Below are 288358 nucleotides of genomic sequence, written 5' to 3'. Positions count from 1 at the left end.
ACAAATGGCATATCAGATAAAGGGCTACTATCCTAAATCTATTAAGAACTTACTAAACTCAACACCTATAAAACAAAAAATCCAGTCAAGAAATGGGCAGAAGACATGAACAGACACTTCGCCAAAGAAGACATACAAATGGCCAACAGACACGTGAAAAGAGGCTCCACATCACTCGGCATCAGGGAAATACAAATCAAAACCACAGTGAGATACCACCTCACACCCATCAGAATGGCTAAAATTAACAAGCCAGGAAATGACAGATGTTGGAGAGGATGTGGAGAAAGGGGAACCCTATTACACTGTTGGTGGGAATGCAAGCTGGTGCAGCCACTCTGGAAAACAGTATGGAGATTCCTCAAAAAGTTAAAAATCGAANCGAACTTCCCTACGACCCAGCAATTGCACTACTAGGTATTTACCCAAAGGATACAAACACAGTGATTTGAAGGGCACATGCACTCCAATGTTTATAGCAGCAATGTCCACAATAGCCAAACTATGGAAAGAATCAAGATGTCCATCGACAGATGGATGGATAAAGAAAATGTGGTACATAGATACAATGGAATATTACACAGCCATCAAAAAGAATGAAATCTGGCCATTTGCAATGACATGGCTAGAACTAGAGGGTATATAAGTAAGTCAGAGAAAGACAAATACCATATGATTTCATTCATATGTGGAATTTAAGAAACAAAACAGATGGGGGGGCCTGGGTGGCTCAGTTGGTTAAGTGTCTGCCTTTGACTCAGGTCGTGATCCTAGGGTCCTGGGATAGAGTCCTGCGTCGGGCTCCCTGCTCAGTGGAGAGCCTGCCTTTCCTTCTCCCTCTGCCCTTCCCCCCTGCCCCTCATGCTCTCTCTCTGTCTCTCTCTCAAATAAATAAATAAATAAAATCTTAAAAAAAGAAAGAGAAAGAAAGAAAGAAGGAAGGAAGGAAAGAAGGAAGGAAGGAAGAAATCAAACAGATGAACATAGAGGGAGGGAAGGAAAAATAAAATAAGATAAAAACAGAGAGAGAGGCAAACCATAGACACTCTTAACTCTAGGAAACAAACTGAGGGTTGCTGGAAGGGAGGTGGGTGGGGGAAGAGGTAACTGGCTGATGGACATAAAGGAGGGCACTTGATGTAATGAGCACTGGGTGTTGTATGCAACTGACGAATCACTAAATTCTACCCCTGAAACTAATACTACACGATATGTTAACGAAATTGAATTTAAATAAAAATATTTTAAAAATCAATCAAGAAGAAAAAAAATCATAAGGAAGTTCCAAAAAAATCATAAGGAAGAGAGAAAACATTGAGAGTATTGTACCGTATCAAAGAACATCTGTGTATAAGTGAACCCATGCAGTTCGAAGCCATGTTGTTGAAGGGCCAACTGTATTTTCTCACAGTTCTGGAGATGGAGAGTCCAAGATCAGGACGCCCACATGGTCGTGTTCTCGGGAGAGCCCGCGTCCTGGCTTATAGATCACTGCCTTCTTGCTGTGTCCTCACGTGGCAATGACCGAGAGCAAACTCTCTGGTGCCTCATCTTGTAAGAGCACTAACCTTAATGTGAGGGCCTCACCCTAATGACCCCATCAACCCCTAATACCTCCCAGAGTCCCCATCTCCAAACACCTTCATACTGGGGGTACAGGCTCCAACTTTGGAATTGGGGGGGGCACAAATATTCAGTCCCTAGCACCCTGTCTTTGAAGCTGGGAGCCTACACAGCTAGGTCCATCCTGACCAGCCCCTCTGCACTTGTCAGGACCCTCAGTGGTCTCTGTCCCTGCATCCAGGCTGCCGACTCTGGTGACACACGCTTCAACTGTCACCCCAAGAAGCTGCTGCAGCATTTGGAGAATGCTAGGAGCTCCCACCCCGGGCCTCAGTGGACACCTCCTCCATGACCGAGTCTCCAGGGCCCAGGCGGATGGCTTCATCACCAAAAATGAAACTGAGAAAGATTGTGGTTAGGGGCAGAAGTGGCAATGAGCACGTGGGGACAAGGTGCGGATCTCTGGTCTAGAGGGCCCCATGGGGAGCATGTGAGGAGAAGAGGCTGGCTGGCCCGGAGAGCCTGCGGCCCTCCTCTTCACTGCCCAGAGTCTCCCTGAGGGCAGAGGGCCGCTCTGTCTCGTTCTTGGGTCAATCCCCAGCCTTGAGGACAGTGCTTCCTAGTTGTTTGAATGAACACATGAATGAAAAGTCGATTTAAAAAAATTCCTTTGATAGTGGTATTTTTTTTAAGTGGGTGGAAAGAGGAACCCACGATGGAATTATTTGGGTGAGCTTGTTTATTTCAGAGTCCTGGACCGCACCCCAGAACTACTGAGTCAGAATCTCTGGAGCTGGGGTCCAGAACTCTGCGTGTTTCATGATGTTTGAGGGGATTTTTTAATACAAGCTAAAATTTGAGAATTGCGAATCTAGAGTTTCATTTTTAGCTCCTGGAATGGTATTTCCCTTTTCTTAAATAGTAAAAATAAGTAGCACATTATATTTCCCCTTTTTGCCTTGTTTGTCAGGAAGCCTGAAACGAAGAGTAAAGCATGGTTGTAAAACTCTGCCTAGCCCAGGTTCCCTTTACCACTTCTAGGAACATTTCTTTTCTTGGCTAATTCAACTTATCTTCCAGGACCTCATTCAAGACTCATCTCCACCAGGGAGCCCTCTCAGAAGTCTCCCCTTGCCTCTTGCATGGCTAAGTGCCCTTCCTCATCCCCGCCCCCACAGCTCTAGGCGAATAGACCTGGGCAAGTGTTCCCCACCTGACTGCCCCGGTCTTACTCATCTGGGCCTTCCCACGCCTGTTAAAAGGAACTCAATTTCCTTCCACTGCTCTTTCGGTTTTGATCAAATCATATCTTGATGACTTTTCTAAGTTTCTTGAGGTAATTTTTAAGTAGGGCAGACAACATTAGTAAATACATAATATCTGTTCCGAAGTCCACTTCAGAATGATAAATGCAGATTAGTGGTCTCAGTGCTTTTTCTTTTATTGATTTTTCTATTTAATTTGACTTCTCCAATTCAGTGGATGTCCTGGCCAACTAAATCCTCAACACCCATGAAACTAGAAAATATAAAGGCGCAAAGGTTTGGAGGGAAATTGCAAATTTGAATAAGAAAGATGTAAGGGGAAGCAACTCCAAAGCCAAGGTATGTGGGTAGTGCCAAAAATAAGTGAAAATGGAAAGGATTTGTATCAGGTAGGACTGAGTAGTGGAGGGTGGGAGGTGATTGTTTTTTAGTTAAAATACTATTTTTCTTATTACAAAAGTCATGCGTGTTCATTGTGGAAATGTTCAAATGCGTATGAGCAAAATGAAAGTATTCCGTGTTTAAATTGTTGCAGAACTGTTTCCATACGTTTAGCTAGCAGGGTTACTCCTACTCTCATTGCCAGTAGTGGTAGCTGATACTACTATCTTGCCAACACCAATAGGCTCAAAATGACAGTCACAAACTCAGGTCTGGAAAACAGTAACTTACTCTCTTTTTCCATTATAGTGTCAGTTCTGAATTTCAATTCTGGTAGTGGTAAAAGGAATATAGTCACTTACAAATACAACCAGTCAGTTTAGCAATTTCCATTTATTTGGGATGAACTTCAGATGCTTCAGGGTCCCTCCATCCCCTTAGTTTTCTCTGAGATTGCCCTGGGAATTCCCGAGCTGGTGGGGAGGGCTGTCTCTAAAATGCAACTCTGGTCCTCGGGCCCTTAGAAGATCAAAAACTAAGGATTATCTCTATAGTCATCTTTGCATTTTAGCTGAGATCTCCTTTTCCTAGACCAAATAGTCTAATTTGCTGGCTTGGGGAGCTCTCAATGACTGTATGAACAGAGAGAGTCCAAGGCCCCCATATCCTTGTATTTATAGAAGTTCATCTGGGACCTGCCGCACATGTTCATGATCAGTTTAATAAGAATGCAGCTAACTGCCTCAGGGAAGGATGGGAGCGGTGAGACACTCTGGGTCCCCTGGATTGAGAATAAGAAGTCCAAGACCCCGGTCTTTGTTCCTTCACTAAATGGACTCTCTGGGCCTCATTTGCTTGATCTCTAAAACAGTAGGGTTGGCTAGATGCCCTCGAAAGTCCCAGCGCTCCCATGCTATGAGGCTATGAGTTTCTTCTGAGGCAGGCTCATCTAAACATTTTCAGAGGAGAGCCCGACCTCCCTTTCTGAGGACAGGACCTGCTTACAAACAACCCAGCCAGGTTCTCGCAACGTTCCTTCATCACTGAGATTCAGAAACGTAGGCATGTATTCAATGCAACACAGCAGCGCTGGGCTGGGTGAGAGCGGGGGGACGAGGATCACTGAGCGACTCGGAGCAGCCCTGTACACGGTGGGCTGAGAAGCCTGACGGTTGTGGATGAGGCAGGAGGACGGGAATGAGCAGGCGAGGACACTTAAAATAGGATGTGTCTCCATGTTTCCTTCACTGTTTGTGAAGCAGCAAGCTCAAAGGTTATTTGGGGCCAGGAACCAAAGCCCTCAAAGTCTGTGGTTATGATTATTTCAGCTCTAATCGCACAGGAGCGCTGGGCACGGGTGTCAATCCCACATTCTAGTACCCAAAGGTCAGCAGCAGCCCCACTGCCCAGGAAGAGGTCACTTACTTATGTATCTCATTGGTAGGTTCTCTCTGTGAGAAACAGCAATCCCTTATAATAGATTAGATCGTTGTTCCCAGTTCTTTATGCTTTCTCTGAATTACATAAATTACATCCATGCCCTCATGACTTGGCGGTTCCTTCTGCTCAGATAGGCACATATTATTTCCCGGCCTTAGTGATGTGGGGCCAGGCCATGTATCACTTGCTCTGCCGAATGAAATATGGGAGGGAAGAGGTAGTATGCCAGGTGTGAGCAAGCTCTTTAAGAGACATCATGTAATCCGGCTTGCCTTCTAGCATTTTTGTGCTCTGAGATCATGAGCCCCATAAGGTGAAGCAGACCTCGGCAAGGTCAGAAACCTGGACTCCAGCCTCGCGCAGCCAAACCTCAGCGGACTTAGAGACCCAGGGCATGAGGATGAATGTATCTGATTGTAACTATGGAAAGATTTAGGATTACTTTTTGCATAAGTACAGCAATAGCTGACTCACGTATTCCTTAAGATTCTTCATTCACAAGTTGCAAACCTGAATGGAGAAAATCAGAGAAGAAAATAGAGCTGTTTTTGGCAAAGTCACCAAGTTTTGCATAATGCGGCTGTCACCCATACTGTAGACAGTAAAGATAGGGCTTGTAAAGATAGGGCTGATCACACTTAACTTGCCACTATCCTCTTCGTCCCCTCCTCCTGCAAGAGCCGCAGCTCAGTCCAGAGCCAGCAAATACAAATGGCTGAGTCATGCTGTGTTACCACTCAGGGTATGCCTGGATCTCTGAGTCCCTGAACAGTTGTGCTAGAAACACTTCATGGCAGTGATTAGTGGAGAGGAAGTATATTGATAGCACCTGAAGCCTTTTAGCTCTACTCATGACCTTTATCACAACACATTCAGATTATAAAATTTAGACAATCTCCTTCTGCCCTAATTGACCGTGGGCTTCTGGAAAGCAGGAACCATGTCTGAGTTTACTTTAAGACCTCCTGTAGCTCAAAGCTCTGCCCCACAAGAGAGCCTAAAACCAATTAATATCTGTTGAATGAACAAAGGAATTAAAGAATCTAAAAACAGCCCTTATTCAAATGGAATTTTTTTTAATCTCTTTTTTGCCTTTGTAAATGGTCACAAGTTACCAAATCAGAAACAAAATAATTCTGTCTGCCTGCCAGGAGTTTAGATTCGGGAACCTTCACAAGGGAGAACATTTACTCCCCAATGCGCACGCTGCCTAAATTTTCCTCCTCTGGTGTAGTTATTTTTCCCATTGCATAAAAGTGTCCGTCCTCCATCCTCAGGTTTGTTTTTTGTTTGTTTGTTTGTTTTGTTTTTCCAAGACACATTGCCTCTTTTTCTGAAGAAAAAAAAAAATCAACCACAATAGAATGGAGGTTTTAATGTTTGGTGTTTTGTACATGAACACCTGAAAGTGTTTGCGTGGTGATGTCTGGAGATTTGTTCGGGCTGAGCTGAAGGTGTTTGGCTTGCTTGGGGAAGGGCGATCTCATCTGGTTGGAAAGTGGAGTGTGAGGTTGGGAAGGAAGGCAGAACAAGGTCCTAGAGGAATGGAACTGGAGTTTGTTGGTGATGAAGTAGCAATATGGCTCGACTGGCCATTCTAGCGAAGTCCACCCCATGAAGAACATTTTCTCTTACATAGCATGTATTCCCCTGCCCATGTTGCAAAATGGGTTGCTTTTGAAAGCATTGCCTTTGGCTCATACGCTGGGAGCCTGCTTCTTCCTCTCCCACTCCCCCTGCTTGTGTTCCCTCTCTCGCTGGCTGTCTCTCTGTCAAATGAATGAATAAAATCTTAAAAAAAAAAAAAAAAAAAAAAAAGAAAGCATTGCCTTTGATTTTGGTGGGTTTTCACTGAGGACTGGGTGGTTGGCTACAATTTGGATAAACAAGTTCCTGAGGAATTGGAGGCAGATAAAAATAGCATCGTGCACAGCTGTCCTTTTGGGTGCAATCTAAATCCGCAGCAAGTGAAGTCATAGCACAAATACTCATGTAAGTAGCCATCATCTGACACTTACCCAAATAGGTTTATTACCACCATTCTAAATTCAAATGAATCAAAATAGGCTACAGTGTGTTCCCAGGGTATCTCATGTCATTTATGTTTTCTAACTCTGGAATGGAGATCATCGCCCTCAAAAGCATTAGAAAACAAAGCCCTTATTACTTACGGCACCACACTGGGCACTACACCAAATAAATTCCTCTTTTTTCCTTTTATTTACTTACAGGTCATACATTAATGTAACATTTTCATATATGTTTTTAAAGATTTTATTTATTTATTTGGGGGAGAGCACAAGCGGGGGGGGGGCAGAGGGAGAGCAAGAAGCAGACTCCACGCTGAGCAGCGAGCCCAGTGACGATGGATGACAACGCGGGGCTCAATCCCCAGGACCCTGAGATCAAGACCTAAGCCAAAGGCAGATGCTTAACCGACTGAGCCACCCAAGCACCCTAACATTTTATTATTTTTGAAGTGATATGTGCTCACTGTAGAAACATTAGAAAATGCAGATCAGTAGGTGACAGAAAATAAAAGCAGCACCCACTATATCTTTCTATAATTTTTTTTCAAAAGAATAAAGAAAAATTGTCATTTTTTTTCAAAGAATAATTCTGAAATTACACTTGTGTTTTTTTATTTAAAAATAAAATTTTTCCTGGAATACAGTATGGAGGTTCCTCAAAAAGTTAAAAATAGAACTATCCTACAATCCAGCAAATGTACTATGAGGTTACCCCAAGAATACAAAAATACCAATTCGAAGGGGTACATGCACCCTGATGTTTATAGCAGCATTATCAACAATAGCTGAACTATGGAAAGAGCCCAAATGTCCATCGACCAATGAGTGGATAAAGAAGATGTGGTATATATGTATATATATACACACATACATACAATGGTATATTACACAGCCATCAGAAAGAATGAAATCTTGCCACTTGCAATGACATGGGTGGAACTAGAGGGTATTATGCTAAGCGAAATATGTCAGCCAGAGAAAGACAAATACCATATGATTTCACTCATGTGGAATTTAAGAAAAACAGACGAACATGATGGGGGAGGGGGAGTAGAGAAGAGAGAGACAAACCATAAAACAGACTCTTAACTATAGAGAGCAAACTGAGAGTTGCCGGAGGGGAGGTGGGCTGTGGGATGGGCTAAATGGGTGATGGGAGCAAGGAGCGCACTTGTTACATCATGAGCACTGGGCGTTACATGAAGTGTTGAGTCATTAAATTCTACTTCTGACCCTAATATTACACTGGATGTTAACTGGAATTTAAATAAAATGAAAACAAATAAAAGTAAAAATTTTCCATTTAAACAGTGCCTGGGTGGCTCAGTCGGTTAAGCGGCCAACTCTGGATTTCAGCTCATGTCATGATCTCAGGATCATGGGATCGAGCCCAGAGTAGGGCTCCCAGCTCAGTGGGGAGTCTGCTTGAGGATTCTTTCTCTCCCTCTCCCTCTGCCCCATACCCACGCATGTCCTCGCTCTCTAAAATAAAAATAAATCTTTAAAAAAAAATTTTTTTTTCCATTTAAGTAAGTACAGGAACCTAATCTATCCTCCAGGTAACTCTGTATTCTTGGTAAAGTTGATACCTGTACAATAACATCTTCCTCTGGGAATATAATTACATGTATAGTAGTAATTGACCGTAAGGAAAAACAACTACAACAGTGCCTCATATATTGTTTTTATCTTAACTACTTAATTTAATATTTCTGACTATTATTCATCCTTTAGAAATATGACACTGTGGATTGATGGTTTGTCCCAACAGAGCTCAGTTTTGGTTTAGCCCTGATAACTTAGTTTCCATTTCTTTTCCCCAATACAAGTTACGAATCATTACCAATTTTATTTTTTTAAGATTTCTTTATTTATTTTAGATAGAGAGAGAATGCCACAAACAAGTTGGGGGGGAGGGGAAGAGGAAGAGAGAAAATCTCAAGCAGGTTCCCCACTGAGTGCAGAGCCCAATGAGGGGCTTGATCCCAGGACCCTGAGATCATGACCTGAGCCGAAATCAAGAGTCTGACACTTAACTGACTGAGCCACCCAGGCGCCCTGAGAATCATTACTAATTTTAAAAGAGAGACTTTGATTCTGTTTTATTTCATTCTTTTAATCTGAGGAGGTAGAAATCATTAAAAGCACGGCAAACAGGTAGCACAGTGAGAGGCACGACAGCAGTGACCAAAGATACTAGTTCTGGAGTTATTTTCTGTATCACCTTTTTAAACCCTCTCAACATGCTCGTCATGGTACCTTTCATTCCCGATTTCCTCTCAGAGTTTGAAGGAAGATACATGAGGGTATTTTATTGTCTTGAGGCAGTCGTTGGCTGACTCAAGGTGGCACCTGATCCAAAGCTGTCCAGTGGTCACAAGGTAGTGGGCCTGAGAGCTTTTTCCTAATAAGGTGATAATAAGCTAACATAAATGTGTCCCTCTGAAACCTGAAAGCGTTTTTACCCATTTGGCCAGTTGGCTGGTAGAAGGAGAGGGACAGAACTCACAAATAGAAAGAGAGGCCCACATGGGTCCAATAAGTTGGAGATAAGGAGAGGACAGGTTCATAGCTGTGAGATGTGAGAGGTCTGTCCATACACAGCCTCACAATAAAGCCTCTGTCTCTAAAGGTGGTCAGGTGTCCTGCTTTTGTTTTGAACCAAAAGCTTTAAGTGCATATGCTCATTTTAGTGTTCCAAGTGATTAGCATAAGCTTGATACAAACTAAGTCTTAAAATGTATGGAAACGAAATAATTACAGAAATGAAATAATTTGTTCTCTCAAACTACATTGTATTTGAGACCTTGGAAAAATTCTGCATAAAATGTCATGATTCCAATAGACAATATTAAGAGAATTAGGAGACAAGACCCAGACTGGGAGAAAATATTTGCAAAAGACACATCTGATAAACGACTATTATCCAAAATATATAAAGAACTCACAAAATCAACGATAAGAAAACAACCTGATTGGGGCACCTGGGTGGCTCAGTTGTTAGGTGTCTGCCTTCGGCTCAGGGTGTGATCCCAGGACCGTGGGATCAAGCCCCACATCAGGCTCCCTGCTGGGAACCTGCTTCTTCCTCTCCCACTCCCCCTGCTTGTGTTCCCTCTCTCATTGGCTGTCTCTCTCTCTGTCAAATAAATAAATAAAATCTTAAAAAAAAAGAAAAGAAAAGAAAAGAACCTGATTGAACACTGGGTCAAAGGCCTTAACAGACCCTCATCATAGAAGATATACAGATCGCAAATAGGCATGTGAAAAGATACTCCACATCATAGGACATCAGGGAAATGCAAATTTAAACAACAGTGAGCTACCACTACATACCTATTAGAATGGCCCAAATCTGGAACATTGACAACACCAAACACTGGCGAGGATGTGAAATAACAGGAATTTTTACTTCTTGCGGGTGGGAATGCAGAATGAAACAGCCACTTTCGAAGACAGCTTGGCAGTTTCTTACAAAAGGAAATAATCTCCAGCAATCATGTTCCTGGGTATTTACCCAAAGGAATTGAAAATTCATGTCCACATAAAAACGTCCTGCACATGAATGTTTATAGCGGCTTTGCGCATAATTGCCAAAACTTGGAAGCAACCGAGGTGTCCTTCAGCAGATGAGTGGATAAACTGTGGTACATCCAGACGATGGAATATTATTCAGTGCTGAAAGAAATGAGCTCTCAAGTCATGGAGAGACATGGAGGAAACATAAATGCATATTACTAAGTGAAAGAAGACAATCTGAGAAGGCTACGTGCATACCGTATGATATGAAATATCTGCCATTCTGGAAAAGGCAAAACAGTAAAAAGATTAGTAGTTGCCAGGGGTTGGGTGGTGGAGGGATGAATAGGCAGAGCGCAGAGGGCTTTTTAGGGCAGTGAAATTACTTTGTATGAGCCTGTCGTGGTGAATTTATGTTATTATACATTTGTCCAAGCAACACCAAGAGTGAACCCTAATGTAAACGATGGACTTTGGACATCAGTGTAGATTCCTCACTTGTAACAAATACACCACTTCAGTGGAGGATGTTTTAATGGGGAAGGATATATATATATATATATATTGTAAAAAATGAAGCATTTTGGGGTACCTGGCTGGCTCAGTCAGTGGAACATGCAACTCTCGATCTCAGGGTTGTGGGTTTGAGCCCCACATTGGGTACAGAGATTACTTAAAATCTTTTTTAAAACTGGAAGCATTTTTTTAAAATACAAAAAAAATCATGATTCCTGATCTCAAGAAATTTAAGATATACACACAAATATCTGCAGACAAAGAAAAATAGAGTAATCTTCAGGGGGCTAAAATATCATATATCATTTAGGGTGCTTTTGGCTTGAAGAAACAGAAGACCTAACTTCAAATGCCCTAAACAAAGAGAATCTCACGTAACAGAAAGTCTGGAAATAAAGCAAGTCCAGGGTGTGTGAGCTCAGTGGCCCAAGGACATCGTCAAGGACCTGGTTTCCTTCCACCTTTCTCCTCGGCCATCTTCGGAGGATTGCCTTTGCTCCTGAGGCTTGTTCCCTCAGAGATGCCAGATGGCTCTTTCTTCTGCAAGGATCAAACCCTCACGCAATAGTCTGAAGCCTGGCACACAGAATGTTCCTGATTCCTGTTCTAAAGAAAACTTTCCCAGGGACCACCAGCTGACTTCCCATCACATTGCCATTTTTATGCTAGTCACTGGCAAGAAAGTGGAATTACCTTTATTGGCTTAGTCTAATTAAGAGTCACCCCTGATAACACTGTATTGTAAAATTGAAATTTGCTAGGAGGGTAGAACTTCAATGTTCTCACACACAAAAGATAAACATGTGAGGTGATGGATATGTTAATTAACTAGATGGGAGGAACCCTTTCACAGCGTACCCGTACATCAAATCATCATGACGTACACTTTTAAGTATCTTACAATATCATTTGTCAATTACTTCTCAATGAAGCTGGTAAAAAGATCACCCCTGAGACTTACAGGTTTTCATGAAGCACATGACTACCCAATACCTCAACAAAATTGGGGTCTGGTTAACAGGAAAGGGGGATATAAAATGACCTTTGAGTGGGCAACTGTTATATGGGCCAAAAGGGCAAATTAAAGAAATATTGATAAAATAAAATGGAATATAAATTAACATTAAATGTGATAAGAAAAATCTAGATAAACTATAAATTCAGGGGCGCCTGGGTGGCTCAGTCAGTCAAGCATCTGACTTCGGCTCAGGTCGTGGTCTGGGTCCTGGGATCTGGCTGGTGAAGGGCTCCACACTCAGTGGGGAGTTTGCTTGTCCCTCTGTCCCTCCCCTTTCATGCCCCCTCACTCTCTCTCTCTCTCAAATGAATAAATAAAATCTTTAAAAAAAACTATAAATTAAGAAAAAATATATAACATAATTTAATAGGAAGAGGAAAACAAAAGCTAAGGAAAATCAAGATTTAATTGAAACACTAAATCTGGAGAACTAAAATACTAGAGGATAAAATGATAAAGTAAGACCCATGGTTCTCAAAGCGTGGTTCTTGGAGAGGCAGCACCAGTGTAACCTGGGGACTTGTCAGAAAGGCAAATGAGTGGGCCCCACTCCAGGGCCCCGGAATCAAGAACTCTGAGAGTGGGGCCCAGCAATCTGTGTTAACAAGTTTGCCTGGTGATTCTGATGTAGCTAAAATTTGAGGATCCAGAAGGAAAACAGATATTTTAAAACATTAAGACTTGCAAAACTCAAAAGATCACTAGGCAAACAAGGCAAAATAAAAACCAGCCCCTGGATGGATTCCAGGGTTAACGCCCTTGTGCAGGGCAAACGGGTCCTCTGATCCTCTTTACTTCCCCCATCCCTCTTCCTCTCGACTGGCCACCTATTTGGTTGCCCCACCAAAGGTAAAGTCAGTGGTTGTCTACACTTCAGAATAACCTGGAGAATATTTCAATCATGTGGCTGTCGCAGATCCCACCTCAAACCAAGTAAGTCAGAAGCCCTGCGGGTGTGGACCTGGCACTTGTATTTTTAAGAAATGCTCAGGTGATTCTATTATGTACAGCCATAGCTTTGAACCCCTGCCTTAGAGCCTCTGGGCTAAGAGCAGAGGGTCAGAGAGGCCCCTTGCTCTTCGTGGCTCCCTTTGCCTGCCCACATTTGCTGCTCACATCCTGAGCACAGCCTGGCTAAGAACATTTAGGAAAAGATGAAGCAAACATGCGAGCAGCTCATTTCTTTTCTCCAGCAAGTCTACATACACCTGCCCTACCTCCACACATCTAACCCTCAAATAAGACCCCCCGGTGTGGGAAAGCGTAGGCCAATGCTGAAATCCTTGACTGAGGCCTCCTGTTTTCTGAACACCTGCTGGGGAACACAATGTCCTTCCTCACTTCCAGCCGGGGCTGGTTCCCCAGCTAGCCAGCAACCTATCAGTGCTTTCAAAGCAGCGCAACTGCCGTGGGTGGCCACGACACGGGCCGCACAGGGGCTGGGCATGGCCATTAAAGGCAAACCATGGTGGCCAACAACTCAGCCAAACACTCCCTCAAAAAGTGACCCTACCTAGGATTATCTGATACTTTGCTTTCTCACCAAGAATGGGCAACCCTTTTTTCCCAATCTTGGTCATGTGTACTAGCCAGCTTTCCTTCCTGGCTCATTTTTGTGCCCTCTCTGACATTTGTGCTCACTTTATCCCTTAGTCTAATGCAGTGGACTCCCGGGGCCCATGGCCCACAGTACTGACCCTTCATTGAATCACCAGTGCCTACAAAGTAAGACACTTCTGTTGACTTAGAGAATGATTTCTGGAGTCCTGAACATTAAAGGACCAGAAGCCAGGCCTCTTGCCCATTCTTGAGCCATTTCCTTGACTTACATGTCTCTATAGACTGATTCCTTCTCTACATGGCTTACTGCTTCCCTGCCCTTATCCACTCTGTGGATAAGACCTGCTGACTCATTTCCCCAGTGTGTCCTTCAGCTCCCTTGACTTCCTGAGGCCCCCTCATCACACATCTTAAATGTCTGTATCAATGATTCTCAATCATGGCTAGACTCCCCTGAGAAGATTAGGTAGATAGACAGTGCTTTGTAGTAATGTTTCTCAAGAGGGGGAGGGCAGAGAGGAAACGAAGAAGGTTGTAAGGAGGGGACTTAAGGGAACCCAAGGAATTTATGTGATTACATATATAATAGATAAAGGGATCTATACTACTATATTATTACATAGAATATGTAAGTTCACATACATAAAGGAATTTATATATAATAATTATATGTAAATTCCTTTATTTTATGGGATGATAATATCTCTATATATGAATTCCTAAAAATTTTATATATAATTTAATATATAATTTTTATATTACATATAACAATATATTGTAGCTAATGTATTAAGTAATTATAATATTAATTATATATGTAATATAGACATGTGATTACATATTATATGTAATTGTATTATGTATAAATTCCTTTATATGTAGTTATAATATACTTTTTTATGAATTCCTTTATATATAGCCTTAGGAAATTATACATATGCATAATATAATTACATGTATAAAGGAATTTATGTAAATTGTGTAATATATGTTAATTACATATGATTACATATTACATAATTACAATATATAAATTCTTTTATGTAGACTTTCATATGTAAAAATATATGTAAATCCCTTCTGTGTAATTATATCTTATATATATATAAATTCCTCAGACTCCCTTCTTAGAGATTCTGACTTAAGTGGTCTAGGCTGGGGCCTAAACATTTTTGAAGCTTCTCATGTGATTTTCCTGTGCGGCCAGGATTGAGAACCACTGATTTAGAACGAATCCTTTGTAAACTCAGATCTCCAGATAAGGTAACTGTAACATATTTAAACTGAAAGGGAGAAGTACAGCTAACCAAAGTCCCCAAAGAATTCATGTTACCCTCACCGCAGAGCACCGTCAAGAGCTCCCTTAGGGGCATTGGCTCTTCCCCGGTCCCTCTGTCTTTTCTTCTTGTCCCAAAGGCTTTGCTCTCACTCCCCGCCCAGGCAGTGAGCTCAGTTCAATGGCCTCTTCACGTTTGCCCTCTACGGCTAAGCCTCGCTTGAACCAACAGACACAAAGGATGCCCCTGAGGCCCCTTCCTGTCCTCGAGGCTCAGCTGATTGTCCCCAGCGAAGCTGAATGTATTCTTCCGGAATGGAACCTCTAGCAGCGAGATCTTACTAAGCACAAGTATTTCCTATTTGTTGCCCTGTGAGCATGCAGAGAGTTAATTTTCCAGTTTAACTTTTTGCTTTTTAAAAAATTAAGCAAGAGTTGATTTCGATTTACACTGGAGAAAATGCTGTGAGGGCTGAGAAAGCAACCAACCAGATTGTCCTTGGAGGGCACAGGCTCTTCTTTTCCTGGTCAATAAAAATAGAACCATTTTTCTTCAAACAGGGATGCTTTCAACAGTGCCCTGCCTGAGGACAGGGGGGCATAATAAGTATCCCTTCCATTTATGTCATACGTTATCTAAATTTCTTCCATCCTCCTAAATTTATTGTCAGTGAAATAATCATTTCAGGTGGCAGAGCTATATTATTTTCCCATTTCCTAGATGAGAAAATGTAGCATGAAAGAGGTAAAGTGATTTGCCCAAGGTCCCACAGTGAACTGGAGAGCTAGAGAATATTCTTGACCCGGGAGTCTCGGTTCCCAGGACTCTTGCCACACTAGCTGTCTTCAGCCTTCAGCTCGTATTAGAATCACCTCCAAGGGCTGGTTAAAACACAGACTGCGGCATCCACCCCCAGAGTTTCTGATGCAGGAAGTCTGAGGTGGGGCCTGAGAATTTGCATTTCCACAAAGTTCCCAGGTAATGTTGCTGCAGGTGTCTGGGGACCACACCCTGAGAACCGCCATGTTACACCATGCCTGTTGGCTAACTAGACTGGCAGTGGAAAAAAAAAATTTTTTTTTCCCTTGAGGCCACAGGCCCATAAAAGTTTTATTTAACTTGAAAAATCATCTCCATGGAAGTCACTAGCATCTGACCACCTTTATATACAACTGGGAGCTGGGTTATCAGAGCAATACAGCACACACATCTGTTCCCGGGGTAAGGGGCCCATTCTTCCCAGAGTCCCAGGACACAACCCGAATGGGGAGAAGTGGAGCAAGACATGAAGAAATATTGAGCACATATTCTCTTCTATGACAGGCGTTCTTTAAGGTATTTTATAACACCCTTAAAAGAGTAGGACCTAAAAGGGTTCATAGTTCCTCTTTGATATAGAAATAATTATTTGACTTTTGCAGATTAAGAAACTGAGGTTCAAAATGTTATGCAACTTGAAAAAAGAAAAAAAATCAAATATCCGACTTCAAAACTCTATTTTTCTTTGACATCATAAATTATTTTAGATCCATTACCTGGTTTCCATTATACTCACCCTAATTTTTGTCAGGTCCTCAACACATGAGTCAATGTTTCTTTCCCCCACTCTACATAGTTGTTTTCTTCCCAGCCTATGGCCTTATATTTAACTTCTCCCTAATCCATAAAGATCTTTTCTGGACTTTGGTGCCGGAATCAGTTAGCACTTGTGAGTTGACCAATTCATTTGAAGTGAAAAGATCCACCTAAGAAGGAACTAGTTGGGTAAGTACGTCTATCCAGACGGTGCTGTTTTTGTACATACTGAAATGAAAAGATTGTCGTAACATAATCAATGTTTTCAAAAAAGCAAGTTACAAAGGCAAATGCCATATGATTCTATTCATGTGTGGAATTTAAGAAACAAAACAAATAAGCAAAGGGAAAGAAAGAGAGAGAGAAACCAAGAAACAGAGTCTTAACTATGAAGAATACACTGATGGTTGGGGGCGGGGAGCTGATGATGGGGATTAAGGAGGCCACTTGTTATGAGGAGTCCCTGATGCTGTATGGAAGTGTTGAGTCACTATATTGCACACCTGAAACTAATATGACACAGTGTGCAACAACTGGAATTAAAATAACTTAAAAATTTAAAAAAAAGCAAGTTGAGAAACATCTAAGGTATACCTTTTTTGGTAAAAATGAAGTCATGCAAACACGTGTGTGTGTGCAAATGCACGTACCCACATTTCAACACTCAGGAAGAGCATACATCAAGATGTTCAGTGATAATCTCAGAATGGGTGGCTTTACGGTGACTTTTTTATTTTCTACAAGTTGCTTTTCTAAAGCTTATCCGTTGTCTTCCAGGGGCATGTATTATTTTGTGTTAAGAAGTCCTTCTTTACCAACCCTTAAAATCTCCCTCTTCCTTCTTCACACTTTCTTTACATTTTCCTGGTGTTTCTTCTCCTAATTGAATATTGAGCTCTATCTTCCCCTCTGTACTAGAAAATAAGAGTTCTTTGGTAACAGAAAGGAAAAAAAAAAATCCAGCCTCCCACCTATGTATAGTTCAAGGAGAAAACAAGGCAGCTACCAAAGCTCCCCGGGCTCACATTTAATGTGGCAGTGAGAGCACTCTTCAAGGGCATCTAAGACCTGAACGTACAGAATAATTATTTCTTCAGCATTCTTGGGCTCTGCAGGGCATGATTAAGAATGGACTACACCAACTCATAAATCCAAATGATTTCTAACAGGAGCAAATATACCCTAATAAATACTTATGGAATCAATGAACAAAACTTCTCTGTTGTAGCAGTGCCTAACCAACATGCAAAAATTAATAGCTGAAGTTTGAAGCCCTCGATAGAGTAGTAAATTCTCTAGCAATTCTCTGCCCAAGTGAGTCTGCTTGAGGCTTGAGGGCAGTGAGGACTCAAAACTGCAAGTCTGAAGAAAGACTGTGCCTTGTGAAGCGATCACCCTTTGGGGAGCGAGACTCGGGACCAGGCCTCTTCCGGTAGAGATCTTTTGCCAGTGAAACAGGAACCACCAGGTGATGCCCTGGGTTCTGACGAACTCGCTTAATCACACCCGGTGCCCTGAGTCAAACCACCCCACCCACTTCGAGGGAGGGGGTAGCTGTCCTCTATCCCCAAGAGCAAAACCACCTTTGACCTCTAATGACAGGCAAGCCAGAAAGGGAAGGAATATGGCTGCTTTCATATGAGCTCGTGGAAAGGATGGAGGGCAGGGGGAATCATTCACTGAGCCAAGAGAAATATTTGAAATTAGAACGCCTCCAAGCCTGCAAATAAACATCGGTAAGCCTTCAAAATAGGATCGTGAGAGTGAGAGCAATTTCTGGCCCTGAGTGCTTCACCCAGACAACCTTCCTGAGGAAAACAAAGGAGCCAGACCCTCCCCGGGGTCTGGCCTGAAGGCTGGTTGCTTAAACAGATGATTGTTTTCTAAAGAGCTCTCGGGGAGAGCAAAGTAATAAAACCATTTCATATTTTCTCTCTGGAGAGTCAGCATTTGGCTTTCTTGCTGCTTCTCCAGAGCCTTATCCAGCACTGTCACCCGCAGGCCTGTCAGGTGCAAGTGGGGCAGACAAAAAAGAATGACTTCTTAGGAAGCATGGTAACTCTGTGCAGTGGGGCACCTGATGGCCAAGAGCGAGGCAACACGGTGCTGCATTTCCACTGGGTGTCTGTCGAAGACATTGCTCCTGAATTCTATCTTGGCCCTGTTGCTGAAATGACTGTATCCCAGACTCACTTCCTCTTTGAGGTGATCTTTCGGAACGTGTGTGTGTGTGTGTGTGTGTGTGTGTGTGTGTGTGGAAAGCTTCTGCTCCCGGCCCCAGCCTGCCTCCCTAACGTGGGGTCCCAGCCATCAGCGGCGTCACGGGTGGTCTGTGCGCTGTCCCTTCTCCTGTGAGCGCTCCCTTGGGCCCCAGGAAGACTGGCAGGGCCGGACAGCACAGCAGGGAAATGACCAAGCTGGCAGCACCTCACATCCCAAGCCCTGGGCGCAAGCGGCACTGAGAACATTTCTTGACCAATGTAAGCGGAGGAAAATGCACAGCGGTGGTGGGATAGCCTCCGCTCCAGCAGGGGCGCTGCACCGGTCCCCCGCACCTCAGAGCCGCAGGGACAAAGAGACTCTTGGAAAGTCTTTGGGAGCCTTGACAGGCCGCTGAATCCGATGAGGCACAAAGCGGCTGTCTAGCCACAGAGTCCGGCTCACAGCCGCACGTTCGTATTTGGAACTCCTAGCGCCTGCCACTGCCACTGCCTAGTATCACTTGCCTCCTACTTCTCCAGAGAGGCCCAGGGAAACAGTAGCTCACTGAGTTGTCTTCTAGAATAGCCGCACAGATACGAGAATAGCAGAATGTTTCTCATCTCCCCAGGCTGACTATAGTGTGCCTTTTCCCCTCCTGGGAGAGGACCAGGGCTTCCTTGTCCCTTCTGTCCTCCTCGTTCTTATAAATCCATCTGAGAAAACACTCACTCTGCCTTTCTACATTGCACTTAAGCACTCTTTCTTTTGGAAGCATTTCACTGCTTTGTTTTGTTTTTTAAAGATCGTATTTATTTATTTGAGAGAGAGAGAGAGATCGCACAAGTGGGGGGAGGGGCAGAGGGAGAAGCAGGCTTCTCCCGGAGGAGGGAGCACACTGCGGGGCTCGATCCCAGGACCCCTGGGATCATGACCTGAGCCAAAGGCAGACACTTAACTGACTGAGCCACCCAGGCGCCCCCTACAACGATCTTTGTTATCTGCTCTTCCCCTCCCCACCAGTTTCTCAGGGTGCAGTTTCCCTCTGAGGCTCTAAAGCAGCTGGTGGAGGCAGGTGCAAGGGGAACAGCCCTGACGTGTGGAGAGCTTCAACCTCAGCTACGACAAATGAAGCTAGAGAAAACATTTGAGAAGACAGAAAACAAATCAGTGGTTGCCAGGGACAGGGGGTGGGGGGCGGCAGAAGGGTTGACCACAGAGGGGCATGAGGGAATTCTGGAAAAAGATGGAGTTCTTCCATGTCTTCATTATGGTGGTGGTTGCACAAATCTACGTGTTTATCAAAACTCACTGAGCTATACACGCAGGGTGGATTTTACCATATGTAAATTGTACCTTAATTTTGGAACTATGAAGCCAGGGTTGGAGTCTGTCTTCAAACAGGCTGTGTGAATGGCCGTGACACCACATCTCTCTAGCCTGCCTTTCCTGAAGGAGCATGGCACTGCTTCTCATCCCCCTCAATGAAAGAAAGATCACCTCGGAGCCACCAAAAATAAATGCAGCTTCCCCACAGGCTTCTAGCTCAGGAGGGAACTGCTATTGCAGGTTAGCTGACTGAGGTGACATCAAAAAGAAAGTCCACTTGTGGGGCACCTGAGTGGCTCAGTCGTTAAGCATCTGCCTTCGGCTCAGGTCATGATCCCAGGGTCCTGGGATCAAGCCCCACATCGGGGTCCCTGCTTTGCTGGGAGCCTGCTTCTTTCTCTCCCACTCCTCCTCCTTGTGTTCCCTCTCTCGCTGTGTCTCCCTCTGTCAAATAAATAAATAAAATCATAAGAAAAAAAAAAAAAAGAAAAAGTCCACTTGTGTGGCTGGTAAAACCCAGCTGGAAGGTGGCTCTATCAGGACTGCCCTTTGTAAACAATGTCGAATGATTAGCGGTCACACAGTAAGTGGTAGTCCCTGATGTTGAACATGGCCGCCATCAAGCCATTTAACACTAGGATAACCTCCAAGGGGAAGGTGATGTGAGGCAGCCTTGCCTACTATGCGGTAAGCACGTGCCAAGCTCAAGAAGGTTCCCAGCCCCAGGTTACCCTCTGTCCCTCCCCTCCACCACACCCAGTGCCCAGCACCATGGGACCCCTGTCCTGGTGAGCAATGCCTCACTCTTCAGCCAGAAAGCCATTTGACGTTGGCTTAGAAAACAGAGAGCCAGGGATGGCTCAGAATGGACAGGTCCCCATTGTCTTTTGTTTCTCTGATAAGCAAGGTCTATCTCAGGGCCAGGTTCCCTGAACTCCCTTGGGAGTCCAGGTTCCCTCCATCACAGAAAGCCTATGTTCCTGGGAGCTACCCTGCCACTGGTTCTGGAAAGAATCCTTTGGGCCAGAGATGAACTAGGCCCTGGATGGCTCCCCCAGCTGAATTCCTGTCTAGTGTGCCATGCCCAGGGTGGGGCCCAACAAGGCAGGCCGTCTTCCTACAGTGTGGAGGCTCGAGGGTGCCAGGATTCTCTTTACCTCTGTTTTCTGCCTTGCCCTGGCTCCAGGCTTCTCTCCATTATTCTTCTCATTGCTCTTCTCTGGCTCCCTCTCTCTTTCCCACTTGTATTGAGGTATGATTGACACGTGATAAGCTGCACATTCTAAAGTATACAATTTGCTAGATATTGACATGGGCATACTCTCAGGAAACCATCACCAGAATCAAGATAGAAAACGTGTCTATCACCCCCCCCCCGAACTTTCCTCATGCCCACTTTGTAATCCCTCTCTCTTGCCCTTGCTTGCTTGCCCCTCATTCTCAAGATTCACTGATTGGCTGTCACCATAGATGAGGTCACATTTTTTAGAGTTCTATATAAATGCAATCATACAACTATCTCCCTCTCTCTCTCTGGTCTGGCTGCTTGCAAAACAATTATTTGAGATTTATCCCTGTTGCTGTATTTATCAATAATTCATTCCTTCTTATTGCTGAGTAGTATCCCATCATATGGCTATCCCACAATTTCGTTGCTATACCATTCATTTGCTGGTAGGTATTTGGATGATTTCCAGGTTTGAGGCTGCCTTTTTCTTAAACCAGCTGGGCTGGCAGTCCTTTAGGAAACATCCAGGCTTCCAAGGCTTCTTGCTCCGACCTCCCCTGACCTGCCAGAGTGGGAGTGGCAGGCATCAGTCCACAGAGTATGGGAACAGTTGTTCGGAGACTGTTCTCCCAGCATCTCCACACACCCCTCTGCTGCTCCCCTCCTTCCCCACCACCTCCATGCCAGCAGCCTCTTAAATCACAACAGCGCCTTGATTTGAGGAAGGGAGGTGACCATATGAGCCCCGGGAGGAAGGGACAGTTTGATAAGGATATCTTCCATGGTGGTATCTCCAACCGTTTAAACCCCTTTGCAGTGTGTTAGGTTGTGGACAGCTTTTTTTTGTTTTCTTTTTTTGACATTTGATTTTATTTATTTGACAGAGAGAGAGCACAATCAGAGGGAGCCTAGACAAAGAAAGAGGGAGAAGCAGGCTCCCCCCGAGCAGGGAGCCTGATGTGGGGCTCGATCCCAGGACCCTGAGATCATGACCTGAGCCAAAGGCAGACACTTAACGGACCGAGCCACCCAGGCGCCCCAATGCTGACAGCTTGTGTAACACTGGCTCTTGGAACCTGTTTTTAAGAGACCAAGATAAAACGTCTATGGCAGTGCTTCCTCGACTTTGATGTGGACCCAAATCATGACAGGATCATGCTAAACTTCAGATTCTGATGCAGTAGGTCCGGCCTGAGGGCCTCGGGTTCTAGATTTCCAGCAGGATCCTGGATGATGTGATGCTACCGCTCTTCAGACCACGCTCCTGGAAGGGGTCAGTCACAGGTGTGTAATCACTTAATAGTTGCTTTTTAACAAGTGTTTAATCACTACCTGTAAAACTCCACTAAATACAGGCTAATTCCAGTCTTCCTGTCTCCTGAAGATCCCTGCAGCTATTCTGAATTGGCCAGGGCCTCCTACTGAACGCGTCCAATGTTCCCTGGAGGCGAGGACTGGCTTGTGAGCTGGATGGTGTCAGATTTTAGGGGGTCAAGAACAGCACCTCCTGCTGGCAAAATATCTACTGCTTCTCTTGTTTTCTGCCTTATCCCTTAGTTCCTGAGAAATACGAAGTTCTGGAACTAAGATGCTACAGAAATGGGTTATGGGATAGGCTGAGAGACTTAAAAAAGAAAATAGAAACAAGGGTATGAACAGGAAAGAGAGGAGGAAGTCCTAATTTGTGCCCAAGGTTGATCCAGCTAGGGTCCCAAGGACTGGATGGTGGTGAATCTGAGCCTTGCTCTAAGTTTCAAGCCTAGATTGCTAGAAGAATTCCAAATGGGTCTCGCCTGGTCTACTCTTCCCATGAAATGCCCCTACTCTTCCTTTCATTGGCCCTCAAGAACGTCCATGTTTGAGGAATAGCTCATTCATTAATTTGACTCATTTTTCAGCCTCTATACACTTCCCCAGAGCCTAGCTCTAATGGAATCTATTTTCCACAGGGACCAACTATCACAGACTTAACTATAAGTGGAAATGAGCTGGGGGTGGTCACTGTGGAGATCACAGATCTCTTGAGTACAAAGTTTTGATAAGGTGATTCATTCAATCATGCAAGTGAATATCCCCTAAAATGTGCAAAGCACTGGGGATACTATCCCTTCCCTCAAGGGGGGATGAGACAGAAACTGATATATCTACTCTCATTCATCTTGGGAGGTACAAATTAAATATTTGAGGAGAACAGACATGAGAAGTGTCACTTGTAGCTATGGTAAACAGGGAGAAGGCAGCCTGCGGCCGGTGGGGCTTACCTGGGTGATTGCTAGAAACTTGTTAGGGGGAATCCTTACGGAAGGAATGCTCCAAGTGAAAGGCACAAAGGTGGGAATGCCTGTTGTCTTTAGGAACAGGAATTCACCCAGTCTTTGTGTTGGGAGGAATAGAACAGGAAGATGGGAAAGGAGGTTAATTGAGGATACGGAAGTGACAGAACCAAAATGGAGCTTTAGGGTTGACTTGGCCTCAATGTGCTCTGATGGATCAGAGTGGGGTGAGTCAGGAGGTAAGGAGTCCAGTTAGGAGGCCACCATATCAGTCTGGGTGTGAGGGCCTTGGCCAGCATGGGGTTCTGGGAATAGAAAAGGTAGATTGGATGAAGGAGTGGGGAAGTGCGATACCCCGGAATTGGGGGTCCGTATGTCAGAGGTGATGGAGAGAATGCCGTGGTCATGTTGTGATTTTGAGTCTTTCTGGGAGAATGACAATTCTGAACCATAAATTTAGTTTTAATTAAACTGAGACATTATGTGAAAATGTCCAGCAGGCAGTTAGAAACATAAATCTGTCGCCTTGAAGGCAAAGGCCTCCTGAAAATACACATTTGGTTACACTGAGGTCCTTCTAGAAACAAACAAACAAAAACATGAGAACCTCTGGAACTCCACGCAGTGCTACTCACTGGGGCTGGAAAAGTAAGAAAGACAGGGTCTTTCCTTTGTGCAGTTTTCCGATCATAGAGAAAACAGACCCCTTCTGCAATAATAGATTCCAGTTCCCCGGATGGGAGAAGTACTACAGTAGAGAGGCATTCGGCCGCGCATGAGGAAACTCCTGGAATGGATAAGAGTTCTGAGGAGGCAAGGGCATGAGGAAGCAGGCTCTTTGCCCATTGGCTACATTTTCTGTGTGCTTACAATGTGCCAGGCACTGTTCTATGCACTGCAAAGCACGGACCTGAGCCCACCATGCCATACCGTCCTTCTAGATAATGTCTGCGCTCTGCGAGGAGAGGAGAGAAATTAGAGAACATGGAGGGGAAATCAAGATACTAAGATGTCCCTGAAGTAAAAAAAGAAAACAGTTGCAAGTGATAGCACTGTCAAATGCTACCAAAAAGTCAAGAAGGATAAGAACTGAGCAGAGATGAGGCACCTGGGTGGCTCAGTCGGTGAAGCATCCAACTTTTGATTTTGGCTCAGGTGATGATCTCAGCGTCATGAGATCGAGCCCAGTGTTGGGCTCTGTGCTGGGCATGGAACCTGCTTAGGATTCTCTCTCTCCCTCTCCCTCTGCCCCTCCTCCCCACCCCTCCACCCCTGCTCTTCTGTTTACTCACTCTCTCTCAAAAAAGAAGAAGACGAAGAGAAGAAGAACTGAGCAGAGATGACTGATTTGGGGACTTAGGAGGCATGGTGACCTTGGCAACAATTTCAGTTGAGAAGCATCAGAGAAAGTTATATTCTAAAAAATTAAGGAACGAGCTAGTTAACAGGAAGTGGAGGAACACTGAGTATAGATGTCTTTTTCGAGAATTTTGGTAATAAAAGAGGAAACGAGTACTGGCAGTTCAAGGTGAGAGCAATTTAGGATTTTTTTGTTTTTGTTTTTGTTTTTTTATTTTTTGTTGTTTGTAAGGTAAGAGAGCCTGGGGCATGTTGGTACTCAGAGGAAAGAAGGAATCAGTGGAGTGGGAATGTTCAAAGGTTGGGGAGATAATAATGACCTAGATCCCAGTGGGAGAATGTAAAGGTCTCCTCAGCTGCTAGCTTCTGGGGGCCCTGCTCTCCACATGGAATCATCTAGCCCTCACCTGTGGTGGCAGCCCTTGGTGGAAAGAATGGGGCCCCCAGTCAGTAGCACTCTGGTTGGACCCTGAGTCTTTCTGGAACCACTCTGCCCTGACCAGCGGTTTCTCTCTTGTGCTCCATTTCCCTGAGAGTGAATTAGTGGCCTGAAACCCAGTTTCTAATGGCGTTGCTTTTGCCTTCTCACCTGTAAATAAACTCTTGACCTGTCACAGAGATCTCAAGAAACTGGTTTTCCTAGTTCTAACTGCCAGATTCTCCTGATACCCAATGATAAACAGCTCCCCACCATTTGTCTACCTGGGTTTCTATGAACTCCAGCTTGATTTACACAGACACCCAGGATTTGAGACTTGGTTTGGAAATTTCGCTAGTTGTCCTTCTCCCAAGAGACTTTATGTGGAAAACACCTAACACACAGCTCTTAATAACCTGCCTTATTTTGGACCAAATAACCAGCATTCGGCTGTCTCTGGTTTAGCTTAGCCTGCTGTTGCCTCACCTTTGGTGTGGAGAGCAGGAGAAATTGTGACAAGAGTATGGGAATTGTGAGTGGGACTACGCCCCTTACTTCCGGGAAGTTGAAAGGAGGGGGAAGATTAAGGAGTTCAGGCAGGCCAGCCTCCAGCTCCCGGTTCTCCAGCCCATCAGTCATCCATCTACTCATTCATGTATTCATCCCCTCAACCACATTTTTGTCTGTTCACCAGTAAGCAAGGTTTGTGAAGTCCCCACAGTATTCCAGGCACCAGAAACAAGAGACAAAAACACCGAGAAGTCTCAGGAAAGACTGAAACCAGTCCATCAGTGACTCAGAGACCTAGACTCACCCAAATCTCTCTTGCTTTCCGCCAAGGAGAAAGGGAAAAACCTGTTTTATTCACCCATCTCAGTGCTGGGGCCTCCCTTAACCAATTAGGATCTCAGGCCTCTCTCACCCTCCCATTCTCCCCTGGGAGTTGCGAACAAAACCATCATTTGGCAATTCTGGACAATAAACCAAGCACAGGATGCCAAGTCATTTAAAGACCTTGCCTGATTGCCAAATCTAGAGGTGGGGATGAGTGTTCCCTGCCTACCACGTCTTGCTATTCATCAAGGCAAGAGGAAAAGAAGCTTCTCACATTTGAAACTCAAATTTAACACCCGGCCCTGGTCCAACAGAAGCCCCATATGGCCTTCTCAAATTTCTGCCGCTCAGCCTGGAGAAACCAGCAGTGGGACCCATTCATCCCAGTCCCACCATAGAGATACCTGCTTCCAGCTCCACTTCCTTCCCACACAGGACTCATGGGACCCAGAATCTGGCCAGCTTCGCCTGCTCCTGCAGGACCAGGAGGGAGCGCAGCCTTGGCTAGGCAAAGGAAGAGGCGGGGCTCTCAACTACAAGTGGGGTGAAATTCAAGACTCTAACAAAGGAGCAGGAAGGATGTTCCACCCCACCCTGCCCCTGTCAGACGAGGCAGTGTGTAACAGGCCTGCCTCTAAATACGCTTGTTTAAAAATGCATTTGTATTTTTTTAAATTTTCGGATTATAAGCAAAAATTTTGTTATGGTAGAAATTTGTAAAATATTAAAAACTATTAAGAAGAAATAAAGGTCCCCCAGAAATAAGCACTGTTCACATTTGGTCTGTTGCCTATGTATACACGCATTCTCTTTGCCTACATGAATTATGTATTTACATAGTTGTTATTGGGATTATGGATACTCCTCTGCCATCTGCTTTTTCTTTTTCACTTCCTATATCGTGTCCATTTCCCCATATTTTTATATGTTCTATGACATATTTAATAGCCATGTTGAGGCCCAGCAAGAAGAGTAAGGATAACAGCAGCTAGCACATAGACTAGAGCCGGCACTTTACACAGAGCAACCCATTTAATTCTCACGGTGACTTAGTGAGGCAGGTGCTATAAAATTATCCTCAGTTTACACATAAGGAAACTGAGGCACAGAGAAGCCACCCAGTACTAAGCGAAGAGCCAGGATGTGAACCCAGGCAGTGTCCGTGTGCAAGCTTTTTTTTTTTTAAGATTTTATTCATTTCTTTGAGAGAGAGAGAGAGCACAAGCAGGGGGAGGGGGGAGGGTCAGAAGGAGAGGGAGAGGCAGGCTCCCCGCTGAGCAAGGAGCGTGATGAGGGGCTTGATCCCAGCAACCTGGGATCATGACCTTTGCCAAAGGTGGACGCTTAACCAACTGAGCCACCCAGGCACCCAGCGTGCAAGCTCTTAACCACTTACTCATCCCGCAAAGTAATTTACTGCAACTTTTCCCAGCAGACGGCTATCGTTCCGTCTCAAGGGCTGATTTGCTATCATCAACAATACTGAGTTGAACACCCTCAAATGCACACTTTTGTGAACATGAGCAATCATTTCTTTAGGATAATTCCTAGGCCAAAGGGAAAACTAACTTTTAAGGCTTTCGATACATATTGCCTAATTTCAGAACATACCAAGTTGTATTCTGAACATATGAAAGTACTGTTTTTTTATGAATGCTAATTTTTTTCTCCGTGGCTTTTTTGATGAAAATGTTCCTCATGCTTGTTTTAATGTGCATTTACTTGTTTACCAGTTGGGTTTTTTTTTTTAACTTTTTATTTATTTATTTGAGGGAAGGGAGGAGTAGAGGGAGAGAGAGAATCTCAAGCAGGCTCCACACCCAGCCCCTGAGCCCCCAGGGCTCAATCTCACAACCCCAAGATTATGACCTGAGCTGAAATCAAGAGTCAGACGCTTAACCGACTGAGCCATCCAGGCGCCCCACCTTGTTTACTAGTTTTATAGAAAAGTTTTTTCATAAAATTATTGGCTATTTGAATTTTTCTTTTATAAATAGCCAATTTACTTATTTGCATATTGTTTTCTATTAGGGTCCTCTCCTTTATTTTATTTATACATTAAGATTTTTTTTTTTAAAGATTTTATTTATTTATTTGACAGAGATAGACACAGCCAGCGAGAGAGGGAACACAAGCAGGGGGAGTGGGAGAGGAAGAAGCAGGCTCACAGTGGAGGAGCCTTACATGGGGCTCGATCCCATAACGCCCGGATCACGCCCTGAGCCGAAGGCAGACGCGTAACCACTGTGCCACCCAGGCGCCCCTATATATTAATATTTTAAATCTCATGTCTGCAAGGTATGTTGGAAACGTTATTCAAGGTTGCCATTTGCCTTTAAATGTTATTTACAGTGCTTTTGAAAAAATGTACAGACATTTTTAGTTTTTACTGTGTCAAATTCACTGATCTTTTTCCTTATGTTCTATTTTAATGCCATATTTAGAAAGAATTTCCCTATCTCAAGAGAAGATGAATATTCACTTATATTCTCTTGCAATTCCTTCCAAACAATGTCCATTCATGACTTTATGGTCCAGTGAGGAAAACTGCAGAAAGTCTGAACAAGGTATCCAATGATTTGATGGATTGTCCAGTTCAATATCTACTTCGCTGCCATTTTTAAAATGCCCCTCTTGGGGAAAGACAGGACTCAGGGCTATGTTGTGGGTCTCTTGAGAGCAGCCTATCATTCTGCCTCAGGACTTAACATTGCTCATTCTCACAAGGCTTCATTTCCTATCTCAGAGGTGCGCTGCTTGAGTCAAGATGATTTCTTGCTGCTGTTGATGGGAGCTGTGGGTTTACCATCTGTGTGCACTTGGCCCACTTTTCTTTCCTCTCCAGGCTTCTCCAAAGAATATGTTTAGGAAAAACAAACACCTAGAGCTCCCAAAGACATTGAAAAATTGGTCCATGGACTCTAACATTTCCTTTTTTAAAAAAAGAAAAAAGAGAGAGAGAGAATCACCTTTGTAGATGCTTTTTTTTTTTTAATCACACTGGCCTTTTTTTTTTTTTTAAGTTTTTACNTTTTTTTTTTTTAAGATTTTACTTATTTATTTATTTGACAGAAAGAGACACAGCCAGCAAGAGAGGGAACACAAGCAGGAGGAGTCGGAGAGGAAGAAGCAGGCTCCCAGCAGAGCAGGGAGTTGGATGCGGGGCTCGATCCCAGGACTCTGGGATCACGCCCTGAGCCAAAGGCAGACGCTTAACGACTGAGCCACCCAGGCGCCCCTGTAGATGCTTGATAAACCTTGTCCCTGCAGGGACAGTTGCACCCAGGGGCCACCCTCTACCTGGCTGTGATCCTCACAATAAGGTGGTCTTCCAAGCCCCACTGGGCTTTCTTGCGGAGGGATAGGAAGACTCGGTGTATTGAGCTGCATTTTCTCAGCAGCCACTGGAAAGAGGAAAAAGATCATTTAAGTGCTGAAGAGTCACACACTGCAGGCACAGAGTGTCTTGCTAGACAAACTTTACCTGGTGCAGAATGAAAGAAATACATCCTAAATGCCTGAGCAAGAGGCTGGCAGTCAAGCAAATGGATGCATTCGTGAGGCAAGAGCCTATGAAATCAGTCTTCTCACACTATTTCTCCCTCCCCATTTTGAGTAAAAGGAAAGAAAACTCTGCATAATTTTTCTCTGCATAATTTATCTTTATCCCCTTACCTCACCATATTTCCCTCCCTCTCCCTCCCATATTACAATTACTACCAAAGTCTTTCAAGAGAGTTCTCCAGGCGAAGTGTTTTCTCCCTGCGGTGACAAAGGTGTGAATGAAAGAAGCTTCTGCTGAGACAGGAGAGGAGGGTTGAGGCCCAATCCGCCTGAATTCTTAGAAAACATTACTGTGTTACTCACAGTTTCCCCCTCACCTCCCCTGCCTGCCAATGTATCTGCAACCCTGAGGTGGAAACTGGTTGTTAAGTCTAAAGTGAGCACCAACTTGCTTCTTCTTCCTGAAGAGGAACAGGAGGATGACAGGAAATGCCTACAAAATATCAACTTCTAGTCACTTTCAATTCCTTCTCTCACAGACATACTTCAGTCTTCAGCTAAGGAATGCAGGCTTGGGGCGCCTGGGTGGCACAGCGATTAAGCGTCTGCCTTCGGCTCAGGGCGTGATCCTGGCATTCTGGGATCGAGCCCCACATCAGGATCCTCTGCTGGGAGCCTGCTTCTTCCTCTCCCACTCCCCCTGCTTGAGTTCCCTCTCTCGCTGGCTGTCTCTATCTCTGTCAAATAAATAAATAAAATCTTTAAAAAAAAAAAAAAAGGAATGCAAGCTTGCGGGGGGCAAAAGAAGAAATGAGAAATCGTGAGAAGCTCAGTCCATCATACCATCAGACTCTACCCAATAACCAACTTACACCAACAATACACTTTCTATTTTAGGACAGTTTCAGATTTATAGAATTTTTGTAAAGATAGTACAGAGAGTTTCCGTATAGCCAGTTTCCCCATCATTAACATCTTACAGTAGTAGGGTACATTGTTTACAATTAAAGAATCAGTACTAATATGTCATTATTAACTAAAGTCCATGCATTTATTTACATCGTCTTCATTTTTACCTAATATCCATTTTCTGTTCCAGGATCCCAACCAGGATATCACATTAATTTGTCGTGCCTCCTTAGGTTACTCTGGGCTGTGACAGTTTCCCAGACTTTCCTTGTTCTTAACAGCCTTGAGAGTTTTGGGGGCACTGGTGAGGTATTTTGTGGCATGGCCTTCAATTTGGGTTTGCCTGATTAGACTGGGTTAATGTGTTTTTGAGAGGAAGACCACAGAGGCCGGGAGCCATTCTTGCCACATCCTCTGAAGGGCAATGCTATTGATACGTCTTACTACTACCGATGTGAACCTTGATCACCTGGCTTGAGGTAGTGTTTGTCAGTTTTCTCCACTGTGAAGTCACTCTTTTTCTCCCCACTTTCCATGGCACTCTGAGGAGGGAAGTCACTATGCCCAGGCCACACTTAAGGAGCGGGAGTTCCTGTCCTCGAGGGTAGGGGGTATCTACATTAGTTATTGGAGTTCTTCGGCATGTGTCTCTTCTCCCCCATTTATTTATGTATCCACTCAACATAAATATAATTATTTACATTACTATTGATTCATGGACATTTATTTTATACTTCGGGTTATAATCCAACGTTACTTTGACCAATAGACTTTTTTTGTTATTTTTATTATGAAGAATTTTGATTACATACAAAAGTAAACAATATAGTATAACGAGCCCTCATGTCCCAGTCACCCAGTCCCAAAAACCATTGAGCCATGAGCAAGTCTGTCCTCCCAACACCGTATCATTTCATCCCTGACTGTGTCTGTGACCTCTGTGTGTAATTCTAAAAGGATTTTTTAAAAAATAACAACACAAGGGCCACAGCTAAAATAATGAACAATAAATCCTGAAGAGCAAATAGTCAATATTCAAATTTCCAATTGTGTCCTAATCCTATATTTATAGTTTCTCATTTAAATCAGCATCCAAATAAGATCCACATATTGTGATTGGCCAATGTGTCCTATAAGTCTTTTTTTTTTTTAATCGATAAATTCCCCTTTTCTCTCCCTCCTTCCCTCCCCCTCTCTCTCTTTCAAGTCTTGCAATTTATTTGATGAAGGGATCAACTGTATATCCCAAGAGTTTTCCAGTCTGGATTTTGCTGACGACATTCCTGGGGTGTGGTTCAGTATTCCTCTGGTTCCTTTAAATGGGTGGTTGGATTCAGAATCATTAGCAGTCTTCACAGCAGACGTCAACTGTCAGTGAATGATGAAACAGAAGTTATCTGTACCTGTTGGTGTGACCAAGGATAGAGAAACGGGTCCACATGGAGCCGCATTCACGCCTTGTACCCGTGCCGCCTTGAGATGGGGAAGCGCCGTGGACCTTCAGAACCTCGCGCTCGCCTACAGCAGCCTGAAGAATGCCCACCAGCCACTGCAAAACGGCATCACGCTCACTCAGCCTGTTCTGAGAACAGAATCCCCACAGAATTCAGGTTCAAAGACGTCTGCGTAGACCTAAGCCTCCCGTTTCTACTAATTTTTCAATGTTCTTGAGGTTCTTTTCAAGCAGCTGCTGACGCTGTAAATTTCTTAACTGTTAAAATTCCTGTGACCTGGGATCAGACCCAGCTACGTAGTTGGTATGAAGCCCAAGTGTGAAGATGCGGGGGCCCTGGTTCAAAATTACTAAGAACTTCGAGGTGGCAACCAGCAGAGTGTTCAGCCGAGCATCGGGCCCGTCTTGGTGTCGGAGTCTGTGTGACTGCCCGGCCCAGGAAGCCGGCCCACCTGTGATGCTCGGCAGTTAAGCTGGGAGACGGATACTCATGATCTCTACCCCTCACACAGGTGGCGGAATTCAGGCATCTTCGCAGAACACCGCGCGTCCAAGCCCAGGACTCACTGAGTTCCCTGCGGAATGCCGTGGAATGCTGCTCGCTTACCTCCCTGCACAACGGATCTCTCCTCCTCTGACTCACGGACACCCAGAGGCAGTACTGCCAAGGCCTTGGCTGGGCACTCTAGAGCTGTCACATGGCTGGTTACACGGCCCGGCCCCAGAGGGGTTCAGATTCCAAGGCCCCTATCTCCATTATTTGGTTACGTGGGAAAATTGTCTCGTTCTTAAGAGATACATGCTTAAATATTTTGGGGTAGACCCTCAGAATGCCTGCGATTTATTTTCAGATGGTTCCGATGTGTGTATGTGTGTGTGTGTGTATGTATGAAATACATTAATGTACATGTGATGGTAAGGGACAGCTTAATTGTGCACCATGTATGTGGACATGTGGGCAAAGAGCATTCCAGAACAGGGAAGCACAGGAGCAAAGTCTTGACCCAGGGTGCCCTCGCCAGGCAGCCAGCACGACAGAGCTTAAAGCCTACATTTCGGGTTCCCAAATCCGACACGTCATCCCACCATAGCATAGTTCACCACTATATGAACTCACCTTGTCCTCTGTGACTTGTTTCTCCCCCAACTAGGAGTCATTAGAGAAGGGACTGTGTGTTCTTATTCACCGCATACCACCGAACCCCAGCCCCCAGAGCAGTGCTGCAAGACTAGAAAATCCCTAGGTATTTGTGGCCTGAGTGATAATGTACTAGTAAAGGGTCAAAACGACGGACCGTTTCACCTCAAGAGTGTTAAAGGCCCATGGCTCCCTGGTTTTGCATGCTGCTGCATAAAGACTCAGCGATGTCAGTCCCAGGGACTGGTCACATCTCCCGCAGCTGCCTCTCAGGAGCATGAGACATTTCAAAGACAGCCGAGGGAGAGGATAGTGTTATTACTAGAAGGTGCTATTACATAGCAGTGGATGACAGGGTTGGGGTGGGTGGAGAAAGGTGAAAGAGGGGAACTTTCCTGCTTTCAAATCATTCCATATCAAGAGAGTTTGGGCCGCACCCTCCCTTTCCCTGGGTGGGCCTCCTAAACGTGTGTGGGAGGGGAGGGTGCTCGAATTGCTCCAGGAGGGGGGTGTCATTTCCTCTCTGCTCAGCAGGACTCTCTCATCAGAAACAGGATTTCAAAGGTCCAAGGGTTAAAATGCAGCCAAGACCCCTCACCAAGCTCCCCAGGGAGCTTCACAGCCTGCTGGAATTAATCTCCTAAGGTTTGGCCATAACCCACTGACTGATTTTATTATCCTAATTCTTCACTCGGGAACTACACAGTAGCCATCCGGATGGAAAGGGACGTTTGCGTCGCCCTGCCTAGAATATTGATGACCTGGCAGAGTATAGAGGCATCTGGGGCCACATTTTTTTTTTCACCATTTTTAGCCTCTTCTGGCGCCAAGAAAAAAAAGGGAAAGAAAACAACTATCTGGGAGATCAAATAAAATAATTCCGGACCTTAAAAAACAGAGTTGGATGCCTGCCACAGGGCTGAGCACTCCTGTCAGACATGTTTTAAGAACAGCAGGTTTCTTAAGCACAGCACCACATGTGGGGTGGGCAAACCTGCTCGGTTGCTTCCCCGCCTTGTGAAATGTGTGCATTTATTCATCTTAAAACACGTTGAGATTGTCAAATATTTAACGGAAAAATAGGACACGTCGTGTCATATAAATAGGATTTACGAACCAAATATGATTTGTATGTCAGAGAGCGCACACTGGAAGTCACTGAGGAACTAGCTAGAAGCTTGAAAGTCTAAAGGTTTTTTTTTTTTATATCATTCCCCAAAGCCAAGAAAACAAAATAAAAATTATGCCAAATTATTCCAATATTTCTCTCTGCTATTGAGTTTAAAATCTTTTTAGGGAAGAGTCCATCTGTTTAGAAGAAAAGAACAACAGTCCCTTGGCCTTGACACAGATAAAATTTCTTCAGAGATCTGGCCCTTTGCCTCAGGTAAAAGCTAGACACGCCAAGTGCACAGACTTATCAGAAATGGAGGTGATTCCCTTCCAGGAACAAATACCAGTCTAGTTATTTGGCAAATGACTAGGTGAGCGTCCTGTTGGCAGACAGATAAAACTGAAGCAAAAAGACAACTTGAAAGTTTCTATGGCTTCTCTCAGAATCAAAGAAACAGAAAGTTGGTTCTATCAGCCAGCCCACTATAGGACTAAAAAACAGGCATTCAATAACCAAGTGCAAGAGAGCTCGAGTCACACAAATGACTAATGTCACCAATCTAAAAACATCCAGCAACAGACACCTGCTTTAGAAGAATTGTCCTCTAGCTTTCATCAGAAGTCATTGCAAATTTTAAGAGCAAAGTTAAAACTACTAGCAAGATTAAGCAAATTGCTTTAGATGGTAAGCAATTGTCTAGAGATGACATAGGAAAGGTAAGGAAGGTTGAGTTCATTTTGTTCTTTCGCTTTGGGTCTTTATTTCTGTTTCTTTGCTTTCAGGCTGGGGCAAGTCCTTTCTTAAGAAACTAAACAGGTAAGAACAGATGTGGTAACATATGCTGTCAAGATGTTTTCTAAAACATGTGATTTAAATGATAACAGTATTTCTAAAAATAGTTTGAAATCTGAAACTTTTGCTAAGATATATGTCTAAATATTAGTCAGATAACTTTTTAAAAGACCAGGCTTTCACTAATTCACTTGGGAAAAATAAATGTTTGTTACATATGTAAGTTGGAAGCAAACAACACCTTTAAGTTTTAATCTCCTTTTCTGAATTCATGGAAATGAAATAGTAATTTCTATTTCATTGTTGCTGCTGGAGAGAAAAAATCCCCACACGAAGACTCTCAGCAGAGGGCTGATTGCATTACAGCTCTGGTTTCTCCTGCTTATAATACATACCATTCGTCCTCTGTCTATTTATAAAACCTACTATGTGCAAAGGAAAGAACTAAAGGCTTTGGTGCACAGAGAGAGGGCTCTCCTGTGGTTCATTCTGCATGGGATGTCTAGGATAGGGAGCACATAGGACTAGGAACTGGGAGACTGAGTTCCAGTCCCAGCTCTGCCACCAACTATGTGACTGTGACCCCTGGTGGCCTCACTATCTTCCCCTATCAAATGAGAAAGAAACAAGATCAATAATTTTAAATCTGGGGTCCACACCACCCAAGATGTTCAAAGGTAATATTTGGGGTCTATAAACTTGTATGGGGGAAAATACCGCATTTAGTTTCCAGGACATTTAACTGAAAATGGGCATTTTCTGCCATTGTGAATGTAGGCAACAAACCACAGTTGTATTTGCTGTGTATTAGCTGTGCTTTGTCACCAAGAGAAACCATAGGTATCTTCATATTATATGGAAATTTTATAGGTATCTTGAAATATTGCTTGGGCTCATTGTTACTTTGAAACTATGATAATTATTAGAATTTCTTGGAGTTTTTTAAATTAATATGTTAATGAACAGCATACATACATTACTATAGAACACATTTGGTTTTTTTTAATTTTTTTTTATTATATTATGTTAGTCACTATATAGTACATCCCCGGTTTTTGATGTAAAGTTCGGTGATTCATTAGTTGCGTATAACACCCAGTGCACCATGCAATATGTGCCCTCCTTACTACCCATCACCAGTCTATCCCATTCCCCCACCCCCCTCCCCTCTGAAGCCTGCAGTTTGTTTCTCAGAGTCCATAGTCTCTCATGCCTCATTCCCCCTTCTGATTACCCCCCCTTTCTTTATCCCTTTCATCTCCTACCGATCTTCCTATTTCTTATGTTCCATAGATGAGAGAAACCATATGATAATTATCTTTCTCTGCTTGACTTATTTCACTTAGCATTATCTCCTCCAGTGCCGTTCATGTTGCAGCAAATGTTGAGAATTCATTCTTTTTGATAGCTGAATAATATTCCATTGTTTATATGGACCACAACTTCTTAATCCAGTCATCTGTTGAAGGGCATCTCGGTTCCTTACACGATTTAGCTATTGTGGACAATGCAGCTATGAACATTGGGGTGCATATGGCCCTTCTCTTCACTATGTCTGTATCTTTGGGGTAAATACCCAGTAGCGCAATGGCTGGGTCATAGGGTAGCTCAATTTTTANAACTTTTTAAGGGACCTCCACACTGTTTTCCAGAGTGGCTGTACCAACTTGCATTCCCACCAACAATGTAGGAGGGATCCCCTTTCTCCACATCCTCTCCAACAATTGTTGTTTCTTGCCTTGTCAATTTTTGCCATTCTAACTGGCATAAGGTGGTATCTCAGTGTGGTTTTGATTTGAATTTCCCTGATGGCTAATGATTTTGAACATTTTTTCATGTGTCTGTTAGCCATTAGTAGAAATTTGTTTTTAAAAATATGTTGAGGGGCGCCTGGGTGGCATAGTCGTTAAGCGTCTGCCTTTGGCTCAGGGTGTGATCCCAGCATTCTGGGATCGAGCCCCACATCAGGCTCCTCTGCTGGAAGCCTGCTTGTTCCTCTCCCACTCCCGCTGCTTGTGCTCCCTCTCTCGCTGGCTGTCTCTCTCTCTCTGTCAAATAAATAAATAAAATCTTAAAAAAATATATGTTGAAAACTCCACCTCATACCCATGACAATGGCTACTATTTTAAAAAAACAAGAACAAAAAAAAAATGGAAAATAACCAACGTCGGCAGGGATGTGGAGAAATCAGAACCCCTGTGCACTGTTGGAGGGAATGTAAAATGCTGCAGCTGCTATGGAAGCCAGTATGGTAGGTCCTCCAGAAATTAAAAGTAGAATTACTGTATGATCTAACAGCTCTACGTTTGTTTGAGCAGGGACTCAAACAGATACGTGTACACCCATGTTCCTGGTAGCATTACTCACAATAGCTGAAAAGTGGAGACAACCCAAATGTTCATCAACAAATGAAATGTCATTCAGGCATAAAAAGGAAGGAAATTCTGACCCATGCTACAACTTGGATCAACATTGAAGACGTTATGTTAAGCAAAATAAGCCAGTCACAGAAGGGCAAATGCTGCATGATTCCACCTCTCTGAGGTATTTGGAGTAGTCAAATTCATAGGGACAGAAAGTAGAATGGTGGTTGCCAAGGGCTTGGGCGGCTGGGGAGGATGGGGACTTATTGTTTAATAAGTACAGAGTTTCAGTTTTGCAAGATAAAGAACGTTCTGGAGATGGATAGTGGTGATGGCGGAACAACAGTGTGGATAGACTTAAGGACACTGAACGGGTACGTTAAAAAATGGTTAAGATGGCAAGTTTTAAGTTACATGTATTTTATCAGAATTTTTAAAAATAATAATCAAAAATATATTTCAATAACTATACCTCAACATGATCGACATTTCTGGAATCTTATGCATTTTAATGCATTTAAAAATATTATCCTGGAAGGGGTCAGCGAGCTTCACAAGAATGCCAAAAGAACCCATGACACAAAAAGATTGAAAACTTAAAAATCCCAGAGGCGTTTTTCAGTTTTGAAATTCTATAATTCTCTGCAATGGAAAAAGAAGCAAGAGGAAAAAGGTTGTTTTATAAAATGGATGAATGTAGCTCTATGTAAGAATAGTTAAGCCTTCACTATACATTAATATCTTTTTTCCTAATAAAAACTTTAAGCGGGATTCAGAAATACTGAAAATGTTCTTTAAATCCCAAGAAAGAGCCATCATATCATAATCCGCCTTTTTCTTCAAAACGCTCACCTTGGGGCACCTGGGTGGTTCAGTTGGTTAAGCATCTGCCTTTGGCTCAGGTGGTGATCCCTGGGTCCTGGGATCCAGCCCTGAGTCAGGCTCCCTGCTCAGTGGGGAGTCTGCCTCTCCCTCGCTGCAGCCCTTCCCCCATCCCACTCGTGCCCTCTCTCTCAAATGAATAAATAAGATCTTAAAAAAACAAACAAACAAACAAACCACTCACCTTGGGAGTGTGTCTGCTCAGGTGCTGATGAATCATGTTAATCATTGATTATAACTAATGAAGTCAGGTTTTACCAAGATACAATAGTGGGCTAAGAAGAGGACTTTTACATCCTTCTGCATATAGGAGAAAAGATCTCCTCTTACTTTTTTAATATCTTGACTTCAAATGGGAAGAGGAAAGTAGCTCAATCTTGAAGGCTTTTTATCTGCTCTTGACACTGCTGGGTACAGGAACTGGGTTTGCTTGAGCCAGCCTCGCATTGCCAGACCCAGCTGGTCCCACCGCAGGAGGAAGGGACGGTTTAGGCAAAAGGTCAGAAGGATTTTCCTTCCTCAAGGAGAAGCAAAGGCCTCTTTGTCAATTCTGTTTCCCTTACCTGATCCCTGGGGTTTGTCTAATTACCTAAGCTGCAAGTAGGTTGTTCTCAGTTGTGAAGAATTTGTATATAAATTGTTAAGTAATATATCATTTGTATAGGCTACCTATCCTACAGAATGCATTCATGAGCCCTATCTCAGTGGTCTTAGCCAGTGCGATTTCGTCCTCCAGAGGAGACATTTTTGGTTGTCAGCACTGGAGGGTAGGGGTGTGCTACTGGCAATTAGTGGGTAGAGGTTAGGGCCGGGAGTGCTTGAAACATGCTACAAGGCACAAAACAGCTCCCCATACCAAAGAACTATCCAGCTCAGAGTGTCAATAATGTCAAGGTTGCGAAACCCTCCTTTACCTGATTTTGGTAAGAAGAAAATGATTCTGGGATGTCTCTTGAGAGCCATCTTGAATGAGGGAAGGTAGACACGGAGGAGAACATAAAATCTCATTGAGTACTTTACGCTTTACTTAGGAGTATTTTTTTAAAAAATATATTTTATTTTTAAGTAACCTCTACACCCAACATGGGGCTTGAACTCCCAAACCTGAGATCAAGAGTCACATGTTCTACTGACTGAGCCACTGGGTGCCCCTTCTTATGCGTACTTTTAATGCTCACAACCATGTGTTTTAAGTATTTTCTCTATTTGTACAAGTGAAGAACGAAGCTCCATAAACAAGTCACTTATCTGGGTCATAAAGTGACAGAACAAGAACGAACCTGAGCTAGTCTGGCCCTGAAGCCTCTGGGCTGTCTGTTACTTGGGCTGTACATCCTGAAAATTCAGCTGTAATAGGATGGACCTAGTCTTTATTCAGCCCTACCATTCTGCGGACGGAGCTCATAGAATATGCATGGCAGCCTTACTCTTTGTTGCTAAAGCAGCATACAAGAGCAGTATTAGATTGTTCTGGGCAGCAGAAATGAATTGAGGAAGAAAAAAATGAATCTTCATGAAGCTAGTAAATAATAGCACAATATATTAGAGCACAATATATTGAATTGAAATAATAGCGCAGTATACTGACAAGTGTTGAATTGCTTGGCATCAACAGTGAATGCTATGGGATTTGAGAAGGGGACCCATCAGTGTGTGTTGGAGCGGTTGGCAAGACTCCACGAAGGCAGTGAGAACTGAGCTTTCAGAGAACATAAGAGTTGAGGACAGAGTTAAATTCAGGAGAGTAAGGTAGTGTATTATCATGATGAACATGGCGTCCTCTGGAATCAGATTCTCTAGGTTTAAATCCTGCCTCTATCACTAAAAGTGGTGTGACTTTGGGTGAAGCATCTAGCCTGTTTATTTTTGTTTTTTCACGTGCAGAAACCAGATACTATATTTTCCTTTAGGTTGTTATAAGAATTAAGTAAGTCATGCGTGGAAAGTCTTAGCATAGCACGCACCCCACAGTAAATGCTCAGTGAATGTTAGTTTAAAAAAAAAAAAGGCAGGGTGTGTGTGTGTGTGTGTGTGTGTGTGTGTGTGTGTGTGTGTCAGAGTTCTTACTTAATAGCAACAGAAATCTAGGTAAGCAGGAAATAATTTTACTGGACAGCTATAAGGTAACTTGAAGAATTCACAGACAGGAGGACGGGATCAAGTAACTAAATACAGGTGGGTCACTGAAATGACAGTCAAAGTCATGTGGTGATGGGCAGGGTCCTGCCTTCCACCAAAACTCACACATTGAGGAGGTTCTCCAAGCAGGAAAGGGATTAAATGTTAGGTCATCCTAGCGGCGCCTTCGTGGCTCAGTCGGTTAAGCCTCTGACTCTTGATTTTGGCTCAGATCAGCCCGGGGTGTGGAGTCTGCTTGAGATTCTCTCCCTCTGCCCCTTCTCCTGCTCTCTCTCTCTCTAAAATACATCTTTGTAAAAAAAAGGTGTTAGGTTATCCTAGATTAGCAAATATCTACTAAAGTGGGTGTTACGTTTTGGGGGACTAAGAATGGATTCTAGGGGTTTGAATTTGCTGGTGAAGGATAATAGAAGAAATAGAAGAATAGAAGAAAACCTCAAGTACTGAATGGGCACAGGGTCCGTGGGGAGGTGTTTGGGGGTGCAGATAGAGCCTCCTGATGGCGCCTGTATGAACAAGGAAAATGAAAAGTGGCATCAATGGAAGGCAGAACTTCTAAATCGTCCCCTGAGGTAGCTTAACCAGCAACCAGAGGAGAATGACCTTTTGCCTCTCAGGCACCAGAAGAAGCAGCCCAGAAGGACTGGCCACACACTTAAAATTTCTCTTACGTGTCCTGTTTAGTTTCTAAAGTTCTTGTGAATTCAGTATTCTTGTTCACAATATGTTTGTTTTAATATAGAATTACGTTACATACCACTTAAATTCTTTCATATTTTCCCCTTCAAGTAAAATGTGTGATTTCACACATCCCCACCCAAATTCGCCTTGTACTCTCCAGAGTGATATGCAAATTTTCAAGCATTCTTTCAGCAAGTGTTGATTATTCACCTTGCATGAGCCAGGTGCTATGTATAGAGTCATGAGTAATAACCAGTGAGGTCCCTTCTCCCTCATGGAGTGTATCTAGTCTAAGGAGCATAAATCCTAGAGGGCTGAGAGCAAATGTGGGTGAAGAAATATGGATGGAGTCAATTTAACTCAACAGTCACTAGGCCTTAAAAAGAAAACAGAGTTCACACCAAGTAGGAGAGGCAGACAGGAAGAGGAGACGATCAGACTCAAAAAGTGGGCAGAAAATACATAAAGATGGATAACACGTATGATGTAGTTCTTAATAGACGTATGTCTGAGAGAGTGCAACAGCACGAAGAAGGCAGTGATGAACATCTACAGATGTTGCTCTGGAGAGGGTTTTAAGTGACTGGGAGCCGACAAGGCAGACGAGAAGGGAAGGGCATTCTGGGCAGAGAAAGACTCAGCATTGAGAGCCAGCATGGTGTGCTGCGTGTCTTGAGTAAAGAGGGAGTGGAGAGAAGCAGCCTGGAGAGACGAGTGCGTACCGCATGTGGCCCCTTTGTCTGTCTGTCACATCAGTGCTGGGACTTTATCTGAATGCACTGGGGAGTCACCAAAATGTTTTTAAACAGGGGAATGAAAGAAGTCAAATTTGTTTTCAAGAAGCGTAACTACGGAAGCAGTGGGTAGGTTGGTCTCAAGGCGGCTGGAAGACAACTTTTGAGACTAGCATGCTAGTCAAGCAAGGAATAGTGACAGTCTGAGGTGACTGCTGCAGGGATGCGAGGAGGGGCCAAATCAAGCAGAATGAAGAGGATGATAGTTACAACAATAAAAATACCAATGAAGATTCGTAAAACTATTACTATATGCCAGGCAATGTTCTAAGGATGTGATGTGAATTATTTTATTAATTCACTCAATAAATATTTGAGTTCCTACTATATCCCAGAGATCCAGATACAGCAAAGAATAAAACCAACAAAAATTCTTGCCCTCAGAGAGTTTTCATTCTATTGGGGGAGACAGACAATAAACAAGATAGATAAATAATATTTAGTAGTTAGATAGTGCTAAGAGCTAAGGAGAAAAAACACTGTGGGAAAAGGGGAAATACAGTGCTGAAAATGGGTGAAAAAAATTTTAGAGAACAGAGCCAGGAAAGGCCTCAATAAAAGGTGAGATTTGAATAGACGTGAAAAAATGAGGGACCTAACCACAAAGATATCTGGGGAAGAGCCTTCCATGCAGAGTAAATAGCATGTGCAAAGTCCCAGAGGCAGGAGCATATATGGTAAGCTCCAGTAGCAGTGGGAAGATTGGTTTGGCTAGTCTCAAGAAAAGGAGAGGAAGAGAAACTAAATACATGGTAAAAGCAGTAATAGGGTCCTAATCTTGTTAGACCTTGCAAGTCGTAATAAGGACTTCGGAGCATCCTGAGCAGAAGAGTGACATGATGTAACTTAAATTTTACCAGGATCATTCCAGCTGATTTTTGAGACTAGATAGCAGGGCCAAGGGGCACCTGGGTGGCTCAGTCGTTAAGTGTCTGCCTTCGGCTCAGGGCGTGATCCCAGGGTCCTGGGATCGAGCCCCACGTCAGGCTCCCTGCTCTGCTGGGAGCCTGCTTCTTCCTCTCTCCCACTCCCCCTGCTTGTGTTCCCTCTCTCACTGGCTCTCTCTGTCAAATAAATAAATACATCTTAAAAAAAAAAAGATTGCAGGGACAAGGGTAGGATTGGAGAAATCACTAGTGTTGTAATTCAGGAGAGCAATGATGGTGGCTCAGAACAAAATGGCTGCAATGCAAGTGGTGAGAAGTGATCAGTTTCTGATTATAATTTGATGAGAGGGGTGCCTGGGTGGCTCAGTGAGTTAAGCGTCTGCCTTCTGCTCAGGTCATGATCCCAGGGTCCTAGGATCAAGCCCTTCGTCAGGCCCGCCGCTCAGTGGGGAGTCTGCTTCTCCCTCTCTCTCAACCTACCCCCACCCCATGCTCTCTCTTTCTCTCTCAAATAAATAAATAAATAAAATCTTTAAAAAAAATAATTTGAAGATAGATAAAGCCAATAAAATTTGCTGATGGATCGGATTCTGTGTGTGTGTGTGTGTGTGTGTGTGTGTGTGTGCACATATGTACAATTGGGGGGGGGGGGGGGGAGGCCAAGGCTATTTCTAATGGTTTTGGCTGAGCAACCAGAAGAAAAATGGAATTGGCCTTCACTGACATGGAGACGAGCACAGGAGGAAGGAGCAACTTTTGCAGGGAGGTGGATATCAGGAGTCCAGTTTGGGACCTCTTAGGTTAGCAATGTCACGCTGGCAGTTGGATAGTTTGGGCTGGACTTCGGAGGAGCGGTCTGCATTTGAGAGAAAAACGCAGGAATGATCAGCATGTAGGTGATGTTTAAAGCTAGGAGGCTAGGAGAGATCAGCTAAGCGGGGAATAGACAGGGAAGAAAAGGGACTCCAAGGATGAAACCCCAGGCACGCTGACATTCAGAGTTGAGGAAGAAGAAACTATTATAGGAGATGAAGATGGAGCTTCCAGCAAAGGTGGGAGGAAAACCGGGCAAGTGTGCTGTCCCGGAAGCAAGGGAAGAAAGTAGGCCAAGGAGGAGGTGACAAGCCACCGTACAATGCTGCTGGTGGATCAAGTTAGATGAGGACTGGGAAATAATTACTGGATTTAGCAATATGGAGTCTGGGTCCTGTGTTCAGAGCAGTTTCTGAGTGGAGATTCAAGCAAAAATGGGGGGAGAGAAGTTGATGTCTGTGAGCATAGACCATTCTCTCAAGGAGTTTCGTTCTAGAGAATGACGGGAATACACCCGTGCCAGATGTGAAGCTGGGGACAAGAGAGCTTTTTCTTAAGATGGGAGAAATAACAACATGTTTGTAGGCTGATGGAAATGGCCTTGTAGAGATGGACAAACTGATGGAGAAAGGAGGGAGCATTTAGTAGGGAGAGGGCGGGGCTCTAAGGCACTAGAGGTGAGTTGGCCTTAGCTAGAAGCCAAGTTCAGCGATAGACGCAGGAGAGCACATGGAGAGCACAAGCACAGATGGGGCTTTACATTTAAATTAGTTAAACATTTCATAAAATTTAAAATCCATACCCTTCAGTCGCATTAATCACATTTCAGATATTCAGTAACCACTTGTGACTGAGGCTACCCCATCAGACAGAGTAGATAAAACATTTCCATCACAGCAGGAAGTCCTCTTGGATAGTGCTGGTCTGGGGTAAGGCCATGAATATGAACGGCTGAGGTCAGGTGGGTAGAGGACAGGGTCCTTGGAGGAGAAGTCAGTGTGTTGGGAACCTGATCTGTGTGTAACCTTGAGATGGCTGAAACTCAAGATGGAGTAATCCTGGGGAGAGCGAAGGTGAGACAGGTATTAAAATCATCAAAATGTGGTAACAGTGACTGGAGGCTGTTAGTCTGTTGATGAGGTCATCAAAGCTGAGCGAGCCGTGGTCTAGAGGCTTCAAGGAGGGGCAAGAGGAGCCCCATCCCACCTCCAGCCCCATGGGAAAGATCCAGCCACCACTGCAAGGGGCCTCGGAAGTAGCAGTGTCCCTAGGGGACAGAGCCAAGTTTCAGTTAGGGAGGTGAAGGGAGCACTCAGAGGAGAGGTAGGGGCCAAGGAAGATTTTGCTGATGACTGACTCAAGTTCCAGAGGGCAGAAGGTGAGAGGAATCCCAGATGAGGTCAGGACACAGGGCTCAGATTAGACTCCCAGGGATGAGAGGTGACCTGAGAGTCCTGGGTCTTGTGAGGATAGGGGACATGGTGAGGTCAGTCCTGATGTTCACATGGCAGACTGCAGGGGGCGGGGGATCTGGACAGGAGCTAGACAGTTGTGGGATGCCCTGGGATGGCTGCGGGGACGGTGTGATTCTGGCACAGAACTGGTCTAACACAGGGCGCTCCCCTGGCTGCTGCCTGATGGGAACCTTATTTAATCCCCACGACACCATGAAGGGAGTACAGCTGTTATCCCAATTGTACAGAAGAAGATAGAGTCAAAAGGCAGGTAGGATGTAAAACCAACAGGACCTGGTGAATGGAGAGTCATTTTAATTTGCAGGTTGACTCTGGTCTTAATCACCAGTGAGGAAGTTGAGAAGGGCATCTATTGGGATGTGAAATTGAAGGAGGTGAAAGGTCTGGGAAGCAGATTCCCAGATTCCCATAGAATAGGTTTTCAGTGGCGGGTGCAGGCAGGGGGGTTCAACAAATGGAAATGAGTTGAAGATGCTCAGAAATACACAAGCAGTCTTGGCTCATGCGGCCCGGCCGGAGAGGATGATTTGGAAGTCAGCAGTCCAAGCCAGAACAGACTTCTCAGGTCTCAGGTCTTCCCAGGGAGAGGTCTTACTACCGCAGGGAAAGCAGAATTGTTTTCTGGGGGTGAGAAACAAGAAGAGATTAGAAGTGGATTTCAATTTAGGAACTTGACAAAATCCCAGCTGCTGCCCTCCAACTACTCGTAGAATGTCTTTTCCCTTGCCATGCTCTGAAGGATTCTTTCTCAATTTTCCTGCTGATGTAAGGCTTATGTTTTTGAAATATCGCTTTAACAGTGACCTCTAGTGTTTTAAAGAGATCTCTGCTAATGGATTGAGGCAGGCTGAAAACAAAATTTCTTAACCTCAGAATCATTGCATAGATTCGTTTTGCCAGAAGGTACCTTAATAAATTATTCAATCCAGCTTTCTGCCTTCAAGGAGGACATCGGTTGGACAATTCCAGGTCACTTCCCTTCAAGGCAGATGTAATGGAGTCTGAGAAAGTTCAGAGAATGGTAACTAGAGTAAACAAGGAGGGAGATGGACTTTCTTAGGGGAATACATTTTTTTAAGATGAAAAGGAATACACTGCAGACTAGAAAGTTGATGTGTCTGAAACACTGAGCTAATAGAGTGAACAAATCTCCAAGTGCAAGATCGAAGAGGCACCTCTTTGAAACTACGAAGAGGTCACTTTAGCATGTAATTGGCTACTACTTTAGGGCGTTTACTTTGTACCAGGTAGGCTGAAAGCCACCCCCAAGGTAAGAACCTTTATTATCTCCATTTTACGGATAAGGAAACCAATGGAGAGCAATCAGTTAATTAACCAAGGCAACACAGCTGGAAGGGGGCAAAATCAAGATGGGAACCTAGGCTTCTCCACCCCAAGTCTGTGCTCCCCACCTGTAAATGCAACAACTCCTTAATAAATAAGAATGCTAATTTAGATACAGGAGGCACATGAATCAGTGAATTGGCAAAGGCTAAAAATGTAAATTTGTTTAAGAAAAGTGTGGATGCGGACATAGCAGTTTGGGAACACAGGGGATCTTTGAAGGCATGGGGGTGGGGAGTTCCCTTTCCTTTCCCACCCAGAGTTCCTCAGTCCTACTAAACCCCTGATCAGACCGCCTGTGCTGGTTCTCATGTCCTTACTAAGTACGTCATCTATGGAACTTTGAGCCATGCATTCAATGTTTAAGAATCCTCACGAGCAGAAAAGGTCTTTATGTACTCTAAATCCCTCGTGCCGATGCCCATTTTCTTTTATTCTGTCATCAGTAAGGATGAAAAGAGTTGACCATAATCTTGTCTAACCCTTCCTATAGGTAAGCACCGTTATTAAGTCATTCTCCAGCCTTCTGGTCTATCTGCCTTCAAGATACATAGTCCTCATCCTTTTGCATATCTCCATAGGTCTTGTCTCTCTTGAGGCTTTGATGCCTCCTATGGAAGCATTTCCAATCTTAAAGAGATGTTTGTGCGTATATATTTAATAAACCATAAAATGTCTTCCTGCATAATATTTAAGCAATGTTTCTCATTTTCAGAGGACTTCTATATCCCTTCTCTTGCTTGATTCTCACCTGTTTGTCCCTGTGTAACAGAAAAGAAAGTGAGCTTCCAGAAAGTGAAATGGTTTGCCCAAGGTCCCCTGAGGGGATAATGGAAAAAATAACAAGGTTGTCAAGAAAAGACGGTGGAGGGTATCTGATGACTCAGGAAATTAGAGACAACTTTGGAAGGCGTGTAAGGGTTGGAAAATAATCCTCTTTGCCTTTTCTGTTTATTTTGGTCACTATCAGCATCTAGTAATATAAATATCCACCAAACCAAACCAAACTACAACCTCCTTACCCTGTCACCTCAGGGATTTTCTCTCCAAACTGGAGCCCAGAGCCTCTCCTCCAACTTCTAGGACTTTGGTAGCTGCCAACTCAGTGCCACCTAATGATTATGATGGTGCCAGTCACTGTTTCGATCAGCCTGCATGTATTAACTCATGTAATCCTCACAAGGACCCTATGAGGTGCGGCTATTTTTACCTGTTTCACAGATGAGAAAATAAGCACAGAAACATTAAAAAATTTGCTCAAGGTCATTTGGGTGGCCCTGGTAAATATAAAGGTAAAGTTTAAGTAAAAGTCATCTAAATTCTTCTGTTAAGCAATAAGTATTCATTACAGACCATGACCCGTAATAACGTTGTAGGAAGGCAGGACAAAGATGCTTCCTTGGACGCATGAGGAATTTGGATCTCAGCAAGGTTCCATTATTCAGTGTTAACCAACACAGTGCACAGTGAGGCGGGCTCGATATCTGTTGGCACGCATCAGTGTGACCATATCGGTTGTTAAATAGATAAATTTTTCTATACAAGTTAGCAACGGCTGCTGCCCCAGCTCCCCAAGAATCCCCATCACCCGTGCTGCCCAGGACCCTTCCCTGCAAGCCCTCCAGACCTCCCAATAGCCTGGCCACTCCAGGGGTCCCTTCCCCCCGGGTGGCTTTGCTCAGCCCCTGCAGGGCAGCCGTTGAGAACTGGTGTGGGATGGGAGTGGTGTGCAGAGGCGGGGGAGGGGGCCAGAGAGGACAGCCCAGGACAGGAGGCTTTAAGGTGTGTCTACACCAGCTACATAGCTGGTTTCACTTTCCCTCTAAATTAGTATCCAAGAGACAAAAATAGGGTTCAGGAATAGCAGAGAACATTGTTTCTCCTCTGTTTTTACATTAGCTGGAGAAATGCCAGGTGTCTGAGCAAGGAAACAGCCCTGTCTGTGTGAGGAATTTAGAGGGCCAGCATCTGGGGAGAGCCAGAGGGCTGGAAAGGAAGCCTAAGGGATTTCCCTCCTTTCTATTGGTGGGTGCATGATGATTTGTACTCAGGACACCCTTCAGTGCAGTGCCGGGCCCTTACCTGGGGCTCAGGAAGTTATCTGGGGACTTTCTTGACTGATTAAGGTAAGATGTGGGCTGTTTTAAAAAGAGTGGGTGAGAGTCTGCCTTCAGCCTTGAATCTAGTGGGGGGTTACCATAGCTCCAGAGCAGACATACAGGGGCCAGGGAGGGTCACCAAATAAGGAGACATTGTTTTGGTTTAAAAAAAAAAAAAAAGAGAGAGAGAGTCTCTGAAATGGGCCAGTAATTATAAATACCAGTGGCAAATGCCTGTATGCTGATGTAAGAATGGAATAGTAAGAACATGAATGTCTTAGAAAAAGACCTGAACGTAACTGATTCTTCCAAACGTCAGTCCACTGAGTTGGCCCTGAGCCCCCTCAGGCGTGACACATGGAAAGGAGCAGCAGACGAGGCACCGTCTGCCTCAACAAACACACTCCTGCCAGTTCTCGGGGCACAGGGAAGCGAACAGAAGCAAAAGCAGGACGAATGGCACAGGGTGAGGAGTCAAGATGGTGAAGGGTGACCTGCAGACGGAGGCTGAAACCCGGCAAATGGTTTGTGAAGTCGGGTCACGTGGCCAACAAAGAGATTCCACACAGACGCTCTTGCTTAATGTAATGACCGTGTTCCCCGCACATGCTATCGAAGAAAGAGAATTGAGTCAGAAAAAGTAAAAGATGTTTGTATTACTTTCCCAGGTCTGCTGTAACTTGGTGGCTTAAAACCACAAAAACGTATTGTCTCTCAGTTCTGGAGGCCGGAAGTCCAAAATCAAAGCACCAGCAGGGCCCTGCTCCCTCCGAAGGCGGTGAGGGAGGGTGCTTCTGGGTTTCTTCCAGCTCCTGGTGGCTCCTGCCATTCCTTGGCTTGTGGCAGCACAACTCCAATCTCTGCCTCTGTCTTCACATGGCCTTCTTCCCTCTGTGTCTCTTTGTGTCCTTGCTTCTTTATACAAGAGCGCTGGCCATTGGATTTAGAGCTGCCCTAAATCCAGACGATTTCATCTCAAGGTCCTTAACTAATTATGTCCAATTTCATCGGCAAAGACCCTATTTCTACATAAATCTACATTCTGCAGCTTTAGGCGAACATGAATTTTGGAGGGAAACGATTCAACCCACTACAATGTGTGACCCAAAGCAGAAAATGGACAAAGGGGAGCTTATCCACTTATAAGATGGAAATTTTATTTATTTATTTTTTATTAAACTTGTTTAATAAACTTGCTTAATTAAACTTGTTTATTAACTTGTTATTCTTACTACAGCTAACTATGTAATGATGGTTGACAATGAAAAGCAAACTTGACCTTTATCTATATCCTGTAGAATGGTGGTTCTCGGTTGCCCTACCATGGAACAGCACTGGTCCAAGGAGTTTTCACAGGCCAAGACATCTTTCCCCATAAACCCTGCAGGCTCTGAGCTGAGGCCCTCAGGGCCTCCGGCTGCCCAGCCTCGGCTAAGAGGAGTCACTGAGTAGAAGCTTCTTTTAGGTACTGAATTCCACCCCCCAGATTCTTTAGGGCCCAGGAATAAGGGCAGCATCAGTGAACAGACTTCAGTGTACATGGAATATTCCAACTTGAGGGAAATGTCATTAAGAGTGTTATTCTAGTTTTGTTAACAAATCTATGAGAAAGTTTAATAGAAAATGATAAAGGTAAAATATGAAAATAAATTGAACATTCATGCTCCACCTCATGGTATCCCATTGAATACCTAACCACAAGCATCAAAGTAACGATTATATACGATGTCATATTATAAAATAAAATTTCAGGTTGCAATTCTTCTAGATGCAAAAATGTTGTATATATTTGTAAGAATACATTCCTTCTGTGTTTGTTGTCAGACTACCATCTGTCCTTTACACTATGCCCTTTTGACTCTTTGGATGTCAAATTCTGATTTCTTCTATGAAATCATAGTTAAAATAGATTTCTACCTCCCAAAATATTCAGGGGAAACTTTTCGTTCACCCTGTACTTTAAAAACACATTTACTGAATATATTTTATATTTCAATGATTTATTAATCTATTGCTTTAAAACACAGAATGATTACAGAAATAGGTTTCACTATTAGAAAACCTGCCATTTGAAAGTCAATCTTAAAGAATACATTCGTTACAATATTATTATCTGTATTGTTTTTCTTTGAGGTAAGAATTTGCACTTAGAGAAGGTATACCATGGATGTCCTTTACTTAACTCCTAAAGTGAATTTATAATATGATTTCATTTTATACTTAAATCCAAAATTTCAAGAGTACAGACTTTGCAAATCAAATTATACCCCCTCTTTTTTTTCCAGAGGCAGCTGTCAGTAGGCAAGAGATTCCAAAGGCACATTAAGATCAGGCAGGTAGAGTGACTGCAGAGGTGGGAGCCATACCCAGACTGGGCAAAGTCGTTCTGCCCAGGACATCAGTTTTTCTTTTTCCTGGGCCTTTACTCTGGTTGACAGCCCTGTGACAAAAGCTGATAGTAATGGCAGGGTCACTAGATGTTATTACAATAGCTTTCAAATGCCAGAAGACCTGTCTTCCTTCAGATGGAAACCCTCGCCCCTGTCATTTAAAGGAAGTATTGAGAACCTACGCTGTCCAAGGTGCTCCAAGGGGAGTGGCATACAGTCTAATCGTGTTTTATCTTCATTATGTCCTTGATGTTTCTCTTGTGCAATTGCTTCTGTGCTTCCTTCCCTGTACACTTAGGGAAAAAAGACAAAAGTCTCAGGTGCCTTACTAGGAACTGGTTTTGTTGGCTGCTTATAATTAGAAAAGTGACTATGTCAAATTTGCTTCTAATCGTTGTATTTCGAGCTTTTAAAAACCAAGGTTGTATTCATTCCATTTAAAATGTTTTTGAATTACCACCAGAGGCCTTATTTACCAATAACCCAGTATAAAGTCATATTCTAAGAAATATGTATGTCACACGGCTGACTGGAATTCTAGTCGACTCTCGTAGAAAGTTAACCGCTCACTTCGTCTGTGAGTGCAGACTATCTCTGGCTGATTCCCAATGACACTTTTTATCTGCCTCCACCGGACTACATTGTTTAACATGGTGCATCAAACCACCTGAGCCCTGCATTCCAGAGAAGGAGTTGGTACAGACACAAGGCTGGCAAGAGTCTAAAAAGATGAAAACATTTACCAGTTTCTTCTTGGTCTTTCTTGTGTTTTGCATTTCATATACAAAATATATTATGTCCTTGGAAACGTCCTTTTTTTCCCCTCTCCCCTCCTACTATGGTGTCAGAGTGTAATATACCATACTGTAAGCCAGATATAAGCATCCTTCTGGATTGAGCTGGCCAGTAAATTAACTTATGCTAAACGGCTGTCTGCCCGTGACTGTCAGCCCTATCATCCTTGTCTGTCTTCTTTTCCCTTTCCCAGACATTGCATTTCACTGTGGATGACATTTCATTTCATTCTCAAGACTATTTCGTCTCTTGCAATGTATGAAATTCTTCAGTGAACAGAATACTCACTGACCCTTCTGAAACTGACAAGGATACTTGCGCACTCCAAATAAGTTCATAATACAACACTGTTTGGCTTCCCTTCCAGTTCCTTCCAAGCTAGTCTACACTTCAGAGTTCTTAAAAAGGATCACCTGTACGACCTGTGCTTGACTTTCACAATTGGATTTAAGCCTTCCTTACAGACGTCCACCTTCCAGGATTACGGTCACATGAAAGACCTTAATGGGCTAGTGAGCAGAGGTCATCTAGGAACGAGAAAGCAGCAGAGATTTTCTAAGCACTTGCAGTGTGACCTTAGATGTTGGGCTGGTCTCAGAGCTACCTTAAGAGCGCGTGATATCTATGTGCTTTATGATAAGAAGAGATCCGGATTCCTAGCATAGCAACTTTGTGGAGGTCTTCTATAAATATACGAGGGTTCTAAGTTCTCCCTATCTCTTCAGTCCCAGATACAGAATCACTTTTTCACAAAACTACTTATTGAGGCCCTACTAAGTGCCTAGCTATCTGTTAAATGCTAAGAATACAATGCTGAAAAGGTAGGTGTGGCTGGCAAGCTGGTTAATGTTTCTTTGGTGCGATTGCTTTTGCCCTTCTCACAGCTTATGGTCTGGTTGAGGAGCTGGATAGAGAAAACGATTAAGGAAAGGGGGTGGGGAGTACAGAATGCTGTAGGAGCACACGGAAAAGCCCTTACATGGGTCTCGGGAATTAGGAGAGCTTCTCGGAGGAAGCACTATCTAAGCTGAGACCTGAAGGGGGAGTAGGATTTAGATTAGGGGATCATGAGGGGACCACGTGAAACTCTGCTGTGGATTAAACATTGGCTAGGTTTACTGTAGTATTCACTCACGCACACATACATACCCCATGGTACTCTAAGTATAACTGACATCTTACTATTTCATGCTCTCCTGAAACCTGAGATGTAGTTACTGGTCCTATCACCTGATCTCTACAGCTCAGGCTTGTCCACATCCACTCCTGGCATCACAGACCAGGAGCCCCTCGGAGGAGAAACGTCCTAACTCTTTTGTAGAGCAACAGTTAGCAAAATGCCAAGAACGAACACTTATAATGTACCCCCACTCATTTCATTGGATCCTTGCAATTTATTACCCTCATTTAACAGATAAAGAAACTAAAGCTCAGAGAAGTTAACCGACCTGACCATAATCACACAGCTTGTAAGTGGAAAATTGGGACACAAACCAGGACTTAGGAGGGGTTAGTATTTGTAAAATGTTTTGAACAGTGTCTGGATCATAGTAGGGGTTAAATAAATCATGAAAAATGTTAATAAAATACAGAGCTTTTTCTCTTGATCACAATGGCTTCTCTTGTGTCCCGCGGAGTAGTAGAGTCCTTTGGGGGACTTATTAGGGACCACTTACGGACTCCGGGAGAAGGCAGAGAAACTGCGGCATGAGGCCCATCCTATCCTACACCACACCCCCAACCAGAATAGCTCCCAGAATAGTTCATTAGCTTGAACACTTCCCTGTGGGGAGGAAGGGAGCAGCCTTGCCAGTACAGTGCGCATATATTCTGTAATTACTATCTGAGGGTGACGATGGTATGATCGGGAAATTGCAACCTAAATATGAGAAAGACAAGCAACACCTTCGAATTTCCAAATGCCTTAAGTCCCATGGGGGAGACTAAGTACCAGCAGGTGGATTACAGACAGAAGTAACCTCATTTCCCTTGAGAGAAAGACCTGGAACTTTTAAATTTGAGAGAATTATATTTAAGCTTTAAACCTTTCATGGGCTATGTGAACCCAATTTTGTCATTGGTAATAATGGAGCTAAAAAATCATCTTTACAGGATTATTATGATGAGGCCCTAGTTTTCAGTGCGTATCCCTGATGCCTAGAACAGTACCTGGCATACAGTAGGTGCTTAGAGAATATTTGTTGAATGAATGAAATGAAATGACAATTATGATACTTTCTAGCCCAGCATCTGGCTCATGGAATATGTTTTATTTTCTTCCTGGGAAGATGAATCAACTGGATAAAGAGATGAGAATGTTTGGGGGGAGGCTGTAGAGAGAAATGGTAATAATAACAACACTTACTGTGTGTACCAGGCACGACTCTGCATGTGCATACATATTAACTCTGTGCCCTGAGGAAAGTTATTGAACTTCTCTCTGCCACAGTTTGCACACCTATAAAGTGGAAATAATAATAGTTCCAACCTCACAGCTTTGTTGTGATAATGAAAACAGTTAATCCGCACGTAATTCCTAGAACAATTCCGTGTGTGTTTTAACAGCTCAGTGTGCTCTAACTGCAATCAGGCTGGGAAATCTCAAATACTCCATGTTTTACTAATGTGCTGTTCTCCCGAGTTCAATAAACAAATGCTTTACGGGTTCTGTGGTGAGATCACTATAGGCAGTAGAAGCACTTACCAGAGGACACAGGATTTAAGTTGGGCCTTCACTAAATTTGGTGGGCAGAGTGGAGTGGGAAGGGCATTCTGGAAGGAAAGAGATACATAGCAGGGGATGGGGTTACAGTCATCCTCTGAAGTCATGCTTAAGTTCCAGCTTGAATATTCACTAGTCTCCCCCCCCCCCGTAAAATCAGGATTCTATCTGCCCAGGGTCATCGCTGTTCAGATGTTATGTGAAATAATGAACATAAAGTGCTTAGCACAGGGCTGGGCACACTGTTATTATCACAGAAGAAATAGAAGGGCAGAGATTAAAGTTTGTGAGACAGTCAGAAAGCAAGCTGATTCCATCCAAGAATTCAGCTAGCCCCTGGCTCCTCAGAATGGATCATTCATTTAGTGATTTTTCACCTACATCCGACCTCATTCATAGCACAAATCTGGTTTAAGTGGAACCTCAAATTTGAGTGGCTTGGATTTGGGGCATGGGGAGTGGGAAGTGATTTTGTGTATACTACTTAGGATCTAAGAGTTGTGCTCAAATTGGTTAATGTTAAAGTTATGGAATTACTGGAAAGGAAGCCAAATCCTAAGTTTAGTGGAGAGGCCATTTGCTCTTATTTCACACCCTTTCCTGGAGACAGAGCTGTGCTTCCTTGGGGTCACCTTGTGGCCACCGGGGCAGGCAGCAAGCAGTAACATGAGCCAGATTACTTTCCAGCCACTCCTTAGTGTGCTCGATATAAACTTCTAGCTCCCAAAATAATTTTCTTGACTTCAGTGCTCTCTTGGACTCTGGTGTTCCCTACTTGATCCTTTCTTGCTAGCTACCCCAGATATTTGATGCTGGAAAGCATGATTTTAGGCCCCTCTTGATTTTTTTCTTTGATGTCTATGGCAGGAATTGGTATTTTAATGATTTGTGAGAGTTTCTTTGTGAGGATTACAGGCGCATTTAGAATGGAAGGGCCATTTTCTCTTTGGAGCTTTATGCAATCAAGAGTGGAGGTTGGTAGCTTTATCTACAACCTGCAGAAGCCCTAGGTGAATCAAAAGCCTGGTCTTCCACGAGCTGCATTCGGAAGCGTTGTAAATGGACATTCTTCTGTATATGTGACACCGAGAATATCCATCTAAAAACCTTTGGTAATTCTTCCAGCCTGGATTTATTGCCCTGGGCTTTACCCATCCAGGACTGAAGCCTTTCTGATGATGGCAGCTCACACCACACTCTTCTCTACACCCTGGGAATTCTGTTGTCACAGGGATTGGAAACTTAGCAGGTGGTGGCTTGTATCATCCGGTATGTATAGTCTGTCTTCCCAAACGGAGGACAAAATCCCAGGGTAGAGACCAGGTCTTTAACTCCTATATGTTCCTCTCCACAGCCTAACACAAGACACTGCAGAGAAGGCTTTCAAAATAATATTTTACCCCTATGTGACATTCTTCCTCCCAGTTCTGAAATAGCTCTGCTAATAATGTTTGTATGACTGAATCATTATTTTCTTTGCTCCAGAAATAGAACACATGTCATTCCTGGGATGTTGGCTTGGAGTCTGTAACCCTCAGTAATCACACCTTGTGTCTCTGAGGCTCCAGAGATGATACTGTCGGAGAGTGTCGCAATGAGCAAGTCCTGGTTGTAGATATTCAGCCCGATGTTCATTCAGGACTCCGTGTTCAGCTTCCAGAGACCACAGGTCCTTAGACCGTTCTATTTATTAATCGGATTTGGCAAAGGGAGTTAATTCTTTGTTAAAAAAATATACCAGCAAGCGATTAAAAATAACATTCAAAGACGACACCTAAAAATAATGTGTGAAAGAAGAGCAAATTGCTTAACTCAAATGCAAGTTTAGAAAAAGAATTCTATTAAAATTTCGTTAGGTATTTATTGGAAACATTGAACTGTTTAAAACAGAAGAGTCAGACGTGGGATATGAGCTCAGTCTCCTCAGAAACTGAGTTTTTTTCCTTTTAAACAGTTTTGTATAGCTTTTAATGATAAAGACTATAAATGGTGGGAAGATGAAGCAAGGGTTTTCTTAATAGTGAATCTTCTGGCATTTTAGGCAAATTTTATATACATGTCCTTTTTCTGGAGAAAATCCAGTTTTATTTGGATTCTCAAAGGGGGCTATTAATCAGACAAGATCTAAAAACATGGGTGGGGACGCCTGGGTGGCTCAGTCGGTTAAGCGTCTGCCTTTGGCTCAGGTCATGATCTCAGGGTCCTGGGATCGAGCCCTGAGTCTGGCTTCCTGCTCCGCAGGGAGCGTGCTTCTCCTCCTGCCTGCCACTCTTCCTGCTTGTGTTCGCTCTCTCTCTCTGACAAATAAATAAATAAAATCTTTTAAAAAATAAATTAACCCCCCCCCCAAAACACGGGTGTTCTTCCTATCTGCTACTCTGAGCTTAACAGGAAGGATGAAAACACTTCCAAATTACCTTTATCCCAAGTACATCTCAAGTCTCAATGCATTTCTCATCTATTTCAAAGAAAATTTTAAAAACCTCTACCTTTCACAGTCTCAAAATGAAAAAGAAAAGTCCACAGGTGATATTTATTCAAAGGCTGAGGTATGTACCGATCCCATGCGCCTATCCAGCTTGACAAGGATTTCTGGAATTGCTCGGGAGAGCTTTGAGCATCTGGAGCCCTGTAGGAGCGGGAATGCTAAGTCTTCAAAAAGTGTTAGCATTTTAGCTTGCCTAATTAAAAATGTAGTGTCATGGCCCCTAGGTCCCACAAAACTCACTAGAAGTACTTAACAGATTCCCACACAGTGAAACCATTCTCTGGGCAGTTAATTAGGAGCAGTGCCTTTCCTAGACTCAAAGGTCTCAAACTGCTCAGCACAGCGTGTCTATCACACACATTATTTTGAAAGTTAAAAAATTTTTTTTGCCTGAACTTATAGGAAAAATTCTTCCAGAAAATAAAAATCAGGGGTGCCTGCGTGGCACAGCGGTTGAGCATCTGCATTCGGCTCAGGGCGTGATCCCAGCGTTACGGGATCGAGCCCCACATCAGGCTCCTCCGCTATGAGCCTGTTTCTTCCTCTCCCACTCCCCCTGCTTGTGTTCCCTCTCTCGCTGGCTGTCTCTGTCGAATAAATAAATAAAATCTTTAAAAAAAAAAGAAAAGAAAAGAAAAATCAAAAGAACCATCCTTCAACCAGGGGCACTGGGTGAAATAAAGTTAGTCTTTAAGAAGCCTGGTTTCTTGTTAATTACATATGTTGGAGGTGGAGCAGTGTGAGAAAAGTATGCTCTCCGCAGAAGTGATTTTAAGGACTCCTACTCCGGTTAATGCATTCATCGTAAAGCAGGGAGCGATACTCCTGCTGACAATATGGTCGCTCCAGCGACAACAACAGAATTTGGAGAGGACAGCAAATAGTTCTAAAAGTATTTTTTCTATTTTTTATGCTAAGGATAGCTGAAGAATAGGATTAAAATATCAAGAAAAAACCCAAAATAAAAAATTAGAGGAAAGAACCTTGCCTGCTGTGCTTTATCTGTGCTAAAACATACTTTTTACTTTTTTTTTTTTTTTTAAGATTCTATTTATTTATTTGACACACAGAGAGACAGAGAACAAGCAGGGGGAGCAGCAGGCAGAAGGAGAAGCAGGCTCCCCACTGAGCAGGGAGCCGGATGGGGGACTTGATTCCAGGACCCTGGGCTCATGACCTCAGCCGAAGGCAGACGCTTAACCATCTGAGCCACCCAGGCGTGGCTTTACTCTCCCTTCTTGACTCCCGTACCCCAGTCTGTTACATAGTACAGCATATCTTCTTACTACACTAGATAAGGGGGGAAAAACAGAGGGGGACATCATTTATTAGAGCATCTTTTTTTTTTTTTAAGATTTTATTTATTTATTCGACAGAGATAGAGAGACAGCCAGCGAGAGAGGGAACACAAGCAGGGGGAGTGGGAGAGGAAGAAGCAGGCTCATAGCGGAGGAGCCTGATGTGGGGCTTGATCCCATAAGGCCCGGATCACGCCCCTGAGCCAAAGGCAGACGCTTAACCGTTGTGCCACCCAGGCGCCCCCTAGAGCATCATTTTTTTAAATAAATATTTATTTTGCCTTTTGTCATATCTTTTTTCCCCTTGGGTGTTTTCAAGTCCTCCTTTTGAGGCTTGAACCTTAAAATAGATAGCTTTTAGGTGGATTATTTATTTCTTTTTTAATAGCATTGAAGATGTGTTATTCTAAGTAAGATGTTAATTCCCAGTGAAGCCATTTGAGAGCATTGGCCCAACCTAACTCACGCCATCCCATGAAAAATCACACCTCAAAACAGAGAATTAGGAGAACCCTGTCTATTATTCTACCTGTGCTGCCTTATTACACATTATAGTCGTCTGTATTTATAGAGAAGTAGCAGAAAGGGAATCAAGAATGTTATAGGAGATTGTTGAAATCCATTTTATTGTTTTTGTAAAGATGTATGTCTTATAGTATAACCTCACCTATTTGTTCCATACATTTAGTCTTTCCTCCTAGGTTGTAATTTATATTATTAGCATAAAGGAAATGGTGTCACTATTTCATCATCTTCAGAGGGGCTGGGACTGGCATCATTTCTGCAAGGTGGTCGCCAAGCAAAGTCCTGGCTGCTGCTGTCAGAGGAAGACTCCCCTGAGCAGGTGTGAGGAGGGAGGACGGCTGACATGAGCCCGAGGCCCAGGCGATGGGCACTGCCCATTCCCGTGCTCCCTCCAGTGGGTTCTGCACCATCTGCATAGCCAACTCAGCTCCCATAGTTCTTGACCTTCAAATGACGTCCCTCTCAGTGACCTTGCCTGTCACCTTCCTCATTATTGTTTGGCCACATTGATGTCTCTGCTCTCAGGCCTTTGTCTCTCCTCCACACTGTGGCAGGAACTGCTTTTTCTCTTGAGAAGAGACTCCACTTCCATCAAATTCCATTTTCTTGCTAATGTTTTGAGTGTGTTCCAAGTCCCATTACCTTGCTTTGGCCTAGGCTTTAGAAGACCAAGATGGGAAGACTTCTTTTCCTTCTACATGTTTTCCTACAAATAGGAGGGTGAATGCTTACCCAGCCCTGACCCGGGCCAGTCCCTGCAAGGCCTGGTCTCTACAATTTTCTTCACTCTAGATTCTTTCAATTCCTTAACCCATTCAGGCTCTTTCCCTTTCAGAGCCTTTGCCCAGAACGGTCTTCTCTTCATCTCCTTTGCCTAGTAAACTCTCACTTATCATTCAAATCTCTGGTCTCAGCTCCTGACACTTCTTCCCTGACCCTAAGACTATGTCAGATTCCCATGTTATACGATTTTAGAGCAGCAGCTACTGCTGCTTCGGAGTATTTATTGCATTTGCAATGTTATATGTGTTTGTGTCATTATTTAGCAGTGTCCGCCTTCCCCACGAGACCACTGATTCCATAAGGGACTTTTTTTCAATCTCACCATTAAATCCTCAGTGCCTAGCCTAAGGCGTGTGATAGGTTCTTGTGGGATAAATAGTCATTTTTCCCTCACTACAATCTTGAAAGGCACTAGGATTGAATCAGTTCTATTTGGAAAATTCCTGGAGTAAATAAATTAGGTAAAATTAACCTGGATTTCCTGGGATTTTGTATGATTTCTCTAATAGAATAAATGAGTGTGACAGACAAAGATCAGATTTGGAAGAAAAAGTCTCAAAATTGAAGTTCTGCCGCCTAAGTATAAGTAGATGATGTAAAAGGTTGTTACGTTAGCCTTGTAGTAGACTTAAATTGTACACACTACAGTTCAGGAATGCAAAAATAAACCTTTTTTAAAAAAAATAAGCTTGGTGGGGGCAACTGTGGCTCAGTCAGTTGAGTATCCAACTTGATTTTGGCTCGGGTCACGATCTCAGGGTCATGGGATCGAGCCCCGTGTTGGGCTCTACACTCAGTTCAGAGTCTGCTTGTCCCTCTCCCTCTGCTCCTCACCCCACTTGTGCCCTCTTTCTCTCTCTCTAAAATAAATAAAATCTTTATAAAAATAGATAAAAAATAAGCTGAGCCTGGGTGGCTCAGTGGGTTGAGCGACCGACTCTTGATTTCAGCTCAGGTCATGATCTCAGGGTCATGAGATCAAGTCCCCGGTAGGGTTCCTCACCGGACGTGGGGCCTGCTTGGTACTCTCTCCCTCTCCCTCTCCCTCTGCTGTGCCACCCCCCCCCACTGTTCCCATGCGCATTCATGCCCACATTCTCTCTCAAAAAAAAAAAAAAACTCCAAAACCTTTACTAGCCCACAAGTCCCCATGTCCATTCAGTAGCAAAAAAACAACAAACTTAATCTTTCCAGGGAAATTTAACTGTCTTTTGGTTTAATTTCTAATTTCTTCTTAGAATTTATTCAGACATCATAAGATTTAAACTTTTCCCCAGAATTACCTCTTGGTACAGGTGCAGGAAATTGTTATGAATAGGAAAGTCATTACAAAAAGGTAAACTAGTCAATATGTGTGTGTGTGGGGGGGCCTTCCCTTTAGGAAAAATAAGATTAGATCCTTGCCTCTACCACACACAAAATAAATTTAAATATGAAAACAAAACTTGTAAACTAGTAGAAGAAAATACAAAGGAATATTTCGTGGCCTTCAGGAAGGATAAAGAAAAATAAAATAATTAGTATAAAGAAAGAAATTAAGTGCTCTCTATTTATAAATGATAATGTAATGATCTGACTAGAAAACAGATTTGAATTAATAAGAAACTTTGGTAATGTAACTATATATAAACCAGCAAAATCATTCAATTTTTCTAGTAGTAATCAGAACATTAAAAGGAAAATACTGTTTGTAGTAGCAATTAAACTATAAAATACTTGGGAATAAATTAAGAAAACAAATCATGTACAGGGTAATCTGAAGTAAACATGATAATAGTATTTATGTAAATTGGTAGATAGATATTTGTATTATGTATACTTTACTATACTTTCTAATTAAAAATTTAAGATTAGAGTATATCAAATTAATGATTACTCTCTTGTGATATCATACATGAGGTTTTTTTCCCCAAGTTTATTGTTGGCTGACTTTACAACAATTTAAGAAATTAATGTAGGTGCAATGCATAAGTCTGAGTCTTGTCATTATTTCCTTTGTTTTGTTTCCTTTTTTGGTAACTAATTTGTTGGTTTAATTTAATTTGGTAATTAACTGTTCGTTACATGAACAATATGAAATTCTCTTAAATATTCACATTTTGAGCGTACGAATGAGGCAATTACCTTTGCAAGAGTCAAGAGATACCATTCTGGATCTTTTGGGAGGAATGGTTCCTCCACCCTGCAGGTAGTGACAGGAAAGTGGTTCTTATCTCTATGCAGAGTTAACTATTTTGCAACGTAGAAAATAAGGTGTGGTAGCAGCCAAAATACAGGCGGTGACTTTGCATTAACAAAGAGAGTTCAGGGGCATACAAAGAGGAAGTTAGGGGGAAACAATTCAAAACAAAAAGCCAGTCTATTACGAATACAGGAAACAAGACTATCAGCAACTTTGCATGTAGTTCTCTAACTGAGCAAATATTTATCAATAGCCTGTTTGTTTTAATAGGCACTGTTGGGTAGATATATATGAAGAGATTATACAACAGCCCCACCTTAAAAAAAAAACAAAATGTGATTTTGTTGGATTTGATGACTAGGAAAAAATAAGTTAAGGTGGAGTGAAGTGGGGCCCTATCCTTTCAATTTTTTCCCCTGACATATTGGCTAAGAGTACCCTGAACAAGGAAGCTGACTTCTTTGAACTTAAATTGGGCTAATGCACGGAGGTGAATATGCAATCTATAGTACATTAAACCAGCAAATCTAGTTTTTCACCAATTCAATTCTATGCTATAGATCCTGCTTCACTTGGCAAAAAAATTTCTAGCCTGGCGTGGATGGTAAGATGTTCAACAAGGACAATCAGTGGAATAGATCTTAGTTCCAGAATTTGCAAGTCAAATTTAGAAAACTATCCAGTTCAGGCAAGCAAATTTGCATATACGTGCAAGTAAAAGAAGTTAAAAAGTTTGGACCTCGACATTGCACTCAATATTACACACATATTTAACCAATTTTCTACTAAAAAACACATAGTTTTCAGTCTTTTTTTAAAAGATTGATTTGTTTATTTGAGAGAGATGGGGGTGGGGAGGGGCTAAGGGAGAGGAAGAGAGGGAATCTCGAGCAGACTCCCCGCTGAGTGCCAAGCCCTATGCAGGGCTCTATCTCAGGAGCCTGAGATCATGACCTGAGCTGATATCAAGAGTTGGTCGTTTAATGGACTGAGCCACCCAGGCGCCTCTCAAATAGTTTCCGGTCTTGTTTTTGTTTTAAGCTACTATAGGAACACATCTTTTATCAGCATTCTGAAACAAGAAGAGTTGTTCTGAAAGCCATTTTGTAATCCATTTGATAAACTGAACTGATATGAATTTAGTTGGCAATAAAAACTATGAAGCTATTAAGCTATTTATAACCTTCACATATCTGACTTCATAGGAATATGTTTCACTGCAAAATTATTAATGTTTGATTGCGGGGTGCTGCCCTAGTATCTCCCGGGGGTGTTACATAATATGAAATATATGTATATATTAACTTTTTCAAATCTGATAAATTCTTAACTCTGAAACATATATGTCCCCAGGGTTTTGGATAAGGGATGATGGGCCTGTACACACGGCAACAAACATCCTTAATATTTTTATTTTGTTAGGATAAATTTGTATCATGTATGACATATTTTTAAGTCAGATTTTTGGGGTTTGAATCCTAGTTCTGTTATTTATTAGCTATAGCTATACTTAAATTTTCTTAGCAGTAAAATGGGGATGATAGTAGTTGGAGTTATTCTGAATATTAACTAACACAGGCAAAACACTTCGAAGTCTGGTAATTGGTATTTAATATACACTGACTATAATTATAATAACTAAATGTACCAATTTATATTTCCCACAGCAATGCACCCATTTCTCTATGCTTTTGCCTACCTTTGGTATTATCATTCTTTATAATCTTGTCTAATGTGTGGCCCCTCCCCCAAAAGATGTCCCATTTTTTCTTTTTGCTTGCATATGATTCCTACTGATGTTAACAATATTTCCATACTTTATTAGTATTTTTATACTCAGCTATTCTTGAGGGTCATACCTTTTAAAAGATTTTTCTTTTAGTATGTTTCTAATACTAAAATACTATTTAAAATCTACATTTACCTCTATTTTTCCTAGTATTTTCAAGTTTCTGTTCTTCTTTTTCATTCTTTCTTCCTTTCCTCCCCCTTCCTTTTTTCATTTTTTTCTTTCTTGCCTTCCTTCATTTCTTTTAGAGTTTAATCCTAAGATTCATTTTGATGTCTTTTTTTAATCCTATATTGTTAGCCATTTGCCCTAATATCAGTTACTGAATAACCATCTATTTCACCACTATTGAAACCTTTTTTTTTTTAAAAGATTTTATTTATTTATGCGACAGAGATAACGACAGCCAGCGAAGTAGGGAACACAAGCAGGGGGAGTGGGAGAGGAAGAAGCAGGCTCCTAGAAGAGGAGCCTGATGTGGGGCTCGATCCCAGAACGCTGGGATCATGCCCTGAGCCGAAGGCAGATGCTTAACGACTGCGCCACCCAGGCGCCCCTATTGAAACCATTTTTATCATACACGTATTCTTTTTCTTTTTCTAGACATCACATATTATTCTTTTGATTGACCTATTAACTCTCTTGCCCACACCATATTGTTTAAAATTGTAGTATAGGTCAAATACTCCCGATTTTTATTTTTCAAAAATTTCTGAGATACTGATGCGTATTTATTCTTACAAAAATTTGAATTATTTTGCAAAATTTTCAACAAACCTGCATTAGGATTTTTATCGGGATTAACTTGGAACAAATGAACATATATTTCAATATTGAGTCTTTCCATTTATTCAAGGCCATGAAAAATGTCATGTCTTCTTAAAGTTTTATGAACTTGGAGCACCTTGCTAATAGCTATAGCTGAGTAACAAGTTCTGAAATATACATACCCTTTTAGTTTATAGCAAGTTGGAAACTGATACAGCAAGTCACAAACTGATTAATATGAATACTTTTTTTTTTTTGAGAGAGAGCGCACGCATACGTGACAGCATGAGCAGGGAGAGGGGCAGAGGGAGAGAATCTTAAGCAGAATCCACACTGCTCGCAGAGCTGGATGTGGGGCTGGATCTCATGATGCTGAGATCATGACCTGAGCCAAAATCAAGAGTCAGATGCTTAACTGACTGACCCACCCAGGCGCCCCATATGTGAATATCTTTATTGGTAGTAGGTAGTTGTTATGGATTGAATGTTTGTCACTCCCCAAATTCATACGTGGAAGCCTTAAGTGTAATGCTGCTTGGAGATGGGGTTTGGGGGAGGTGATTAAGGTTAGATGAGATCATGAAGATGGGCTCCTCATGATGGAATCAGTGCTCTTGTAAGAAGAGATGCCAGAGATCTCCGCCCCTCCCCCACTCCCTGCGATGGCACAGAGGTCACATGAGCATATGGTGAGCAGGTGACTATCTGCAATACTTGCTGAAGCTTTGCACAAGGAAAAATGGAGGTTTCTAAGTACCTTATTCCTTCATCCAAAGTGAAAATGTTTTAGTTCTATACATAAATTGCATATTCCTAGAAATGTTGACTTCCCTATTTTATTTCATGGAAGAGTGCCAATGAGAAAATTGTCATTGATGTTTAGTGACCATAAGGCTAATACCTGGGGATAGCTGGAAAATTAGGACAGAGGTGCCTTTCTAGTCATTCTTTATAGTCAGGGAACACTTTCGAGTTTGCTAAATGCATTTGCATGCAAAATTTTCTTTCATCCTCAAAATAAATTCAAATGAAGTGTCAGTCTCATTTTATGGGTAGTACAAACTGAGGTTTAGAGAAATGAAATGTTTTTTTGCAAGGTAGCATAGAACTAGAGCTAGATTTCATTTATTCCATTGAATGAATTTTTTTTTCTGAGAACTTACTGTGTGCAAACTATGGTCCCCCAACCTAGGCCTTTCTCTCCTCTGGTGGTAGGAATTCTTCTCAGCAACTGGTGTATCTTCTTGGCTGCCTTATGTCTCACTGTACTTAGCTAGGTAGCTCTAGGTACCCCCAAAGATCCAGCCCACCACTGGACTCTGAACCTGTTGGGAGATATGGGGTGCTACCTCCCCTAAGGGACAAATCTCTCTCTGCCAGTCTCTGCTGAGTCCCTACTGAGCATGATTGAATAGGGCTTCTCTTGAGGTCTGAGGTGTTCGCTTGGGAAGCTCTCCTTCAACTCTCCCTCCCCTATTCTTCTCCCCCTTCCAATTATTCTGCTCTGTATACTGTTAATGGGAGGTTTTACATTTGACATTAGGTCCAAATGAGAAGCCAGGCAGGCAACATAACACTCTCAGGTCTTGGCTTACTCATTGTCCTACTTTATCCTGAACCAAACCTTTCATTAGTAAAGTGAATCGATGTCCCAAATTCAATATAAGATTCGTTGTTTCATGAAGTAGACAGAGGGGAAAACACTGCTGCAACAGTAGAAATTCATAAAGCAAGAACATTGAAAATAATACCACATTTAACTGAAAAGCAGGTGAATTGTTAAGTGAAGTTCTTTTCTGAAAAGACAAGTGATATTTAGTCCCAGCTTTGTAGTAACTGTGTGTGGAGAAGATAAACCAGGAGCGAGGTATGCCGTGATTGTCTGGTCTAGAAAAGTGAATTTAAAAAATTTTTGTTCTGAAATTGTTTAAATTTATATAGCTTATACACTACACAGAGAGTATACAACATTAACAACTTAAAAGTTTATCTTTAAATTTAAATCTGCAGGCATCTTTTTCTTATTCTCTATAGGAGCCTTGTCTAATTTTATCCCCTTTAGATTTATTATGCCTCAGAAATAAAAAATGAATCATGTCATATAGAGAAAAACCGGTAGGTACTTTCAGCACTTTGGGCATATTAAAGTTGTTTCAAATATTTTCCCTAGAACTCCACGGGAACTGCTGTGTTAGAGTGGTACAGAATTACCAAGCCAGAAAGTCTGAGTAGTTGTTGCAGGAGTGTTCTCAGGAGGGATCTTGGGAACAGAGCTATCAATATAGATTCAGCAAATTCTCTGAAATATTTCACTCTCGGGCCTCTAAACTCAAGGGGAAAAAAACCCAGCATTTTCTTGTATAGAGTATAGAAGAGAAGCATTGTGGTATATAGTTAAAGGAACAGAGGACTAGGTGAGAGGAAACTACCACATTTTGGTTTGGGGCCTGAGATTTTAACCAAATTATTTTTTCAGGTTTCAATTTCCTCATCTATAAAAATAGAAGCAATAATTCCTATGTCATAGAATATCTGCAATGATTACATAAAAATATTGGATGTCAATATGGTATGAAGTAGAGAAACAAAGAGAAAAGAATTATTGAAGGCTCAATGCATGCCAGGTGCCCTAGTTACAGCTCGGGCTCTTCAGAGAGATTCCGATGCATGATTTAGGTCCACAATTCCAACCATGCTAAACTTTTAAATCAAATCATTAATTAAAAGGCTTTCAATTAAATTTAAGTAATCTATATATTTTGTTCCACAAGAAATTTTCTTAATTTGAGTATATTTTTAAGGCTTGCTATTGCTAAATCTCAAAAGTAGAATAAATCAACAATGGAAAATCAGAATACTTTCTATAAGTATTTCCTTCCAAATGTGTCTTTTGTTGGCAGACTAATAATAATTCATAATAAAAATAATCTGTATAACATTTTACACTTTTTCAAAATACTTTTCAAAGGGTACCCTAAATTATATGTAATATGTTAAATAAGTATGGCATTTAAAATCTGACAAGAGAAAAGTCTGACACGTTATATTTTTCTACTTTTAAAGACTATTTTATGGATGGAGAGTAAATAATTTCATACAATATTTTAAAATATTCTGTAGACAGAACTTCCTCAAACAGAAATTTAATTCAATGTTAGCCATTGAATTTGAAAGAAAAAAAAAGATTAAATATATCAAAATATGCTGAAAAGATACTCAGTTTTTCCTGAAAATAAAATTCAGTAAAACTAAGAAAATAATATGATAGATTAAAAGTTTCAGCTGTTAAAATTAGAAAACTATCTAAGAACCACATAAAACATTTTCTTTTCTAGTAGCTGCATATATATCTTCATATATACTTTTCAAGAGTAATCTTATTAAAATATAAATATTATAAGAGTTCACAAATGTTTCAGTAATAGATTTTTCTATTACACACATATGCATACAAATATTTAGGAAGAATCCATATCATCTTCTGGTTATGGATGACAAAAAGCATCTGATAAGGTCATAGTCTTTCATTTGACCTTCTACAGAAATAACTGGAAAATAGTGACACATCTATTTTTAATCACTTTGGTGTATAATTGGGTGAGATTTTATTTTCAGCACTTTTTCAAAATTTCTTCTCAACAAGATAAGCTAGTCACAAGAAAAATTAAGTAATTTAAAATTAATACTTGATACGAGGCTAGAATATATGCCTTTATAAAAATAAATATCTAAGTAATAGATATTTTATTTCTGAGATGAGGTAGATAAAATAAAATATTCTAGAACATGATCTGCGTTTAAAAAAAAAGAAAATAGCAATCACCAATTCAACCTGTATGAATCAAATAGCTGGAGAGTTTTATTTTTGACATCTATATCATATATTTCAAGTACAAGGCCTCTGAAATACATTTTCTACTCCCCAAAACCTTGCTAAATTGAAATTCATATCTTTCATTTACTTACTCATTATTTAATCTACCTAGGGAACTCTGCTATTCAGGTCAAAGACATATGCAATTAAACCAAAGTGGGTTTTGTTGTTGTTGTTGTTGTTTTTATGTTTAAGTGGTATTTTCCCTTTATATACCTTATATAGTAAAACACATCAGGAAAAGCTATTACACTTCAGATGTTGTACTACAAATAATTATTTAGATGATGAGTTAATAAAAATTTCAAGGTCTGCTAAAGAATTATGAAGCTCATCATTCATATCTTGACTTCTAAGAAAATTTTTAAGAGTATCTAAAGCAGTTATTGCCTCATTTTTTGATGGTAAAGGGAGTTCAGTTCCTAGAGATCCACCATCATCCTCTTCGTCGGAAGCATAAAATCCAGTGTCATCTGATTTACTTTCTTCGGTGCATACTGGATCACCTTCTGGTGCAGCTTCACATGTCTCCAAATCATCATCAAGGGAAGCATACTCTTCTATAGATAAACCTTCAGGAAATTCCACGCCAGCTGCCTGAGCATAGGCAACCAAATCAAGACCAGTGTCTGTCTCTGCATTTGTCTTGTCACTCTCTCCCTTTTGAGATTTGAATCCTGCCTCTTCATAGCTCTTAACGATAGTCTCTGGGGTTACAGCCCTCCAACAAAGGTGCAAAGTATCAACTGCATCTAGTAGGGAAAATGTAAATTCTTTGCTGCCTTCAACAGAGCTTAAAAATTTCTTGATAAGGCAATGTCGATATTTGATTTTAAGGCTTTTAATAACACCTTGTTTCATAGCTATAAATTTGGAAGATAAACATGATGGAAAGAACGCTAACTCAATGGACTTTAGGTCCTTTACCTCTGGATGTGAAGGAAAAGAATCAACAAAAATCACCACTCTTCGTTGCTGGGCTTGAAATTTCTCATCAAGCTTCCGCATCCATTGTTCAAATATATCTGAGGTCATCCATGCCATTCTGTTAGCTTCATAACACACAGGCAATGATTTTATACCTTTGAAACAATGTGGATTTCTGTTTTTTCCAATGATAAGCAAAGGAAGTTTCTCTGAGCCATCCATATTCGTCCCAACCACCAGAGTTATTCTGTCTTTGCATAACTTTCCAATTGAGCATGTTTCTCCTTTAAATGCAAATGTATTTGTAGGCAACATTCGATAAAGCAGCCCCGTCTCTTTTATATTAAAAACATTTTTAGGATGATAATCATTTAAATAATAAGGAAGTACATTTTGGTGCCAGACCGTTGAAGGGTCGACTGATACACCTGTAGCTTCTACAGGTTGAGCTCTGAATACTAAACCATACCTGGATTTAAAGCGATCCAGCCAACCATTACTGCACTTAAAATCATTATGTCCCAGTTTCTGGGCAAAATCATTAGCTTTTAGACGCAACATCGGACCATTAACTGGTACATTTAGACACTGAGCAATTCGATACCACCTCATTAATGCCTCTTCCAGATCGGTGTAAAAAGCAGTTCTCAGTCTTTTTCTCTTTGGATCAAATCTCAGAGATTCAAAGGCTTCTAGAACCTTGTCTTTATTCTTCATAATAGAAGACAACGAATTTTTCTTTATTCCATATTCAGCTGCAATTTCTGCCTTTTTCTTGCCACTTTCTACCGCATTTATGATGTCGATCTTTTCTTCAATGGATAAACTTTTCTTTTTCTTCACGGTTACGGGCAGAGCTGAGGCATCCTCGGAAGCTTCTGCCATCTCCGCCAGAGCTTGTGTGGAGATTGCTCGTTTTTCTGGTGGCTGTTTCTTTAAATTTCTAAAAATTGATAAGTAAATATATTTTCAAAGGTTTCTGAACAAGAAAAATGTTACACGCTGCTAGAATATTTTAGAAGAGAAACTTTCTTCCCAGGACCTGTGCGGCTCAGTTTATAGTTTATTCAGTGTTCCAGAAGTCAAGCTAAAATAGAAATCTCATTATGTCAAACCTGTCCAGTCCTGCTGATATATTTTTGGAACTTCAATCCTTTAAGATGATCCATTTTATCCATGCGTGCATTCAACCTCCTATTAATTCTCCACAGAGGGCCTCTGAGATAAGAAGGAAAAGCATTCAGTAATTTTCATGCAAAACGTTACCCATTAATTTCCAAGTCTCTTCAGGGTGGAGAAGAAAGTGGTAGAATCCTTCTAGGATTTGATGGTATATCTTCTGCCTCTTGAAAACGGGAAAAAAAAAAAGAAAAAAGAACGCTATTTTAGCAATGATGTGTCAATTGAACATCAAAAAGAATACTTATGTAATTAGTTATGCTTTTAATAATAATGAAAAGAATGGGAGCATGTTTCTACAAATGTAATAACCAAAGCTTCCAGGAGAAATGCTTACCTCCTAAAGGGCCTCTGTAAAAAGCCCTCTAGCTCTGCTCTGTGCATTTGAATTCTCGCTTGCTTTTGAATGCTTTGTAATATATACTTCTGAAATAATTCAGGCAAATTTAATCTGTTTTAAAAATGGGCGCTTACCAAAATTAAAGAACTAAAAATGATGCTGGACAGATCTTTGGTGGCTATTTTTCACATGAAGTCACAACTGCCCCCTCTGACTTCTCTAAAAGAAAAACACAGTCAGACAGTAGTCACAAGGTTCAACTTTTAATAGCACATGGGAGACAGCGTCCCCTTTATAGGAGTCTGGTAGAAAAGGCTTCACTAAAAATCAAATCAAGTGATTCCATTACAAATGTTATAAATCTAAATATTATTTTTCTAAGTGCTTACAAAACTAGTAACTCTGTATCAACTTGACACATTAGCCAGATGTAAAGAGGCCAGAAATAATGGACAAAATGTACAGGAATAAGCAAATAGTTAAGAGGATATAACACAGAAAAGACTCAGACTAGAGTAAGAAGAAAAGTGACCACGGGTTTTAACGTCTCAGGACCTCCACTTCCTTATCTGTAAAATAAAGGGCTTATTATAGCGTAAGGATATGGGCTTTGGTGCCAGACACACCTGAGTTGACAAGTGATTCTGCCATTTAAACTTACGTGATCCTAGGTAGTTTACTTAACCATTTGAATCTTCAGCTTCCTTATTTGTAAAATAGGTGTAACTACAGCCCCTGCCTCATGGGGTTATCGCACATTCAAGGAGATTCAACAAGTGAGTGTAAGGCACTCAGCACAGCATTTAGCACCTTACAGAGTGTTCAATGAATGTTTGGTGATGATCTCATCATCATTATCTTCTCTCTAATGCCCCCTTGGCTGTGTCAATCTTTACAATTCAAAGATTTTTCAAAATCCTACTTGAAAACAGAAGCAAGAATCTCACTGAAATATATATTGAAAGCAAAGACCCTCTCATATCAAACAGTACTGTGAGAACAGTCACACAGACCTAGATGGGCTGGCCCCTACTTTCCCAGGTGGCACCTACCCTACCAGAATCTACAGGCCTTGGGCCTACTGCAGGCCAAAGTAACAAGCTAATTTGACGAGGAGGTGTCACTACTGTATGAAATAGTTTGGGCACCATGTCCTCCCAGGTTTCAAGATGTCGTACGCATCTGCACAAAATTTTTGGACAAGACTTTTTGTCAACATTCCTCTGCCTTTGTTGTCTACAAGAAGTAATTTTTATCCTAGGAATTACAACCAGTAAAGGAGTTTTTTGTTGTTGTTACTAGAAAAAAGTCTTAATAATAATTATGATAGCCCAGGGCTTTAGTTTCCAGACACCTTTACTTCCCTGTATTCCAAACAACTCAGGAGGAAGATAAAACTGAATTTTAAAGCTCATATAGTTATAATGCAGTTGAGTGCAGTCCAGAATCCAGGCTTTCTAATGTAAATTTTACCATTCTTTTCACCATGTTACAGTATCTTTGAATCACATTGGTGTGGCCTCCTCTGATAATAGTTTATACACTCTATGTCCCCAGCACCAAGCCAAACCAAGGCAGCATTTTCCAATGCCTACCTGAACCTAACAAAAAACAAAACAAAAACCAAAAAAAACTTACCACAATAGCCCAAAAAACAAAACAAAACAAAAACAATATTAAGCCTCTACAGAAGAACAGAAGAATAGGCCTTTATGAATTCTGTGAATATAAATAGCAACCATATCCCACTATTAAGTCGGCTGACCTTTCTAATAAGATTTGACCATTCAACTAAAAAACAAACAAACAAAAAACTTGCTCATATATGACCTCTCTACACATCTTTCTGTAATTTCCTATAAATCTACAATTACTTCAAAATAAACATTTTTAAATATCTTGCTCTTATTAGGAAGATATCCGGGTATCTGGGTGGCTCAGTCAGTGAAATGCCTGCCTTTGGCTCAGGTCATGACCCCAGGGTCCTGGGATGGAGCCCCGCACTAGGCTCTCCACTCAGTGGAGAGCCTGCTTCTCCTTCTCTTTCTGCTGTTCCCCCTCTTGTGCTCTCTCTCTCTCAAATAAAAAAAATAAAATCTTTAAAAAAAAAAAGGAAGATACCAACCTTCAGAAATTGAGATAGCAAGAACCAATTTTTTAAGAGAAAACCATGCAAAACTACTCCCTAAGAGAAAAAGGGACTCTCCCAACTTCTCTCTTCTGTTCTTTCCCTTCTTCTTTTGTTCCTTTCTTCTTTTTTTTTTACTTATGCCTTAATCATTTATCAGAAATAAACCCTATCATCTCAAATAACAAGGATTACAGAAAAAAAATCACTTGATTTCCTCCCAAATAAAGCAATATAATATACAAAGAGATAAGTGATTATCTTGATCAAATTGAAAATAATGATATGTTGGGGCGCCTGGGTGCCTCAGTCGTTAAGCGTCTGCCTTCAGCTTGGGTCCCGATCCCGGGGGCTCGGGTCCTGATCCCGGGGTCCTGGGATCAAGCCCCACATCAGGCTCCCTGCTCAGCGGAAAGCCTGCTTCTCCCTCTCCCACTCCGCCTGCTTGTGTTCCCTCTCTCGCTGTATCTCTCTGTCAAATAAATAAAATCTTTAAAAAAAAGAAAAAGAAAAGAATGATACATTTATTTAGAAAGATATTAGTTGTTTTCTGAGAGTTAAAGTATATATTTCCTTCTAAAACAGTAGTGAAACCTACAATTTTCCATGGTATTATAAAATACATCTTTATTCCTGAAACAACCACATACATGCCTAATGCCAAACCAGACAAGCCAGACTTTCTCCCTAGGAAAGAACAAGGCACCGATACTGCTTAATCAATGAAGCTAATATTTTCCATTCTCCCACAGTATAATGTCTGGAATATTTCTTGCAGGGAGTAATGGCAGGAGCTCGTATTTCTCAGAAGTATCCATCTTGTCAATTAAGATCATTAATCATTCTACTCCTTGAAAATATTACCACAGAAAAATACTGTACTACATGTAAGATACTCTTTTCTCTATGTCAATGGTAAAGCTAACTAAAGAATAAGAATCGGCAAGTCACTAAAAAAGACTTACCAAGTGAACTCCAAGAAAACAATAGTTAATTCTACTAGTAACAAGAGAAATGTAAATCTTCTTTCAAAACACGAGATACTTGTATTTTTTTTGTTGTTTTTGCCTATTGGAATGGCAGTATCTAGTATTTGCCAGAATGTCATAACATAGTTTGTGAGGAGGTATATAAATTGGTACAAAGCTTATGAAGGACAAATTAGTAATATGATACAAAAACCTTAAAACTGTGCATAACTTTTACCCAGCAAGTCCATACCTAGGATTTTAACCCCAAAGAATAATTATAAATATAAAAATAACTAGCTTACACATGTATTCATGATCTATTGCTGCATTTAGTAGCTTAAAACAATACCCATTTATTATCTCACAGTTCTGCAGGCCAAAAGTCCAGGTGATCTCAAACGGATCCTCTGCTTAGGATCTCACAAGGCAGAAATCGAGCTGTTAATCAAATGGGACTCTTATCTGGAGGCTCTGGGGAAGAATCTGCTTGCAAGTTCATTCAGGTTATTGGCAGAATTCAACTTCTTGTGGTTGTGGGACTGAGGTCCCTGAGTTTTTTGCTGGCCGTCAGCAGAGACTGCTCTCAGCTCCTGGTTCAGGTCCTTGACTGTGGCCCTTTTTCATTTCAGCAACAGAGAACCTTCCTCCTGTCAAATCTCTCTTACGCTTCGCATCTCTCTGCCTTCTCTGCTGCAACCAGCAAGAGAAAACTCCCTGCTCTTAAAAGGTTCCGGTATCAGTGTAGGCCCATCCAGATTATCTCCCTTTTGATTAATTTAAAGTCACTGACTACATTTGCAAAATCCCTTGTGCATGTAATATAACATGATGAGAACGATGTCCTATCATGTTCATATGAGAGGGAATTATAGAAAGTGAGAATCATTGGAAGTTATCTTAGAATTTTACCATACAACAATATTCTTCACACTGTGTTGTTTTATAATTACAGACAAAACAGGAAAGAACCCAAATGTGTAAAAAGGACTAAGTAAATAAATTAAGAAATATGTATGCAAAAATACTGCTGAGCCACTGAAGGAGAATATTTAATGATATGAAGAAAATTCCATAATATTTTAAGTGAAAAAAGCAAAATGCAAAACTATATGCCAACGAAACCAACATATACTGAAAGTTACATGAAGGCAGAGGCTTATGGCTATTCCCACAGTGCTTAGTGACCAGCAAACAGTAGGTTCTAAATAACAATTTCTTAAATAAATGTAGAAAAAATATATATACATAGAAAAAAAGACATTGACAAAATGTTGAATGTTAATTCTAGATAATGGAATTATGAAAAACTTCAGTTTTTTTCTCTTTGTAGTTATAACAATTTCTACTCATATGTTCCACTCAGACTACTATTCACGGGCTTCTTTAAATGTTCCATTTATCAGTATTCTCTAACAAATGTTTATTTCCAGAGAATTACACTGTGCAATCATTAACTAAATATGTTTCCGTGAAAAGGGAGCTGATGATGGAGAGTGATAAAATTATTGTGACATTACCAGAATCCCCTAGAAAAGATTTGAAGGTAGCACCTTTTTCTTTCTCTTGAGGAAATAATATTTATACGCAGCATACAGTATTCAACATCTAAAGTGAAGAAAAAAGGTTGCGTGCACATTTAATTTATTCAGAAAGGAATAATATTCTTTAACCTGTTGCCCCCCCTTCCTTTGTGGTCAATAAATGAAATATAGGCTGTCAGAGTTCCCACAAGCCAAGTGAATAAATGGCACCAGATTTTTCAAAAGCTGAATAATAGCCAATAACAGTAGAAAGTTAAATTAACAGATAATCCCCATGTCATAAACATACACAGCAGACAACTATTACCTTTTTTTCTTACCTCTCCAAGCATAGATGCCAATTTAGAGAAAAGAAGTAATCTTCTATTCTTCCTAAAGAGAATGAACAGGCAGAATTCCCCAAACTCTAGGGCAAAGAAAAAAAGAGAAAGAGAGAGGGAGAAAGAAAGAAAGAAAGAAAGAAAGAAAGAAAGAAAGAAAGAAAGAAAAAGAAAGAAAAAGAAAGAAAGAAAGGAGGGAAGGAAGGAGGGAAGGAAGGAAGGAGGAAGGTAGGTCGGTCTCCATCTAAGCAGGGTTAGATTTAAAATAAGGTATTTGTGTCAGCATCAAAAATTTGCCCCAAATCAAAAAAATACCAGCTACTGCTTCCTTTTTCCAAAATAAATTACAAAGAATTTCACTGTCTTCCATCACCAGCTGAAGTAGCTTCCAGTGTTTTCTTCGAGCCAACCTACATTCTAATTTCCCTCGGGGCTGCAGAAATCATGTGTAGACTAATCCTGTGTGGGGCCTTGCACTATGTATGAGGACTAATCACATGCAGTACCAGAATCACACCGGACTGGAGTACCTAACATGATTAACGGCACCTTCACCAAACAGAAATGAGCATGAGTTCCAAGCAGTTCCAAATTCATCTGAATCTCTATCAAAAACAGCAGCAGCTGCCGAGGAAACTATCCAGCTAAGAACAAATAATTAAAGCAAGTGTCCACCTTTCCAATTTAAGAAACACCTCTGAGTCTAACAATTTAATAGTTAGACTAACTCTAATGAAGCTAAGCACCCCCAAACTCAAGAGACACCTGGCAGGAATCCTTAAGGTGCCAGCCAACTCAAACGGTTAAGTACGGATCATTCAAGCACCACTGAGCACTGCCATGCTCCTCTTCCTAATTACCCCTCCGAAACTAAGAATACTGGCACTTAGCTACTAAGTTCCATTCTGTTCCTATACAATAAGAGCAGTAATTATTCTAGATTGGGATCCTTTTCTTATAATTGAGAAGACTAACAGGATGGCTTTGAACAGAAAATTCCACTATGGCTATGGAACTGAAGTTACAGTTTGAACGAACTGGCATATGCATTTGCTCTTCTCTTTTTGTTAAGGATAGAGCCACTTAGATGAGGGTCCTTTATACACAGATTCATGTTTTGAGACTTCAGTACTATTTTTAACAGAGGAAGTGTCCTGGAGATCTCAGCCATAAATAATGTTATTTACTTTTGAAACATTTGTGTCCTCACGGGTATTTACTATTCACGGATATGGGGAAGATATTTGCACAGGGATATATGATTCACTACGCTGAAAATCTGTAAAGGCAAAGGTCTGTCTTCGGCACTTAGCCATTAAAAATGTCTCATCAACGAATATGACAAAGGCAGGTGAGAAATACACTCTAAAGAAGAGAAAATCCCACGGAATGCACTGTTACCCTTCGAATTTCTACAAGTGAAATGGCGGTAAAAACGAGCATGCAAGGCTTTCAAAGGAAAAACAGTTCAGAACCTTGATGCGAGATTTATGTGGATGGATCAACTGTACGTACTGTATGCAAATGAGCTTCAGATATGTCTAGCACCACTGCGCAGCCACACATTCCCTCCATTCAGTGCCGGGGGTAGGGAGAGTAGCCACAGAACAGGTTGGGGTCTCAACCTAGTAAACTACAAAGGGCTCAGAGAGAAAGAATTGTTCAGCGGTTTCTGTCTACAGGTCAGTGAGCTACCCAAGAAGAAATGGGGCGAGCAGATAAAGCTGAACTCAGTTATCTGGATAAAGAAACGGAGCAGGAAAGAGAAGTATAAGGGGTCCACCGTCGGCGAGCGAGCAGCTCACAGTGATTACAAAGACAGCAAGTCACAAGAACTCAGGGATGCCAGGCTTGGTGGTCTGGTCTTCCTGAAAGGGGTAGGCGTGAGTGACGTGGCCGGAGTGGGGCGCTCCAGGCACCGGGGAAGCTAGGGCGAGGCGCCCGCATCCCGTCTGTTCCCTTAACCCCGCATTCCCTCCACCCTCCCACTCCCCGCGGGACTGAAACAACCTTCTACGTGCTCTCCGGCAGCCGAGAAAGCTTTGGCTCTCCTGTGATATGCGTGGCGGCAAGCTACGTCCACCTCCACCCTCCCGCCTCCGGCTCACCGTCTGCTGGGGGGACGCCTAACGCGGGAAGCTGGGGTGTATGAGTGAGAAAGAAGGGATGCTGAGGGCTCCAGGAGACCTGCGACCACCCAAGACCAGGCCCGCGGGCCCTTCTGCAAGCTCCGGGCTCTAGCAGACGCATCGGGACCCAGGCGCGCAACCCTCTGTGATCCGGCCACAGCCAGAAAATTACCCGGGCAACAGCACCCGCGGAGCCCCGGATGTGGTTGCTAGGGCCTCAGCGGGAGGGGCGGGGCCAGCCTCCAGGAGAGGGGCGGAGGAGGCCTCAGGGGAGGTGCGCTGGCACCATCGAGATGTGGCTGGGCCGGGCCAGATTGAGGGAGAGAGAGGCCGTCCAGGGCTAAGGACAACGCTACTTCCGGTCTCCTCACTTCCGGCTCCGCTGCTTTCAGTGTTGGTGCTGCAGGGCCGGTTTGAGAGGCTGCCGGTCTGAGTGTCCTCGGCGGTTGGTCAGTGTGAGGCTGTGACAGCTGCAGTTGCTCCCCGCCCCCGAGGATCCAAGGTGCGTGGGGGGAGGGGAAGAAGGAAAAGGCCCAGGTCGCGTTTCCGCTCACTTCGTGCCAGGTTTGAGGCGATTCCAGGGAGCAGCGGCAGGGATAATCCTCGACGTGAGAGCTGCAGAGTTCCCTGCAGACAGGTGAGGGCGGAGCCGGCCCGCAGGGCAGCGGGGCGGGGGGGAGGAGGGGGGAGGCAGGCTCGTCTGAGGTAGTTGGCGGGGGCGGACACGTTGTCTTTGGAGCTTGCCATTCCGGACTTTCGCTAGACACTTCTGTCCCTGGTCTGTGCCGTATCTACCTAAGTATTCAGCCTTTGGTTTCTGCCCCGACCGCCTGTGTCCCCGAAACAGCCGGTGAAAAGCGGGGGACTGGTCCTTGCAAGGCTGCACTCTCTCATCCTTGCATGCATTGGGTGGGAAAACGGGTGGCAGGATCCAGGTTTTTTCTCCGCTAAGTCTCGGGGTGGGCCGCCTTCAGGTTTGATGTCCAGTCTTTTTTTCCCCGGCTCTCTGCATCCCCTGCTTCCTCTCTCCCTCAGTGAGAGGGATGGTGATAGTGATCGTCCCTCCGAGACGTTCATGGGACAGTGGTGCAGGGAGGAGCCTTGCCTAAGAATGTCCCAAGTCTGACTGTGCCTGTGAGGACTGCCAAGGAATGCTGGAGTTTGGGAAGGAAGTCGTGCTGTCGTCTTCTCGTCCGTTCCTTTTTTCCAAGTTACTGTCTACGTGTCTAGGAAAAGGAAAGAGTTTTGGGTTTGTTTTTTTTTACGAAGAGTTTCTAGACGCTTTTCCCTTTTATTTTATTGCTTCCCTTGTTTTGTTTTTATCTCCCTCTTGAACCCTTTGATCTCAAAAAGTTTATAGTTTACACTTCGTACAAATCCTTAAGCCATCCCCTTTTAGGATTTCTGTCTCCTCCCTTTGTTTTCTCCTAAATTATGTAATTTCTCTAATTCGGTTCTTATCTTTTTCGTTTTCCTTGCTCAACATGACCAGCACCCTCTTCTAACCAGGTCTAACACTCCTTATCTGAGAAAACAAAATATTTCGAATCTTACTTTTTGAATGAAAATCTCTGCCTCAGTTACTTTCATTCCTTTTCAGATTAATAAATTAGTTTGCCTTAGTCCTGCGTTATGCCTTGGGGTCCATAGTCTAGGAGTTCGTAATTTTCAGGGGTCTTCTCATCCCCATCCCTGAAATTCTGTGCAGAATTTTGTTTGAGTGCATGGGGGTGGGGAGGTGGGAGTTGTGGGAGAATGTCCTCTTAAAAAAATCACATTCTCAAAGGAGATTTAAATCCTCCAGATAGATTAAAAACCATTCCTTAGTGTCTTGTTCAAGTTAATGACAACTTTTTTTGTGGAGCTTTTATTTTTACAAACTGTAAATAGCTTGTATTGGGAGAGTAGAATGCAGAGGTTCTAGCTTTATACTGAAATCTCTTTACTTCAGAATGTCAGTGTTTCTAAATTCTTTCCTAGACCTAGAGAAGGAAACAAGACTGCCTACTTATTTAGTTCCTGATTTGTGGTTTTGAGGTTTCTTTTTAGGGATAGCTGTTTGTGGCCAATGCTGTGGAGATCTGATGGATTTATAAATTAATGTGTTTATATTATTATTTAATACATATTAAATACCACCAACCTACTAGGCACAGTTCAGAATAAAAAATTTAAATTTTGATTGTCCTTCGCTTTCATTTTCTTGTTTTTACCTTAAGACCTTCGCTTTGCTAGGAATGGCAAATGTTTCAGGAGTGTAGTTCTTTAATTTTTGATATGTTGCTGCTTATCTTGTCATCCCCTTTCCTTCTCTATATTAGGTATTTTAATGATTCTTCTTTCATGTGAATAAGTTAGTATCCCTCCAAACTTAATGTGAGTTTAGACTGTGTACTTACTGATTTGGTTGGGAAGTGTTTATTGGTTGAGGGTTGAAGTTCTAAATGTTTGACACTTGTTTCATAAAATGTTAGAACTTGAAGAGACCTCTACAGCTTATCATAGTTTGTGTAGAGTAACCAGATTCTTCTGCTCACAAAATTATTTTCCTGCAGTCTAGCATCACTGCGGGGAGCAGAAAACATAACTTTTAGAGTAGATTATGCTGAATTAGTTTCTTTCTAAGCTAATGACAAAGCAGATAGGTTATATCTGACACCATACCAACAATTAACATTTGTTTGCTTACTGTGTGCCAGGCATTATGCTAAATGTTTTACATGACTATCTCATCTAATCCTCACAGCAACTTTATAAGATGGCTAAAATCTCCATTTTTATAGATGAAGAAACTAAAACTAGGTGATTAACTGAAGCCCAAGTAATCTGTTCAGAAGCACACTGTTGGAGTCAGGATTCAATGTAGGTTGTTTGACTCCAGACTGAGCTCTTAACTACTACCCCAGACTGCTTCTACCATATTTCCTTTACATCATTTTTGGCACAACTTGGGGATATCTCTCCTTACTTCCTATCAGCTGTTAAGAAAAGATCTTTTCCCTTATTAATCTTCAGTAGGTGAACAACTTTTTGAATGTCATACCTTAAAGTATGATGAAAAGAAATGAACTTGGTGAAAGGCTGTGGAGTGTTTATTTGATAAGAGTTTTCCCATGGGGATGGATATAAATCTGTGTGTATGTAGAGTGTGGGGGTGTATTATGACAGGAGGAGTGGAAAGTGAGAAAAAGGTTTTAAGTAATAAACTTGGCTTTGTTAGAGTCTGGAAGTATAAATACATCCAAGAATGATAAGTTTGGGATGGAGTAAGGAATAAACTCCGGATGAAGGAAGGAATAAATTCAACAGGGAATTTTTTTTTTTTTAAGATTCATTTCTTTATTTTTAGAAAAAGAGAGAACGAGAGGGAGGAGCAGAGGGAGAGGGAGAGAGACTCCCAAGCAGATTCCACACTGAGCGTGGAGTCTGACTCAGGACTCCATCCTGCGACCCTGAGATCATGACCTGAGTTGAAACCAAGAGTCAGATGCTTAACTGACTGAGCCACCGGGTGCCCCTCAACAGGGAATTTAATATAATATGGCTATGGATGAAAAAACTAACAATATATGTACAGACTGGAAAGAGCTGTTCCACATAATATAAAAGATGATGACTTAAGGACCATGACAATCTGAAAGTCAGATATGCACCAGCATTATTTCTAGGGTGTATGAAAAAGACTATAAGACAAAAGAATCTGAAAATAATCTTGTTATCTTTGGTCTACTAGCTTTAGGCAGCCATGGAAGCCACTAAATAGCTCTTGCAGATTCTCAGCTATTGTCTACGAAAGTATATATTTTCTTTTTCTCTTTCCTTTATTCCTTTGCTCTTTCTTTTTCCTTCTGTCTCTTATTCTTCTCTTCTTCATGATTTTTAAACCTTTGTCTTAGGGTGGTTATGGCAGCTGTTGCTGGAAATAGCTCAAATCTTTTGTAAAAATATGGCAATATCTTTGCCATATTCTCATCTAAGAGTTTTTATTTTGTTTTCTTTTTGTATATCTGTGATAGCATTGGACTAATAGCTCCTTGATATTCAGGCTTGATTTTCTTGGCCTTTTAGGGAACTGTGATGCAGTTTTTGAAGCAGGATCATAATTACAGTGGAGTTGCTCATGAGGCCTAAATATCCAGAGGAGTCAGTTGGCCAACTCCAGTTTCTGCTAGCATGAGATAGTATTTTAGAACAAGGTTTCCAGACTTTTCTGCATCGTGGCAGAAATGATTTACTTGTATGGCAGACTATACTGGCTCTCCCTGGCTCCCTGAAGGCTGAGGGAGGGGGTCCATATTTCAGCACATTTATAATTTATTCTTGGCACACTGGTTGGAAAGCTGTGCCTTGGAGAAGAGGAATATGTTACTCTTTGTTTAATACCCTCTGTTTATTTAGCGTATAATAATTTACAAAGCACTTTCGTACTTCAGTTTTTTTCATCCTCAATTTTACTCTTAGTTTTACTGCAGCCATATTAAGTAAGTGGAGCAAATAATATTACCATGTTAGAAATGAAGAAGTTGAGGTTTTAGATAAAGTGCTTTGTATAAGGTCACACAAGTAATAAGGGGTGGATCAGAAATTCAAATCCCAGGTGAAAAGAGTCCCTGGGGTTTAAGTTAGTGGCATGTAACCTCCAGGATGGCCAGGACCCTATTTGTTTTGTTTAAATGCTACCTTCAGGGCATCTAGGGCAGTGCTAGGTACATAGAAGTCCATAATAGTTGTCATTTATTAAGTGCTACTCTGGCTAGGTATTATGTTTTATAGATGCTATATATTAGGTATTCTTATCTTCTATTAACAAATGAAGAAACAGGTATAGAAACCAACAGAAGTAATTAGTCCAGAGTCACCCAAGCTGTAAAGGAGAACCACAGACTCATAACCAAAATTGCTTGCTCCAAAGCTTGTATCTTTTCACGATAGTGACTGAATGATTTCATGACATTGTAGGGTAGAGATTGGGTTCCAGTTAAAGTGTGTGACATTGGTGGCAAAGGGGGATGGTGATGGTGGTAAAGGGAGCTAGGCAAGTGGACTATTAAGTGTTTATTTTTGGCAGTTTTGAGGTTGAGTTCTAGAGATGGTGCCTGTCTTTTTAAAAAGATTTCCAAGGTGTTTTGGGATGGGGGTGGGATAGAAGAGTAACGCGATACAACTCAGTAACTTGGCCCATTGGTGCTATAGGTGCTTCTAACAAAAGGGCTAAAAATACAGATCCTCTTCATATATGACTAAATATTAATTATAGATTATTTTTTAAAGGTAGGTTTACTGAGTATTTGTTCTTTCTGTATTTACCAGTTTTTCTATATGGCATATTAATGACTTTTTAAAATATTTTAATTATACAAGTAATATATATTCTTCAAATTAAAATTCAAATTATGTCATAAGCAGATGGAATGAAAGTTTCTACTGCTCTAATCCCTCTGTCACCCACACCCACTGTCAGTTAATTTGCAGGGTAGTTGCTGGGAATTAGACGAAATAGATGAGGAAGCTCTAAACCAGCTCTAATACTGTAGCACTAGCCACGTGTGGCTATTTAAACTGGTTAAAATAAAATAGGAATAAAAATTTAGTTCCTCAGTTACACCAGTCACATTTCAGGTGCTCAGCAGCCACATGTGGCTTAGTTGCTACTTTACCGGGTAGCGCAGGTATAAAACATCCCCACAACGTTGGCCAGCCCTGCTAAAACTTTAAAACACTACATGCTTAGTGACATAATTGCCGTACTGTTGAACCAAGATGTTAAAAATCTTTGTATTCCCCATGGTGCCTAGCAGTTTTTGTTTTAGCTGATGAAATGTTATTGCCATATTCTCTCCCAGTTTTTTGTTTTAACTAAATCCAGATGGTCAGAGTCTAATGTTTTCCTTGGATATTTGGGGATTATAGTTAGCTACTTTTCTAGGATAAAGAAGACAGCTTTTCTAAGGGTGTGTTTTCTATCTCCTCTGAGCTCTAGACCTGTATATTTTGCTTTCTAGTTGGCGCCCTCTCTTGGGTATATTAAAGGTATCTCGAATACAACATGTCTAAAACTAAATTGATTTCCCCTTCACTCCCACCCCCCCAAAACAACAACAACAACAACAACAAAAACCCCAAAAAATCCCAGAATGTTCATCCTCTTTCTTTGTTCCTTATTTCAGTGAGTGACTCCATTATCTTTTTAGTTGTAAAATCCAGAAAACTAGGAGTGGTTCTTAATAACTTCCTCTCCTGGTTACATCCAGTCTGTCAACAAGTTTTATTAATCTTGCTTTCTGAATATCTCTTGAATCTGTTTACTTCTTCCCATTTCCACCACCACCACTTTAGTTTGTTACCATCATCTTGCTTAAAATTTCTACAATAGTCTCCATTCTTGTCTGCCCATTTCTATTTTGGCCCCTCTCTAATCCATTAACCATCCTGAAGGCATCATGTTTTATTTTGAAACACACATCTGATTGTCACTCTTTTCTCTACCTCCCTAGTCTATGGCTTCCCCTTGCTTCGAGGATAAAAATAAAATCCCTTAACAATTCTTAACTCATCCTCACCCTCCAGCCTCCTCTTTTACCGTGTTCTGCCTAATTCTCCACTTCAACCATTCTGGCCACCTTTTTGTCCTTTGTACTTATCTAGCTCTTTGCCATTACAGAGCCTTTGCACACGCTTTTCTTCCTGTCTGGATCACTCTTTAACATTTCACTTCTCTTGTTAGCCCCTAGCTATCTTTCACACTTCAACAGAAGTTTTGTTTCCTTAGGGAATACTCTAACCTCTGAGATTAGATACCCTGACCTCCCAGATCACACGTTTACCACAGTTACAGTTTACATTTTGCGTGTGATTATATGATTGTGTTTCTCTTCCATTGCCTCCAAACTCCATGAAGATAGGGACCAAATCTTTTTTTCTGTTTTGGCTCATTCTTAAATACCTATGACCTACCTAGCTCAGTACCTGCTATGAATATTGAAAACTAATTATTATAAAATGTAGTACAATATTCTTAAATTATATTATAATAAACTCTTATTTTAGAACAGTTTTAGATTTATGGAATTATTGCAGATAGTGTAGAGATTCCTGTATACCCCATGCTCAGTTTCTCCTGTTATTAACATACTGTGTTAGTATGGTACATTTGTCACAATTGATGAACTGGTGTTTATATGTACTAATTGTGTTCAGATTGCATCAGTTTTCTCCTAATGTCCTTTTTCTATGCCAGGATACCACCTTACATTGAGTTGTCATGTGCCCTCTTGGTTTTCACTGGTTCTCAGACTCCTTGATTTTGATTATAAGTTGATAGTTTTGAGAATTACTAGTTAGGTATTTTGTAGACTATCCCTTAATTGGGATTTGTCTGATGCTGTTCTTAGGATTAGACTGGATAATGTGTTTTGGTGAAGAAGATCCACAGAGGTAAAGTGACATCCTCATCATATAAAGAATAAATACTATCAATGTGCTTTACCACTGTTGTTAACCTTGGTCACCGGGCTTGAGACAGGGTTTATCAGGTTTGTCCTCTGTTAAGGTACTCCTCCCCCCACCTTTGCGTATTGTACTTTTTAGAAGAAAGTCACTATTAGATGAAGTATGTGCTAAAGAAGTAGGGATTTATGTTCCATCTCCTTAATAGTGGAGTATATGTGTGAATTTTTTGAATTCTCTGCAAGGGAAATTCATCTCCTTGTCCTCTTTTATTAACTTAATCATTTATTTATACAAATATTGACTCGTGGGTATTTATTTTATACTGTGATTTATAATCCAGTACAGCTTTATTTTGTTGTTCAGATTGCTTCAGCTTTGGCCATTGGGAGCTCTTTCAGTTGGTTTTTATATTCCTTTGACATATCCCCATCATTGTGAGGATTTTGTTGTTTGGTTTGGTTTGTTGGTGGTTGTTTGGTTGTGTTTTGGGGGGTTTTTTTGGTGTGGTTTTTTTTTTTTTTTAATAAGCACGTCTTTACTTTCTGGCACTACAAGTCGTTCCAGTCTCATCTTGTGTATTTCCTGCCCCAGTCCTAGAATCAGCCATTTCTCCAAGGAGTGCTGGTTCCCTTTATTGGAGAATGGTATTAGAAATCAATATCTGGGAACTGTGTGTGCTCATTCTTGCTGTGGTTGCTTCTAAAAAATATACACCAACTCGTGTAAATACACATATCTATAAATACTTCTTTAACTATCTGTATCTGTGTTTAAGCTTTATTCTTAGATTATTTACTCTGAACTTTTTTCCACTGAAAACAATTACCTGTGAATATTGAATATAAAACTATATTTATATAGTTTTGGGACTTTAGTAACAATTAAAGTACTCTAATTCTTTTGGTTCCTGGTTGGCCTCACTGCAGTGTTCCGGAACTCAACCAGTCATTTTATGAAGAATGAGGCCACAGTATGTTGAATAATTTAGAGTTTATTTACAGCTGGTTTTCTTTTCAGGGCGTAATTTAGTTTTGAGAGTCTTACCATTTTACTTCTCATTAGTTTCTCTGTAACAATCTGAATGGGGAAAATAAGACTTCTCCAGTGAATTTTATTACTTGGTTAAAAGTTAGTAATGGTGGTAGGGATGGGAATAGTTGAATATTGATTTTTATTTTTTAAAGTTTGTTTATTTTTATTAGTAATCTCTACACCCAGCATAGGGCTCGAAGTCATGATACCAAGATCAAGAGTTGCATGCTCTTCCAACTGAGCCAGCCAGTTATCCCTGAATATAGATTTTTAAATTGTTTCCCATTATTACATATAATTGAGAATTAACTGTATTTTGTCATAGCTTTCTATTTTTGATTTATCTAGACTGATGTGTTTATCCTATGAGCAACTTAATCTTAACTTCTCACTATCCAAAAGGACTTAGAGGTATCTAGCAAAATAGCTTTTACAGATACAAGGTAATTGTTGACATACAGACAGCAGCATAATGTAAATGATTCTTCATTATCTTCCATTTATTTGGTTGTTTTACTTAGGAAAAGGAATGTAATTGTGTTTTGAACAGATAGTGTGGTGGAAACCATTTTTAGTTCAATATCATTGGTGTTGGACAGTGGGTTAAAGGATTTTTTTTCCTTATGTTAAGAAAACTACTGTCATAAAAAAAAACTTTTAAATTGTTTTGAAGCAGAAAGCTTCTGTATTTTGGATATTATTTTTCAACTTTAAAGACATAGTTATTTAATGTAGTCACTATGTATTTTAACTATTTTTTTGTAAATAAGTTCAAATTGAAAATTCTTTTAAATCATGAAATTAAAACAAGTCTTACCATTCTCTTTCTGTTTATCCATGAGCAAGAAAAGATAGATATATTCTTATAGATTCCATCAAGAATGAAAGAAATAGAGTCACTTTTCTTTAATAGTTAGCCTGGTAACCAATCTCTGGAATAGCAGCCATGTGGTAGTCTAAAGAAGCTAAGCAAGTTTAGACTAAAGCAAGCCCGCTTTGCTACTTTTTGTTTTCGGTTTTCTGTATTTACTTCTTAGCATTGTCTTTGACTCATCAGTCAGAACTCCTTGGTCCGTATGTTATAACTATTTATAGTATTTCTCCAGCTTTTTTGCTTGAAAGATGTATCCCTCTTCAGATTTTTTTTTTTCAGATGTTTCTTTGGAGACTCATATTTTATTACGAAAATCAAGAAATTCCTTAGAAGACTTATGTATATTGTTTAATTCAAATGAATTTTGCTTTAGATCCCATAATACAGTACTTATTTTATTTTTATTTTTTTACAGTACTTATTTTAATAAAAAGAATGTAAATTCTCATTCTAGTATGATGTGCCATGTTTATCCTGTTTATGTCTGCTCTATTTATATCTGCCTTCCTGTGCCTTGATCATGCCATTTCATACTCTGTGTGGTATGTGAGTATTTTAATTTAAAAAACTTATGGTTGCTGTTCCACAACACTTATCCCATGCATAGATCTTTTAGTGTTAGACTTCCAGTCTTTAACTCACTGGCATCATGGAGACTGTAAATGCAGTTTTTCTTTTCTGGTATCCATGGAGTCTTTTGTTTCCTCTTCCAGTATCCTGGCAAATCTAGTGCTTCCTGGCTTCTCTTTCTTGGGTCCTAGGAAGAATCTAAATGCATTTAAGTATTGTAGGGCATAGATTTCTCCCTCAGTAAATTCTGGTTAAAGTTCTCATGTAATTTCCCTCTGCATAGATGTAGTTTATTCAGTTTATGGAAATTAAAATGTGATTTTAATAAATAAAATCAAAAACAATCCCAAGCAGTTGGATGAATGATAAACTTCAAGTGATATTATTTATGCACTTTTTACAAATGCTAATTAATATTCACTTTATAGGTCATTTGTTCTTACACTCATTAGTTAATGAATACCTCTGGCTGATTTATAGAATTATAGCCCCAGAGATGACGTGAAGCATTTTTGGCCTGCAGTACAAACTGGCCTATGAAGCCTGGGCATTAATGGTAGTTTTGTAGTAGTAATTTATCATTCTATTTTGAAAACAGTGTTTGTTTAAATTGTATTTATTCATTTGAGAGAGAGAGCATGTATGCGCACAAGCAGGGGGAGGGGCAGAGGGAGAAGGAGAAGCAGGCTGCCCACTGAATGGAACCCTGGGATCATGACCTGAGCCAAAGGCAACCGACTGAGCCATCTAGGTGCCCCTATTTTGAAAACAGTTTTTAAAGATAACTGAATTTATGTAAAGATCAAAAAACTTAACTTATAACTTAAACAGTACACATAAACAGTACAAGTTGCAAGTCATTAACTTTTTAAATCTTTTTGTTCCCATGTATATTAGTTATCAAAGTTGTGTACAGACTTCTAAAAAATAAATGTGAAGGTTAGAGCATTTAAAGAATATGAATAAAACACAGATTTAGTACTTACCTCTGTAATTCTCAGAAATTTGATTTCTTGTTTCCCTATATGCCTAGGGTTATTTGGTCTTTTCTTGAGCTGGATAATAATGATATATTTTCCTAATTGGTGCTGCTGTTGAGAACGGGGGGAGCAGATGATAACTCCTATTTCCTAAGAAAGTGTAAGACAACAAAAGTGAATTGCCTTAACTTTCTTCTGTTTTCTGTTCCACTCTTTGCTATCTGCAGGGGTTCCTTCCTCCTTTCATTCTTCCATCAGTGGAAGAGATTTCCTCCTTTTATCTGAGGGTAGTTCCACTGCCTTTGTTCAGAATTTCTTTCTGTTTTTAAAAAACTTTAATTTCCGTCTCATTTTAGACTTGCAAAAATAGTATAGTTTCCTTATATTCTTCACCTCACTTCCCTGAATGCTAGCATCTTACATGACGATAATATAATTATCAAGAATAGAAAACTAATACTGGTATAATATTATTAACTAAACTATAGACTTTACTAGAATTTCACCAAATTTTCATCTGGGTTGGTTTTTTGTTTTTCTGTTCCAGGATCCTATCTAGGAAACATGACACTTTTAAAGAATATTGATCAGTTATTTTGTGGAAAATCCCTCAGTTTTTGTTAGTCCAGTATTTTCTTGAGATAGGACTGAGCTTAGCATTTTTGGCAAGAGTATCATAAAAACGATGTTGTGTCCTTCTCAGTGCAGTGTTTCAAGGGGATTATAATGTTATGTCTTACTACTGGTAATTACTTGGTTAATTAGATCTGTTGAGTTTCTTTACTATGAACTGTGATTTCCTTCACTTTATTACCTTTCCTTTCCAGTTAGTAAGTACCTTGTGAGAAATACTTGGAAATTATGTAAATCTTGTTTCTCTTCAAATTTCTGCCCTCTAATTTTAGCATCTATCAGTGGATCTTGTCTGCAACATTTATTACTGTGATATTTGCCAGGTGGTGATTCTGTTTCCCTCTCTTCTCTTTATTGATTGAGATTCTGTAGTATGGAAGTATTGTCTCTTTACTCCCATTTACTTATTTATTTGGCTGTTTATTTATATCAGTATGGACTCATTTGTTTTAATCTCTGGGTCTAAATCCAGTACTCTCATTATTTATTTTGTTGCTGAGTGTTTTCTGGCATTAGCCATTAGGGACTCCTTCAGGTTGGCTCATGTGTTCTTTCAACAGGCCCTCATCTTTTTTTTTTTAACTTTTCCTTGACTTTCTGACACCAGAAAATGTTCCAGGGTCGTCTTGTATTTTCCCTGCCCCAGCCTTAGAATCAACCACTTCTGAAGAATTGTTTCTTTATTGGAGAATGGTATTTAGAGACCAAGATCTGAGCACCAAGTATAATCATTATTGCTGGGTATCAGTCTTTCTAGGCCCTCTCAGTGATTAAAGCTTGGAAACCTATAGCTTTAATCTGTAGCATGCTAACACACACGTATACTCCATTCTTTGGATGTACCATAGTTTATTCAGTCATTTTCCTATGTACAGACTTTTAGGCTGTTTCTAATGTTTTACATTTATGAAGAATACTGCAATGTCCATGTATTTTTATAATGTTGGAGGTGTATTCCCAGGATAGATTCCTAGAAATGAGATTGCTGGGTCCAACAGTAAATCCATATGTGATATTCTTAGGCATCACCAAAATTCCCTCCGGAATGGTTGTACCAATATGTATTCCCGTCAGCAATGTATGAGAGTGCCTGTTTTTCCTTATTTCCTCACTAACAGAATGTTTTTGTTATATTTAAAATTTTTTTGCCAGTCTAATAGGTGAGAGAAATGGTATCTTGGTTTTGTTTTAAAATTGCACTTCTGTAATTATGAATGAATTTGAACATTATTTTTGAGGGCCATTTTAGTATCTTTTTTGTGTGTGTGAATTTTCTGTTCATATCTTTTTCCTGCTCTCAATCTGGTTTTTATGTTTTTTCTTTAAGAGTTCTTTACAGTAGTCTCCCCTTATCTGTGGTGGATATATCCCAAAACCGCCAGTGGATGCCTGAAACTGTGGATTATACCAAACCTGGTATATAACTGTCTTTTTCCTACACATACATATCTGTGATAAAATTTAATTTATAAATTAGGCATGTTAAGAGATTAATAACAGGGATGCCTGGGTGGCTCAGTCGGTTAAGCATCTGCCTTCCACTCAGGTCATGATCCCCGGGTCCTGGGATCGATCCCTGCATCGGTCTCCCTGCTCAGCGGTGAACCTGCTTCGCCCTCTGCCTGCAGCTCCCCCTGCTTGTGTGCTCCCTCCACCTCTCTCTCTCTCTCTGATAGATAAATAAATAATATGTTTTTAAAAAGGGAGAGATTAACAACAACAGTAATAAAGTAGAACAATTGTAACAATAAACTGTAATAAAAGTTAAGTGAATGTGGTCTCTCTCTCTCAAAATGCCTTATTATACTATACTGTACTCACCTGCTTCCTGTGGTGATGTGAGATGATAAAATGCCCATGTGATGAGATGAAGTTGAGGTGAGTGACATAGATGTTGTGACATAGTTTAAGTTGCTGTTGACCTGAGAACATGTCAGAAGAAGGATCATTTGCTTATCAACCACAATTGAAACACAGTAATATCCCTAATACATGCAGTAGTCCCCCCTTAGCTGAGTTTTCACTTTAGATTCAGTTACCCAAGGTCATGATGAGAAATTATGTTGAGAAAGTCTCCCTTAATTCATTTCTCCTCGAGTGTTGCATTTTGAATGGATGTTGAATTTTGTCAAATGATCTCTCAACATCTGTGAAGAAACCTATATTTTTAGATTTATGAATACAGTATATATTAATAGATTTCCTAATTGAACTAGTCTTGTATTCCTGGGATAAATCCCACCTGTTCATTTGTGCTTTCCTAATGTGGTATTGGGTTCGGTTTACAAACTGAAATTGTAAAATTGTTCCCTCCAGTGTATTTCAAAAGTAAAAATTTGTTTCTTTGTATTGCAGTACCTAACATGGTGCCTTGTAATTATTTCTCTGTCTCCTTGATTAGATTCAGAGTACTTATAGAAGGTGAATTGGATTTTGCTCTTATTTCTCCTTAGTGCCTAGCAGAGTTCTTCATATATAGTTGGCATTCTCTAAGTGTTGTGGAATAAGTTAGAAGCAGAAATAGCCTATTAACAATTTTCTTTAACTAAACTTCTATTTAATGAAATCTGGCTACAGTGTTTCACTCAGAGAATGAACAGTCATATCTGTGATCAATTCAAAAGAGCCCTAGCCAGGGAAGTAGAAGAGGTCTGAGTTCTGTTCTAAAAGCTTGGTTTATGTAGGCCATGAATAACTAATATTTTGGCTTCAGATATCTTTGGATACGAGTTTTTTCATCTGTCAAATCAGGTTGGACCCTCTGATCTTTTAAATTTTGTTTCATATCTAAAATAATTATGTGAAATTATTTCTTAATCATTGAGGTCTGTATTTTTACATTCTGCATACTTTTTTGAATTTTTGCTTTTTAGAATTGTTTACCTGTCAGTCATAGATATTCATGTGATTATAGAGCATTTTGCAAAGCACATTCTGACTGCAAATCAGTTATGTTAGAGAATATTTGTTAAGAATATTGGTGAGATTATACAGCTTTTTTAACTAAATTATTTAATGTGTGCTTAACACATTTTACTTTTAGGTATGTCTGACAGCAGCAATGATACTACAGCTCTTGGTGCTTCTAAAGCAGGCACAGAAGTCAAGTCTAAGTCTGAGGTGATTGGGTGGTATTTCTATGGTTTTTTTGAAATCAGTCCATCTCAATCAAAGTTTTAGACTGTCCAAACTGACTCATTTGATCTAAACACGTGCCATTCTGAATAAACTCTTTTACACACATACACGCGGGAAAGGAGTGGGAAGAGAGAATTCTTCAATAACGGGAAGTAAGTTACTATTTACTTTTGGGCATCTGAAATTCTAGAATATACTTGTCACATAAAGATGAATGTAAAAGTTGGGGTCAAAGTATAGCTTTTAATTTAAACATGAAATGAGGTTTCTGTTGAAATAATATAGTAATAGGTTCATATTTGAACTTGTCTACTCCCATATACTGTCTTTAGTTAGGTATGCATCAAAATCCAAGTACAGAGTTTTTAAAAAAAAAAACCTGAGCTCTCGACTTTGCTTTTGACTCACTGAATCTGAAGCTACAGTGATAGGCACCAGGCCATGCGGGGTTTTCTTTTTTTCTTTCTTTTTTTTTTTTTTTTCTTCTTCTTTTTGGAAGTTCTACAAATGATTCTAACCACTTCTTTGATGGTTCAATGACCCCACTAGTTCATTAAAGAGGAAGATATGAAAAATTAATTTTATATTAAATTCAAGTTATCAGATGTTTATGAATACCTAATACTACTAAAACCTCTCATGTTTATAGTGCTTAACGATTTACAGAGTAACACTTTCATATTGTCCCGTTTTGAACCTTAGAACAATTTGGTATCGTTCAGTTAGGTACTAGAACAACTGTTACTTTCCCCCTTTATTTGTTGAACATACTTATCTTTCAGAGATAGTAACTGACTTAGAGGAATTGGCAAGGCTGGGACACCACGTGGGGTCTTCTGGTTCCAGATGCAGTGTTTCTGAACCAGGTTGTCATCAGTATGTATGCACAAATGCCAGGCATAGTATTTCTTCAACTAAGCCAAGATACTGTGAGTCTGTGTGAAAGCTTTAATGTGGGATTTAGAGCTAGATAATTTAATTTTAGTCCAAAAGTCAAGGATGAGTTTTGGTTGGCAAAATATGTATTACCTGTGGAAGATTCAGGATTCTTTGTGATTGAAAATAGTTGGTTATTTACTGTTTGTCAAAACAATGTTTTAATTACATTTAGTTCAGAGAAACTAGGGATTTATGTATATTTTATTTATCTTAACTCATGGATTTGAGTTTTTATGATCAGATCTGTGAGTCTGTACTGTTGAGAGATGATCAGAGGAAATTTGATGCTTGTGAACTACAGGAAGGATTGGCAGCCCAGCCAATGATAAGATTCATAATAAGTGAAAGTACTGTGTTCGTGGTTTACCACTAGTGTGTTTCGGCTGTGTGAATGTCACTCACATAGATGTAAACTAGAAATTTCTTGCTATTGTAATAGACAGACCTGAATGACGATGATCTGAAGGAAACCACTGCCAAGTAATCGTTGTGAAAATTTGTATATATATTAACATTAAAATCCATGTTATGCATTCCCTGCATTTTTAGCCATACCCAATGTGCAGTGTTCAAGGAAATATTGTGATTTAAAAAAAAAAAAGATCAGGTGTGTGAGTACGGTCTGAATTTATGTCCAAATTTAAAAGTACTATGTGAGTTTACAGTTAACCAAAGAAGGATTTAGGGGTATTTTTTACTTTAAAATTCCCTGTTTATGGTGTGCCTGGATGGCACAGTTGGTTAGGCATCCGACTCTTGGTTTCTTCTCAGATTGTGATCTTGGGGTTGTGAGATCGAGCCCTGCATCAAGCTCCATGTTCAGTGTCGAGTCCTTTTAGGACTCTCTCTCCCTCTCCCTCTGCCCCTTCCCTCTGCACACTCACTGTCTCTCAAATAAATAAATTAATCTTTAACATTCCCCGTTTACACTGGGTATTACATAAGATTAATGAATCACTGACCTCTACCTCTGACACCAGTAATACATTTATATTAATTAATTGAATTTAAATTAAAAAAATAAATAAAATTCCCCATTTATTAGTATTCTACTAACTTGAATCTGCTCTTTTTCAAAATCCAGATGAAAAGATTTTTAGGGGGTCAGATTTTCTTACAAGAATTTTTCTTTGAATATATCTTTAAATGTATTATGGCCGTTAACTTCTTATATGTTCTGTGCATCAGACTTTTCAGTAATTCAGACTAATCTTCAAGCTTGGTGCATCACTGGTGGTCAGTTTGATGAATGAATTCTTACTCTACTATTATAAAGGATATATAGATATTGGTTTCTTAGAAATAGAATATTGAGGACAATGGTGATAGTTTTGATTTCTTTAAAAGCAAAGCAAAACAAAACAACAGCAAGGGGGACCTGGGTGGCTCAGTCAGTTAAGCGTCTGACTCTTGGCTTTGGCTCAGGTCATGATCTTGCTGCCCTGGGATGGAGCCCTGCATTGGGCTGCGCTCTTAGTGTGAAGCCTGCTTCAGATTGTTTCTTCCTCCCCCTCTCCTCCCCGCTCTCTCTCAAATAAATAAATAAATAAATAAAATCCTTAAAAACAAACAAACAACAGCAAAAACTTACATTGTCAACCCTGAACAAGAAGAGACTTAAAAGTTCATTTAGGTTCTGTAAGGTGAATTGCCTTGCTCACGATCATTCAGCTAGTTAATTGTAGAATCTAGGGTAATTTTCTAGCTCTCAACCAAATGATCTGTCTGTTAAAATATCCATCTCATCAGTGACCATAAAAATGCTTTCTTCTTTTATGTGTGTGTGTTTCTTAATAACATCAGTTTTTTTCTTTTTAAATTAAATAAAAGAAGAAAACATGAGCTTGGCTTGCTTTGTACTCTAGTCCAGTCTTGATTACAGCAGATGAAGGTGGATTTTGTTCTTTGTGTTTTTAATATTTAAAATTTATACCTTGAAATGTGTTTAAACTGCTGATTATGTATCTGGAGAAGAAGTAATGGTTTAATAGGCACCATTCACAGAGAGTCTGTTAAGTGCCAGACACTGTACTGAATTTTCTATATGTATTATCTCATTTAATACTGTAGTAACCCTGATTGCATTTGAGGTATTCTCCCTGTGCAAATAAAAGTGTGCAAATAAAAGTGCAAAATATGAGTAAATTTAAGAAACTTAAATAGGGAAAAAATTATTTAAAGATAGAAGCAAGGATATTGGGAAAAAAGCATATAAGGTATATTTTTAACAAAAAAGGAAAGAAAGAAAAGTAAATGTGTTAGGTATTAGCATGTTCTAGGGGTATCGCCTGAATTCTTTTCTGTCTGCCCTTCAATATAGTAACACTAATACATATACCAATTTCGAATATCCAAAAAATATATACAGATATTTGCATTTTTCTTTTATGATGCTACAAGGGGAATGCAGATCCTGCATTCAAGATACATGTTGATTAATAGAGGAGATTTTAAAATAAATAAAATGTAGAGTAATAATGTCTTCAGAGTGATACAAATAAAGAACTGTGGCAGTTCAGAGGAGTATCAGCCAGGATCATCACTGCAGGTGGCATTTTAAACTGAGTCTTAGAGTGTGAGTAGAATTTGAGTATATGAGTGATGATGGTCGCTGCTTGAGCAAAGGCATAGAGAAAGGAAACTGAGTGACATGTATGGGAAAATGTGAATAATTAAGTTTGATTTAATAGGGTATCTGAAGACGCATAGTTGGTGGAAAGAAGGCAGTCCAGGTCATGGAAGGATTTTGAGTGTCAGAAGGAGTTTACTTTTATGTTGTAAACATATTGAGGAGGGAGACAGATGTTAAACATATACATAAATAGAGGCACCTGGGTGGCACCATTGGTTAAGCATTTGCGTTCAGCTCAGGTCATGATCCCAGGGTGCTGGGATCTGGCTCTGAGTCGGGGCTACCTGCTCATTGGGGAGCCTCCTTCTCCCTCTCCCTCTGCCTCCCCCCCGCCCCCGCTCTTGTGTGCACACACACACTCTATCTCTGTTTCAAATAAGTAAAATCTTTAAAAATATATATGCGTAAATAATCTTATAATGTAGTCTTTACTGCTATAAAGCAGGTTAAGGGGCTGAAGAGTGATGGAAACTGCTGTTCTGCCTGCCTTGCTTGGTCAGAGAAGGTCCTTCTTAGATGATGTTTTAGCAAAAACTTGAATGCAATGAGGGAGAGAGTCATATGAAAATCTGGGAGTATGAACTTTCCAGAAAGAGGAAATAAGGGCAAAAATAAGATTGGTGTGTTTGAGGAACAGTGGTGAGGGCTCTGTGGCTGAAACTGAGTGTCAGTGAGGAAAGAGTGGGAGGAAATGTGGTTCAGGTGGTAGCTGGCAGCTGAGATTGGCTTGATACAGAAAAGAGAATGACAGAGGATGAGAAAGTTGGAGGAAGATTTGAAATGCATTGGTCAGGTAGCACCTGGTTGAAAATATAAGACAAATTAGGTGTTATACCAATATATTAAAACATTTTTAAGGGAGATTTGCAACATATGAAACAAAGGTTAAATAATAAATGGATTTGCATATACGCATCATCCAGATTCAGTAATTTTCTGAATTTTACCACATTTGCTTTAGCCATTCCTTTATAATAGGTTTGAGAGTCATCTTCCTTTTTTTTTTTTTTTAAAGATTTTATTTATTTGTTTGACACACACACAGAGTGCACAAGTGGGGGAGCAGCAGAGGAAGAGGGAGAAACAGACTGTCCCCTGAGCAGGGAGCCTGATGCAGGGCTCAATCCCAGGACCCTGAGATCATAGCCTGAGCTGAGGGCAGACACTTAACTGACTGAGCCACCCAGGCGCCCTGTCATTTTTCTTTTAAAATCATGAAATTGCCAAGATAGAATAAAATAAAAAAGAACAGAGCTACAAATAACAACATTTGGATTCAGTTTCAACTGTCTTGTCTGTTTTAGAAAAGTGTAGTGAGGATACCCATAGTGAAAAAGTCAATATTAGTGTTGGTGGACCTATTCTAGTATTTGTCCTGTTGGAGCTGAGCTGAAAGCAGTGTGCTATAATTATGACATCTTTATGTAATATGGCGTTTTCAGTTTTCCAAGCAATTTCTTATTTGATTCTTATGATACATAGGTGAGATTAATAATCTCATTTTATAAGGAAGAAATTGAAACTTAGGAAAATAAAGTGACTTTTATAAACTTATGAAAAGGGGCAAGGCTAGTCCTTAAATCCATGTTTCCTGATAATGCTGGTGAGTTCTCCAGAGACTTTATGCAGGAGGTTTATTCACCTAATACTTCTGAACCATGCTGAGTTAACACTTTATAATAAATACATTAACTAGTTTTTAAAGAAGGTCGTATTTTTACTAATGCAGAGGAAGTTTCAAAGACTATTTGAATTATGAGTTTAATATAATTGCTTTCTTTTTTTTGTAGGCAAACAAAAATGTAAATAATTTCATCTGACAGAAGGCATTTGTGCTTTTTGGTATTGGAACAAAGTATGGTCTCTGTTGACATGCATAATTACTCCGCTAAACACTGCGACCTTCATTGTTTGAAGCCATAACTAGAACAATTAGAGTTAAATATTTGTGGCTACTTTCTCTTCTTCTTTCACGCTGTTCACTTCCTTCATTGTTCTTTTGTCTCAGATTGACTGGAATTAACAACTTAGTCCTTTAAATTAGCAGAAAATATAGCTACGTGACAGAACATTATACCTACTGAATATATGCAGCCAGTGAACTGAGCCCTGGAAATATTTCACAGTACTTTTTAATGAATTTTCAAATACCTTTTTTTAAATGGCACATATAAGAAAGATTTGGAAAAACTTCAAGCTTATTATTATATCATTTTATTTTTGCTTGCTCAGTGGTAAATTGGAGTAAAGAACAATGTTAAATGTGTATGTTTTAGGAGATATAGTGCCTTGTGTAGTTGCAGAAGTCCAAGGCTATGACAAGTTCTTTTACATCTTTTCTGGAAAGTTTCTACCTTGTTTCTTAAGCATTGTAGAAATTAGGTTTTACCATTAATAATGTAATTAAATTGATAACAGCAAGAAATATATTTCCAGTATGCCTTCTCTTTCATTATTAAGATAGGTTTTTAGTCTGGGTGAATTTTTGTTAATGTATCTTTTATTTTCCGTGGGGTATTCACTTATAAATGCTGACTGTCATATGTCAAACCTTTTTAAATGTTAATGTCAAGATATATTTTGAATTAGAATTTGAAAAACATCAGTTGTGCCAGAAAAAAATTACAGGAGCTTTTTTTCTTTTAGCCTGGGTCTTCGGTAGCTACAGGAAAGGCTGTAGACTAGGAGTTGAATAGCCAGGGAGAAGAGTTACTGTGCATCCTGAAGGTGAAGATGACGTTAGGAGATACTTGGTTGCCTAATTGGCTGAGTTGGAGGAGAGAATGGTATGAGAAGCAGCTAAAGGAATAGATAAGGTCAGACTGTAAGCAGTTTTATGAACCATGTGATGGCTCTTGTAGTGTTGAAAAAGTTTGCTGGAGTGATGGACAGTGTTAAGTGCTTCACCAAAGGAGTGCATCCCCCACCCTAATGCAGTTGGTCTCATGCTTTGGAATGGGTTATCTCTGTGACATTAAAGTGAGTAAGTATTAAGACTTATGGGACCCACTAGTGTAAGAAGCAGTTTATAGCATCAGGCTATTTACAGAGTCTTTCAGCCTTGGCACTGTGACATATTTGGCTAGATGATTTTTTTATTGTGGGGGATTATCCTGTGCATTGTAGGATGTCTGGTAACATCCGTGTCCTGTCCATTCAGGATTCCAGTAACACTCCATCCCTACCATAAGAACCAGAAATGTCTCCAGACATTGATAAATGTTTGGGGGAGGGGGTGTGCAAAATCAGCCCTGGTTGAGAACCATTGAGTTATTAGGATCATTGATAACACATACATATTTTCTGGCAGTTGATGCCTTTTGCAATAACAGACTTAGTATCCTGAAGCTCCTGATTCACACATGTCCTAGCTTAATTCTGTATTTGCCCACAGTGGGGAGTAGGAAGTTCCAGGATACAGCTGTCCCTAGGACTCTGGTGTTAGCAAAAGACAGCACTAATGATGTAATTGGAGGCTGATGTTTCATTCTCAGTTGTTGGAAATGAGGGTCAGATAAAGACAATGCTACTCTTTAACTGTGCATAATGATATGGAAATAGAAGAAACAGCAGTGCGAGTTGTCAACATTAAGAAAGCAGTAGGTTTGACTCATGTAGATATCTGAATGCATATATATTGGTTGGCATGGCCCAGTGATGTATTTCAGTCACCTTTGGAAAGGTAGTATAATGTAGAGGTTAAAATGGGGTCTCTGAAGCCAGACTGTCAGATTTGAATCCCAGTTCATCACTTGCAAGATATATGTCATTAAGCAAATTTCTTAATCTTTCTGTTTTCTTACCTATAAAACAGGAATAATAATGGCACATACGTTAGAAAGTTGTGGGGTCGAATGAGATAATGCACATAGAACAATTAGAACTAAATCAGTTAATTTATGAAAAACACAGGATAGTGCGTGACACATGGAAGTACTCGGTAAGTGTTAGCTCTTAAAATTCTTGTAGGGCCCCGTTTGCAAGAGGATACATTATTTAAATTATTTAAATTCCTTACCCTTCCTAGTCCTCGGTTTCCTCATCTGTAAAATTGGGAAAATCTCATCTACTTCACAAGGCACCTGTGAGGATTAAATGAAGTAATTAATGTGATGTGCTTCGCACAGTGCCTGGCATGTAGAAAGCAGTTGATAAAGATCAGGTTTTCAGTTATTGTATTAGATTAGGGAACCATGAAGCTATCAAACAAGTTTCATAGCATTCTGACTTTCTGAAAAGTTTCTAAACCATTTCGTAGTTTTCACTTGATACTCAGAAACATTCATAAGACCATTTTCCATTTATTCAGTTCTTGCAGCTCTGATGTCAGGGTCTTATGTTGCAAGCAATGCAATCAACTCCAGCTTACTTACAAGGAAAAGACACTAAGAGGATATGAGGTAGCTTACAGAATCATCCGAAAGATTGGAAAACCAGAATCCAGGCTTCATACCTAGGCCTCTACCCAAAATCATGATTCAGCATTGTTTCAGTGAGGGTCCCAGTGCTGCCATTGCCCAGCACCAGATGGAGCAGCTTGTACCGCCAGTCCCCGAGCTGTGGTGCCGGGATGTTACCACTAGCGCTGTGGCCACTGCTGACCCAGAATTTGATCCTGCCGCAAGTTATAGCTGCTCCAGAGGGAGTTCCTGTCATCCGTCTTTCTTCTTATCACTGGTTTCTGATTCCAGGTCTGGAGCAAGTGCCTTTTATTTGACAGAACCTAGGTCCTATGGCAGTGTCCCCAGGGCTTGGAAAACAAATAATAATAACTTACATAGTACTTCCTATAAGTCAGGCACTTTTTAAAGTACTTCATATATATATTTCATTTTACTTTCATAACAATGCTACGGAGTAGGTACTATTATCATTTTACAAATGAGGAAAGAGAACTTCAAGAAACTTGCCTAAGGTTACATAGATAGTATGTGGAACCCAAGTAATCGGGCTCCAGATAGTTGCTTGATTATCTGGTATTTTGAGCTTTTTTATAGTAAGACATAGGCTCTGTCTTTCCCTGGCCTTACAGTGTGGAGGCTTTTCCCAATATTGGAAGTAGGCTGTGGCTGGGCAGCCAGAAAAATTATATATACACACACACAGACACACACCCCCCCAATACTTGGCTAGAGTCTGATTTGGCAAACTAGTTATTGTCTCGATTGCTGACTTAAGAGATGTAGGAGAAGGGTCACTGGATCTGAGAAACAGGGATTTTTTTTTTTTTCCGGTGCTCTGCCATTTTTTAGATACTCTGTCAGAGTGCGGGTGCTTATGATTTTCAGACTGGCTTAAACAGGGAATATATATCTGTAAATGACACTTAGGACTGTGTAGTGATTTTTATAGTGAGAGGGTATTGGTCTAACATATTTTTGTCATGGAGACGTATTTTGGAAAACAAAAAACTTCATTTGTTGCTAGGTTCTAGAGCTGCAAGTCAGTCCTTCCTTAAAGGTGGGTACTATGATCAGGCCATAAGCCTCCCCCCACCAGATTGGGCTCTCTGGGTGGATTTGGGGCTAACAGGATCCCCTACCATTAGAGATGATAGAATGAATTTTACCCTTTCTTTAAAAAAGAAAACAGTTTGAGATAAAATTTTCATACAATAAAATGTATCCATTTAAATATACAGTCCAGTGAGTTTGACGAATGTATAAACTTGGGAAACCGTAATCATAATCAAGATAGAGAATGTTTCCATCATCCTAAAGTTTCTGTGTCCCTTTGCAGTCAATCCTCCCCTCCCCCCTCTCAAGGCAACAACTGATCTGGCATAACAGATTTTGTATGTGCTACAGTTCTACATAAGTGGAATCATTTAGTTTGTCTTCTTTTTGTGTCAGGCTTTTTTTGGCTCAGCAGAATGTTTTGGGATTATGTAACAGTTACTGTGTACATAAGGAATTCATTCCTTTCTGTTGCTGAGGAATATTACATTATGTACACATGCCACAGTGTGTTTATCCATTTACCTGTTGGTGGACACTTTTTTCTAGTTTGGGGCTCTTATGAATAAAGCCGCTGAGAATATCCTTATTAAAGTCTCTTCTGGACATTTGTTTTAATTTCTGTGGTGAATGATTAGGTGTAGAATGGCTGAGTCATATGGTCAGGTGTATATTTACTTTTATAAGAATTTGCTAAACATTTCTCCAAGTGAAGTACTTTTTTACATTCCCTCCAGCATTTACATTAGGCAAATTTCAGCTACTTTTCACCAACACTTGTCAGTCTTTTAAAACTTCAGCCCCGTGTAGTGGGTATATAGTTGTATCTTAATTTGGGTTTAAATTTCATTTCCTAGATGATTAGTGATGTTGCACATCTTTTCATGTACTTAACTCATCTTTCATATATTTTCTTTTGTGTAAAGTGCCTGTTAGATTTTAGCCGTATTTTGAGTTGTCTTCTTATTACTAAATTGTAAGACTCATATATTATTATATTCTTATATACTTATTTACATATTTTGAATACCAGTCATTTGTCAGATACATATATTTATTCTCTTCCAGTCTGTGGCTTGCCTTTTTATTTTTTTTTTTAATTTTTCTTTAAAGATTTTATTTATTTATTGACAGAGAGAAAGACACCCAGTGAGAGAGGGATCACAAGCAGGGGGAGTGGGAGAGGAAGAAGCAGGCTCCCAGTATAGCAGCCTGATGTGGGGCTGGATCCCAGGACTCCGGGATCATGCCCTGAGCTGAAGGCAGACGCTTAATGACTGAGCCACCCAGGCGCCCCATGCCTTTTTATTTTTTTTTAATGGTACATTTTGAAGACCAGTTTTTAATTTCGATGAAGCCCAGGTTATCAGTGTTTCTCTTTTATTATTTTATGCTTTTTGTGGTCATAAGAAATATTTGCCTCCTCCAAGATCATTATTTAGTCTAATAAGACCATTTCTGTTATAGTGATTTTGATCTCCAGCATTCTTTTTGGTTCTTTACTATGATTTCTGTATCTCTGCTTATATTGCCCATCTGTTCGTGTGTGCTATCTGCTTTTTCCATTATAGCCCTTAGCATATTAATCATAGTTGTTTAAATCTGATAATTCCAACATCCTTGCCATATTTGATTGTGATGCTTGCTGTGTTCAAATTGTGTTTTTTGCCTTGGGTAGGCCTTACAGTTTTTTTCTTGATACTCAGGATGTAAAAGGAATTGCTATAAATAGATCTTTAGCAATATGGCTGTAGAGTATGGGAGAAGGGACACATTGTATAGTCCTATGATTAGGTCTCAATCTTTTAGTGAGCCTGTGCCTCCAGACTGTGAACTTCACCAAGTGTTTCTCAGTTTTTCTATCCCTTGCTTAGGTGGGACAAGATACTAGAGTGTGCTGGATTTGGTTACTTCCCTTCCCGAGGTCTGTTAGGGGCTGGTTATATCCAAGCAGGTTGGATTCTGGTTTCTCCTGAGGGTAGGCCTTGTTAAGAAGAACAGAGTGGTGGGGTGCCTGAGTGGCTCATTCGGTTAAGCGTCTGCCTTTGGCTCAGGTCATGATCCCAGGGTCCTGGTATCGAGCCCTCCATTGGGCTCCCTGCTTCTCCCGCTGCCCCTCCTGCCACTCATGTGCATGCCCACATGCTCTCTCTCTCCCCCCCCTTCTCTCCCTCTCTCTCATTCTCACTCTATCTCATAAATAAATAAAATCTTTAAAAAAAATGGCAAGTAGATTTAGTAGTAGAGGATCTTTAGAAGGTTTTAAAGTTAAGAGAAGTAAAGTGTGAAAAGTTGATTGGACCCTACTGTGAAGGACCTTATCTTAGTCCATTCTGGCTGCTATAGCAAAACACAGCCAGGGTGGCTTATAAACAGCAGAAACTTAGTTCTCGTAGTTCTGAAGGTTGGAAGTTTAAGATCCAGTGCTGGCAAAGTCAGGTTCTGGTGAAGACCCTCTTCTAGAGAGCCCTGTTGGGTCTTTAAGAACACTAGCCGCATTCATGAGGGCTCTACTCTCGTGACCTAAGCACCTCCTAAAGGAGCCACCTCCGGATACCTTCACATTGGGTGTTAGGATTTTAACATGTGAATTTGGGTAATGGGGGATACAAACATTCAGACCATAGCAAATCTTAAATGAATCTTAGAAGAGATTCTAATTTTATTTCTAAAGGACGTAATTATTCCCCAGAGCCTTTTGTATAATTATTTTGAGTGTTTAATTTAAATTTAAATTCAAATTCAGTTTCAGTTTAAAGCATGAATGAAGTACTGTGAATGGCTTTTATCCAGGGAGATGATGTGGAGTTTTTGGTTTTGAGCCCTATTCTGCCAGTTTTTGTATTGGCTATTAATTTTCATGTCTATAATTAATGTTTAATAAATGATATTTCTAAAAGCAGGTCATTCTTTGTGGGTAAGAGAGTAAACGGATAACAGCTGGAATATTTGTATATCTTTAGGCAGATGAATATTCCTGTTACCTGCTTTATGGCATAAAGTTGTATTAGTTTATGTACTTTTCATTTTCAGAACATTTCTTATAAACTAAAACAACATATAGGTTTACTGTTACAATTTTCTCTGCTGTGTCTTCATCATGAACTATTTGTCCCTCCCCCATCTCTTTTGCAGTGTTCTCTGCCCTTTAATGTTCCACTGGATGCTTCTCTTCAATTTCTCTTGTCCCTCTTACCAGTTCATGCCATCAACATCCCTGTTGTATTGATAATTCCCAGATTTATGTGTTCAGTCTGAGGCTCTGGGCCTGCATTTTGAAATTCCTGATGTACTGGTGGACTTGGATACCCCACATTCTCAAATTCAGAATGTTTACAACGCAACTCATTTTCTGACCTTCCCAAAGCCAAATAAACCTCTACTTTTCCCACTTTGGTGAGTGACACGTTTGTCTTTCTAATTGTCCAAACCACAAACTAGGTATGAGGCAGGAAGAGGCATAGGTCATCCTAGATGTTTCTTCCTTTTTTATTTTCCACAATCCAATCACTCTGTAAGTCTTTTCTGCCTCTTTTTTTTTTCAAGATTTTATTTATTTATTTGAGAGAGTGAGCATGAGCAAGAGGGCCAGAGGGAGAGGGAGAGAGAATCTCAAACAGACTCCACGCTGAGTATGGACCTCAACTTGGGGCTCGATTTCACGACCTTGAGATCATGACCTGAGCCGAAATCAAGAGTCTGATGCTCAACTGACTGAGCCACCCAGGCACTTCTCTTCTGCCTTTTTTTTTTTTTTAAGATTTTATTTATTTATTTGACAGAGATAGAGACAGCCAGCGAGAGGGAACACAAGCAGGGGGAGGGGGAGANGTGGGAGAGGAAGAAGCAGGCTCACAGCAGAGGAGCCTGATGTTGGGGCTCGATCCCATAACGCCGGGATCACGCCCTGAGCCGAAGGCAGACACTTAACCGCTGTGCCACCCAGGCGCCCCTCTTCTGCCTTTTAAGTAACTCTTGAATCCACCTTTTTCTATTCCCACAAACTTAATTTAGATCATTATTATTTCTTACTTGAACTGTAAAATAGTGTCTTAGTTTTTCTATGTGGAGTCTTTCCTTCTTTCCCTTCAGTCTAACCTCCCGTGAGACTGTTCTCTAAATTGATCAGGCTCTCCTGCTGCTTTCTCCTTATCCCTTTCAGGATGAAGTCCATGCTTTGGCATTATGAAGCGCATCTTGATAGGCTGTTGCTAATTTTCTAGCCTCTTTGTTATTTTTATTTTTAAAAACTTTTAATTTTGATAAGATTTCATACTGAAAACTTACCTCTTTACCCAGATTCACCAACTATTGTTTTGTCCCATTTACTTGAACGTTTTCTCTCTCTATGTACAAATTCCTTTTTGATCCATTTGAGAGTGATTCACAAACATCATGTCCCTTTTTTCCTAAGAACAAGGACTTTCTCGTATATAACCTCAGTATGTTTGTCAAAATTAGAAAATATAATTAGAAAATTGATACAGTACTATTGTTTAATCCACAGTTGTTCCAATAATGTCCTCTGTAGCTGTCTTTCTCCTTGTTTGTGAGCCAATCCATATTGTACATTGTACTTAGCTGTTTTTGAAGTCTTCTCTTCCACGCAACATTTCATCTCTTTCTCATGAGCTTAAGCTTGTTGAAGTATACAGGCCAGTTTTTGTCCTATTTCCTTAATTTTTGGTGTTTATTATTGTTTCCTTCCTAGTGCTTACTTTGAGTTTAATTTGCTCTTTTTTTGTTTTCTTAAGGTGCATCCTTAGATCATTGGCTTAAGATCTTCTATTCACATGTAAGCATTTAAAGCAATTAATTGCTCTCTCAGGTGCATCCCACAAACATTATTGTTTTTGTTATTCAGTTCAACATATTTTCTTTCTCTCATGATTTCTTCTTTGTCCCATTAATTATTTAGAAGTGTTATTTAATTTCCAAATTTTGGTGATGGGGTCATGGATATCTTATTGCAATTGGTTGTAATTTAATTCTACTGTCATCAGAGTAGATATTTTATATGCTTTTAGTATTTTAAAATTTATTGAAGCTTATTTTATGGTCCCAGATATGATCTGTTTTACTAAACATGTCATGTTCATGTGAAAATAATGTGTATCCTGCCATTATTGAGTTTACTGTTCTATAAATTTTAGCCAAGGTGGCTGATTGTATTCAGATCTTCTGTGTCTATGCATATTTTCTTTGTCTAGTTGTTCTTTCAATTGCTATGAGATAGGTGGTAAAATCTCTAACTGTGATTATGGCCTTGTGTGTTTCTCCCTTTAATTCTGTCAGTGTTTGTTTCATTTATTTTGAAACTCTATTATTGGGACCAACATACACATTTATGATTGTTACATATTCCTGATGAATTGATCCTTTTATCATTATGAAATGTCCCTCTTAGGTCCGGTAATGCAGCTTTGACTAAAACAAATACTAATAAAGCTGCATTGACTTTCTAGGTCACCATCATCTCTTGCTTAGATTATTCTGTTAGCCTCCTAATTGTTCTCCTTGCTGATGCATTTGTTCACTTAGTTTAATTCATTACAGCTGGAAAAGAGTGATCCTTCTAAAACATAAGTCACGTCATTTCATTCTTATGTTCAGAACCCTCAAGTGGCTTCTTACTTCACTGAAAATAAAATCCAGAGTTCTTATGATGGTCTTTAAAGCCACACATGTTCTTGCCCCTGGCTGTATCTTGACATTTCCTCTCTTCTTTCCTTGCTCTCTGGTCAAGCCACATGCATGGCCTTCTTGTCTTCACTTGAAAAGCTGAGCTGCTTCTCACGTTCTCGTCTTTGTATTTACTATTCCCTCTGCCTAGAATGCTGTACTCCCAAATATTTTTATGACTTACTCCCTCACTTTATTCAGATATTACAAAAATATTAAAACCTCTTCTGAGGTTTTCCCTGACCACTCTGTTTAAAACAGCACATGCATGAACACATGTGCACTTATACATGCCCTTTAGCACGTATGACTGTATGACGTGCATATTTATTTGTTTTTTCCCCCAACTAGAATGTAAGCTCAGTGAGGATAGGGAGTCTTGTCTGTTTTGTTAACCACTCTGTCTTGTGTGTCTGAAATTGTGCCTGGCACATCAAAGCGCTCAATAAATTAGTTGAACCAGTGAGTATATGAATGAGGAATCACCATTCTAGCCAATTTGCTTTACTTGCAATTTCTAGAATATACCAGACTCTTTTTCCACTATGCTCCTATTATTCCTTCTATTTAGAATCTTTCCTTTACTGTATCCCAATCTGTTATCCTATAAGATTCAGATTCAAGATTAAATACCATTGCTGATTAAGTTTTCCATCTTAGTCCTCACCACATTGTTAAGTACTTCCCTCTGGTGTTCACCCCACTGTATTATAATTATTTTTTTTTTTTGTCTGCAATACACTTTAGGTTTATGTAACCCTAAGACCTGATTTCTGTTTTTGTTTCATCCCATTTACATTGTCTAGAAGATAGTAAATACCTGTTGAATCACCAGCTGTTTTTAGGAGGAAGAAAGTAAGAACTTACCTTACAGTTTGAAAGAGTGATGATTATTTAGATAGCTAGATCTTAGTCTTCCAGGTTGAATTAGAGACCAAATAACTAGTGTCTCTTATTTGCAAGAGGCAGACACCTAATTCCAACAGTCACAAGTAATCTGGGTGTATTGTAAGGATGCAGTAGCAGTGAGGAAAATAGGAATCTCAGAAGAATACAAGATACCAAGAATATTCAGTGGAAAAAGGAAAATCTCTTCAACAGATGGTGCTGGGAAAACTGGATTATTCACATGCAAAAGAATGAAGTTGAACCCTTATATACAAAATCAGCTCAAAATGGATCAGAGATCTAAATATAAGACCTAAAACTGTAAAACTCTTAGAAGAAAAAAACGGGAAAACTCTCATGACATTGGATTTGGCAAAGAATTCCTGCAGATGATACCAGAAGCACTGGAAACAAAAGTAAAAATAGACAAATTGAACTACATCAAAACTGAAAACTTCTGTGCATCAAAGGACACAATCAGCAGAGTAGAAAGGCAGCCTGTGGAATGGGAGAAGATATTGGCAAACCATATTTCCGATGTGGTTAAATCCAGAATATAGAAAGAACTCCTATAATTCAATAATAAAAACACAACCCAATTTAGAAAATGAGCATAGGACTTCAATAGACATTTCTCCAAAGATGATATACAAATGGCCAACAGACATAAAAAAGTCCTCAATATCACTAATCATCAGAGAAATGTAAGTCAAAACCACAATGAGGTATTACTTCTTACCTGTTCCAATAGTTACTACCAAAAAAACAGTAAATATTGTTGGTGGGTGTATGAAGAAATTGGAACCTTTGTGCACTGTTGGTGGGAATATAAAATGGTGCAACCATTATGGAAAATAGTATGTTGTTTCTTCCAAAATTTAAAAATAGAGTTACCATGTGATCCAGCAATCCCCTTTCTGGGTATATTTCCAGAAGAATGAAAAACAGAATCTTGAAGAGCTATCTGTATACCTGTGTTTATAGAAGCATTATTCACAATAGGTAGAAGCAATCCAAGTGTCCATTGTTGGATGAATGGATAAATAAAATGTGGTATATACCTACAATGGAGTATTATTTAGCCTTAAAAAGGAAAATTCTGCCACATGTTACAACATGGATGAATCTTGAGAACATTATGCTAAATGAAATAAGCCACTCACAAAGTCACAATACGATACAATTCGATTAATGAGGTGTCCAGAAAAGTCACATTCATAGAAACAGAAAGGAGGATGATGCTTGCCAAGGGCTTAAGGGTGGGGGGGACATGGAGAGTTGTTGTTTAATGTGTGTGGAGTTTCAGTTTTGTAAGATGAATAAGTTCTGGAGATTGATTATACAACAGTGTGAATATACTTAACACTGCTGAACTGTACACTTAGAAATGGTTAAGATGGTAAATTTTATGTTAAGCATTTTTTATCACAATTTTTAAAGAAGAATCTGAGAACAGAAGATTTTCATAAGATCAGAATTCAGAAAGGAACTAGCCACAGATAACAGTCAATACATTTTGACAAGTTTGATTAACACTTGTCAACTAGAGTTTGTTAATTTTTAAGTAGTGACTTGTCACTGACATAATTCTGCCTTTGCTCTTCTTCTGCCCTCATTTGTCTTCCAGTACCCCAGTTGGCTAATTCTCTCAGCATCCCTAATTTACACTTTAAAACGAGCCTGATTAGCTCAGAAGATTTCTCTTTCCTCTGTTGAGCGATACTTTTCTAACCCGATCTTCTCTTAGCTTGTGAACTGTGGATCAGCCAGCCCTGTGTCTTCTTTGGTTCAGTTAGTGGCCACTCCTTAATTGGGGACTATGAAAGAGATAGTTTTTCTTAGTAAAAATCAGTGAATTTCTGTAAATTTATGCATTAAGTAGTCAGATATCCTCTTAACAAGACATTTCAGGTTCTTTTGAAATAGATACTACTTGAGGGGGCCTGGGTGGCTCAGTCAGTTGAGCATCCGACTCTTCATTTTTGCTCAGGTCATGATCTCGGACCTGAGATCAAGCCCCGTGTCAGGCTCTGGAGTCTGCTTGTCCCTCTCTCTGCTCCTCCAGTGCATGCGCACTCCCCCTGCCATGAATGAATGAATGAGTGAATGAATGAATGAATGAATGAATGAATGAATAAAGCTATGTTAGTAATAAGGAGAATATAGTGGATGCTGTGGTGAGTGGCTGAGTTACTCCCTTTGGGGCTAAAGCCCTCATTCCAGGAGTATTACCTGCTGAGGGCTCATAGCTGAGTCTTCCCAGTAATTGCCTCTGCCAAAGACAGTTGCCTTTTATCCATAGGTAGGGTTATAGCCCTACCCAGGGGATAGCCTGCATCTAATGATCAGGGGTACAGATGTCGGGGTACAAAGGCCTGGCCTCCTTGCCTTAATTTGGACAACTTTAAAGAGCTGTCTCAGCTTCATTGCTCCCTCTGGGATTGGCCAAGGTCTGTAATGTAACAATAGCATTGCCACTCTGTCCAATCTTACTGGCCTCTACTGAAGTACTTTACTGGAGGACTCTTCAGTAGGTTGTCTGCATGCAAAATTCTCTTCATTAAAAGTGACTTGCACATAACAAGCTTTCACTAAATGTTGGTTAAATTTGTCTATACTTTTTCAAAGTGTGGCCTGGAGGTTTTGAAGGACCCCAGGAATATTTCAGGGAGTCTACAAGGTAAAACTGTTTTCAATAATAGTGGTAAGACATTTGCATTGTTTGTGTTTTTCGTTACTGTGTCATTTGCACTGATGATACACAAAAATAGGTAAATAAGGGCATCTGGCGGCCCAGTCAGTTAAGAGTCTGCCTTCAGGGACACCTGGGTGGCTTAGTCGGTGAAGCATCTGCTTTTGGCTCAGGTTGTGAGCCCAGGGTCCTGGAATCGAGTTCCGTATCAGGCTGCTTGCTCATTGGGGAGCCTGTTTCTCCCTCTGCCTGCTGCTCTCTCTGCTTGTGCTCTCCCCACCCCCAGGCAAATAAATAAATAAAATCTTAAAAAAAAAAAAAAAAGTCTGCCTTTGGCTCAGGTCATGATCTCAGGGTCCTGGGATTGAGCCCTGCGTCAGGCTCCTTGTGCAGCAGGGAGTCTGCTTCTCCTTCTCCCTCTGCCCCTCCCCCTGTTCATGCTCTCTCTCACTCTCTCAAATAAATAAAACCTTTTTTTAAAAAGTAGGTAAAACTGCTGGTGACCTAGTAGGAATCAAGGTGGTTCTCCCAAGCTGCAGTAGTAGTCCTGTTCTCCACCTTTATGTACTTGCATTTTTAAAAAAATACCAACTTCATTTAAGAATGTCTTTAATAAAGCAATAAAAGTTTTATTTTTTATTTAATGATTTTTTTAAAGATTTATTTATTTATTTGACAGAGAGAGAGACAGCCCACAAGTAGGCAGAGTGGCAGGCAGAGGTAGAGGGAGAAGCAGGCCCCCCGCTGAATGGAGAGCCCAGTGGGGGGCTTGATCCCAGCATGACCCGGGCCGAAGGTAGATGCTTAACTGAGCCACCCAGGCGCCCCACAGTAAAAGTTTTAAATTCTGTTTTATTTTTTTTTAAGTTTATTTATTTAATCTACACCCCAAGTGGAGTTCAAACTCATGACCTCGAGATTAAGAGTCCTGTGTTCTTCCAGCTGAGCCAGCCAGGTGCCCCAAAATTCTAAATTTTGTTGTCTTTTTAATATTCTGTGGGATAAAATGGGAATATGTATAAAGATCTCCTGCTATACGACAAAGGTCAGTTTTGTTGTCTTGAGGAAAATCACATGTGTGATTCAGTTGTTAGCTGAACTAAACCAGTTTTTTTTTTTAATGTACCACCATTTTTTTTTTTTAAATTAAAAATGGCAGGCAAACTGTGGCTGTATTCAGACTTGGGTATTTGAGGGACACTTTTGGAAAACCTGTTACTTCAAGTAAAATAACTGACATCATTTCTTGCCAGTGGTCAAATTCAAGTTTTCAAGCAAAAATTAGAATTTTGGAAAATTTATACCCACCAACCTGAGCTTGATGGCTTCCCAGTACTTAAAGACTGTTTTGATAAGATCAGATATAAAAATAAGACTTTTTATTATATAGGGAACTACATCAGTGTTTGGATGATATGTGTAAGTCACCAAACTGTTTTCTAAATGACCAATGCATGATGTTACCAAATCATGCATATGTAAAAGATGTATTCAAAGTACAGGGTAGACTGATGGATTTTAATGCTGTAGATTATGAAAGAAATTTATCATTATAGTTTATATTCCACATTTTAGTTAGCTTTTAAGAAATGACCGCTTGTCAAGTTTTGATATAGTATCAAAAAAGTATGTCCACAATTATTTGAAGAGACAGTAGTCACGTAAGCCATATTTTCTTCATATACTTGTACCAAAACAACATATTGCAACAGATTGAATGTGGGAATAGATATGAGAGTCCAGCTGTCTTCTTACAAAGGCAGACATTATAGAAATTTGCAAAAACGTGAAACAGTGCTACTGCCCTTACCAAGTTTTTGTTGTTTTAAAATATAATTATTTTCATAAAAAGATTTTATGTTAACATATGGTGGGTGTATATTTATTACTTTAAAATGGATTAACAAATACTTTTTTAAATTTACACAATTACTTTATAATATAGTAAACATTGATAGATATAAACCACATAAATAAAGGCTTTTTGGGGTACTTGATGATTTTTAAGAATGTAAAGGGGTCCTGAGGCCAAAAAGTTTTGAGAATTACTGGTCTGTAGTGTTTTTAATAGATTAGTGTAAGTCCTACCTCCATATACTTGACAGTATCTTCTGCCTTACATACTTAAGGATGCACAATATATGAAAAATATTGTTAGGTATCAGTGTATTAATAAGACCTTTTTTGTTTCCTCAAAGTAGAGACTAGGCCACAAACCTATTTGCATTAATACTTGGTTTTAGTAGTATGACTTACCCTAGTGTAATTCTCTAAATTATAAAAGTATAGTGTGATTTTTTTTTTTTAAAGGTTCCTGGCCTCGAAACAGCCCTTAACGCCTCAAAAACAAAATGAGTAATGAGTGAGCTAGGTATGACAGCAATATCTTAGTTATTTTAATCTTTAAAAAAAAATTCTTCCGGAGAAATCTAAGAATCTCTTAATGCTCTCGACAGTAGATTCAGGTCTGTAGATTAAGCATACACACACACACACACACACACACACACACACACACACACATTTTAGTTGTTTGGTTGTGGTAATTCTGTGCAGTGCAGTCAGGGATAGCAGCTGGATTCAGGATTGAACATTAGAACACATATTGTTAGATATTGACTGTGTTCTTAAGGAGTCTTTATTTTAGTGGGCACTGTTGTTGAAAGTGTGTGTGTGTGTGTATAACACTTTTAAAGCCATTACTGGTTTAAAAGGGAGAGGGGCTGAGAGGAGAGGGAGTACTTGTTCTCTGTGAAAAGTGGAATAAATGGTTAAGCTATTTACTCTGAAGTTTTTTTAATTTTTAAAATGAGGGAAAATAGCTAATTTTTAAGATCCTTTTCAGGCATAAATTTTTCATTTTAACTTGTAGCCGCATATGCTTTTTATAGTCAAATACAATTGGAGCAAGGAAAGTTTTTACCAACCAAAATTGCACTTTCTGTTACCGAGTAACCATGTTAACTTTCTGAAAGACGTTTATATTTTATAGAAAACATTATTATAAAATTAAGGAATATATTTTTTAAACATTATTTAATTGACTTTTTTAAGAAGATTTTATTTATTTATTTGAAAGAGAGAGGGAGAGCATGAACAGGGGAAGGAGCAGAGGGAGTGGGAGAAGCAGACTCCCTATAAGCAGGGAGCCCAGTGTGGGGCTCAGTCCCAGGACCCTGAGATCATGACCTGAGCCGAAGGCAGACACTTTACCAGCTGAGCCACTCAGGTGTCCCAAACATTATTTGACTTTTAGAACGGTAAAGTCAGAGTGTAAAACTAGTAAAGAGATTTAAAGATTTTTGTTACGGGACACCTGGGTGTCTCAGTGGGTTAAGCGTCTGCCTTTGGCTCGGGTCCTGGGATCAAGCCCCATGTTGGGCTCTTTGCTCAGTGAGGAGTCTCCTTCTCCCTCTCATTCTGTCTCTCTCAAATAAATAAATAAATCCTTAAAAAAATAAAAATGAAAATTTTTGTTATATCAGGGAAACTCTTTAGACAAAAGCTGACCTAGAAGCCCCATTATGTACAACAGGAAAAGTAGAGCTGCTGTAGTGGGATTAATAATCAAACTTGGCTTTCTGTGATTTTTTTTTCAGTTGTAACTGGTAGTCTATTATTATACTATTTGTGAGGCAAGGATATTGCCTGCTGGGATCTATAAGTAACATTTTTTTAAACTTAAATTGACTGCAGTTTTAAATGCCGGATGAATTTTTTATTAGATTAGTATCATGTTTATTATGCGTTAGGTTGTAATTATTTTTTTAAATGCTATAATAGTGGCTTTTAAGTGCTAAACATGAATAGTCTTTTGAGTATTTGCCTTTTATGATTTGGTGTTATTTACAACTGTTTCTTTTCTTCCTTTTTTTTTTTTTAATAGGAGTCTAGCATGGCTCAAGAATCTCCCAAAAATTCAGCAGCAGAAATTCCAGTGACTAGTAATGGTGAAGTTGATGACTCTCGTGAACATGGCTTTAATAGGGTAAGAATACTTTTCTTTCTCATAATACAGAGAATCATGATAAGCCCTTAAATGTTGAGATGAAAGTAACAGAGTTTAATATAGGAATATTTTTCTTAGATTGGCTGAAGTGTTAGGAATCCGATGTTACCATGTCGGGATGTCTGGGAGGGTCATGTTACTGAGTTGTCAAGATTAAGCTCCTAGCCAGTAAGCATTTAGGCTTTGATGTTATCATCAGTAGTTCTGTTGTATGACCAGAACAAGAGTATATCTGATGACTTTGGCATATAACTTTATAAAACTATTTAATTTTATTTGTGATAAGAAAAAATATTAACTGTAGATTCTCCTTTCAAAAATTGGCACTGGTTTCTTTTCTATGTGTCCTTCGTATGTAATTCCTAAGTAGGCGTCTCCTGACTTTGCTATTCACTTTCTAAAGTGGCATATTGACTCCGTGGAAAGTGAAACTTGGGGAGCTTTTAATTTTGATTTGACTCTCATTTGAAATTGAAATTTAACACGTTTTAATGGAAATACCATGGGTTTGGAGATAATCTGGGTGCAAATTTCCACTATGCCATTTCTAGCAGTGTAATCTTAAGCAAGTATTTACTTAATCTCTTCTAATTTTTGTTTCTAATCACTATAAATGAGAATCTTACTGTCATGGGGATATTGATATTAAATGAGATAAAGTAAGTAATGTGCCTAGGATAGTCCTAGAAATGATAGTGATGGTTATTATTTCTGGAGATATTTACATTAAATATCCCTTTTTATGACATGTGATACGTGCGTACAACTTTACTTTTTTTTTTTTTTTTCCAACGTTGGGCTTGAACTCGTGACCAAGACCTGAGCTGATATCAAGAGTGGGATGCTTAACCGATTGAGCCACCCAGGTGCCCCTGTACAACTTTAACTTTAAAAATATAGTGTTCATACTTTTGAAAAAGTAATAGTTGAAAGAGACTTGAATTATTTTATAGTTTAAATAGGACTCTCTAGTTCATACGCTTAAGAATAAAATCCTTTATTTTTTAAAATCCTTTATTTTAACATAAGGTGATATTTTAGATCAGGATTTCTTAGTCTCAGCACTATCAACATTTTGGGCTGCATACATTCCTTGTTGTAGAGGGCTTAGCAGCATCCCTGGCCTGTTCCTACGAGATAACCAGTAGCATCCTCCAGTTGTGACAAACAAAAATGTCTCCAGACATTGCCAAATGACCCCTAGGGTTGAGGAGAAACTAGTTTTAGATAGATTGTTTTAATTGATTTTAGTAAATTCCACTGAATTTCACTTATTTTTGCCTTAGCAATTTTTTGGAAGCATGAATGTGTCTTCAGACTTGAGGTTTATTTAATTTTTTTTTTTAAAGATTTTATTTATTTATTCAACAGAGATAGAGACAGCCAGCAAGAGAGGGAACACAAGCAGGGGGAGTGGGAGAGGAAGAAGCAGGCTCACTGCAGAAGAGCCTGATGTGGGGCTCGATCCCATAACACCAGGATCACGCCCTGAGCCAAAGGCAGACGCTTAACCGCTATGCCACCCAGGCGCCCCGAGAGTTCTAGTTGTTAAACGTCCTTACCAAATCTTAGTTTTCTCACACCTTTTAATTTTAGCCATTCTGATGGAGGCATGATGGTTTCTCACTGTGGTTTTCATATGCATTTCTCTAATGACTAATGACTTTGAGCGTATTTTCATATTCTCATTGACCATTTGAATATTATCTTTTACGAAGACCTTTTTCAAGTTTTTTGCCCAGTTTTCTGTTGGGTGCTTGCCTTTTTCTAATAATTTGTAGGAGTTTTTATATTCTAAGTCATTTGTTCCGATATATATATATGTTTCAGATATTTTCTTTCTGTCTGTAACTTACTTTTGCACTCTGTTAATGATATCTTTTGATGAACAAAAGTTGGTAATTTTTACTGAAGTACAAGTTATCAGTGTTTTCTTTTAGTGACTTTTGTGACCCTTTTGAGAAATCTTTACCTATCCCCATATCATGTTTTCTTCTAAACGGTTTTTGTTTTGCTTCTCACACTTACTCTGTGATTTATCTTGAATTAGTTTTTGTGTGATGTAGGGGTCAAGGTTCTTTTTTTTTTTTTCCTCATATGAATATCTAATTGCTATTCACCGCTTATTGAAAAGACTATCCTTTCTGCACTGGAAGCTTTTGCTGTTAGTCAGGTAACCATACATGTGTTCTATTTCTGGACTCTGTTTTATTTCTTGGTCTTTTATCCTTATATTATCCTTGTAATAATACCACACTGTTACTTAATTACTACAGTAATTAAGTCTGGAACAAATATTATGTTTAACTCTAATACCTAGTAGTTAATTCCTTTAGCTCTGTTCTTTTTCTGGGTTGCCTTATACTTAAACTTCTTCATGACTCTTTGCTTGAGAACCTTTATTTGCCTTTGGGGGGCCTGGGTGGCTCAGTCAGTAAGCATCCAATTCTTCGTTTCAGCTCAGGTTGTGATCTCTGGGTCCTGAGATCAGCCTTGCCATAGGGCTCTGCGCTGAGTGCAGAGTCTTCTTGAGATTGCTCTCCCTTTCCCTCTGTCCCTTCCCCTACTCGCCTGCACACATGCTCTCTCTCTCAAATAAATAAATAAATAAGTCTTTTTAAAGTCGGGTGGTGTCGGGGAGGTGTAGTCGGTTAAGTGTCCAACTCTCTATTTCAACTTAGGTCATGATCTCAGGTTCATGAAATAGAGCCCTGCCTCAGGCTTTAGGCTGAACAAGGAGTTTACTTGTCCCTCTCCCTCACCCATTTGTGTTCTCTCATGTGTTCTCTCTCTCTCAAAATCTTAAAAACAACAACAACAAAAAAGCATTTAACTTAAAAAAAAGAACCTTTATTTGCCTTTGAGTGGTACTGAAAAAAGTTTTTATCTTTTCAAATTTTAACTTTAGAATCGAGTCTTATTAAAGTGAAGTGAATTAAACCATAACATATCTGTATAAGCTCCTTGCTTATATGGTCAAAGCCAGCTAACTTGCTGCTTTGTAAGTTTATTCATTGGTTAACATCAAATTTTTTTTTTGAACATTCCCCTGAAGTGTAATTTCACTTTGGGGCGGTAAGAGAGAGAAAAAAGATGTCCTCCTGAAGGTCTCCTTTTATTGGATGAGAACTTTACCTGTGGGCAAGGTTCCTTAAGAAGCAGTAATCTACTTCAAGTAGTACACCCCACTTCACCTCCCTGAAGAAATTCAACATTATAAAACTTGTTTCTGTTTGTACCTGCTCTTATTAGAAATATATTCATCACAAGAGTCTCTTAGATATTTAAAATCCTTTAATTAGGGGCACCTGGGTGTCTCAGTCGTTAAGCGTCTGCCTTCAGCTCAGGTCATGATCCCAGCGTTCTGGGATCGAGCCCCGCATTGGGCTCCCTTCTCCCCTGGGAGCCTGCTTCTCCCTCTCCCACTCCCCCTGCTTGTGTTCCCTCTCGCTGCCTCTCTCTCTGTCAAATAAATAAATAAATAAAATCTTTAAAAAATAATAAAAATTAAAAAAATAAAATCCTTTAATTAAATTAAATTGACTGTGTGATCCCTTTCACCATGAGTGAAAACAATATTTCAAAAGCATCTTTCAACCATTTTGAATAAATTATTCTCAAGATCTTGTAGGCATATTATTTACCTCAATTTTGTCATACTTTCTGTCCTTTATTTTTCTGAGCAATAAAAGGAAAATTGCATTTAACCTCAGGTCCATGTTCATATTTTAATATTGATAAAAGTTCATGTGGAAAAATAAGTGTGAATGTGTATTACTTAGCATTAAACTGTATTTTATAGACTAGTAAAGATGTCTCATGTAAAACTGGATCATAACCAGAGTTTTCTGAGGTATTGTTCTTAAATAAATCTTTCTTTTATACCTTTTTTTGTTTAAGATCATATATTGGCTTTTATTTAAAGCATACTGTATAATGCACTTTAAAAAATATGAAGTCTTGTATAAAATTAAGTTGGTAGTTTATTAAGTTGTCATATCTTGACTGGCCAGTTGGTGTCACTGTGGCACAGGCAGTGAAATCGTAAATGTTTCTGTCCTGGTTTTTGTGTCTCATTGCAGATGTTTCATTCTATTTGGCTTCCCCTCTTAGTCTGTCCTACAAGAGGCCCTGGTTGGATGCTAACTCAACATTCACATTCTAATTGAGATTGTAATGAAAGAGCTTGTCCTAGAAATCCCCTGGCAGCAGCTTAACATATGTTAATATTTTGAGGCTTGTTACTGTTTTTCTTAAGGTAAAGGGCAACAACTATATAGATAGAGGATAGAATAATAGTCTTAGTATTATCATAGTTTTTTACAGCAGAAGTATTTTTTTCTAAATAAAAATTCTTGTTTTTTAAAGATCAGTAAAGTTTAATCTTAGAAGAATACAAATTATTCTTTGACTTATAAACCATATATTATTTTTAATTTATTCTGTTAAAGCTCTAGTCAGAATATTAGATTAAAAACATGCAATTCGTGACATGTATTAAAGAGAAGAAGCAAATATCAGCTCCACAAAGTTGACACTTCTTGTTAATTAAGTTCTACTTGGCAGATTTAGTGAAATTATCTTAGTAGATATAGTTAAAAAGAAATTTTTTCTGTGGTAGGCCCAAAACTAAAATCTGTAATTTAGTTTTTTCACCTCCCACTACTTTATTTTACAGTTGAGGAAAAGGACCCTTGAGTTCGTCATGAAATTACCCTTATAACTGGCTGTACCAAAGGCTTATGTGACTTGATTATAAGTAAAGTGAAGGCAAAAATGTTTCCATTCATTCATTACCTTATCTGCAGTGCTGCCACATAAGAGATAATTAAGTCTTTAATTAAATGTTTGGTGAATTAATGAGTGAATAAAAACACATGTTAAAGTTAGGACTAGAAACACATTTCTAGACTTCTGTGGAACAATAGGAAGATGTACTGTACTCTTAGATTTGATATATCCATCTTGTGTCTTCAGTTTCCCAGGATGCATCATCATCGTTGTTGTTGTTGTTGTTATTTTGTATACATGGTCTTTGTTGTTACTGTTCTAAGGCTTTTATTGAACTAAGTAGTTTCTCCATTCCCCTGTACTTAACAGTCTGGATAATAAACTCTAGCAGTCTGGAGAAGATTTGGGAAGGAACATAAGAATGGAAATGGTCAGAACACTTGTTTTGGACCTATTTCCTCCCCTCACCTCAGTGTCGTAACTGCCCATTTACTTATCTGTTTTCCCCAAGAGATTGAAATCAGCTTTAGGGCAGAGACAGTGTGTACACAGCAGTTTATTATTTCATAGTAGTTGCTCAATAAAGGAATGAATTCCAGTATAAGGACTTAAAAAATTTGGGGCGCCTGGGTGGCTTAGTTGTTAAGCATCTGCCTTCGGCTTGGGTCATGATCCCAGCGTTCTGGGATAGAGCCCCACATTGGGCTCCCTGCTCAGTGAGAAGCCTGCTTCTCCCTCTCCCACTCCCCCTGCTTGTGTTCCCTCTCTTGCAGCCTCTCTCTGTCAAATAAACTGAGGGTTTCAGAGGGGAGGGGGGTGGGGGGTTGGCATAGGCCGGTGATGGCTATTAAGGAGGGCATGTATTGCACGGAGCACTGGGTATTATACGCAAACAATGAATCATGGAACACTACATCAAAAACTAATTATGTACTGTATGGTGACTAATATAATAAAAAATTTAAAAAGAAAAAAGAAGAAGGAAAAAGATATTTATGAATATAATAATAAAAAAAAAGGACTTGAAAAATTTAACGTGTTTTCTACTTCCAACCATCCTATCCTAGAGTTCGAATAGCATGTGATGACAGTTTGTCTCCGTACTATATATTATTCAATATCACATTTCTGCATTACTCACATCTGAAAAATTTAGTATCTCCATCAGTGGCAATATTGATTTGATGGGGACTTTTTCCAAAGGCCAGTTTTTACCAAATATATATCGTGGACCCTTTCAGAGGTATGGCAAATGTTTTTCAAGGATTGTTTAACCCATGCATATCTAGATTCATTTTAATATTTACTTTTCAAATAAAGAATATATTCTTAGTACTGTTATCACAAATTAAGTTTTTAAATATACACGTTTATTATATATACATCCTTTAAATTAACTCTGGATTGGAATTTCTATTGAAAAGTGTGAATAAATATCATTTTTAATGAGGGGCTGAAGCCTTATCTATCTTAATTATGAGATATTGTGCCTGTAAAATAGATGGTAGATTCTGCCTTTATTTATAAGCAAACTCTATCATGAATAAGTTTTTTGATTTCTGGTAGCAATTGTTTTGAATGTAGATATATACAAATGTTCCCACAGTGATAAGTCTTTGAATGAATTCAGCATTCCCTTGATGGAGATTGGTACATGATTTCATTCTTACCAAATTTTAGTACTATTTAGAATCTAAACTAAGGGGACATGGGGTGGGGGTGAGGCCAAGAGGTTAGGCAGAAAACTTTCAAAAGATAGTGATTCTGTAAGTTCCTGTTAAATGTTTGTTGACTGAATGAGAGGGGAGGAGGGAGAGAGGAGATTGAGATCGTGTGTGTGTGTGTGTGTGTGTGTGTGTGTGTGTTGATAAAATGGAGAAAATAGATGAGTCGGGAGATTTGCTAACTTGATCAAGTGGAATAACAGATACAGGAGGTTGTGACCAAAAAGTGAGTTATTAGACTTTAAAATTCCAGAAGTTTTGCTTCCTGAGGTATGACAAGATCCCATGGCCATGGGAAGTCGGGTGGCTTAAGTAGAATGGGGCATAAAAGATGAAAGGAATTAGAGATGAAGAGGTTAATGAAATCTGAGACAAAAGTATAGGTTGGATTGTACTTCATTAGTCTAGTATATCTTTTATCTGCCCTCACAACTTTTTTGGCCCATTGTCCAACTACAAATTACCAAACCTGTATCAAACTACAACTTTGGGCTTCCTACAAGTATACTAAGGAGAAAAAAAAATCGTACACCTTTACAGATTGTTAATTACTACCACCCATCATTCTGTATCAACATAGGGTAGGCAAGCTCATGCAATAGATTTTATTTCATTTTAAGTATTTCTCAGTTTGTATTAAAAAAAAAAAAAAGCAACAGACTACATACCGTGCCATTATAGGCTATGTTTTTGATGAGCTATGAAAACTCAGCTTGTACCTTATGTATCAGTTTGGAAAGAATTACAAACTGAACATAGAATCATTTCATTCTCTGAAAGTATGTCCAAGGGCATGCAGAAGGTTGGGGAACACCCAGAATAATGGTAAGAGTTGGGGATAGAGCAGAATGGATGTGCCAAAGCCCTCAATAAATATATGGTATTGACTGGAAAGAAGATAGATGGCCATGTTAAGGTGGGGAAGAAGGCAGTGAGGTAATGTGGCCCACAAGGAAATGTGGGATGGGAGTCAGTATTGTACAAGTATGCAAAAACAGTTCTCTACAACAGAGTTCCTTAAAATGTAGACGAAGGATTAGCTGCATCAGCACCACCTGGCTTATTTGTTTGACATTCTGGCTCCTCGGCTTCACACTCCAACAACGTAATGAGAGCACAGTGGACGGCTGAAAAGAGTCTGAACTTCAGTAGGTTCTCAGGTGGCTCTTACCCAAACTAAAGTTTGAGAACTGGTAGTCTAGCAGTAGCAGTGGAGAGCTGAGAAAATGCTGGCCCTGCCATCTATTCGCTTGATAAGTAGAATGTTGGAGAATAATCATCTTTGTCATGTAATTGTGGAGAGGTAGAGAGGCCACTGCGAGGAGGTTAGAATGTTGCGATAGTTCACAGGATTGGGGATGTGGAGATCTGTTTGAATACTAGCTTTCCTTCTGGCAGGTATTCCTTATGGGCAGCTAACTGTTAAAACAGCAAAGAGGATCATGGCGGGGGAGGAACAGACTCCCTGTTGAAACGCAGAGCCCAACATAGGGCTTCGATCCCAGCGCAGAGCCCAACATAGGGCTTCGAATTTGATGCTTAACCCACTGAGCCACCCAGGTGCCCAACAAAGGGGATTTAAAGTTACCAAAATTCATAGAATATTTAACAAACTCTTTAGTTTGTTTCTTTAAAAATTATGTAAATGTTTTGGAAGGTTTTATCCATTTTGAGGAATGTTTAAATTGAGAAAATTCCTAGTAAATGAAATATTAGTATTATATCTGCTAGATGCTAGGAATGAAAACTAAAGGGGACAAGATAGATAAGCAACCTGGTCTTAGCTTTTACAGTATGCAAGAAGAGAGAATATAGAAATTAATTAATTTACAAATTAATTTTAATATCAACTGAAAAGTAATATACTAGGCCAAATATAGCATGGTCTGAGAACTGGTAGGAAGAGTATGGAAAGATTACCTGAGGAATTGCTAAGCAAGCTGAATCTCAAGGATGAGCTGGCCAAATGAAGAGGGGTGAGGGATGTTCCCCATCAGAGGCAACTACAAGGAGGTGAAAAAGGTGCAGGACTATAGAATTGAAAATTTGCTCTTGTTAGAGTGGAGAATGTGGGGGCAGATATGTGAGAAATGAAGCTAGACGGATAAGTAGGGACCAGAGCCTGCAAAACTTTAAAATCATGTTGAGGAGTTTACAGTATTACCTAAAAGGCAAGGGGCGGGGGGACATGACTAAATGATGTAAAAATGGAAGCGTCGCAATCAGATTCACATTTTAGAAAGTTCTCTCTGTGGGGCGCTTGGGTGGCTCAATTGGTTAAGCATCTGCCTTCAGCTCAGGTCATGATCCTGAGGTCCTGGGATCGAGCCCTATATTGAGCCCCACATCTGGCTCCCTGCTCAGCAGGGAATCTGCTTCTCCCTTTCCCTCTGCTGCTTCAGCTCCTTGTGCTGTCTCTCTCTCTCTGTGTGTCAAATAAATAAATAAAATCTTTAAAAAAAAATAAGAAAGTTTTCTCTGCCTACAGTTTGAAGAATGAATTTCAGGGGTGACAAGATTTAGAGACACAGGAGATGGATCAGTTAGATTTCCAAGGGAAGTGGGGAAGTGAGACTTAATACTTTTCTCTTGTAGGGGAGAACCTAGAACCAGTAAAGAACACAGACCATTTTAAAAGATGTAGATAAGAGGAAAACAGGGAGAACGTGTATAAGGGAACTAAGGGACAAGAGAGTTCGTGTGATTTATAGCGTACTTGGAGAATCCTTACAGATGGTTACAGGACACACTTTGAGAATCACTCCTTTATTTAAAATTTCTCCTCTCACCCTATAAAAAGGGGAGCATTAATTAATAAATCTCTCGTTCTGCTTATCTATTGTAGTGTTATGCATCTTGTTAAGGACGTGTATTTTAAAGCAAATTGGCTAAACATTTTGTGTTTACTTGCTGGTTTGCACTAACTAGTTCAAAAGTAGATTACCATGTGAAATTATAAATTCTAAAGTTATGTTTTTAGCCTCATTCCTGTTCTTACCTCCATGAAAATGTGCAAAATGAAGGCATTTTGGTTGAAAATTAGCACCCCTTCACAGCTTTATGGAAGCTGTTACTACAAATATTATTTTGTATCTTCTCAAAAGGACTTAAAATGCATATGAAACTTTCTTACTAAAAGCATTATATTTATTGTTTTAGCTTAATTGTTTGAAAATTTGTTTTTAAAATATTAAATGCTGAGTATTAACCTAATGTTTTAAGAAAAGTTAACTTTAGGTTTATTCCATTTTATTGTATAATTGTTAAGCATGACTTTGCTAAGTCCTAAACTTTCAATTGAATGTCAACGACATAAAAATGCAAATTAGGGATTTTATGTTGTTGGTTATAGAGGGCTCATTGTCGCTGAAATACATTCTGGAAACCATAGGGGTAAATGCAGTAGCAGATACTTAAAAAGTTACTAAGCTGGGCACAGCCTTATAACTGAGACACTTTAAAAAAGAAATTAAGGATTGTGTAAAGGCACATTTTAGGTTTTTGTGAGTTATGAAGCTAAATTATATTACTTAGAGAATATTTTACAAAAAAACAAAAACAGTCTACAAGCTCATAAAATACAGAGCGTTACCTCACATGTCCTGCTTTCCTCTCACATAACCCCGTATCACTTTGTGTTACACTCAGCTCCTAGACAACTATCAAAATGATAATTCTGGTCAGAATCTGAATGGACCCATTTGTACCACTTTTGGTTAGGTTCCTTCTGTTAGTGACAGTTGAGGCATAGAAAGGCCTTAGTGCTTGTCAGATTTCACAGCTGTTTTACATAAAGGTTTTTTTTTCTGGAAGAACTTTTGTTTGTTGAGTAAAAGACCCCTAGGAGATCATTGGGAGGGGTCTGAGTGAGATGTAATATCCTGAGAAAACTGGTTTCTTCCAGAGGCCATGCATGAGAAGATGGAAGGCATCCCTGTAACTTCTTTAAAACTTAGATAATCAGAGATATCCATCATATGTACTGTGTAACCCCTTACCAGCTACTACTACTATATCTCTTTTCTGGGAATTTACACAATATTTTGTGATAGGACAGATGATTCAAATGAGTAATATTCTTTTCAGAGAAGTTCCAAGAACACAGCAAACACAACTGCTCTGGACCTGTATGCTATTTTTGTTTTGTTTGCATGTGCTTTTTTTTTTTTTTTAAGATTTTATTTATTTATTTGACAGAGCACAAGTAGGCAGAACAGTAGGCAGAGGGAAAGGGGGACGTAGGCTCCCAGTTGAGCAAGGAGCCCGATGTGGGACTTAATCCCAGGACCCTGGGATCATGACCTGAGCCAATGGCAGATGCTTAACCAACTGAGCCACCAGGCTCCCCGCTTGTGCTTTTTTATTCCTTAGATTTTGAGGGATGTCTTTGATACTTATTTTTTTAGGGAGAGCTAAAAAGTTATCAAGACTTTGAGCAAAGCAACATTCAAGAAAACCATTCCAAAAATAGGTTGACCTTAATGACCAAACTTGCAAAGTTTAAAAAATGTCTTGGTAGCTTTACAGTATTTATTTTTTAAGTGATATATTTGTCTTTCAGAGAGAAAAGATCATCTGGTTTTAATGTAAATATGAATAAAAGGATCATTAATATTTAAAACTAGAAAGCACTGACTTAGTATATTAAAAAGTAAATTAGAAAGGTAAAGACCATTTATTCTGTGAAATGAACAGACTCAGAGATATGGTTTAAAAATAGGAATTAAGGGGCGCCTGGGTGGCGCAGTCGTTAAGCGTCTGCCTTTGGCTCAGGGTGTGATCCCCGAGTCCTGGGATCGAGCCCCACATCGGGCTCCTCCGCTGGGAGACTGCTTCTTCCTCTCCTGCTCCCCCTGCCTGTGTTCCCTCTCTCACTGGCTGTCTCTCTTTGTCAAATAAATAAATAAAATCTTTTAAAAAATAAATAAATAAATAAATAATAAAAAAATAAAAATAGGAATTAAATAAAGCTGAGTGTAATGATTTTTCTTTTTAATTCTAAATTCAGATGAAAAAGATTTTTTCCTGTGACAAGAGGTTTTAAGTGACATTAGGAAATAAGTGATAAGGAATGAAAAAATTAATTTCTTTTGTACTATTAGGAAATTACAAGTTGAGAATGTATTTGTATTAGTGTTTAAACTTCAGCCGATTCTGAAATAATGATTTTTAAAAGGCATTTCTTTAAATCTTTTAGAAAACATAGGAACTAAAATAAATTCTAAGTCTCTAATAAATTGCTTGTAGCTATTTACATTTACTGTACATCACGGTTAATATTGTTTCTTAAAGCCTAGTCCTAACTGTATTGCTAGTTAGTTAGTAACTAAATGACACATTTTTGTGTCCCAGTTTTTTCATTTGTAGAACAGTAGTGATAGTACCACTAAGAATTATTGTCAATGATGCCAGTCTCCCAACAACACATCTCAGATTTAAGTCTCCATGGTATATTAACTGTAATTGAATAAAGGACAAACTTCACTGCTAGCGTTGGAGTCCATAAATCACTATGTGAATAACTGAGGTGAATCATGATTATCGACTAACCATGTCACTTCTTTCACAGTCTCTTGGTGATTGTTCACTGCATACCTATTACTCAGTTTATACAGACAGCAGACCTTATGTGGTAGACCTTCTTGTCTCCTGGTCATAAACTCATGTGACTTTTTCCAAAAGTGGATAATCAAAAGGGAATGGGTGAATAAAGATGGAAGTACAGCAAATAAATGAAAAATGATAACACTGGAAAGAGTGGAATTCAAATCAAACCTAAATGGAGTTTTAGAAGAAATAGCTGGCTATAGGGATGTTGATTGACACTGCCACTGTTGGAGAGACTCTAGATTTGATCCGAAAGAACTTAGTGAATCCTCACTGATTAACATAAATAAGGAAAGAGCTTTGACATTGTGACAAGAATTTTTAAAGGTTGTGGAAAAACTTTGTATGGTTTCACCTTGCTTGATCATTTTTACAGTCCTAAATTGTAATGCAAAGTGAGGACTGCCTATACGTTAAAGTACTTATTAGAACAATTCCTAGCACATAGTAAGTGTTCAAGAAGTGTTTTTCACTGTAATTATTAGCAATAGCATTAATTAGTTATAATGATGATTATAGTAAGGGAGAGGGATGCCTAACATTAACTGAGTGCCTAAAAATATGTATGGGGTGCTTTGCCTATATTAATTGTCTCACCTGATTTTCATAGATTTCATAGAACTCTGAGGTAATGTTTAGCCTCTTTTTACAGCTGACCAAACAGGGACTAAGAAAGTTTTTAAGTACTTGTCCAGGATCACATAGCCACTAACCAGGAAAGCTGGTATTCCAGTGAGGTCTGTCTGAATTATCTTTCCAGGTCTTTCATGTTTCTAGTAACAGTTGGTTCTTGATGAGACTGTGATAAACTTTAAAAAGTGATTTAAGAGTCTTTGCTATTGATAAACATCTTTAAAATATGCCAGAAAAGATTCAAAAGGTAATTCCATGGGGAATTCTAACTAGGATGAAGAAAGCAAGAATAAATCTTTGCAGCTTACTTGTATATATTATTGTATTATTGTGCTGTTATTTTATGTTTATTTTTTTTTGTTTGTCCCCATAATGATTAGCAATAAGACTTTTTAAATTAAAAAAAATTGTTATAGCTTTACTTGGATAACAGAATAGGTACCTTTTTTAAGGCCAATTCAAAGGGATGTCCCTGGTAAAACTAATGTTAATTGGTTTTCTATTTTGGGGTAGACCTGTCACCTCCATTGGTTTATATAGCAGTTTCTTTTGGTTTTGCTAATGAAAAACTCTGGATGCCAAGTATGCATAGGTTTTACCACTGTTTTTTAATGTTTTTATTAAATATTAGATATAAAAGAGTGTTGACACAAAATATGTAAGATATAAAGAATAAAAATACAAATAAAAAGTATCAAGATTGGAAAGGAAGAGATAAAACTATTTCTATTTGCGAACAATGTGGTCTTGTATATAGAAACTCCTAAGGAATACACGCACATACACTTAAACACAAATTATTAGAACTGATAAGTTCAGCAAAGTTGTAAGATACAAGAAGCATTATTTCAAAACCCACTTTATTTTTAAGGAATAAATAATGCAAAAACAAAATTAAAGAAATTTCAGTACTCAGGAATATGTGCAAGACTTTTACACTGAAAGCTGTAGAACATTGTTTGAAAAAGTCAAAGATCTAAGTAAGTGGAGAGATATCTCGTGTTTATGGATCAGAAGACTTAACTCATTAAAGTGGCAGTGCTCCCCAAATTGATCATATTCAACCTAATCTCTATCAAATCCTGTTTTTTTATAGAAATCAACAAACTGGTCATTTATAAAATCAAGAGATCCAGAATAGCCAAAAAAGTCTTGAAAAAGATGAACAGTTTTAGGGCTCACTTATTTGAAAACTTACTACAAAGCTGCAGTAATCAAACAGTATGGTACTCACATAAGGAAGACATAGGCCAGTGGAGCAGAATTGAGAGTACAGAAATAGACCCTTGTATCTGTGGTCAGTTGAGTTTCACCAAGGGTGGCAGGAGTTTTCAGTGAGGAAAGGATAGTCTTTAAGATGGTGCTGGGACAACTGGATATCCGTATGCAAATAACGAAGTTGGATGCAGACCTCACACCATACTCAAAAATTAACGGGCGCCTGGCTGGCTCAGTCAGTGGAGCATGCAACTCTTGATCTCGGGGTTGTGAGTTTGAACCCCACCTTGGGTATAGAGATAGCTTAAAAATAAAATCTTTAAAAAAATTAACTCAAAATGAATCAGAGATTTAAATATAAGAGCTACAACTATAAAATTTTTAGAATAAAAAACAGGTATGAATTTTCATGACTTTGGATTAAGCACTTCAATTTCTTAGATACAACACCAAAAGCATAAGCAACAAAAGAAAAAATAGATAAATTGGACTTAATCAAAATTTAAAACCTTTATGCTTCAAAGAACACCATGAAGAAAGTTAAAAGCAGTTCACAGAATGGGAAAAAGTATTTGCAGGTCGTACATCTGATAAGGGAATTGTCTTAAAGCTCACATGGCTCACTCCCTCTCACTGCTTCTGGGAATCTGCCCAGCCAGAGTAGCACTCCTGGCCTGTCACTCTGTATCTCTCTTACCCTGCCTTAAAAGAAAAAACAAAAAAACAAAAAAAAAAACCCTTATTTACTACTTGTTACTTACAGCACTTATTACTGACACAGATTTATTTGTTTACTCTCAGGCTCCTTTACCTTCCTCCCCCGTGTGAGTCTAATTTGGGCAGAGACTGTTTCCTACACTGCTCTATCTGTAGCTAGAGCAGTGGCTGTCGTTGGTGTTCATTAAATGTTGGGACAATGAATAAATAAATCCTTTATGTTCCAGAGCTCAAGCAGTACTTTCTCTTTTCCTGTTTGGTTCTCATAGATTTAGTCCCTATTCTGAATTCCTCCTATATCTATACCTCCTATACCCATACCTATACCTCCTATACCTCGTCTTTACTTTGGCAACAAGTTCAACTTTTACATTAATATCTGTATATCTTGTCTCTCCGGTGAGGCAAGGACTGTACCTTACCTTTTTCTTTGCCTAGAAAGTCTAGCATACAGCAGAAGCCAGCAGATACTCATTAAAGTTAAAAATAAACCTATTGCTATAGCAGCTTCTTAATCTATAAGGTGTTGAATCACAAGTCCTTTCAACAGATTCATTTATTCATTCGACAAATTTTAGTGAACATCTGTATCTCAGGCACTATTTCAGGTGCTAAACATATAGCAGTAAACAAAATAGGCAACATCCCTGCTTTCATGAAGCTTACAGTATACGGAGAGAAGAGAAAAATAAACACAAATACTGAGTGATACCTGCTGTGAGAATACAACAGTAAGCAGAATAAGGAGTTCCATTGGGAGGTTGTGAGAGTTGCTATTTTATTTTATTTTTAAAGATTTATTAATTTATTTTAGATAGAGAGTGGGGGGAGGAGGGACAGAGGGAGAGAATTTTAAGCAGACTCTCTGCTGAGTGTGAAACCCAAAGCAGGGCTCAATCCCATGACCCTGATATCACGACCTGAGCCAAAACCAAGAGTTGGACGCTTAACCGACTGAGCCACCCAGGTTCCCCTAGAGTTGCTATTTTATACATTTTTGGGGGAAAGCCTCTCGGACTAAAGGAGCAAGCCATGTAAATATCTGGTAAGAAAGCATTCTGGGGGAAAAAAACCAGGAAGCACAGGGCTCTGAAAGATAGGTTTATTGTTTTTGAAGTAACTGTGTTGCTGTAGGGCTGAGGCTGGTAGAAGATGAAGTCAAATCATGTAATGCCTTGAGAACATTTAACAGTCTGGGTTTTCTTCGAGTGAGATGGGAGACTATTGGAGAGTTTTTGCATGTGGGATAATTTTGGGATGTGTGGATTTAGAGGTGTGTGTCTTGGATAGAAGCAGGGAGACCAATTAAAAGGCTCTTGGAGTAATCCAGTTGAAATATGGTGCTAGTTTAGACCAGAATGGTAGCAGTGGAAGTGGTCAGAATTGGTTTGATCCTGGATATATTTTGAGAGTAGATCTGATAGAATCTGCTAATGGTGTGGATGTGGACATAAAGAGAATCAAAGATAATTCCTAAGATTTCGGCAAAGATTTTGGTAGTAGAGATGCTGTTAACTAAAAGGAGTGAAAATATAGGTAGTATTATTTTGTTTTGTCTGTGGGGAGTTGGGGATTTACTGTGGAATCGTTCAGTTTTGGACACATTGTTTGAGATGCGTATTTAATTTCCGAGTCAAAATAAGTATGTGATCAGATATATTGGAGTTAAAGAGGGAGGCCCAGGTAAGACACCTAAATTTGGAAATAGATGGTTTTTAAAGCCGGAAGAATCAATTAGATCACCCAAGAAGTGGCTATAGGAGAAAAAGTCCTCTAACTGAACCCTGGGGCACAGAATTTGGAGGCTGGGGAGATGAGGAGGAATCAGCAAAGGAGACGGTAGAACGTTAACAGATGATGTAAGAGGAAAGTCAAGAGTATCTGAAACTAGCTGGGGTTGAAAGTATAACAAGGAGAGAACATAAAATTATCCATGTCAAATACTGTTTGATAAATGATAAATTTGATTACTCAAATGCTGTTTGATAAGAATTGACTTCATTAGTTACTAATTCAGGGTCCACCATATCAATCAAACAATTGCCTAGGCAAAATTAATGAGCTTCTCAAGAAAAACCCTTCTCAACACTTGCCAGTTATATATCTGTTAAATTTAGACTTTGCTGGGGAGCCTCAGTGGTTCAGTCAGTTAAGTGTCCGACTCTTGTTTTCAGCTCAGGTGGTGATCTCATGAAATCAAGCCCTGTTGTCAGGCTCCATGCAGAGTCTGCTTAAGATTCTCTCTCTCCCTCTGCCCCTCCCCTCTTTTTTTCTCTCTCAAATAAATAAATAAATAAATAAATAAATAAAATCTTTTTAAAAATTTAGACTTTGCCAATTAGAAAATTTAAAATGTTAGTCCTGAGTTTTCAGATTATAACTGTACATTATGTGTGATGTGGTACCATAATAAGAAAGGATTTCAAAGACATATTTTTGTTTTAGTGCATCATTCATCATTATTGTTGGAAACCAGTGGAATCCATTCATAGGCTCTGAGTATGAAAATTGGGTAATTCCTCATATCCAAGCCGGAGGAAAGAAAGGACTTTTGGAAATCTGTGTTTCTTAGCTTTCTTTTTTTTTTTTTTAAACTATAAGACGGAATATGGAATATTATATTTATTACAGCTAAGTTCTAATTAGAAGCTAATTTGCAGTTGAGGCTGACTAATATCAGTGTTTAACATAAATTTAAATAGCAGAAAATTTCCTTTACCTCTCCCTGATTGAAATCCAGGAAGCCTTGCTTACCTAGCTAACCTTGAAATCAAAGGAAAATTAATATTGCAAGTAAATGATTTGTTTATCCTGACCATTAGCCAGGCTCATCATGATTGTATCAGACATCAGTTTTTACATAATGAACAGACTTTTTGGTCATCTTAATTCTGTTATTTAAAATGATTTTTCTGATGTATCAGTAGCTTAGGAATTTGAAAATTGAAGTTTATCATCTGCTTGATGCTTAGTTCTAGAATAATAGAAGTATTTTGTATTTGACATACACCATACCTCTTAATAGCAAATCTTGCTGAGTTTGCTGCTGTTTGTACATTATAGAATGCCATAACAGCATTCTCTACATAGTAGAGAAAAAGATAGTTTTAAGTTGTGGGTAAAAGGACACCATTATGCTGAACTGCCATGTGGTGTGAGATATTTTATGAAGATTTTCTCTTTTATTCAAATGTTGCCAAGGATTTGAAGCGTTCATTACCAGCTGGACTTGGCCTCTCAGAAACCCAAATTACATCTCATGGCTTTGACAGTACCAAAGAGGGGGTTATTGAAGCAGGAGCATTTCAAGGTAAGAGCCCACATATTTTTAAAGATGGCTGGGGTGGAGGATGGGAGAAATCCATCAAAAGCTACCTTTATCAATAAAGCATAATAAAGTCTTTTGATTCTGTGATAAAACACTGATTTTATAAGCATAGTTTTTTCTCTTCAATTTAAATAATTTAGGAATTGTTTTAGTAGTCTTCTTTATATAAATAGATCAATATGCATAATTTCACTGATTATTAAAGAATTGGTTTTAAAATACTAAAGTAAAAACTGAAAAATTATATCAAAAATGCAGATTTAAATTATTTTAGCTTTTAACTACAAAATTTACAACTATAAATCAGTATTTTATATAAATACGTATTTCCTATTTCAAAGCAATTAGAAAAATAACTTTTATTTTTCCTATTATACATTCTGTCTAAGAGGTCTCCCAAGGCCACCCTTAGATTCAGTAATTTGCTGAGAGTACTCACAGGCTCAGTGTATAGTCATACTCATGACAATGATTATTACAGGGAAAGTATACCAAACACAATTAGCAAGGGCAAACGATGCCTGAGGCAGTCTGGCAAAACTAGGCATAACTTGCAAAGGTCTTCTCTCACAGGACATTAGACAGCAGTCATTAATTATGCTTAATTCCCCCAGCAAACTATGGCAACATGTATGAACTATTACGAACCAGGGAGGCTCGTTAGAGCCTCGGTGCCCAGAGTCTTCATTGGAGATTGCTTGTATAGGCACCCTCTGCCTAGCATGTATCAACATTCCAGACTCCCAGAAGGAAGATATAGTATAAACCACATTGTTTGTATAAACATTTTAGGCGTAGTGAACCAGTCTTACCATCCTAGGAATGGAGGGAATCTTCCCAAATTTAAGTTTCCAGATGTCAACCAAGAGCCAATTGTGTAAGCTGGTCTCTTTAAGGATAAACAGACCTGCTATGTTAACTCTTTTCTGCACACATTTCATATATAGGTCTATTTTTAATATAAGGAAAAAGTGTCCTTTTAATGCTCTTGCATATAATAACCTTTTTCAAGTGTTTTTTCATGTTCATGTGAGTGAAAGTAAAACCATGTAAACATTTGGATATAAAAAATGAATTGTTTTCTTTCTTTAGCTATAGTTAAAATAGTTATATTTGATGTTCAATGAAGTATATTAATTTTAACACTTCATTATAATTTAATAAAATGAAAAAAAAACCCTCTGTGACTTTGCTATCCTTAGCCCTCTTATAGATAATAGTATTCTGTATTTTTATTATACTAATAGCTAATACTTGATTCAAAAACAACTTATATTTTGAAATATATTCTTTCCTAAATGGATCTTGCAAATAAGCATTTAAAATAATCCAGAATAACAACCTCTGCTGTAGGCTATAAAATGAATGGGCTATCTAGTGACATCATTTTTTTCCCCTTTTCATCCTTAGGTTCGGAAAAATAAAACCATAGAAAGGTAGCATACGTGTCAGTATCTCAGTTACTATGTAGCATTCTAGCATATCTTATCTAGGGGATACTTTTGATTTTGAAAGGGTTGACTGAGTGCCTAAAATTATGAGTGCTTAAAGAAGGATAAAAGGCTTGCATAATGTGACACCATTTTTGGACATCACCAATTTCCAAGTTTAAATGTCAATAGAGAATTAAGAAATGCTTTTACTATTTAGATGTTTTAAGTATTCTCAATGAAATTATTTAACTGATATTTGGTTTAATCTTTTTCCCCTTAAGTAGAATAGTAGTATACAATGATTGAAATCAACTGACCATTATAAACTGTTGTGCATAAGCATGGAAATGCGTTAAGGTTCACTTGCTTATTGGTATATCCTAGTCCTTCAAAGTGGAATAAAAAATATGTTTCATGATAATGGCAGTAATTTATGTCTCTGAATTGGCTTTATATAATTCTTTAAACGTAAGCTACATTGTTGATCAGTGTATTAAAAAGAATCATTCTGCCATATGCAGATTAGTTAAGCATTTATTAGAAAGGTGTAGTTTTTTTTTTTTTCAGAAAGTTGTAGTTGTTTTAAGTATCTTTGTTTTAAAGGATTTACAGGTAAATTGGAATGAACATGAGAAAAAACAACATGATTAAAATTTATGAAATTGGTCTTGTGAAAGAAATGTTAAAGGAGTTGGGGCAGTTTTAGCTCTCCGGAAAAATGACTGAATAATAACTTAATAATGACTTTATTACTTGAACAGTTGCTTCAAGAAAAGTATTAACCATTTACTTTTCCATCTCTAGAGCGAATTTAGGAGAACTTATACTAAAGTTTAGCCTACCAACAGCAAATAATGAAATCTACCTAACAAATACATTGCAAAATTAATAATAGTGGAAATCATGAATAAATCAAAGCTCATTAGAGTGAAGTATACTTGATACTTTAGTTTTGTTTTAGTGGGGTGTTGATCATTACCTGCATATATGCATATTACTAGATTCCTGTTATTGAGGTGAAATGGAGCTAATTCCTCAAATTTAGTCAATAAGCAAGATTTTAGATTTTTAAGAATTATTTTTTATTGGATATTAGAATTGGAATGATTGTAGTAACTAATTTAGTCTAAATTAGTGGTTTAAAGGGTTGAAGATAAAGAGAGGTGATAATTACCTGTGAAAGGAGAAGGCTGAAGTACCCAGTTACCAGAGCAACATGTCTTTTGCTATTTTAGTTTGGAAGGTTCTGTATCATTTATTATATATATTTTACAACATCTCCCTCTGTGTCATGGGGTTGTTTCTTACGCAGGATTAATAAACAGTAATAGCTAGAACAACAGAGCTCTGTTCCTGGGATCATCAAGAAGTGGAATTACAGTAGTCGTTTTTTTTGTTTTTTTTTTTTTAACACTTGCTTCTATAACAGAAACCCTTGTGTCTTGGATAATAGAGATAGTCTTTGTTTAAAATGGTGATTGGATTGGATAACCTATTAAAATGCCTTCCAACTCAATAAGTAACTTACGGATTGGTGTTTTCTGTATTGAATTTAATAATGGAGTTTTAGGGTGTGAATTCAGAGCATCTGAGCCTCTGATAAGCTGTTTTAACCCCTCTGGGTTTTATTTCTCCTATGGTTTAATGTCAGACTTAGTCGATTTCTGTCATCCCTTCTTGTTTTAAATTTTATAGTTCAACAGATTTAAAGAGATAATTATCTCTCACTTTGAAAGATATTGCCAGTCTATTTAGGTCTATTGTATGTTTGGATTTTAATGTTAGATCTAGTTCAAATTAAGGTTTTCATAATATTAAAACTGGTAACTGTTTCTCCATCAGAACTGAGTATATCTGGGATATAACCAATTATTACTAACTCTAAGAAATTTGATCTTGATTTCTGTCCTTTTAGAATATTTTAATTATAAATTTGATTCATTGTATGATTTCTAGGGAACTGGGAGAGAATGTAGTTGAAATAAAAGTATCTTACAGACTTGAAAATATTCTTAGCTGAATGTGGAAGGATCTTAAGTTTTTCAGCTTTTTATTATCATTCCCTTAAAGATGTACAGACTTCAGAATTTAAAATAAAGAAAGCAATTGAAGTTATATGGTTTTCTTTGGTTTAGTGCTGGACATTAGAACAATGTTGGATAGTCAGTTTTCTCACTTTGTAGATAACTAAGGCTCAGAGATGTTAATTAATTTGCTAGGACATTCCTGATACTCTGGTTCAAATGCAGAGTTAAGAATTTAAAATTCAGTTGTGTTTCATTCAAAATTTGTTTTTTTCTATGATTCTCAAACTTAACAGTTGAGTTTGAGAATAATCTGAGTGGCTTTTAAAAAACCACAAATGCCTAATGTACAGCATAGTGACCATAATTAATAATACTGTATTGTATACTTGAAATTTGCTAATAGAATAGATCTCATGTAACCATGGGAAAGTAACCAAAAGAAGTGATGAGTTTGTGGTAATCATTTCACAATATATACATATATCAAAACATCACACTGTACACCTGAAATATATACAGATTTTTTTGTTTAATAAATAAAAACAATTGAATCAAAAAGGTAAAATGGGGGGGGCGGAACCAACCTACAGATACCTACTGATGACCAGCAGATCTCGTGGAGCTTCCTGGCTATGTTTTAAAAGCTCCATTCTTCCGCTTAATTAGAATAACACTCTATGTCAGCACTTCTCAAACTTCAGAATACATACAGATCACCTAAGGATCTTGTGAAAATGCAGTTCTAGTTCAGTAGGTCTAGGACAGGGCCTGAGTTTTTGCACTTTTAATGAGCTCTCAGGTGAAATTCCTGATACCGGTCCCTTGCATCCATACTATGAGTAGCAGTGATCTACACTATGTGCTATTGGGTTTATGTTGTGAAATTTTGAACTACAATTCCTGTGAACGCTGTGACTCGTTCACATTTTGTGAATTCTAATTATAATTTTGATACATTACTACATACCTTTGTTTATCTACTTAAAGAGCTTTCCTTTGAAGTAGGTGTAGCGGGTTATAAAATATTTACTTAAGCTTTAAATTGTTCAGCTGTGGAACTTTAATCACATTCTGTTAATTGATTTGGAAATAGCAGAGTCCAGGTCAAGTCCTGTTTAGACGTGATCTTGCCTAGTTTCTTATACGCATTTTGTTTGGTGTCAACAGTTCCATGAAAAGTTTATACAAGAACTCTGCCTGGTCGCATCCATTTAATTTTTTTTCCGTTCCTTCAAGAAAGCAAATATATTCATTCCAGTTTTTAACCCTAGTTTTTGAATATTTTAAGGGCAATGTCAGTAAACCGATATTCAAAATATGCAATATGTAGAGGAGAAAAAGGATTTTCACAGTTAAATGTCTGCCCTTTCCAGGTTCCCCAGCACCACCATTGCCATCTGTTATGTCTCCTAGCAGGGTTGCAGCTAGTCGACTGGCTCAACAAGGAAGTGATTTAATTGTTCCTGCAGGTATTCACTGCACTGATTGGATAAAGCCCTTCTTGCTACTTCTGAAACTAAACTAATTCACTCAGTTTCATAATCCCTTGCTTTATGTTCTTAGGTGTGTGTAATTCTAGCTTTTTTGGGTGGCTGCTTCTTTTTAACAATAACGGAAATAATCTTTCTAGGCATACCTATTTTTCTGGCTTTTCAGCGTTGTTAACTATATATCTTAAACCTGAAATTTAATTCACTTTAAGATTGATAAACATTGTAAAATTGGATTCATTTTAAATCATGCTTTCTTAGCTCTGGAAAATGTAGATTCACTTATTTGATCCCCTCAGCTTTGCAGCTCTGCTCTCTGTTCTCAGTTAAACAAAAAAGGAGCCTTCAACAATTGGGTTGTTCATTATTTGGAACGGGTCAAGTAGAAAATGTTGTATCTTCCTATTTTCAACCACAGTTTACAGATAGCTTGCAGATTGCAACAATATGATATGTAATTTGTCAGTTATGCCCAGTGAAAAACACTTGGGGAAAATGCATTTTTTTGCATTGAATTCACTCTATACTTCAATATTGCTGGACTACAAAAACAGGAAAAAGTTGAACTACATACTCCTTTTAACATATAAAATGTTAACATTCTGTATTTTGTTTCTATGAGAATTTTGTAAATTTTAAATGTATTTGATTTTCTATTCCATTCTTGACCTTAAATTGTGGTAAATTTGTGGCAAGGGCTGGTCTGATTATAGGAGTAAGTGAGAAAAGAAATTTTTGCTCTGACTTTAAAGACCATGTTTTAGAACTTTTTCTCTTCTCCTTATTTCATTGTTCTTTTTAAATTATTATAAAGTTTTTATTCTAAGTCATTATCATAGGTGTTTAACTTTTTTCTTTGAAAAATATTTTACTGTAGAAACTCTATAGGTGTAGAGTTGCTTTTATGTCATAATTTCTTAATGATTGGAGCAATACATTGTCAGGGCTTTATACTGCCTTTATTAATTGTGGCTCTTTGCAGGAGGGTGGGTGGTCTCTTAAAAAAAAAAAAGGTACAGTGTAGGTCTTGTTTTAGCCTAGCCTTTCATACTGGTGGTAAGATATTTTTAATGACTATTTGAAATTTGAATTATATTTTCAAATCCTCCAAAATTACAGTAACCTCTGTTTTGTTGCTCTGTTCTACATCGTATGTTGAAGGGAGAACACAGTAAAGAGTACATAACCTTTCCAGATTTTTACTGACACAGTGTTTTTTAGGGTCATTAGGTTATAAGATTAATTGTAGAAATTTTGTTTTCCAGAAGTAAAGAGCTAATTTAGAAAAGAAGGCTGGTTGCAGCATTTTTTTTAAGACGATAGACAAAGCACAAAGTGTTTGTGTTTAATTGGCAGAAATATTTTTTAAGTGTTTAGAAATTGTCCGCATTGATTCCTGAAAGTTCTAGTCCTTAACTGTGTGGAAACCTTTTTATTTTTAAATGCATAAGTAGTTTAATTTGAATAGCATCAATGGTTTGATGTTTTTTCCCCTACTTGTCTTTATTTTTGTCTTCTGTTTGTGTTTTGTCTTCTGTTATGATGATGCAGGTGGCCAGAGAACACAGACCAAAAGTGGACCAGTTATTCTAGCAGATGAAATAAAAAATCCTGCAATGGAAAAGTTAGAGCTTGTTAGAAAATGGAGTCTAAACACCTACAAGGTTTGTATTTTTTTAATGTTTCCACCCTAACTGGCTCTAAGAATTTTCATTTATATGTTGTTCACATTATTATTGGCAATTATATGAATATATAGTAGAGAATAATGCCATCTAACTATAAAAATACAATTAGAAAATGAAGTAATTTGTTTTATTGATCTCTGCATAAATGTAGTTTAAAAAGTCAGTAGCAAAGGAGTAAAAAAGGTGCAGAAATGCTTATTAATTGATTGCACATAGTTGAAAGAAGAAATATATTGCCTTGGAATATGTTTGCCTGTAGAACTGCTATAGACATGTCTATCCCTACCTCCTCTTTTTGATACTTTATTGCAACTGAATGTCAAAGAGGTGTAGTCATTTTTCTGAGTTGGAATGCTCTGATCTTATTGTAATAATTAAGCATTAAATGTACAGACAGCACCACATAGCAGATGAGTTGAACTTCAAAATTTATTGATGTTGTTACTTGCATTGCCTCAGAGTAATTGGTGGCTATTTTTTTGTATGGTCTCTGTAAAACAAATAAGCAAATTATTTAATCTGTAGTATATTTGATGTATTACAAATAGTTCAAGCCACAAATCCACTTAGTACCTTTGAATCCTAATAGAGACAAAACAGTAGAATTTAAAGAACAGTTAGGGGGGCGCCTGGGTGGCACAGCGGTTAAGCGTCTGCCTTCGGCTCAGGGCGTGATCCCGGTGTTATGGGATCGAGCCACATCAGGCTCCTCTGCTATGAGCCTGCTTCTTCCTCTCCCACTCCCCCTGCTTGTGTTCCCTCTCTCGCTGGCTCTCTCTATCCCTGTCAAATAAATAAATAAAATCTTAAAAAAAAAAAAAAAAAAGAACAGTTAGGGGTGCTTGGGTGGCTCAGTTAAGTGGCCGACTCTTGATTTCAGCTCAGGTCATGATCTGGGGGTGGTGAGATCGAGCCCCATGTCAGGCTCTGTGTTCAGTGTGCAGTCTGCTTGAGATTCACTTCTTCTCCCTTTGTCCCTCCCCCTGCTCACACTCATGCTCTCTCTCTCTCTCAAATAAATAAATAATCTTTTTTAAAAAATAGTTGAAAGAACAGTTAAGTGGATGAAAAAAACCCTAGCTACTCAAGTTAGATATTTGTGAATTATTTGTGGGTGTAGTGGTTTGTAAGTCAGTAATTGTCTATATTTTTATACAGAGTACATGTCTCTTATGTGTCTTCTCAGGAGTAATAGAGAAGTGAATTTATTCTTTCAGTTAATACTTTTAAAATATCTGAAATCATCTACAAAAGTACAGGTTTCCTTAAGATGATAAAAGTGCCCCGAGACATGTTCATGAATCTTTCCAAAAATTCTTTACCTCATGCCAGTGTAGCCCTGAGAAATGCCAGTGGGAGTCGTCAAACATTGATGCCAGCATAAACTGTTCTCATTCAGGACATTGTTTAATTATTGCTCCTTTGTTATCAATGATGCAGATTCTCTCTTTCCATGTATTGTTTTTGCCTTTTGTATTCCCTCATATCACAAAAATTCGCCCAGATAGCCAAATTTCTACTTCATCTTCTCATCGATGCCACGTATCTATTATCATTAAATGGACTTTGCCTCCTTACTATTGTTTGACTTTATCCCTTTTTCTCCATTGCAGCTTTCGCAGCCATAGTCCATGTCTTTGTTACTCTCACACTACTGAAATAGCTTCTTGACAAAATCTCTTAGACTGCATATTCTGCGCTGCCTGATATGGTTCAGTCTTGCTTGATATTGTTCAGTTGATCCCCATTGTCTTTCAAATGGTGTGGATCTGACCCATCTACCTTGCCAACATTATCCCCTGTTGCTCCTCTCTCCCACCAGTGGATCCAGTGATCCATACCAAATTATCCAGAGATTTCCTAAACAAACTGTGCTTTCTCACATGTCTGTAACTTTGTTCATGAGACTGTATCTGCCCACTGCTTGGAATTCCTCTTTTTGCTCCCTTTCACTTATTTGTCTTTCATACCAAACTGAGCTCCATTTGTTTATTAAATTTATTTATTTAACCATTCCTTTGTACATTATTTATGAAATTGCCTCTAACTAGTAACATTCTGCGATCACACGTTGAAACCTAAAGAATACAGGCCTTAGCAGTGCCTGTCGGGCTCAGTTGGTAGAGCATGCAACTCTTGATCTTGGGGTCATGAGTTCAAGCCCCACGTTGGCTGTAAAGATTACTTTTAAAAAAATAAATAAATAGGGATGCCTGAATGGCTAAGTTGGTTAAGTGTCTGCCTTCGGCTGAGGTCAGGGTTGTGGGATCAAGCCCCATGTCGGGTTCCCTGCTCACTGGAGAGTCTGCTTCTCCCTTTCCCTCTGCCCTTCCTGGCACTCGTTTTCTTTCTCTCTCTCTCTCTCTCAAATTAATTAATTAATTAAATATTTCTTAAAATAATGAATAAAATAAAAATAAAAAAAATAAATAAATAAATAAATAAATAGGGATGCCTGAATGGCTAAGTTGGTTAAGTGTCTGCCTTCGGCTGAGGTCAGGGTTGTGGGATCAAGCCCCATGTCGGGTTCCCTGCTCACTGGAGAGTCTGCTTCTCCCTTTCCCTCTGCCCTTCCTGGCACTCGTTTTCTTTCTCTCTCTCTCTCTCTCAAATTAATTAATTAATTAAATATTTCTTAAAATAATGAATAAAAATAACTACCACCCTAAAAAAAAATAACAGGCCTTATTTCTGAACCATGTCCTAGTAATTACCAATTACAAAATTTAAGATTTTGTTCATTTGAGCCTTGTGTCCTTTAGTTCATGTTTCCTTCATTCCTTTTTTTCCTATATGCTTATTATCTGTTCCCCATTTTTTGTCTTTTTCTTTTATAATAATTCTAAGTTGAATCATTATTAAGATTCTATATTTATCTCTTATATTAACATACCACATTCAGCCTTTTTGTAAGTTTGGGTTAATGAGTGGGTTAATGAGTGATCAGCCTTTAAAAAATGTTGCACACGTGGCATAATACTATATGAAGGAGATATCGTTCTCCTCAGAATGTTTATTTTTAACTGAAAATTTTTTTCATCAGAGCTTAACTGGGAAATTGCAGCCTAAATGAGAAGAGCGGGGCACCTGGCTCGCTCAGTCAGAGCTCGCAACTCTTGATCTTGGGGTTGTGAGTTCAACCCCTGTGTTGGACCTAGAGCTTACTTTAAAAAAAATTAGGCATGCCTGGGTGGCTCGTAGCCTGCTCTTGATTTTGGCTCAAGTCATGATCTTGGAGTCCTGGGATTGGGCCTCCCGTTGGGCTCTGCACTCAGTGGGAAGTCTGCTTGAGGATTCTCTCTCTCCTCTCCCTCTTGCATGTACTCTCTCTCCCTCTTTCTCTCTCTCAAATCTTTAAAAAAAAATTTTAAGTGTATTTATACTTTAAAAAAATAAATAAACAGGGGCACCTGGGTGACTCAGTTGTTAAGCCTCTGCTTTTGGCTCAGGTCATGATCCTGGGGTCCTGGGATCAAGCCCCACATTGGGCTCCCTGCTCAGCAGGGAGGCTGCTTCTCCCTCTGTCTGCTGCTCTGCCTGTTGTGCTCTCTCTCTCTGTCAAATAAATAAATAAAAACCTTAAATAAATAAACAAACAAACAGAAGAGAGAAAGAATGTTCTAACTTAGATGATTTTAATGGAGTTTATAGGCCGTGTGTCTGGGCTGGCATATGCTTCTCAACCGAAACAAGCTCAGAGTAAAATGACTTATTGGGTCTCCTTGACTCTGTTCTTATGGCTCTTTTACCTTTTCATTCCAAATTATGGGCTGTATAGGACATTCATTGTCATTTGGATAATCCTTCAAGTATAGATTTTGATTTGGTTGATTTAGGTCTGTACTCGTTACCCATTTTACTGTTGAGCAACTTGATTCTAGCTAGAACTTTGATCTATTTCTTGGTCTTCAGTTCTTGCATGGTTTTCTGCCTTTAATCTCTCTCTGTTTCTCTTCTCTAGCAAACACTGAATAATTCTGGGGAAGATTCATGAGCATGTTTCAGGGCACTTTTATCATCTTAAGAAAACCTGTACTTTTATAGATGATTAAAGGTCATATTTTAGAAGTATTAACTGAAAAAATAAATTTACTTCTGTATTACTCTTGAGAAGAGACATGTGCTCTGTATAAAAATATAGACAGTTCCTGGGGCGCCTGGGTGGCTCTGTCGATAAACATCTGCCTTCGGCTCAGGGCATGATCCTGGAGTCCTGGGATCAAACCCTGCAAGGGGCTCTCTGCTCTGCTAGGAAGCCTGCTTCTCCCTTTCCCACTCCCCTTACTTGTGTTCCCTCTATTGCTGGCTATCTCTCTGTCTGTCAAATAAATAAATAAAATCTTTAAAATATATATATAAAGTATATATAGAGAGAGAGACAATTCCTGACTTACAAACCACTACACCCACAAACACTTACAAACCACTACACCCACAAATATAGAGAGTGTTAGCCAGTGCTCTGACTTGAGTAGCTAGGGTTTTCATCTACTTAACTGTTCTTTAAATTCCACTGTCTTGTCCCTGTTAAGATTCAAAAGTACTAAGCGGATTTGTGGCTTGAGCTATTTGTAATACTTCAATCAATTACTTAAAGGCTTTTCCTCACAGAGACTATTTAGCACTTTTTTATTGGTTGTTAATTTGGGCTCTAAGAACAGGCTGGTGATTTAAACCAAATATATAATGGGAACTATTTTAAGTTTAGGCTCTGATATATCAGTAAGTATTGTTAAATATTATTTTAATCTACCTGATTTTATTCATAAATTTTGAATCCAAAATTTATTTATTTTCTTATTTATTCTCATCCGCAGGAATTCTCACCCCCAAAAATAAAATACATTAAAAAAAAATTTTTTTTTAAATAGAGTAGGGGCACCTGGCTGTCTCGGTCAGTGGAACATGCAATTCTTGATCTCTGGGTTGTAAGTTTGAGCCCCACGTTGGGTGTAGAGATTACTTAAAAATAAAAAAAAATTAGAAAAAATCTTATAAAAAAAGAAAAAAGAATAGAGTACTTTTAGAAGTCCATCCTATTATTATTATTTTATTTAAGAATAATCTTAGTTTCAGCATTCAGAGCTATTCGGCCTATTTCCCAAACATTAAATACTTTCATTAGATGTTTAAGAATTTGCTGTCGGTATTCACACCTTATTTAATTAATCTTTGTTGCCTGTAAGCCAATATCTTTTAAACTTTCATTCTTGTTTTTCTTATCGTATTGCCGTATTCATTTACTGGTTGACCTATTCCGCTTGTTCAGTTTCTGGTATTTTCTTTTTTTTTTTTTTTTTAAGATTTTATTTATTTATGCGACAGAGATAGAGACAGCCAGTGAGAGAGGGAACACAAGTAGAGGGAGTGGGAGAGGAAGAAGCAGGCTCATAGCAGAGGAGCCTGATATGGGGCTCGATCCCATAATGCCGGGATCACGCCCTGAGCCGAAGGCTCAGATGCTTAACCGCCGTGCCACCCAGGTGCCCCTCTGGTATTTTCTTTTATGCTCCCTTCTTTCCTATCCTTCACCCTTAATAACTCTTTAGTATCTGTCAGCTTTTGCCATGAAATTATTCTTTTCCTTGCACTTTTTGGTATTCACAGAAAAAGTTCTTGATGCTATTTAAATACTGAGAGTGTACAGTGACTATCTTATAAATTCATGACCTGTACAATGGTGATTCATAGTTATTTTTTTGTACAGTGTTTATCACTTTATTATATGCACTGTCCCCCAAGTAGGAAATCTACATAGAGCAGTAATTTACTTTTGCTTCTTCCTGTCCCTTTAACCTTGCTCCATTTGTCTTATGATCAGAATGGGTTCTTAATTTATAAGTATGGAATACTGAACAGGACTGTCAGCTCATTGTAAGTCATCTGCATTTTCAGCAAAGTAGGCTATCTGGAATCCTCTCACTTCCAGATTACTTGGATTGTCCTTAAGAGTGTACATTATCTGTATCAAAATACAAGGTGGGAAAGATCCGTTTCAAAACTTGTTTCCAGTGTCAAGATTTTAACATGCTTCATAATCAATATTGCCTTATGCTCCTTCTGCCTTGCCTTCCTGGAAACAAAAAACATTCCCTCATTAAACCTTTGACCCCACTGTCTGCTTGTAACCATTATTTCTGGGAAAAAATGGCCACTTAGACAACGGTAGGCATTTCTTTCATTTTGCCCGGTCTGCCAAGTTTCTTCAGTGAATTCTAGCTTCTTGACTTTCAACAGACTATTTTATCTGGGTTGCTATGAAAGGTACCATATGTTTTGGCTTTCAAATGGAATAAATCTCTGATAATATTGCATAGGAAAACTCCTGGTGTGGATAAAAAGGGGTACATTTCCTTTATCTTATTACCATTTCAGGTATTATTTCTTGCTAATGTTTCCCTCGTTAAAATGATAAAGTCTTCAGTTAACCTTTTCTCTTGATGTGATTTTCATCTCCTAAGGCTGTATGTGTTCGTATGTTTTCTGTAGAAATAATTTTATCTCTCTTCTGTGAGTTTAGTCTCTCACCTTTCCTATCATTTTCTATGTAGTTAATTTCTCTACCTTTTAAAAAAGGAACTTAATTTTTAAATGTTTTTTCACAAAGATCCTTAATTGATGAGAATAGAGAATATGTCAGGGAATTCATTTCGGTTTTAAATAGAAAAACATGAGTAGTATATAATATACTAATATTGGATAACTATGCATTTATATGTATTGACAAGGAAAAATCTCAAGATATTTGGTCATAGGAAAGATAAGATACTATGTATAGCATAGCACAGTCTCATTTTTACTTGAAAAATATTATATATGTGAGAATAGAGCTTTAAGGAAGAGTCTAGACTATCCATCAGACTGTTAATAGTAGTTCTTTGTTATTTAGTGGGATTAAGGGAAGGAAGAGGAAATTCACCTTTTATTTCATTCATTATTTTAATTTTTGGAATAGATGGCAATTCTGTAACCAAAACTGTGAAAGAAAAGATAAAAGAGCAAATTTGCAAATTTAAAAAAATTGCCATATTTATTACTTTTTTAGAATGTTTTAACTTTAAATGATGAAGAGTATGTTAATGCCCTATATATAGGTTACTCTCAAAATTCATTATTGAGTAGTGAAGTTGCTTATAATTTTTTAATTGTTAACAGAAATTTCCTCTATCATTATTTCTGGGCCAGGACAGAATAACAATTTAATACTATTCTTTCTGGACAGAAGTAAAAATTCAGGAATCTCTCATCTCTACTTCTTTCTCTTTTTCCTCCTTCCCTCCCTCTCTCTCTCTCTCTCTCCCTTCCTTCCCCTTCCTCTCTCCCACCCTTGCCACCCCTCATCTTAACTCTTTCTCCTTTCTCTCTTCCCTTTATTCCTCCTGCGCGCGCATGCGTGCGCGCGCACACACACTCACACACACACACACACACACACACATTTAAGAGGAAGATAGAAGGAAAAAAAGTATTTGAAAACAATAGGGAAATAGAATTTTGGTATGCTTATTATTCCTATATAACAGCCCATTCACATTCTTACATCGATGCCAGGTCTCTCCGTTGTTGTAAATAATCTACACAAGTATGCTAAGCCTGAAATACGATTATGTGAGGAAGCTCATCTAGTAGTATATAAATTAGCTCTCTCTAAGTCTTAAAACTTCCTCTGATTAGTTATAGTTATTAGATATGTCTGGTAAGTTTATTTTGAACCTTGATGAACTTCTAAGTTGGCTGACAGTTTTCAGTTTTTTAAGGGTATATGCCAAAAATGGTAAATGCCAAATGCTGTAGCATTTGTACTTTGGATCGCTATATTATTCTTTTCTCTTTTGTTCTTTTTTTCCTTCCTAAACAAAGTGCATCTTTCCACTTTTAGTGCACTCGACAAATTATCTCTGAGAAGCTAGGCCGTGGATCAAGAACTGTGGACCTTGAACTTGAAGCTCAGATTGATATATTAAGAGATAACAAGAAAAAATATGAAAATATTTTAAGACTGGCTCAGACATTGTCAACTCAGCTTTTCCAGATGGTGCATACCCAAAGGCAGCTTGGAGATGCATTTGCTGACCTGAGTTTGAAGTCACTAGAACTCCATGTAAGATTATTTTAAATAACTGTTGGAGAGTGTGGAGGAGGAGAATGGCAATAGTATTCTAAAATGTAATTTGTTACATTTCTGATTTATTTAACTCTTAATAAATTCGGAATTGGTGTTCTTTTAAGATATTCCATGTAATTTTTAAGAAGGCCCAAATGATTGGAGATGTCAGCTGGAGGTTTCAGGAGAAGGGAACTTGGTTAGGACAAAGGAAAAGGAAAGTACTCAGCCTTCCTGAGTCTAGGAAAATCATAGCTGTGTGTATGTGAGCTTGGGGAAAAGCAAATTCAGGTACCTGTTGAAAATCTCTTAGCTATTCTCCAGGTGTCTTGAACAAATAGTAACTTGCTTCACTGGATTCATGATCTTGTACTGAAATCATTAATATAAATTGTGAGCTTTAAAAATTAAGAATTTTAGAATAATTATAAAATTATTTTTCTGCCTGTATCTCTATAAAGTATTCAGCAAAGCATTCCTAAGATATGGTGTCTTAAGTGACTTCTTTGATGTCTTTTTTTTTCTTTTTTTCCTCACCTGAAGCCAAAAGGTGAAATCCCTTGCATATAGACTTTTTAACTTGAAGAGTTAGATAATTTAGAGCATTAAATTATTTAATAATATCTAGAATCTTGGAAAAGAAAGTTTGGCTAGAGATGGCAATATATCTCATAATAGTGAAGAATACTTAGATTCAATTCTGAGTCACTAGATATACAAAAGAACTAATCTAATATTTGGGAAATTGATTAATCATAACAACTGTAGTTATTGAGTGTCCACAATTTCGGTGTAATGGGCTAGATGCTTTATAGCCATTATATCATGTAATTTATCTAACAATCCTACAAGAAATGTTATCCCTATTTTATGAATGAGGAGAACTAAAGCCAAGAGAGGTTGGGTAATATTTATAAAACGTAGAGCTGTGGGGCACCTGGGTAGCTCAGTAGGTTGAGCATCCGACTCTTGCTTTTGGCTCAGGTCATGATCTCAGAGTCGTGGGACAGAGCTGGTATCGGGCTCCGAGCGCACAGCCACGAGACTGCTTAACCCTCCCCCTGCTCATGCATGTGCCTGTGTGCACGCGCACACTTGCTCGCGGGCTTGCTCTCTCTCAAATAAATAAATAAATAAAATCTTTTTCTAAAAAAGGTAGAGCTGAAAATTATATATACTTTATATATATAATTTATTTATGTTTTATATATACAAACATACACATGGATTTGCTTTGATTTTATAGCCAAGGACATGTACAGACAGTGAGGACAGGAGGGGGCAGCTCTGGGTGGGCCTCGCCTGGGCGTGTGCTCAGGAAGGAGCTACACCAGACTTGTCTATGTTTCTCCATGATCTCTTGCTTTCTCTTTAAGTGGAATCTTTAGAGAGAAAAATCCCCACAGTATGGAAAGAGTTAGCTAGGGTATAGAGTCTGGGGAAATGTTGCAGCAGTATTATCAGTGATGTTGCACTCAGTAGACCCTGTTAAATTATAATAGTTAATACAGATTGGGGATTTACAATATGCCAGATACTGTTCTAAGTGGTTTATATATGTATTAGCTCATTTAATGTTCAGTCTTAGCTAGGAGGTACTTTCGTTATCTTTTCTAGATGTCAAATCCTTTTTTTTTTTTTTTTTGAACAGAACTGAGAGGTTAATCGTCAGTATTCAAGTCTGTTAGACCCAGTTTTAGTTTTTGAGTTTCTTATTTGCACAGCTCTAACCCTTTGTAAGGATTGATAGTTCATGAGTTTTATTCCAATGAGAAAATTTACTTACTTTTTTTAACAGAGTACAACTTTTTTTAAAAGATATTTTATTAATTTGAGAGATTGAGAGAGAACATGATGGCGGGGGGCAGAGGGAGAAGCAGGCTCTCCACTGAGCAGGGAGCAGGACGCAGGGTTTGATTCCAGAACCCCAGGATCATGACCTGAGCTGGGCAGACGCTTAACCAACTGAGCCACCCAGGCACCCCCAGAATACAACTTTTTATCTTGCAACTGCCATATGGGTCCGTTGGGAATCAAAGACACGGTATGGGATTTTAATAATCTTAAAACGTTTTGCTATTTCATCATCTTAGGAATTATTTCATCATTACACATCTGTTATTTCCAACCATGTTAAAAATTACTAAGATGATAAGAAAACAAAAGAATGATGGCATCACCTAAAAAAATAATAGGTAAATACTCTTTGTAGTCTTTTTTTTAATGTTTATGCAACGTAGTTAAAAATTTAGAATTTTTTATTTTTTGCCCATATAATGGCAAAGAGAAGACAGTACCTGTTTCACAGTTATTAGACAAAATCAGAAGATGACTGCAGAGAGTCAGCAGTATTGACTCAGCAGTGGTGGCAAAATAGTTAATACAAGTGAAATCCCAGTCTGAGTCTTTTGATGATGATTTCTTAGGTGAATTTTCTTAAATTCAAGAGTCCATGAATTTTTAAGGACAGAAAGGAAATATGGTACTGTATTAGTCAAGTTCTGTAGACAAACAACCAAAAGGATATGTAGATACAGAGAGATGTATTTTAAGAGATTGGTTCACAGGATTTTGGAGTCTTGGTACATGTAAAACCTGTGGGGTAGGCTGGCAGACTAGAGACTCAAGGAGAGCTGTAGTTCGAGTGAAAAGGCAGTCTGTTAGCAGAATTCCTTTTTGCTACAGGGAATTCAGTCTTTTTTCTGTTAAGGTCTTCAGTTGATTGGATGAGGCCCACTGCCATTATGGAGGGCAGTCTGCTTTACTCACACTCCACCAATTTAAATATTAATCTCATTCAAAAAACACCTGCACTGAAATATCCAGAGTAATGTTTGACCAAAATCTGGACATCATGGCCTAGCCAAGTTGGCATGTAAAATTAATCATCACAGGTATTTTTATCTAGTTAGTCATTCAATAGGCACAAGTCCATCATGCAACATTTTTTTTAAAGATTCTATTTAGTCATTTTAGAGAGAGAGCACACACGTGTGCACACGCAAGCACACACAAGTGTGGGGAAGGGCAGAGGGAGAGGGACAGGCAGACTCCGTGCTTAGTGCAGAGCCTAACTCAGGGCTCAGTGCCACGACCCTGAGATCATGACCTGAGCCAAAATCAAGAATCAGATGCTTAATCAACTGAGCCACCCAGGCGCCCCCGTGCAACATTTTTCAACAAGAATTTGGACTATCCTATTTTGCTAAAAAGACATACTATATTATTTTATGATGACTTATACACCAAAATATACTTGATATAATTTGTTAGTGAATGAATGCTAAAGGCAAATGTGTATGCAGAAGTGATTTGAAGGAAATAATGTAAGAAATAGAAAATTTATTGTATTGAACATTCTAATCAGTGTTTATAAATATAAAAATAAGGTCAAACTAGAACCTACTGGAGACTGTTTGAAATTTGGAGTCAGTATTTACAGCATCGATGTTTTTGTATCAGTATTTTCCAGAGAAGCGAAACTGGTAGAAGATAGGTACCTAATACACACACACACACACACACACACACACACACACACACACACACACACACACATATATTTATTTTAAGGCATTGACTCCCACAGTTGTGGGGCTTGGCAAGTCTGAAATACGAAGGGTAGGTCAATAGTCTAGAAACCGAGGCCAGATTTCTAATGTTACTGTCTTAAGGCCGAATTCTTCTCCAGGAAACCTCAGTCTTTGCTCTGAAGGTCTTCATCTGGTTGAATGAAGTCCACCCACACATTCTGGAGGATAATCTCTTTAAAGTCAACTTTAAATCATATCTATAATGTTTATCATTGCAAATGTTAATCACATCTACAAAATCTGTATCTTCATAGCAACATCTAGACTGGGTATATGACCAAACAACTGGTCACTTTGGTCTAATCAAGTTGACATATAAAATTAACCATCAAAGTCTACCCTTTGTCAGTTTAGCAGCACTTAAACACATATCCTTAAACCATACTTAATCTCCAAATAAAGGCAATAGCAAAGTCTTACTTTCACCTAACATGACATAACTATTCATACTATCTGTCAAAGACAGACTAGCGTTTTCCCCAAAGAGGATGCAAAGTCCTTGAGTGACATTCACTTTTTCCCTTGGTATCCTGTAAGCTAAATACTATGATGTAAAGTTAGTAATATATCTTACGTTGTAGGCTAAGGGGATAAGAGAGGGAAGAAAACAAAGTTATTTGCTTTATACATACACACACATATTGATAACAAAATAAGGAGGAAATATTCATAACAATGATAGTCTTCATTTCTACAGATGGTCACAAGGTCTTAGCTTCTTCTGCTACCCATTCCATACTGCACTGACTGTCGGCTAGCACCTCAGCCTATCAGTTCGTTGCCTGGTTGGGTGACCCAAACCTTCATTCCTAAAGCGTCCCGGCCATTAGTAGTCCTTACTGAAATGGGTTACTGACGTTTTCCATTGACATTAATCACAGGGCATGGTAGAAGTACTAGGAGATGCCCTAAGAGGTTGCCTATATTCTAGGCGTACTCTTCCTTAGCAGTCCAGTTTCCTTTCGCTTGGTCAACAGGATCAGTCACACAAGCCAGCAAAGTAACTCTCTTTGCCTATTGATTCTTTTTGAGAAAAAGTTCATAGTGCAGTGATGAAGAGCTGGTGTCCACTTCCTCCTGCCTTATGATACATTAACTGAGACGCACTATCAGCACTTAGCACAAGTATGGCAGATAGTGGCACTGAATAAAATATGGCAGTTATGATAGCTGTTTTGGGATTGTGGCTTTTGGAAGTTGAGGAAGAATTTGAAGATTAGTCAGTTCTTTCATTTTCTGGAGAAACAACCAGTATCCAGCAATAGAAAAGCAAATCTCCTGAAACTTTTTTGAATGCCTGTCACCTGTCAGAAACTTTAAGCAAGTTATCTCATTATACTTCCCTATCAAACTTGTAAGAGAATTATCTTCATATTATTACTAAGAAATTGACAAAGAGTTTAATAAAACAGATAAATCCAGTCAGTAGCACAATCAAGATAGAATTCCCAAGCTGTTTGAATTCCCAAATTTTTACCATTTTATCACATGAGTCTCACTCCCAGTTCTGTTAAAGCATGGCACCTCACCTCATTAAATTGTTTTTTCTCAATTTAGAAGGTAACATCTACATCAAGATTAGAAAAGTTCACGTAACCCATATTATTGTCAATTATCAGTGAGTTACCTGTGAGTCTAATTTTTTATTGCTCTGTATTGTTTAATTTAACTGACTTGTTATTAATTAGGTAATAATTTATAGTACTAAAACTGAATGTTTTAGATCCAGTCAGATGTTTCTGTTATTTAGTCCTAATGTAGAAGTTTAAGGGGAAATAGTGGTCACTTACACCTGGTAAGTGTGTGTAAATGATACAGGAGCTGCTAAAGAGAAAAAAAATTCTAATGTTTTGAAACTTTGTTCTCTCTCTGTATCTCAAGCAGATACTGAGATTAAGAAATTAATTATATTGGCTTTCCCTGTTCAGTGGCAGAGTAGAACCACAGCCCTGTTCTTCATGTATATATCCTTTGGTTACTTTATATTTAGTTTATTTGTAATTGCTAAGGCAGTTTATAATATGTAAAATGTCCCTGTCCAACCAAAAATACTAAAACAACTTATCAACTAAATGAAGTTTATGAATCATGTATTATTTTCAGTGCCAAAAAAGCATATTTAATTATGTATTTCTTATAATGCATATACATATGTATATTCATTTCTTTCTGGTGTCCCAGTTATTTTATATCTTTTACATACTATGTCTCCTGTACCTTACTATAAAAAAATCTTTATTATTCTAGCCAGTTAAGTTTAAATTATACATTAAAGTCTTAAGTTTTATAATTTCTTCATAGAATTACAGATGGGATTTATATTCGTGAAACAGTGGCAATTTGCTCTTCCTGTCTGCTTTGAATTTAGGCCTGTTTCTTCATTGTAAATATACTATTTCAAATTCTGCTATACAACTTTTCAATCTGCTATTTCATCTTACTATGCTGTGGGGTTTTGTTTTTTTGTTTTTTTTAGTAGAAGAGTAACCTTCTAGGTTGTATAGCTCTCCCTTTGGCTAATTAGGACTTGTGGCATTTTCAGTGTTAATAATGTGAATTTGTGGATATTGAGAATTTTTAGAAGTAAACAACAGTGTTAGGGTGCCTGGGTGGCTCAGTTGGTTGAGTGTCAGACTCTTGATTTCGGCTCAGGTCATGATTTCTCAGGGTCTTGGGATGGAGCCCCAGGTCAGGCTCCATTCTCAGCAGGCAGTCAGCTTGAGATTCTTTCTCCCCTTCTCCCTCTGCCCCTCACCTGACTTGTGCACCTGTGTGCTCTCTCCCAAATACATAAATCTTCTCTACTTTTTAAAAGATTTTATTTATTTATTTGAGAGAGACCGAGCAAGAGAGAGCAAGTGTAGGGGGGAGGGGCAGAGGGAGAGGGAGAAGCAGACTCTCTGCTGAGCAGGGTGCCTGATGCGGGGCTGGATCCCAGGACTCAGGATCATTACCCAGGCTGAAGGCAGACACTCAACTGACTGAACCACCCAGGCGCCCCTCAAATACATAAATCTTAAGGAAAAAAAAAAAAAGAGTTACATGGATGTCTCAAAGGAAAATGCTTTTAGCACCATAAAATTAACTTTAATTTCCTGCTATTTATTAATTATTAGATATTTTATCACCTAGAAATTTAATTATATCTATAGCACTAGCATTAAACTTGCATTTTCTAAGATTTTATTTAATTTCATATTATATTTTTTTCAGCTGAAATTGTTTCATAATAAACTTCAGAATTCTCAAATTGAATGATGTATCTTACAACAAGCTATGATCAAATTTTTTCTTGTTCAGATGTGTCCTGGTAATCTGTTAAAGCTTTCCAGTCTTTCACTACTGTAAGTTTAGAGTTAATACTTGCCATGAAGGAGTCACATGTAATGTTTTCAATCCAAGACTCAGTTTATTCAGAGCAAATGAGCTCGAAGTGAGTGTTGAGTGATCCTTCCCCAGCTGTGCACCTATGTAGACCTGAGTTTGGGAGTCAACTAGTCACTGAGTTTACAAAGAAATGTGCATTGTTAATATTTATGCACTGAGAGGATTATGTCAAAACACAAAAATTGCAGTCTGTCTTATGTCTGAAAGTTTTAGTCAATTGTTAACCTAATTTGGTTGTGAAAGTTATAGTTTCTCTGATTAATAATCTGCTATGTTTTTCTCTTAACAGCTGTGCTTACAGTATAAGAAAAACAAAACATGGAAATGAAAATATTCTTTCTAGTACAAAGTAGTTTAACTTTTTAAAATTATTTAATTCTAGCTATACATCTGAGCTGATGACAGTTTCGGTTTACTGCACTTTTTTGGTAATTATATAGCTAGCTATGATTTAGATTTGTTCATTTAAACATTAAAAGAAGAAAACTTCTATAGCTAAATATTTTAAATCAAATATTTTCCCATTAGTGATGCATTTGAGATTTTTTTTGTCACATTCACTAGTAAGTGGCTATGTTAAGGTGATGTTTTTGTTTTAGGAAGAATTTGGCTACAACGCAGATACCCAGAAGCTACTGGCTAAAAATGGAGAGACTCTTCTTGGAGCCATTAATTTTTTCATTGCCAGTGTGAACACTTTGGTGAATAAAACAATTGAGGATACATTAATGACTGTGAAACAATATGAAAGTGCCAGGTAGGTATAAATTTTCATTATATTGTCTGTTTACAGATGGTACATAATTCAGTTAAGATTTTAGATTGCATATGCTAGAAATCAACTCTGGCTAATATGGACAGAAAAAGAATGCAGTAGAAGATGATAGGCTAGCCCATAGAACTAAGAGAAAGGCAGGAGAACAGATTCTGGAAACAAGCAGGAATCAAAATCAAGATAATGCCTCAGACAAATATAAGTAGGATCCTGATGCTGGGTACCTCTGGTACTTGATGTTGCCACAGCTACCGTAAGTCATTTCTAACAGGCCCCTGAATATTTTGCTTCATTGCCTAGAGAGTGTCTGAGCCTTGGTCATGTGCCCAACCCTACCTGTTAGAGAATAGGGAGGCAGAGGATCTCCTAGTTCAGCTTCCTTAGAAAAGGATAGGACCTTGTGTTCTACTAGGTAGTTACTAGATGCCCTCTATAATCTGGCCTTCGGCCTCTCTTCATTCTTATTACTGCTGCTTCCCAGTAGAAGCAGTACAATAGCCAGACTTACAGTTTCACTTCCTCTTCAATATACAAATTCATTTCTGCTTCCATGATTTTATGTTGTGGATGCCAACATCCTAGCCTTCCACTTATCTAGGTTATAATCAGCTCCAGACTCTCGTATTTTACCTTTTACATATTTTCATAACTGTTCATAATGCAGTGTTTTCATATATTTTATACACACACACACGTACAGTCATCATTAATTTCTCTATCTCATAATCATCCTGTTAGGTAAGCTAAGTATATTTTAACAGAATAGCAATAGCATTTTCAGCTTTTGATTCCAGGCCCAATTTTTCTCATTCCATTCTGATTTACTTTGAGTGTTTTTTTTCCTCTGAACACTTGAAATCCTTATTTCCTGTTATACTTTTTATAGCATAGTTGAGGATAAGTACAAACTGTACCTTTTAGAAGTATAACTTTATGTTTTGGCCCCATACCCTACTTTAATGATATGAGAAAATGGCTATGAAAACTCTAAACTCTTCTCTAGTTTTTGAGTGCTTCTTAAGTATATATTTCCTTATGCTTCACATAAGTAAAAGCCCTTGGAAAGTTAACTTTTAATCTTTTCACAAGAAGAGATGCTTCTGTGTTGTTCTGTGTTTGTAATTTTAGGTTTAGCATTAACATGTGGTTCTTAATGACTTGGAAATGAAGGTCGTGATAAATAGCTGTGGGTTGTTTGTTAGGAGAAGGGTGGAGATGGGGCTATGTGCCCTATTTAGGTTTTAGACTTGGCTTTTTGCTGTTCTCCATTGTTTGAATTATTTACTAACACAGTATTAAAATTAGGAGGTGAAAAAAATAAACAGAAGGAATTCATCAATAGGATATCCCTCAATAGCACTGAAGGAATTTCTCAGTAAGATACCCTTCAATAGGAATCCCTTCAGGAACACTCTTAGTAATTAGTTCTCTCGCCTCTATTTAAATCTCTTCATGGACATTGTCTTTATTTTTCAAAAGAATATTCTGTATATTTTTTATTTTTATAAATTTTATTTGGTTCTTTTCCAAATCTGTTCCTTATTCATGATGTCCTAATTTGTACATAATGAATACTCTTTTCCTTTTATCTCTTTAACTCTTTTAAGCATTCTTATTTTGTGATCTTCCAGATTGTTTTAATATTTGTGGGTTTTGAAGATGAAAATTCTTTTGTTCCCATATTACCCCCTACCACCTCCTAGTCAAGAATTACATGAATCTAGTTTCTGCTTCTGTACTTTGTAATTGTCTACCTATCCTGAAAATATTTCTAGTACCTAAAATATATTTTTGTTTAGTATATTGTAAAACATGTTTTATTTTAGCATATAATATCTTTCTTTTTGGCCATTATTTCTAAGTGCTTTTAAAAATATTAACCTATATTGTGGGCTGACTGGCTGGCTCACTAGGCAGAGCATGCGATTCTTGATCTTGGGGTTGTGAGTTCAAGCCCCATGTTGGACATATAGCTTACTTAAAAAAAATTTTTTTTTCAAATATTAGCCCATAGTAAAGAAAGAGAAATTCATTAGATAAGTCATTGAACAGTACACGAGTCATTTTTTAATTTGTAGAGGAGAAAAATAAGCCTGTGGAGGTTAAAAGGTTTGCTCATTTGGAGCCAGTTTCAAAGCCAAAATGAGAGCCCATTGGCTTTCTACCTTTTACTTTTGATCATTCAGTCTCAAACTTCGACTGGATTTATCTCAAATTTTCATATCTGTTTAAAAAATTATGATGCATATTCCTGGCTCAGTTGATGGAGCATGTGACTTGGGATCTCAGGGTTGTGAGTTTGAGCCCCGCACTGAGTGTAGAGATTACTTAAAAATAAAATCTTTAATAGTAATAATTTTCACATCTAGTATTGAGATATCTGACTTAAAGTACAATGTGGTAAAAGATCTCAGTCTAGGGGCTCAGTCGGTTGAGTGTCTGACTTGATTTGGGCTCAGGTCGTGATCTCGGGGTCATGAGATTGAGCCCCACATCAGGCTCCGTGCTCAGTGGGGAGTCCGCTTGAGATTCTCTCTATCCCTCTTTTGCCTCTTCCCCTGCTCAAGCACGCACTCTGTCTCTCAAGTAAATAAATAAAATGTTTTTTAAAAATTTCAATCTAACATATGGGTTTATTTGAAACTTTTGAACAGAGTTATAAATCAGGTTATATGTACTTGGTAGCTGGTCATCAGAAAATCTTTAACAACCTCTGTGTGTAGTTTAAAAACTAACAACAATGATGACCTCACCCCATAATTTATTCTTTTTTTATTGAAATTTCAGTGTGATTTTATTCATTAAGCTGAGCTTGGGGTTTGACTTTTCTATTCTATTTATTGAAGTAACTGAGGAATTCACTAGTTGTAATACTGAAACATTGCTTGCAGAAGGATAACGTTTAGAAAGAACCCCAGATTAAAAATTTCTCAGCAGCTGAATTTTCTTCTCTCTCAGAACCAGAATTTACTGACTTTTAGGGCATGGGTCAGCTATTTGATCAGCACAGAAAGTGGCAATTTAGGCAAATGTCCGGGTGGCCTTTTAATGCTCCCTATTATGCATTGTGTACAAGTATTTCCTAGCCCTCTGGTGCTCCATGTATAGAAAATCTTGTAACGGCCCATTCAACACTTCTCCACAGCAGCACCAACAAGGGAGTCAGTTGTGGTCAAGACTTTTCAGATGTGGACACCTGTTCCCTAGAAGTTTTACATAAGCCATAAAGTAACCAACTGTCACTAACTTTATTGATATGGAGTCAATTCAGACTGGCAGTCTTGAAGAGTTGCATTTTGAAAATTTAGTGTGCTTCTCTCCCTGGTGGTAATGAGCACTGTTAGAGAAGCTCTTATGGAAAGTTTTACTTTGATACCATCTACAAACTCTGGATGTAAAAATTAAGGGATATAAGGTCAGTATTATAATTTTGATTATGTTTATATTAATCTTGTTGTTTGCAAATGTGCTCCAAGCTGATGAAGGATATTTGTTTTCACATTAAATCACCATATATCACTTATTTATTTTTGTTCTACTTTTTCTTTCATTTTTTATTGTTTTTAGTATATTTACATCTGGCTATTCCTCTTCTAATTTGGCCATTATAATAAGCACTCTAAAGATACTAGTTATTACCAGATATCCGAAGTACTCTATCTTTTGTGGAGATCATTATTCTCATTTATAGATGAAAAACAGAAGCAGAAAGAGATAAAATTATTAGCTCAAGACATTAGAGCCAGTGAAGATCAGAGTGGTCATTCAGTTTGGCTAGAGAACCCATGGAATTTGACTTACTGGTTATCATTACCATGTCAGTCTTGCTTCCTGAATCTTTAATATCTATCTCCTCTTCTTAGCTCCACTGCTGTTGTCTTGATTCAGGGACTCATTTCTCTTTGCCCATGGTCTTCGAATTGGTTTCCTTGTTTCTGTTTCTTAATCTACTCCAGTCCATCCTCCATTTCCTTTCTATTCTGAACAAGTAGGACATGTCACTTTCTAGATCAGTGTTCTTAAATGGCTCCCCATCACATCACTTGACCTACCAGATTAAATCCGATCCCTTTAGTGTGGCTTCTAGGCCCTGCTTAATGTCAGGCTACCTGTCTGACTTTAATTCCTTCCACTGTCAACTTCAGGTTATGACATACTGAATTACTTCCCAAATGTATCATGGTATCTTACAAATCTGTGCTTTTGTTCATGCTTTTCTCTTCCTGGATTGCTCTATTTCCCTGCCACAGTCCACCTCAGAAGATTTTACCATCCTTGAAATTTTAATTTTAGTGTTTTAATTCTATTCTGAGATACCCGATTAGGCAATTCTTCCTCTTGATTTCCCTGTACCTTATTCTCCCTCCTTCATGGTAGTTACCATTATCTCATTTTGTTGTAGGTGTTCAAGAGCTCCTCTCCCTCTAGACTGCAAGTTTCTTGAAGATAAACTTTATCTGTTCATCTTTATAGCTCTGGTTTCTAGCACAGTGTCTGGAACATAGAATGGGCTCAGTTAATATTTGTTAAATGAATCAGTGTATCAGTGAATGAATAGTTCTCTTTTGGCCCTGAAAGATCAAGTTTGTCAAATTCAGTACGAGATAAAAATAAATTCTCAAGTCACATTGGAATATAGTTTATGTTGTTTAAAATATTCTTAAAGGGGGCTCTTCAGCAGCTCAGTCAGTTAAGTGTCTGCCTTCGGCTCAGGTCATGATCTCCATGTCCTGGGATCAGGCCCCGTATCAGGCTCCCTGCTCAGCATGGAGTCTGCTTCTCCCTCTCCCTCTGCCTCTCCCCCTGCTTGTGCTTTCTCTGTCTCTCTCTCTCTCAGATAAGTAAATAATCTTTTAAAAATAAAATAGGGGCCCCTGGGTGGCACAGCGGTTAAGCGTCTGCCTTTGGCTCAGGGCGTGATCCCGGCGTTGTGGGATCGAGCCCCACATCAGGCTCCTCCGCTGTGAGCCTGCTTCTTCCTCTCCCACTCCCCTTGCTTGTGTTCCCTCTCTCACTGGCTGTCTCTATGTCAAATAAATAAATAAAATCTTTTTTAAAAAATAAATAAATAAATAAATTAAAATAAAATAAAATATTCTTAAAGGATGCCTAGGTGGCTTAGTCAGTTGAGTGTCCAGCTCTTGGTGTCAGCTCAGGTCATGTTCCTTGGGGTCGTGAGATAGAGCTCTGCACTGGGCTCCATACTCAGCCAGGAGTCTGCTTGCATTTTTCTCACTCTGCTTCTTCCCCACCCACCTCATGTGCATATACTCTCTCTCCCTAAAAAGAAATAAGTCTTTAAAATATTCTTAATTGCCAGAATAAGAGATGTAGATTGTACTCTAGATATTGGATAAAGAGTTTTAGTTCTAGGGCGTGAGCTTTGTGATGCTGGTTTTGACTAAATCAGAGTTCACATTGGTCTTAACTGAGTACTGAATAGTAGAGACTGCTGGATAAGTCAGTGTTTAATAAGCAAGGTAGTAGTGTACTTACACAGGTGCTGTGATAGAGGCATTATGAGGTGCAGTGTGATCATGGAGTGGTGGAGGGGTTAACTATTTTAGTAGTAGGAGAATATTAGGGAGTAGGCATCTTAAAGGAGCACAAGGTGTTAAGTGGTCTGTAATAGATGCCATTGTCACGTTCTAAATACTAATGTTATGGAAATCCATCCAGAGTTGGTCTGTCCCCCATGGTAGCCACTAGCCACACGTGTCTGTTGAGCCCTTGAATTATGGTTAGCCTAAACTGAGATGTGATAGATGTGTAATATATACAATGGATTTCAGAGACTCATTACTACTCCCCCAAAAAGTAAAATAGTTCGTTAACGATCTTTTTACCTTGATTACGTGCTGCAATGGTAACATTGTAGATATATTGGGTAAAATAAAATATATTGTTTAAAAGGTGAAATTAGGGGTACCTGGGTGGCTCAGTCAGTTAAGCATCTGCCTTTGGCTCAGGTCATGATCCCAGGGCCCTGGGATCTCGCCACATGTTAGGCTCTCTGCTCAGTGGGGAGTCTGTTTCTCCCTCTCCCTCCCACTCCCCCTGCTTATACTTTCTCTCTCTGTCTCTCTTTTTGTCAAATAAATAAATAAAATCTTTTTAATAAATAAAAGGTAAAATTAATTTTTATTATTTTAATGTGACTACTGGAAAATTTTAAGTTACATATGTGATTTCTGTTTTGCCTTGCTGTCTAGACTATACTTTTAGGACTGCTAGGACCCTCAGTGTAACTTCCTTTTACCAGTTAAAGTATGCTATCTTAAAGTCTGCTATCTTCATATGCTTTGCTTTATTGGTATTAACCAATTCCCATGTGAGATAGATCACTTGATCTTGTTAGCATTAGGTTTTGAGATCTGTTTTTTTAAACTGGTTTTTAAATTTTGGAAATTCTACTTGTCAGTTAATACTGTACTTTGGGAAGAATAGTTAATGAGATTAATAAGCAGCTCGCCCCCCATGCTTATAGTAGTAGCTCTTTGTATTAAAGAAATACATGGTTTTAAAAGTGTAAGGTGTAATATATGTATGAGAATTACCTATTAATGTATAATATGAGATTGTCACATATTTCCAGCTCACCTCCTAAACTTATTTCACTCTGTTTTTGTAAAATGCTTCACTTACTCTGTCTTTTCCAGGATTGAATATGATGCATATCGCACTGATTTGGAAGAACTGAATCTTGGACCACGTGATGCCAACACTCTGCCAAAGATTGAGCAATCACAGCATCTGTTTCAAGCACATAAGGAAAAATACGATAAAATGCGTAATGATGTTTCAATCAAGTTGAAATTTCTAGAAGAAAATAAGGTAAATTTAATCTTTACCTTCTGAGATAAACTTTTATGGACTTTAAAATGATGTCACCCCAAAGAGTGTTAAATGGAAAGTTTTTATTTCTGTTAGCTCTCTTTCATTACAGTTGCATGATGGAATTTCATCTATAATCAATGTTTGAGTTTTTAGAAGAACAAAAAATATATTTATCTTTCTGTCATAAAAGTCGCCATCCACCCTGCTGTCCCAGTCTTTCACATGTGACAGTTGGCAAAAAATATTTGATGTTCAACTATTGACCTTCAGATTGGAGTTAGTATCAGATGCTTTTTAAAAAGTTACATAATTGGGGCATCTGGATGGTTCAGTCAGTGGCATGTCAGGCTCTTGGTCTCAGGGTTGTGAGTTCGAGATTACTTTAAAAAAGTAGAGATTACTTTAAAAAAGTAAAATCTGAAAATTAAAAAATAAATAATAAAACAAAAAGTTACATAATGATAAATTCTGCTTTGAATATTTTGAGACCTTTTTATTAATGATGGGTACAGATTTCAGGAAGGAAAGAACATTCTCCCTAGTAACTGGTAAATGAGGAATGACTAAAAGGTCCAGCTTAGAGCTGTAGTTAGCATAACCCAGAAGGATCAAGCCAAGAAATCAATTTTCCACATTATTTTTGTATAACATGAACCCATCCAACGACAAGAACAGGGAAAGCTGTAGGCTTCACTTGAAGATGAATTCATAGAATAACAGGCTCCTCCTGAGTTTTGATTTAAGTAAATCCTGTGTTTAACATTTTTTAAGAGATTTATTTATTTGAGAGAGAGAGCACACACGCTAGAGCCCAGTAGGGAAGGGGAGAAGGAGAGAGAGAATCTTAAGCACACCCCCCCCCCACTGAGCATGGAGCCGGAACCAGGGCTCAGTCTCACAACCCTGAGATCCTGACCTGAGCCAAAATCAAGAGTCAGACGCCCAACCAACTGAGCCACCCAGGTGCCCCTGTGTTTAATGTTTTTAACGTGACATGCGTACTCAGTTTTGTGAGGGGGGTTACAGTTCTGGAAACAGGAGAGCTAATAGTGGGCACAGCACAGAGTAGTTGGAGTGGTTCAGTCTTGTGGAGATGGGCGTCTTTCTTACTACATATTGGTGGTCTTCTTGTGCTTTTCGTATCCTCTGAAGTTATAATATGTCTTCACATCTACTTTAGGTACCCTCTTAAAATTATTCTTCACTTGTTACTGTCTGTTGATATCCTCTTGTTTTCCTTAACATTTTTTAGAAACTCTTCTGGCTACCATAAAAAGCTGCAGAGTAATACATTTCCTTGGCATCTACCAAGTCCTGCACTAATACTCACTTTTTTTAGCTACAGTGGGTAAAAAGTATTCACCAAAAGCCATTATAATGGCAGTAAAAAAAACATCAGCAGAGTTATCAGACAGATTGCCCACTATCATTCCAGTAAGAATGCGGGGCAGCCTTTTAGCATTCATTAGCCGAGCATGTACGATAACGTTCCTTTTGGTGCGTTCATATATATCTATGTAGATGTATCTCCCTATAGATATATATGTAGAGAGAGATCAGTTACATGGCTTAGCATTTTAATAGATAGGAATAGATCAATACTTAGATGTAGATGTATATTTTAAATATAAAAATATTTTTGTTATATTCCCCTATAATAGATCAGCACTATACAGGATAGTGTTAAGTGAGATATGCTAGCTAGCATTTGAGAGGCTCTATCCAAAGCTACTTTGAAGGGAAAGAAAGGAATTCACCTAATTTGGGGGTTTAGGACCTCTGCAAATAGAGAAATTCATTTTAGGAAATCTATAAAATGGTGATTGTGTTCTTTTGGAATCTAATGGCATTGTGTACTGTTCTCTGGATAGTGAGATGATGGGTAATTTTTGTTTTCTATATATATTTCTGTATTTTAGATGGTTGTGTTGCCTTTATAAAAAAGGAAAGAAAGTGGGGCGCCTGGGTAGCTAGTCGGTTAAGCGTCTGGCTCTTGATTTCAGCTCAGGTCATGCATGATCTTATGGTGGTGAGATCAAGCTCCGGGTTGTGTTGCACACTGGGTGTGGAGTCTGCTTCAGATTCTCTCTCTCACTCCCCTCCCCCCCCCAAAAAAAGAGAGAAAGCAATGTTAAAAGAATCAGTACCCCAGAGCAACTATGCTTATATAGTCCTTGCCAGAGGAAATAAAAATAGGGAAATTACACAAGGATAAACAATGGCCATGTGATTGCTACTTGTCTTACTAGAACTACTTTTGAAACTTAGGAGATACCCAGATATAGACATGAATCAGGGAAGGTACTTCTTGTCAGTTGCTATGCATTTTACACATATTCTCTTACCTAATCCTCATAACAGTCTTCATACTTTAATCCTTTTAGTAAATACTATTGAATACTTTATATACTGGGAATATGTCAGTGAACAAAAAAGACAAAATTTCTGTCCTTTTGAGGCTTACATTCTTATCAATCAGATACTCTCATCCATATTTCACAGATGAGTAAATTCATTTTACGTCATCTTCTGTGATCATATGTGCCCTTCACTTCCGATCTTTTGAACCTGTGTCTCCCTGATCTGTCCACCATAAAGTTGTTCCTCACTTACTAGGAAGAGTTGTATGACATACCGAGGCTCTTCCCTTTCATGTGTCCAGGAGAAGTTCTAGATTCTGGGAACATCAAAATAAGTATTTGAGCTGTGGAAAATAGACTGAAGAAATGATTTGGGGCCTGTCTACATCTAGTGTCATTACTGCCTAAAGTAGCCCTGTGTTGTATCTGGAAAACAGCAGTCATGCTAATGTGAGAAAAGAGGTACAGAGGTGGCAGGTAGAAAAGAAAGAGTGTATTTTCTCCTCTGCCCTTGTTTTGCCTCTTGTTTTTTGCTGTGCTGTGCTCTAGAGTTGAGCAGCATAGGCTAATGACTAGGCAAGGTAGACCGTATCCTTTGTAAAACATTCCAGAGTAAGAATGTGAAAACCTGGGTTCCAGACCCACTCCTGCCACCTGCTAACTTCATGATCTTGGACGAGCCTCCAAGCCTCTGTATTTTCCTCTGGAAATTGAGGGTAAATCTTGCCTTGTGTTAAGTGAGTAAAAAAAAACACACTGTCCTCTGTAAAGTGCAAAGCACTATTCACCAGTATTTAAAGGATTCCTACTGTGTGCCAGGCCCTTTGCTAGGTGAAGGAATGAAGGAGAAGGAAAATAAAGTTCATGATCTTAGGGAGTCAAAAAGCATAAGATGGGTTTGTTGTCTAAAAGTTATCACCTTCACACCTTCCCCTGGTAGCTTTTAAACTTAACCTGTATCCTACCTATTTTGTGTCTTTTTTGCTGATATGAGCAGAAATTGACATTAGAAAAGATGTTGGCAGGAGACATGAACTGTATTTATTTCAACGTATTAATTCGAAATACTAAATGTATATAATTTGGTATTAGGTAAGCAATACTTTCGCAGTATTAAGTAAGGTTAATGAATTGACCATTCAGGGAAATCTTTAAGATCCATGGAAGAGACAGGGCTTCAGTCTAGCCTTTAAAGATCAGGAGGCCAAGCATAAAAGAAGTGGGAGGAGAACCTGCTTGACAAGGGCAGTGGCCCACGTGCACGAATAGAGGAATATTCCTATTTAGGAGAGAAGTAGACTGCCATAATGGGACATAACTTTGACATGCTTTAAAGGAAGAGAGAATCAGAAAGGTAATTGGAAGCCATATCGTATTGAGCCTTGATCACATAAAGATTGAATTGTGGCCCCAAAAAGGATGCATGCTGAGCAATGAGGGATCAGCCAGGTTATCTCTGTAAAGTTTCAGTATCTGTCAGGTGGCTCTTACGTCCAACTTCATCTAGTTGGAATTAGAGAATTTGTAAAGTTAGGGGCACCTGGGTGGCTCAGTCGGTTAAGTATCTGCTTTTGGCTCAGGTCATGATCCCAGGGTCCTGGGATTTAGCCCCATGTCGGCTTCTCTGCTCAGGGGGAGCCTGCTTCTCCCTCTCCCCTCTGCCTGCTTCTCTGTCTGCTTGTGTGCTCTCTGTCAAATAAACAAATAAAATCTTAAGAAAAAAAAAAAGAATTTATAAAGTTAGGAGTAACAGGGAAAAAAAATGACTTAAAAATATTTTTGGGGCACTGTAGTTTAAAGGCAGAAAGAAAGTAGAAGCACGGAAACCAGTGAGGAATTTTTTATAGCCAAGTGAAATGGCGAAGAGCCTGACCTGGGGTTGTTGCAGTAGCAGCTTTAGGAAAGAAGATTTCAAGGCTGCTTGGCAGGAGTTGGAAATCAACAAGGGAAGCTAGTTTGGCTGGAAGGTTGTGAGGGATGAGGGATGGGTATTTGTTGCATTTAACCTAGTGTTTAGTTTGAGACGATGACAAAATATTTACATGGAAGTAGTTGGTAGGAAGTTAACGATGTGAGTTTGGAGTTTGGATGCGCAGGGTCAAGTCTTCAGAGATAAAGGCTTGGAAGTCATTGCCTTTTGAGAATAACACCGTTGTCACCTCTTCTTTTGACCTTTATTACTATAAAATTTTTAAAAATTTGCCGGAATTTCTGTGCTTAGAGAGTCTAGAGATAGTCTTTGTTTTCAGTTTCCACAGTTGTCATTAACCTAAGTTTCAATTTGAACTCTGTAATCAGTGGTGTCTAAAATAAAACCTATAAAGAAACTCTGTTCTTTTTATCTTATTTAACTCTTCAAAACTCTAAAGAGATAATATGATCTCTGTTATTTTAAGCAATCAGTAGCTGTAATTTGGGTGAAGACTTAGATTCATGAAAAAACTTTTTTTTTATTATTGAGCAACTTTTACTCTTTTATTTTTAATAGCTCTAACAAAGAGAGGAAAAAGCAAGCCATTAGGCCTAGAAACTGTCTGTCATCCCTGTTTGCTTTCTTGGCAGTGTGAAATGCCTCAAATCTTGTTTTTTTTTTCTTCCTTTGTTAAAGTACATCTGAATTTGTACCTTAATATCTCTTTTTTACATAGTTGTCAGATAATCTACTTAGCACTTGTATTTTAGCAAAATATAGTATACTCTTCCTATTTCTTAAATATTGTATGTTGAATTTTTAAAAACAGAAGTTATTTGAGACATCATTGAGTATGCTAGTTTGTAATTTGATAATGTCCTGAAGGCTACTGCTTTTTTTTTTTTAAAGCCGTTTTTGCAGCTTTGGAGGGAAGGAGACTTTCTTTGGGTTCTCATTTCATGGCTTTTGGAGTGTCTTCCCATAGCAACACTTCTCTTCTAAAATGAGAGGCCAGATAACCCAACAAATAAAATGGTGCATAAAGTAAAAGCAAATAATCACTGAGTAAAGGACTAAGAACCATTCCTGCAACTGTTGTAATAAATTTTCGTAGCCAAACATTGTGAGAATGTTTTGTTTGTTTCATTCTTAGGACTTTTAAAAAAGACTTTTTTTGAGAGGGATTGAAAGGTCGAGTCTTAGGTATATTTTAGAAAATCGAAGTGTTATATGTCCTTAGTCTAACCTTCCTTCTTTCTGGGAAAACAGAGGAAATAGGTGTGTAAAATACACACATTCCTGTGTCTGTATATGCATTCATGCTGAGTGATAGTACACGGATCTCTTGCCATTTACTCTTAATGGAGAAACTTAAATTCTTCTATTATGTAAAATCCATACTTTCCATCCACCCACTCCTAAGATATATTGTGTTTACCCTTAACCTAAACAGCTCTTATTAATCTCTGATATTCTCTTCCTTGTTTTACTGAACAACAATTGAGTTGCATGGCAGTAAGGACAGAGTTAATCAGGCTCTTCTAATTTTCTTTTCATCACTATTTCTCCTTTTCCATATCTTTGAGTAATGTAACATGAGCTATTTTGTGACTTAAGGCAGTTTTTTTTTACCTTTTATTGTTCCTTTCATGGTTCAAAACAAAGTATGGACTGCTTTAGTGAAGAGAAGAAAACAGACATGTCTGTTGTTTGTTGACTTTGTGAGAAAGGTACCATGCTTCCTTTTAGAGCCCTCATGATGCCTAGCAATCATGTTAAATATATAGTAGTTATTTTAGCAAATGTGTGTTTGCATTTCTTCCCAGAACTAGAGGCACACTGCAGGGAAGAGAAAGAGATGGAAGAAAATGAGAGTCAGCCCTGACAGATAGAAGGGCAAATCCTGATTTACTTCATTCTTTGCTTTAGTGAGGGTGAAGCATGCTCTCTCAGGAGTGCTGCTGTTGTCTGCAGTGTATACTGTTGCATGGAAAGAGGAAGCAAAAAATTAGGGAAAAAATATGCACATCACTGTGAGCAATTCATGTTTATTTTTTTAAAACAACTTTTTATATGGCTTAGAATCACATAAAATCACATAAAATAGAATCACATAAAATTACTTAAAAAGTTATTTAAGATTAATATTTCCTTTAAGATAACTATAATTTAGCTTAGGAGTGGTAAATCTCTTTTCAGGGCTACTAATGCATTAGAGGGGAAAAGCCTGAATGTATCTTAAGATTCAACAAAGCAGCTTAGGGTATAAATAAAAAGTAAGAATCTTATTAATTTTATTATATTCTTATTTTAAGAAAGATGAAATATACTCTTATTTTAAGGTAATGTTGATCAACTATAACCATTAAATGAAGGGGTTTTTTTCCTTTGTTATATTTCAGTGACTTGAGGATGACAGTGGGAATAGGAAAAGATGAGCCAGACTTGGGAATGTATCCTGGACACATACTTGATTAATTTAGTTGGAATCTGTCCTGGACACACGTTTGATTAATATACTTAATTTAAATACCTTTTTTAAAAAAATCATAGTCGTTCTGAATCAGGTTGATGAAAAGACTGTTGTTTTCACTCAACACTGTGTTTCATATATAATCATAATATAATAATATTCCTGTATATTAGGACTTCTTTTCTAATATGTTACTAATACAGCATTTTTTCTAATATATTACAAACTTATTTCATATGTATCATAAAATGAATTTAATTTGTCAGAGAACAATCCATAAACTAAAATGGGAAGCAGGAGAAAGAGGGAATACAGAATACACAGAGAATGAAACACCTAGAACAAAGTAAATATACTCACGTAATATGAGCCAGCTGTATATGTAGTTGTGATGATTCAGTGACTTTGCAAATACATACTGTAGTAGGAAATACTTGAAACCTAGTACGTTTTTGTAAAAATAGGCTGTAAATGTTTGGAAAAACTTGGAAGGCAAATAAACCTCTGAATTTTAATAATGGATATTTCTTGCCAAATTTTAAGAAACATGTTAATCATTACTTAATGTGTACAAGCACATACATTCTTGAAATCTTTTTCTCCATTGTCAAAAAGAAAAAGACCCTAACTTCTTACTCTTGATACTTTTAAAATACTCATACTAGTGACTTACTATCATCTTTATTTCTATAACAGGAGGTACAAACAGTTCTCTTGGTATTTGCTCATAGGTCAAGTGAAATTAAGTTCCACAGGTAAAAGAATCCTACTTGTTCTAAATAAAAAATTAACACTTATGGACTGAAATGTGGAAGTATGTATAATAATAAACAACCTCAGCACTATGCCAGATAGGATTGCCTACGTTTGGATTTTGTGAAACTTGCCCTTACTCACACACCTGTACTTCCAGACTTAATTCCTGAGCATATTTCATCATATAATTTCAGATTGTAATTTTTTTTCTTCACTCATTTAACAAACTTTTATCAGATATCTACATGTGCCAGAAAGTGTTTTGGATATTGGTGATACCCAGTGAGCAAAAGCAAAAACAAATTCTACCCTCAAAGAGCTTGTAGCCTAATAAGAGTAACAATAGTGATCAGATCACACCAAAACATATATATAAAATCTTGGCTGTGACCAGTGCTTTTTTTTTTATTAAGAGTGGTTAGGGCAGGTTCCATTAGAAAGCAGTGTTGAGTATTAACTAGGTAAAGTGAGATGGAAAGAGTATTCCAAGTAGAAGAAACAGCATGTGTAACTGCCCTGTGATGGAAAAGGGTGAGGTGTGCTCAAAGAATAAATATGACTAGAACCAGTGCAACTAGAGCATACAGAGATGACTGGGAGGCAAGCAAAGGCCACACCACGCAAGCCTTATAGACTACATTAAGGAAAAGTTTATTTTATTTTTACTTTTTTTTTTAATTTTATTTATTTATTTGACAGAGAGACAGCCAGTGAGAGAGGGAACACAAGCAGGGGGAGTGGGAGAGGAAGAAGCAGGTTCCCATTAGAGCAGGGAGCCCCGTGTGGGGCTCGATCCCAGAACCCTGGGATCATGGCCTGAGCTAAAGGCAGACGTTCAATGACTGAGCCACCCAGGCGCCCCAAGGAAAAGTTTATTTTAGTATTAGTAGGGACCCATTGAAAAAATTCTTGGCAAATGATAAGTCTAAAATATGGCGCATAGATCTTAGTTAGAACCTAAAAGTGAATATAGATACAGTAGTTTTTAGACAGGAGATGATGAGAGTTGTGTAGGATGGTGGTAATGAAAATAGAGTGAACTGAAGGTGTTGAGAGATATTTAAAAGGTAAAACAAAAATACATATAAAAGACTAAGAGCAAATTGGTATATAATTCGCATCTTTTTTTTTTCTTAAGATTTTATTTATTTATTTGACAGAGAGAGAGGCAGCAAGAGAGGGAACACAAGCAGGGGGAATGGGAGAAGCAGGCTTCCTGTTGAGCAGGGAGCCCGATGGCAGGCTCTATCCCAGAACGCTGGGATCATGACCTGAGCCAAAGGCAGACGCTTAATGACTGAGCTGCCCAGGCGCCCCTATAATTAGCATCTTTAACATTTTATTCCTTTATTCATCAAATATTCATTGGTTGTTTTTTATGTGCCAGGGTTAAATAGTAAAAATATAATGGTCTTGCCATTATAGAGTTTATGGTCAAGTAAGAGAAATAGACATTAACCAAATAATTACATAAATACAAACTATGACAAGTGTTGCAAAGGGGAAATTGAGGAGTCCTGTGAGTATACAAAGGGCACTTGGCTTGGTGTGGGGTATTGTGGAAGGCTAGAGAAAATGACATTGGGGCTGAGCTCCAGGAGGAGCTGACTAAAGGTGTGTGGAGGAACCAGATTTTAAATGGAAGGAATAGAAAATGCAAAAGCCAATTGAAGGGAGAGGGAGAAACTCATAAACAGGCTCCACTCCCAGTTAGGGAGCCCGACTTGGGGCTCAGTCTCACAACCCTGAGATCATGACCTGAGCAGAAATCAAGAGTTGGCCACCTAACCAACTGAGCCACCCAGGCACCCCTAGGTTTTTTTCTTTATTTCTCTTATACCTCATAACATTCTGGCTTTCTATTTGTATTTCATCCTTTAAATTTTCAAAATGTGCACTTTTCAAAAATTATTCAGTAAGTTTTTTAAGGTGCTTGTTTTGGGCTATTATAGTGCCTTAATTCTAAAGAAATATTGTCTAAAGGTATTATGACAAACTTCTTGCTGACAGCAATATACAGTCTAATGGTTGATATTTAGTAAAAGCTGAGTTAAGCATGAGAAAAAAGAAATAGAGAATTTAATTAAGAAGAACATTAATGTGGGTTCTTAGAACTACTTGTTAGGCTCGGTGGCATGACTTGAACAGAACCACACAAGAAAATGAGTAATATGAGCATTGGTGGAAAAGATCAGGAAAAAAAATTCTTGAAAAAACCCTAGAACAGGGGTGTCTGGGTGGCTTAGTCAGTTAAGCATCTGTCTTCGGCTCAGGTCATGATCCCAGAATCCTGCGATTGCGCCCACATCAGGCTCCCTGCTCAGTGGGGAGTCTGCTTCTCCCTCCGCCTGCCAGTCCCCCTGCTTGTGTGCTCTTTCCCTCTCTCTCTCACTCTCTGTCAAATAAATAATGAAATCTTTAAAAAAAAAAAAAGGCAAAAAAATCCCCAGAATATATGGGTACCTAGGGTGTCTCAGTTGGTTGAGCTTCCAACTCTTGGTTTCAGCTCAGGTCATGGGCTAGGGTTTTGGGACCTGCCCTACCTCAGGCTGTGCCCTCAGCAGGGAGGCTGCTTGAGATTCTCTCTCCCTCTCCCTCTGCCCCTCCCCACTGCACACGTGTGTACGAGTGCAAAGCACGAGTGCGCACTCTCGCATGTGCAAATAAATCTTTAAAAAAAAGGAAAGAAACCCAGGAACATAGGTTTAAGTTATCTGTAAATTGTTGTTAAATGTTCTGTTCTTTTTTTTTTTTTTTTTAAGATTTTATTATTTATTCTACAGAGATAGAGACAGCCAGCGAGAGAGGGAACACAAGCAGGGGGAGTGGGAGAGGAAGAAGCAGGCTCCCAGCGGAGGAGCCTGATGTGGGGCTCAATCCCATAATGCCAGGATCACGCCCTGAGCCAAAGGCAGACGCTTAACTGCTGTGCCACCCAGGCGCCCCTAAATGTTCTGTTCTTAAGTAGAGTGTAGTATAACTGCATATGGATTTTTTAAGAAAAATAATGTTTCTATCATAACAAATTTTGATGAAGCTTTTCCATTAAGTTTATAAACAGTTTTTAGATACATAGAATCAGAATTTTTATAAGTTGTGTAAGAGACTGGATTCTTAATCTTTTAAAAAAAAGTTTTCCAAGGTATGATATAGAACCATACTTATGACGGAAAACTATTTTATGGGGGCGCCTGGGTGGCGCAGTCGTTAAGCGTCTGCCTTCGGCTCAGGGCGTGATCCCGGCGTTATGGGATTGAGCCCCGCATCAGGCTCGTCCGCTATGAGCCTGCTTCTTCCTCTCCCTCTCCCCCTTCTTGTCTTACCTCTCTCGCTGGCTGTCTCCCTCTGTCAAATAAATAAAATATTTAAAAAAAAAAAAGAAAAGAAAACTATTTTATGAACGTAAAGATGAGTGAACGGGCCATTGGTTTAGCTGTAGGTTTTTGTTGCCCAGTGTCCAAAGTCCAGTGAGAACAGGGTTACCTAATAGATGAAAGGAGATATTCAGTTCCTTAACTACTCTTCTGTACCTAAATTAATTTTTGATTTTATTTTTTCTAAGATTTTATTTATTTGTTAAAGAGCATGGGGGGAGGGGTGGAGCAAGAGGGGGAAAGAGCCTTAAACGTACTCCGTGCTGAACGCAGAGCCCGACTTGGGGCTTGATCTCAAGACTCTGAAATCCCGACCTGAGCTGAAACCAAGAGTCGGACACTTAACCCACTGTGCCACCCAGGCACCCCTGTACCTAAACTTAATTTTTATCTAGGAGCTCAAATGCTATCTTGAATGATTTGTGGTAGTTAGTATTTCCTCTAGCAACTTGAAAGTTTCTTTCTTCCCCTATTAGTTACCCTACTATCCATGGCTTTCTCCAGGAAAGCACATACCATCCTGTGCCATGAATGTCTCTTAGCCTGTTTGCCTACATGAAAGCTCCATGGGCACGTCTGTAGAGCATTCGCATCCTCCAGCCAGCGAGCTGGTGGACGCTGATCTTTGAATGGCCTGTATATGGAGGAGTCTTTATAAGTATTTTCTATATCTATATGTATATCTATCTAATCTGTGATCTAGATGATCATATACCAGTGTACAGAAGATGATACTGACGTTCACAGAGGTTGAATAATTTGCCCAATCTTAAAACCAGACCAGGATTCAAATCTAGATCTGTTTGACTCTACAGCCCTGCTTTTAAATGACTATGATGCTGTAATGCTGCTCCAAGTAAGGTTCTTAAAATAGCAGAGGGAGAAGATGGTAGATAACATTGGAAAACAGAAGCCATATTGGTCATATTGAAACCTGGAGCTGTTGGAAGGAAGGGAGGAAGGGGAGGGAGCTGACACTATAAACCGTAGAACAAAAGGGCAATAGATATTTTTTGCTTAAAGGGGGAGAAAACCTGTGCATTGAAAATTTTAACGTACCATTGGATAAAGAATGATAAGACCTTAGCACTGTTCTGAGACCTATCATTACTGGAGTTTGTGTTTCATCAGTTATCTGCTTTTCAAAATAGGACTGCCCTTTTTCCCCTCCTAAGATGCCTTTTTTAACCTGCTTGTCCATGATTTGTTGAAACCTATCCCAGTGAGTCAGAAAAATAAAATCTGTTCTTCCACCTCCACTTGTAGTTCATCTTTGTCTTTCCTTCTCTTACTCCCTTCCCAGTGCCCACACCCATGTTTTTGATAGTGGTTTTTTCTCAGCTGGTAGTTGCTTCCACATGACAGGCATTTCCAGAGCTATTGCAAAGTAATACAATTATACTTCGCAAACCTAATAAAAGGCCAAGACAGATACACTTTTCTGTTTGCTATTTTTCAGGCTTCTTTTATACTAAAAAAAGATCAGTGATGGGGAGAGAAAGCATGTAATTATACATTTTTAAATAATTGGCTGTAAAGAAGGGAGTTAATTCTTTACAAGTTAGTGGTTGGAGACTTACTAAAGAATGATTTTAGGGAAGCCTGGCTGGCTCAGTTGGTGGAGCATGTGACTGTTGATCTTGGGCTTGTAAGTTCAGCCCCATGTTGGGTGTACAGATTATTTAAAAATAAAATCTTTAATAGAAAGGATGATTTTGTTTTAGCTTTTCCTCACGTGTTTAAGCCAAGCTATTACCCCAGTATTATTCGCTTAATATAAACCCTTATTTTATAGAATTATTGGGAGAGCCAATAATTGCTTTGAAGAAACTTAACAATTATAAATATATTAAGAGTAACTCTCTAGGGCGCCTGGGTGGCTCAGTTGGTTAAGCATCTGCCTTTGGCTCGGGTCATGATCCTGGGGCTCCTGGGATTGAGCCCCACATCAGGATCTCTGCTCAGCTCTCCCACTGCCCCTCCCCCTGACTCATGCACACACGCGTGCTCTCTCTCCCAAATAAATCAATAAAATCTTAAAAAAAAATAGTAACTTTTATTTGAACTAGAGGTTGCCTCTTTTAATTACTTCAGTGCCTCTGATAAGAACGTGTGTAATTAATCTGAGGTGCCTGCGTGGCTCAGTAGGTTGAGCGTCCAACTCTTGATTTGGCTCAGGTCATGATCCTTGGGGTCCTGAGATTGAGCCCCGAGTCAGACGTCATGCTCAGTAGAGAGTCTGCTTGAAATTCTCTCCCTTTGCCCCTCCCCCCCAAAATAATTAAGTCTTTAAAAAAAAAAAAGAAGGTATTTAATTAACCTAAATTTGATTTGGAAGAAAAGTCCATTTGGTAGAAATACGGTGCCTTTTTATGGTTTTGATGCTGTGAAGTAATACTTTAAATTTTTCAGTCAGTAAACCAACCGTAAGTGGTATTTATCTTCTATTGATATATGCTGTGTAGGCAGGAGAAAGTTTTCAGTGTAATCCACTTGGCATCACTCTCAGTCCTGCTCTTAAATTTCTCTTACCCAGTTTCTATTTAAAACCTCAGCTTGTCTCTGCCTTAGTAGTCAGTGTTGAAGTTTGTTTTGCCCTTTAACAATTAAAGTATTGTATGGCACATTGTAGGTCATTCACCAGATGTGGCTGTAGTGGTTTTGCTTCTGTCGGAGTTGGGTTGCTCATTGTTTGGCAGATCATCATGCAAGTTCTTTGTAATTGAGTTCACGGTGATTTAGTGTATTTCTTAAATTACTGTAATTGTTTCTGATGTTAGGTTTTGAAAATTTGTCAAATTTGTCATCATCCTGTTTCTGCCTGGAATTGTTACCTCTATCTTTTTTTGCTCCTTTTTAAAATCTCTGCTTTTCTGTTGTAGTTCACTTATCCTTATAACCACTTTAAATTGTTTCTAAGTTAGGACATACATACATAAATTGTTCAATATAAATTTTTTTCCTGCTCTGTAAGTATGGAAGGAGTGTATCAAAGCTTAATATCGCATTATTCTTCATAATTTTAGAAAGAATTAACTTTCTTTCATCTGCTCCAGCCATTGTGTTAGATCCTTGTCCCGAGGATATTTAAATTAACTTTAGAGCCAGTGACAAGGTTAGGAAGAGGTTAAAGCATATCTTCCGTACATTTCTGCCCTTCCTTTAAGTGCTCTGCTGTACCTTTTTTTGTTTGTTTCCTACTTTATTTAAAAGCTTTCCAAAATGTGTATTGCCTTATGAATAGAGAGTCAGGTTGGAATAGGTGAGAGAGAACATGGGCCTGTCTTGGGAGAAGACATTCCACATCCCAGCCCATCTGCTTCCTAACTGTCTAACCTTAGGCAAGTTACTTAGAACTTTCTAAGTGTTTATTAACTATAACATGGAGAGAACAGAAGCCTGTTCAGAGTAGATGTAAGAGTAACATATTCTCTGTCACATGCTTCATAGGGCGCCTGGGTGGCTCAGTTGGTTAAGCCTCTGCCTTTGGCTCAGATCATGATCCCTGGTCCTGGGATCAAGACCCTAGTCGAGCTCCCTGCTCAGTGGGGAATCTGCTTGTCCATCTCCCTCTGCCCCTCCCCCTGCTCTTGCTTGAACTCTCTCTCTCTCTCAAATAAATAAATAAAAACCTAAAAAAAAAAGTGCTCTTCATAAAAGTATCACCCACCATATCAAAATATAACCTACCAAAAATACTTGGCTGGTTTTTTTTTTTATTCTGTGCGCTCATCACTTCTCATGATCTGATAACATAAATATAAACAAAAGTAAATTGATAAAGTGTAATGACCCTAAAATATTTCCTCAGACATTTTTGGCTTTTTGTACCTTCTCTTTCCCCCACCTTACTTTCTTCATCTCTCTTCCTAAGCCCATTCTGTTGGAGAAACTGGAATCTTTCCTAGACTGACCTTCACAAGGCCAAGTAGCCTAGTAAAGTGAACCTGATAAATAAGCCAAGTGACTTAAAATAACACTTTTAAGTCTCATTCAAACTATTTATGTATAGTGACAACAGCACAGTCATTACTAAGATTGCAAAAATTAGTTATCTTTAAAATTGTATTCCAAAAAAATAAAAAATAAAATTGTAAACTGTTTTTCTAATATTACTTAATTTTCTTAAACATCCTGAGGACTCTTTCTGTCATCAGTCAGAACCCCACTGACATTATATTAATACATATTGTAGTACAAATTAGTTCATCAAAAATTTAAAGAAAATTAAGCAAAAGTAGATAGAAAAGCAAACGTTTTTAATTCATTTAGTATAGAAAGTATACTCATATTGGTAATTGACTTATTTATTTTTATTTCCATTTACTTTTGATTTAGTAATGGTTTGATTGGTTAAAAGATTGTCAGTTTACCATTCCTATTTAAATTTGCATCTGATTTTTAAGACATACTACCAAAACTAAAACTTGTAGTCAGACAACACTTACATAATCAATGCTAATAGAAAAATGAGGTAAGTTATCTGTTTTGGCATAAAGAGGCTGCTGAGATTAAAGTAACAATGAAATTGTATACTTTATTTCTGTAATTATAATTGAAAAGCTGTGAATCCCAGAGGCTCTCTTGATACCAGGGAACTGCTCTGAAGTGTGTATATATATTTTTAAAGGCTTACACATCCGCCTTCTCACAATTACTAGGGAATGTTTTTGTGAAAACGGGTATTGTGTCGTTTTGTTGTGAAAACCAGAATTCCATCTTAAAAAGCACCCTCTTTCCTTGATTTCGCATGGATTAAGTTGCAGTGGGGTTGGGGCACATTTTGCATACAGGTAATGCGCCAGGCTTGAGGCTTTGTTTAGTGGGCTGCCAGCCTTCCTCAGCTACAAGAAGAGGTGTATCTCTGTGTTGGGTTTGTCAGCAGCCTCAAGGAGGTACGGAAACTGATTCTTCCGTTGACAAATGTGACATTTGTGTTGACATTTGTGGGGTTAGCTAAAAATTGTGTGATGCTCTTCCCACTTTCTTTCTGACTGTAACTTCCAGACTGTTGTAACAGCTCTCTCCAGGTATAATACATGAACCAGACCCCATGCTCCACTCTCGTCATCTCTTTTAATTCTAAAACATTGAGGATTGAAATTCAAGTCAAAAATTCTTATGACCCAAAGAGTAATAAATTGGCTTAGAGCCTGTTCTTGAAAATTAGAGTTTCACACTAAAAATGCAGAAACCCCTTAGTTGCTCTGTAACTGCAGGAACCAAGGATCGTCCAAAATTCAAAAACAAAACAACAACAGAAAGGCTAAATCATGCTTAGTAGGGCAAAGTGGAAAATTACTTTGTGACCTAGGTAGGTTACTAGTGCAAAAGCCTTAAAAAAAACAAACAAACAAAAAAACCTCTAAATAGGGAAAAGTATTTAATTAATGGACTGGTTCATAAACTTGTACATAAACTTTTCAGTTGAATTTCATAAATCTCTAAAAGGGAAGCTAGTTTTTGTCCTTAAAAATAAATAGAAATAATGTTTTTCTACTGAAAGGCTTTTTGAGAGTCATTTGAGTTTCCAGATATATATATATATATATATTTGGATATATATATATATATATATATATATATATATATATATATTTAGAAAGGAACCATGAAAATTATCTTCCTCTCTTCTTCACTATACTGCTATCCTGAACTGTGCCCGGTCTCAAACGGAGTTCCTTGCTCAGCATTTCCATGTGTCTGCCTGGAAGCCATGCCACACCTGTGCCAGACTGAGGTCGTGATGGCCCGCTTTCCCTCCTCTGTACTCGGCCCTCTCACAGCCTTTGACATGTCAGCATATGGTAACTTCATGCTGTCAGTTGCTCGGGGCAGAAGTCTTGGCCTCTTTGCTCTTGCTCTCTCACGCCCCACAGCTCAGTCTGTGGCTGCACCTTCACAGTCTGTTGAGAAGGCTGCCTCTTCTCGTACCACGTCGTCCAGGCCACTGTCTCACTGGGTTAATGCTGTGGTATTCTAACTGCTCTCCCCACTTCTACCCTTGCGTGTTTATTAAAGTAAATCAGATGTTGTCATTTTTCTGCTCAGGATCTTCCCGTGCCTTCTCATTTCACTCAGAAACGTAGCCACAGGCTCCTTGATGACACCTGAGCTCCTACGTCCTCTAGCCCCCCATTACCTGTCTGACCACATCTCCTACTAGACCCTTGCGACTCCGCCCCAGCCACACTGGCCTCCTTGCTGTTTCTCAAACACACCAAGCGCAGCACCCGCCTTGGGATCCTTCTGCTTGCTATTTCCTCCGTCCGGAATGTTGTTCTTCCAGCCTCATTAGAAAACTTAAAGTATCTTAAAGCTCATTCCCTCACTTCCTTTGGGTCTTTATTCACATGTCCCCTCAGACCAAGTCTAACTTTCCTATTTACATTGTCACACCCTCTCCTATAAACGAATCTCATATTCCCCATTGCTGCTTAATTTTTCTGCATAACACAGGCCATCCTCTAACATACTGTATATTTTACTTACCTTGTTTCTCTTTCTTCTCTCACTAGAATATAAGCTTCTTGAGAGCAGAGTTGTCTTTTTGTTGATTGCTTGCATTGCAGCCTCTAGACTAGTGCCTGACACCAGCAGACCCTTGCTAATATTTATTGAATGAATAAATAAATGAATGAAAGTAACATTTTTAGGTGTGGTATTTTTTTTCTCTGAATGCAAAGTGGGGATGACTGTAGTTCTTTAGAACACTGTGAATAGTGCAGATCCTCAATGAAGTTACGATATAGACAGACTATTTCTCATAACCTTTCCCTTTTCTAATAATGTAAAAATGTTAAGTATATTCAAAAAGATGTTTAACATTTGGGGTGCCTGAGTGGCTCAGTCATTAGGCATCTGCCTTTGGCTCAGGTCATGATCCCAGAGTCCTGGGATGAGTCCGCATCGGACTCCTTGCTCAGTGGGGAGTCTGCTTCTCCCCCTGCCTGCTCAGCAAGCTGTTCCCCCTGGTTATTCATGCTCTCTCTGTCTCTGACAAATAAATAAATCTTAAAAAAAAAAAAAAAAGAAGAATGTTAAACATAGAGGCAAAATATGAAAAGTAACAACAACAAAAAATAGCAGTCATGTTCCCACCACCCAGGTTAAGAAACAAAACCATCAGTATTTTTGAAGCCTTCTCTGTGCCTTCCCTTACCTCATCCTCCCCCTTCTCCTTGCAGAACCCCTATCCTGAGTTTTGTTTATTGTTCCTATTGGTTTTCTTTATAGTTTTGCCACATGTGAATGTATCGTTCGGTTAGGCATATTTTTGAGCTTCGTGTAAGTTTTCCTGCAGCGTGCTGTTCCGCTCTGATGTTCCTGTGGTTCCTCCATGTTGGTGCATGCGGCTGTAGTTCATTTATTCTCACTCCTATATAGTATCCCCATTTCATGAAGAGACTGCAGTTTATTTATCCATTCTCCTGTAAATACAAGTTTTGGGTTGTTTCCTTGTTTCTTAGCAGTAAAAACAGTGCTGTTATGATCATAATTGTACCTGTCTCATAAAACAGTGCGAGTTTCTCTAGAGTGTATTCTTAGGAGTCAGATTGCTGTCCAATAGGGTATGTGCATCCTTCATTTTATGGATTAATGCCAAATTGTTTTCAAGTGTAGTTGTAACAAATTTATACAACAATCAACAGTGCACAAGAGTTTTAATTGTTTTACGTTTTCTCAATGTCGAGGATGTAAAATGGCATCCCAGGGTAGCCAGGGCACGGGGATGCACAAGCAGCTGGCTCCAGGGGTCCCAAACAGACCAGGTTCGGCCACTCACCCCCAACAGAGACAAGTGGTGGCGAAAGGAGAAAAGAATCATTTCAGTGTGGCCAACACCGGGAGACAACATCTCAAAAGACTGTCTCCAAAGTACTGAAACTACTTCTGGGTTTATATAAGGAAAATGTGGGACAGAGGTGGATGGGTACGTGCAGGTGGACAGTAAAGGTCAAGTCAGTAGTTGTCTTGGGGTCAATCACGTGCAGTCTTGCTGGCTTACCAAGTCCTTCTTGCTTGAGGGGATAGTTTCGGTTCCCATCACGGGATGCTTTGCCCGCAAGGTATTTTGCCTGAGTTAAGAGATAAGCTAGGAAGAACTTCATCAATTAGAAATTTTGAGGTTACAGTGGAGGTCGTTGAAGCCAGCTTTCATCAAGTTAGTTTTAATTTGCACTTTCCTGTTTTCTAATGAGACAGCATATCTTTTCAAATTTAATTGGCCATTCCTGTTTTCTCCTCTATGAAGTATCCATCGGTGTTATTTGCTCTTTTTAATTGGATTGCTTTTGTCAGAGTTCTTCACATTTTCTAAATACATTTCCTTTGTCAGTACATGTAATGCAGATACGTTGCCTCAGTTTGTAGCTTGTCTTTTCGCTATCTTTGGATGAATAGAAACTCTAAATTTTAATGAATTTGATTTCTCAGTCTTTTCCCTTGTGGGATTTTATCTTTGAAAAGTTGTTTCCTATCTGATATGGTTTTGAAATATAGGTGAGGTTCGGTGGGGTGGAGTCTGGAGCCAACGACCAAGAAAGAATTCATGAGACAGTTTTGGTGCAAAATGGTGGTTTTATTAAAGCACAGGGACAGAACCCATGGGCTGAAAGAGGTGCTGCACGGGAGTCTTGAGGAGTGGTGATTACATACATATACTCGATTTGGGGGAAGTTAGGGAAAGGGAGCTTTCAAGAGAACTTTTATATGCTAAAGAGGACCAACCTACAAGATACCAGAGGCCTTGCCATTGTCAACTTAAGGTTGCCTTTAGCTCTAGCACGGTATTAACATTAAGAGTGTTGGGAGATTTCCTGGAGGAATGTCACACCTGTCCCATCCTGGAGTGGAGGGATGGGGTGGGGAGAGCTTGCAGGGTTTCGGCTTGGCTTACGCTTTGTCTTCAACTAGCCTTCTGCTTCCTCATCATTTCTAAGGTCATCTGGGAACTTTTCCACCTTTTGTCAAAACATACTGCTCTTGGACCCTCCTTTGACCAATCCCTGACAGCCTGTTCTTCAGAAGCTCTGAAACTCAGTCACACAGGCACAGGTGACTGAGAAGAGCTCAGTTTCAGAAAACATTTTTATGTAAATAGGAATCAAATGAGAGCGAACCTGCAGTGTTTTATTTTACTTATTTTTCAATAGTTATAATTTTAAATCACCAGTGTCTTACAAGAAAAAGATTTTGGGGAGCACCTGGCTGGCTCCGAAGATCACAGGACTCTTTATCTCAGGGTTGTGAGTTTGAGCCCCACGTTGGGTGTAGAGGTTACTTAAATAAATAAAACTTAAAAAAGAGAGAAAGAGAAAGAGATTTGGTCCTGAAATCAAACTCCACTCATGTAAGGTGAACCCTGGTTATAACCTTAATTAGAATAATCTGAGCTTTTCCTAGTAGATACTTACACAGAGTGTCAGTGTATCATTTTAAAGCTTGTTTTAAAAGTGACTGCAGGGGCGCCTGGGTGGCACAGCGGTTAAGCGTCTGCCTTCGGCTCAGGGCGTGATCCCGGCGTGGCGTGATCCCGGCGTTATGGGATCGAGCCCCACATCAGGCTCCTCCGCTATGAGCCAGCTTCTTCCTCTCCCACTCCCCTGCTTGTGTTCCCTCTCTCGCTGGCTGCCTCTTTCTCTGTCAAATAAATAAATAAATAAATAAAATATTTTAAAAAAAAATAAATAAAAGTGACTGCAATGTAAAACTTTTCTGTCTGGACATAGAGAAATGTCAATATGAATTAGTAGAATTAGTAGAAGTCTGTATTAAGAATGTTTTAAACAAATTTTATATGTAATACTATTAATTTGAGTGGTGCTGACCGATGAATAATTTGGAAGAAGTGCCTCTGTGGTGCTTGAAAAATGTGTTTATTTTAGAAGCAGAGAATCGTGGGCTGATAAATCGACCCTTAAAAGTTCTTAGTTGGGGTGCCTGGCTGGCCCAGTTGGAGCAGGTGACTGACTCTTGATCTCAGGGTTTTAAGTTGGAGCGTCACATTGGGTGTAGAGAGTACTTAAAAATAAAATCTTTAAAAAAAAAAAAAAAAGGTTCTTCTGAGGTGATCTGTTGAGCAGAGGAATTCTTTCTGCAGCATCCCAGGTGGTTTTCTGCCCTTGGATTGAAGGCCCCCCATGTCAAGGCAGTCAGTGTTGATAAGCCAACTCTGCCCCTGCATCTTTGCAACAAAATTTATTTGCTTACCACACACCTTTTTTTTTTTCATTGTGCTAAGGTAAACTTCACATCAGTTTCTGCCTTTGGAAAGGAGAAAACTCTTTTTTCTTTTACACTCATAGCACTTTTCAAACACTCCTGACACCAGGTGTGTGGGTTTTTTCCCACACCAACTGATTCTCAATCTCGGACACCAGCTAGGTACTCTACAGTTCAATTCCGTTCTGACGCTGCCCCCACCCTCTCCACCTTCTGACATCAGTAGCAAGTCAGGTTGCCACCTGTGCTTCTGACCATACATGGAAGGTTTCCACAACCCCCTCCTCAACTGGGATTGTATGCTAGAGTGTCTCACAGAGCTCAAGAAACCATTTACTTACCAGGTTACCCACTTATTACAGGGGCTACTGAAGGCTACAAATGAATAGCCAGTTGAAGAAGTGCATAAGGGTCAAGGTGTGTAAAGGTCCTGAGCACAAGAGCCTCTGTCCCCATGGATTTGGGGTTGCACCACTTTCCTAGCCTGTGGATGCATTCACCAACCCAGAAACTCTTCAGATCTTGCACTTCAGAGATTTTTATGGAGGCTTCATTACATAGGCATCATTGATGAAATTATAATTGGTGAATTATTCAACCTGTAGCCACTCTCTCCTCCCTAGAAGTTGGCAGGCGGAGCTGAAATTCCCACCCTCTAATCACAGTTTAGTTCCCCTGACAACCAGCTCTTACCACTGGTTTTCTAGGAGCTTCCCCAAAATCTCACTAACATAAAGTCGGGTGTGGTTGAAAAGGGCTTTTTATGAACAAAAGTAGTTCCTTGCACCATTATAGCCCTGGGGCTATTTCAGGAACAGGATGAGATACTAAATATTACAGCAAAGGTGCTCCCCCTCACGCTTACCACTTAGCAAATAACAAGGGTTTTAGGTGCTTTGTGCCAGAAATAAGGACGAAGACCAGTTATGTATTTGTTATTCTAAATCACATTATCACAGTCTTCTTACAAGTTCCAAATCAGTTTCTAAATAAATGAAATTTTATTTTACCAAGAAAAGTCCATGTGGTTTGACTGTCCAGTTGGTAAACTTAGATTCCGCTGAAATTGAGTGAGTACTTACTCTATGTCAGAAAGTGTGCTAGGTAGTATCTCATTTCACTTAACCCTTACCATGACACTACATACGCAGTTGGGTAATGGCATCCCTGATAAGTGCCTAAAGACCTTGGCCAGTGAAGTTAGAAGCAACCTGGACCTGATGTCGCAAAGAAAACTGGGAAGAGGTACAGCTAGGATTGGCATGCATGCCTCCTGACCCCAAAGCTTTTTCTGGCAGTTGGTGTAAAGGAACAATACTAATCATGGGGCTATTTTACTGATGACCTAAATGAATAACAAATACAAATTTGGGGAGGCTGTGACTAGTATCAAACTATGCCTAGTGCAATTGTCAGGTCTTCCTAGAACGTTGGAAGTAAGTCTTCAAAGATACTGTATTACATTTACTCCAAAAATGCGGTTAGATCTTGGGACTAGTTAGTAGCATATATGCCTCTCTGGTTTGAACCTCTGTTCCCTCACTGCTTTCTCTCTCCATTCTCTCGTCTCGCAATCACCCCTGACTCCTAACCTCCCCAATATTTTCTTCAGTTCCTTTGCTTATCACCCAGCTTAGCCTTTCCTCTTTCTAAGCCCCGTTTTGATTTTCCTCCTTTTCACTGTGCTTTCTAAAACCCTTATTCATTGCTAGGAAAGTGCATTCTTAACCTTTTTTGTAGAGTACCACTTACCTTTTGTTGCATAACAAAGTACCCTAAACTTGGTGGCCTAGAACAGTAATGATTTATTATTTATGGCAATCGTGTGGGTTGGGTAGATGGGTTCTTCTGGTTTCACTTTCACCTGGAAGGCCCGCTGAGCCCTGGGCATAGCTGGGATGAAGGTTCTCTCTTCCTGTGGGCTTCTCGGAGGAAGGCTAGGTGGCGTGTCTTCAAAGGGTGGTGGCAGTAGTCCAAGAGGGCAAGCACTTGCTTATCAGGCCTCCTTTTCTAATTACGTGGCCAAGCTCATTACAGAAGACTCCCCAGGGGTGTAGATAATACTGAGAAGAGTGATTCTTTGGGGCCATTATCGTAGCAGCTCAGTATAATCAAATACTTTGCTCACTTCCTAAATTGCTTTTTAGAAACCTGCTTTCCCTGTGATTATCCTGTTTCCTTAATAATTGCCCTTAGGTTGGAGCTCATCATCCTGTGAAATAGCCCCATATCTCAGAAGTAGAGCACAGGGGAGTTAGAGTTCTCCTGTCCCAATGTTCTCCTACAACCTTTCTTGAAAAAATCCTATTCTCCCCCCACAAGTGCCCCCCCCTTTTTTAAAGTTAACCCAATGTACTTTTGCTACCCATTTATCATACTAATTTTCTGCTGCCGTGTGCCTTATATTCTTACATCCCTTGTACAGAGCCTGATACGTGGTGTTAAATGTTCTGTGGTTCTTGTACCTGCTACCAAAGGTTTTCATTAGGAAGCTTGTAGGCCTTAAATGTCTGACAAGGTAAATTCAAGATATACCCCTTTTAGTTCACACAGACATTTTTTAGCTTTCATTGTTTCATGCTATGTGGTCCCGTTAAACTATATCCCTGCTAGATTTTTTTTTTTCTCTTTATCAGAAGAAGAGAAAAATTTTCTTTTGTTTTAAACAACTTTGAGGTAAATCAGCAATGCCAGATGCCCTAAAGGTCTGAGAGTGAGCCTGACCTCTTCTCAAGGCTTGAGATATTCATTTCCTGGGATGTCAGTGCCTACTGTTGCCACCCCCTAAGGATAGAAGCTCATGAGGGAAGGGATTTTTTTCTATTCTCCTAAGAACAGTGTATGGCACATAGAAGGTATTTAATCAGTACCAGTTGAATGAATAAATGACTGGAATAAAAAATATCTAAGATATTTTGAGGAAACAGCATTACTGAAAGTGCGTAGTGCAATTGCTTTGTGTTTTTAAATATTATGTATACACCTAGAAAAATTCTCAAAGGAAACACAGTAAAACGTTAATAGTGGTTTTCAGGTGGCAGGGGAGGGGATAGCTCCAAAAAGTGTGGGTCGGGAGGTTTTACTTTATAATCTGGGGTGTGTGTTGTTTTTATTATATTTTAAATTTTAAAGACTTTACAAATAAAAAATACCCAGTATAAACATTTGTGTTGTTTCCTTTGGAGACTCTCTGTGTGTGTTCGTGTGTCAAAATAAAATGAATGTAAATGTCATACCATATGAAATGCCATGTCCTGTTTTTCCCTTAGCATTCTATATCAGATGTTTTTACGTAACTAAAAATTATTAATGCTCAATTTTAATAAATACTGTATTAGATGGATAAGCCAGTATATTTTATACTTTATCATTGAACTTCTGCAGTTATAAATGAGAGCTCAGGAAACAGTTTTATTCGTAAATCTTTATAATGCTTTGCTGATTTCTTAAGATTTACAGAAGTAGTGTTACTTGGTTAAAACATACTCTTGTTATCATTAGGAGTACTAAGTACTTGAAAATAACGGAGTCATATGAACTTTAAGTAAATTGGTTTTCTGAGCAACACTTGCTGCCACTTGGCTTGATTCTTTGCAGAAAACCGCAGTATTTCAAAATATCTGACCTACTCTTGTTTTACATAAAGTTTAGCCTTGGGGCGCCTGGGTGGCTCAGTCATTAAGCGTCTGCCTTCGGCTCAGGACCTGATCCCAGGGTCGTGGGATCGAGCCCTACATTGGGCCCCCTGCCCCGCTGGGAGCCTGCTTCTTCCTCTCCCACTCTCCCTGCTTGTGTTCCCTCTACTGCTAGCTGTCTCTCTCCCTGTCAAATAAATAAATAAGATCTTTAAAAAAACAAAAAACAAACAAAAAATAAATACATAAAATTTAGCCTCAATGATATCCATATTTGGTATATAGCATATACTGTATAGTAAAGATTTATATATAGTTTTGCCTCCTCAGTATGTGATGTTGAATATATTTAGTTCGAGGGGGGTTTTAGTGATATTTTTAATTTAGTGTTTGAATATGGTTAACAGAATATACAGCTTCTTAAAACTGACCTATTCCCTTTAAAGAAATGAAAAAGTCGTCAAAGGCTCAGTGACCCTGCAAAGCAATGTACAGTCAGTGTGTGTGTGTATGAAATATTTGGTCATTATTAAAACAGCTTTTCCTGATGAGAAATACATTTTTTTTAAAGATTTTATTTATTTACTTGACAGAGAGAGAGCACAAGTAGGCAGAGCAGCAGGCAGAGGGAGAGAGAGAACAAGCTCCCCGCTGAGCAGGAAGCCGGATGTGGGGCTTGATCCGAGGACGCTGAGATCATGGCCCGAGCTGAAGGCAGCCGCTTACCAGACTGAGCCACCCAGGCGCCCCAAGAGATACATTATTTAATGAGGACGTGTGATAAGTCACCATATATTTTCTTGCCACTGGTGTTAACACTTGGTCTTATGACTTCCCTGTTCACAGGTGAAAGTGCTGCACAATCAGCTGGTCCTTTTCCACAATGCGATTGCCGCTTACTTTGCGGGGAATCAGAAGCAGCTTGAACAGACACTTAAACAGTTCCATATCAAATTGAAAACCCCTGGAGTGGATGCCCCATCTTGGCTCGAAGAACAGTAAAGTCACGCCCGGAAAAAAAAAAAAAGAAAAAGAAAGAAAAGTCATGTTGTTATATTTCTAAACAAACCTAAATAAGAAGCAGAGTTGTTAAGATTAGGGAAGTGGTGACCACAACCATTGTAGTGATTCTTGCACAAACAGCTTTAATTTTTCCCTTTTTCATACTTTAACAACTGAACTGTTAAATTTGATGGGAAGGTGGGTGATTTTAATGTAAACATAATTTCTATAATCTGAACACAGTAATTTTCCTTTTTGAGAAATCCTTTTGTATTGTGAGGGTTGATGGCTATTTCTGTAGTTTGAGAACATCTAATATAGATTTGCACTGACCAGATAAAAATTCAAGGTTTTTGGTCCTGGAAACGAGGACCAGTTGTAACTTTTCCAAAGGGAGGTTTACATGATTTTATCAACATCAAATATTTTATATATGAATATATTAAACATCTTTAAGAGATTCATTTTCATGTATTGTCTTAAAGAAAAAAGAAACTATTTTGCAGAGTAAAATTATATGGTATTCCTGCAGCATCCACACACACAGGCAGCAGCTCTAATGAATGACTGATTGGCTTGTGGAGTTGTGGCAAATACCTTTTTAAAAATGATTCTGTGCTATTGTAATTTTGTTAAAACTTTTTTTTTTTTAAGACGCAGGAATCACACTGTCATTTCTGTGAGGCTTTTGAGCTTAAGAGTTTGCATCACCCAAAGTCATTGGGCAGTTATGTTAGCAATTTCTTTTGATTCATAATGAAACCTGCTTAAGAGAATTTTTTTTGGCAGGTATACTTGGGAATAGAAACTCGTGATGGTTTCTAGAGTAGAAATCTGTGCTTAGAAAGCGAGTTTTTGGGTAAATTCCATTTTGACAGAAGTGAATTCCTAGACAGCTTTCATTGACTTCCATATGTAACAATACCGGTTAAGCCTTAAATCACAGATATGTGCCTTCTCAGATACAGTAATTCTCATTCAACCAATGTACATAATCCATAAAGAAACCCCTTTCAGATAATGTTTGGTGTGTCTGTTCCTTCCTTGGCAAGGAACACTGTGTATCAGTGTTGGGTTTCTTTGTATTCCTTAAACCGCATTTCAGGTTTATGGTAAAGTCAACTTTTGAATTTGCTGTTTGGTTTTTCTTCATTCCTTTCATGGAATGAGAAGATGGCGGAATTTGTTTTCAGTTGAGTAATGGAAAGGTAATCTGGGACAGTGTGGTGGGAACAGGAAGAAAGGGATTGGAAAGGCCAGTACTGTTTCAGTTGCTCAGCACTGTTGGTTTCGTGCTGCGTGGTTGACCTGTCCGCTGTGTGGTTCTGTCAGTCATGTAAGCCTTTAAATAGAAGTTCTCTTGATTTTTGTCATAGGCATAAATTAATATGTCTTCATTTCTTTTGTGTTGAAATGAAGTACTTTAAAAATTACTGTTACACATGAACTTTGTGGACTGTAAGATTTGCTATATATGTTCAAATGCCTTTTAGCTGGCTTTTTAATTAATATGCCTGTTTTCTGTGCTTACTATGTACAATGTAATGTGATTGTAAATCATAAATGTATTTTAAATCATTCCTTCCTGTATATTTGTACTCTGACAGAGCCTTATTTTATTCTTCCAGCAGAATTACTACTTGTGATAGTTCCTGTACATTCCCCAGAATGTGCCTCTGGTGTGAATTTTGTATTCTTATTAAAAGTATTTGCTGCACTACCTGGTTTCTCTGGCTCTTCATAATTTAAGAAGCAACTCTCTGGAAATTCTGAAGACATATGATTTGTCTTTTCCTGACTTTAAGAAAAATAACCAAAAAATGGTGCTTCTGTGATTTAGAACTGCTTTTGCTCAATAAGTTATTCTTTTTCCTCAGTTGGAGTCTCCTTGGGGAGCAGAACAGGTCCACTCTTAACCATGTTATCGGTAACAGTTTTAGTAGCTAAGGAATTAAACAGTTCCAGGGACTGATAATTTTTTAGAATGAACTAAAAATATCAGTGATTCTGAGTAGTGGGTGCATGTGCAAAAGAAAGAGTTAACGTATTAGCCAGTGGTATATTTGCTTTGTTAGGAAAGTAATTTATATTCATTGTAGAAAAAAAATAGAAGATGATTTCACAAAATTGAAGATAAAATAACTTTCCAAGTCAGTAAGTACTGCATGGAACCACCTAACTCCCCTGAAGTTAGAGATTTTAGTTACCAATTATTTATATTATAAGGTCTAGTTTGAATATCCTTTAACAGGCACACCTTCATCTCTGTACTCTTACCTAGTTATTTCCTTAGGTTAGATTCTTAGAAATGAAAACGAGCCCTCAAAGTAGATATACACTTTTTAAAAGACTTGCTTAAATAGCGCTGGTGGCTTTCAAGAAAGACTTTGCAAGGGCGCCCGGCTGGCTCAGTCTAGAGAGCCTGTGACTCCTGGTCTCGGGGTCGTGAGTTCAAGCCCCACGTTGGGTGTGGAGCCTACTAAAAAAAAAAAACAAGACTTTATTTGAACGGAAGTGGATTCAAATCAGGCAATGCCAAATTAAAAATGATTAGGACCCTCCACCAACAGGAGCTGGGGGAGAGACTGAGAGAACTAGAAGCAAAGTGAGGAAATGACTTGATCAGCTATAGTTTAAGTCCTTGCCTTATTTGGGAAGGACTTGTTGGCTGTTTGTGATCGGTTGTCCTTAGGTTTTGATTTAACCTTGAGGCATTTCAGGCTTACATTGGTTTGTTTATGTAGGCTAAAGTCTTTAAAGCCACCCCAATCTAATGGGCTCCTTGTTTAATTAATAACCCCAAAGCTTCCAAATCTTAGGGCCCCGGAAGGACCAGGGCTTGCAGAAGCAACTTAGCTGAAATCTCCCAGACTTTAAGAACCATCTTTTCTGTATTCAAAATACACTGCACTGATGGTGTTACCAAGTTCATCCCAAAAGAGTATGAAACTAGAAGCTTCCTTAGAGATGATCTGTTTAAGGTCCCTCTTTACAGGTAAAGACATGAGGGTCCAAAAATGTATTAAACTGGTTTAGCCAACCTCTGTTACCAAATGTAATGCCAGATAAGTTATTTGCCACATATACAATGTATGAATTCCCCCTTTAAATCCTGCCGTTTCAACTGTACAATTAAATCAATGTGTCAAAAGTGTCATTTCTTCTAAAGTACAATGTGTATTACATGTCTTCTCATTTGAAAAAAATAACCCATTCACCCCTAAACAGATTTATAGTAGGTATATTTCAAATATATACACTATATTTCAATACACTGATCTTAAAGTATTCTGAAAAATAAATGTGAATCTGGGAAGTGCTGTATAAAGTAAAATTAGCATATTGGAAAGGCTAAAGATAAGTGTCTTTTAATCATGGAACTGTTCATTTGAAGAATAATGTATCTACCTCAAAATGTGCCGAGTCTCCTTTTTCCTTCACTGGATGTGAAAAATAAAAGCAAATTATCTAAATTAATAGTTCAGTGTAACATTTGTATATAATTTGTACTAATTTTTGTGAAATACCAAGAATGCCTGTATTTTGTAATAATATTTCAAAATATCTTTTGCCGGGTAGCTCTTTTCTTGACACTTTCAGTTGCCTGAGAGACTTGAGACCCTGTAAAATCCTTCGTCACTCAACTCTAACCAAATTTAGGGATTTAAGAAATCTGATTCCCCCTGTAAAATTGTAAACTTTTATATTGGCTCAGACAGTTATCCAGTTGTGAATAAGCTACTTTCTGATCCAAAGGCCAGTTAACTTTTGTATTTTCCAAGGCACTGAATTCTACTTCAGAAACCAATATTGCACTGTATGTTAACTAACTAAAATTTAAATTACAAAAAAGGGGGTGCCACCTGGGTGACTCGGTTGGTTAAGCATCCAACTCTTGATTTCCCCCAGGTCTTGATCATCAAGCCTCCTTCCTGCCTCTGCCCCCACTCTGAGCGTGTGCTCCTCTCCTTCAAATGAATAAATAAAATATTTTTTAAAGGAAGGAAGGAAGGGAAGAAGGGAAGAAAGAGGGGCTCCCGGGTGGCTCAGTTGGTTAAGCATCTGCCTTCTGCTCAGGTCATGATCCCAGGGTCCTGAGGGGAGTCCTGCATCATCGGGCTCCCTTTCTTCTCTCCCTGCCCCTGCTCCTGTGCTCGCTCACTCTCTCCCCCTCACCCTGTCTCTCAAATAAATAAAATCTTTAAAAAAAAAGAAAGAAAGAAAGAAAAGAAAAGCTTTCCAAGGGCCACGGGTCCTTTACTATTGTTACAAAATATCAAGACCTATGAAAATAGAATGGCGATGCAAACAACTTTTCTCTTTTGAGGACTTTCATTAAATTCTGTGTTCCCACTTGAAGGTTTCCTGCTCAACAGGTTTCCTGGCATAAATGAGCCTTTATAATAAATTGCCAAGTGGTTGTCCTAATGTACAGAAAACTATGAAGCTCGGCTTTGTGTTGTGAAATAAAAGTGAACTCTTAATAGTTTATATAAATTGAGAACCGTTTGTTAGTCTGGTGGGAACTCAGATACAGAAGAGGAGACTATCGATATGAGGAAGGGGAATTAGACCCAGTCTGAGAACTGGGACTCTATTTCTGTGCAGTTAATTGGATTAATATCTTATCAGAGCTGGGAATTTCAATGACATTTTTACAAATGGAACTTCCATAAAACACAAAACTTTTTTTTGGGGGGGGGCCAATCTAGGCTTTGCCACAAGCATTCTCTATCAAAGAATGTGAGCTTTCTGCAACTGTGGTTTATCATGAATTGTTGATTCATAAGGGTGATGAAAGGGACAAGATACCATTTTTGATCTTAGACAAAAGTAACTTTCTCTGACTTAGACTTTCATATCGCTTTGCTTCTGTAAAGCAAAGGTGTATGTGGTTTCCCCATAGGGATGGAATGTATACAATGCTGGCACAGGAGCACATGAGGAAGAAAAATGTAAACCATATTAGTCTTCACTATATTTTGTAGCTTTAATTACAGAAGTTCTAAAGAAAATGCAAGCTCTCACTGTAAAAAAAAAATTTTTTTCAACAAGTGGAAGGTTTTATGGGGTAAGGAGAGGACTGGCAACTTTAACCCTGTCGGCCTTGCTGAAAAGTTTTAAGATCATGAAATTTTTCGAATAACAACATACTCAGATTATTTATATAATGTGACTTGACTTTTGTCTCCCCCTAAATGATTTCTAATTCTATATTAGGAAGCTCTTTATGAAAAACTACCTAAAGTTTAAGGCAGATAATTACAATACTTTCCTTTGAGGAATGTATACTTAAAATGGCTTGAGGAAGACACAATGCATGCTTTCTTATTCACCCTGTATCCCCAACTCCATGCATAATCTTTTTTTTTTAAGATTTTATTTATTTATTTGTCATAGAGCACAACGGGGGAGCGGCAGGCAGAGGGAGAAGCAGGCTTCCTGCTGAGCAAGGAACCTGATGCAGGACTCGATCCCAGAACCCCAAGATCATGACCTGAGCCGAAGGCAGACGCTTAACCGACTGAGCAGCACAGGTGTCCCTCCATGCATAACTCTTGAGAGGAGCCATGTCATAAAAATTCGTTCCATTTTTTTGATACAAAATTCAAATGCAGAAAAGCATTTGGTGGTTGCACTGCCACTTCTTTTTTTTTTTTTTAAGATTTTATTTATTTATTTGACAGAGAGACAGCCAGCGAGAGAGGGAACACAAGCAGGGGGAGTGGGAGAGGAAGAAGCAGGCTCATAGCAGAGGAGCCTGATGTGGGGCTGGATCCCATAATGCCGGGATCACACCCTGAGCCGAAGGCAGACGCTTAACCGCTGTGCCACCCAGGCGCCCCACACTGCCACTTATTTTGAGTGAGTTAACAAAGGCAGTACACTTATAACTTACTCTAAATCAATGTCAGGGTGTTACTTCAGAAACTAAGATATTTATAGAAGAATGCCCAGTTAAAAAAATGTAGAAAGATTGGCAAAATTAGAAAAATCACCATTTTGCAGCCCCTGCTGAAATATTGATTGACACAGGGATCACCAAAGGTTGCTAAAATCATTAGAGACTGAAAAAAAAAAAACAACAGATTATGTCATAATACCAAACTATGACTTTACATATTACTCAATTTGAAAAGGGAAAAAAGTACCATTAATAAAAGATTTGTGCTGGGGCGCATGGCTGGCTCAGTTGGTAGAGCATACAATGCTTGCTCTTGGGGTCCTAAATTCAAGCCCCACTTTGGATGTAGAGATTACTTAAAAATAAAATCTTTATGGAGGGCCTGGGTGGCTCAGTCGGTTAACCGTCTGCCTTCAGCTCGGGTCATGATCTCAGGATCCTGGGATCGAACCCCACATCAGGCTTCCTGCTCAGCAGGGAGTCTGCTTCTCCCTCTGCCTCTGCTGCTCCCCCTGCTTGTGCTCTCACCCCTCCCTCTCTTGCTCTCAAATAAATAAATAAAATCTTAAAAAAATAAATAAAAATAAAATAAAATCTTTAAAAAAATACAAGATTTGTGCTTACCATCCAACTCAAGTGATCAAAGTTAGGACCATTAATAACCTGATAGTCATGTGCCTCCAGATACAAGGCAGTATAAATTACACGATACTCATGAGATACTCCTGGGGAATACTCCTGTTTATCCTGAATCTACTCAAGCCTTTTGCCTTTATTTCCAGTGTATAGAAAATACAGGGGGTTAAACATAAGTTTAAATGACGCCATGAGAATCAATTGGACAAATCCAGAATCCGGGACATTCCACGAGATAATTGGCTTGGTTTCTCCAAAAAGGGGAATGGCCTTACAGGAGTTGCATGCCTGAAGTATTTAAGGTAAAGTGGCATGATGCCTGCAATTCACTTTTAAATGGTTCAACAAAAATATATACATTCATAGATACTCACATAATATGGAAAGAAAGCTGGAGAGAGAGAAAAGGAAGGAGAGAGATGTCTTAAATATGGCAATCTGTTAGCAACTGAAATAGGTGGGTGTGTAGGGTTTCCTTGTACTGGTCTTTTAACTCTTCCATTTTTGAGTTTTTCATAATAAAAAAAAAAATTATTAGGATATTTTGTCCAGAAGGGTTTTCCCTCTTGCACCAGGGTGGCAATCAGGGGCTTTTTCTTGGTAGAGCCAATGACACCACTGGCTTTACTCCTGCAAATAACAGAATCCCTTGTCTAGCTTGTGAAAGAAACTGGTTTGTACTTGGAAAACAGAAAGGCAAGAAAGTATAAGGTTGAACAATTTTCTGTTAGTAAGAATTACAGAAACAGGGCAACTGAAGAAGCAGAACTAGTTTAGGATAAGACATCCTGTAGGAGAATATGCATTTCACTAACCTGATGTTTTTCTCTCCTTTTTCTCTTTTTAAAGATTTTATTTATTTATTGGACAGAGATAGAGACAGCCAGCGAGAGAGGGAACACAAGCAGGGGTAGTGGGAGAGGAAGAAGCAGGCTCATAGCAGAGGAGCCTGATGTGGGGCTCGATCCCAGAACGCCGGGATCACGCCCTGAGCCGAAGGCAGACACCTAACCGCTTTGCCACCGAGGCGCCACTCTCCTCAACTTTCTAAATAGCTACTTGAAACTGTAAGAGAAGTTAAGTCCCAAATAAAACACTTTTATTTTAACTTCAAATCAATAGTTTCTTCTGCCTCAATTTTTTTCCCTCTTCTCATAAATAAGCATTTACTATGCTCTTCCATACTACTAGTGTGGATTTCTTAAAACTTAGCTGCTTACATCGGAATCCGGGGATGTACTGTATGGTGACTAACATAATATAATAATAAAATAAAATAAACTTAAAAATTAAAAAAAAAAACCTTAGCTGCTTATAGCTCATTTATCATAACCACTTAGACTGCTTAAAATAAATTGTCCATTGGTAATTTTTAATAACTTATTTTCAATCTGAAAAGATATTTTGTGAGCTGGCCAAATTTTCCCTAATGCATGCTTCTTAAATTAATAACATAGCTTAAATCTTTAAAGAATTCTCCCAAATAAGTAATGGATGTTTACATTGTTCTCAAATTCTCTGTTTCCTGTTCCCTTGCCCCTACCTTAGGTCAGAACAAGGAAAATGTTGTGGATTAAAATTTTCAAACTAGTTTACATCAATAAAGCAGCAAGAAGCCCAGATGATGTTTTGAGAATTGAGTTTTTACCATGGCAATGGTTACTGTTTAATCACTGGTACAATCAAGTGAGTTAAAAAAAAAAAAAATCTGTGAGTTTAAACGGTCATGAGTATTTGCTGAATGACCAGTCTGCTTACCCATGTTGACTTTTCCTTACCTGATTCCACTAGCACCTCAAGAGGTCCAGATGGCCCCTGAAGTGGATCTAACAATTTCTTCTTCACTGGTGTTGGCCAACCATTGACAAGGCCAGACCTCTGATTCATCATTTAGATTTCCTATGGGGTGGTCTTTAAATATATATATATATATATATATATATATATATATACACACACATATATATATATCTGTTCTTATATTCTCTAAACTTTATCTAAAAAGACTCCCTATATTTTCTTTGTAAAGTTCAGTTAGTATTTCCCTTCAATTAAGCCAGCCATAAACTAAGAGAAATTAGTTAGAAATTGCAAATGAAGAGCTACAAGTCTAATTATACATATATACATATATACACATATGCGTGTGTATGTGTGTGCGTGTGTGTGTGTGTGTGTGTGTGTATACTTAGAGGAGAGATCTTGCCTAAACTCCCAAGAGAAGGGAAAGTATAAAAGCTTCATAGCAGCCTCTGCTCTTAACTTGCCTCTTTGTCCTTTAAAAAAAAAAACCACACACACACACAATGACACAGCAAGAGGTCGTTGTGCTGTCTTTGGCTTTTCAACCTTTTGGAGTCGCTATTTGTGCTCATGACTGGAGCAATGAAAACAAGTCTTTTTTCCCCAAGACACAAGTAGCTTCAGTTCAAGCCACTCCAGACTTCCTTGCCAGTGACCTCAACACTGACCTTGACTTATTCTAGGAAGAGCTCTTTCTATTGAGTCCTTTTAGCTCATTTTTATGTGAATTTCTGTTCGCTCCCAGTGGACTGAGATCACCCAATTAATTAAGAAAAGCGTCAAGATTAATTAAATTTCTAGTATGCTGCCTTTCCCTTATTTCGTATGTCTTTTCCTGGCAGTAGCCTCTTTGGAAGCCTGTACCCCTAGCCTAGGGAAGCGGTTTACCCAAGCAGTGACCGAGCCAGGGAGCCAGCTTCCCAGGCACCCTGAGTCTCTTGTTCTTTGAGGTCAGGAATCTGCATCGCTTTGGTGCTGTCCTGAGACGGGAGAGGATCCAAGCTACAGGCTCTGATTCTCGGTCCTCCTGTATCAAATTTCAGAAGTGCGAGCTCAATCCCAATCAGTCTTCTTCCCAAACCATGTCAGAGCCAAGGGTTTTTCAGTCAGGCATCTGTCTGAATGGCTTCCTGTCGACCTGCAGCCATGTCTTCTGAAGTGTTTCACTTGACTGGGCCGCGTGCACCTCTGTGTCCTCAGTTCACCATAAAATGGTATGACATCTGGCCGTTGTCTTCATGTGCCCTTACGTTCTCCTTCAAAGAGTTTGAGTCTCCTCTGGGGAATTCCCTTCTGGATTTTAGAAGCCTCTTGAGGGCAGAACTGCTCTGAGCGCTTGTGTAGCTCTCCCTGTGCCTTGCACACAAAAGGCAATCAGTATTGTCAATAATGATTACGCTCATTGCCGGAGCCTCTAGCTTTGAAGGATGGGGCCCGCTGGGTGCTATTCGCTGGAGATGAGGACCAGGTTTAGTTGGCAGACACCATGACTAGCAACCATTGTCAGAGTCCTGACAGTACCTGCTATGAGATATGAAATTAATACAACAGCCCTGGGGCATCTGGGTGGCGCAGTCGTTAAGTGTCTGCCTTCGGCTCAGGGCGTGATCCCGGCGTAATGGGATTGAGCCCCACATCAGGCTCCTCCGCTATGAGCCTGCTTCTTCCTCTCCCACTCCCCCTGCTTGTGTTCCCTCTCTAGCTGGCTATCTCTATCTCTGTCAAATAAATAAATAAAATCTTAAAAAAAAAAAAATACAACAGCCCTGCCCTCCAACTTTCTGACTCAATGGAGAGAAAGTCCATGCAGTTGCTGGGATTGAATGGTGCAGGGAAGGTAGGGACCCGTATGCCAAACATGCTATTTGCGATTGAGTGTGCAAGCACTCAGCCAGCCTTCAGCTCCAAATTGGAATGCCTTGTGCATGTATGTGTGTTGGGTGCAGAAGGGTGCAGTTTACCACCCTGCCATCGCCCCTCGGTCATTGGAGATGGTCTAATCTAAACCTCACATAGGAGTGCCTGGGGTGGCTCAGTCAGTTAGGTGTCTGCCTTCGGCTCAGGCCACGATCCCAGGACCCTGGGATAGAGCATCAGGGTCCCTGCTAAGCGGGGAGCCTGCTTCTCCCTCTCCCTCTGCCACTCCCCCTGCTTGTGCCCTCTTGCTCTCTCTCAAATAAATAAATTAATTAAAACTTAAAAAAAAACTCTCATAAATCAAATCCTATATATTAGTACAATATTATTTCTATGTAGGCTTTGGTTTTGAATCTTACCCCTTCTTTTCCCTACCTGTCATTTAAAAGAAAGCTCGATACACTCTAGCCCTAGAGTGTATTTGGACAAAGAGGCAGAATTTATCTGTATCTTCCAGGTTATCAGGGGAGAATTGTTGGTCAGAAGATTTAGCAATTTAATATATGACCTTATGGTATGACCATCAGAAAGTCAACCTGTGTGCTCCCATTTTTTTTTAAATATTTTATTTATTTATGTGACAGAGAGGGAGCACAGCAGGGGGAGTGGGAGAGGAAGAAGCAGGCTCCCAGCGGAGGAGCCTGATGTGGGACTTGATCCCAGAACGCCAAGATCATGCCCTGAGCCAAAGCCAGACACAACGACTGCGCCACCCCGGCGCCCCTGTGTGCCCCCATTTTGAGCACTATCTCAAATAACTAGCTACCTAGCACTCGAATGGGTGGGTCATAAGTAGGCATCACAAGGGCTGGTGTGCAGGAGTGTTTCATGGTCACAGGGTTGGGGGATTGAATCTGCAAACGTGGTCTTCTGGGAGTTTGAATACGATCCTGGTAAAGTCCTTTATTGCAGTTTCGATTATGGCAGCCTGATGAAAAAGAAGAAGAAATCGGCTTATTTTGACAGGGAAGGGAAGATACATGCAAAAAAAAAAAATGTCTTTGTTGGTAATTTCTAGAGCTTTGGGCTAAAGTAGAACGTGCGACTTTTGTTAAAAACCCGGATGCCATAGCATCTGGCTGGCTCCGTCAGTGGAGCGTGCGACTCCTGATCTTGGAGTCATGAGTTCGAGCCCCACACTGGGTACAGAAATGATTTTAAAAATTGATTTTTAAAAATGTATTAAAAATCTGGATGCCAATAAAAATTTGGGAGTGAGTCCTAATCTTCATTGCTCCCCTTTATCCCCTTCTGCCCCCATCCCTGCTCCAGGCTTCTGAATTAGCCCCTCTGATTTCTTCATGGTGACTACCCAGCCTGTCATATAGGACAAAGGTCTTTGAGCCGTCAAGTGACTTCTGCAGACTCTGTACCGGGAGCATGAAGATCACAAGGAATCCCCTTTATTATGAGCCCCCGTCCACTGGAGCTGCTGGGGTAGAATTCCTTCCTCTGCCCTCCCCTCCAGTAGACAAGGTTTAACCTGATTATGCCCAGCAGGCAAGTAGGCGCCCTTGGAAACTACTCTCCTTATTGAGACTGACTGTGAAGAGGGCATAATTATAAAGGAAAGAATTCAAGGTAGAAAATATGTCCAAATCTTTGATAAAGGGTGGGGGGGTGAGGAGGAGGAATAAAGATGTGTGAACATCTAGCATTTTCTCTGCTTTCCCTTATTTATACTCCTTTTTTTTTTTAAGATTTTATTTATTTGACAGAGACAGGCACAGCAAGAGAGAGAACACAAGCAGGGGGAGTGGGAGTGGGAGAGGGAGAATCAGGGGGAGTGGGAGAGGGAGAAACAGGCTTCACGTTGAGCAGGGAGCCTGATGTGGGGCTTGATCCCAGGACCCTGGGATCATGACCTGAGCTGAAGGCAGACACTTAACGACTAAGCCACCCAGGCGCCCCTATTTATACTCCTTTTAAAATTACAAATGTTATGTGTCTTTGTGACCCCAAATTTGGGGTAAATAAGAATCCACAGTGAGATGATATTCAATTTCCCTGGGAAGAGAAATTGTCCCTTTTGAGGATGGGGGTGGGGGGACAATTTCCAGCATAAAGAGAATTCCATTGTACAGTGTAAATTACAGTCCTGTGTTCAGTTGTGTGCTTGCCCTACATCGCATCTCCCCTTGTGTAAAATGGACATCCGGAGAGACATTGCCTGTCAATCACCCCACCGGAAGCACAACACAATTCAAAACTCAGAAATTCAGAAATCCACATACCTGTACCTTTAACAAAGGGATGCCATGGGGAGAGAGCCCAGGGTTTTACTTCAGAAATCAGCAACATTTCAGGGCACCTGGGTGACTCAGTGGGTTCAGTGTCTGCCTTCAGCTCAGGGCATGATCCCAGGGTCCTGGGATCGAGCCCCGCTTTGGGCTCCCTGCTCCGCGGGAAGCCTGCTTCTCCCTCTCCCACTCCCCTTGCTTGTGTTCCCTCTCTCGCTGTCTCTGTCAAATAAATAAATATAATCTTAAAAAAAAAAGAAATCAGCAACATTTCAAGCAAAATGAAAAGTAATTTGCTCTTTTCTGGAGACTGGTCCTGAAAAATCATCACCTATAGCAAAATACTTTGTGTAGATGTTCTAGTCCATTTTATGGTTTAATATACAATTTAACACACAGAAGTTGATCATATGTACAAAAATACCAGGTAAAAGGTACTTAGAAATGTGAGGGTAATGTCTTGCATTTATTTTAAACTACAAGTGGCTGAATGTTTGGTATCACCTCTCTGAGTTAGACTCAATACAGTAGCCTCTTTCCTCAGGAGGGGGCCGGCAGTGAGAAGTGACGATGAAAAGAGAAGTCCAGGGTTTAACCCCAATGCAGCCCTGTTCAGAGTTAGGCTGGTCAGGCCCACAAACGTGATGAGGTTGTGAAATATAGGTGAGGTTCAGTGGGGATGGAGTCTGGAGCCAACGACCAAGAAAGAATTCTTGAGACGTCTTTGGTGCAAACTTGGTGGTTTATTAAAGCACGGGGACAGGACCCGTGGGCAGACTTGCCTTCTGTTCCCTCATCAAAGGGGTGCAAACTGTGAGCTAATTGTGACCCTGAGGGTATTGGCAGGGATCTTCTTTGTGGCCAAGGCCTCCTCAAAACTTGAATAGTGGTGTTTCCACCAAAGGCTTACCCTCTTTCTCCAAAAATGCTCCATTTGAATTACTTCTGTATATCTGGTTTGAGAAATACTAAGATGCTAATTGTTATGGGCTGGTTTGATGATTTACTATTATATGGAAAGTATTTGCTTTCTTATTAAAAATAGAAGCTTAGTGCAAAAGTATTTGCTCATAACTGGTCCCTAAACTAAGTACAAACTCAATTTCCAAGAGTAAAAGGGGCTTTGCAAATTGCTAAGTCACCAACATGTCCTTTTGCCCACCTTTATATGCCTACAAAGTCTTGTACAAGACGGGCATATATTATTTCCCCAGGGAAATACACACACACACACACACACACACACACACACACACACACTACCAACACCACCACCACCACACATCACCACATACCAATATTGTTGATTCACTGGGTTTCTGTTTGCTGTTTGCTGACTGCCTGTACTGTGAGTGTTATGGTTTCAAATTACTGTTTGCTCGGCTAACGTCTTCAAAGGGTAAACAATTTGAAACAGTTAAAGCCAGTAGCAAAAGAAATTGTCATCTGACATCCTCTTTAACTTAATTCCTCTTAGGGAGACTCACATACTTGTTTTTGATGATGGGTGGTGGAAAGAAGTGATACATTTGGTATCATGGTATATTTTAAAGGTATTTCTCGCCTCAAAATTTGTATGTTATAACAGCCAGACCCTACATTGATCATTAATACTGATCAGTTCTCTAAGCACTGTATCAATTGTGAAAGAAAGAAAGAAAGAAAGAAAGAAAGAAAGAAAGAAAGAAAGAAGGAAGAAAAAAAAGAAAAGCCTAGTTGAGGATTTTCTGGGTGAGAACCTCAGTGATGTATACAGTATTTCTCTCACCTCAGTCTCCACTTCCATCCCTGCCTCCAAAACACTCACACAACACATGCATGCACACACCTTAAAAGGGAGCCAACGAACACTGGGCTCTAAGGAAACACAGCAGGACAGAGAGCTCATCAGCTGTCTAATTACCTCATTCTTATATGTTGGTAAGGATTGCCTGTAATCTCTTTTACCCTCAAACAAATCTGACACTGTTGTTGACGAGTACCTGTATTTACTTCTGGCCAGGGAAATACCTGTTGATGCTACCATGGATATCAACATCACATGCATCCCATGTGAAAGCATTTTCTTTCTTTCTTTCTTTCTTTCTTTCTTTCTTTCTTTCTTTCTTTCTTTCTTTCTTTCTTTCTTTCTTTCTTCTTTTTTTTTAAGTAGTCTCCACACCCAGTGTGGAGCCCAACACAGCGCTTGAACTCACAGCCCCAAGATCAGGGCCTGAGCTGAGATCGAGGGTCAGATACTTAGACAATTGAGCTACCCAATGCCCCTAACTGTGAAAGCATTTTCTATTTAAAATTCTCAGAAATCACTACTTAGCACCCAGGAAAAAAAGTTTCTCCCTCTTCATGGTCAGAGCCTACTTACTATTTACTATACTTAAAAGCAACTTACTATTTCCATTTCTTCGCCTGCAAAAAGAAAACATCATTTTCTCAGTTCAAAGTTGTTGAGGAAACATCAGCAATCCAGTGCCTGCGTTTTGTCAGTAAGATACTTGACACAAATTTGCATTCATAGTGACAACAACAATTCCATTGATTTTATTTATTTTACGCTTTTCAATCTTTGAAGGGAACAAGGAGGTCTAGCAATTTCTCTTAGAAATGGCTGTTATTAGAAGGAGTGGTGAGTCTTTGCTTTTGTCTGCCAAGTCTGTTTAACTATAGAGTTGGTAGAGTTAGTTTCTTTTGCCATTTCCAATTTTAAGAGCAAAGACCCAGCCTATAATCTAAATACTAAACAACAGATCTCATCACATATGTCTTAAGGAGAACAAAGATTAAGGAAGTCTCAGTCCGCAACATGGAGAGAAAGGGGTTTACAAATCAGTTTGATGGGGGCGCCTGGGTGGCAGCGTTGTTAGGCGTCTGCCTACGGCTCAGGCTCAGGGTGTTATCCCGGCGTTTCGGGATCGAGCCCCACATCAGGCTCCTCAGCTGTGAGCCTGCTTCTTCTTTCCCACTCCCCCTGCTTGTGTTCCCTCTCTCACTGTCTCTATCTCTGTCAAATAAATAAATAAATAAATAAATAAATAAATAAATAAATCTTTTTAAAAAAATCAGTTTGATGGGGCGCTTGGGTGGCGCAGTCGTTAAGCGTTTGCCTTCTGCTCAGGGCGTGATCCCAGCGTCCTGGGATCAAGCCCCGCATCAGGCTCCTCCGCTAGGAGCCTGCTTCTTCCTCTCCCACTCCTCCTGCTTGTGTTTCCTCTCTCACTGGCTGTCTCTATCTCTGTCAAATAAATAAATAAAATCTTAAAAAAAAAATTCAGTTTGATGCCTCAATTCTATGCCAGAGGGGACTTACTTCCGTGTGTCCACTGGGGTTCCTTAGAGGGCCCATGACGTCAGCTCATGCATTAGACTTCTTCCTTAAGCAAATAAGCCTGTTTTAGAACCATAAAGTATTTTTCAGGATGGATTCTGCAATTTGATTTATTTTGGTTTGAAGGTTTTGTTTAGTAGGTCCTAAGGACAGATTCCAATGCAAAATGCCTGATGTAGAGGAAACCACAAGCTTCTCAGGGCTCAGGAAGGGAAGCCAGAAGAGAGAAAATGAACCAGGCAAAGGAAAAGGAGCGATCTGGAAAGGACAGTCTGGGGAGAGGGAAGACAAGCTGCAGACAGAATTCTCCGGCAGGCTTTGGATCTGGCACCTGGGACCCGTGGCTGGGGCCGCACGAAGCTAGGAACGCGCCCCAGAGAGGTTCGGCTTGCTGGGGAAGGTGCGCACTGATCACCCCTGAGGTCACGCAGCGAGCTTCCTCCAAGCCACAGATTCCAGGGGCTGGGCTGACTTTGGGCACACTTGGCTTCAGGAGTCTTGCTGGCCTTCCTCCCCAGACAGAGCTGCTGGCATTTCTGGGATAGAGACAAGCAGCCCACCTTCACTCCCAAGCACACGCGCAGGCAAGCCGAGGGCGTGGTTAACAGCGTGTTAATGCATGAAGAACGAAGTGTCCCCTAGATTGCCAGCCTTAGATTCACATCCAGGGAGACATTGACTCTATTTGAGTAGCTCCGTGCTACTCAACTACTTTTTGGCCACGTAATATGCACAACATATCATAAGAGCCGAAGATGAAGGCTGACACGTTCAGGACCAGCACACAATGCTGCCTGGGCGCAACAGAACAGTTTGGACCGCAGGCAGGGAGGGTAAATGCAGCCAGTGTCAGATGGAAGATCGCCACTTTCTTCCAGTAGGCACGAATGTGAACCTAGGGATGCTTTTGGACAGGTAGGTAATGTGGTGAAATTAGACTTTCAAAAACACTGGCCTGGCAGCAGAGTCAGGGAGAAGAGAGGAGAAGGAGAAAGGATACCAAAGGCAGTGGACACAGGAGCACAATTTAACTTCTCTAAACTAGAAAATACAATATGGTGGGTTTCTAGGGTCGGTGTGAGAATCAAATGTGATGCCTGACACATGGCCAACAGCAAATAAATACCAGGTCCTCCGTCCTCTAATTCGGATGAGTGGATATGGATATAAAGTACAGATATAAGAGACACGATTTGTGGAAAGAGCAACAAATTCGGCAAATACTTAGATATAAGGAATGCAGAAGAGAAAAAGAACCAGAGGAAAGCCAGGATTTCAAATTTTATTTTTTTTAATTTTTTAATTTTAATTTTTTATTTTTTTAAAGATTTTATTTATTTGACAGAGACAGCCAGTGAGAGAGGGAACACAAGCAGGGGGAGTGGGAGAGGAAGAAGCAGGCTCCCAGTGGAGGAGCCTGATGTGGGGCTCCATCCCAGTTCGCCGGGATCATGCCCTGAGCCGAAGGCAGACGCTTAATGACTGCGCTACCCAGGCGCCCCAGGATTTCAAATTTTAAAAATCAGCTCCTAAGTAAGAGGTAAGGCCAGGAAGAGTGCTAGTTTTAAGAGAAAGATGAGTTGACCCTTGGGCATTGAGTTTGGGCTTAAGATATTACAGAGACAGCATGGATTTGAGAGTCGGTGACCTAGAGATGAAGTCGGAAGTGGATTTGCCTTGGAGCTCAAGTTCTCCTGCCCCTCACTCGCCTGGACACTTTCATACACCTGGTGTTATGTTTATAAGTTATTGATTTTCTTTAAAAAGCTCCCTCAAGAGTTAGGGCCCTATAAAATCTGGACCCCTCCAGGTTCAAGTCAGAAGACAGAATCCATGGGATAATGGGAGAGAGAGTTGGAAGAATCCAGTGACTGTCCTCAAAGGACAAAGGGGTCCGCAGAAGAGGCCAGAGGGGCAGAGAGAAGGCCTGTAGGCCAGGATGCTGCAAGGAGATCAAAAAGACTCGAGGTTGACAATGGGGTCACTGGATTTGACTCTTCAAAGGAGTGGCTGATTAGAAAGTGAAGACTTAGTACAGTGTGGGGGAAGCCCAGGTTGGGAGGGGGTGTTGAAGAGCCCGAAGTGTGCAGTGGGTGTAGACCCTTCCTCTGGCCAGGCCTCCATAAAAGAAAAAGGGAGGATACCATTCCGCTCCTCAGTTTTGAAGTTCTTCATTCAACTTTGGCCTGTGCAGTCCATATTCCTTTGGGATTAATATTAACTCCCTGAGCATGGATCTTTCTCTTTTATTATATTTCCCACTCCTTGAGCTTTTCTCTGGTCTTGGCTGGATCTACTCATATGTAGTGTAAGCCTGGTCAAGGGCTAATAAACGGGCTGTTGGCTGGCATGGATTTTGTTGTTTGTTTTTGCTTTGCTTTGTTTTTGTTTTTGCCCTAATAGCTTCACTTTTTCCATCCACATGAAGAATGAATTGTGGGAGTTCAGGGGTTGAAGACCAGGGTGGAGAGACAGAAGTCATCAGGCAGCAGAGGCTGGAAAACTGTGGTCTGTTATCTGTTAACCAAGTCAAAGGTAAGGATGACTTCATCCCCACCCAGGGCGCCTCTCCACCCCTGCAGCTGATTTCTGACCGGCTGGTTTGCCCAGGAAAGGTTCTCTTTGACTATGTATCTTGCTGCCTGGCTTCACAAGTGATTTTGAAAAAAAGATGCAGTTAAACTGTCCCCCCCCCCACCCCGTTTCTTCCTGTGGGAGTCTTTCCCAGACAGCGTCCGCTCATGAGATCTGACTTGCAGTGGACTTTTTGCTTTGCTTTGCTTAAATATAACTGAAAGATCCGTACCATCATCATTGAGAAGTTAAAAAAAAAAAAAGTAACAAAGGGACAGGTTGGCAGGACCCAGAGAAGAGCTGACCTTCGGGTAGCTCCCGCTCAGCTGGATTCGGCTTTAAGGGCTGGAACAGTGCACCCAAATGCTGCCCAGTGCTCCAGGGGGAAACAAGCGTGGGGCAGAGGGTGGCCTGGCGCCCGCGCCTGTGTATGCGCGCGTGTGCGCGCGCGCGGCGGGTGTGCGTGCATGAGTGTGCGTGTGCGCAGGGAAGGGGGGCGGGGAGGTTGCGGCAGAGGCTGCTTTGTGGAAAGCGCCCACAGGTTCCGAAGCAGCTTGGCGCCTCCCCTTGCTGGTTACACGAGGACACCTGGCTCTTCTTCACACTCGTACTTCTCTGTTTACCGCCACCCTTCCTTCCCTCGGCGCCTTCGGGTGCGGGGAGCAGCGTGCTGGGCAGCGACTTCCAGCCCCCGGGGCCCCGGGAAGGTGAAGGTGAGCGCCGCGGCGCCAACGTTGGCGCTGGGAGGGTGGGAGGAGGGAAGGGGCCGGCAGGAAAGGGCGTGCTGCCCTTTGCGGCAGGCGCTGGGAGCAGGCTCTTCTGCAGCATTGTTACCTGAGGCGGCGGCTGAGCCCCGCCCCGCGTCGCCCTGCCCCCTCGCGGTCCCGAGCAGCCCGGGCTGCAGAGACCCGGGAAGAGGCGTTGGCGCTGGGAGTCCCCGCTGCGAAGCGGGGAGCGCGGGCCGCGGGTGAGTGGAAGCCGGGTGCCCGAGGCAGGGGCGACCGCCGTTCGGGGGCACCGGGAGCCGGACACTCCCCGGCTCCAGAGGGCCAAGGGCGGGGATCAGCCTGGACCCTGGGCTGCGGCGCCGTCTCGGCTGCCTTCGAGCCTCAGTGGGAAGGGCTGGGGAGGTTTGCGCGCTCCCTCCATACCCGCTCGAGTGACTTTGGTGCCTGCACTACCGAGGCTACAGAGGACAGCGATCGGTCTCTCGAGGCCAAGACACGCGGGTCTGGTCCCGCGTCCGGAGAAAGAGCTAGGTCACGGGCCGCCTCCGGGTTGGACCAGGGTCGGCTAACTTAGCTTTAGCTGCTAAGGTTTTTGGATAAACCGCGCCCCCACTTGACCCCCGCCCGGTCCAAGAGCGCGCCACTGGCCAGCGGGGAGCCAGACTTGCGGCTCCAGAAAGTGGGTGCGGGGTTGGCGAGGACCGCTTCGGTGTCATGCGGACCGAGGACAGAGGGGCTCCTGCGCACTAGTCCTGGCCGTGAGAAGTTGCGATTAGAAGTTTCGCCGTCAGCTTGTAGAAGTTTGGGGAGGAAGCGGGTGGGCTGGTGGATTAGCTCCAGCCGCCGTGGTGCCCGTAGCTCGGGGACTGCGGGCTCTCGGGTTTTATTCTCCGACCAACAACAGGAGTCTCCCTTCTACATTTTTTTTTTTTTTTTTGCCGGCTCTTCCCGGCTCCCATCGGTTGATCCGCAGTGCGGCCGTGAGGCTTTCTCCCCCGCGCCCGAGACCCAGACCCCGGACGTGGGGGAGGTGTCGCCGCGAAGGTTCGAGGACCGGGCAGAGCCCGGGTCCGCGAACCAGGAGATCTCTCGTTCGCTTCCCAGCACTGAGTCACCTTCCCTCTTCAGCCTCCCCAACCCACCCGGCTTCTGGAGCTCTGTGCGACTGCTGGGCGGAGGGGCGGGTACCGCTGGGGTTGGCGGCGGGGGCCGACCCTAAGCCCGGGTCCTCGGGGCGAGGGGGCGGGGCCAGGCGACCCCCGCCCCCAGGCCCGCCCAGACCGGCCCGCCCAGGGGGCCTCGGTAGAGGAGAGCGTGTGCGGCGGCTGCTCCAGTCGGTTGTGCTCGAAGACGGGCGGACGCTCGGCGCTACTGGGAGTCGGAGGGTCCAGTCCTTCCTGGCGTCGGCCCTTCCAGCCCCGCTGGTTCCCGCACGGCCCGCAGCAGCCTCTCTCCGAAGCGCGTCCTCGTCCCGAGCCTGCGCGGCCGTGTGGGCGTCTATCTGGGCGGTGCACGGGCGCCCGCTCCCGGGTAGCCGTTCCTGCCGCGGCGCAGATAAGGACGCGGCTGGAGGCTCGCGCGCGGCCGCAGGACTTCGCACTCGCGTCGCTCCTGGGGACTCGGGCGGACGCGGCGCCCCCTGACCCTTCTGTGCGGCGGAGCTCGGGCCTTTTTGGTGAGTGGCTGGGGCGGGACGCAGGACCCGGGGCTGGGGCTGGGGCTGGGGCTGGGGCTGGGGACCGAAGGCCGCGGTGGATCGTTGGCCAGTGCACAGACTTAGGAAAACGGCCGTGTCCAGACGTCTTGGAAGAAATCGTACCCCCGGTGCCCCCGCGCAGAATTTCTTGAGGACCTGGTAGTCAGTTTTCAAACATCTTTTCGCACAGAAATTGCCCGCGGTGTTCGGCCGTCTGTGACCCCCTCTACTGACCCACAGTTGTCTTCCTGGAATGAGTAGCCAGCGCTTCGTTCCCTCTCTCTAGAGCATCCTTTGGCGCTCGTTTGCTTTTTTTTTTTTTCCTTGGTTTTGGGACCTTGAGAGAAACTGAAAATGCACGTTCAGAAACAAGCGCTCTCTTCTCCTCTCTGGGTGTTGCGCTCAGGGGCATCTGTGAAGTGTTTATGTTGTGCTGCCGATTAAACACGGTGACTGGAAACGGCCTGCAGTGCCAAGGTGAAGCGTTGGATAGTGCCAGCTCTGGTTCGACTGTGTGGTTGACATTCTGTGTGTAATAATCAAGAAAGGTTTTGAAAGATAGGCGGTTGGGGAGGAGCTTTTCCCCAATGAATTAGTGGAGGGCAAAAATTCCATATTTTAGAATCGCCTGTACTCTCCCTCCCACCTTTTTTCTCCTGCAGATAAAAGGGCTGTGTGCTCCTCTGTCTGCTCTCCAAACCCGGCATGTTCTGCACCCGTTTGTTATCCGAAGGGTGTGGGCCAGCCCTTCCTGCTCCCACCTCATCTGTGACATAAGTCAGAAATGAAGGGGAAAGGTTTTCTGGCGGGTTTTCCTTGGCGTTTACTTTTGGTTATTGTTGACCTAAAGGGTGAGTGACCAGCTGAGCAACCGGGCCCCACTAACCCTCTTCAGGAAAACCCTGAGCTCTGAACTGACTTTCAGGGACACGTTTTCCTCCTAAATACACTGTGAACAGAAACATACATTTTCTCTCTTCTTCCCTCCCACCTGCTCCCTTCATGTTTCTGACACCAAGAGAGCAAAGCAGTGCTGGCTGCTGGGCCAGAGAGTTCTTTGAAGACCCTTATGAACATTCTCATTCTAAGACTTTTTGCTTGCTGAGCAGCTAAAGGCTAAAGACATGGGCCCAGCATCATCCTATTAAAAATTCACATAGTTAAAAGATGCTCTGTTGAGCTACAGTCTCTCTCTAGAGGGTCCATCACTCAGACACACCCCGATGGGTCAGGATTAGCACTGGGGCTTGAATGGTTCTCATCTTCAGAGCCTTAAAGTGACAGCTCTGCATTTTAGTCAGGGCTGAACATTTGTCAGCCTTAGCAGCTGTCCTCCCTGCTGCTGAGGTCCCCAACCTGTAGGTGAGATGTTAAATTCCAAACCTGTCTCTCTCTGCCCTGGGGAGATTGATGGGACCCTTGACATTTTCCAGACAGAGCCAAGGCTAAATCCGTTGTCGCTGCTGGCAGTTGGCAGCTGTGAGAAACAGCGGTGTTTTCAGGGCTGCGGCATTACCTGTGCGCTGGCAGACTTGGGAGAGTATGCGTTTGCGTCTTTACTGTGGACCGTACCCTAGTCAATCAAATGTTCTTTATGTATCCTCTGTTTTAATATGTTACGAGACTGTGGAAAGGGTTACAATGTCTTGTCTGCACTCTTTTTCCTGTGTCTCTTTGACATTGGAAATCCTGCCCAAAGGGAAAGCCCTATCAAAGCCCCATTGAAGCCAGTAGTAAAAGCATTAGCATCTTAGCTAATCATTGCTGGAGAATTTATTCATTAGAAGCTGTTGGGGGCCTAGGATCCTTATTTGTTACCCTGGGAAAAAATTAGCCAGACAACATACTAGTAACAGTGTTGTAAATTTTATTTTGTTCTTTCAACTTTGAGAAATAACATTCTTTCTCTAGATGGGGCAATGGTTAGAATTACGCCATTGCCTAACTAACACGTGTCACTTTTTACATTGACAAGCCTTTATCTTGTACTTCTGTGCAAATGCACAATACTCAGAAAGACTTGTATCATTTGGAGCTTTAGTGTTAGAAACTAGTGCTGGTGTACAACCTCAGTGTATGTATAATCTTTCTCACCCTTATTAGTATCTGTTTGCTGCGTGAGGTTTAATGGCACGTCTGTGGATATACTTATGCAGCACTGAGTGAGTTACTGCTTTCTAGGATGGAGACTTTTTAAGGTTATCGCCATTCTTAACAGGAATAATCTGTAAACGAGTCAGCATATCTGCAGTTGGAGGTGAACTGGAGGATTAGCAATTCTTCAATACATGAGATATTTTATGTACAGAAGTATTTTAAACTATGTAAGGATAAACTGCCAAGATTACCTGTGCAGTCTTGAAAAAAGAAGAGTTCAAATGTAACTATAAACTGTAATTGACAATGAGTCATTGCTTAAGGGGTGCCAACTATGAAAACAGCCTAGTTATGCCCCTAATGGTAATTTCGAAAACTCCTTTTAAAAGCCAGTTGCGTCTCAAGTGAGCTGTAAGTTGGCTTGGATAAATAATTTCAGTTTTACTTTCTAAAAAATTATGCAGTGATGATGGCTACACAGCACTGCAAATGTGCTTAATGTCACTGATACACAATTACAAATGGCTAAAATGGTAAAAAAGAAAAATCCATTTAGTAGCTGGCAATGCTATCTTCTACCCGTATATAGTTTTCAAAAGTTAAATATTCAGATGTTTCATAAAAACAATGATGCTTGTAATTTATTATTTATTTATTTATTTTAAGGGTGGGAGGGGCAGAGAGAGAATCTTAAGCAGGCTCCCCCACACCCAGTGCAGAGCTGGATGTGGGGCTCGGTCTCACAACCCTGAGATAACAACCTGAGCTGAATTCAAGACTCGGATGCTAACTGACTGAGCCATCCAGGTGCCCCTGATCTTAAAATTTAGAGATAATATAATATGTAATCACTGAGTATTGAAAAAGGACAAACCTAGTAACTTAGAAAGCAAAGAATGGGACTATTAAAGGCATTTTTTTAGCAGCCCAGAGTAACTTAGCATTTTGTCCATAAACCCAATACATATTTTAAAGAAAATGTAATACCTGTGAAAGTAAAGAGAAATCATATGTATGTATGACACTGGTTATTGTTAATAATAAGGAACTGTGTACCAGGCATCTTGGTACATGTATTAGCTCATTCATTCTTATGCACACCAATGAAACAAGATATCTCTATATTATAGATAAGGATGCAGAGACATAGGTTTAACAAGCTACCTCACCTCAGGTTTAACAAGCTACCTCACCTCAGCTTGCACATCTAAGAAGTAGCGGAACTGAGATCTGAGGGAAAAAACGGCCTATTTCTAGAGCCTCCACTCTTAGTCCCAAGGCAGTCCTGTCTTCTATACATGGTTCTGTGTAAAGCATTTCAAAATATTTGAATTAGTGCTATCAGTTTACTCCTGCATAATCCAGTATTGTTCGACCAATGTGTGTCTGTAAGTGTGAGCTTTGACAGTGATGCTGTAAAAGGGTAATTATGCTCAGAAGTCCAGTCTAAAAAAGCCTTTCCATGTGACCCTTTATGACCTGGAGGAAACAGTCCCCTTTTTACATCCCCACATAGATGGGGTGCTCACTTCATAGACTGCATGGGGTCCCTTCTTCCATATCCTCGGTTAACCTTTCCTTACATCTGAAGAAATGTAGTTGTTTTGACCTCTGTTTCACATCAAGTCCATAACAACTTAGTACCAAAAACAAATATTTAAGGGCCAGTAAAAACACAAGCCACCAATATAACTCAGTGACTGTGTGGATAAGGGATAGACAAGTGGGAGGTATGATGCGAGCATATACTGGGGTGCATGTGTCTTCTCTGCTAATAGTGTCACAGAAGAAGCTGAAGTGGTAGGCATGAAGTTCTAATTGTTTCTGAAGAGTGGCTTAACTAGAATCTAAAATGATAGCATTGGCAGCTGTGAGAGAGGTGATGGAATGGATCCCAACCTTCTACTTTTACAAAGGACAAAACGGAAGTCTGGTGAGGTGAAGTGAGTTGTCTAAAATGTAAGCAGTAAAGTTTGATTTAGAGCTACAGTCTTTAATCTTCACATCTAGTGTTCTTTTCTGTATTTGCAGGGTAGGCACATTACCAAATGGAGCAGGAACATGGTGGCCCTGACTCAGGGGGATTGAGTTTGGTCACTCTTTTATCATTTCCGAATGTCCTCCCTCTTCTGCGCAAGGCAGAGGATGCCCTTTGACCAAATGATTGGTAGGGGACATGTCCATACAGGAGAAAGGCAGGGTCGTACACTAATACCTAATGCTTCAGCCATTTGGGTGATTTCCCTAGGGGTTGGGTATCCATTGCCCAAAGAAAATGAGCCAGTTAGTGAACAAGTAGTTTATTCATAAAGTGAGCAATACTTGCTGAACGTATAGCAGGTTCTCAATAAATATGTGTTTTATTGATTAATGGAAGGTTTCCAGGTTGGGTTTGTTGCTGCTTCCTTGGCAGCATTTCCAGGCAGTAAAATTTGTTTGGTTCACATTTATAAAAGTGTGAGCCCCTTTTGATGCTCTTTCGGATGTGTTGCCTCCTATCGATTGTAAGACCCAGCCCCTCCAGGAGGACTGATGTTAGGTTCTGAAGGAGAGAGTGAGTGTTCAGATGTTTTCCTTTACCGATTTAAAGTTGTTTTATCTTTGTAGGTTTGGAAGAAGACCCACAACACCATTGCCTTTTTCTCTGGCAGCCGACCAGCGAGTGAAAAAGTACGACACAAGTTTGATGTTTGTGTCTGCTTCCCCAAGGCCAAGAAATTATCTCCTTAGAAGGCAACAGTACTATGCATGTTAGGAATTGTGTCTCCTTGTTCAGCGATAAAGAAAAGACGGCACCACCACCGCCGCCTCCTCCTCCTCTTCCTTCTTCTCCACCCCAACAATGTCCATATTCAGGGGAGGGGTTTCCTCTCTCCCCTCCTCCTCCCCCTCCACCTCCGCTCCCTGGGGGGCCTCCACTCCCACCTCCCCCTCCAGGACTACCCCCAGAGTCTCACTTGAATGGCTACAGCCACCTTGGTAATAAAAAGCGGGTGAGAAGCTTTTTTTGGAAGACCATTCCAGAGGAACAAGTTCGTGGCAAAACCAACATCTGGACTTTGGCCGCCAGGCAGCAACATCAATACCAAATTGATGCAAAGACCATTGAGGAACTCTTTGGGCAGCAAGAAGATACTACTACCAAGTCTTCCCTTTCTAGGAGAGGAGGAACCTTAAATTCATCCTTCAGGGATGCTGGGGAAGAGGTAAGAACAGATCCGGGAGGGGTAATCCTCCACACACTGCGTTGCTTTGTGTTTGGAAGGGTGTGTACATTTCAAAACTTGCTGAATCACTGAGAAATAAGATAATGCAAGTGAGTGTGCTCTGGAAATGATAGAAAGGGCCTTATATGATGAGCTTGAGCTGACTAGCAGAAAAGTGTAAGAAGCATGCATGCCACATCCTCCCAGACATCCCGGTGGATTATGACCTCACGCTGAGAACATGCTATGTGGGGCCATCGTTCTTTGGCCTCTCAGCACTGCCCTGTCTCCAGCACATCTGCTGTGGTTTCCCCTGGTGGAGCAGTTCTGCCGAAGTCCACATTATTTGTCTCTGTTGAAACAAAAACCTAAGTTCCTGAGCTCAGCTAACTGAGATTAACTGGAACTTTCTGAGACAAAATTGCCCTTTGTTAAAGACACCCTTAACTAATATGCATCCTGAAGATTTTATCCCTATTTTTCCCCTCTAGTTTTCCTTTCCTAAGTGTTAAGAGAGAGCCTTCATTCCTCAGAGCTCTGGATTAAACTGTGGCCATTGTAGAATAGAGATTTCCAGAATTCAAAGCGTAAAGCTAGTTTTAGATGGATTTTCTAGGAAGCATATTGCCAGCTAGCAATAAATGTCTTAAGCTGAGAACAAAGTAAAGCTGGCAGGTTATAAGTTCACCGAAAGCATGGCTTCAGAGCCACCAATTACCATATATTATAGAAACTGAGTCAAAAAATTGCATTTGAAAGTACTCTGTTTAGAAACAAAGTAAATTGAGAAACCTCTGCTTGCTAACAGAAGTACTTAGGAAAGTAGATATTGAAAAGAAAGAATGTTGCCCACCAAGAAGAAAAATTGGGGGGGGGAGGCGGGCAACAAGTGTGTCATTTTAAAAATCTGTTCTACAGGAGCAGAGAATATAGGTCAAAGATGGAGTGACTCAGGTGAGAGAGTAGGCAGGGCTCCGGGATGTAGTAGCACCCCTGTACACAATTGAATTCTCAAGCCAACGGTATTGACCTCTTTTCTCTGTCTGGCTCAGGAACAGGTTAACTTCTTCCCTCCACGGATTCACTTAGGGGTCCTTGAAATTGGTGGTATGGTCCTCTGTTGAAATAGCCAAGAGTCTGAGAACTATAAAATGAGGAGAATTCTGGGATTAGAATTAAGTGTGAACTGTGAAATAAATCTGAGAGGAAGTCTTCAGGACAGCCCCTCGTGCCCTCCCTTGGTGAACTCGGACTTGCCCTGTTCTTCCCTTTCTGCAGAGCCCGTTCATTTCTTAGCGGATCCTTTCGATATTGGAAGGAGCAAGAAGTCACTTCCTTAGTACCCTGGCCTTTGCCCCAGCTTCCAGCGGAGACTCCTTGCTGTACAGTAGGGCATTTCTCACCATTGTTTCCTAGTTCTCCTCATTGAATTTCAAGAATTTGAAGGAAAGAGAGGAGGGCTACAGTGGGAAATGGAGCGCACCTCTCAGGAAACCACCCGTAACAACCAGAAGGGGGTTTAGCTCACCATGCTGCCAGGGAGGCAGCTACCAGGTTAGAATGCGTGGCCTCCCTTATAGATTGGAGACATTTATTTTGGCAAACGGTAGTTCCAGGGGCTACAGGAACTTGCAGCTCTATGTCTGCTGATTCAAGAGCGGGTAAGAAGCACTCAGAGAGGGAGGGAAGTAGCAGGGAGTGTGGCATCTTGCCCCAGCTACAGCTGAAGCAGGAATGTCCATTTCTAGGCCACATCTGAATTTCAGGAATAAAAAGAGTCTTCCCCTCATCGCTCTCTATCCCCTCACCCTAGATACAGCTTTACTTTTTTTTCCCCTTTCACTTAAAAAATACCTGAAACCCAAATAATTATTATTTTTAATTGTCATAAAATACACATTACATTTAGCATCTTAACCATTTATAAATGTACTGGTCAGTGTCATGAAGAACAGTCACGTTGTTGTACAGCCATCACCGCCACGCATCCACTGAACTCTTCCCATCTTGCAAAATTGCAACTCTGTACCTATTATGTCATAACTCCCCATTCCCTCCTTCCTTCAGCCCCTTCCAACCACCCTTCTACTTTCCAGCTCTAGAATTTAACCACTCTACGAGCCTTATGTAAGTGGAATCACATAGTATTTGTCTTCTTGTGACTGGAGCGTTTCAGTTTGCATAATGTCGTTAAGGTCCACCCTGTAGTATGTGTCGGAATTTTAAGGCTGAATGCTATTCCATTGTATATATATACCACATTTTGTTGATCTAGTCATCCATCAGTGGATATTTGGGCTGCCTCCGCCTTTTGGCTATTGTGAATACGCTGCAATGAATATGGGTGTGTGAATACTTTTAACACTTGCAGCTCCTAATCTGAGAGAAGCTGCTAGAAAGAAAAATTAAGTCACCATGACTGTGTGTCGTAAGATAGTCTAACTTTTCAACTCTTTAGTACTCAGGATAAGTAGTTTAGGTGGGTGGATTTAAGTGTGTATTAGGCAATATTGTCACATAACAGAGAGTTATTCAGAAATATTTTCATTTTTCATGCTCTTTCCATCATGGCTAGAAGTATTTTGTATGTATGTGTATACAATTTTTTTTCCTTCAGTAAAAGAATACGGTACATGCTATTTTCTTCCCTCATTAGACTTTCTTCTAAGGAAATTACAACTCAGCAGAGTAGTAGTTTCACAAGGTCCGGTAATAAGTCTTCCAGTTTACTCGGAAGGAGTAAATGGAATCCAGGGTTGAAAGTACTGGTGCTTACCACCTGTCTGTGTGGAGTGGAGAATACCCTAAACAGCGTGTTTGGCAGAGGGACCCATCCTGAGCCTGGAAACATGGCATCCCAACCCTCCACTACACGGGCCATAATTCCGGAGGTTCAAACATGTCAGGGATCAGATAATGTCCCCTTGAAATATAATAACCTTCTGCAGAAATGGCCTGCCATTATGTGGTTAGTGCCTACTTTAAAGGGCTTATAAAGCATTACAAATAAGTTTCATTATATTCCAGACAAAGAAGTTGCTGGAAGATAAGGAAGAGCTCAGGAATGGCTGAATTTAGGAAGAACAACACTCAAAAGAGTAAATTAGAACATTTAGTAAGGGGGAAGGGAGGAAAGGTTATGAAATACTACCATCCTTGTGTCTTTGTTACCTAAAAATTAACTTGAGGAGGCTGCAAATGGTACAATAATAATTAAACTGTAATAAAGTAATTAGAAATAATAAAAATATATTACCAGGGATAATAATAAAAAGAGTCAGCTCAAACTCCACCTTCTTTGCGGAGTTCACTGACCTCATCCCTGAGAAGTTCCCTGTCTGTCTGTCACCGCTGCTCCCCAGCCCCGTCAGAGCATCGCTCTCACGGGTTAGCTGGGTCTGTACATGTCTCCCTCTAGAATCTAAAATGCTCTTAAAGGAAGGGACAGTCTTAGCGGGTTGGTATCCTCCAAAGGAAATTGAAGGTAACCGAGCTGACAGAACTGAACCAAGGGGGCAAAGGGAGTATTTATCAGTATGATAGATCAATGTGATCAAAATTGGGATTGACAAAACTCAAGATGAATGAGGCCTGAGGATGTAAGACAAGACATGTGACTACAGTTGGTAACACTGTGTTGGATCATTGAAATTTGCCGAGAGAGTAGAACGTAAATGCTCTCACTGAAAAGGAGGAAACAAAGATAACCAGGAGGTAAGGGGGGAATCCTTCCACCATGTTTATATGTAGCAAATAAGCATGATGCACACCTTAAATATCTCACAATTTTATTTGTTAATTATACCTCAATAAAAGTGAAATAAAGGAAAAAGAAAACACACATGTTGGAACACATGAGATCATTCAATATGATGTCTGTAGTAATCTTTACAGTTAACATTAATTAATAATACCATGTAAGAAGTAACTAAAATTAATTATTAGGAAAAGAGAGAGGAAAAAAGGAAGGCAGGAAGGATGGAAGGAAGATTGCTTTCTCTAAATTTCTGAGAAGTGGTATCTTACTCTCCCACACTAATGGAGGTTACTGGTTTTCTTCCTCAACTTTTGTTATGTTCTCAGCATGTTCTAGAATTCTGGGACGTGCTCAATCCAGAACTATAGCACTAGATAAGTATTTGAAATATATTTGAAAGAAAAAAAAAAGCTTCAACTAGGTTTTTATTTTTTCCCCCCAAACCCAGGTTGGAACATGTCCCAATTGGCAGCCAACCAAAAAGAAAAATAAAATGAAAAAAAAAATCAAAAACCAAAAGCTATGTCTATATAGGAGGTTATGCGAAGTTTTTTTTTTTTTAATTTTGCTTTTCCGAATGTAACGTAGCATTGAAATAACCCCCACTTAGTGGTACTTAAGTAGTCAAGGAAGCCCTCTTTGACATATTGAAGCAAAGGTGGTTTAAAAATTTCTTCTTCTGCCTTGAGGACATCATGCTAAGTGAAAAAAACCAGTCGCAGAAGGACAAACACTATGATTGCACTGGTGTGAAGTTCCCTAGAATAGTCAAATTCATAGAGACAGGAAGCAGAAGGGTGGTTGGCAGGGGCTGAAGGAAGGAGGGAATGGGGAGTTGCGATGTAATGGGTACAGAGATGCAGTTTTGCAAGACGGCAAGAGTGCTGTGGATGCGTGGTGGTGATGGTTGTACCACAATGTGAATGCCCTTCCTGACACTGACCATTTAAAAATGTTTCAGGAGCAGGCTCTTGGCTGGCTCAGTCGGTAGTGTATGAGACTCTTGATTTCGGGGTCGTGAGTTCGAACCCTACGTTGGGTAAAAATAAAATGGTCAAGTTGGTGAATGTTACGTGTATTTTACCACAACTAAGGTACAGAAGCTGTTTCTTGCTTGAAAGAATAGGGAGGCAGACTGTGTAGGGGTTGCTGGTAGATGAATGGAGAGGAATTGCAGGAGAGGAATTGCAGGAGAAGCGAGGAGCGCTTAAAGAGTTGGGGTGGAGCCCGTCTCAGCCTTTCCTGAGTGCTGCGGTCTCAGTGGCTCACAGGGAGGCAGAACAACCCTGGCCAGCCCGGCAGCCTGGGGGGACGCTGCTGCTCTAGCAGGGCCACCTCACATCCTCGTGGGAAGTCCTCAGGACGGCCTGCGTTGAGCGTAGGACCTTGTATCTGGTTCCCTCCTCCGGGCCTCGCGGAACTCTGCAGTGGGCCCTTGATGGGAAAGCCCGTGAGCGCTCTAGGACTCAGGCTGTCCCTGCTCCGACAGGCCCGATTTCACTGGGGGTCCTGCCTCCCTGTCCTGAGGTGCCCAGAAAAGTAGACTGTTGTCCATTGAAACTGGTGGGCAGGGAGGTTCATCCTCGTCCCTGAGGTCGTTTGTCGCAGCATGTGCAGGGCCCACGGCTCAGGATGATTCCAGAACACCACCCAGTCCCACACACACGGGTTCCTGAATTGCCCAGCTCTGAGATGGTGGGCATTTGGGGAGTGAGATAAGCTGAGTTACACGTGAAATGGTAACCCGCTTTAAAAGACTTTAACCAACGGTTTTATAACACTGCTTTAGAAGGGTCGAGTGTGGCAGCCTGTGAGGAAGAGCTGGCGGGCGCGCTAGGCGGATCTGAGGATGCCAGGAGAAAGCGGCCCTGTCCCTGGGACGCTCTCAGCTGTCTCGTTTCCTCTGTTTGGACGAGGCTCTGGGCTTTGTTTGCCCTGTAAGGTGCTCAGGGGTGGCCAGCCCAGGTTTTTCCTTAGGAGTATTGCTGAATTCTTTTAAGTTTTTTTTAAAAAGATTATTTATCTATTTGTCAGAGAGCACAGGCAGTGGGGGGCAGAAGGCAGAGGCAGAAGCCGGCTCCCTCGATCCCAGAACCCTGGTCTCATGACCTGAGCCGAAGGCAGCTGCTTAACCGACTGAGCCACCCAGGCGCCCCTCTTAAATTGGTGGCCAGTTGCTGAAGCTCTGCTTCAAGCGCTGGAGGCCGCCGCTGCCCCAGGCTGTGGCTGCTCCCCTGTGTCAAGCATGATGGCTGCCGCGGAGGCTGTCTTCGCTGTGAGGACATGATTTCTATCCATCATCCCACGCAGACAGCCCTGGAGGCGCCAGGGGACTTGGCTGGGCCCTGTGGAGGGCTTTCTCTAGATCTGCCCTGTTCCTGGAGTGGACAGCAGCCCAAGGCTGGTGGGGGAGCACTGCCACTTCTCCGTATTCCTGTTCCTAGCGCTATTAAAGCTCAGAGAAACTAGAGTGAGAAGGAACCTGAGAGACCCAGGCTAGCATGTCAGTTCTCGAGTTGCTTTGGGGGAAGGGATAACATGACCTCTCGGAGGCTCGGTTGCCTTACCTGTCAAGTAGGAATAGTACGAGGGATTTGTCCATCTCTCTTCCGGCAGCAGTAGCTATGATTCTGGGTCAGGGGCACGGAGTGTCGGAGTGTCGGAGTGTCGGGGGTTAGGGCTGGGGCTGGAGCTGGGGCAGGGGAGGGTGCTGCCATCCAGCGTTAAACAGCAAGAGGTGGTGATTTAATGAGAGAAAAAAGTTTTCCTCATTGTGGGTAGAGGTGAGCGCTGAGGGAGTTCTTTGGGTATGTATATCTCTATATCAATGCACATGTTCGTTTTTGTGGCTTTTTAATTGATGAATTACAATATACACTTGTTTTCTGTCATACCAAATGTAGATTCCTCTGTTTCGTATGGGCTTTCCTTGTTAAAGGGTGTTAGGTTTGACAGGTTTATTCTCTCCCCACCTTCTCCCCTCCCTTCACACTGAACTGGAACTACAGTCCCGGGGTAGGATTCCAATAATGAGCCTGCCCTTTTCGCTTGGGAGTTTATTTTATGGCTGGGAGTTTATTTTATGGCGGGTAGGTGATTGCGCGAACATGATACAAACCCCTAGGATAGTAAATAATGTGATTGTTTAAGATTAGTCTTCAAAAGAAGGCAGCCATACTCTTGTAAAAATTTAACCTTATAGCCAGGAAAAAATGCCATTAAATTTGGTTAACAGTTCTCAGTTGCTGCTTATAAACTTACAGGCAGGCCTAGAGAACAGGAATTTAATCTGAAACCTGATTCGCTTTTGTTCACAAATGAATCACATACATTTGTAAAGGAAGAGAATCATAACAACATTCCTGTTTTAGCTAGCCTCCCTTTACCAAAACATGGATGAAAAAAAACCTGCGGCAGTTTGAAGGTGATCTTTCCTCTTCCCTTTCAGGGAGAGAAGTGGCTTCTGTGTTTAATAACAACATCCTCTCCACCTCCTGCCCAGAAAAGGTTCTGTCTGATTCCTAGTCTGATAACACCCTGTCCCGTTATTAATTTTGGAGAGCTAAAACCTACTGCAACCCAAATCTGGGTTTTGATAGTACGGGAGAACGGCACCGTGTTTCATTAAATCGAAGACGCCGCACGTTGTCAGATACATCCTGATGGCAGAGATGTTAACGTGCATCTCTGACTTGGTGCAGTATGGCACACAAGTTTTCCTTTTTATTTTTATTTATTTATTTTATTTATCTATTGTCTTTTTTAAAGATTTTATTTATTTGACAGAGAGAGAGAGAGAGAGACAGCCAGCGAGAGAGGGAACACAAGCAGGGGAGTGGGAGAGGAAGAAGCAGGCTCATAGCGGAGGAGCCTGATGTGGGGCTCGATCCCAGAACGCCGGGATCACGCCCTGAGCCGAAGGCAGACGTTTAACAACTGAGCCACCCAGGCGCCCCAGTTTTCCTTCTTAAATTCCGAGTAAATTAAACATCAGAGACTTCTTACCTCCCCCTGAAGGACATATATATTCTTTTTCAATGAAAAGAAATTTCTCTTTTGGAAAAAAATTAATTTTATTACACTTCTGAAAATAACAGTACTGGTCCTTCTACATTCCTAAAGCGGGGTTTGGGATTCTGCAATATCTTGAGTTACTTTTTACTTTCTTAGTTCAAATCTCATATGATGTGGCTAAGCTAACACACCTTTTTTTCAAATTTGGGCTTTTAAATGAAGGCTATATTATTCTAAGAGGAACTAGCTAAATTAAAAAAATTTTAATACACATTGTTCATTAAAAATTACATATGATTCGGGGCGCCTGGGCGGCTCAGTCAGTTAAGTGTCTGACTCTTGGTTTCAGCTCAGGTCATGATCTCAGGATCCTGGGATGGAGCCCTGGGTCGGGCTCTACACTGAACATGGAGGTTGTTTGGGATTCTCTCCCCCTCTCTCTGTCCCCCCTCCCAGGTGTGCACACTCACATTCTATCTCAAAAAAAAAAAAAAAGTTATATAAGATGAAAGTAGATAATGTATAGTTATTATAGTTAAGGAAATAGATCATTGCAGGAAGTTTGGGAAGATGATAATATTTTAATATTTGCAAAACTGTGTTAGGTATACCGATTAATAACCAGATTTACATATTGGAAGTTATTCTTAGTGTTGTATTTTGATAGGTTTTAATTCTCTTCTTTCCTCCAAGTCTTCTAATTTGTAATGGTCTTACGTGTGTCTGTTTTTTTTCCAGATTACTGTCTTGGATGCAAAGCGGAGCATGAACATTGGAATATTTCTTAGGCAATTTAAGAAGTAAGGTTTTTGCACACATTTGCAACTTAGGCATACCCACGCTGTCAGCATCAGTCTGTGGGTGTGGCTGAGCTGAAAAGTCAGCTTCTAATATGAGCGAAAGTCATTCCTCATACCTGCCTATCCTCCTTCGACACACGGCGTGATGAGTGTGCAAGTGCCTGTCACTCTCTGCTATTTTCCTGCATGAAAGCATAACCTAATGGCTTGGATTATGGGCAAAGTTCCCTGAGGTGTCTGTTCAAGCCTGTCATGCCAGGGAATGTATCAGTTCATCTATACTGTTGCCCCTCAGTGGAGGTTGAACTGGTCAGAAGACAGTGGTTAAATGACAGTATTCTAAAATGGAACAGAGAGGCTCACCAGAGCTCATGCGACCAAAGGGGGTTGCTTTTCTCCTCCCGGAGAAGACGCCCATGGTTGCTGCCATTTTCAGCTTTTCTGGGATTCCCAAGGATGGGCTTCTGGGTGAAGGGGCCTCCAGGTGGTGTATCGGGATCCCTGCTTTCCCTGGCAGTTGGGCTCCTGTGATCACTGACACAGTGCATCCATCCCTCAGACTGGGAAGAAGGCGGGATGGAAAAAGGGTAGAGGTGGTTTGCTTTAGTTTCTGCTGACTTGTGAGTCTTTGGCACGCCAACAAACGTGAAGTGGAATCTGATTGTCTTTTCAAGGTCTCCTCAGTCCGTTGTAGAAGATATTCTTCAAGGAAAGAGTGAGCATTATGGATCAGAGACCTTGCGAGAATTTCTTAAGCTATTGCCGGAGTCAGAGGAGGTAAGGAATTTGGCACATGAGTTTTAGATGTTCTCAGTGATGATCAAAGCTCAATATGTTTCACAGTGTCAGAACTCACATGGGAAGGGCACTGTGCTACCCAGAGCCAGAGTCTTCTCACATACAAGTAAAAAGTGACCTAGTAGAGCATACATTATGGAGTTAGGGAACCTAGGTTTGACTTGGAGCTGTCCTCTTGCTTCGGCAAATTTCCTAACTGCAGTGAACGTAGTGTCCGCACCTGTACAGTGAGGGTGCCGGTGGCTGCCTTGCCGGATTGCCAGGGTGCTGAAACCTAGTTACGCATCGAGCGTGGTACTTGGCACACGGGACCTCAGTAAATTTGGTTTCCTTTTCCATCACCAATGACACTTTTTGTTGAGGCTGTACCCAGGTTATTTTATAAATATGTATACTTTTTACACACACAAAAGGAAACCACTTTCGATTAAAGATGCTCTAAAATTTTGGAGAGAGAGATAAACTGTTAAGAAATGTTGTCTCTGTATTTAAAGGTGAAAATTGCTGTGATAGCAATGTAGGTACTGCAATATAAAGTTACTGATTTTTTTTTTTTTGGACTGAATTAACTGGACCATTGAACGGTTGGGAGCTTGATAGGGAAAAAAAACCTGGACAAACAATAAGACTTTATATAAAGTCTTATAAAATTGTAATATTGCCTTTTATTTCTGAAGAAGGGGACCCTGAAAAAATTCAGTAAGAAATTACACGAATATATGTGCTTGCAAACATTTGAATAATGTAGAATCTTACAAAGTAAAAAGTAAGTTATCCTTTTACCCATACTATTGGTTCCTCTCTTCCCCACCCAACTCCTCTTCCCACACTAAATTTATGGAATTTGACTTCAATTCCATAAATAATAAGAGGAATATATATCTGTACTTTTTCTTTTATGTCAATCAGTGATAAACTCGCAATGCCAACTTGAGGGTCTTACTAGGTAACTGAGTATCCTAGGTGTATTTGATAATCTGCACCTTTCTATGTCAGGTGTTCTGTTTGCAAATTAAGTGTAATTTACCTAAGTCAAGATTAATTACCAGCATTTATTAAAGACGGTAAAGGGTCTTAAAGTCTTGAGGGAAAGGTACGTTAAATCATAATTTACCCTGGATTATATATATTTATATTTATATATATATATATACTTACCCTGGATTATATATATATATATATATATACTTACCCTGGATTATATATATATATATATATATGAACAGTCCTTAATCTTTTTTTAATGTAGAGAATGAGAGTTTCAAAAATCTTCAATTAGAATGGATAGGATTTAATTAATTTGGATTTTAAAAAGATTGCATCGTTCTTGAAATCTTATTCTTGTTTGGGCTTTTTTCATGCGTCCTCCTCAGGACTTGCTCTGCTGCCCACTCCTAACGGGCCTCATTGCTTACTTACGTGAGGATCACATTGGAGAGTGCGTGTGAACGCGCTCTGAAAAGCTCTAAATTTCTAACTGAAGGGAAGTTAGGCGTGAGGGAGGCTGCCAGCTTCGTACTGTGGGGAAGAGGTGGGAGATGAAGTACGGGTTTTCCTCATGTCTTCATTTCTGATTTTAAATTCAGAGGTGGTTAGAGGACGCAAAGGCTACGGGAGACTTGGCAGTGTTTCAAAGAAGCCACTTAGCTGTCATACTTCCCAGGTTGCAGAGTTGTGTGGGGGGAGGCATAATGCAAAAAGGGGAGGTTAAGGGCAAGAGGACTAAAACCCACCCGAGCGCTGCCNTTGCAGAGTTGTGTGGGGGGAGGCATAATGCAAAAAGGGGAGGTTAAGGGCAAGAGGACTAAAACCCACCCGGGTGCCCGGAGGCCTTCGCTCACCCCCTGACAGTTAGCTCAACCCGGAGACAGTGTCCTGCTGGGATGAGACAGTGCGCTGGAATCCTGCACGGTGTCTCAGCCCCTGAACCAGGCCGCGGCTGCTGCTGTCACCCCCCTGCTGCGGGGTGACCCGCAGCCTGAATATCCCACAAGCTTGGTCACACTTCTTGTTTACATTACCGACTCTTGGCTTCAGTTCACCACACCCTCCACACTCAACTGGGAGCTTCCTTCCGTAGGAACACCCTGACAGTCCCCCAGGGCTTCTTGGCGCCCCTCCCTAAACCACGGAGGGGATCTGTGCTGGCAGAGGGCGTCTCGGTGAGGGCTGATGCCACCTCAGGATGGATGCCTGCTGCCGGGACCCACTGGCCTCGCCCCGAGTGCCGCGTGGCCCCTGGCACCACCCGCACCGAGGCCGGGCCCCGGAGTCTTGGGTAGAGGGTGGAGGATGGGGGTGAGGCCAAGGCAGAGCCAGGGCCACGTGAGAGAGGTTTAGGAATGTGGCAGAGAGATGTTAATAAATGCCCATGTATCTGCGTAACTGCGTGTTGCTAAAGCCTGTGGTGTAATGTTCTGTGCTCATTTTTAGCACAAGGAGGGACTCCACATTTACTGTGTGTCCCTGTGCTCAGGCCTGGGCAGGGCAGAATCCAGTCGAGCGAGATCATGTGTTCAAGTGTGTAGCCCAGTGCCTGGCACGTAGAAAGCCACTCAGTCATAGCTCTGGTGATTCTGTGTGCCTTTTGCATCGACTCCTCCCAGCCACGTTGTCAGATATTCCTCAGGGTACAGATGGGAAACTGAGGCTCACCCAGCTTCGCTAGAACTCCACTGGTGTGTCGCGCAGTGGGTAGGCCAGAGAGGAAGGCGGATTGCACGTGACTGGTCTGAGCCCAGAACAGTTCCTTCTGCTGCACTCCACTGCATCCCTTTGAGGAAGGAAGGGCAAAGGTTCTCAAAACCCTGCCTTGCACCGCGCCGCCTCCCAGCCTTTTCATCGCCCCTGCTCCAGAGCAGAGCTCCGGTGTGTCGCTGGAGTGATACCATAATCTTATCAGCATGTTGAAAAATAGGAGCGGAAACAGCCCTTTTCGGTCACGGCGTTCTGGAAACGGCCCTTTTCGGTCACGGCGTTCTCAGCTGACAAGCCAGCAGAAGGTTAATTTGTTTCCAGGATTTCTCTGCCCTTCCCCACAAATCTTTTATCTGGCGAGTTTGTTCATCTTGCTTTAAACTCGTGGTTAAAACTTGCAGAGGAAGAAGGCAGACCCAGAAATAAAAGCACTGGGAGGGGGTTCTTTGCCCTGAAAAGGATGTGGCCAGAGAGGGGACAAGGGAGAGGCTGGAGTAGGAGCCGGGTGGATGGTGGAAGGGAGCCCCGACGTCCCCAGCGAGCCCTTCCCTCTCTCGGGGCTGGTGCCCCATCCCTGCGTCCCTGTCAGGGTGAGAGGGCTGGAAGGTGGTAGAAATTGTCTGTTCTCTCTGGCAGCAGGTTGGTTGCCTCCTCTGACATTTTTATCACGTCATCCCAACCTTCTGTGCCAACTCTGCCCCTTGGGGGTGGGGGTGACAGGGAGGAAGCCCCAGGGTCTTCCTTTGGGTGAGTCTGTTGGTGGGAAATCTTGCTACTTCGAGGCCATGTGAGTGGAATTAGATGGGATGAAGGAGGTCTGCCCTTTGGAATGTGCGAGGCTTAAGGAGCATGCTGTTTGCTATTAGGACAGAAACCGGGCACAACCAGGTCATAATGAGAGTCACTTGGCTTAGCCAACAAAATTATGCCTAACAATGTGTGATAAATGCTTTTTGATGATGATGAGAATGCCCAGTAATTACAGGGTTTGCTCACCTCCCTTTTTTACCTCCCTACCACTGTGAAGGTACAGTAATCCCTCTTAATGAACATAAGTCTCGTTTTGAAATGGAATTAAGAACTGTAGACATGGCATTTAAATTAAATACTATCTTTCCATCACCGTTCTCCTGAAATCCATAAACATTTTTAGTTCTTTATAGAAGTGAAGGAGATTAATCATTTTCCGTTACAGTCGAGCACATGTTTAATAGAAATACCTACCAAGTTTATTTAGCACGACCTATCCTTATGCTTTCGACAGAAAGTTGTGCTGTTATTTTAGAAGCTTTGCACATGTGGCATAGATGGTCTTATAAAAGATACAACCTCACTCTGCCCCTTTCCATATATAGTGAATTGCTACACTCCAGTTCAGAAGGGATCAGGACCCATCCTGTGGTTTTCTCCGTTCAGCGGCTAGGCGCTGATTCGGGTTTAGAACTAAAGCAGAAATTCTCTCTGCCCTTAAATTGAGTATGACTAAAAATGGTACGTTCAGTGTGGGGCCCTAAATGTAGGGGAAGTAATGCAATTCTATAAATGGCTGGTTTTTGCCCATTTAAAAAAAAAATGTAGCCTTAAGCATCAGACTTAAGTCTAGGATGTGGAGCTGTGCTGTGACATTTTGTATTTTCAGGTAGTTGATGGAGATACTCCAGTTCGCGGATCTTTGCAAATGTTCCCCCTCTGGGTTTTTGAAGTAGCATTTTCTGTTTTTCAAGACACTGAAAAGTCATGTTGTTCTTACGGGCATCTGCCATAATCCCGGGGATGGAAGAGAGTAAGCTTTATAAAGAGTACGGAAAGATGGAAAGTGCCCATTGGCAACAGTTAGCTGCAGAGGTAGGCTGATTTACCATAACGTATTTTTGTTGGAAGATGCTCTATGACGGTGGGTGTAGAAAAGTTTCTGCCATTGAGCCAGTCCCGTTCTCGGCATGAGGGAGGCACTGATTTGCTCTCGTGAAGTTTGAGAACTTTCTCTTTGCTTCCAAACCCACCTGCTAGCTGTTGGATTTCTGTGTCAGAGCTCTTTTGTTTTTCTTTGCTACGGTTGAAAGAATAACTTTCAGTGAGTTTAAGTTTTTACAAGAGCAATCCATGTTCATTGTAGACATTTTAGGAAATAAAAATGAACAGCGGAATAACATAGTAATCCTATCACCTTTTGTAGGTGGGGCCTTCTAGTCTTTTCCCCACACCTGTGGTGTATGCATGGAGGGTGGGGGTCGCTTCTAAAATTTCTCGAAATGTGATCTGACGTACATCCTGTTTTATTACCTGATCTTTTTCATAGGGAGAGGTCTTGACATTGACCCCTCAGCTGCTTAAGCCATTTTCCTTTTTCTCTTCCCACTGGTGAGCCAGTGAGTCCTGCCTCAGCACACAGGAGCCCCTTGCTGTGAGGCTGTTCTGTGTGGAGGGGGATTTGGCCACAGAAACGTCTGTTAACCCTCCCCCAGTCTGAGTATTTTATATCCAAGATGCCCAAAATGTTAAGATTTTTTTCATTAGGGACTTAGAGGACTGTGTTACAATGACGATCCAGTGTTCTCTTGCTTGTCCCAGTGATCTCCCTTCCAGATTCTAACTTACAGAAAATTTTCATCTTTAGAACTGACCCTTGGGGAGCCTCCCTGAGGATTCCCATGGCTCCGATCCTCCGGTTTGATGGAGGTTGTTTATACCCACACGCATATGCAGCTCTTCTCCTTCTCATTTGTTTGGTTTTTCTTCTTTCAAAAAACAGATGTGTTGATTTCCTTCTCTCTCTTTTATGGGGTCTACATTTTTATTAATTTGAGTTTAGCACTGAAATCTTACTTTCTTACAGGGATTCTAAGAGGACATTTAAAATAATGCTACATTTTAATCACAGTTTCTTTTTTTTCTTTATCCTCTTTTCTGTTTGTCTCTTAGGTAAAGAAATTGAAAACATATGGTGGAGATGTGTCCAAGCTGTCCCTGGCAGACTCCTTTCTGCATTGCTTGATTCAAGTGCCAAAGTAAGGGTGACATTACTGTTCTTTACAGAGGAAGGTTTAAAATCTGTGACATGAAATGCTATAGTTTTACTTTCGATTTTTCAGCTATTCACTTCGGATTGAAGCCATGGTGCTAAAGAAGGAATTTTTACCTTCTTGTTCTTCTCTGTACACAGACATAACAATTCTCAGAACTGCTACAAAAGGTAAGTGAATACGTGATGCTTCATGTGATTTGTTTTTATTAATTTTGTGGTAGTACTTGATTTTAGTTTTTATTCTTTTTAGTAAGCATTCTTCTCTTCATTTTTAAAATTAATTTAATTTTTAATACCAGTGTAGTTAATACACAGTATTATCTTAGTCTCAGCTGTACAATACAGCAACTCAGCAGTCCACACAGCACTCGGTGCCCATCACGGGAAATGCGCCCTTCATCCCGTCACCTGTAACCCCCTCCCCCTGCCACCTCGCTTCTGGTAGCCACCAGTTTGTTCTCTAGAGTTAAGTCTGTTTTTTTATCTGTCTCTTTTTTTCTTTGTTTTTGTTTCTTAAATTCCACATGTGAGCGAAATCATAGAGAATTTGTCTTTCTCTGACGGGCTTATTTCACTTAGCAGTATACCCTCTAGGTCCATCCATATTGCTGCAAATGGCAGGATCTCATTCTTTTTTATGGCTGAGTCGTATTCCATTGCATGTATACGCCACATCATCTTCATCCATCCATCCATTGATGGGCACTTGGGTTGCTTCCATATTGTGGCTGTTGTGAATAATGCCCCAATAAACATAGGGGTGCATGTATCCCCTTGAATTAGTGTTTTCATATTTTTGGGATAAATACCTAGTAGTGGAATGACTGGGTCATGTGGTAATTCTATAATTTTTTGAGGAACCACCATACTATTTTCCATAGTGGCTGTGCCAGTTTGGTGGGAGTTTCTTTTAAAACAAATTATTCAGTTCAAACAAGAAATGCAAAGTCCTAATTCTGATACACCCTAAAAAGGGAAATGAGATATTACCTGGGATGACAATTAAGGCTTATTTCCATTTACTTTCCTCATAATTAATTAATTGATTAATTGACCAATTAATTAATTAGCATATTCTCCTCCCATAAAAGAAGATTTCTGTTATCCCAAGCTACAGAGTAAACCTTGCTGGTTGCAGCTCGCCTTTGTTCAGCTTTCCGTGTACATGCAGTGCGTGTAGTGTCTGTGAATGTGCGTGCGTGCGTGTGTGTGTGTGTGTGCGTGCGTGTGCTCGAAGCCTGAGTCCTTAGGCCAGCTGCATCCTTCCTCCCACCCTCTGGCCTCCGGTGCCCAGGACCTGCTTTTCCAGAAGCATCCCTCCTTTCCTCCGGACTCCTGAGCATACAGATGTATGCACACTACGGAGTGTGACCCTTCTGCAGGTTCCTGATGGTTCTGCTGTCTTCTCCCACCTGCTTCCCCTCAAGTCTCTATCTCCTGGCAGACTATTTACATTTGAGAGGGGCAAGTCTGTCATTTCCATTTCTTTGAATGACTTGCTTGCCCAGCTTGGGTAGACTCCTGGGAGCTGCTCTCCTGTCTCCCTGCATCATGATGGGGTTTTGCCCTCAGGCATTTACGGCGCTGAGCCAGCAGGCGTAGCACATGTGCGGGCACTCCTGGTCTCCAAGGCAGAGTCTCTGGCGCTCCCTGACCCTCACATTCTCCAGGGTTTTCAGCACCCGCCGGATTTCCTCTGGGTGGTTTTGTGGATTTCTAGTTATTATAGAGGGGTTGATTCCTATTTGATTTTCCTGTGTAGTTGCTCTGGCCTGTGTTGAGATAAAGTTTTGCTCTGCAGCCCATCGTGTTTTCTTCAGTTTAGAGAGGAGACTAAGAATTAAGGGCAATTCTTCTTCTTTCAATAAGGAGGCCTTCTAAAATTTCTCCTACACACACCAGGGCTATTGCAACAACTTTGGAAGGGCCGTTCCGCCTGTTCGCATCGAGATGGAATGGTTTTCGTGTTGAGCCGTGCAAATTCGTGGGCACGGTGGAAACGTTTCTTATCTGGTTAACCTTCAAATACTGGCCGCCTTAGATAACATAATGCAGGCAGGGATCCAAATGTAACTTTTTGAGAGTAATACCACACTTACTGGAGAATAGGAGCTTAAAAACCATAGGTAGCTTCTTGTGATTTATATATACTGTCAGTTCAGTCGTCAGCAAACTTCGCTCTTAGCTTTGGAACTACATGAACAGTTTTTAACGTCGTTAATTTGCATAGATGTGTGTACCAAAGCTTCTGTGTTTAAAGAACTAGTTTAAAGGTATATTACAATGATAAGCTTCTTTATAACCTTTAAGCCAATCCAAATGAAATGTGTAGTTTTGAATAAAATGGGACAGAGTCTCTGGGTGCCTGGCCCCTAAGGGTTGGTGCTTTGCAAATTATTTACATGTCATCCCAGCCTGTTTATTTTTTATCTCCTCATAGCTCGTGGACTAAGCAAAATGTTGCTCTCTGTTAGTTTTCATATTCTATAAATATAGTCTCAAAAACTAGTGGATGTAAAGGGGAAAAAAAATAAAGAATTGCTGAGAAAAAGTTTGTTCCTATAACACAGTTATAGGAACACAGTGCTGCTTTTCATAAGGCCTTTGCATTTTCCACTCCTTGAAAATTTTCCTTATTGAAGTGTTCTGTGACATTGAAGCATCGTACGTATTTGATTCCCAGTTAAACACCAGGACACGGATTGCCAGTAGCAAATGGCGCATTAGATGCACCACAGAATGTGCTGCTCGGTTTGTTTTTTCCAGTCTTGATACGCGGTTTAGGGTCAGAGCTCGCTTCGGGCCCTCTTGAACTCGGATGTGGTAGCTGATGTGTGCATTTAAGCTGAAGATGCCGCGGTGTTTTCTTTTTTGGCAGAGCTGATGTTGTGTGAGGAGCTGCATTCAATATTACACTTGGTGCTACAGGCAGGGAATATCATGAATGCAGTAAGTAAAACTCCAAAAAATTAAAATACTGTGTTTCTACGTTTATTTGTCCATCCAGAGGTATATGTATATATTTTTTCTTTTGATTTGTTTTTTTTAGGGAGGGTATGCTGGCAATGCAGTAGGATTTAAACTGTCTTCTTTGCTCAAATTGGCAGACACAAAAGCAAACAAACCTGGGATGAACCTTCTGCACTTTGTTGCACAGGTATGTGGAAGTGGTGAACTCAGAGAGAATGAGTGTGAATCCTCCCTGGAGGTGGGGAGGTTTTTCCCCGGTATTAGGTGGCATCACACAGAGATAGGAAAGGACGTGGTGGGCTCCGAGAAGGTTCTGTTTGCAGAAACACTGTGCAGATTCCCGAGCTGAGCTGAGCTGCACCTAGGGTTCTAGGATAGGAGGGAAGTGGAGGGTTTGGGGGAGGCAGGGGTCAGGGTTGGGGAAGCCCGATTAGGAAGGATCCACATCCTAAACACTGAGGAATTTGGATTCATGCTTTAGCAATGGGGAGCCCACGGAAGTTTTTGCACAGCATAATGGCCTGACCGGGTTGGCTTTGTTTTTAGGAAAATAAGGCAATATGGAGGATGGGCTGGAGTGGAGAGAGAACGAGAAAGGGGGCAGCTCTTGACAGAAGTTGGCTCTGTTTGGCAAGAGCTCAGAGTCAGTCATGGCCACAGGGGTGGGGAGCAGAGGCCTGGGTGCTGAGACATTCCCAGCGTTGGGCTGACTAGATTTGTGACTGGTGATGTGTAGAGAGGGGGCCCGGGCATTCCATTTGTTTCCATTTGTGAACTCTATGTCGGGGTGCCTTGCCACAAGCACAGGGCTTGGGGTCTGTACCCTGTCACTTCCGTTTCTGACTGGGGCTTTGGGTTACCAAAACAACCAGTTACAAAGGAAAAAATCAGCCAACCACCGTTGTCGTTAAATTACCTCAAATGATGAATTATACTGCTTTGTTTTTCCTTCATTGGATCACCTTTGTTGTCTTGACAGCGGTCACATAGATGCAGCTCTAAGCTGGGGAGGGAGCCGGGCTGGTTTCCAGTGTGAGCTTCAGAACAGGACAGAACTGGGGTTTTGACACGTCCTTTATTAGCTGTACTTCCGCAGACAAGTTACTTAAACATTAAGACCTTCAGTTTCTACCTCTAATCACGGGGCTAGGGATAGTTCAAAACAGGTTACCAAGAGGGCTGGAGGGGATGGTTCCATAAAGTGCTTCCTTCAGTGTTTGGCCCATAGTAAGCTCTCCGTGAGTAACACAGTTATTACTGCGTTCTTCAGAAGACAAAGGACCTGTTGAACTCAGGGCTCATTGGAAAGTTAATTTTCAGGGCATTGAAACCAGAAATTGTGTTCCTATCCCGTGTGCCTTACAGCTGGTCTTCTGGCAGTCCTTTTAGAGCCAGGTAGCCAGGTGCTCTGTGTAACTCAGTCCCTACCCAGAGGGGGGGGGTGTGCATTTCCAGAGTTGGTAATTGCTCCCTTCCTATCCACCCTCCTTGTATCCCCTGAACAGGGGCAGAATCCAAACGCTTCCATGACTTGTACAGCTTCTGATTAAACTCGGTTTGCAAACTGGTGTAACAGCTACAGGCATCTCGGTCATTTAAAGGCATACTCATAGGTATGGGTGGTATTTAAGCAGGATTTATTGGATTCTCTAGGGAACAATGGGCCCTGCTAAGCCACCACCCACTTCCATTGAGTGTGTGTGCCCATGAATTGTATTTCACGTCAGGATCGGTTGCTCTGAGAAGTTAAATATATCTTGAGAGTAGAGCAGTTCTGGTAAATCTTACTAACTGAGAATATCAGAGTTCGTGTTTTAGCGAATCACTTTAAATGTATCAAGCCTAAAACCAAGAACTTTAAGGTTCCTTTCAGCCTTGAGATAATTGTTTCCTTCCAGTTTTATACATACAGTGAGAGAAAATTCTGTTTTTGTTCTAGGAAGCCCAAAAGAAGGATGCCATTCTTCTAAACTTTTCTGGAAAATTGCATCATGTTCAGGAGGCTGCTAGGTAAGCAAAAAAGACTGAAAGTGAATTCTGAGAATTCACGGTTTTGGTTTTTTTTAGGCTACTCTTTAGATGTATTTATTTATTTGAAAGAGCACAAGCAGGGGAGAGGGGCAGAGGGAGAAGCAGACTCTCCGCTGAGTGGGGAGCCCAACGTGGGGCTCCATCCCAGGACCCTGGGATCATGACCTGAGCCGGAGGCAGACGCTTCACAGACTGAGCCACCCAGGTGCCCCTAAACTACTTTTTAATGAAAACTGTTGAATATTTTATAACTTTATAATATTTTATAACTTTAAGAAGTTTTGTCTTGTTGAATTTTCAGACCTTCCTTTTATTTGCTCATGGAGGTGTGTGTGCATCTTTGGAATTTGGGAGTTTTGAAAAATTAATCTTTATTTTTAATCTAAAAAACACTACTGCAGTCTTTTCTAATGAATATCATCAGTGTAAAAGCAATACGGATTAAGAACTTGAAATCCCTCCACACCCAAAAAATAGAGCTCAAACAACACAGCCTTTTACCTCGAGAGTTGGTATATATCAGTCAAACTTCCAGGGCCGTTTCCTTGTAGGATCTACCATGGTACATTTTCTTTCTATTGCATTAGAAAGGATTGTGAAAGGATTTTGTTTTAAATTAGTCACTCAGCCTTAGAGAGAAAGTATCTACCAAACATAAAGCTGTGTTTACATCACTTAATTTGCTTCTGATCACAGTATACACGTGCACTTTAATGCAGCTATAATCTGTGTACATGAGCTATTTTGAGTTCCATGTTTTTAAATTTACAGTACGTATCCATGTTCCAGTGGTATATGTTCAGTGACCAGCTTTCCCGGAAAGAAGTCCTGATTTGTAGCATTTGCTGATTTCCATGGTGTAAATACTGCTACTGTGGCAGATTTCAAGCCACCAATGTGGCCTCACTGACTGGCAAGTGGGGGGGGGGTGCCCACACCTACAGGGGCCTCTTGCGAGCTGGCTCCAGTGAACCACTTCAAGTCCTACACTTGCTGTCTAAGTGATGATACCCGATAAGGATAGCTGTGAACCCCATGCATAAATACATGAACCATAGCTTTTCAAGCGAAGCCCTGTCATTGGCCAGTGTCTCAGTATTATTGACTTTGAACAGCTAACCACAGATCACATGTCTGTCCCAAAGTGAGTTTATGAGGCCAAAGTTGTGAACAGTTCGTAATTGCCATTTACAGATTTTCAGGTTATTCCCCCCACCCCAAAGAACAAGCATCTTACAAGATATAAACTGTTCTGGTTTAGAATTTCTTTCTTTCTTTCTTTCTTTCTTTTTTTTTTTTTTTTAAGATTTTATGTATTTGTTTGCCAGAGAGAGAGAGAGAAGCAGGCTCCCTGTTGAGCAAGGAACCAGATGTGGGGCTCAATCCCAAGACCCCAGGATCATAACCTGAGCCGAAGACAGACGCTTAACCATCTGAGCCACCCAGGCACCCCTGGTTTTGAATTTCTAAAAGAAATTCGTGTGGGAATATTTTTTCCTCTGACTAGTATAGAAATGTTACTAAGAAGTATCTATACTAATATAGAGATGTTACTAAGAGATATCTATAGAGAGAAATAACCGTTACATTTTTGAGCTGACATTTCTGGTCAGAGGTAGCTGGGGAAGTTTAGCGAGTTACTGTCTTAGAAAAAAAAAACCTATTCGGTAAAGTTTGTTTATATGAAATGGAAGGTGAAGTATCCTGGTGAGGTACAAACAGATCACAGGGGGTGCCAATGACCAGTGGAGGTGGCAAACGTCACTGCATGAAGAAATGTCAGAATTCACAATGGAAGCATGAAAGCATCCTAGCTTAGGAGTTCGCTAAGTGAATTCCCTCTGGATTTTAGGCTTCACCTATTCAGCTTACCTAGTGACAGAAGTATCACTCTTGCTCTCCTAATCTTGATTTGACTTATGTAACAAAAGCCTTGCCATTAGTCCCGCCAGTTCTTTGCAGAATTGTTAGCTGTGTGTTAGTTCTCTCTACAAGACCGAGGGCCTACTCTGGCTGCCGTGGCAACACGAGGTCTGCTTAGTATCTCCTTATTGCCCTGAATGTCTACACCGCCTGGCTTTGCGTGAGTTAGAGCTTTTGTATTCGTGCCAGAGGAGAGGGGGAGTATCTAAGTCCTGCTGGCTTTTATTTTGTAATGCTTCCTGCCCAAAGGTGTTCAGACACTTTATGGACAGCTTTACAAGGCTCCCCAACAAGGACAAGGTTACAGCCTTCTCTCTCTGAACCAGTGTGTCTCTAGGAAGAAACGGACTCTGTAAAAAACGGGCAGAAACCCTCAATGTGGTAAATGCCATCACAGTAGCTCCGCCCTGTTTCCAGCTCTGACCAGCAGTTGGTCTTGTTTGATGTCCCCGCAGGAGACATGGCTTCCCCGTGCCACCTGCCCACTGTCCCCTTTCCTCTCGTAGATTATCCCTGGATAACACGGAGAAGGAGCTGCGCTCGCTCGTTACCAGGACGAGATCTCTGAGGGAGAACATCCAGCGGGATGGTGAACTTGGTCGGCAGATGGAAAATTTCCTTCAGGTTTGTGGGTGATGGGCGTCCGTCTCTCTCATCTCGGCTGCAGCAGCACCTGCTGGGGCTGGTTCAGTCCACACGGCTTTGGGGAGGCAGCTATTTCCCATTCATGTTTTTTCCCCCGGGTCAGTAGTAAAAGGAACTGTGGATTTCAGTGCCCTTTCTTTACGGGGTTGGTTTTCTAGCGGGGGCTGTCGAGTGTGGTCCGAACGTGAGGTGCTTGTTGAGGGCTGGCCTCCATGTCACCGCGCGGCCGACGGCGTCACACCAGGCTGCAGCGAACCGGTATCGGCGCAGGGAGCTAACACTTGGCAGCCTGTGCCTGACAGCTCAGTTGTGCTTCTCACCGTGGTGTAGGCGTTTTGGCCTCCTAAGCACACTTTCGGGCGACAGGACGTAGTTCCCCAGAAATCGTAGACCCCTGAGAACTCGGGCTGCTGTTCCTTCACTTGTTTTTATTGAAGAAACAAGCTGCGTTTTGGCACATTTTATAATGAGAGCGGGAGCACACACGAGAGCTGTGCCTATCAACACCCCAAATACATCAGCCCCACAGGGTGTGTCAGGAGCTGCTCTGAATAACATCAACAAGAAAACAGCAGAGTGGACATGTTTGTGACAGCTCATTGTGACTCACTAATCACGGAGTCTGACATACTTCTTTCATCTTCCTTATTTGAAAAAAAAACCATGGCAGCTTTTCATGCTTTCAGTCGTCAGGGGAAGTGGCTGGCTGCCTTAAGTCTCGGTGCTTCGAGCCTCGCGAGGTGGGGTGTGCATGGCGGGGCTGCCCTCGATGCCAGGAACGGTGTGCCCCAAAGGTTGTACCAACCTAAGCTTTTGCTTGTTGACTCGTAATTAAGCTCCAGCACATATTACACGTTTCAGCTCCCATCGGCAAACATTTTGTGTGGCTCTGGTGGGAGTTTATTCTTATTCTTAAACATGTGTTCTGTATTTTCTTTCACCTGTAACCAAACAGATACTCTCTTTAACATGCACAGATTTTTCTTGAAGTGAAACAACAAAGCAGACACCACCACACAGTCACCTAGCAGTAGGGCACAAAGTACTCAGCAGTAAGCACATGCAGACAGATGAGGGAAAGCCAGAAACCGAGGGAGACGGCCCGTCCCACAATGAGATGAGAATTCTGGATGTCTCCTTCCCTGGCTCTTAAATTAAACATTAATACTTCATGCTACATAGCAGTACAGAGAGGCTTATGATGAAAAACAGCTCTGTCCCAGCTGTACCCCTGGACTGCTCTTTCAAGGCAACCTTGTTTTACCTCTGAATGCTGCTTTCTCCTAGTCATTTTTATCTGTGTAAATAAAATGTCCGCACACAGCTATTTATTTTTCTTTTTTATATTCAATTTCTTCTTAAATAGGGGAGGGGGTGTAATTCTGTGAGGGAGGGTAGGGTCAGGCCACGAAGGGCTCTGAATGCCACTCTGAAAACTTGGGACTGTGCTCTTAGCCATGGGGAAGCAGCGAAGTTTTTTGAGGAGAAAAAAGACAAGAACACAGTTTTGCAAATCTGTTTCAGGATTCTTACCCTCTGGGCAAGAAATAGTGAATAAATTGGTTTGGAACTTGGGTCTGGAGCAGGCAAGTTAGATGTGAGAAGTTGAATTTGCTAGCACAGCTGCCCGTCTCTTGTCCATTACACTTGGCCAGTGTAGCTTTGGATTTTGTCATTTGGGGTCCTAACTGTGCAGAAAACTAACTCTTGGCAGAAAGCCTCTGAGCCTGGTGATTTTCCACACTCATATTCAGAATGTCTTACTTTCCCGAGTCTGGGGATGACTGCAGTGCATGTAAGTTTTTCCTTCCTGGTTCTCTCTCCATCCCCGCGGGATCTAGTGATGAGACCCTGGAGGTGGAGCTAAGCTCCCATGTAGGTTCTTGTCAAGAGTGCTATTTTTCCGCAGTTGAATTATTTTTGGCTGGAATCCACCTTTTTCCCTGTGGAAGAATGACAGGCAAAGATTTATCCTTTCATTAATACCCTTCTCCCCATGAAGAATAATAGAACACGAATGCACACACTGCCTTGGGCTACTGACTCAGATGGTTACTTTCTCTGGTATTCGGTTTCCTAAATGGTTTTGGTTTCTTGCTACCTCCTGAATGTGTTTGGTGTAAGAAAAGGACTTTTAAGGGGGAGAGTGTGTTGTGTGGGTGGGAGGTGATGCGTCTCCTCAGAATCTCTCTTCGCTCCCCAAGTATGTCTTAGCAGCAGTTCCACTCCTCGAGGGTGGGCAGTCCCTAACGTCACGTTTCCAAGGCCTGTCCCTCTGCCCCAAGGAAGTTTCTCAAATATAAGCCTTTTTAAAAACATGAGATGTGTGATTTACAAAGTAATGTACTTCATACATTCCTTCTTCACGTAAGCCCTATTCCGCAGTGCAACAGAAAGTAACATGAGACCTGAGTGTGATCCCAAATGCTCAGTCCTCACGGGGCTGTGGCTTCTCTAAGCTGCTGCTACCCCTTTTCAGCTCAGCAGGACATGCCCCACACGGCTGTCAGGGCGGGGTGCTTGTGTCCCTCCTAGATCCTAGCCTGGAAGGGTTGGGGAGCTCGCCAGAGGAGAACAGTCATCTTTCATTTTTTCTACTTTGTTGTGGTGGTACCTGACTCTATTTTTTTTTTTTAAGAATTTATTTATTTGAGAGGAGAGAGAGCGTAAGCAGGGGGAGGAGCAGAGAGAGAGGGAGAAGCAGACTCCCCTCTGAGCAGGGAGCGTGATATGGGGCTCAATCCCAGGACCCCAAGATCATGCCCTGAGCCAAAGGCAGGCACTTAACTGATGCCTGAATCTGTAGAGGCACCGGAGACTTTGTCCTAGAAGGATTATGAGAAAAGTAAAGACATGAAGAAGAAGGTTTGTAGAGGGCAGTAGTTAGGAACCATGGGGACTCCTCAGAATCTCCTGGGAGTTGTAACACAGTATTAGCGGTCGTTACACCTCAGCCATGATGAATTGCATGGGTGATGTCCAAGCCTGGACTGCAGACGGTGCTACCAGGCTAACTTGGGTAAGCACCCTGGTTAAGAAGCCTTGGCTGGGGCATTTGTCCGTGCACGGGGGCTTCCGTCCTGTGGGGGTGACACTGACCCTGAGACAGATCATTTGAGATGATGTTTAAACTCCCTCTCAACAGACGGCTCGTCAGTACGAGGGACTCCTGACATCCTGAATTGGACCCTTGGCCAGTGTAAGACTCGCTTTTAAGAGAAGGAAGAACAGATGTAGGATGAGTTTCCCTTAATAAAACCAGCTTTACACCTGTGTCATTTTTCAGGGACATTAAGGCTGACCATTTTGTCCGTGGCGTTCTGTAGATTAAAGCTCTCTAGTCTCTTTGGTGGCCTCCAGGCCTCACACAGAAGTTCACCTTGCTTTCCCCAGGGCTTTATTTGGGTTGAAATATTTTCCTTTTGGCTCTGATGTGTTGGACTTGCCGTCAGCCTTCCCTTTTCCGAGACCTGAAGTTGAACCCGGGAGCACAGACGGCGCGCGGGGCGCCTCCTTGGCTGCCTGTCCCCTCCAGCGTGTGCTTGTGTGTTTTCCCGCAGTTTGCTGTGGAAAAGCTGACGGAACTGGAGCACTGGAAACAAGAGCTCCAGGACGAGGCCCACACCCTCATAGATTTTTTCTGCGAAGACAAAGAAACCATGAAATTGGACGAGTGCCTTCAGATATTCAGAGACTTTTGTGTCAAATTCAACAAAGCTGTTCAGGTATGGCTCATGGCATCTCCGTGTTTTCTGAGCGGTGTGGATTTTTATTTTTCCTCTTCCAGACCTGGCCCTCTGCCCTTGGCAGAAAGATGGTTCAGCATTTCCACGGTGTCAGGAAAGTCTGGCGCAGGCAGCACCGCCGGGCTCTAGGTTGGGATTCCCCGGGCCGAGTTTCTGCCTCCCCATCACCGGGAGTCTAGCTCTGGCGGCCTCGGCTGTGCTGCTCGCGCCAACACTTGCTTTGCTGCCCTGAATGCATGGTGTTAGCTTTATTTATGATGGCAGCCACGATACTAGCAAATCTCTCTGAAGGTCCTGAATGTTTTCCTCACCAGCCCCCTCCCCAGGAAAGGATTTCCTCTTTCAGGGAACCCTTTGTTGCGGTGGGACAATGGGAAGGCCTTCTCTCACCTGTTCTAAGCACCATGGTCATTGCCAGGCGGTTGGCACCATGCAGACCATGTTATCCTCCGCCAGAGCCGGCTTCGAAATTCTCAAGTAGTTAGAAGTCTGCTGCTGTCTGAGTGATACAGCAGCATTTCGGCCCCTTCAACCTCCAGTTCCAGTAATCTCTGAGTTCAGTGTAGGAGCCAGAGAACTCTGGGTTGCTTGGCTTTTCAGAAACAACTTTCATCTGTCAATTAAAAACAAAACAACATCCCTTCACTTCAGGTGGTAATGAGGAACTAAATAGTGCAGGTTTGCCCATAGCTGAACCTTTGAGGGACTCAACAAGTTTCCCTCTGGCCCTGAGTAGGCCAGAGTGACTTGAGTTCTCAACCCCTCTTTTCTCTCTCCAGCTAAGAGAAGGAGGCTAAGTCTGTGGCCACGTTTCCTCTCCCTTGTCCAAGCAGTGAGCTCAGCAGTGGGAGGTGGTAGTGGGTGGTAGAGGCCAAATTGGCTCTCTCTGAGGCTCTCACTCCCTGTCAGGATTTTGCAGGCCCAAGAGGCCACCTGTGTGATGCTCTCGGCCCAGCTGTCCTGAGTGCCAGGAGCTGGCCCCACCCCCACCCCAGGTAGCCTTGGAGGAGGGGCTCTGGGGGACCTGGGACACTGGAGAGGCCAGGCCAGAGCTGCAGGAGGGGCCACATGTCCCCAGCCAGAGCCAGAGAGCCTCACAGAAACTTGGAAGGGAAATCCACCATTTGAGGAAATTGATTTTCAAGTAAAAAGTGCTATCAGTAACAGATTTGGGTTGTGAGATCCACCCATTTAGGTGACACATTTTGTAAAGGATTTTTTATTTGAGAGAGCACACATGCACACAAGGGGGGGGAAGGGCAGAGGCAGAGGGAGAAGCTGAGTACTGCTGAGCTGAGCAGGGAGCCTGATGTGGGGCTCCACCCTAGGACCCTGAGATCACAACCTGAGCAGACGCTTAACTGACGGAGCCACTCAGGTGCCCCACAAGTATATTTACATTTTAAGTGCACAGCCAGGTGGTAAAGCGTGCTTTAGAACGTGCATTTGTTCTGGTTTGGTTTTGTTTGTTTGGAGCTGGATGAAGGGTGGTGGAAGGATTTTTAAAGCAAATCTTCTTGGCTGGTTGTGGGGAGGGGGTGGGGGATGAGGGACAGAGCCACCATGGCGTCTCTGGTGTTTCCGTACAGGGAGCGTTCAGAGAACAGAGATGTGACTGGCATCTCTTAATATCTTGGGTACATATTCATGCATCCAAATCATCGAGTAGAGTGTGCTGCACACGTGTGCGCACGTGTAGGTGTATTCAACACAGATGCGGCAGGGAGCTACGATCTCCGGCTCCCCCCCTTTTTTTTCCCTGCCATTGACTGACTTTTCCTGGAAGTCAGTTCTGTCTTGCCCTGCTTAGAAGCCAAGCTGGGTTCCCTCGGAGTTGAGGTGGCAGGCATGTGTGGAATCACAGCCCACACTTAGGGCGCGGTGCCTTGACCAGAAAGCTGGAAGTTGGGCCCCGGGATCCAGTGATCACCTTAGACTGCTGGGGCCTTCTGCAGGCAGCTTTGGGAGAGCTAGCCGTCTCCACACCCACCTGCTTACAAACACGCAGTATCTCTCCTGGTGAAGCTTAGGACCCACCCTGCCCTCCGTACCTGTATCTTGGGGTCTTAGCGGGCTGTGGAATGGGAGCAGGTCCCACGGGTGTAATGCATCTTGGGGCTTCTCTCCACCCCTCCCTCAGGACAACCACGACCGGGAGGTGCAGGAGCTGAGGCGGATGCAGCGGCTGAAGGAGCTGGAGCAGAAGCGTCGCTCCTGGGCAGCAGGGGAGCTTGGGGGATTCTGCCGGAGCAGCAGTGAGAACGACGTGGAGCAGCTGACCAAGAAGGGCACGGAGGACCTGCTCACCTTCCTGCAGGCCAGGCCCATGAGCCCCTCCTACCGACCTCCTAACACCCGCCGCTCCCGTCTTTCCCTGGGCGCTTTTGCTGAGCAGGAGCTGCTGACCTTCCTGGAGGAGAGTTCCACTGACGGCCCCAAGGAGCCCAGCAAATTCAACAGCTTGCCCCGGAGCAGCCCGCGGCAGGCCCGGCCCAGCCCGCGGCAGGCCCGGCCCACGCTGGCCTGGATGGAGCCTGGGGACCCGAAAGCCCAGGACCCCAGCGGAGCACATAGACCTCAGGCCTCAGAGGGCCAGGAGGGGGCCCCTGAGCCACCCTCATCTTGGCCGAGCCAGCAGTCCCCGGCCCCCAGGCCTGAGGACGCTGCGCCCCCCTTGCTCCGAGTTCGGCGCAGCGGGGTGGGCGTCCTCCAAAAGAGGAAGAGTGAGCCGCTGGGCCTGGGCCCGGCCCAGTCCCCCCCGCTCTCGCCATTAGCTCTGGGGATTAAGGAGCACGAGTTGGCGACAGGGCTGTCTCAGTTAGACCTCCAGGGATCCAAGGACCCAGAGGAGGTGCCCAGGTTGACCCTGAATGACCTCAGCCCCGTGGAGCCGGTATCTGTGGAGGATGGGAACGTGCAGTCCCTCGGTACCAGCTGCGGCGCCCTGATGCCTGTGGGCACAGATGCCCCAGACGGGCCCAGCCCAGCCTGGGAGGGGGACGGGGCTGACCCTGAGAAACCTAGTGGCAAGGCTCTAGTATCTGTGGGCAGCAGTGACCCTGAGAGCAAAGACCCTGGGCCTCTGTTATACGTCTCCGATGCCACTGACTGCTCGCTGACCCTGGACTGCTCCGAGCCGGGGGAGGAGGGCGGGGGCGATGGCTCCCTGTCCTCTGGGGCTGGGGAGACAGGCAGCCAGGTTTCCTCTCACCCCACTTCCAGCCCCCTTGGGGAGGCTTCTGCTCCAGTCTCTGGGAAGAGCCAGCCCTCCTGCAAGGACAGCTTTCCCAGGGACAGACCCGCCAAAGGGAAGGATGTGACAGCACCGAAGAGAAGTTCCCTCAAAGAGGCGTCGCAGGGGGCCTCCAAGCCCGCCAGTGTGCGGAGGAGCCAGGGGGCCCAGGGGGCCCAGGGGACGGCGCCCAAACCGGTGCGGACTTTGACCGCCTCCGAGAATGAGAGCATGCGCAAAGTCCTGCCCATCTCCAAGTCAAGCCGCGGTTTGGGGGGCTGGAAGCGGCCCCCTCGGGAGACCCCCATTGGCACAGACGCGCCCTGGTCGCACCGGAGCTCCGTGCGGGGGACCTCGGACGTGTTGCCCAGGCGGTCCTCTACGGGGGCTGGGGCGGGGGCCACGGTGGCTGACGAGCAGAGGCTGGCGAGAGCAAGCGTGGGCTCCAGCAGCGCCAAATCGGGGAAGGAGCCCCCCTTGCAGCAAAGGGGCTCTCTCAAGAAGCCCAGCGCCAAGCCCCTCCGGAACGTCCCCAGACAGAAGCCCGATGAAAACAAGATCTGCCACTCCAACTCCCAGGGCCCCGAGAGTCCCGAAGAGGAGCCCAAGTCCCCACCACCCCCCAGCGTCCCCCGTGTCCCGCCGCCCGTGCCGAGCTTTGCCCGAAACACAGTTGCTTCCTCGTCTCGGTCCATGAGAACGGATTCCTCTCTTGTGGCCAAAGCCCCTAGCATCACTCGGACTTTGTCCCAGCGTCAGCTGAGGCTGAAGAGTGGCCCCGAGGATGCTGCCCCCAAGGACGGCAGCACCCTGCGGCGGGCCAGTAGCGTCCGCACCCCCAAAAGGTGTCCAGAGGCTGCTGGGGCTCCCAGTGCCAACCCAGAGGCCGCCGTGAAGGGCCGAGGGGCTGGGGAGAGGGCCTCCCTCAGACTGAAAAACTCGGATCGGTCCACGCTAGGGAAAATCCTCGGTCCCTTACGGAAGTGAAGTCGGACTGTGAGGACTGACTCCTGTGAAGGCCCAACGCCGAATGTCTGTGTTCCACGTCAGGTGATCCGCGGGCAGTGCGGTCCGGAGGCTTGCGGACTGCCGCTGCCACACGCGCTCCTACTGGAAAGTGCCAAGTCTGGACGGCCGCTCGCTGCTGTCATGGCTGGCACCCCCTCACACACCCTGGACGAACCCCCTCCCAAAGCCGAGACCTCACGACAACGCAGATGTGTAAGATGACAGTCTTACCCACGGAGTTAAAAAATTTTGGCCAGTTTTTATGTATCAAACTTATTTTTTAATATTATAAAAATTAAGTGTTTTAGTTCCTTTCGCAGAATGAAATGCCTCCTAGGAAAAAAAGACAAAACCCTTCACATGAAGACATTTTTATTTTCCTGTGTTCCCTGGCCTCAGGGTTCCACCTGCCCACGCGCCGTCCATTGCTGGCAACTGGACTTCTCCGTGAGCCCTGGGTGTTCTGTGATTGGCACCGTCTCCACGAAGGCTCTCTGCTTCGCTCATCTCTCTGTGTGTGACTTTGGGTGAGGGTTTGTGTGTGGGCAGGAGGGAAGGTGAGACTGGTGGTTGGAAGTTGGACGCTCTTGTGTGTTCAGGGCAGGCACCGTGAGCAGCCCCTCGCAGAGTGCCGCATCTTCCCGAACTTAGAAGCGCCGTGTCTTCGTGGAAAGGCATCAGGGGCTCTTCAGCTGAGCACATCTTCCCCTTCCGTGTTTTCCCATTTGTGTATCTGTTGTGAAACTGAGTGAAGGCTGCTATGACTTGGATTCGCTCTAGTTACAGGGAAGAATAAACCCTTCTGTGTCCCAGTCTTCTCCCTCCCTCCCTTTTTCTGCCTGCAGCCAGCCCTCTCATGCTAACCCGACTTGAAACCTGGAGAGTGTGTATATCTATGTCACTGATGATGCTTCTTAATGTGGATATGTCTCCTTTGGTACAGTGGTTTTTAAATCCTGAGAAAAACCAAATCAAGTTTTTAAAAACACAAAAAAAGACAATAAAAAACAAAAAAAAAAAACAAAAAACAACCCAAACCCCTGCTTTCAGAAGAATTTGTATCATCAGGAAAATTTTGAAAAAAAAAGTAAAAAGAAAAGTCAGGCTTTATTCAAAAGGAAGGAGAAAACATGTACTGTTTCTACTCACTGCCGATTTCATGACTTCCTTTTGAGACTAGGAAATGGGGCGATTCTTGAAACTCTCTTGTTGAAGTTGCTCCCTGCCCGTCACTTAGTGAAACCTTAGTGAAACCTTATTTTAGATCCAACAGTGGTAGATGGATTTCAGCGAATCCATGTGGTTGATGTTACAATCTTCCTCCTGTATAATGTTGCCTTCCATCCAAATTAATTGGAACTGTGAGCTTCCATAAGTCAGCTAAATTGAAACGGTAAACTTTATGGGTAAAGAAGTAAGGCACTTGACCACAAAACCTCTTATAAAATGGCCTTGGGGAGATACATCCTGGGCCCCACAAAGATGGTTATGGGAATCCTGCACTGTTTTTCACCATCTCAAAAAGCCTAAGAAATCGTATATTTAACCATTCAGACAACAATGTTCAAAACATAGGGCCCATGGGTGGGTGGAAATGGATGAAAGAGGTCAAAAGTTGGTGGATAGTGGGGCGCCTAGGTGGCTCAGTTGGTTAAGCATCCAACTCGTGATTTTGGCTCAGGTCGTGATCTCAGGGTCATGGGATAGAGCCCTGCATTGAGCTCCACACTCAGCACGGAGTCTGTTTGGGATTCTCTCTCTCCCTCTTCCTCTGCCCCTCCCCTCATTCGTGTGCACTTCCCCCCCCCCCCAAGTAAATCAATCTTAAAGTCTGTGGATAGTGATGGGGTCAGGACCTCCAGGTGGGATCCTAGCAACCAGGGTCCTAGTCCCTGCTCTGTCACTGATGCTATGTGACTTTGGCCAATCACTCTGTCTCCCTAAGTCTCTGTTCCCCAATCTGCAGAAGTGGGGGCATGGCCTCAGTGATGGTTTCTAAGGGTCCCTGCAGCTCCAAAAGTCCGAGTTATAAACAACCAAGGACCCATCTACCCCAGGACCAGCTTCTCCGAACCAACCCCCAGCACCTCCATAGCAGAGGCCTTACGTCAAAAGTCCTCAAAAGAAAGCACTTCAGAACGTGCTGTTGCTTTGAAATCTAATAAGCTGAGTGTCTTGAGAAGCAGTGTTCTCCTTAGCCCTGTGGACCCTATGTGTGTACATCTGTATGAGCAGGTGATCATTCTATTACCTTTTATCGGTAGTAAGCTTGGAAAAATAATTTAAGTATATAATGGAGAAATGTAAATAAGTTTCTATATAAATTTGTTTAAGATGAACTGAATGTATTTAAAGGTCCATTTATATGTTCTTTTATGTAACATGTAGTTTAATAAAGTTCCTGTTTATGGGAGTTGTGTTTTATCTTCAATTTACTCTGTTGGAGTGTGTGTGTGTGTGTGTGTGTGATCGATCCTGGTGGAAGAATATATACACAGAAAGGCCCGGATGTGGGAGGTGCAACAGGTTTGAGAGACAGGGCAGTCTCGTCCTCAGAAGTCTCAAGAGCCAGATGAGGCTGTTGGTGTGTGTCTTCTCGGTAGCCCGGAACCTGTGTGTGACTGAAGGCCTGGAGAGCGGGCCTTGAGCCAGAGCTGTGGGGATGCAAGCATGCGTCTGACATGCAGGCCATTGATGGAATGTTCAGCACCTCGTTCATGCGTGCATTTATTCCATGTTTTGGGCCAAGCTTTGTGTAATCTCTGTGGGGCCAGCAAGTCTGGATCTGCTCCTATGTGTCCTCATGCATTTTGGCTCAGGGCACTATTGGGAAATCGCAGCTCACTTCTGCGGCGGCCTCAGGAATGAGCAGAGAGGAGTGGTTTTATTTGAAATGCAGTGCTGGTGCTTCTATGAGAAGAAAGAGGAATTGTTCGGGAGATGCACCTCACGCCTCGGGTTCCACGTCAAGTGTTAGTCCTAGTTGCTATCGTGCTTGATCTGAAGTGGTTTAGACGATGATCCCTGGGTCAGGCACCAACAGGAGAGTAGATGTGGGGTGCCTGGGTGGCGCACCCAACTCGTGCTTTCAGCTCAGGTCGTGATCTCTGGGTTGTGAGCCCAAGCCCCTCGTGGGGCTCTGCGCTCAGCGGGAAGTTTGCTTGAGATTCTCTCTCTCCCTCACCCCCCCCACCCGCTCATCCTCGGCCTCTCTGAAATAAATAAATCTTAAAAAAAAAAAAAAAGAGCGAGAGATGATGTCCTTGTGTGTTGCTGTCTGCCCCGCGGACACTGAGAGCTTGGTTTTGTCTGTCATAAGCAGGTTGGGCCACTGGACCCCTTCCCATACCTTCAACCTGTTATACCAGGGGTTACTGACATCGACCAAAAAGATGACTATTTTCACAGTGGGTCTCAAGTAGTTTTCTTTTTACCCTTTTATTTTATGGCTTTCACAAGGAACCTGTGTTCCAGTCCTCCTGAAGATACATGTCGGGTTTGAAGGGGCCACAGTTGTTAGTAATTGTTCATTCAAAATTCTGCTTTTTTATGTATTATGGTGGGAAACCCCAAAGTAGTTTGGTGGAACTATTAATTCAGCCCTCTAAAGTGCACAAATTCACCAACTTCTGCCTCTAAGGGTACAATATCCTACCTCCACCCATCTGGCGATGATGATATTTTGCAATTTCACATAATTTTCTATTGAACTTAAACTTTATTCTCAATTCTTACACTTTCTTTTTTAAAGTAAGCTCTATGCCCAATGTGGGGCTCGAACTCATAACCTTATGCTCTACCAGACTAAGCCAGCCAGGTGCCCCTCAGTTCTTACACTTTTGATTCACATTCCTGTCCTGCTCCCAACGAAAAAGTGAAGAGTTATTTTGTTTTGTTTTGGTTTTTTGGTGTGTTATCTTCCAACCCATAGAAGCATCAAACATATAAACCAAGTTAGAGTAAGGGACTTTGCATCTGGTTACTCACTAAGTACTTTTTTTTTTTAAGATTTTATTTATTTATTTATTTATTTATTTATTTATTTATTTGAGAGAGTGAGAGAGCAAGGGGAGGAGAAGGGGGGGGAAATATGTCAAGCACACTCCACTAGTTGAGCGTGGAGCCCAACGCCAGGCTCGGTCTCACAATCCTGAGATCATGACCCTGAGATCATGACTTGAGCCAAAACCAACAGTTGGACACTTTACCCACTGAGCCACCCAGGGACCCTACTCACTAAGTACTTCTCAAAATCATTTGGGCTGTGAGCACACACAGAAATGGAGGACGGTGGGTTGGTGGGTTCACTGTACTCAGCGTCTATGGAGTAACCTTGCATAGCTTGGACTGACTCTGTGGTAGGGTTGAAAATAACCCAGAGCAGGCTCTCCCTAGGGGGTTTTTCATCTGCAAATATCTTCCAGTGAAGTGCCTTATCGCTCACTGGATCACCTCAGTGAAGATGAAAGTAACATTCTTAAGTGGAAGAAAATGGCTTTTCTGTCTTCCAGGCCACAGCTCTGCAATGAAGCTTTTGGCTTCCTGGTTGGTAGGTAGGACAGTTGGACCCCACTGCAGGAGAGGTCACAGCCACAAGCAGTACTCACAAGCCAGTCATTCACAGGCCAGTGACCCAGGGCCCACCAGGAGCCTGGCACAACCTGACCATCAGCCTGTGGGACAAAGGTGCCTGGGTCTTTCAATGAGGATCTGCTTGAGGTCCCTATTGACACATTCATGTGTGGAGTTTGCCCCCAGCCTCCTTGGAAACATTCAAAGGCTGAGTCATAAGCCGATGATATTGCCCGAGTCTGCTTGCCAATTAGATGATGAGGAGTTGAGAATGCGCTTTCCCAGAGCAACTGTGTCCCACACTATAGGTAGGTTTCTAGGCCAACTCATGAAAAACCTACCTAACTCATCCACAGTTGGACCATGGCATTGACGTTTCTATACAAGCAACCTCACTTGTAGTGGAGCTCCTCCAGGAAAATGACATGCCAGAGTGCCAGGAACATCCCTCCCCAGCCTTGCGGCAGCAAGCAGAGGTTAAGGCACAGCAACTCGAGGGCACCAGTAATGTTCACTTTCCACTGCCACAGAAGAAAATTTCTCTCCACACTGGAGGTCAGACACAGAGGCTCCCATCTCCCAGGCTGACTCCAGTAAATGTGAGCCATTTCCGAATTGGAGACTACCTTTTGTTTGTTCTTCCTAATAGAGAGCACACGAGCCCAACAGAAATGTGTTCACCTTCTACTTTCAATCTTCCAGGAGGGAGGCTGGATTCAACCACACGCCCTTGCCTTCTGATAACCAATGAGAAGATGGCAGGGCTTGTGGGGAGGTCGCCTGTGTGGTTAAGGACAATGGGTAGCTGGGCAAGTGGGTCATTCAGGGAGGGCCAGATGTTTCCTGTGGGTGGTGATCTCTGCGGTGTCTCCCGACCCCTGATGGTATCTGAGAGGCCAGTGGCACACAGCCTCCCACAGTGTGGCGTGCTCCAGGGTGCAACAGAACTACCTGGGGCTGGTAGGTGATTCCTATTCCCCCCCAGACTTAATCCAAGTCAGAATCTTTCTGGTGGGGACCCCATATTTGCATTTTAACTCTCCAGGGATCCAATTTTCACCCTGCTGTTGAGAACCAGTGGACTGGAGAGAGGCCAGAGACTAGGGTCCTGCTTAGAGGCCGATGAGCTGTTCTCTGGGCTGGGTCCCTCTCCGAGCCTCTGTCCGGCAGTGCAGGTGCTTTTCTTCTGGGCAAGTGATGCAAAAAATTTATTCTGATCTCAGCGCCCGGTTAGGAGGAGAGCCTTATAGGATCCTGAGGACTTGATCTGATTCGGATCTTAAGACAGAGAAGCACCTTCAGTCGTACCCTTGGCCATTCCTTTGAGTTTGGAGCTCTCAGTGATGCAATATCAGAGCTTCTGGAACAATGGCTCCAGAGGAACATAGGAAGTGACACTTCACTCCAGCCTTGCAGTCTTCTTTTAGGAAGATTATAATTCAGTGTCTGTGAAGCAATTTGCTAATACACGCTGAACAATGCCACCCATATGAGCGCCCACAGTGAGATTTTGTCAGCAAACATACTCTTTGGAATCCTGTTCTTCTTGGGTTCTGGAGCTTTCCACAGCCTTCGTGAGCATCACTTCAACTCAGCTCTTGGGACTGTGCCCAGCGGCTGCCGTTGCTTCTCACTGTGCGCTGGGGCCGGGCAGGCCAGCATCTGCACCGACCTCATTGGTCAGGAAGGGGGTGGGGCAGCTCTCCAGGGTGCTGACTCAGTGCTGGATGGGAGCCTGGTGCACGCGTGCCGTGTTCAGAGTGCAAGCAGAAGGGGTGTGGGAAAATAGCCCCCCACCCTGTTTTAGAGTGTGGAAGCTCTTCCTGGAAGGAGGACTGGGCCCTGGTTCCTTCCCAAAGCAGCCAGTCCAGAATAAGTTACCTGTTGCCACTCTTGCTATTAATGGCTCCCCATCAGACTGAGACATTTGCTGGGAGAACCTGGACAGTCCGGCCACTACCAGGGACAGCCACTGTGCCAGTTTGGGCACATGCAGTAGAGGAGTTTGAGCTATATTTGGATTAAAACGATGGTTCAGCACTGGAAGTTGCCCCAGCAGAGAGAACAGTACCTCCATTCAGCTGTGGCTGAGCTGAGAGACATCAGCCTCACTGGTCAGCTGTATTTTCTTCTTTCCCAGGGCATCAGTACTTCCCACCTGCTGATTCATCCCCAGGGAGGAGAGAGAAGAGGTGGGCTGCCTGCAGGGCAGGCTTCTAGCCACTGCTGAGAGACAGCAAAACGGCCTCCCCGCCCCCACAGGGCCTCCTACTCCCAAGCTCAGATTTGACTCCAGTACAATAGAAAGAAGTCACTAGATAAGCACCTGGCTAAGTTGCCTGATGCTCTCACCCCTTTCCCAAGCCCCTGTTTTCCTCAACCAGCTCATAACAGACTGCAGTCTGGCTAGTACTTTTCTTCCCAGAAGCTCACAGCTTTGCAGTTACTCACCACACACCCACTGTCCCTGTGACCCAGTGGGAGGTGAAACTTTCATTCCCACTTTTTGGTGGGGGAATTCATTCTGGGAGAGATTATAGGGGAGTGTGCGAGTCAATGGTCTCACATGGCTGCCCGAAGCCCCATCTTTGGCCACATTCATAGAATGATAGTGCCCAGCATGAGGTCCAGCTGGTCAGTCCACATTTGGACCCTGTCGCCAGCCCCGGGACACCTTTCAGGAGGAACCTTGATGAGCTGGAGTGTGACAGAGAATGACTGGGACAGCCAAGGGTTGGCCACCATGCTTGTGCATGAGCTAGCGAGACTCTTTAAACTGAAAAGGGATAATACGAATCTGGTAGTGGGATTAATCTTATTCTGTGTTGTTCCAAAACAAAATGGAGATTAATCTTCAGGAACAGGAGGAGTTCATGCCAAAGCCACATGTCTACTTCACTTGGCTGGAGGCCGTCCAAGTCCCTTCCACCTGGAAGACTTCAAATCTGTGAAATGGCTGCCCCAGACTCAGTTGCTGAGTGGATCCAGGGGCACCTAAGAGTACTTTCCCCTTGCAAGGGTCACCTCCTGGGAGGCCAGCTGCACCTCACTATGTCGTGAGGAGAAGCTTCATGACAGTCATCCTCCTCGTTGCCAAAAAGAATGCATCGAACGTCTCTTGGGTGTTGGGCCTGCTGGGCAGCATCTGTTTATTCCTCTTGAATTTGTCCATATGGCGGGGCTCTGGGGGACAAGGGCAGTCACCTTATGACAGATTCTCAGTGGGAGTTAAAGAAAAGTTTGTGATTCTGGAAAGCTCTGCATCTCGAACGGTTCCAAAAACACAGTGCCCGGGACCGTGTTGTTCAGTGGCCCCCCAGAAACCCAACCTCCTCCAAGTCCAGACGGAATGTGTCTTCCCTCTATCAAGTCTCCTCTGACCCCTCACTTTGGGAATTGATCTTTCCCCTCCTCTGATTTCTTGGAGCACTTGGGGTTATGACAGCAATCCCTACCTGTCTTGTAAAACAGTTGCTCGTGTTTGTTTGACTCCTGAACGAGGCTGTGACCTTCGTGGGGGTGTGTGTATGTAGGGGGTAGGGTGAAGGTGTTTCTTCATCTGTGGAAACCTCCAAGACCCAGCAAGGGCTGGCACTGAAGTAGGTGCTCAGCACGTGTGGGCCGGAATTGAAAGGGGGAGAGGAAGATTCGGGGACCTGTGCCTTGAGGCATCTAGGGGTACCACTGCCCAGCGCCCCCCTCTCACTGGTAGGTCTCTGCACTTGCCTGAGCTTGGGTTGGAGAGGTAAAGGTGTGGTCCTCAGGGACTCCCAGGAGGGCCCCACGGAGGGTGCAGTGAACTTCTGGGAGAAGAGGGTCTTAGAGGCTGGCAAAGGGACAAAAACAAAGATAAAGACAGTGTTGAGTGCCCCAGGCACTAGGTCTGTGTTTGACATCGAGAGGAATGGGAACCTCATGGCCACCCCGCATAGGCCTGTTGGAAGGCAGCTCCCTCTGAGGGGACCAAAGCCCCACTACGGGGCTGCCTGCTTCTGCCCTGGACGTCCCCAAACCACACCTTTGGGCACGGAGAGCAGACAGAAGCAGCCCCCAGGCATTTCAAACACGACCCCCCACCTTTGATTTGTGAAGGGCCCTCGCTCATTTCTGGGGATGCTAGGAAGATGGACGTGGCGGGGTGCCTGCCCTCCACTGGCAGCTAGGTCACTGCCTGCTCTGCTGTTTAATGGCTGCGTGACCTTGGGCCAACCGCTTAGTGTCTGTGCTTGAGAATCATAGTCTGGTGTCGCTTCAGAGCAGCCAAGAGGGTTAAACAGCTTAATATGTTAAGGCAGTCCAAGTGTTTGCCATTATCACTGTTCTAGGTCAGAGCCCACACCTGGCAACCACGCAGGGCCTCCAGTGATGTGTGCTGGCCCAACAAGAAGGTGTTAGAGACCCATGTGAGTCAGGCAGGGTGGCCAGCACATTCCACAGCAGCCTGCTGACTCCGGGCACTGGGTCCTTACCTGGACTCTGTCCCTATCTGGCTGAGCGACCTTGGGCAGGTCCCTAAACCCAGGTTTGCCTCTCTTTCTGCTTCCTCTTCCAGCAGAGTGAGCAAGGCAGGGCTCCAGGACACCTGACAGAACCTCAACAGCCAGGTTGTATGTAATTTATTGGATCTATAAAATGCATTAGCTCCCAAGGTCCATGACTTCATCCTTGAGGCCAAAGTCTTCAGGGGATTCCCTCCCACATGGGACTCCTGGTGTCCCTTCTCTGGGAATACGTTTGCCCAGTGATCACATGGAGGGGAGGTGCTCTCCACATCACAGCCGGCAGGTGTTGGTTCAGGGAAAGGCCCAGGGGACACACCGTGTCTGGAGTCTCCTTCAAGTCCACAAAGGCCAGCAGAAGCGTGAGGAGTGAGAGGCCCTCTCTCCACAGCCCAGCACACTCCTTCCTGACTGCCGTAGGATCACCTGCTGCCCTGTGGCCACCTGGTGCGTGTATCCCCCGCCCCCACATAAAATCTGCCACCCTGACTGCCAAGAAGGCAGGACAGAAAGGAGAAAGACGTCCAAGCTCCAGCGTTAGCAGACACTGGCAAAAAGGAGACAGCCAGACGCTGGGGAAAGAGCAGAGGCCTGGAATTCGTGAGACCTCCTCACCCTGCTGTGGGTGACCCCAGGCCAGTCGTGTATCCTCTCTACATGTCTGTCTCCTCATTCCTCTAGACGAGGTGGGGCTCCATGCCCTCTAAGTTCCCATCAGGGCTCACGTTCCTTGATTTTTATAGTATGATTCTTGCGAGAGTGTGTGCGACGTTGGGGCCACATTGTAGTTCACCTCTCTTCTCCATTTGATCACATCTTCCACCAGTGGCCTCACCCATCTCCTCAGAAGGGGCCCAAAGAGCCTACCTATTGCTGGTCTTTGTGCTTGCCCCGGTCAGGGCCTTCCTAGCGACCTGTGAAGGCTGACAGGGAGTGTGGGCTTTGGTTCTGGACGGACCTGATTCAAATCCCAACTCTGCTATTCCTAGCTGGGTTACCTTGGCCAAGCCACTTGCCATCTGAGGCTCAGTTTCTCCTCTGTAAAATGGGAAACATGGGGAAAATTATCTTTTGGGGTTGTCATTCACATGGGAAGTATATCCTGGTGCAATAAGTGGTGAGTGGGATTGTGAGAGAAGTCTGTTTTGTGGCTATGTCCTGTATGCTTAGTGACAATAGGCTAGGCCTCTGTTCTCTGGTGGGCACACGTGTGCAAAACGGTGGGTCGTCAAACACGCTTATCCTTTGTCATAAAGACGACACAACCACGAGATAAGAGAACTATGGCTTATCATTTTCAAAGGAATTTCTAAAACAGAAATTCTAAGAGTGACTTGAGCCTACCAGACCATCGCTTTCCACACACGCCTCAGTGTTTGGCTGTTTCGGACAACCAAATGCATCTCTGAGGCTCTGAGTTTTGTCACCATAGAGGCCTCTTGGAGGACAGTGCCAGCAGCTTGTCACAGGCACCTACATCACATCTCAAACCTGTGTGCCCTCCCAGCAGGGCCCAGGTGGCTCGGCAAAGAGCTGAAGCTGGTGGCATGAGGTCAGATGGTGCGGGGAAGCTGGGAGCCAGCCAGGGGCTCTGGCTGAGAGGTTGGGTTTCTGCTGACTTATTGTAGGACTCGGTGACTAAGCAAGTCAGCTGTCCCTCAGCAGCCGCCACGGATGGGAACATTGCCTGTCACCTGCCTATCTCACGAGAGAACAATGGGGTCAAGGGAATTAATACTTGAAAAGGACTTGAATCAAGCACCACACGACTTCTCATCTGCTGACACCCACCGCCCCTGAAGCTGACGGGGTTAAAACAGAGGACGCACGATGCATCTATGCTGTTTGAAGTCAGCACAGTGGCAACCCTCGGGAGGCTGGGCCGTGACCCGAAACGGACATGCAGGGCTTCTGCGGTCTGGGATTATTTTGTAATCTGATCAAGGTATTGATTACACGGGTATGCGGAATTTGTGAAAATTCATCCTTATAATAGATGTTTTCCCTGTGTGTGGATATATATTATGCTTTAATAATTAAAAAACTAGGCCAGGCAGGTTTTGGGGGTATGCGCGATAGAAGCCCATCTCCAAGGCTGCTCCTTCCAGAGGCTCTCTGAGACTTCTGTTCACGCCTTTCTCAGGAAAGTGACTGTCATAACCCTCCACCAACCGCCCACGTGTACACCTTGTTCAGTTCTCTTGTCAGCAGTTTTATGGGTCTGTGGGTTCCAGCAAAACTGTCGACACCAACACACTGTGCCCACATCGCGCAGGGGCGCCTGCACACGCGACGAGCGGAGCGAAGGCGGAGCGGGCGGTGGGAAAGACGAGCCCTTTAAAGACGCGCCCGCCCTCCGCACGGCGGTGACGTCATTTCCGGCAAGCACGAGGCGCGGCCATCAAAGCGCTGGCCAGGTGCTGCCCGTACCTGTCCAGGTGAGGCGATGAGCTCATCTGTGCGTTGAGGCAGCTGTCCTGGAAAGAGAAAAAAACACCAAACAACAAAGTAAAATAGAACGCAAGCCTCCCAGCTCCCAGCGAGGTTTTCCCCTTGAACCCTGCTCAGGAAGGGCCGGTTAACGCCAGCGCATGACTTCAGACTGGGCGCCCGTGTGCTGAGATAACCACGGCCCAGCCCTTTACACAAACACTGTGGGGAGGCTGGCTTGAGCGGAGGCAGGCGGAGGCAGAGAGGGGACGCAGAGCACCGGGCAGGGGCTTCAATCTGCGTCTGTCTTGCCACCTGGGAGCTGTGCAACTAGGACGACTAACATGCCCTCTCTGGGCCTTGGGTTCCTTCACCTTCAAGTGCGAGTTTGGTTGGAATAATTCCTATCACCCCTGAAAAAAATGGAATGAATGGTTTTACTGGTTGGTTGGTTGGTTTTGTAGTACCTTGTTCTGTGTTGGGCCACAGGAGCAGAGAAAAAAGCTAACCATACTCAGGTCTTGGCCCACAATTATCATCCATCTATGCGAATCTTTCGTGCTGGACGTTATTTTATTTCCCCTCATCTCTGTACTTTCAGTCCCGCTCTCCTCAGTAGGCACCTGCCCTCATGCACTTGATATCTGTTCTTAGATGCGTGTGTATGTGTAGATGTGTGTATCTCCGTGTCTATCCTTGTAAAGCATGTAGCATTGTTTGGGATGTGTATTTTTAATGGATGTGATTTACAGCATTACTATGAATCCCTTTCTGTGTCTTCATTCTGCACCCTGTTTTTTATGACCGCTCCATGTTGCTGCGTGTACATGTAGCTTGTTAATTCTTACTGATGCATAGACTTCTGTGTTCTTTTCCTTTCCCCTGTTGATGGACACCGATGTTACTCACACGTCCTGTTACCACACACGGCACCACAGGGAACACTTTCACACACGTCTGCTTAAGGAGCCCAGAGAATTTCTCAGGCACAGCTGCCTCATCCAGTCTATGTAACAGTGGCTGTCCCTAGGGGTGGGGACAGAGCAGAAAGCGGCACGGCGCTGGAGAGGCAGAGCCTGGGAGCGTGGCTTGGCTGTCTTGTCTGGCCTGGGCTCTAGATTCCGCTGTCTGGGGAAGGCACATCTTTCATTGGTTGGCTCGTCTTGAAAGCCATGTGTTCTCTTCCTTCACAGCCTGCACAGTGGCTTCTCTTGTCCTAGACTGCAAGTTCTCCAAGGGCAGGCCCGGTGCTTTTCTCACCATGGTTGTCCTCTGCCCCATGCCTACGACCAAGCGGACACAGTAGCTGCCCTGCGAACAGCTGTCAGGTTTATAGAGCAGTGAGGGAACTTGGGCTGGAAGGAATATGAATGAAGCTTTGGCAAGGCTGGGACTGAGGCACAAAATTTAAAAAGACCTTGTGTCAACTCTACTCATACAAAAAAAAATTAGAATTAAATTAAAATTAGGGGCGCCTGGTTGGCTCAGTCAGTAGAGCAGGCGACTCTTGATCTCAGGGTGGTAAGTTTGAGCCCCACATTGGGTGTAGAAATGACTTAAAAAGAAAATCTTCGAAAAAATTAAATTAAAATAAAAAAATTTAAGAAGGCCTCGTCCTCAGATGCCGACCCGCATGCACACGACTTGAGATTAAGGGTCTCCCTTGCCGTATTCTAGAGCCCACTCTGACCTCAGATTTTTTTTAAAGATTTTATTTAGGGGCGCCTGGGTGGCTCAGTTGGTTAAGCATTCGTGTTTGGCTCAGGTCATGATCCCAGGGTCCTGGAATTAAGTCCCACATCAAGCTCCTTGCTTGACAGGGAGCGAGCCTGCTTCTCCCTCTGCCCCTCCCCCTATTTATGCTCCCTCTCTCTCTCTGACAAATAAATACATAAAATCTTTTAAAAAATGATTTATTTATTTGAGAGCGAGAAAGCACGAGCGGGGGCCAGGGAAGGGGCAGGTGGAGAGAGAGAATCTCAAGCAGACTCCCGGCTGAATGCAAAGCCCAGCGTGGGGCTTGATCCCACGACCCTGAGATCCTGACCTGAGCCGAAATCAAGAGTCGGACGCTCAACGGACTAAGCCACCCAGGCGCCCCTGACCTCAGATATTTTTGCCTTAGAAAAGCTTTTGGCCTCAAACTTAGCTTCTGATGTAGTACCTTCTTCTTCCCTACTGTCTTTCCTTTCCCTGTGTGCCTGAGCCGGTGCCAGGATCTAGCCTAGAGAAACTGTGAAGGTCACTGCCCAGTAGGGGAGGGGACATGAAAATAATCGTCATAGTGCAGAGAGAGAAGTTTGAATGAAAGAACAAGTCCCCACCCAGGACACTGGAGGCAGGGAAGTATGGGTGTTACTCTAGCTTCCTGGAGGAGGTGACCAGTGCAGTAGAATTTTGTCAGGAAGGCGGGAGGTGAAGGGTGTCTGGGCAGGGGCCCCGTATGCAAACGCCTGAGTTGGAACAATGCAGTGTGGTCAGGGGCTTGTGAGGGTCTGTTTCCAGAGCACAACGTTCAAGGCGGTCAAGGCTCAAGGCGTGGAGGCCAGGTGGTGAGTCTGGGGAGCCGGGAGGGGAGGCTGCAGGAAAAAGGGAAATGTGAGGGAAACCAAGGAGGTATGAAGCAGGGGATAGCTTGGGGGCGCCACATGGCGTGTATCCTGGGGGACAACAATTTATCAAAGAATTGGAAGCAGGAGAGAGGGAGGCCTAAATCTGCACTTTAGGGGACTACACATTTGCACCAGTAAACGTGTCCCTGCGGGTCCAGAGAAGAGCTGAGGCATCTGGGGAGCCAGTGGGGGAAACAGAGCCAGGGAAATGCCTCCCTTATGGAATAGGGGTCCCCAGCCCCGTAAGGCAAGCCATGTCAGCAAAGCTGTTTTCCGGAAACCAGCAAGGTCACTGGGCAAACTTCAGCCTTGCCCAGAAGATGCAGGACATGTCCCTGCCCCACCTAGACCCTAGGAAAGGCCATCCAGTCTTCCTGGTTGTCCCTGTTCTGAGCAGGGAGGGGACGTGGCTGACACCTCTGCCCACACGGCCCCAGGCAGGGGCAACTAGGTCCCTGGTGCTGGCAGGGCGCTTTCTCGTTACCCCTGGACTCACAGGCCATGATGGAAGGCTGTTTCTTTCCTCCCTGCTGAAACTGAATCCTACAAAGCAGCCTTTTAAATCCGTAGGACCATCCCGACACTGCCATACTGAGGAAGCCTCATTACCTGATGGAGAAATAATTATCTTTCTGCTTGCTTCAAGGTTCACTTTGCTGAAGAGAAATTCTCATCTCCTCTCCACCCATTTCCCAAACTGGACTTTCAGGCTCAGCTGCTCTCTGGGAAAGTTTCTGGGGGGTGTCCTTCCCTTGAGGTCTTTATTCTCTTCTTCTCACAGCCTTCCCACCCCCCACCCACCAATGGCTCCGCTTGGTTTATTTGTTGCCTTTGAATCTCTTCTTTGTCCCCTGACCTCAGATCCCTTGCCAGGTGGCCAAGTTGAAAGCTGGTGCAGCCTCTGGCATCCTCCTTCTCCGCTGCCCTCCAGCTTCTAGAAGCAGCAGCAGCAGCAGGCCATGCCCTGCTGGATCCCCTCTAAGGGCGGTGAAATCTGTCGGACCAGGAAAACCCCAGGCTACAGCCAGCTTCCTGGCAGAAACAAGCTCCCCACGCTTAGAAACTGTGCCAAAGATTGGTCTGTAATGTCCTTTCAACACTGGTGACACTCACTTCCCTCTTGCAGCCCTCTAGCACCTTCGGGCCTGTCCTGAAGGAAGGCCGAGTTTCCTCAGTCTCGTAATGCACACAGGACTCGGGGACGTGCTTCAGCCCAGCTTGGTTACAGGGACACATAATGGTGGCTCTCCTCTTAGGGAGCTATCAGAATCACTGGGAGCTGGTTTTTGACAATAAAACAATCATAAATTCAGTTTTGTTTTTGTTCAAGGAGGTTGTACACCCAACGTGGGGCTTGAACTCATGACCCCGGGATCAAGCGTCACACGCTCTACGGACTGAGCCAGCCAGGTGCCCCTCAGTTTCGTTTTGTTTTACCAAAAGTCCGGCTGTGACACCTATGCTGATCCCAGTCCTTTTCTCCCTCCCCCACTTCTCCCTCACTTCTACTCTACCTGGCTGCAGGTGGGCCTCAGGAAGGCTCAGTAGGGTGCCAATCCCTGCAGAGGTTCTCCAGGGGGGTCTAGGGAGAGCTGGAGGTCTGCAAAGAGCCACCCTGTCACTTGTGAGCCACTGTTTGCTCTAGGAGTGGGCCAGGTCATTGAGATGCAAAATCCAGGCCTGCGTCTCCAGGGAGTGAAGGCCTGGGAAAGTGCATCCGAAAAAAAGGAGGTGGTTGCTCGGGGTTGGAGGGGCAATCTGTGTCCATGGAACCCAGTGAGCTATTTGGCCCGTTGGTCACTGGAACCTTTGACCTCATTCCTCAGGGCCCAAAATATTTGAAGCCTAGACCTTCTCTGCCTTTAAATTCAACTCTTTTGCTACGGTTGAGGCCAGGGTTTTGATTTCCTGGGTCTGCCTGCAGCCTGTGTAGACGAGGAAGAGAGAAGGAGGAAGGCACCGCACAGCTATTTGGGATTCTTGGGGAGAATTGATTTACTTTTCTTATTTGCGGTAGTTTTGTTTTGTTTTTGCTTCCAACACTCACGCTAGACGAATTTCTACAGGGCAGAGTAAGAGCTGCCCTCCCCGTCTACCAGCCACGAAGCCAATCCTCTCCTGGGGCGCCCGCCGTTACCGGGGGAGGGGGGGGCTGGAAGCCGCGCGTGCTCGGGGCGTCTCCCCAGGCTTGTCCGCACCCTGCGCGGGGAGCCGTGGCGCGCTTGGGGCCTGGCCCGCCGCCACCTAGGCCTTCCCCGCGCGGCCTTATACGCATCCAGGGAGCGCTCGCAGCGGGCTCGGCTCTCTGGCAGGTGAGTAATCCAGCGGTTTTTCCTGCCTTGCGGTGGGTGAGGTCACCTCTCTGATGACAGGGCAGAGAGTGAGTCACCGCGCCATTCTCCTTATTGATCCAGCGGGCAGCTAGCCCAGTTCGCAGCAGTGAAGGGTCTAGAAACGATGAGTCACACTATTTACTGAGTGAGTCTCTGCACTGGGGTTTCTTCTCAAGCACTTGGTTCCTGGGGCTCCAAAAGGCAGATCAGAGCCATGGAGAGGGCACTGGCCTCCTAGGCCCCCGATCAGTGAACGGCTACTTCTTGAGGTCCTACTGTGTGTCACTGTTCGGACAGAGGGATGTAACAGGCATGAGAGGAACGAAGTCCAAGGAGCTGGTGTGCTGGTGGACGAGGTGGTGGAGGAAAGACAGGCAGTGATCCTGGAAATGCGCTCACAGCCAGACAGAAAATAGGACAGGGTGTGCGGACAGTTCCAGAAAGGGGGTATGAGGATCAGCAGACTGGGGGCAGCTCTAGTCTCCCTGAGAAACACCATGTGACCTGCACAGTGAACGTGTCGGATCAGGTCACCTCATGTCTCCTCTCCATAGAGAGAGCACACGGGAAGTTCAAGCACAATTTGTATGACTGGTTCTTCCCAGAATCCCTCTCCTGTGGTTGCAGCCTCTAGGAAGGCGGATCTTTGTTAAATTCCTTCATCAAACAGTGGTCAAAGGTCTAGAGGACACAGAACAGCAAGAAGAGGAACCCAGCCTGGAAACCAATGCATTCTATGTAAGTGCAAATTGGCTTTGTGCCCTCTGGGCTTTTGCTGAGAGCCCAGGTGAGAGGAAGGGCAGAGGGTTCTCTAGAATTCGAGAGCCCTGGACAGCTGGGCTCACGAAGCCATAAACCATGGGGCAGGGCAGAGCCGAGACACCTGGGGAGGGAGGTGGAGGAGAACGGCTCTGAAACAGAGGGTGGCAGAAGCCTGGTGGCCCTGGGGGCCCAGAGCTCCCAGCTGCAGCACACCCGCTGGCTGATGAGTCCCCTTGTCGCATCCCAGCTACACCAAGTAAATCCCCTTGGCCCAGCTCTGGGGCAAACAGGACCAGCAGATCTGGTTTCCCGAGTGCTCTCAGGGCCAGCCTGAAAGGGGAACCGAGTTCAAGTTCCACCAAGAAAATCCTGCTCTGCAGAGAGGACCAGTTTAGCCCTTGAGAACCAGAGGTGGGAAGAAGGAGTGGAGAGGAGTTTTTCCTTCCCCTCCCTCGAAGGGCAGTGACTCATACAGTTTCTTCCTTTTCTTAATTTACAGGTTCACATGGCACTTAGAAAGTGGCCACAGTGCCTGAGGGCCTGGGACCCTGGGCTCTGTGAGACCCGAGAAGGTGTAGCATCGTGAAATTCAACCCATGCTTGAGGGTTTCCTGTCTTGGCCAGACAGGAATGGCCCGCACCTGAAAACACAGAAGTGGCAGTGCCTCTATTTTAGGGGGAAGGGGGACTCCCCGGAAACTTCCTCTCCTGTCTGATTCATGGTCATCCACAGTGCAGCAGGCTTAGGAACCGTGAATGACATATTAGTGCAAGAAAGCAAGCCGGTCAAAGAGACTCATACATCACTGCTCCTGTGACACCCAATTATTCACGCTATTGAGGCTTGTGACTCTTCTCAGGGAACCAGGACAGCCACAGACAGAGGCTGCTTGGGGGGTGGGGGGTTGAAACAAATGAAGAGGTTGACAGCACCGAACCTCACCACCTGCAGTCTCTGAACCTGGGACTTGCCATGGCAGGAACATTCTGGATCAGACAGCTCTACATACAGAGAGCGGGGCACTTGCTCAGAGGCTGTGGGTGAACCTTCCCCATTTTGTACTTTCTTAAGGAGGGGCAGGTGGGGAAAGTGGAAGGGGGTGGGGGCAAAGGGGAAGAAGGGACAGCAGTGACCTCCAAACATCTGTCATTTCCCCCCAGGCCAGGACTCTTGGGAATTCGCCTGACCCCACCAATGTCAAAGCTGCGGTGTCACAGCTCCAGTGGCTTCCCGAGTGTAAGCTGCACAGAGTTCTTGCCTCTGCATTTCTGCCAGAGTCATTCTCGTTCTGATGACAAAGCCGCAAGGGGTGGGGAGGTGCCGTGGCACCAACAGATGCAGTCACACTCTGGGAGTTGACCAGGTTTCCAGAGCCCGCCAAAGAGGCCCCTGCACACTCCCTCCCCTCCCTGCTGTCTGTCAGACTGCTGTCGCTTACTGTGGGATGACCAAGGGTGCATGCTGTTCAGGGCTGGGGCGCCAGGGACATCTCAGGGCCTGCAGACTCCTGCTGTGGCCAGAGGTGGGAGGGCTCTCGGCCCTGGGATGTCCAGCGCTTGCATTCGGCCTGGAGCTAAGCGCCTGCAGAGAGAGGTTTCCCCGGGGTGAAAAGCTGCCATATCAGTCCTTCTCGATTCTCCCCTAAACCTCCGCTCCCGTGCCTCATCCTCGAAGTCACGCCCCCAGGGCTGCTTTAGCAAAATCCCTTCCTGCAGCTGAGGCCAGAGAGATACCTGTGTGAGGGCGGATGGGGGGCGGCTGGTAAGGGGCAAGAAGGACCCTTCCGTTTCCTTCATTAACCGCACTCCTGCGCCCCAGCAGCCCGTGTCCCCAAACCACCCTGGGCCTGGAACGGGCTGGCTGCCTCCCCACACCCCCAGCGGCCTGAAGACCCAGGTCAGGCTTGAGGACCCATTTCAAGGGTCACTGGCTCTGGCAAAGCCGACCTGACCTGCGCTGAGGCGGGGATGACCCAGCCCTCTCCAGAGCTGTTTCCCCCGCAGCAGAACATACCTCCACACTCACTGTCACTCACATTACACAATCCCTTTGTATGTCCCTCTTGGACTCCACTGATGTCTTGTACTTCTTTGTGTCCCTGGCACTTAGCTCAGTGCAGGCTTTGTGTGTGAGGAAATCTGCAAACAGGAGTCAGGGGGAAGCAGCACCAGCTTAGAGCCAGGAGGCGCCGCAGTGTCATCCTCCGGTTGCATGACTCTGGGAGGGTCAGTGAAGCTTTCGGAGCCTCACCCGGTAAGTGCAGAAGTGCCCATCTCAGGATTGTGATGAGAGTAAGTAGCATAATGTGAAATACAACAGTACAACGCTATAGTTGAGCGCCAACCCCATGACAGGCACTGTGATCCGCCCGAGAAATCGGATGTCAAACAAGAGGCTGGCATGGGGAGACCTCCACACCTTCGTGGGAGGGTCCCCGGCTGGTGGTCGGGACATGCCAGTGAAAGGCTGGGGTCCGGAGAGGCCAAAGCTGACCCAGGAGACCGATGAGAACAGAAGGCTGGGGAGGGCTCGTGGCGGAAAGCCCTAAGGACAACAGCAAGCCAGCAAGAGATGCCTCTTTTTCTCCTCCCAACAAACCAAGAGAGCACTTCCTTAGAATTAGAGAAAGCACTGGAGACTTTTCCATTTTACAAATAAAAGAAATTATACGATATTAAAGAAATACTTCCCTGGACTTCTAAAAAGGACTAGAGATATGTTCATCTTGCAGCTAAAAAACAGGTATTCCTGGAAGGGGCGCCTGGGTGGCTCAATTGGCTGAATGTCCAGCTCTTGATTTCAGCTCAGGTCGTGATCTCAGGGTCCTGGGATTGAGCCCCACATCAGGCTCTGTGCTCAGCATGGAGTCTGCTTGTCTCTCTCCCTCTGCTCCTCCTCTCGCTCAAATAAATAAAATCTTTAAAAAAAGAGAGAGAGGGAGAAATTCCTGGGAAATTTTGCCCTGAGGTTCTGAACCACGTAGCAATGCTTGAAGCCTTTCATAGTGGCAAATTAAACACATACTAAAATAAAGTAAAATAAAATAATTTCTACATCAGTCAAGCACTGATAGATTCACAAGGAGAATGGGAAAAATATTACCTCCCTGGTGGTACTAAGGCTTTTCCTCTGGCCTTGAAAGGCTCACAGGGATTTCTTACGGGCCTCGGGGTTTGAGGGCGACCCCTTGCAGCTGTGCCCAGAGGAAGCTCAAGTTGCAAGGCCTCGTGTTTCTGAAAATATCCCCAACAGCCACATCAGAGACACGCTGCCTTCCCAGCCTGATCCCTCCCAGCGAAGAGGGCTATGAAATGGGGAGTCGTGGTCCTACGGAAGCTGGACTAGTGTTCCTGAGATCTGCGGGCCTCAGAGACTCAGTGCGTTTGCAAAGCCCAAGATGCTCTCGTCCCCTCCTTCCGTGTGGGGAGCTCGCCTTTCCCGGGGGTCCTCAGGGTGGTGGTGGGGGGGGCTGTGTCAGAAGCTCCTGGAGAGCTTCCTAAGAATGTATTCGCCTCCTCCCCACCCCGTTCTAAACCTCTGTGGGTGGAAGAGTGGAGGGATTGACCCAGGAGGGACTCACTCTCCAACTCTCATGACTTCCCACCATCCCCCAACCCCCCTCCCCTACATTTATGTCTTATTTCTCAGAGAATGGGGTCTGGAGTTTGCCAGAACTGGGTTTTAATCCACGTGCACCACTTGCTTGCGGCTCCCGCTCCTCATCTCCTCAGCTTTGCAGGCTGGTGGGGAGGGTGCTGTGAGGTACCTTAGGAGCCAGCTGTGGAACAGTCCCCAGTGAAGGGACCCAGCCAGGATGGCGGAGAACCCTCTGGAAGGGAGCCCAGGCCCCTGGGACCTCACTGCAGTGCGGACTGGGAGCTGGGCAAGTCCTCAGATGTGAATCCGGTGTGAGGTGGGGTCCCCATGGGTACCTAGGGGAGCCCACTGAAAACCCCCAAAGCTGGTGTGGCCCTGAGGAAGCTTTAGGGTGACCCAGGACCGAAGAGGTTCCTGGGATGTGTGACTTTCACTGCTCAAAACAGGACAGTGCCAGGCAGGGCCCCAAAATGGGTGGATGGAGGGGTGGCTGCTGGCCTGCTCAAGGGGGGCATTGGGGCCTGGGAAGGGAGTTAGTTGGGTAGCTCTGGGGTATTTCTTTTCTTTCTTTTCTTCCCTTTTTCATTTAAATCACCACCTTGGAGGCCGCTGTGGGACGGGTGTCTGCTGGGGAAGGGAAAGAAACAAGTAGAAGTGCCACCACCCCCATGGGGGAGGGGAGAGAGACCCCACACAGCTTCCTCTGGGGGCTGCACACAAGGGTGGGGACAAATAGCCCTCCTCCTGGCCAGTACCAGAAGGCCCCATTTGTCCTGGGCTTTTCTTGCCTAAACCCCAGTTGTCTGCAGCCAGATGGTTAGCCTGAGGAGTGGGGTCCAGCAGGCGTGTGGGCAGGACCGAGGCCCCCGCCCCTCAGAGCGGCAGCTCCCTCCCTGGGCTTAGGCTCCTCTCCCTCAGCTCTTCAGCTCCTGATAAAGCAGACCCTTTCTCCCTGACTCTCCATCCCACTCTCATTTCTTTATTTTTCCACTTCCTGTTTTCCTCCATCACTGTGTCCTGATGAGTAAAGTAAGATCTTGGCAGGTCCCTTGCCCTAGGCCTCTTCTCTGCCACAGAAATCATAATTCTTCCTGTTCTTCTTCTTCTTTTTTAAGATTTTATCTATTTATTTGACAGAGAGCACAAGCAGGGGGAGCAGCAGGCAGAGGGAGAGGGAGAAGCAGGCTCCCCACTGAGCAAGAGAACCTGACGTGGGACTCAATCCTGAAACCCTGGGATCATGACCTGAGCTGAAGGCAGCTGCTTAACGGACTGAGTCACCCAGGTCCCCCCACCCCCCACTTTTTAAAGATTTTATTTCCCTGCCTCAGAAATTCTTAAATGTTTAAGGGAAAGACAGCCTTTCACATAGGAAATGTTACCTTTTGTTCCTTCTCACTGGGCTTCGAGTCCCACAAGGTTGGGCACTGGGTCTTCCTGGTGGCCTGTGGTCTCCTGAGGGGGGGAACATAAATATGTGTTCAAAGAATAGACAAACACAAAAGAAGATTGTTTTTAACAAGGGCGGCCCGTGATGATCCATGAGGGGAGATAGAAGGAGAAGTTGTTCAAGTTGCTGCTTTATTTCCAAATCCTTCTCTTAATAAAACGTTGTAAGCACGGGCAGGCCCTTTGGTCAAGTGGAACGGCGCCTCAGCTCCTCGTCGTCCAGGTCACCTCGAGGGGTGGGAGCTGCAAGGAGGGCCTCCTTGCCTCCAGCTCCTCAGAAAGTCCCATTCATCCAGGGAGCAAGATCAGGGAGATGAGAAGCAAGAAAGTGGCACGAAGGTATAAGTTTAGATGAACTTTCTCTATCACTCCATCTAGCCAGCATCTGTGCTTTGTCCGTCCTGCCTCGGGAAAAGCTAATTTCTACTCTAGAATCCTGAGGAGGTGAGGAGGAGGAAGGAGCTGATTTTACTGAGCATCTGCCACGGGCCAAGCACTTTACATAAATTATCACACTGATCATTTAGAATTCATAAAAATCTAGTTTGATGACATTATCCTTTTTGGACAGAATGAAGTTCAGTAATTCACCTAGGGGTGCCTGACAGGCTCAGTCAGAGGAGCGTGATTTTGGGGTGGTGTGTTTGAGCCCCATGTTGGGTGTAGAAATTACCTCAATAAATAAAAAATAAAACCTAATAATTCACCCAATCTACCCCTAAAAGAAGTAGAACCAGCAATTAGCTGACCTTCTGGTTCTTAAGCCTGTGACCCTCTTTCCTTTATGTTACGCCACAGTGGTTACTAGCATAAAGAAGATGAGAGAGTCAGCTCAGGAAAGGGCAAGGATCTTTTAAAGCTAGACCCATGTTGGTAAATAGGAGGGATTTGCACTGGGCTTTGGGCTCAAAGCTGGCTTGTGCAATTTTAAGCCAATTCCCATTGAACAGTTTGTATCCCAACTATCCCTCACTTGGCTACATTTATTTCCAGGACTGAGTCTATGATTTACACTCTTCAAACGTATTTCTAATATCAGCTTGTATTGCATCTTGAGCTAATGAATTCTTTGTTTGCCACCTACTCTAAAAATAGTACTTGCTTTAATTTGTCCTTCAACTGCTTATCTAAGCTCGGAAGAAATACTTGCTCGTTCAAGTATTCCAGAATGTTCTCCTGCTCTGAGCTATCTATGGTCTTTTGAATTTCAAGCATATTCTTTCTTAGACTTTCGTCTCTCAAACCGGAAGTTCCCTCCTCCTTGTCTGGCCTAGCTGATTCTCTGGGCTCATCTAAATGCCACCCTTCTAGTCCCCTTCAATGTGACTTTTTGTGCCAATAATATCTCAGGACAGACACCCTACTGTGGCATTGGAGTGAGCCTCTGGTTAGTAAGACGCTCATGTCAGCTTGGCGGATTCGTTGAGGGCCAGCTGGCATACAGTTTTAATAAGAAGCCTTCTATTTCTCCTCTGCTCTTTGGGATAATCAGAAGACAGAGCTCCAACAGGGCCGTTCTTCCCTAAGAAAGCCTTGATCACTTCCCCAGAGAGTGTGGGCAAGAGGGAGGAAGGCCACCAAAATACTCATGCCAAGCGCCTGGCTAGGCCTGCTCAGTGCTCAGTGACTTCCATATGTCACCCCCACCAGACAGTGTCAAATTCATGCTCCACACAAATGACACATTTCTACATGTCTCAGAGCTTCGGTAGCCTTTGAATGTGGGACACCGTGAAGGCCCAAGGGCTGCTGGAGATCAAGAGAGAATTGATCTTTCCTTCTTCAACCTGGAGGGCAGGAACTGTGGTGTTGTGCCTCCTGCCAGTGCCAGCCCGGGATGAGGAGCAAGCAAGTGATTCTGGTTCTCCTTTGGGTTGGGCCTTGGGCTGCCCCCTCATTGACTTCTTGAAGCTTCCTCTCCTCTGATCTCCTCTTCAGGCTGCCCCGATGCTTAGAGTGGGCATTTCAAAGGGGTGGCAGAGCCTCTGGTGATGGCCAAGTTTTAGGGAAGTTTCAGAGGGTGCTGTGGGGGCTGGTTTTCCCAGCCTGGGAGTGTGTGGGAAATCCTGGTATTGTGGGTTGACTTGTGCCCCCCAGAATGCATTTGTTGAAGTCCTAACCCTCAGAACCTCGGAATGTGACTTTATAGGGACATAGGTGTGTTGCAGGGATAATTAGTTAGGTTAAGATGAGGCCATTCTGGATGGAGTCTTAGGCCCCTACGTCAACGTGAGTGGCGTTCTTATGAAAAGGGGAGATTTGGACACAGAGACACAGGGAGAGCACCATGTGACGATGGAGGCAGGGATTGGGATGAGGCTTCTTCACACCGAGGAATGCCAAGGATTGCCAGCAAGCCCCCCAATCTGGGGGGAGGCCTGGAATGGATTCCGCCTCTCAGGCCTCAGAAGGAACGGACCGGGCTGACCCTTTGATCCCTGACTTCCAGCCTCCAGGAGCAGGAGACAGCACATGCCTCAGGCCACCCAGTCTGTGCCGCTTTGTTACCACCGCCCTGGCTGGACCTCAGAGCTTCTCAGAGCCTCTCACATAAATGAAATTTGGGGGCAATGATTTCCAAATTTGACTTTAGGACACTTTTTTCCCCACTGGGCCTCTGTGATGGACAGTGTTTATAGGACCACACTCTGGGAACCACTGTGCTGACTGTGTCTTATGAGTCTGGGCTGGGTTCATCGAGCCTACCTGTTAGAAAGAGATGACGTTTCAAAGGCACCCCCTGAGACCTGGGTCATAGGTCTCGGCACCCCAGACACTAAACTTTTCTGTGGCTCCTTTTCCTCCTCCGTGCAGCCCTCTTGGGTGGTCCACTGGGAGCCCGCCCCAGGGCTCTGCGGGTGTCGCCGGGGGGCACTTCTAGAGCTGCTTCCAGCAAGGGCGCCACAAATGATGCTGGGGCGTGGGGGGTGGTGCAGCGGGGGTCTCCCAGCAGTTCGCTGTGGAGCCTGGAACGGAGGCCTCAGGGACTACTGTGCGGGGAGAAACAGCCCTTGCATCTGGCTTGAAGCCGATCAGAGCAGCTGGAGCCAGACCCCTTCCCGAGAGGCCTGGGGAACAGCCCGAGACAGGGGTTTCCACAAGGTGGATTCCCATGGTGGCAAGGGCTAGCCAACAGAGGTCACCGCCCCGTGGCTCTCCAGCAAGCCAAGCTGCTCACACAGCCCCCAGGGCTGCCCACTCTCGCTGCGTCCACAGCTTCCAGACAGAAGCCTGGGCCAGCCGGACCTATAGGAAGGGGGCAGGGCGGGCAGCATGGAAAATGGTGGCTGTGAGCTGAAAATACACACACACACAGCCAGGGAGTGTCACTTCCTAATTCCTACCTCAGGATGGATCTGACAGATAAGTGGGCGGAGCAGGAGATGTGAGGGCAGAGGGGTGAGGGACACTAATTGTTAGGCCGCGAATACCCCGCCTCCAAAAGCACCCAACAGCACTCGGGGCCCCTGAGTTCAGCTCACAATAGTTGTGAAACCAAGTTGTAACTGTTCACACCCAGTGGAGGAGGAGAGGGTGGGTAGCAGGGGTTGGCAGCCACGAATCCCATGAAATAAGAGCAGTGACCTCAGGTTAATCATCTGCCCCCTCCCCCCAGGCCCAGCAAGGGCAGCAGAGGAAGCAGCGTGTCTGGAGGGGGCATGGTGTGCACGAGGGGGCTGAGGAAAATGAGGCTGGAAAGGCAGGCGAAGGCCAGACTTTCGGGGTCTGCGAAGCGCCAATTGATTTATCGGCAAAGGATTTCAGGTCATCTTCCTCCGGCTGTGGGGAAGTGAGGCTGTTTGCACGAATGAGTGCCACATCAGAGCAAGGCTTCCGATGGCTCGGAGGAGCTGAGGTTGGAGGTAAGAACCCAGCAGGTGACCAAGATGGGAGGCTGTGAGACGCCCCCCTGAAAAGTGGGTGGGTCCCACAGAAATCACTAGAAGAGCCCAAAGCCTAAGAGGCTAGCAGGTGGGGGAAGTGATCCTCGTCCCTCCTTGCACCTGCTAGGAGGGCTTTACTTAAGGGACTAATGATCCCAAGTGACGTTGAGAACACAGAGTGACTGAGACTCCCACACAGTGGGGAGAGGCTCCTTACCGACAGAGGACACAGGGAAGGGGCAGTCGGCCTCCTGCTTGCTTCTGAAAGGGGCAGGTGCAAAACTCTGATCAAGGTCTTTCTGAAGTCAAGAAACTGCCAAACTGTGATGCCGAGTGGTTGTAAAACTGCTTTGGAAAGCAAGTTGACAATTTTTTAAATAAAGTTTAGCCTATAACCCTGTAATTTAGAATTGCTGCTTCTAGGTATTTACCAGGAAAAATAAGTGTATATCCTCAAAAAGACTTACACAAAAATGTTCACAGTAACTTTATTCACAATACTCAAAGTCTTGGGTGCCTGGGTGGCTCAGTCGGTTAAGCAGCTGCTTTCAGCTCAGGTCATGATCCCGGGGTCCTGGGATCGAGACCCGCAAGGGGCTCCCTGCTCAGTGGGGAGTCTGCTTCTTCTTCTCTGCCTGCTTGTGCTCTCTCTATCTGTGAAATAAATAAATAAAACCTTAAAAAAAAAACAATACTCAGAGTCTCCATCAATAGGAGAATGGATAAACACATTGGGTACAGTCAGGTGATGGAATAGTACTTAGAAATAAAAAGGAACTAGTAACAGACGTGCCCAACAGCATGGGAGAAGGTCACGGATGTGAGAACAAGGCTGGATGTAGGCAAGTACTCGCTGTGTAAGCCTGCTTTACATGACATTCAAGAACAGGCAAAACCAATCCAGTATGGTAGAAATCAGAGCAGGGATTGTCTCTGGCGGGGGGTGGGGGGGATTAATCGGAAAAGGGCAGGAGGGAACTCAGTGGGATGATGGAGTTCTTCCATATTTTAATTCTATGGTCGTACTAGAGAACCATAGAGGACTTTTTTTTTTTTTAATTCGGCATCTGGCAGGAATAGCATTCGTAGGCATATCCCCTGGGAAGCTCTGCTCAGACTCCTCGTGAGTCTGCTCTAGGTGCATCAAACTCACCTATCAGAAAGAGAAGACGGTGCTGTTTCAAAACCGCCCCCTGAGACTCAGGTCATGGGTGCGGGCACCCAATCACTTAACTTCTCCATACCTCAGTCTCCACATCTGACCAGCCAGAACAGAGGGGCCATCCAGGGTCTAGCACAGGGCATGAAGCCTGACACTCTTCTCAACAAAGCGAAGCTAGTTAAAAAATTCAGCAAGGTTCAACTTCCCGTGCGAGTTGGCATGTCAGAAGCTTAGAATTGCCCCTCTGTCCTAACAAGTACAAAGCTGAATAAACTTAAAAAGCAACAGCGCATCTCAGATCCGTAAGGGAAGTGAGGGTACAGGACCAACTGCTGCCCCTTAAATTGGAAAGACGGAGAAGCACCAGTTACCAGAGCAGAGCCCCACGGGTGGGAACGTCTTCAGAATCCATGCTGGGGGAGGGAATGTGAGTTACAACTGATGAATTGGAGGCTCAGTGTGGACAATCTGAGAGTTAAAAACCCCAAGGGGGCTCAGTTATGGTGAGCCCTTTAGTGCGGTGAGTTTTACCTCCTGGAGCTCTGCCAGGTTCTCACAGTGAATATTAAAAATATCTATCTATCATCTATCTATCTATCTATCATCTATATCTATCTATCCCCTTGTGCTCCTAGGGGTGGGGAAGAGGAAAAGGAACTGTTTTGAAATATACCAAAGCTCTGCTCCTAACAAGGCCCGTCCTCAGGGAAAACTAGTTAACTGGATCCTAACCCGATAAGAGTTTTATCAGAGCCTAACTGACCTAGGGGAAGGGAAATAGCCAAACTCCCGCCATCTGTAGCCATCCCGTCCTGCCTAAGGGAGGCCAAGAGAGAAGCAGAATCCAGAGCCACGAGCTCACTAGAAGTGTGAGGAGTGCGGAACACTTGCCCTNTCTATCTATCTATCATCTATCTATCTATCTATCTATCTATCTATCTATCTATCTATCTATCATCTATATCTATCTATCCCCTTGTGCTCCTAGGGAAGAGGAAAAGGAACTGTTTTGAAATATACCAAAGCTCTGCTCCTAACAAGGCCCGTCCTCAGGGAAAACTAGTTAACCAGATCCTAACCCGATAAGAGTTTTATCAGAGCCTAACTGACCTAGGGGAAGGGAAATAGCCAAACTCCCGCCATCTGTAGCCATCCCGTCCTGCCTAAGGGAGGCCAAGAGAGAAGCAGAATCCAGAGCCACGAGCTCACTAGAAGTGTGAGGAGTGCGGAACACTTGCCCTACCGCACACCTCCTCACCACAGCACTGCGCACGATAAAGGACTAGTTAAAGTAGCTCCTTCACCCAGCGCACCATGCCAGCCATCAGGAAAAAACTCTAAGATGTAATAGAAACATAATCGGAAGAGNTTACCGCACACCTCCTCACCACAGCACTGCGCACGATAAAGGACTAGTTAAAGTAGCTCCTTCACCCAGCGCATCGTGCCAGCCATCAGGAAAAAACTCTAAGATGTAGTAGAAACATAATCGGAAGAGCAGAGCAAGCATCAGAAGGAGACTCAGACATGGCAGGGGTGTTGGAACTCTCAGGCCAGGAATTGAAAGCAACTATAATTCATAAACCAACAGCTGTAATAATAAAGTAGACAGATGGGCAACATGACGGAGAGATGGGAATCCTGAGAAAGAACCAAAAAGAAATGCTAGAGATAAAAACCGCTCTAACAGAAATGAAGGATGACTTTGATGGGCTTTTTAGTCTTTTTAGTAGACTGGACATGGCTGAGGAAAGAATCACTGAACTTGAAGATATCATAATAGAAACTTCCAAAACTGAAAAGCAAAGAGAAAAAAAAAACTAGGAAAAAAAAAAAAAGAACAAAATATCCAACGACCGTGGGACAACTGTAAAATGTGTAACATGTGTAATGGGAATTCCAGAAGGAGAGGCAAGAAAGAAAGGAACAAAAGAAATATTTGAAACAATAATGACTGAGAATTTCCCCAAATTAATGTCAGGTTCAGGAAGCTCAGAGAACACCGAGCAGGAAAAATGACCAAAACACTACTCTTAGGCATATCATTTTCAAATTACAGAAAATCAAAGATAAAAATCCTGAAAGAAGCCAGAGAACAAAACACCTTACTTACAGAAGAACAAAGTTATATCCGACTTCTCCTCAGATACCACGCAAGAAGAGAGTAGGATGAAATGAAGTGTGTGTGTGTGTTTTTTTTTAAGATTTTATTTATTTATTTATTTATTTGAGAGAGAGAGAGAGAGAGAGAGCACAGAGGAAGAGGGAGAAGCAGACTCCCTGCTGAGCGGGGAGCCCAATGAGGGACTTGATCCCAGGACCCTGAGATCATGACCTGAGCCAAAGGCCCCAAGTGGGACACTCAAGCATCCCGGAAATAAAGTGTTGAGAGAGACAAACCACCAACCTAGAATTATGTACTCTGTGGAATTAGCTTTCAAAAGTAAGGAGAAATAAAGACTTTCTTGGACACACAAAAACTGGGGGAATTTGTTGCCATTAGACTTGTCTCCTAAGAAATGTTAAAAGAAGTTCTTTAGAAAGAAGGTGATTGATAGAAACGAAAAACCTGGATCTACATAAAGAAAGGAAGAGCTTCAGAGAAGGAATGAGTGAAGGAGGAAGATTATATCTTCTAGTTTTAAATTTGTATTCCTTTGAATATGATTCAACGTTTCCCAAATTAAAAAATAGATAAAAAAAAAAATAAGCAAGATTGACTCTGGGTCCTCTGAGCTGTTAGCTCCAGCCTTGTCCTCCATCTGGATGGTCACCAGAGCTCTGAGTTTGCACCGTTTAGGAGGGAGCGGGAGATGAGTAGCCCCTTCCTTCCCTTTCTGCTTTTCCAGTAAAGGGCCTAACCATCTCTCACTTGCTTCCCAAGGAGCCAAATGACAACCTATGAGAGAGCATGTGAAAGACAAACAGACACACAAAGGCTCTATGTTTGTGGATCTTTTACCTGCTTTATCTCTTTTAAGCCTTTGACACAGGCCCATATGGTTGGAGGACAAGCATTCACCCTATCCCGCAGCTGGGTGAATTCCCTGGCTGAAGTGTCAGAATCTGGATTTGAACCCAGGTCTCTTGGCTCCAGAGGGGTCCCTTCTACCCAAGAGAGTTACAACAGCAGTGGTAGTGGTTCATCTCCGTTCTTGAAAACATGGAGTTTCGAAGACCTCTGTCAGATGCAAGGGGCTTGTTTGCAAGCAAACAACTGGGAATTGAGTTCCTGAGAGCGGCAGTCACCAGGTTGCTGCTGTCCCTGAACAGGCTGGGATTGCAGAGGGGGAGGTGGCTGCTTGGATCCAGTTTGCCTTTGTCCAATATGGCGGTGGGATGGGGATGTGCCCAGCTCTGGCAGGCAGCCGCTGGCCCTGCTCCGTGTTGGTGAGGACCACTTTGTTCTCTTCTACCTCTGTGCCTATGGGAACCCTTATCGTGGAGCCAAGCGTATCCTAAAATATGCATCAACTTGGAGTCGTCTGGAGGAACAAGCTGAGAGGGTTCTGGGCAGTGGGCTTTGTCAGCTCTTTCTCTTAGCCTCCTTTGAGAGGCACAAAACCCAAGGGGCGGAGTCCATGAACTGTTACACGCTTGCCTTCCTTCCCATCTTTGGGAAGATTTTTTTTTTTCCATTTTAATTGCTCACCTGGGGACTGAGTTCTGACCAAAGAACAGAGCTTTAAGATTATGACTACTTCAGAAGACAGATTTTAAGCCCAGGGATTGAAAATGTGTTTTAGAACAGAATAGATGCGTCCTACTGGTAGACTACGCACTATGGGGATGATATTAAAATACTTAAGGACCCATAAGGCACAGGCCCCGAACAACCAGATGGAGGGCACGAGAGCTTGGAGAGCTCTGTCTGCAGCACCAGATGTCAACCCTTTAGTTGCTGAATCTTAGGGAGTTGGTGGCGGATGTGGGGGAAGGGCCAGGGGGCAGAGGAACCTCCTGGGGACTCAGTTCTTCACCCCCTGATACAGCGTCTCTGTTTTTAACAACGTATTTGGCTTTCACCTGTGCAGACAGCTGAACACTAGCCCTGCTCTATCCCAGAACCCTCAGATCATGATCTGATCCGAAATCATGAGTCGGATGCTAAACCCACTGAGCACCCAGGCGCCCCAAAAGGCCACTTTGTAAATATTTTTTGGTCTGTGGGGCATAAAGCCTCTATAGGTCTGTCATTGCAGCATGAAGGCATGAGTGTGGCTGTCTACCAATCAAATTGTATTTATGGGCACTACAATGTGAATTTCGTGTGGTTTTCACGTGCCGCCAAACAATGATTCTTTTGATATTTTTAGTCTTTAAAAATGGAAAAACATTCACTGAAAAAAACACCAATTTTTTCAGCCATTAAAAAACAAAAAACACTCATTAAAAAAAAAAATTCCTTCATTGAAAAACATCCTTAGCTTGCAAGTCATACAAACACACGGCAGGCCGGATTCGGCTCATGGACCTCGCTTTGCCAGCCTCTGGGCCGGATAGTTGGCCTCTGGAGATTCCCCACATCCCCAGCATCGTGTTTATGTAGAATTGAAACCAATGGGAAGCTGGTTTCCCTATTTACCTTCCTCTATATCCCACCTCCATGAGTAAGCCTATGAGAAGCCCTGAGTTCCAGAAATCTCTGTGGGTGTCCAGGAGGCCGCCGGTGCGGGGGAGCTGGCCTGCTCTGGGGGCCGTGTGCCCAGAGCTGCCTTGGAAGCAGGGCTCGCCGAGACCAGGTCCCAGGCTCCCCCTGCCCCCCTGCGCCAGGAACCCCCCTCAGCCACAGGCCCTCCCCCGGTAATTATCCTGTCCTGGTTCTCTCTATACTTACTCAGGAAGGGGCTTGTCAAGAGCCAGCACTCAGATTCCTTCTTAATCTTCATCATCAGGTTATTCTAAGAGGTTGTATAACAAGAGAGTCAAGTGCCAGGGCGCTGGGCTGCCCGGGTGTGAAACCCAGCTCTGTCACGGTGAATGACCTGGGCGGAATCAGCTATCTTCTCTGGGTGACATTTCCTCAACTGGACCTGGCGTGCAGCAACAGAGTCAGCATGAAGAAAAGATTTAACACGGGCTCAAGACGTTTTATCTAATAATGTCCCTATTTCTCGTCTCTCCCTTCTCTCACCTGAATCCACTCATCACGTGGGCCCCGCCCTGTCCCAGGGACGGGGATGCAAAGCCAGGAGAGATCGGAGTTGTTTCGGTTAGTTGTTGCTACATAACAAAACAGCCGACTCTTAGTGACTGAAAACTGCAACAAACATGTATTTGCTGACACTTCTGAGACCTGGGCAGGGCTCAGTGCACAAGGCTCATGTCTGCGGGCGCAGTGTTGGCTGGGTAGCTCCACGGCAGCTGGAGGGCACAAGGTGGCTTTGCTGACATGTCTGGCCCCTTAGCAGGAGCTGGCCAAGCTGCCCCCTCCCCCCAGCACCTCTCTGCGGCGCAGGCTCTGTCTAGCAGGACAGCTGTACTTGGAGGGGGCTTCTGTGAGGATAAGGCCCACGCCCCAAAGTCATGCTGTGTGACCTCCACCACATTTTGTTGCCAAAGTCATGGGGGGCGCCTGGGTGGCTCAGCCTGTGAAACGTCTGCCTTTGGCTCAGGTCATGATTGCAGGGTCCTGGGATCGAGCCCCAATTCCTGCTCCTTGCTCAGCAGGGAGTCTGCTTCTCCCTCTCCCTCTGCCTGCCGCTCCCCCGCTTGAGCTCTCTCTCTCTGTCAAATAAATACATAAAATATTATGTATGTGGCACAGCGGTTGAGCGTCTGCCTTCGGCTCAGGGCGTCATCCCGGCGTTATGGGATCGAGCCCCACGTCAGGCTCCTCCTCTATGAGCCTGCTTCTTCCTCTCCCACTCCCCCTGCTTGTGTTCCCTCTCTTGCTGGCTGTCTCTGTCAAATAAATAAATAAAAAATCTTTAAAAAAAAAAATCGTAAAAAAAAAAAAAAGGCAAGTCATAGGGCCAGCCCAGATTTAAGAGGAGGTAAAATAGTTCCTGTATCTTGATGGGGGGACATGCATAGGAATGGAGGAATGTGTGGGTGGCTCATTTATGCAGGCGATCTGCCACAAAGACAGAGACAGCTAGTGCGCACAACTCCAGAGACCACACCCAGTCTGGCTTCTTCACCCGTTAGCGCCAGAACCTACATGTTTTTGAAGACCCTTCAGAAATATTTACTTCTCTGCTGGTTTGGAAGAGTTCTCTTCATTTTGAAATTTATTGTCTTTTTTTTTTTTTTTTAGTGAGCTCTACACCCAATGTGGGGCCCAAACTCCAGACCCCAAGATCAAGAGTCACATGCTTCACCAACTGAGCCAGCCAGGGGCTCAAAATTTATTATCTTTTAAAAGCTGTGTCCATCTTACTGAAAAACCACTGAGATAATGCTAGTGAGAAATAATAGTGTTTTTTTTTTTTTAAAGACTTGATTTATTTATTTGTCAGAGAGAGAGAGCATAAGCAGGGGGAGCGGCAGGCAGAGGGAGAAGCAGGCTTCCCACCAAACAGGGAGCCCGATGCGGGACTTTGACCCAGGACCCTGGGATCACTGTCCGAGCTGAAGGCAGACACTTAACTGACTGAGCCACCCAGGGGTCCTGAGAAATAATAGTTTTAATCACTCATTCCACCATAACTCAAAAATTTTGCGTATGACTTTCTAGTTGTACACATCACTTTTTTACAAGTTCTACAATATTGTAGAAATGACAACTAGAGAAAACTTTTATATAGTCTGTTCACATATATAATCCTGTATTCAGCTATTTTGACTTATTACAATATCTGACATTTTTTCCATGTCCTTACATAATCCCCCTTTTTTAATAGCTACTGTAATGTTCCATTGTGTTGATCTGTCACAACCCATTAAATCTTTCCTCTCATGGTCATCTAGGCTGTTTCTGCAGTACAACATTTTTCCACGCAGCCTTCCTGTGGTTTTTTTTCAGCAGCTAAATGATATTTCATCGTGTTTATCTACCGTATTCTAGAAACACACATTCCTGTCACGGTGGCCACCTTGGCGCTGCGTGCACGCTGCATCTGAGCAGAGCTGCTCAGAAGGACGCATGCTGGGACCAGGACAGACTCAATCTGTGACTCAGAGGCAGAGGCGAAGGGTGTGTCAGAGGGTGGGTGGGCAGGAGTGGACACGGTCTCCAGGGGTTCAGTCCCAGAGTGGGTCCGTCAGTCCTGCTCAACTTTGAACCCCAGCTCCTGCTTATCAGTTCGTCACTCACGTCCAAGTTTTGCCCAAGGATGTTTCAAAACTGCTCTTGCTTCCTCTCAAGCTTCCTTTTGTTATTTTGTAAATGTTACACTAAACCTATGGTATCATAGTTCTTTTTTCTTCTTTTGAATGATTTTATGAACACAGATTCCCAGGAGTGAATGACTAGGCCAAAAGGCATCACTATCTTTCCGGCTCCTGCTAAGCAGTACTTAAAAAACTGCTTTCTAAAGCTGGCCCTAGATTCTGGCGCTACTGTTGGATGTTTAATGTGGAAAATCAGCCCAGATACGAACGGGAATATCCAACAGGTGCTTCTCTGGTTCTCCTCCGTGTGCTTTTTTTTTTTTTTTAAAGATTTTATTTATTTATTTGTCAGAGAGAGAGAGCACAAGCAGGGGGAGTGGCAGGCAGAGGGAGAGGGAGAAGGAGAAGCAGACTCCCCACTGAGCAAGGAGCCCCATGTGGGACTTGATCCCAGGACCCTGAGATCATGAAGGCAGACACTTAACTGAGCCACCCAGGCATCCCACGTCCCTGTGCTTTAATCACAATCTTTGATTGAAGGCTGTCCACCTGCTCCTCTAGATTCCAGGTCCCTAAGAAAAAGGAAAGCCTCTGTCCACCTTTATATCCCCAATTCTGTCTAGCACAGCACCTAGTCCTATACAGTAGAAGTAAAATACTAATTTAATAAGTGAATGCGTGATTACCTGCAATAATTATTTTCTCAGACTTGGGGGTTCAAATTCCATCTCCCTAAACTTTGCCCATCGTCCCTGGGCCTCAGCTTACTCATCTACAAAATGGAGAATGATAACATTTACCTTGTAGGACCTGTATTTAAGGATATGAGACAATGTTTCCGAAGGGTCTAACATAGAGCCCGATGCGAGAAAAACAGCGATTTTATCATGATGTCACGTGCTCATTCATTGAATTTTCCATTGTTAGAACCATTCATATATTTCCTCCATTTATGTTAGGGTCTAGCTGTTTTTCTAATAAATTTGACTTCTTCATATATTTTTTAGCTTTATAGTCTTTTGTCATATAAGTTTTAAATATTTCAGTTTTGTCATTTTTATGGCAGAAGCTTTACAATTTTTTATGTCTACATTTGTAGATATTTCCCCCGAGACTTTTTTACATTTCTTCAGCTAAGAACATCATTATACTCTCACAAATGTGATTTACTTCCCGTTTTCTACTGCTGTTTCAACAGTAGTTTCAACAATCTAATTTTTTAAAAAATTGTGATTCGTTAACCCACTAGTGTATATAGCGTAAGCTGGGCCTCTAACCCAGTATTTCCCCCCAGGCTGGTACACTACTACGTCCATTCACTAGAGCTGTTGTCACAGAGTGTCACTAACTGCGTGGCTTAAAACAGGAATGCCTTCTCTACCGGTTCTGGAGGCTAGAGTGTCGGCAGGGCCCTCTCCCTCGGGAGGCCCCAGGGGAACATCTGTCAGCTCCTTGCCTCTTTCCGTTGCCGGTGGCTCTGGGTGGCCTTCGGCTCGTGGCTGTATTGCTCTAGCCTCTGCCTCCATGGTCACATTGCTGCCTCTTCCTCTCTGTCTCTCAGAGCTCTGAGGGCATTAGCGCTGATTTAGATAATCCAGGGTCATCTCTTCTCAAAACCACCAATTGAACCACATCCACAAAGACCCTTTTCCCAAATAAGGTAGCGTTTACATTTTCCGGAGCTGAGGCCTTGATATCTTTGAGTTGCCCCTATTGAACCTACTATAGGGACTTTATTTTTTTATTTTTATTTTAAAAAGATTTTATTTATTTATTTGACAGAGAGAGAGAGACAGCCAGTGAGAGAGGGAACACAAGCAGGGGGAGTGGGAGAGGAAGGAGCAGGCTCCCAGCAGAGGAGCCTGATGTGGGGCTCGATCCCATAATGCCGGGATCACGCCCTGAGCCAAAGGCAGACGCTTAACCGCTGTGCCACCCAGGCACCCCCGAAGGCAGGCTCTTAACAACTGAGCCACCCAGGCGCCCCAACTATAGGGACTTTAAAAAACTCAGTCCTTATTCTTCAGCAAAGAGAACAGTGTGCAGCCCAATGACTTTAATATAAGGGGGTAAAGTAGGACAATGGAGGAGACAAACCGTAAGAGACTCTTAACTCTAGGAAATAAACTGAGGGTTGCTGGGAGGGGGGTGGAGGGATGGGGTGACTGAGTGATGGGCATTAAGGAGGGCACAGGATGGAATGAGCACTGGGTGTTATATGCAACAGATGAATCACTGAACTCTACATTTGAAACTAATGATATACTATATATTAACTGAATTGAATTTGAATAAAATTAAGTTAAAAAAAAATTTACGCTGAAAAAAAAAAAAAAGAAGTAGGGCCTGTGGGGAAGTAGCCCCATCTAAATTCTGTACCATCGGTGTGGTCAACAGAAGCTCATGCTCTCGGGGTCTGGAGCAGAAGTATCTTCTGGCCTCTGGGAGCAGAGATGAGAGTTAGCTACCCGATATGTCAGTGACAGTCCCCAGCTGAAAGCCTCTCTGCTTTCCTTGTGTTCTGTGGCCCCCAGACTAAATTCTGGTCAAACAGCTGCAGGTGAGAACTCAATGGGTGGGATTTTCGAGGAAGTTCCTTCAGAGGGAGACAGGTAGCTAGGTAGTGCACCCCGCCCCCACTTTGCCCCTCTCCCTTTCTTTTCTTCCTGCCTGGAATACAGATGCGATGGCTGGAGCTCCAGCAGCTGTCTTGAACCACAATGTGACCACAGAACTAGAGGTCAGGCCCTAGAAGCGGTGGAACACAAAAATAGAAAGAGCTAGGCCCCTGAGGCACTACCAATCTAGCTGGGGGCTGCCTACCTTTGTACTCATTTTGCGTGGGGAAAATAAACCTGTAACTTAACTTGAGCCACTTTGGTTATCTTGTTAAAAGCAGTTAACCGCAGTTTCTAATTGATACAATATCAAAACTGTATTCCATCCTCTTTCTTTATTGACTTTTGGCATGAGTTTATTTTACCTGTCGCTTTCAGCTCAAATGTCACTTCTTCAAAGCTACCTTCTCTGACCAGCCACCATATCTAAAGCTGCTACCCCTCGTCTCGTCACTCTCTATCATGTTGCCCTGGTTGATGTTCCTTATTGTGCCCTTTACACCAGGCATTACCTTCTTTTTCCCTTCCTTACTTGTGTGTTGTCCTTTTTTTGCTGGAGAAGGTAAGCTGCGCGATAGCAGGGACCATGCCTGTCTTGCTCTCTGCTGTCGCTGGGAGAATTCTTGGCACACGGTGGGTGCTTGACAAGTATGTGTGGAATGGGATGAGTCTGTGTGGGAGCCAAGATGAGACATGGGAGTAGGTGGTGCTGTTGAAAAGCTTCCTTAGGGGAAATCCAAGAAGCTCGAGTAGAAAACCTGTTGGTGCAAGTGGTTAGGAGTCTGGAGTCCTAGGGGGAGGGAGATGTTGACTCCCCCTCATCCTTCTCCTTCAGAGCATAAAACACACTCACTCGGGGCCCCTTTGCCCGAGCAGAACCTGAGTTCACATTCAATGCCCATATCCACGGTGGTATGGCCTCTACCCGCTGGACTGAGCTGCATGAGCTCAAATTCCTGGAACTTCCATGCCAGGTTCTAGCTTGGTCCCATGGGAAAATCATCACCTTGAGCCTCCAGGATGATGGCTGTTCATTGACTGAGCCCCAGCGTCCCTCTCAGCCACAGGCCTTTTCCTCCCAAGAAGATCTTCAACAGAAATAGTCCTGGCTTCTCCTTCTCCCTCCTTGGCTTGACCCGGCTCAGTGTCAGCCGCCCAGCTCAGTTCTTACTCCTCTGTGGAAACTTCCCCCGTTGATTTGGTTCACCTGGGTCCTTCCTGTTCCCATTGCCATGACTCTCGTCATTCATTCATGTATTTACTCATTTGTTCATTATCCTTAAACCTCCTATTTAGGGTTTCTCCTGTGTGGGGTACTCTGCTGGTTCCTGGGTTACACTGAGAGCAAAAATAAACTTGGTCTTGGTTGATTCATGAATTAACCATTGGACCAATGTTTCCAGCTTCCAGTGCCTTGGCCATCACCAAACAGGAAAAATAAAAGCCCCCAAGTGAGGTGACGTCATAAAGCGGATGTGAAGCAGCTTTCAGCCCCAGTGACCAGCAGTTAGTGTATCTCACGACCAGCCCGGTGGGACCCGCACACAGAGGCTTCCTGTGGGGCACACCTGCCGAGCTCCTTGAGGATGCCAGGCGCGGGCCTCCCCAGCCCTGGTCTGCTGTTTTGTGGGTCCTCCCTGGGGCTGGCAATGCCGGTGGGACTAGCAGGCGGTGGCCGTTGGCACCGGGCTCTGACGGGCTGCCTTGCTTTCTGAGAGTAACTTCAGAGTGCACGCACAGGGAAAGGAGAAACTGGACTACCCACCGAAAGGCAGGACAAGGTCCAGGCGCCTACCGGGCAGAAGGGGTGGAAGTTTTGGTTCTTTCAGTGAACGCCCCTGAGCCCACAGCAGGGTGGTCCAAAGTCCAGTCCAAGAGTCCCACAGGGTCTTAGTGGCACTCTCCGAGGACCGGAGTGGCTGTCCCTCTCCTGTGGGTGGGTGGGGGCTGCGTCAGCACAGATCCCGCCTTTCCTCGCCCAGTACGGTCAAACATGCTCACACCTCAACTGGTCAATCCATGAACTTGTCCTTAGCCCTCACATACAAATGCAATCGAATGTCCATTATCACGTTGCTTCTTAATCTAAACTCCAAACACTACAGGTTCACACGACCATTCTTTTCTATCCTTGACTTGGGGGACCAGGAAAGCCACTTCTGCATTATATCACAGGGTCTGCAAGATAGATCCGGGCCCCTCCTCCCGCCAAGTGCAGTTCTATATCCACGGATAATTCACACTCAGAATGACATCCTTGGGGCGCTGCGGGGTTCTGAGAGGGTGATTGAATCAGCATGGGTGAGCCACGTGGGGTAGCATTTGAATGTTGGGTGTATTTGATTGAATCATGACTCTGAAAACGGCACGGCCTCTTTGGCATTTGGCTAATGAGAATGTTGAAGCAACCAGGCCAGCCCATGGTCGGCCCTGCTGGGCAGGCCCAGGGTTACTGAATGTATGCAGAGCACCCTTCTTGTGATGATCTGTCTGTTTTAATCCCAGCCTGCCTTCCTCCTGCCACCCAGAGCTCTTCAGCCTGCTCCTACCCCTTGCAACAAACTTCAATTCACTTTGGAGATCTAGCCAAGCATAATTAAGAGGACAAACCTTTTAGTAGAAGGAAAACCATAATCAGTGATGCATTCCGGCCCGCGTTACTGGCTGCTTTAACCATTCGCCCCTATGGCTTAGCTCCGCGAGCACTGGGAGCTGGCCTTCAGGATCCTTGGGCTGTGGGTACATCCACACAGTGTTTTCTAGGGGCAGATCTGTGCCCGTAGTGTTTTGCCAGCGTGTGGACTCTCTAACCCAATAACTGGTGTCCTTAGAAGGCCACGCGAAGACAGTGACACACTGGGGAAGGGCCGAGGGATCCAGGCGGGGAGCGGAGTGAGGCAGCTGCGAGCCAAGGAATGCCCAGGGCTGCCTGCGAACCAGCAGAATCTGGGAGGAAGCAAGGAGGGATTCCCTGACAGGTCTCAGAAGGAGCGTGGCCCTGCCCACACCTGGCTGTCAGACATCTAGCCTCTGGACCTGTGACACAAGATGTTTCTGGTGTTTGAACCGCCCCGTCTGCTTACAGCAGCCCTAGGAAATGACTGGCCACCTTCCCCTGCCTTTTTGAAGGTCGCACCAGAGGTGAATTGATTGTGGAGCTAATGAAGCCGAAGATTCAGGCCCTTATTGTGTGTGCCCCTTCCAAGACCCCGTGCCTCAGTTTGTCTTTGTAATTTGGGATTATTTCTCTCAAAGAGCGTCCCCCAAGTTGTAGAGGATTCGGCCTCCGTGAGCTCTAGCCCTGCTGCCGCCCCATAGCCACCCCCCTGTTGGCACTCTATGCCAGGAGCAGCCTCAGCGGGGCAGGACCACAGGCCCTCCTGGGTTTCCGGTTCCCATTCTGCCGTCCCTGGTTCCCCAGGCAGCATCACCAGTCTGGAAGGCCTTGGAAAGAGAGGCCAATGTTAGATTGCTTTATCCGTTTGTGGGGCAAAGGGCTGAAAGAGAGGCCTTCTCGGGGTCTCTCTGGCCAAGCGCCTACTGGGTAACTGCATAGAACCACTTTCCTTTGGAGCCTCAGTGAGCAGAAGCTAGCATTTGCAACAGGCTGTCTTAGTTTGAGCGGAGCCAAAAAACCTGGTGGGCAAGTCAAGCCCTGGGAAAGGCCTGTCACCATTCCAGTCTGGCTGCTCCTCTTCCAGGCTGTTCTGCTGTGTGGCGTCTCCACCTCCACCCAAACCCGTCTTCATTCTCTACATTCAGATCAGCAGAGATGGCAGAAATGGCCCCTCAGGCCCTCTGCACACGTGTGCACAGGCAAACGTCCCTTGTCTCAACAGGACTTCTTTCTCGTCCTGTTTCCCCGCCTCTAAGCCAACCCAAATTCAAACCAATGTCACAAACATGTAGGTGGCACTTAGTCTGTACGAAGCTCTGGGGAACCCGGGATAAATGGTACACAGGCCCTGGGAAGGGGGAGACCTGAACATAAATGACCACATAACAGAAATAACATTAAAGACTGTGGTAAAGGCCCAAAGTGTAAGCAACGTGCCTTCTGATTTCTCAAAAGGCAATTAATTCTGATGGGGGGTGGTGAAGTTTTACAGAGGAAGTGCTAAAGGTTGTGATGAAAAATATTTAACATTGTCCAAGATGGTGGCTTAAGAGGATCCTGACCTCACCTCCTCCCATGGACACACTGAATCTACGGGCATAGTTCTCCATAAATCAATGTGCTACACCATGTTAACAAAACAAAGGATAAAAACCTTATGATGACCTCAATAGATGCAGAAAAAGCATTTGACAAAATTCAACATCCCTTTATGAAAAAAACTCTCAAGAGGGAATGTAACTCCAGATAATAAAGGCCATAATGACAAGACCACAGCTTACATCGTACTCAACAGTGAAAAGCTGAGAGCGTTTCCTCTAAGATTAGGAATAGACAAGGGTGTCCACTCTCACCATTTTTATTCAACACAGGATTGGAATTCCTAACCAGAGCACTGAGGCAAGAAAAAGACATAAAGGCATTCACATTGGAAAGGAAAAGGTAAAATTGCCACTATTTGCAAATGGCATAATTTTATACACAGAAAACTGTGAAAACCACCGAAACACTGTTAGAACTAATAAACAAACTCAATAAAGTTGCAGGATACAAAGTCAACATACAAAAATCTGTTGCACTTGTATACACTAACAATGAACTATAATTCTCAGAAAGAGAAATTAGGAAAACAGTCCTATGTATAATTACATCAAAAAGAAAAATACTTAGGAATAAATTTCATTAAGAAGGTGAAAGACCTGGTTGCTGAAAACTATAAGACATTGATGAAAGAAGTCTAGGATGACACAAATAAATGAAAGACATACTGTGCTCATGGATCGGAAGAATTAATATTGTTAAAATGTCCATACCCCCAAAGCACTCCACAGATTCAATGCAATCCTGATCATAATTCCAATGGCATTTAACTCAGAAATAGAACAAACAATCCTAAAAATTTGTATGGAACCACAACAGACCTTGAAGAGCCAAAGCAAACTTGAGAAAGAAAAACAAAACCTGAAGCATCATGCTCTCTGATTTCAAATTATATTACAAAGCTACAATAATAAAAACAGTATGATATTGGCTTAAAAACAGACACATAGATCAGTGAAACAGAATAGAGATCCCAGAAATAAACCCATGCATATATGATCAATTATTTTATGACAAAGAAGGCAAGAATATACAATGGGGAAAGAACAGTCTCTTCAGTAAGTGGTGTTGGGAAACTGGACAGCCACACACAACCAAAGGAAACTAGAGGACCATCATACCCACACGCAAAAATGGGCTCAAAATGGATTAAAATCTTGAATGTAAGATCTAAGACCATAAAACTCCTAGAAGAAAACATAGGAAATAAGTTCTTTGATGTCTTGGCAAAGATTTTTTTGGATCTGATTCCAAAAGCAAAGGCAACAAAAGCAAAAATAAAGAAATGGGAGTACATCAAACTAAAAAGCTTCTGCACAGCAAAGAAAACCATCAATGAAATGAAAAGGCAACCTACTGGATGGAAGAAAATATTTGCACATCATATGTCCAAGAAGAGGCTAATATCCAAAATACATAAAGAACTTATGCAATTCAATAGTGCAAAATCAAAAAATGGGCAGAGGATCTCAGTAGACATTTTTCCAAAGAAGACACACAGATGGCCAATAGACACATGAAAAGATGCTCAACATCACTCATCATCAGGGAAATGTGAATTAAAACCACAGTGAGATATCATCAGAAATAACAAGTGTTGGCGAGGATGTGGAGAAAAAGGAACCCTCGTGCGCTGTTGGTGGGAATGCAAAGTGGTGCAGCCACTGTGGAAAACAGTGTGGAGCTTCCTCAAAAAAGTAAAAATAGAACTACAATACACTCTAGCAATTCCAAGATTAGGTATTCGTCTGAAGAAAACAAAAGCACTAATTCCAAAAGATATATATGCCCCTGCGTTGATTGTAGCATCATTTCCAACAGCCGAGATATGGAAACACCTAAGTGTCCACTGATGGATCAATAAAGCTGTGGTATATATATGAAATGGAATACCACTCAGCCACCAAAGAGAATAAAACCTTGCCATTTGTGACAACATGGATGGAGCTGGAGGGCGTTATGCTAAGTGAGAGGAGTCAGATGGAGAAAGACAAATACCATATGATTTCACTTATATGCAGAATCTAAAAAGACCAAGCAAAACTCATAGATATGGAGAACAGGAATGGTGGTTGCTAGAGAGGGGTGGGGGGTTGAGGGATGAGAGAAATAGGTGAAGGGGTCAAGAGCTACAAACTTCCAGTTATAAAATAAATAAGTCATGGGGGTATAATATACATCATGGTGACTATAGTCAATATTGTAGTGCATACTTGAAAGTTGCCAAGAGCTTAGATCCTAGAAGTTCTCATCACAAGAAAAAAAATTTGTTGTCCTTTGTTTTTTTTAGATTTTTAAACATGTATTTATTAGAGAAAGAGTGAGAGAACAAGTGATCGGTGGTAGGGGCAGAGGGAGAGAGAAAGAATCCAAAGCAGACTCTGTGCTGAGTGCGGAGCCAGATGCAGGGCTTGATCTCATGACCCTGAGATCATGCCCTAAGCCGAAATCAAGAGTCGGATGCTTAACTGACTGAACCACCCAGGCACATCTTTTGTTGTCCTTTGCATGGTGACAATTGGTAACTAGACTTATTGTGGGGATTGTTTCACAGTGTATACAAACGTCCAATCATTACGTTGTGCACCTGAAACTAATATAATGTTATATGTCAATTATACCTCAATTAAAAAAAAATTAACAGAACTGACAACACAGACAAGTGGGAGAAAAGCAAGTTCCTGGAGGGGCCTGGTATGAGTCCTCAGAGGATGGGCTGTGAGAAAGGCCAGGCACTTTGCAAAGGTAGGCCCAGGGTGCAGGGGACCCTCTGGGGCTTGGGAGAGCCGTTATTTACCACTCAGAACCCAAGTATTTCAATATTTTAACAACCGGTTCAGCTGTGCCTGAGTTTA

At 42.0% G+C, this 288358-nt stretch overlaps 3 protein-coding genes and 1 long non-coding RNA gene across 22 annotated transcripts; 2 read left to right on the top strand and 2 right to left on the bottom strand.

Moving 5' to 3' along the window:
• Positions 1-3583: 3583 nt before the first annotated feature.
• On the bottom strand, positions 3584-10224 carry LOC117802415. Its single transcript, XR_004625822.1, has 2 exons — positions 10016-10224; positions 3584-5159 (listed from the first exon to the last, which is right to left on the bottom strand). It is a non-coding gene; the product is annotated as an uncharacterized LOC117802415 (long non-coding RNA).
• Positions 10225-63608: 53384 nt separating this feature from the next.
• TIGD4 (tigger transposable element derived 4) lies at positions 63609-77627 on the bottom strand. 10 transcript variants are annotated; one of them, XM_019808930.2, is made up of 4 exons: positions 75193-77230; positions 70367-70451; positions 69980-70058; positions 63609-69656 (listed from the first exon to the last, which is right to left on the bottom strand). In XM_019808930.2, the coding sequence occupies exon 4, from the start codon at positions 69596-69598 to the stop codon at positions 68063-68065; it is 1536 nt and encodes a 511-aa protein (XP_019664489.1). In that variant the 5' UTR covers positions 69599-69656; positions 69980-70058; positions 70367-70451; positions 75193-77230; the 3' UTR covers positions 63609-68062. The 10 variants fall into 10 exon arrangements, with proteins under 10 accessions (XP_019664489.1, XP_019664495.1, XP_034517404.1 ...); XM_019808936.2 differs by lacking the exon at positions 70367-70451; XM_034661513.1 differs by lacking the exon at positions 75193-77230 and adding an exon at positions 77494-77627 and having other exon boundaries at positions 63610-70058.
• A 59-nt stretch (positions 77628-77686) lies between these two features.
• On the top strand, positions 77687-189043 carry ARFIP1 (ADP ribosylation factor interacting protein 1). Of its 8 annotated transcripts, none has more exons than XM_034661519.1 (10): positions 77703-77823; positions 105779-105819; positions 114173-114274; positions 132127-132235; positions 137087-137182; positions 138755-138867; positions 146771-146992; positions 154575-154732; positions 161410-161584; positions 187168-189043. In XM_034661519.1, exons 3-10 carry the CDS (start codon positions 114182-114184, stop codon positions 187321-187323), a joined length of 1122 nt encoding a protein of 373 aa, XP_034517410.1. In that variant the 5' UTR covers positions 77703-77823; positions 105779-105819; positions 114173-114181; the 3' UTR covers positions 187324-189043. The 8 variants fall into 8 exon arrangements, with proteins under 8 accessions (XP_011234018.1, XP_034517410.1, XP_034517409.1 ...); XM_034661518.1 differs by having other exon boundaries at positions 77707-77958; XM_011235716.3 differs by lacking the exon at positions 105779-105819 and having other exon boundaries at positions 77687-77823.
• A 17167-nt stretch (positions 189044-206210) lies between these two features.
• On the top strand, positions 206211-246499 carry FHDC1 (FH2 domain containing 1). Of its 3 annotated transcripts, none has more exons than XM_019808975.2 (12): positions 206211-206433; positions 212849-213447; positions 221957-222018; positions 222693-222795; positions 228436-228521; positions 228606-228706; positions 231417-231487; positions 231588-231695; positions 233448-233518; positions 235969-236086; positions 239668-239832; positions 241994-246499. In XM_019808975.2, exons 2-12 carry the CDS (start codon positions 212986-212988, stop codon positions 244070-244072), a joined length of 3426 nt encoding a protein of 1141 aa, XP_019664534.2. In that variant the 5' UTR covers positions 206211-206433; positions 212849-212985; the 3' UTR covers positions 244073-246499. The 3 variants fall into 3 exon arrangements, with proteins under 3 accessions (XP_019664534.2, XP_019664530.2, XP_019664527.2); XM_019808971.2 differs by lacking the exon at positions 206211-206433 and adding an exon at positions 206548-206687; XM_019808968.2 differs by lacking the exon at positions 206211-206433 and adding an exon at positions 207749-208123.
• Positions 246500-288358: the final 41859 nt, after the last annotated feature.

The sequence above is a fragment of the Ailuropoda melanoleuca genome, chromosome 5 (assembly GCF_002007445.2).
Source record: "Ailuropoda melanoleuca isolate Jingjing chromosome 5, ASM200744v2, whole genome shotgun sequence".
In the NCBI taxonomy this organism is placed as follows: Eukaryota; Metazoa; Chordata; class Mammalia; order Carnivora; family Ursidae; genus Ailuropoda; species Ailuropoda melanoleuca.
The sequence above is the reverse complement of the archived record's forward strand: the minus strand, read 5'-3'. Positions and strand labels throughout refer to the sequence as shown.

Bases quoted from the DNA above. Each gene is read 5' to 3' on its own strand.
- TIGD4 (XM_034661513.1), bottom strand. From the start codon at position 69,598: ATGGCAGAAGCTTCCGAGGATGCCTCAGCTCTGCCCGTAACCGTGAAG.
- FHDC1 (XM_019808975.2), top strand. From the start codon at position 212,986: ATGCATGTTAGGAATTGTGTCTCCTTGTTCAGCGATAAAGAAAAGACG. The intron at 222,019-222,692 runs GTAAGGTTTTTG...TGTCTTTTCAAG, and splicing joins TTTCTTAGGCAATTTAAGAA to GTCTCCTCAGTCCGTTGTAG. The intron at 231,488-231,587 runs GTAAGTAAAACT...TGTTTTTTTTAG, and splicing joins CAGGGAATATCATGAATGCA to GGAGGGTATGCTGGCAATGC.
- ARFIP1 (XM_034661517.1), top strand. From the start codon at position 108,248: ATGGCCAACAGACATAAAAAAGTCCTCAATATCACTAATCATCAGAGA. The intron at 108,299-114,172 runs GTAAGTCAAAAC...TTTTTTTAATAG, and splicing joins TCACTAATCATCAGAGAAAT to GAGTCTAGCATGGCTCAAGA. The intron at 161,585-187,167 runs GTAAATTTAATC...CCCTGTTCACAG, and splicing joins AATTTCTAGAAGAAAATAAG to GTGAAAGTGCTGCACAATCA.